Source organism: Opisthocomus hoazin, chromosome 24, assembly GCF_030867145.1.
Source record: "Opisthocomus hoazin isolate bOpiHoa1 chromosome 24, bOpiHoa1.hap1, whole genome shotgun sequence".
NCBI lineage: Eukaryota > Metazoa > Chordata > Aves > Opisthocomiformes > Opisthocomidae > Opisthocomus > Opisthocomus hoazin.
In genome coordinates, this window is record NC_134437.1 from 11242842 (window position 1) to 11523156 (window position 280315).

Sequence of the window (280315 nt, forward strand, 5' to 3'; positions counted from 1 at the left end):
GGGGCTAACCTGGAAAGCTGTTGCTCAGCCTCATCTGCCCATGGCACTGCTCGCACAGAGGCACAGAGACTGGGGCTGCTTGCTTGTCTTGCCACCTCAAACTTCAAACGTATCTTATGTTGTCTGTGCTGGGCGCCTCGGGTAGCCCTACTCTGAGAATGCGAACGTCTGCAGATAGCTGGCAGGCAGAAAGGGCTAGCCTGGAAAGCTGTTGCTCAACCTCATCTGCCCATGGCACTGCTCGCACAGAGGCACAGAGACTGGGGCTGCTTGCTTGTCTTGCCACCTCAAACTTCAAATGTATCATATGTTGTCTGTGCTGGGCGCCACCGGTGGCCCTGCTCTGAGAATACGAACGTCTGCAGATAGCTGGCAGCCAGAAGGGGCTAGCCTGGAAAGCTGTTGCTCAGCCTCATCTGCCCATGGCACTGCTCGCACAGAGGCACTGAGACTGGGACTGCTTGCTTGTCTTGCCACCTCAAACTTCAAACGTATCTTATGTTGTCCGTGCTTGGCGCCTCCGGTGGCCCTGCTCCGAAAATGCGAACATCTGCAGATAGCTGGCAGCCAGTAGGGGCTAGCCTGGAAAGCTGTTGCTCAGCCTCATCTGCCCATGGCACTGCTCGCACAGAGGCACAGAGACTGGGGCTGCTTGCTTGTCTTGCCACCTCAAACTTCAAATGTAGACTGGAAGGGGGGATGTCCCTGCCAGGCTCTTTTCCCAGCCCTGCTCTGAGAATGCGAACGTCTGCAGATAGCTGGCAGCCAGAAGGGGCTAGCCTGGAAAGCTGTTGCTCAGCCTCATCTGCCCATGGCACTGCTCGCACAGAGGCACAGAGACTGGGGCTGCTTGCTTGTCTTGCACCTCAAACTTCAAACGTAGTCTGGAAATGGGCGTGTCCCTGCCAGGCTCCTTTCCCAGCCCTGCTCTGAGAATGCGAACGTGTGCAGATAGCTGGCAGCCAGAAGGGGCTAGCCTGGAACGCTGTTGCTCAGCCTCATCTGCCCATGGCACTGCTCGCACAGAGGCACAGAGACTGGGGCTGCTTGCTTGTCTTGCCACCTCAAACTTCAAACGTATCTTATGTTATCTGTGCTGGGTGCCTCCGGTAGCCCTGCTTCGAAAATGCGAACGTCTGCAGATAGCTGGCAGCCAGAAGGGGCTAGCCTGGAACGCTGTTGCTCAGCCTCATCTGCCCATGGCACTGCTCGCACAGAGGCACAGAGACTGGTGCTGCTTGCTTGTCTTGCCACCTCAAACTTCAAACGTATATTATGTTGTCTGTGCTGGGTGCCTCCGGTAGCCCTGCTTCGAAAATGCGAACGTCTGCAGATAGCTGGCAGCCAGAAGGGGCTAGCCTGGAAAGCTGTTGCTCAGCCTCATCTGCCCATGGCACTGCTCGCACAGAGGCACAGAGACTGGGGCTGCTTGCTTGTCTTGCCACCTCAAACTTCAAACATATCTTATGTTGTACGTGCTGGGCATCTCCGGTAGCCTTGCTCTGAGAATGCGAACGTCTGCAGATAGCTGGCAGCCAGAAGGGGCTAGCCTGGAATGCTGTTGCTCAGCCTCATCTGCCCATGGCACTGCTCGCACAGAGGCACAGAGACTGTGGCTGCTTGCTTGTCTTGCCACCTCAAACTTCAAACGTATCTTATGTTATCTGTGCTGGTCGCCACCGGTCGCCCTGCTCTGAGAATACGAACGTCTGCAGATAGCTGGGAGCCAGAAGGGGCTAGCCTGGAAAGCTCTTGCTCAGCCTCATCTGCCCATGGCACTGCTCGCACAGAGGCACAGAGACTGGGGCTGCTTGCTTCTTTTGACACCTCAAACTTCCAACGTAGACTGGAAGAGGGGGGTCCCTGCCAGGCTCCTTTTGCAGCCCTGCTCCAAAAATGCGAACGTCTGCAGATAGCTGGCAGGCAGAAGAGTCTAGCCTGGAAAGCTGTTGCTCAGCCTCATCTGCCCATGGCACTGCTCGCACAGAGGCACAGAGACTGGGGCTGCTTGCTTGTCTTGCCACCTCAAACTTCAAACGTATCTTATGTTGTCTGTGCTGGGTGCCTCCGGTAGCCCTGCTTCGAAAATGCGAACGTCTGCAGATAGCTGGCAGGCAGAAGGGGCTAGCCTGGAAAGCTGTTGCTCAGCCTCATCTGCCCATGGCACTGCTCGCACAGAGGCACAGAGACTGGGGCTGCTTGCTTGTCTTGCCACCTCAAACTTCAAATGTGTACTTGAAGTGGGGAGTTCCCTGCCAGGCTCCTTTCCCAGCCCTGCTCCGAAAATGCGAACGTCTGCAGATAGCTGGCAGGCAGAAGGGGCTAGCCTGGAAAGCTGTTGCTCAGCCTCATCTGCCCATGGCACTGCTCGCACAGAGGCACAGAGACTGGGGCTGCTTGCTTGTCTTGCCACCTCAAACTTCAAACGTATCTTATGTTGTCCGTGCTGGGTGCCTCCGGTAGCCCTGCTCTGAGAATGCGAACGTCTGCAGATAGCTGGCAGCCAGAAGGGGCTAACCTGGAAAGCTGTTGCTCAGCCTCATCTGCCCATGGCACTGCTCGCACAGAGGCACAGAGACTGGGGCTGCTTGCTTGTCTTGCCACCTCAAACTTCAAACGTATCTTATGTTGTCTGTGCTGGGCGCCTCGGGTAGCCCTACTCTGAGAATGCGAACGTCTGCAGATAGCTGGCAGGCAGAAAGGGCTAGCCTGGAAAGCTGTTGCTCAACCTCATCTGCCCATGGCACTGCTCGCACAGAGGCACAGAGACTGGGGCTGCTTGCTTGTCTTGCCACCTCAAACTTCAAATGTATCATATGTTGTCTGTGCTGGGCGCCACCGGTGGCCCTGCTCTGAGAATACGAACGTCTGCAGATAGCTGGCAGCCAGAAGGGGCTAGCCTGGAAAGCTGTTGCTCAGCCTCATCTGCCCATGGCACTGCTCGCACAGAGGCACTGAGACTGGGACTGCTTGCTTGTCTTGCCACCTCAAACTTCAAACGTATCTTATGTTGTCCGTGCTTGGCGCCTCCGGTGGCCCTGCTCCGAAAATGCGAACATCTGCAGATAGCTGGCAGCCAGTAGGGGCTAGCCTGGAAAGCTGTTGCTCAGCCTCATCTGCCCATGGCACTGCTCGCACAGAGGCACAGAGACTGGGGCTGCTTGCTTGTCTTGCCACCTCAAACTTCAAATGTAGACTGGAAGGGGGGATGTCCCTGCCAGGCTCTTTTCCCAGCCCTGCTCTGAGAATGCGAACGTCTGCAGATAGCTGGCAGCCAGAAGGGGCTAGCCTGGAAAGCTGTTGCTCAGCCTCATCTGCCCATGGCACTGCTCGCACAGAGGCACAGAGACTGGGGCTGCTTGCTTGTCTTGCACCTCAAACTTCAAACGTAGTCTGGAAATGGGCGTGTCCCTGCCAGGCTCCTTTCCCAGCCCTGCTCTGAGAATGCGAACGTGTGCAGATAGCTGGCAGCCAGAAGGGGCTAGCCTGGAACGCTGTTGCTCAGCCTCATCTGCCCATGGCACTGCTCGCACAGAGGCACAGAGACTGGGGCTGCTTGCTTGTCTTGCCACCTCAAACTTCAAACGTATCTTATGTTATCTGTGCTGGGTGCCTCCGGTAGCCCTGCTTCGAAAATGCGAACGTCTGCAGATAGCTGGCAGCCAGAAGGGGCTAGCCTGGAACGCTGTTGCTCAGCCTCATCTGCCCATGGCACTGCTCGCACAGAGGCACAGAGACTGGTGCTGCTTGCTTGTCTTGCCACCTCAAACTTCAAACGTATATTATGTTGTCTGTGCTGGGTGCCTCCGGTAGCCCTGCTTCGAAAATGCGAACGTCTGCAGATAGCTGGCAGCCAGAAGGGGCTAGCCTGGAAAGCTGTTGCTCAGCCTCATCTGCCCATGGCACTGCTCGCACAGAGGCACAGAGACTGGGGCTGCTTGCTTGTCTTGCCACCTCAAACTTCAAACATATCTTATGTTGTACGTGCTGGGCATCTCCGGTAGCCTTGCTCTGAGAATGCGAACGTCTGCAGATAGCTGGCAGCCAGAAGGGGCTAGCCTGGAATGCTGTTGCTCAGCCTCATCTGCCCATGGCACTGCTCGCACAGAGGCACAGAGACTGTGGCTGCTTGCTTGTCTTGCCACCTCAAACTTCAAACGTATCTTATGTTATCTGTGCTGGTCGCCACCGGTCGCCCTGCTCTGAGAATACGAACGTCTGCAGATAGCTGGGAGCCAGAAGGGGCTAGCCTGGAAAGCTCTTGCTCAGCCTCATCTGCCCATGGCACTGCTCGCACAGAGGCACAGAGACTGGGGCTGCTTGCTTCTTTTGACACCTCAAACTTCCAACGTAGACTGGAAGAGGGGGGTCCCTGCCAGGCTCCTTTCGCAGCCCTGCTCCAAAAATGCGAACGTCTGCAGATAGCTGGCAGCCAGAAGGGTCTAGCCTGGAAAGCTGTTGCTCAGCCTCATCTGCCCATGGCACTGCTCGCACAGAGGCACAGAGACTGGGGCTGCTTGCTTGTCTTGCCACATCAAACTTCAAACGTATCTTATGTTGTCCGTGCTGGGCGCCTCCGGTGGCCCTGCTCCGAAAATGCGAACATCTGCAGATAGCTGGCAGCCAGAAGGGGCTAGCCTGGAAAGCTGTTGCTCAGCCTCATCTGCCCATGGCACTGCTCGCACAGAGGCACAGAGACTGGGGCTGCTTGCTTGTCTTGCCACCTCAAACTTCAAATGTAGACTGGAAGGGTGGAGGTCCCTGCCAGTCTTCTTACGCAGCCCTGCTCTGAGAATGCGAACGTCTGCAGATAGCTGGCAGCCAGAAGGGGCTAGCCTGGAAAGCTGTTGCTCAGCCTCATCTGCCCATGGCACTGCTCGCACAGAGGCACAGAGACTGGGGCTGCTTGCTTGTCTTGCCACATCAAACTTCAAACGTATCTTATGTTGTCCGTGCTGGGCACCTCGGGTAGCCTTGCTCTGAGAATGCGAACGTCTGCAGATAGCTGGCAGCCAGAAGGGGCTAGCCTGGAAAGCTGTTGCTCAGCCTCATCTGCCCATGGCACTGCTCGCACAGAAGCACAGAGACTGGGGCTGCTTGCTTGTCTTGCACGTCAAACTTCAAACGTAGTCTGGAAATGGGGGTGTCCCTGCCAGGCTCCTTTCCCAGCCCTGCTCTGAGAATGCGAACGTCTGCGGATCGCTGGCAGCCTGAAGGGGCTAGCCTGGAAAGCTGTTGCTCAGCCTCATCTGCCCATGGCACTGCTCGCACAGAGGCACAGAGACTGGGGCTGCTTGCTTGTCTTGCCACCTCAAACTTCAAACGTAAACTGGAAATGGGGGGGTCCCTGCCAGGCTCCTTTCCCAGCCCTGCTCTGAGAATGCGAACGTCTGCAGATAGCTGGCAGGCAGAAGGGGCTAGGCTGGAAAGCTGTTGCTCATCCTCATCTGCCCATGGCACTGCTCGCACAGAGGCACAGAGACTGGGGCTGCTTGCTTGTCTTGCCACCTCAAACTTCAAACGTATCTTATGTTGTCTGTGCTGGGCGCCTCCGGTGTCGCTGCTCTGAGAATGCGAACGTCTGCAGATAGCTGGCAGGCAGAAGGGGCTAGCCTGGAAAGCTGTTGCTCAGCCTCATCTGCCCATGGCACTGCTCGCACAGAGGCACAGAGACTGGGGCTGCTTGCTTGTCTTGACACCTCAAACTTCAAACGTATCTTATGTTATCTGTGCTGGTCGCCACCGGTGGCCCTGCTTCGAAAATGCGAACGTCTGCAGATAGCTGGCAGGCAGAAGGGGCTAGCCTGGAAAGCTGTTGCTCAGCCTCATCTGCCCATGGCACTGCTCGCACGGAGGCACAGAGATGGGGCTGCTTGCTTCTCTTGCCACCTCAAACTTCCAACGTAGACTGGAAGGGTGGGGGTCCCTGCCAGGCTCCTTTCGCAGCCCTGCTCCAAAATTGCGAACGTCTGCAGATAGCTGGCAGGCAGAAGGGGCTAGCCTGGAAAGCTGTTGCTCAGCCTCATCTGCCCATGGCACTGCTCGCACAGAGGCACAGAGACTGGGGCTGCTTGGTTGTCTTGCCACCTCAAACTTCAAATGTAGACTGGAAGTGTGGAGGTCCCTGCCAGTCTTCTTTCGCAGCCCTGCTCTGAGAATGCGACCGTCTGCAGATAGCTGGCAGCCAGAAGGGGCTAGCCTGGAAAGCTGTTGCTCAGCCTCATCTGCCCATGGCACTGCTCGCACAGAGGCACAGAGACTGGGGCTGCTTGCTTGTCTTGCCACCTCAAACTTCAAACGTATCTTATGTTGTCCGTGCTGGGCACCTCCGGTAGCCTTGCTCTGAGAATGCGAACGTCTGCAGATAGCTGGCAGGCAGAAGGGGCTAGCCTGGAAAGCTGTTGCTCAGCCTCATCTGCCCATGGCACTGCTCGCACAGAGGCACAGAGACTGGGGCTGCTTGCTTGTCTTGCACCTCAAACTTCAAACGTAGTCTGGAAATGGGGGTGTCCCTGCCAGGCTCCTTTCCCAGCCCTGCTCTGAGAATGCGAACGTCTGCAGATAGCTGGCAGCCAGAAGGGGCTAGCCTGGAAAGCTGTTGCTCAGCCTCATCTGCCCATGGCACTGCTCGCACAGAGGCACAGAGGCACAGAGACTGGGGCTGCTTTCTTATCTTGCACCTCAAACTTCAAACGTAGTCTGGAAATGGGGGGGTCCCTGCCAGGCTACTTTCCGAGCCCTGCTCTGAGAATGCGAACATATGCAGATAGCTGGCAGCCAGAAGGGGCTAGCCTGGAAAGCTGTTGCTCAGCCTCATCTGCCCATGGCACTGCTCGCAGAGAGGCACAGAGACTGGGGCTGCTTGCTTGTCTTGCCACCTCAAACTTCAAACGTATCTTATGTTATCTGTGCTGGTCGCCACCGGTCGCCCTGCTCTGAGAATACGAACGTCTGCAGATAGCTGGCAGGCAGAAGGGGCTAGCCTGGAAAGCTGTTACTTAGCCTCATCTGCCCATGGCACTGCTCGCACAGAGGCACAGAGACTGGGTCTGCTTGCTTGTCTTGCCAACTCAAACTTCCAACGTACACTGGAAATGGGGGGTGTTCCTGCCAGGCTCCTTTCCCAGACCTGCTCCGAAAATGCAAACGTCTACAGATAGCTGGCAGCCAGAAGGGGCTAGCCTGGAAAGCTGTTGCTCAGCCTCATCTGCCCATGGCACTGCTCGCACAGAGGCACAGAGACTGGGGCTGCTTGCTTGTCTTGCCACCTCAAACTTCAAATGTAGACTGGAAGGGGGGATGTCCCTGCCAGGCTCCTTTCGCAGCCCTGCTCTGAGAATGCGAACGTCTGCAGATAGCTGGCAGCCAGAAGGGGCTAGCCTGGAAAGCTGTTGCTCAGCCTCATCTGCCCATGGCACTGCTCGCACAGAGGCACAGAGACTGGGGTTGTTTGCTTGTCTTGCCACCTCAAACTTCAAACGTATCTTATGTTGTCTGTGCTGGGTGCCTCCGGTAGCCCTGCTTCGAAAATGCGAACGTCTGCAGATAGCTGGCAGGCAGAAGGGGCTAGCCTGGAAAGCTGTTGCTCAGCCTCATCTGCCCATGGCACTGCTCGCACAGAGGCACCGAGACTGGGGCTGCTTGCTTGTCATGCCACCTCAAACTTCAAGTGTAGACTGGAAGGGGGGAGGTCCCTGCCAGGCTCCTTTCGCAGCCCTGCTCTGAGAATGCGAACATCTGCAGATAGCTGGCAGGCAGAAGGGGCTAGCCTGGAAAGCTGTTGCTCAGCCTCATCTGCCCATGGCACTGCTCGCACAGAGGCACAGAGACTGGGGCTGCTTGCTTGTCTTGCCACCTCAAACTTCAAACGTATCTTATGTTGTCTGTGCTGGGCGCCTCCGGTGGCACTGCTCTGAGAATGCGAACGTCTGCAGATAGCTGGCAGGCAGAAGGGGCTAGCCTGGAAAGCTGTTGCTCAGCCTCATCTGCTCATGGCACTGCTCGCAGAGAGGCACAGAGACTGGGGCTGCTTGCTTGTCTTGCCACCTCAAACTTCAAACGTATCTTATGTTATCTGTGCTGGTCGCCACCGGTCGCCCTGCTCTGAGAATACGAACGTCTGCAGATAGCTGGCAGGCAGAAGGGGCTAGCCTGGAAAGCTGTTGCTCAGCCTCATCTGCCCATGGCACTGCTCGCACAGAGGCACAGAGACTGGGGCTGCTTGCTTGTCTTGCCACCTCAAAGTTCCAACGTACACTGGAAATGGGGGGTGTTCCTGCCAGGCTCCTTTCCCAGCCCTGCTCCGAAAATGCGAACGTCTACAGATAGCTGGCAGCCAGAAGGGGCTAGCCTGGAAAGCTGTTGCTCAGCCTCATCTGCCCATGGCACTGCTCGCACAGAGGCACAGAGACTGGGGCTGCTTGCTTGTCTTGCCACATCAAACTTCAAACGTATCTTATGTTTTCCGTGCTGGGCGCCTCCGGTGGCCCTGCTCCGAAAATGCGAACATCTGCAGATAGCTGGCAGGCAGAAGGGGCTAGCCTGGAAAGCTGTTGCTCAGCCTCATCTGCCCATGGCACTGCTCGCACAGAGGCACAGAGACTGGGGCTGCTTGCTTGTCTTGCCACCTCAAACTTCAAACGTATCTTATGTTGTCTGTGCTGGGCGCCTCCGGTGGCCCTGCTCTGAGAATGCGAACGTCTGCAGATAGCTGGCAGCCAGAAGGGGCTAGCCTGGAAAGCTGTTGCTCAGCCTCATCTGCCCATGGCACTGCTCGCAGAGAGGCACAGAGACTGGGGCTGCTTGCTTTTCTTGCCACCTCAAACTTCAAACGTATCTTATGTTATCTGTGCTGGTCGCCACCGGTCGCCCTGCTCTGAGAATACGAACGTCTGCAGATAGCTGGCAGGCAGAAGGGGCTAGCCTGGAAAGCTGTTGCTTAGCCTCATCTGCCCATGGCACTGCTCGCACAGAGGCACAGAGACTGGGTCTGCTTGCTTGTCTTGCCAACTCAAACTTCCAACGTACACTGGAAATGGGGGGTGTTCCTGCCAGGCTCCTTTCCCAGCCCTGCTCCGAAAATGCGAACGTCTACAGATAGCTGGCAGGCAGAAGGGGCTAGCCTGGAAAGCTGTTGCTCAGCCTCATCTGCCCATGGCACTGCTCGCACAGAGGCACAGAGACTGGGGCTGCTTGCTTGTCTTGCCACCTCAAACTTCAAATGTAGACTGGAAGGGGGGATGTCCCTGCCAGGCTCCTTTCGCAGCCCTGCTCTGAGAATGCGAACGTCTGCAGATAGCTGGCAGCCAGAAGGGGCTAGCCTGGAAAGCTGTTGCTCAGCCTCATCTGCCCATGGCACTGCTCGCACAGAGGCACAGAGACTGGGGTTGTTTGCTTGTCTTGCCACCTCAAACTTCAAACGTATCTTATGTTGTCTGTGCTGAGTGCCTCCGGTAGCCCTGCTTCGAAAATGCGAACGTCTGCAGATAGCTGGCAGGCAGAAGGGGCTAGCCTGGAAAGCTGTTGCTCAGCCTCATCTGCCCATGGCACTGCTCGCACAGAGGCACAGAGACTGGGGCTGCTTGCTTGTCTTGCCACCTCAAACTTCAAACGTATCTTATGTTGTCCGTGCTGGGCACCTCCGGTAGCCTTGCTCTGAGAATGCGAACGTCTGCAGATAGCTGGCAGCCAGAAGGGGCTAGCCTGGAAAGCTGTTGCTTAGCCTCATCTGCCCATGGCACTGCTCGCACAGAGGCACAGAGACTGGGGCTGCTTGCTTGTCTTGCCACCTCAAACTTCAAATGTAGACTGGAAGGGTGGAGGTCCCTGCCAGTCTTCTTTCGCAGCCCTGCTCTGAGAATGCGAACGTCTGCAAATAGCTGGCAGCCAGAAGGGGCTAGCCTGGAAAGCTGTTGCTCAGCCTCATCTGCCCATGGCACTGCTCGCACAGAGGCACAGAGACTGGGGCTGCTTGCTTGTCTTGCCACCTCAAACTTCCAACGTACACTGGAAATGGGGGGTGTTCCTGCCAGGCTCCTTTCCCAGCCCTGCTCCGAAAATGCGAACGTCTACAGATAGCTGGCAGCCAGAAGGGGCTAGCCTGGAAAGCTGTTGCTCAGCCTCATCTGCCCATGGCACTGCTCGCACAGAGGCACAGAGACTGGGGCTGCTTGCTTGTCTTGCCACCTCAAACTTCAAACGTATCTTATGTTGTCTGTGCTGGGTGCCTCCGGTAGCCCTGCTTCGAAAATGCGAACGTCTGCAGATAGCTGGCAGGCAGAAGGGGCTAGCCTGGAAAGCTGTTGCTCAGCCTCATCTGCCCATGGCACTGCTCGCACAGAGGCACAGAGACTGGGGCTGCTTGCTTGTCTTGACACCTCAAACTTCAAACGTTGTCTGGAAATGGGGGTGTCCCTGCCAGCCTCCTTTCCCAGCCCTCCTCTGAGAATGCGAACGTCTGCAGATAGCTGGCAGGCAGAAGGGGCTAGCCTGGAAAGCTGTTGCTCAGCCTCATCTGCCCATGGCACTGCTCGCACAGAGGCACAGAGACTGGGGCTACTTGCTTGTCTTGCCACCTCAAACTTGAAATGTGTACTTGAAGTGGGGAGTTCCCTGCCAGGCTCCTTTCCCAGCCCAGCTCCGAAAATGCGAACTTCTGCAGATAGCTGGCAGCCAGAAGGGGCTAGCCTGGAAAGATGTTGCTCAGCCTCATGTGCCCATGGCACTGCTCGCACAGAGGCACAGAGACTGGGGCTGCTTGCTTGTCTTGCCACATCAAACTTCAAACGTAGACTTGAAAGGGGGGGTCCCTGCCAGGCTCCTTTCGCAGCCTTGCTCCGAATATGAGTACGTCTGCAGATAGCTGGCAGCCAGAAGGGGCTAGCCTGGAAAGCTGTTGCTCAGCCTCATCTGCCCATGGCACTGCTCGCACAGAGGCACAGAGACTGGGGCTGCTTGCTTCTCTTGCCACCTCAAACTTCAAACGTAGACTGCAAGGGGGGGGTCCCTGTGAGGCTCCTTTCGCAGCCCTGCTCCAAAAATACGAACGTCTGCAGATAGCTGGCAGCCAGAAGGGGCTAGCCTGGAAAGCTGTTGCTCAGCCTCATCTGCCCATGGCACTGCTCGCACAGAGGCAGAGAGACTGGGGCTGCTTTCTTGTCTTGCCACCTCAAACTTCAAACGTATGTTATGTTGTCCGTGCTGGGCGCCTCCGGTGGCCCTGCTCCGAAAATGCGAACATCTGCAGATAGCTGGCAGGCAGAAGGGGCTAGCCTGGAAAGCTGTTGCTCAGCCTCATCTGCCCATGGCACTGCTCGCACAGAGGCACCGAGACTGGGGCTGCTTGCTTGTCATGCCACCTCAAACTTCAAGTGTAGACTGGAAGGGGGGAGGTCCCTGCCAGGCTCCTTTCGCAGCCCTGCTCTGAGAATGCGAACATCTGCAGATAGCTGGCAGGCAGAAGGGGCTAGCCTGGAAAGCTGTTGCTCAGCCTCATCTGCCCATGGCACTGCTCGCACAGAGGCACAGAGACTGGGGCTGCTTGCTTGTCTTGACACCTCAAACTTCAAACGTTGTCTGGAAATGGGGGTGTCCCTGCCAGCCTCCTTTCCCAGCCCTCCTCTGAGAATGCGAACGTCTGCAGATAGCTGGCAGGCAGAAGGGGCTAGCCTGGAAAGCTGTTGCTCAGCCTCATCTGCCCATGGCACTGCTCGCACAGAGGCACAGAGACTGGGGCTACTTGCTTGTCTTGCCACCTCAAACTTGAAATGTGTACTTGAAGTGGGGAGTTCCCTGCCAGGCTCCTTTCCCAGCCCTGCTCCGAAAATGCGAACTTCTGCAGATAGCTGGCAGCCAGAAGGGGCTAGCCTGGAAAGATGTTGCTCAGCCTCATGTGCCCATGGCACTGCTCGCACAGAGGCACAGAGACTGGGGCTGCTTGCTTGTCTTGCCACATCAAACTTCAAACGTAGACGTGAAAGGGGGGGTCCCTGCCAGGCTCCTTTCGCAGCCTTGCTCCGAATATGAGTACGTCTGCAGATAGCTGGCAGCCAGAAGGGGCTAGCCTGGAAAGCTGTTGCTCAGCCTCATCTGCCCATGGCACTGCTCGCACACAGGCACAGAGACTGGGGCTGCTTGCTTCTCTTGCCACCTCAAACTTCAAACGTAGACTGCAAGGGGGGGGTCCCTGTGAGGCTCCTTTCGCAGCCCTGCTCCAAAAATACGAACGTCTGCAGATAGCTGGCAGCCAGAAGGGGCTAGCCTGGAAAGCTGTTGCTCAGCCTCATCTGCCCATGGCACTGCTCGCACAGAGGCAGAGAGACTGGGGCTGCTTTCTTGTCTTGCCACCTCAAACTTCAAACGTATCTTATGTTGTCCGTGCTGGGCGCCTCCGGTGGCCCTGCTCCGAAAATGCGAACATCTGCAGATAGCTGGCAGGCAGAAGGGGCTAGCCTGGAAAGCTGTTGCTCAGCCTCATCTGCCCATGGCACTGCTCGCACAGAGGCACCGAGACTGGGGCTGCTTGCTTGTCATGCCACCTCAAACTTCAAGTGTAGACTGGAAGGGGGGAGGTCCCTGCCAGGCTCCTTTCGCAGCCCTGCTCTGAGAATGCGAACATCTGCAGATAGCTGGCAGCCAGAAGGGGCTAGCCTGGAAAACTGTTGCTCAGCCTCATCTGCCCATGGCACTGCTCGCACAGAGGCACAGAGACTGGGGCTGCTTGCTTGTCTTGACACCTCAAACTTCAAACGTAGTCTGGAAATGGGGGTGTCCCTGCCAGGCTCCTTTCCGAGCCCTGCTCTGAGAACGCGAACGTCTGCAGATAGCTGGCAGCCTGAAGGGGCTAGCCTGGAAAGCTGTTGCTCAGCCTCATCTGCCCATGGCACTGCTCGCACAGAGGCACAGAGACTGGGGCTGCTTGCTTGTCTTGCCACCTCAAACTTCAAATGTATACTGGAAGGGTGGAGGTCCCTGCCAGTCTTCTTTCGCAGCCCTGCTCTGAGAATGCGAACGTCTGCAGATAGCTGGCAGCCAGAAGGGGCTAGCCTGGAAAGCTGTTGCTCAGCCTCATCTGCCCATGGCACTGCTCGCACAGAGGCACAGAGACTGGGGCTGCTTGCTTGTCTTGCCACCTCAAACTTCAAACGTGTCTTATGTTGTCCGTGCTGGGCACCTCCGGTAGCCTTGCTCTGAGAATGCGAACGTCTGCAGATAGCTGGCAGCCAGAAGGGGCTAGCCTGGAAAGCTCTTGCTCAGCCTCATCTGCCCATGGCACTGCTCGCACAGAGGCACAGAGACTGGGGCTGCTTGCTTGTCTTGCACGTCAAACTTCAAACGTAGTCTGGAAATGGGGGTGTCCCTGCCAGGCTCCTTTCCCAGCCCTGCTCTGAGAATGCGAACGTCTGCAGATAGCTGGCAGCCTGAAGGGGCTAGCCTGGAAAGCTGTTGCTCAGCCTCATCTGCACATGGCACTGCTCGCACAGAGGCACAGAGACTGGGGCTTCTTGCTTGTCTTGCCACCTCAAACTTCAAACTTACACTGGAAATGGGGGGTGTTCCTGCCAGGTTCCTTTCCCAGCCCTGCCCCGAAAATGCGAACGTCTACAGATAGCTGGCAGGCAGAAGGGGCTAGCCTGGAAAGCTGTTGCTCAGCCTCATCTGCCCATGGCACTGCTCGCACAGAGGCACAGAGACTGGGGCTGCTTGCTTGTCTTGCCACCTCAAACTTCAAACGTATCTTATGTTGTCTGTGCTGGGTGCCTCCGGTAGCCCTGCTTCGAAAATGCGAACGTCTGCAGATAGCTGGCAGGCAGAAGGGGCTAGCCTGGAAAGCTGTTGCTTAGCCTCATCTGCCCATGGCACTGCTCGCACAGAGGCACAGAGACTGGGGCTGCTTGCTTGTCTTGCCACCTCAAACTTCAAATGTAGACTGCAAGGGTGGAGGTCCCTGCCAGTCTTCTTTCGCAGCCCTGCTCTGAGAATGCGAACGTCTGCAGATAGCTGGCAGCCAGAAGGGGCTAGCCTGGAAAGCTGTTGCTCAGCCTCATCTGCCCATGGCACTGCTCGCACAGAGGCACAGAGACTGGGGCTGCTTGCTTGTCTTGACACCTGAAACTTCAAACGTATCTTATGTTGTCCGTGCTGGGCACCTCCGGTAGCCTTGCTCTGAGAATGCGAACGTCTGCAGATAGCTGGCAGCCAGAAGGGGCTAGCCTGGAAAGCTGTTGCTCAGCCTCATCTGCCCATGGCACTGCTCTCACAGAGGCACAGAGACTGGGGCTGCTTGCTTGTCTTGCCACCTCAAACTTCAAACGTATCTTATGTTATCTGTGCTGGTCGCCACCGGTCGCCCTGCTCTGAGAATACGAACGTCTGCAGATAGCTGGCAGGCAGAAGGGGCTAGCCAGGAAAGCTGTTGCTCAGCCTCATCTGCCCATGGCACTGCTCGCACAGAGGCACAGAGACTGGGTCTGCTTGCTTGTCTTGCCACCTCAAACTTCCAACGTACACTGGAAATGGGGGGTGTTCCTGCCAGGCTCCTTTCCCAGCCCTGCTCCGAAAATGCGAACGTCTACAGATAGCTGGCAGCCAGAAGGGGCTAGCCTGGAAAGCTGTTGCTCAGCCTCATCTGCCCATGGCACTGCTCGTACAGAGGCACAGAGACTGGGGCTGCTTGCTTGTCTTGCCACATCAAACTTAAAACGTATCTTATGTTGTCCGTGCTGGGCGCCTCCGGTGGCCCTGCTCCGAAAATGCGAACATCTGCAGATAGCTGGCAGCCAGAAGGGGCTAGCCTGGAAAGCTGTTGCTCAGCCTCATCTGCCCATGGCACTGCTCGCACAGAGGCACAGAGACTGGGGCTGCTTGCTTGTCTTGCCACCTCAAACTTCAAATGTAGACTGGAAGGGGGGAGGTCCCTGCCAGGCTCCTTTCGCAGCCCTGCTCTGAGAATGCGAACGTCTGCAGATAGTTGGCAGCCAGAAGGGGCTAGCCTGGAAAGCTGTTGCTCAGCCTCATCTGCCCATGGCACTGCTCGCACAGAGGCACAGAGACTGGGGCTGCTTGCTTGTCTTGCCACCTCAAACTTCAAACGTATCTTATGTTGACTGTGCTGGGTGCCTCCGGTAGCCCTGCTCTGAGAATGCGAACGTCTGCAGATAGCTGGCAGGCAGAAGGGGCTAGCCTGGAAAGCTGTTGCTCAGCCTCATCTGCCCATGGCACTGCTCGCACAGAGGCACAGAGACTGGGGCTGCTTGCTTGTCTTGCCACCTCAAACTTCAAACGTAGTCTGGAAATGGGGGTGTCCCTGCCAGGCTCCTTTCCCAGCCCTCCTCTGAGAATGCGAACGTCTGCAGATAGCTGGCAGCCTGAAGGGGCTAGCCTGGAAAGCTGTTGCTCAGCCTCATCTGCCCATGGCACTGCTCGCACAGAGGCACAGAGACTGGGGCTGCTTGCTTGTCTTGCCACCTCAAACTTCCAACGTACACTGGAAATGGGGGGTGTTCCTGCCAGGCTCCTTTCCCAGCCCTGCTCCGAAAATGCGAACGTCTACAGATAGCTGGCAGCCAGAAGGGGCTAGCCTGGAAAGCTGTTGCTCAGCCTCATCTGCCCATGGCACTGCTCGTACAGAGGCACAGAGACTGGGGCTGCTTGCTTGTCTTGCCACATCAAACTTAAAACGTATCTTATGTTGTCCGTGCTGGGCGCCTCCGGTGGCCCTGCTCCGAAAATGCGAACATCTGCAGATAGCTGGCAGCCAGAAGGGGCTAGCCTGGAAAGCTGTTGCTCAGCCTCATCTGCCCATGGCACTGCTCGCACAGAGGCACAGAGACTGGGGCTGCTTGCTTGTCTTGCCACCTCAAACTTCAAATGTAGACTGGAAGGGGGGAGGTCCCTGCCAGGCTCCTTTCGCAGCCCTGCTCTGAGAATGCGAACGTCTGCAGATAGTTGGCAGCCAGAAGGGGCTAGCCTGGAAAGCTGTTGCTCAGCCTCATCTGCCCATGGCACTGCTCGCACAGAGGCACAGAGACTGGGGCTGCTTGCTTGTCTTGCCACCTCAAACTTCAAACGTATCTTATGTTGACTGTGCTGGGTGCCTCCGGTAGCCCTGCTCTGAGAATGCGAACGTCTGCAGATAGCTGGCAGGCAGAAGGGGCTAGCCTGGAAAGCTGTTGCTCAGCCTCATCTGCCCATGGCACTGCTCGCACAGAGGCACAGAGACTGGGGCTGCTTGCTTGTCTTGCCACCTCAAACTTCAAACGTAGTCTGGAAATGGGGGTGTCCCTGCCAGGCTCCTTTCCCAGCCCTCCTCTGAGAATGCGAACGTCTGCAGATAGCTGGCAGCCTGAAGGGGCTAGCCTGGAAAGCTGTTGCTCAGCCTCATCTGCCCATGGCACTGCTCGCACAGAGGCACAGAGACTGGGGCTGCTTGCTTGTCTTGCCACCTCAAACTTCAAACGTATCTTATGTTGTCTGTGCTTGGTGCCTCTGGTAGCCCTACTTCGAAAATGCGAACGTCTGCAGATAGCTGGCAGGCAGAAGGGGCTAGCCTGGAAAGCTGTTGCTCAGCCTCATCTGCCCATGGCGCTGCTCGCACAGAGGCACAGAGACTGGGGCTGCTTGCTTGTCTTGACACCTCAAACTTCAAACGTTGTCTGGAAATGGGGGTGTCCCTGCCAGCCTCCTTTCCCAGCCCTCCTCTGAGAATGCGAACGTCTGCAGATAGCTGGCAGCCAGAAGGGGCTAGCCTGGAAAGCTGTTGCTCAGCCTCATCTGCCCATGGCACTGCTCGCACAGAGGCACAGAGACTGGGGCTGCTTGCTTGTCTTGCACCTCAAACTTCAAACGTAGTCTGGAAATGGGGGGGTCCCTGTCAGGCTCCTTTCCCAGCCCTGCTCTGAGAATGCGAACGTCTGCAGATAGCTGGCAGCCAGAAGGGGCTAGCCTGGAAAGCTGTTGCTCAGCCTCATCTGCCCATGGCACTGCTCGCACAGAGGCATGGAGAATGGGGCTGCTTGCTTGTCTTGCCACCTCAAACTTCAAACGTAGATTGAAAGGGGGGGTCCCTGCCAGTCTGCTTTCGCAGCCTTGCTCCGAATATGAGTACGTCTGCAGATAGCTGGCAGGTAGAAGGGGCTAGCCTGGAAAGCTGTTGCTCAGCCTCATCTGCCCATGGCACTGCTCGCACAGAGGCACAGAGACTGGGGCTGCTTGCTTGTCTTGACACCTCAAACTTCAAACGTACACTGGACATGGGGGGTGTTCCTGCCAGGCTCCTTTCCCAGCCCTGCTCCGAAAATGCGAACGTCTAGAGATAGCTGGCAGCCAGAAGGGGCTAGCCTGGAAAGCTGTTGCTCAGCCTCATCTGCCCATGGCACTGCTCGCACAGAGGCACAGAGACTGGGGCTGCTTGCTTGTCTTGACACCTCAAACTTCAAACGTATCTTATGTTGTCCGTGCTGGGCGCCTCCGGTGGCCCTGCTCCGAAAATGCGAACATCTGAAGATAGCTGGCAGCCAGAAGGGGCTAGCCTGGAAAGCTGTTGCTCAGCCTCATCTGCCCATGGCACTGCTCTCACAGAGGCACAGAGACTGGGGCTGCTTGCTTGTCTTGCCACCTCAAACTTCAAACGTATCTTATGTTATCTGTGCTGGTCGCCACCGGTCGCCCTGCTCTGAGAATACGAACGTCTGCAGATAGCTGGCAGGCAGAAGGGGCTAGCCAGGAAAGCTGTTGCTCAGCCTCATCTGCCCATGGCACTGCTCGCACAGAGGCACAGAGACTGGGTCTGCTTGCTTGTCTTGCCACCTCAAACTTCCAACGTACACTGGAAATGGGGGGTGTTCCTGCCAGGCTCCTTTCCCAGCCCTGCTCCGAAAATGCGAACGTCTACAGATAGCTGGCAGCCAGAAGGGGCTAGCCTGGAAAGCTGTTGCTCAGCCTCATCTGCCCATGGCACTGCTCGTACAGAGGCACAGAGACTGGGGCTGCTTGCTTGTCTTGCCACATCAAACTTAAAACGTATCTTATGTTGTCCGTGCTGGGCGCCTCCGGTGGCCCTGCTCCGAAAATGCGAACATCTGCAGATAGCTGGCAGCCAGAAGGGGCTAGCCTGGAAAGCTGTTGCTCAGCCTCATCTGCCCATGGCACTGCTCGCACAGAGGCACAGAGACTGGGGCTGCTTGCTTGTCTTGCCACCTCAAACTTCAAATGTAGACTGGAAGGGGGGAGGTCCCTGCCAGGCTCCTTTCGCAGCCCTGCTCTGAGAATGCGAACGTCTGCAGATAGTTGGCAGCCAGAAGGGGCTAGCCTGGAAAGCTGTTGCTCAGCCTCATCTGCCCATGGCACTGCTCGCACAGAGGCACAGAGACTGGGGCTGCTTGCTTGTCTTGCCACCTCAAACTTCAAACGTATCTTATGTTGACTGTGCTGGGTGCCTCCGGTAGCCCTGCTCTGAGAATGCGAACGTCTGCAGATAGCTGGCAGGCAGAAGGGGCTAGCCTGGAAAGCTGTTGCTCAGCCTCATCTGCCCATGGCACTGCTCGCACAGAGGCACAGAGACTGGGGCTGCTTGCTTGTCTTGCCACCTCAAACTTCAAACGTAGTCTGGAAATGGGGGTGTCCCTGCCAGGCTCCTTTCCCAGCCCTCCTCTGAGAATGCGAACGTCTGCAGATAGCTGGCAGCCTGAAGGGGCTAGCCTGGAAAGCTGTTGCTCAGCCTCATCTGCCCATGGCACTGCTCGCACAGAGGCACAGAGACTGGGGCTGCTTGCTTGTCTTGCCACCTCAAACTTCCAACGTCCACTGGAAATGGGGGGTGTTCCTGCCAGGCTCCTTTCCCAGCCCTGCTCCGAAAATGCGAACGTCTACAGATAGCTGGCAGGCATAAGGGGCTAGCCTGGAAAGCTGTTGCTCAGCCTCATCTGCCCATGGCACTGCTCGCACAGAGGCACAGAGACTGGGGCTGCTTGCTTGTCTTGCCACCTCAAACTTCAAACGTATCTTATGTTGTCTGTGCTTGGTGCCTCTGGTAGCCCTACTTCGAAAATGCGAACGTCTGCAGATAGCTGGCAGGCAGAAGGGGCTAGCCTGGAAAGCTGTTGCTCAGCCTCATCTGCCCATGGCGCTGCTCGCACAGAGGCACAGAGACTGGGGCTGCTTGCTTGTCTTGACACCTCAAACTTCAAACGTTGTCTGGAAATGGGGGTGTCCCTGCCAGCCTCCTTTCCCAGCCCTCCTCTGAGAATGCGAACGTCTGCAGATAGCTGGCAGCCAGAAGGGGCTAGCCTGGAAAGCTGTTGCTCAGCCTCATCTGCCCATGGCACTGCTCGCACAGAGGCACAGAGACTGGGGCTGCTTGCTTGTCTTGCACCTCAAACTTCAAACGTAGTCTGGAAATGGGGGGGTCCCTGTCAGGCTCCTTTCCCAGCCCTGCTCTGAGAATGCGAACGTCTGCAGATAGCTGGCAGCCAGAAGGGGCTAGCCTGGAAAGCTGTTGCTCAGCCTCATCTGCCCATGGCACTGCTCGCACAGAGGCATGGAGAATGGGGCTGCTTGCTTGTCTTGCCACCTCAAACTTCAAACGTAGATTGAAAGGGGGGGTCCCTGCCAGTCTGCTTTCGCAGCCTTGCTCCGAATATGAGTACGTCTGCAGATAGCTGGCAGGTAGAAGGGGCTAGCCTGGAAAGCTGTTGCTCAGCCTCATCTGCCCATGGCACTGCTCGCACAGAGGCACAGAGACTGGGGCTGCTTGCTTGTCTTGACACCTCAAACTTCAAACGTACACTGGACATGGGGGGTGTTCCTGCCAGGCTCCTTTCCCAGCCCTGCTCCGAAAATGCGAACGTCTAGAGATAGCTGGCAGCCAGAAGGGGCTAGCCTGGAAAGCTGTTGCTCAGCCTCATCTGCCCATGGCACTGCTCGCACAGAGGCACAGAGACTGGGGCTGCTTGCTTGTCTTGACACCTCAAACTTCAAACGTATCTTATGTTGTCCGTGCTGGGCGCCTCCGGTGGCCCTGCTCCGAAAATGCGAACATCTGAAGATAGCTGGCAGCCAGAAGGGGCTAGCCTGGAAAGCTGTTGCTCAGCCTCATCTGCCCATGGCACTGCTCGCACAGAGGCACAGAGACTGGGGCTGCTTGCTTGTCTTGCCACCTCAAACTTGAAATGTATACTTGAAGTGGGTAGTTCCCTGCCAGGCTCCTTTCGCAGCCCTGCTCCGAAAATACGAACGTCTGCAGATAGCTGGCAGCCAGAAGGGGCTAGCCTGGAAAGCTGTTGCTCAGCCTCATCTGCCCATGGCACTGCTCGCACAGAAGCACAGAGACTGGGGCTGCTTGCTTGTCTTGCACCTCAAACTTCAAACGTAGTCTGGAAATGGGGGGGTCTCTGCCAGGTTACTTTCCCAGCCCTGCTCTGAGAATGCGAACGTCTGCAGATAGCTGGCAGGCAGAAGGGGCTAGCCTGGAAAGCTGTTGCTCAGCCTCATCTGCCCATGGCACTGCTCGCACAGAGGCACAGAGACTGGGGCTGCTTGCTTGTCTTGCCACCTCAAACTTCCAACGTACACTGGAAATGGGGGGTGTTCCTGCCAGGCTCCTTTCCCAGCCCTGCTCCGAAAATGCGAACGTCTACAGATAGCTGGCAGGCATAAGGGGCTAGCCTGGAAAGCTGTTGCTCAGCCTCATCTGCCCATGGCACTGCTCGCACAGAGGCACAGAGACTGGGGCTGCTTGCTTGTCTTGCCACCTCAAACTTCAAACGTATCTTATGTTGTCTGTGCTGGGTGCCTCCGGTAGCCCTGCTTCGAAAATGCGAACGTCTGCAGATAGCTGGCAGGCAGAAGGGGCTAGCCTGGAAAGCTGTTGCTCAGCCTCATCTGCCCATGGCACTGCTCGCACAGAGGCACAGAGACTGGGGCTGCTTGCTTGTCTTGACACCTCAAAATTCAAACGTTGTCTGGAAATGGGGGTGTCCCTGCCAGCCTCCTTTCCCAGCCCTCCTCTGAGAATGCGAACGTCTGCAGATAGCTGGCAGCCAGAAGGGGCTAGCCTGGAAAGCTGTTGCTCAGCCTCATCTGCCCATGGCACTGCTCGCACAGAGGCACAGAGACTGGGGCTGCTTGCTTGTCTTGCCACCTCAAACTTGAAATGTGTACTTGAAGTGGGGAGTTCCCTGCCAGGCTCCTTTCCCAGCCCTGCTCCGAAAATGCGAACTTCTGCAGATAGCTGGCAGCCAGAAGGGGCTAGCCTGGAAAGCTGTTGCTCAGCCTCATCTGCCCATGGCACTGCTCGCACAGAGGCACAGAGACTGGGGCTGCTTGCTTGTCTTGCCACCTCAAACTTCAAACGTAGACTTGAAAGGGGGGGTCCCTGCCAGGCTCCTTTCGCAGCCTTGCTCCGAATATGAGTACGTCTGCAGATAGCTGGCAGCCAGAAGGGGCTAGCCTGGAAAGCTGTTGCTCAGCCTCATCTGCCCATGGTACTGCTCGCACAGAGGCACAGAGACTGGGGCTGCTTGCTTCTCTTGCCACCTCAAACTTCAAACGTAGACTGCAAGGGGGGGGTCCCTGTGAGGCTCCTTTCGCAGCCCTGCTCCAAAAATACGAACGTCTGCAGATAGCTGGCAGGCAGAAGGGGCTAGCCTGGAAAGCTGTTGCTCAGCCTCATCTGCCCATGGCACTGCTCGCACAGAGGCAGAGAGACTGGGGCTGCTTTCTTGTCTTGCCACCTCAAACTTCAAACGTATCTTATGTTGTCCGTGCTGGGCGCCTCCGGTGGCCCTGCTCCGAAAATGCGAACATCTGCAGATAGCTGGCAGCCAGAAGGGGCTAGCCTGGAAAGCTGTTGCTCAGCCTCATCTGCCCATGGCACTGCTCGCACAGAGGCACAGAGACTGGGGCTGCTTGCTTGTCATGCCACCTCAAACTTCAAGTGTAGACTGGAAGGGGGGAGGTCCCTGCCAGGCTGCTTTCGCAGCCCTGCTCTGAGAATGCGAACATCTGCAGATAGCTGGCAGCCAGAAGGGGCTAGCTTGGAAAGCTGTTGCTCAGCCTCATCTGCCCATGGCACTGCTCGCACAGAGGCACAGAGACTGGGGCTGCTTGCTTGTCTTGACACCTCAAACTTCAAACGTAAACTGTAAATGGGGGTGTCCCTGCCAGGCTCCTTTCCGAGCCCTGCTTTGAGAACGCGAACGTCTGCAGATAGCTGGCAGCCAGAAGGGGCTAGCCTGGAAAGCTGTTGCTCAGCCTCATCTGCCCATGGCACTGCTCGCACAGAGGCACAGAGACTGGGGCTGCTTGCTTGTCTTGCCACCTCAAACTTGAAATGTATACTTGAAGTGGGGAGTTCCCTGCCAGGCTGCTTTCACAGCCCTGCTCCGAAAATGCGAATGTCTGCAGATAGCTGGCAGCCTGAAGGGGCTAGCCTGGAAAGCTGTTGCTCAGCCTCATCTGCCCATGGCACTGCTCGCACAGAGGCACAGAGACTGGGGCTGCTTGCTTGTCTTGCCACCTCAAACTTCAAATGTATACTGGAAGAGTGGAGGTCCCTGCCAGTCTTCTTTCGCAGCACTGCTTTGAGAATGCGAACGTCTGCAGATAGCTGGCAGCCAGAAGGGGCTAGCCTGGAAAGCTGTTGCTCAGCCTCATCTGCCCATGGCACTGCTCGCACAGAGGCACAGAGACTGGGGCTGCTTGCTTGTCTTGCCACCTCAAACTTCAAACGTATCTTATGTTGTCCGTGCTGGGCACCTCCGGTAGCCTTGCTCTGAGAATGCGAACGTCTGCAGATAGCTGGCAGCCAGAAGGGGCTAGCCTGGAAAGCTGTTGCTCAGCCTCATGTGCCGAGGCACAGAGACTGGGGCTGCTTGCTTGTCTTGCACCTCAAACTTCAAACGTAGTCTGGAAATGGGGGTGTCCCTGCCAGGCTCCTTTCCCAGCCCTCCTCTGAGAATGCGAACGTCTGCAGATAGCTGGCAGCCTGAAGGGGCTAGCCTGGAAAGCTGTTGCTCAGCCTCATCTGCCCATGGCACTGCTCGCACAGAGGCACAGAGACTGGGGCTGCTTGCTTGTCTTGCCACATCAAACTTCAAACGTATCTTATGTTGTCCGTGCTGGGCGCCTCCGGTGGCCCTGCTCCGAAAATGCGAACATCTGCAGATAGCTGGCAGCCAGAAGGGGCTAGCCTGGAAAGCTGTTGCTCAGCCTCATCTGCCCATGGCACTGCTCGCACAGAGGCACAGAGACTGGGGCTGCTTGCTTGTCTTGACACCTCAAACTTCAAACGTAGTCTGGAAATGGTGGTGTCCCTGCCAGGCTCCTTTCCCAGCCCTCCTCTGAGAATGCGAACGTCTGCAGATAGCTGGCAGCCTGAAGGGGCTAGCCTGGAAAGCTGTTGCTCAGCCTCATCTGCCCATGGCACTGCTCGCACAGAGGCACAGAGACTGGGGCTTCTTGCTTGTCTTGCCACCTCAAACTTGAAATGTGTACTTGAAGTGGGGAGTTCCCTGCCAGGCTCCTTTCCCAGCCCTGCTCCGAAAATGCGAACTTCTGCAGATAGCTGGCAGCCAGAAGGGGCTAGCCTGGAAAGATGTTGCTCAGCCTCATCTGCCCATGGCACTGCTCGCACAGAGGCACAGAGACTGGGGCTGCTTGCTTGTCTTGCCACCTCAAACTTCAAACGTATCTTATGTTGTCCGTGCTGGGCACCTCCGGCAGCCTTGCTCTGAGAATGCGAACGTCTGCAGATAGCTGGCAGCCAGAAGGGGCTAGCCTGGAAAGCTGTTGCTCAGCCTCATCTGCCCATGGCACTGCTCGCACAGAGGCACAGAGACTGGGGCTGCTTGCTTGTCTTGCACCTCAAACTTCAAACGTAGTCTGGAAATGGGGGGGTCCCTGTCAGGCTCCTTTCGCAGCCCTGCTCTGAGAATGCGAACGTCTGCAGATAGCTGGCAGCCTGAAGGGGCTAGCCTGGAAAGCTGTTGCTCAGCCTCATCTGCCCATGGCACTGCTCGCTCAGAGTCATGGAGAATGGGGCTGCTTGCTTGTCTTGCCACCTCAAACTTCAAACGTAGACTTGAAAGGGGGGGTCCCTGCCAGGCTCCTTTCGCAGCCTTGCTCCGAATATGAGTACGTCTGCAGATAGCTGGCAGCCAGAAGGGGCTAGCCTGGAAAGCTGTTGCTCAGCCTCATCTGCCCATGGCACTGCTCGCACAGAGGCACAGAGACTGGGGCTGCTTGCTTGTCTTGCCACCTCAAACTTCAAACGTATCTTATGTTGTCCGTGCTGGGCGCCTCCGGTGGCCCTGCTCCGAAAATGCGAACATCTGCAGATAGCTGGCAGGCAGAAGGGGCTAGCCTGGAAAGCTGTTGCTCAGCCTCATCTGCCCATGGCACTGCTCGCACAGAGGCACAGAGACTGGGGCTGCTTGCTTGTCTTGCCACCTCAAACTTGAAATGTGTACTTGAAGTGGGGAGTTCCCTGCCAGGCTCCTTTCCCAGCCCTGCTCCGAAAATGCGAACTTCTGCAGATAGCTGGCAGCCAGAAGGGGCTAGCCTGGAAAGATGTTGCTCAGCCTCATCTGCCCATGGCACTGCTCGCACAGAGGCACAGAGACTGGGGCTGCTTGCTTGTCTTGCCACCTCAAACTTCAAACGTATCTTATGTTGTCCGTGCTGGGCACCTCCGGCAGCGTGCTCTGAGAATGCGAACGTCTGCAGATAGCTGGCAGGCAGAAGGGGCTAGCCTGGAAAGCTGTTGCTCAGCCTCATCTGCCCATGGCACTGCTCGCACAGAGGCACAGAGACTGGGGCTGCTTGCTTGTCTTGCCACCTCAAACTTCAAACGTATCTTATGTTGTCCGTGCTGGGCACCTCCGGCAGCCTTGCTCTGAGAATGCGAACGTCTGCAGATAGCTGGCAGGCAGAAGGGGCTAGCCTGGAAAGCTGTTGCTCAGCCTCATCTGCCCATGGCACTGCTCGCACAGAGGCACAGAGACTGGGGCTGCTTGCTTGTCTTGCACCTCAAACTTCAATCGTAGTCTGGAAATGGGGGGGTCCCTGTCAGGCTCCTTTCCCAGCCCTGCTCTGAGAATGTGAACGTCTGCAGATAGCTGGCAGCCAGAAGGGGCTAGCCTGGAAAGGTGTTGCTCAGCCTCATCTGCCCATGGCACTGCTCGCAGAGAGGCATGGAGAATGGGGCTGCTTGCTTGTCTTGCCACCTCAAACTTCAAACGTAGACTTGAAAGGGGGGGTCCCTGCCAGGCTCCTTTCGCAGCCTTGCTCCGAATATGAGTACGTCTGCAGATAGCTGGCAGGCAGAAGGGGCTAGCCTGGAAAGCTGTTTCTCAGCCTCATCTGCCCATGGCACTGCTCGCACAGAGGCACAGAGACTGGGGCTGCTTGCTTGTCTTGCCACCTCAAACTTCCAACGTACACTGGAAATGGGGGGTGTTCCTGCCAGGCTCCTTTCCCAGCCCTGCTCCGAAAATGCGAACGTCTACAGATAGCTGGCAGCCAGAAGGGGCTAGCCTGGAAAGCTGTTGCTCAGCCTCATCTGCCCATGGCACTGCTCGCACAGAGGCACAGAGACTGGGGCTGCTTGCTTGTCTTGCGACCTCAAACTTCAAACGTATCTTATGTTGTCCGTGCTGGGCGCCTCCGGTGGCCCTGCTCCGAAAATGCGAACATCTGAAGATAGCTGGCAGCCAGAAGGGGCTAGCCTGGAAAGCTGTTGCTCAGCCTCATCTGCCCATGGCACTGCTCGCACAGAGGCACAGAGACTGGGGCTGCTTGCTTGTCTTGCCACCTCAAACTTGAAATGTATACTTGAAGTGGGTAGTTCCCTGCCAGGCTCCTTTCGCAGCCCTGCTCCGAAAATGCGAACGTCTGCAGATAGCTGGCAGCCAGAAGGGGCTAGCCTGGAAAGCTGTTGCTCAGCCTCATCTGCCCATGGCACTACTCGCACAGAAGCACAGAGACTGGGGCTGCTTGCTTGTCTTGCACCTCAAACTTCAAACGTAGTCTGGAAATGGGGGGGTCCCTGTCAGGCTCCTTTCCCAGCCCTGCTCTGAGAATGCGAACGTCTGCAGATAGCTGGCAGGCAGAAGGGGCTAGCCTGGAAAGCTGTTGCTCAGCCTCATCTGCCCATGGCACTGCTCGCACAGAGGCACAGAGACTGGGGCTGCTTGCTTGTCTTGCCACCTCAAACTTCCAACGTCCACTGGAAATGGGGGGTGTTCCTGCCAGGCTCCTTTCCCAGCCCTGCTCCGAAAATGCGAACGTCTACAGATAGCTGGCAGCCAGAAGGGGCTAGCCTGGAAAGCTGTTGCTCAGCCTCATCTGCCCATGGCACTGCTCGCACAGAGGCACAGAGACTGGGGCTGCTTGCTTGTCTTGCCACCTCAAACTTCCAACGTCCACTGGAAATGGGGGGTGTTCCTGCCAGGCTCCTTTCCCAGCCCTGCTCCGAAAATGTGAACGTCTACAGATAGCTGGCAGCCAGAAGGGGCTAGCCTGGAAAGCTGTTGCTCAGCCTCATCTGCCCATGGCACTGCTCGCACAGAGGCACAGAGACTGGGGCTGCTTGCTTGTCTTGCCACCTCAAACTTGAAATGTGTACTTGAAGTGGGGAGTTCCCTGCCAGGCTCCTTTCGCAGCCCTGCTCCGAAAATGCGAACTTCTGCAGATAGCTGGCAGCCAGAAGGGGCTAGCCTGGAAAGCTGTTGCTCAGCCTCATGTGCCCATGGCACTGCTCGCACAGAGGCACAGAGACTGGGGCTGCTTGCTTGTCTTGCCACCTCAAACTTCAAACGTAGACTTGAAAGGGGGGGTCCCTGCCAGGCTCCTTTCGCAGCCCTGCTCTGAGAATGCGAACATCTGCAGATAGCTGGCAGCCAGAAGGGGCTAGCCTGGAAAGCTGTTGCTCAGCCTCATCTGCCCATGGCACTGCTCGCACAGAGGCACAGAGACTGGGGCTGCTTGCTTGTCTTGACACCTCAAACTTCAAACGTAGTCTGGAAATGGGGGTGTCCCTGCCAGGCTCCTTTCCGAGCCCTGCTCTGAGAACGCGAACGTCTGCAGATAGCTGGCAGCCAGAAGGGGCTAGCCTGGAAAGCTGTTGCTCAGCCTCATCTGCCCATGGCACTGCTCGCACAGAGGCACAGAGACTGGGGCTGCTTGCTTGTCTTGCACCTCAAACTTCAAACGTAGTCTGGAAATGGGGGGGTCCCTGTCAGGCTCCTTTCCCAGCCCTGCTCTGAGAATGCGAACGTCTGCAGATAGCTGGCAGCCTGAAGGGGCTAGCCTGGAAAGCTGTTGCTCAGCCTCATCTGCCCATGGCACTGCTCGCTCAGAGGCATGGAGAATGGGGCTGCTTGCTTGTCTTGCCACCTCAAACTTCAAACGTAGACTTGAAAGGGGGGGTCCCTGCCAGGCTCCTTTCGCAGCCTTGCTCCGAATATGAGTACGTCTGCAGATAGCTGGCAGCCAGAAGGGGCTAGCCTGGAAAGCTGTTGCTCAGCCTCATCTGCCCATGGCACTGCTCGCACAGAGGCACAGAGACTGGGGATGCTTGCTTGTCTTGCCACCTCAAACTTCAAACGTATCTTATGTTGTCCGTGCTGGGCGCCTCCGGTGGCCCTGCTCCGAAAATGCGAACATCTGCAGATAGCTGGCAGGCAGAAGGGGCTAGCCTGGAAAGCTGTTGCTCAGCCTCATCTGCCCATGGCACTGCTCGCACAGAGGCACAGAGACTGGGGCTGCTTGCTTGTCTTGCCACCTCAAACTTGAAATGTGTACTTGAAGTGGGGAGTTCCCTGCCAGGCTCCTTTCCCAGCCCTGCTCCGAAAATGCGAACTTCTGCAGATAGCTGGCAGCCAGAAGGGGCTAGCCTGGAAAGATGTTGCTCAGCCTCATCTGCCCATGGCACTGCTCGCACAGAGGCACAGAGACTGGGGCTGCTTGCTTGTCTTGCCACCTCAAACTTCAAACGTATCTTATGTTGTCCGTGCTGGGCACCTCCGGCAGCCTTGCTCTGAGAATGCGAACGTCTGCAGATAGCTGGCAGCCAGAAGGGGCTAGCCTGGAAAGCTGTTGCTCAGCCTCATCTGCCCATGGCACTGCTCGCACAGAGGCACAGAGACTGGGGCTGCTTGCTTGTCTTGCACCTCAAACTTCAAACGTAGTCTGGAAATGGGGGGGTCCCTTTCAGGCTCCTTTCCCAGCCCTGCTCTGAGAATGTGAACGTCTGCAGATAGCTGGCAGCCAGAAGGGGCTAGCCTGGAAAGGTGTTGCTCAGCCTCATCTGCCCATGGCACTGCTCGCAGAGAGGCATGGAGAATGGGGCTGCTTGCTTGTCTTGCCACCTCAAACTTCAAACGTAGACTTGAAAGGGGGGGTCCCTGCCAGGCTCCTTTCGCAGCCTTGCTCCGAATATGAGTACGTCTGCAGATAGCTGGCAGGCAGAAGGGGCTAGCCTGGAAAGCTGTTTCTCAGCCTCATCTGCCCATGGCACTGCTCGCACAGAGGCACAGAGACTGGGGCTGCTTGCTTGTCTTGCCACCTCAAACTTCCAACGTACACTGGAAATGGGGGGTGTTCCTGCCAGGCTCCTTTCCCAGCCCTGCTCCGAAAATGCGAACGTCTACAGATAGCTGGCAGCCAGAAGGGGCTAGCCTGGAAAGCTGTTGCTCAGCCTCATCTGCCCATGGCACTGCTCGCACAGAGGCACAGAGACTGGGGCTGCTTGCTTGTCTTGCCACCTCAAACTTCAAACGTATCTTATGTTGTCCGTGCTGGGCGCCTCCGGTGGCCCTGCTCCGAAAATGCGAACATCTGAAGATAGCTGGCAGCCAGAAGGGGCTAGCCTGGAAAGCTGTTGCTCAGCCTCATCTGCCCATGGCACTGCTCGCACAGAGGCACAGAGACTGGGGCTGCTTGCTTGTCTTGCCACCTCAAACTTGAAATGTATACTTGAAGTGGGTAGTTCCCTGCCAGGCTCCTTTCGCAGCCCTGCTCCGAAAATGCGAACGTCTGCAGATAGCTGGCAGCCAGAAGGGGCTAGCCTGGAAAGCTGTTGCTCAGCCTCATCTGCCCATGGCACTACTCGCACAGAAGCACAGAGACTGGGGCTGCTTGCTTGTCTTGCACCTCAAACTTCAAACGTAGTCTGGAAATGGGGGGGTCCCTGTCAGGCTCCTTTCCCAGCCCTGCTCTGAGAATGCGAACGTCTGCAGATAGCTGGCAGGCAGAAGGGGCTAGCCTGGAAAGCTGTTGCTCAGCCTCATCTGCCCATGGCACTGCTCGCACAGAGGCACAGAGACTGGGGCTGCTTGTTTGTCTTGCCACCTCAAACTTCCAACGTCCACTGGAAATGGGGGGTGTTCCTGCCAGGCTCCTTTCCCAGCCCTGCTCCGAAAATGCGAACGTCTACAGATAGCTGGCAGCCAGAAGGGGCTAGCCTGGAAAGCTGTTGCTCAGCCTCATCTGCCCATGGCACTGCTCGCACAGAGGCACAGAGACTGGGGCTGCTTGCTTGTCTTGCCACCTCAAACTTCCAACGTCCACTGGAAATGGGGGGTGTTCCTGCCAGGCTCCTTTCCCAGCCCTGCTCCGAAAATGCGAACGTCTACAGATAGCTGGCAGCCAGAAGGGGCTAGCCTGGAAAGCTGTTGCTCAGCCTCATCTGCCCATGGCACTGCTCGCACAGAGGCACAGAGACTGGGGCTGCTTGCTTGTCTTGCCACCTCAAACTTGAAATGTGTACTTGAAGTGGGGAGTTCCCTGCCAGGCTCCTTTCGCAGCCCTGCTCCGAAAATGCGAACTTCTGCAGATAGCTGGCAGCCAGAAGGGGCTAGCCTGGAAAGCTGTTGCTCAGCCTCATCTGCCCATGGCACTGCTCGCACAGAGGCACAGAGACTGGGGCTGCTTGCTTGTCTTGCCACCTCAAACTTCAAACGTAGACTTGAAAGGGGGGGTCCCTGCCAGGCTCCTTTCGCAGCCCTGCTCTGAGAATGCGAACATCTGCAGATAGCTGGCAGCCAGAAGGGGCTAGCCTGGAAAGCTGTTGCTCAGCCTCATCTGCCCATGGCACTGCTCGCACAGAGGCACAGAGACTGGGGCTGCTTGCTTGTCTTGACACCTCAAACTTCAAACGTAGTCTGGAAATGGGGGTGTCCCTGCCAGGCTCCTTTCCGAGCCCTGCTCTGAGAACGCGAACGTCTGCAGATAGCTGGCAGCCAGAAGGGGCTAGCCTGGAAAGCTGTTGCTCAGCCTCATCTGCCCATGGCACTGCTCGCACAGAGGCACAGAGACTGGGGCTGCTTGCTTGTCTTGCCACCTCAAACTTGAAATGTATACTTGAAGTGGGGAGTTCCCTGCCAGGCTGCTTTCACAGCCCTGCTCCGAAAATGCGAACGTCTGCAGATAGCTGGCAGCCTGAAGTGGCTAGCCTGGAAAGCGGTTGCTCAGCCTCATCTGCCCATGGCACTGCTCGCACAGAGGCACAGAGACTGGGGCTGCTTGCTTGTCTTGCCACCTCAAACTTCAAATGTATACTGGAAGGGTGGAGGTCCCTGCCAGTCTTCTTTCGCAGCCCTGCTCTGAGAATGCGAACGTCTGCAGATAGCTGGCAGCCAGAAGGGGCTAGCCTGGAAAGCTGTTGCTCAGCCTCATCTGCCCATGGCACTGCTCGCACAGAGGCACAGAGACTGGGGCTGCTTGCTTGTCTTGCCACCTCAAACTTCAAACGTATCTTATGTTGTCCGTGCTGGGCGCCTCCGGTGGCCCTGCTCTGAGAATGCGAACGTCTGCAGATAGCTGGCAGGCAGAAGGGGCTAGCCTGGAAAGCTGTTGCTCAGCCTCATCTGCCCATGGCACTGCTCGCACAGAGGCACAGAGACTGGGGCTGCTTGCTTGTCTTGCCACCTCAAACTTCCAACGTACACTGGTAATGGGGGGTGTTCCTCCCAGGCTCCTTTCCCAGCCCTGCTCCGAAAATGCGAACGTCTACAGATAGCTGGCAGCCAGAAGGGGCTAGCCTGGAAAGCTGTTGCTCAGCCTCATCTGCCCATGGCACTGCTCGCACAGAGGCACAGAGACTGGGGCTGCTTGCTTGTCTTGCCACATCAAACTTAAAACGTATCTTATGTTGTCCGTGCTGGGCACCTCCGGTGGCCCTGCTCCGAAAATGCGAACATCTGCAGATAGCTGGCAGGCAGAAGGGGCTAGCCTGGAAAGCTGTTGCTCAGCCTCATCTGCCCATGGCACTGCTCGCACAGAGGCAGAGAGACTGGGGCTGCTTGCTTGTCTTGCCACCTCAAACTTCAAATGTAGACTGGAAGGGGGGAGGTCCCTGCTAGGCTCCTTTCGCAGCCCTGCTCTGAGAATGCGAACGTCTGCAGATAGCTGGCAGCCAGAAAGGGCTAGCCTGGAAAGCTGTTGCTCAGCCTCATCTGCCCATGGCACTGCTCGCACAGAGGCACAGAGACTGGGGCTGCTTGCTTGTCTTGCCACCTCAAACTTCAAACGTATCTTATGTTGACTGTGCTGGGTGCCTCCGGTAGCCCTGCTTCGAAAATGCGAACGTCTGCAGATAGCTGGCAGCCAGAAGGGGCTAGCCTGGAAAGCTGTTGCTCAGCCTCATCTGCCCATGGCACTGCTCGCACAGAGGCACAGAGACTGGGGCTGCTTGCTTGTCTTGCCACCTCAAACTTCAAACGTAGTCTGGAAATGGGTGTGTCCCTGCCAGGCTCCTTTCCCAGCCCTCCTCTGAGAATGCGAACGTCTGCAGATAGCTGGCAGCCAGAAGGGGCTAGCCTGGAAAGCTGTTGCTCAGCCTCATCTGCCCATGGCACTGCTCGCACAGAGGCACAGAGACTGGGGCTGCTTGCTTGTCTTGCCACCTCAAACTTCCAACGTCCACTGGAAATGGGGGGTGTTCCTGCCAGGCTCCTTTCCCAGCCCTGCTCCGAAAATGCGAACGTCTACAGATAGCTGGCAGGCATAAGGGGCTAGCCTGAAAAGCTGTTGCTCAGCCTCATCTGCCCATGGCACTGCTCGCACAGAGGCACAGAGACTGGGGCTGCTTGCTTGTCTTGCCACCTCAAACTTCAAACGTATCTTATGTTGTCTGTGCTGGGTGCCTCCGGTAGCCCTACTTCGAAAATGCGAACGTCTGCAGATAGCTGGCAGGCAGAAGGGGCTAGCCTGGAAAGCTGTTGCTCAGCCTCATCTGCCCATGGCACTGCTCGCACAGAGGCACAGAGACTGGGGCTGCTTGCTTGTCTTGACACCTCAAACTTCAAACGTTGTCTGGAAATGGGGGTGTCCCTGCCAGCCTCCTTTCCCAGCCCTCCTCTGAGAATGCGAACGTCTGCAGATAGCTGGCAGCCAGAAGGGGCTAGCCTGGAAAGCTGTTGCTCAGCCTCATCTGCCCATGGCACTGCTCGCACAGAGGCACAGAGACTGGGGCTGCTTGCTTGTCTTGCCACCTCAAACTTCAAACGTAGACTTGAAAGGGGGGGTCCCTGCCAGGCTCCTTTCGCAGCCCTGCTCTGAGAATGCGAACATCTGCAGATAGCTGGCAGCCAGAAGGGGCTAGCCTGGAAAGCTGTTGCTCAGCCTCATCTGCCCATGGCACTGCTCGCACAGAGGCACAGAGACTGGGGCTGCTTGCTTGTCTTGACACCTCAAACTTCAAACGTAGTCTGGAAATGGGGGTGTCCCTGCCAGGCTCCTTTCCGAGCCCTGCTCTGAGAACGCGAACGTCTGCAGATAGCTGGCAGCCAGAAGGGGCTAGCCTGGAAAGCTGTTGCTCAGCCTCATCTGCCCATGGCACTGCTCGCACAGAGGCACAGAGACTGGGGCTGCTTGCTTGTCTTGCACCTCAAACTTCAAACGTAGTCTGGAAATGGGGGGGTCCCTGTCAGGCTCCTTTCCCAGCCCTGCTCTGAGAATGCGAACGTCTGCAGATAGCTGGCAGCCTGAAGGGGCTAGCCTGGAAAGCTGTTGCTCAGCCTCATCTGCCCATGGCACTGCTCGCTCAGAGGCATGGAGAATGGGGCTGCTTGCTTGTCTTGCCACCTCAAACTTCAAACGTAGACTTGAAAGGGGGGGTCCCTGCCAGGCTCCTTTCGCAGCCTTGCTCCGAATATGAGTACGTCTGCAGATAGCTGGCAGCCAGAAGGGGCTAGCCTGGAAAGCTGTTGCTCAGCCTCATCTGCCCATGGCACTGCTCGCACAGAGGCACAGAGACTGGGGATGCTTGCTTGTCTTGCCACCTCAAACTTCAAACGTATCTTATGTTGTCCGTGCTGGGCGCCTCCGGTGGCCCTGCTCCGAAAATGCGAACATCTGCAGATAGCTGGCAGGCAGAAGGGGCTAGCCTGGAAAGCTGTTGCTCAGCCTCATCTGCCCATGGCACTGCTCGCACAGAGGCACAGAGACTGGGGCTGCTTGCTTGTCTTGCCACCTCAAACTTGAAATGTGTACTTGAAGTGGGGAGTTCCCTGCCAGGCTCCTTTCCCAGCCCTGCTCCGAAAATGCGAACTTCTGCAGATAGCTGGCAGCCAGAAGGGGCTAGCCTGGAAAGATGTTGCTCAGCCTCATCTGCCCATGGCACTGCTCGCACAGAGGCACAGAGACTGGGGCTGCTTGCTTGTCTTGCCACCTCAAACTTCAAACGTATCTTATGTTGTCCGTGCTGGGCACCTCCGGCAGCCTTGCTCTGAGAATGCGAACGTCTGCAGATAGCTGGCAGCCAGAAGGGGCTAGCCTGGAAAGCTGTTGCTCAGCCTCATCTGCCCATGGCACTGCTCGCACAGAGGCACAGAGACTGGGGCTGCTTGCTTGTCTTGCACCTCAAACTTCAAACGTAGTCTGGAAATGGGGGGGTCCCTTTCAGGCTCCTTTCCCAGCCCTGCTCTGAGAATGTGAACGTCTGCAGATAGCTGGCAGCCAGAAGGGGCTAGCCTGGAAAGGTGTTGCTCAGCCTCATCTGCCCATGGCACTGCTCGCAGAGAGGCATGGAGAATGGGGCTGCTTGCTTGTCTTGCCACCTCAAACTTCAAACGTAGACTTGAAAGGGGGGGTCCCTGCCAGGCTCCTTTCGCAGCCTTGCTCCGAATATGAGTACGTCTGCAGATAGCTGGCAGGCAGAAGGGGCTAGCCTGGAAAGCTGTTTCTCAGCCTCATCTGCCCATGGCACTGCTCGCACAGAGGCACAGAGACTGGGGCTGCTTGCTTGTCTTGCCACCTCAAACTTCCAACGTACACTGGAAATGGGGGGTGTTCCTGCCAGGCTCCTTTCCCAGCCCTGCTCCGAAAATGCGAACGTCTACAGATAGCTGGCAGCCAGAAGGGGCTAGCCTGGAAAGCTGTTGCTCAGCCTCATCTGCCCATGGCACTGCTCGCACAGAGGCACAGAGACTGGGGCTGCTTGCTTGTCTTGCCACCTCAAACTTCAAACGTATCTTATGTTGTCCGTGCTGGGCGCCTCCGGTGGCCCTGCTCCGAAAATGCGAACATCTGAAGATAGCTGGCAGCCAGAAGGGGCTAGCCTGGAAAGCTGTTGCTCAGCCTCATCTGCCCATGGCACTGCTCGCACAGAGGCACAGAGACTGGGGCTGCTTGCTTGTCTTGCCACCTCAAACTTGAAATGTATACTTGAAGTGGGTAGTTCCCTGCCAGGGTCCTTTCGCAGCCCTGCTCCGAAAATGCGAACGTCTGCAGATAGCTGGCAGCCAGAAGGGGCTAGCCTGGAAAGCTGTTGCTCAGCCTCATCTGCCCATGGCACTACTCGCACAGAAGCACAGAGACTGGGGCTGCTTGCTTGTCTTGCACCTCAAACTTCAAACGTAGTCTGGAAATGGGGGGGTCCCTGTCAGGCTCCTTTCCCAGCCCTGCTCTGAGAATGCGAACGTCTGCAGATAGCTGGCAGGCAGAAGGGGCTAGCCTGGAAAGCTGTTGCTCAGCCTCATCTGCCCATGGCACTGCTCGCACAGAGGCACAGAGACTGGGGCTGCTTGTTTGTCTTGCCACCTCAAACTTCCAACGTCCACTGGAAATGGGGGGTGTTCCTGCCAGGCTCCTTTCCCAGCCCTGCTCCGAAAATGCGAACGTCTACAGATAGCTGGCAGCCAGAAGGGGCTAGCCTGGAAAGCTGTTGCTCAGCCTCATCTGCCCATGGCACTGCTCGCACAGAGGCACAGAGACTGGGGCTGCTTGCTTGTCTTGCCACCTCAAACTTCCAACGTCCACTGGAAATGGGGGGTGTTCCTGCCAGGCTCCTTTCCCAGCCCTGCTCCGAAAATGCGAACGTCTACAGATAGCTGGCAGCCAGAAGGGGCTAGCCTGGAAAGCTGTTGCTCAGCCTCATCTGCCCATGGCACTGCTCGCACAGAGGCACAGAGACTGGGGCTGCTTGCTTGTCTTGCCACCTCAAACTTGAAATGTGTACTTGAAGTGGGGAGTTCCCTGCCAGGCTCCTTTCGCAGCCCTGCTCCGAAAATGCGAACTTCTGCAGATAGCTGGCAGCCAGAAGGGGCTAGCCTGGAAAGCTGTTGCTCAGCCTCATCTGCCCATGGCACTGCTCGCACAGAGGCACAGAGACTGGGGCTGCTTGCTTGTCTTGCCACCTCAAACTTCAAACGTAGACTTGAAAGGGGGGGTCCCTGCCAGGCTCCTTTCGCAGCCCTGCTCTGAGAATGCGAACATCTGCAGATAGCTGGCAGCCAGAAGGGGCTAGCCTGGAAAGCTGTTGCTCAGCCTCATCTGCCCATGGCACTGCTCGCACAGAGGCACAGAGACTGGGGCTGCTTGCTTGTCTTGACACCTCAAACTTCAAACGTAGTCTGGAAATGGGGGTGTCCCTGCCAGGCTCCTTTCCGAGCCCTGCTCTGAGAACGCGAACGTCTGCAGATAGCTGGCAGCCAGAAGGGGCTAGCCTGGAAAGCTGTTGCTCAGCCTCATCTGCCCATGGCACTGCTCGCACAGAGGCACAGAGACTGGGGCTGCTTGCTTGTCTTGCCACCTCAAACTTGAAATGTATACTTGAAGTGGGGAGTTCCCTGCCAGGCTGCTTTCACAGCCCTGCTCCGAAAATGCGAACGTCTGCAGATAGCTGGCAGCCTGAAGTGGCTAGCCTGGAAAGCGGTTGCTCAGCCTCATCTGCCCATGGCACTGCTCGCACAGAGGCACAGAGACTGGGGCTGCTTGCTTGTCTTGCCACCTCAAACTTCAAATGTATACTGGAAGGGTGGAGGTCCCTGCCAGTCTTCTTTCGCAGCCCTGCTCTGAGAATGCGAACGTCTGCAGATAGCTGGCAGCCAGAAGGGGCTAGCCTGGAAAGCTGTTGCTCAGCCTCATCTGCCCATGGCACTGCTCGCACAGAGGCACAGAGACTGGGGCTGCTTGCTTGTCTTGCCACCTCAAACTTCAAACGTATCTTATGTTGTCCGTGCTGGGCGCCTCCGGTGGCCCTGCTCTGAGAATGCGAACGTCTGCAGATAGCTGGCAGGCAGAAGGGGCTAGCCTGGAAAGCTGTTGCTCAGCCTCATCTGCCCATGGCACTGCTCGCACAGAGGCACAGAGACTGGGGCTGCTTGCTTGTCTTGCCACCTCAAACTTCCAACGTACACTGGTAATGGGGGGTGTTCCTCCCAGGCTCCTTTCCCAGCCCTGCTCCGAAAATGCGAACGTCTACAGATAGCTGGCAGCCAGAAGGGGCTAGCCTGGAAAGCTGTTGCTCAGCCTCATCTGCCCATGGCACTGCTCGCACAGAGGCACAGAGACTGGGGCTGCTTGCTTGTCTTGCCACATCAAACTTAAAACGTATCTTATGTTGTCCGTGCTGGGCACCTCCGGTGGCCCTGCTCCGAAAATGCGAACATCTGCAGATAGCTGGCAGGCAGAAGGGGCTAGCCTGGAAAGCTGTTGCTCAGCCTCATCTGCCCATGGCACTGCTCGCACAGAGGCAGAGAGACTGGGGCTGCTTGCTTGTCTTGCCACCTCAAACTTCAAATGTAGACTGGAAGGGGGGAGGTCCCTGCTAGGCTCCTTTCGCAGCCCTGCTCTGAGAATGCGAACGTCTGCAGATAGCTGGCAGCCAGAAAGGGCTAGCCTGGAAAGCTGTTGCTCAGCCTCATCTGCCCATGGCACTGCTCGCACAGAGGCACAGAGACTGGGGCTGCTTGCTTGTCTTGCCACCTCAAACTTCAAACGTATCTTATGTTGACTGTGCTGGGTGCCTCCGGTAGCCCTGCTTCGAAAATGCGAACGTCTGCAGATAGCTGGCAGCCAGAAGGGGCTAGCCTGGAAAGCTGTTGCTCAGCCTCATCTGCCCATGGCACTGCTCGCACAGAGGCACAGAGACTGGGGCTGCTTGCTTGTCTTGCCACCTCAAACTTCAAACGTAGTCTGGAAATGGGTGTGTCCCTGCCAGGCTCCTTTCCCAGCCCTCCTCTGAGAATGCGAACGTCTGCAGATAGCTGGCAGCCAGAAGGGGCTAGCCTGGAAAGCTGTTGCTCAGCCTCATCTGCCCATGGCACTGCTCGCACAGAGGCACAGAGACTGGGGCTGCTTGCTTGTCTTGCCACCTCAAACTTCCAACGTCCACTGGAAATGGGGGGTGTTCCTGCCAGGCTCCTTTCCCAGCCCTGCTCCGAAAATGCGAACGTCTACAGATAGCTGGCAGGCATAAGGGGCTAGCCTGAAAAGCTGTTGCTCAGCCTCATCTGCCCATGGCACTGCTCGCACAGAGGCACAGAGACTGGGGCTGCTTGCTTGTCTTGCCACCTCAAACTTCAAACGTATCTTATGTTGTCTGTGCTGGGTGCCTCCGGTAGCCCTACTTCGAAAATGCGAACGTCTGCAGATAGCTGGCAGGCAGAAGGGGCTAGCCTGGAAAGCTGTTGCTCAGCCTCATCTGCCCATGGCACTGCTCGCACAGAGGCACAGAGACTGGGGCTGCTTGCTTGTCTTGACACCTCAAACTTCAAACGTTGTCTGGAAATGGGGGTGTCCCTGCCAGCCTCCTTTCCCAGCCCTCCTCTGAGAATGCGAACGTCTGCAGATAGCTGGCAGCCAGAAGGGGCTAGCCTGGAAAGCTGTTGCTCAGCCTCATCTGCCCATGGCACTGCTCGCACAGAGGCAGAGAGACTGGGGCTGCTTGCTTGTCTTGCCACCTCAAACTTCAAATGTAGACTGGAAGGGGGGAGGTCCCTGCTAGGCTCCTTTCGCAGCCCTGCTCTGAGAATGCGAACGTCTGCAGATAGCTGGCAGCCAGAAAGGGCTAGCCTGGAAAGCTGTTGCTCAGCCTCATCTGCCCATGGCACTGCTCGCACAGAGGCACAGAGACTGGGGCTGCTTGCTTGTCTTGCCACCTCAAACTTCAAACGTATCTTATGTTGACTGTGCTGGGTGCCTCCGGTAGCCCTGCTTCGAAAATGCGAACGTCTGCAGATAGCTGGCAGCCAGAAGGGGCTAGCCTGGAAAGCTGTTGCTCAGCCTCATCTGCCCATGGCACTGCTCGCACAGAGGCACAGAGACTGGGGCTGCTTGCTTGTCTTGCCACCTCAAACTTCAAACGTAGTCTGGAAATGGGTGTGTCCCTGCCAGGCTCCTTTCCCAGCCCTCCTCTGAGAATGCGAACGTCTGCAGATAGCTGGCAGCCAGAAGGGGCTAGCCTGGAAAGCTGTTGCTCAGCCTCATCTGCCCATGGCACTGCTCGCACAGAGGCACAGAGACTGGGGCTGCTTGCTTGTCTTGCCACCTCAAACTTCCAACGTCCACTGGAAATGGGGGGTGTTCCTGCCAGGCTCCTTTCCCAGCCCTGCTCCGAAAATGCGAACGTCTACAGATAGCTGGCAGGCATAAGGGGCTAGCCTGAAAAGCTGTTGCTCAGCCTCATCTGCCCATGGCACTGCTCGCACAGAGGCACAGAGACTGGGGCTGCTTGCTTGTCTTGCCACCTCAAACTTCAAACGTATCTTATGTTGTCTGTGCTGGGTGCCTCCGGTAGCCCTACTTCGAAAATGCGAACGTCTGCAGATAGCTGGCAGGCAGAAGGGGCTAGCCTGGAAAGCTGTTGCTCAGCCTCATCTGCCCATGGCACTGCTCGCACAGAGGCACAGAGACTGGGGCTGCTTGCTTGTCTTGACACCTCAAACTTCAAACGTTGTCTGGAAATGGGGGTGTCCCTGCCAGCCTCCTTTCCCAGCCCTCCTCTGAGAATGCGAACGTCTGCAGATAGCTGGCAGCCAGAAGGGGCTAGCCTGGAAAGCTGTTGCTCAGCCTCATCTGCCCATGGCACTGCTCGCACAGAGGCACAGAGACTGGGGCTGCTTGCTTGTCTTGCCACCTCAAACTTCAAACGTAGTCTGGAAATGGGGGGGTCCCTGTCAGGCTCCTTTCCCAGCCCTGCTCTGAGAATGCGAACGTCTGCAGATAGCTGGCAGGCAGAAGGGGCTAGCCTGGAAAGCTGTTGCTCAGCCTCATCTGCCCATGGCACTGCTCGCACAGAGGCACAGAGACTGGGGCTGCTTTCTTGTCTTGCACCTCAAACTTCAAACGTAGTCTGGAAATGGGGGGGTCCCTGCCAGGCTACTTTCCCAGCCCTGCTCTGAGAATGCGAACATATGCAGATAGCTGACAGCCAGAAGAGGCTAGCCTGGAAAGCTGTTGCTCAGCCTCATCTGCCCATGGCACTGCTCGCACAGAGGCACAGAGACTGGGGCTGCTTGCTTGTCTTGCCACCTCAAACTTCAAACGTATCTTATGTTGTCTGTGCTGGGCGCCTCCGGTGGCCCTGCTCTGAGAATGCGAACGTCTGCAGATAGCTGGCAGCCAGAAGGGGCTAGCCTGGAAAGCTGTTGCTCAGCCTCATCTGCCCATGGCACTGCTCGCACAGAGGCACAGAGACTGGGGCTGCTTGCTTGTCTTGCCACCTCAAACTTCAAACGTATCTTATGTTATCTGTGCTGGTCGCCACCGGTCGCCCTGCTCTGAGAATACGAACGTCTGCAGATAGCTGGCAGGCAGAAGGGGCTAGCCTGGAAAGCTGTTGCTCAGCCTCATCTGCCCATGGCACTGCTCGCACAGAGGCACAGAGACTGGGGCTGCTTGCTTGTCTTGCCACCTCAAACTTCCAACGTACACTGGAAATGGGGGGTGTTCCTGCCAGGCTCCTTTCCCAGCCCTGCTCCGAAAATGCGAACGTCTACAGATAGCTGGCAGCCAGAAGGGGCTAGCCTGGAAAGCTGTTGCTCAGCCTCATCTGCCCATGGCACTGCTCGCACAGAGGCACAGAGACTGGGGCTGCTTGCTTGTCTTGCCACATCAAACTTAAAACGTATCTTATGTTGTCCGTGCTGGGCACCTCCGGTGGCCCTGCTCCGAAAATGCGAACATCTGCAGATAGCTGGCAGGCAGAAGGGGCTAGCCTGGAAAGCTGTTGCTCAGCCTCATCTGCCCATGGCACTGCTCGCACAGAGGCACAGAGACTGGGGCTGCTTGCTTGTCTTGCCACCTCAAACTTCAAATGTAGACTGGAAGGGGGGAGGTCCCTGCCAGGCTCCTTTCGCAGCCCTGCTCTGAGAATGCGAACGTCTGCAGATAGCTGGCAGCCAGAAGGGGCTAGCCTGGAAAGCTGTTGCTCAGCCTCATCTGCCCATGGCACTGCTCGCACAGAGGCACAGAGACTGGGGCTGCTTGCTTGTCTTGCCACCTCAAACTTCAAACGTATCTTATGTTGACTGTGCTGGGTGCCTCCGGTAGCCCTGCTTCGAAAATGCGAACGTCTGCAGATAGCTGGCAGCCAGAAGGGGCTAGCCTGGAAAGCTGTTGCTCAGCCTCATCTGCCCATGGCACTGCTCGCACAGAGGCACAGAGACTGGGGCTGCTTGCTTGTCTTGCCACCTCAAACTTCAAACGTAGTCTGGAAATGGGGGTGTCCCTGCCAGGCTCTTTTCCCAACCCTCCTCTGAGAATGCGAACGTCTGCAGATAGCTGGCAGCCTGAAGGGGCTAGCCTGGAAAGCTGTTGCTCAGCCTCATCTGCCCATGGCACTGCTCGCACAGAGGCACAGAGACTGGGGCTGCTTGCTTGTCTTGCCACCTCAAACTTCCAACGTCCACTGGAAATGGGGGGTGTTCCTGCCAGGCTCCTTTCCCAGCCCTGCTCCGAAAATGCGAACGTCTAGAGATAGCTGGCAGCCAGAAGGGGCTAGCCTGGAAAGCTGTTGCTCAGCCTCATCTGCCCATGGCACTGCTCGCACAGAGGCATGGAGAATGGTGCTGCTTGCTTGTCTTGCCACCTCAAACTTCAAACGTAGACTTGAAAGGGGGGGTCCCTGCCAGGCTCCTTTCGCAGCCTTGCTCCGAATATGAGTACGTCTGCAGATAGCTGGCAGCCAGAAGGGGCTAGCCTGGAAAGCTGTTGCTCAGCCTCATCTGCCCATGGCACTGCTCGCACAGAGGCACAGAGACTGGGGCTGCTTGCTTGTCTTGCCACCTCAAACTTCAAACGTATCTTATGTTGTCCGTGCTGGGCGCCTCCGGTGGCCCTGCTCCGAAAATGCGAACATCTGAAGATAGCTGGCAGCCAGAAGGGGCTAGCCTGGAAAGCTGTTGCTCAGCCTCATCTGCCCATGGCACTGCTCGCACAGAGGCACAGAGACTGGGGCTGCTTGCTTGTCTTGCCACCTCAAACTTGAAATGTATACTTGAAGTGGGTAGTTCCCTGCCAGGCTCCTTTCGCAGCCCTGCTCCGAAAATGCGAACGTCTGCAGATAGCTGGCAGCCAGAAGGGGCTAGCCTGGAAAGCTGTTGCTCAGCCTCATCTGCCCATGGCACTGCTCGCATAGAAGCACAGAGACTGGGGCTGCTTGCTTGTCTTGCACCTCAAACTTCAAACGTAGTCTGGAAATGGGGGGGTCTCTGCCAGGTTACTTTCCCAGCCCTGCTCTGAGAATGCGAACGTCTGCAGATAGCTGGCAGGCAGAAGGGGCTAGCCTGGAAAGCTGTTGCTCAGCCTCATCTGCCCATGGCACTGCTCGCACAGAGGCACAGAGACTGGGGCTGCTTGCTTGTCTTGACACCTCAAAATTCAAACGTTGTCTGGAAATGGGGGTGTCCCTGCCAGCCTCCTTTCCTAGCCCTCCTCTGAGAATGCGAACGTCTGCAGATAGCTGGCAGCCAGAAGGGGCTAGCCTGGAAAGCTGTTGCTCAGCCTCATCTGCCCATGGCACTGCTCGCACAGAGGCACAGAGACTGGGGCTGCTTGCTTGTCTTGCTACCTCAAACTTGAAATGTGTACTTGAATTGGGGACTTCCCAGCCAGGCTCCTTTCCCAGCCCTGCTCCGAAAATGCGAACTTCTGCAGATAGCTAGCAGCCAGAAGGGGCTAGCCTGGAAAGATGTTGCTCAGCCTCATCTGCCCATGGCACTGCTCGCACAGAGGCACAGAGACTGGGGCTGCTTGCTTGTCTTGCCACCTCAAACTTCAAACGTAGACTTGAAAGGGGGGGTCCCTGCCAGGCTCCTTTCGCAGCCTTGATCCGAATATGAGTACGTCTGCAGATAGCTGGCAGCCAGAAGGGGCTAGCCTGGAAAGCTGTTGCTCAGCCTCATCTGCCCATGGCACTGCTCGCACAGAGGCACAGAGACTGGGGCTGCTTGCTTCTCTTGCCACCTCAAACTTCAAACGTAGACTGCAAGGGGGGGGGTCCCTGTGAGGCTCCTTTCGCAGCCCTGCTCCAAAAATACGAACGTCTGCAGATAGCTGGCAGCCAGAAGGGGCTAGCCTGGAAAGCTGTTGCTCATCCTCATCTGCCCATGGCACTGCTCGCACAGAGGCAGAGAGACTGGGGCTGCTTTCTTGTCTTGCCACCTCAAACTTCAAACGTATCTTATGTTGTCCGTGCTGGGCGCCTCCGGTGGCCCTGCTCCGAAAATGCGAACATCTGCAGATAGCTGGCAGCCAGAAGGGGCTAGCCTGGAAAGCTCTTGCTCAGCCTCATCTGCCCATGGCACTGCTCGCACAGAGGCACAGAGACTGGGGCTGCTTGCTTCTCTTGACACCTCAAACTTCAAACGTAGTCTGGAAATGGGGGTGTCCCTGCCAGGCTCCTTTCCGAGCCCTGCTCTGAGAACGCGAACGTCTGCAGATAGCTGGCAGCCAGAAGGGGCTAGCCTGGAAAGCTGTTGCTCAGCCTCATCTGCCCATGGCACTGCTCGCACAGAGGCACAGAGACTGGGGCTGCTTGCTTGTCTTGCCACCTCAAACTTCAAATGTATACTTGAAGTGGGGAGTTCCCTGCCAGGCTGCTTTCACAGCCCTGCTCCGAAAATGCGAATGTCTGCAGATAGCTGGCAGCCTGAAGGGGCTAGCCTGGAAAGCTGTTGCTCAGCCTCATCTGCCCATGGCACTGCTCGCACAGAGGCACAGAGACTGGGGCTGCTTGCTTGTCTTACCACCTCAAACTTCAAATGTATACTGGAAGAGTGGAGGTCCCTGCCAGTCTTCTTTCGCAGCCCTGCTCTGAGAATGCGAACGTCTGCAGATAGCTGGCAGCCAGAAGGGGCTAGCCTGGAAAGCTGTTGCTCAGCCTCATCTGCCCATGGCACTGCTCGCACAGAGGCACAGAGACTGGGGCTGCTTGCTTGTCTTGCACCTCAAACTTCAAACGTAGTCTGGAAATGGGGGTGTCCCTGCCAGGCTCCTTTCGCAGCCCTGCTCTGAGAATGCGAACTTGTGCGGATAGCTGGCAGCCAGAAGGGGCTAGCCTGGAAAGCTGTTGCTCAGCCTCATCTGCCCATGGCACTGCTCGCACAGAGGCACAGAGACTGGGGCTGCTTGCTTGTCTTGACACCTCAAACTTCAAACGTTGTCTGGAAATGGGGGTGTCCCTGCCAGGCTCCTTTCCCAGCCCTCCTCTGAGAATGCGAACGTCTGCAGATAGCTGGCAGCGTGAAGGGGCTAGCCTGGAAAGCTGTTGCTCAGCCTCATCTGCCCATGGCACTGCTCGCACAGAGGCACAGAGACTGGGGCTTCTTGCTTGTCTTGCCACCTCAAACTTGAAATGTGTACTTGAAGTGGGGAGTTCCCTGCCAGGCTCCTTTCCCAGCCCTGCTCCGAAAATGCGAACTTCTGCAGATAGCTGGCAGCCAGAAGGGGCTAGCCTGGAAAGATGTTGCTCAGCCTCATCTGCCCATGGCACTGCTCGCACAGAGGCACAGAGACTGGGGCTGCTTGCTTGTCTTGCCACCTCAAACTTCAAATGTATCTTATGTTGTCCGTGCTGGGCACCTCCGGCAGCCTTGCTCTGAGAATGCGAACGTCTGCAGATAGCTGGCAGCCAGAAGGGGCTAGCCTGGAAAGCTGTTGCTCAGCCTCATCTGCCCATGGCACTGCTCGCACAGAGGCACAGAGACTGGGGCTGCTTGCTTGTCTTGCCACCTCAAACTTCAAACGTAGTCTGGAAATGGGGGGGTCCCTGTCAGGCTCCTTTCCCAGCCCTGCTCTGAGAATGTGAACGTCTGCAGATAGCTGGCAGCCTGAAGGGGCTAGCCTGGAAAGCTGTTGCTCAGCCTCATCTGCCCATGGCACTGCTCGCTCAGAGGCATGGAGAATGGGGCTGCTTGCTTGTCTTGCCACCTCAAACTTCAAACGTAGACTTGAAAGGGGGGGTCCCTGCCAGGCTCCTTTCGCAGCCTTGCTCCGAATATGAGTACGTCTGCAGATAGCTGGCAGGCAGAAGGGGCTAGCCTGGAAAGCTGTTGCTCAGCCTCATCTGCCCATGGCACTGCTCGCACAGAGGCACAGAGACTGGGGCTGCTTGCTTGTCTTGCCACCTCAAACTTCAAACGTATCTTATGTTGTCCGTGCTGGGCGCCTCCGGTGGCCCTCCTCCGAAAATGCGAACATCTGAAGATAGCTGGCAGCCAGAAGGGGCTAGCCTGGAAAGCTGTTGCTCAGCCTCATCTGCCCATGGCACTGCTCGCACAGAGGCACAGAGACTGGGGCTGCTTGCTTGTCTTGCACCTCAAACTTCAAACGTAGTCTGGAAATGGGGGGGTCCCTGTCAGGCTCCTTTCCCAGCCCTGCTCTGAGAATGCGAACGTCTGCAGATAGCTGGCAGCCTGAAGGGGCTAGCCTGGAAAGCTGTTGCTCAGCCTCATCTGCCCATGGCACTGCTCGCTCAGAGGCATGGAGAATGGGGCTGCTTGCTTGTCTTGCCACCTCAAACTTCAAACGTAGACTTGAAAGGGGGGGTCCCTGCCAGGCTCCTTTCGCAGCCTTGCTCCGAATATGAGTACGTCTGCAGATAGCTGGCAGCCAGAAGGGGCTAGCCTGGAAAGCTGTTGCTCAGCCTCATCTGCCCATGGCACTGCTCGCACAGAGGCACAGAGACTGGGGCTGCTTGCTTGTCTTGCCACCTCAAACTTCAAATGTATCTTATGTTGTCCGTGCTGGGCGCCTCCGGTGGCCCTGCTCCGAAAATGCGAACATCTGAAGATAGCTGGCAGACAGAAGGGGCTAGCCTGGAAAGCTGTTGCTCAGCCTCATCTGCCCATGGCACTGCTCGCACAGAGGCACAGAGACTGGGGCTGCTTGCTTGTCTTGCCACCTCAAACTTGAAATGTATACTTGAAGTGGGTAGTTCCCTGCCAGGCTCCTTTCGCAGCCCTGCTCCGAAAATGCGAACGTCTGCAGATAGCTGGCAGCCAGAAGGGGCTAGCCTGGAAAGCTGTTGCTCAGCCTCATCTGCCCATGGCACTACTCGCACAGAAGCACAGAGACTGGGGCTGCTTGCTTGTCTTGCACCTCAAACTTCAAACGTAGTCTGGAAATGGGGGGGTCCCTGTCAGGCTCCTTTCCCAGCCCTGCTCTGAGAATGCGAACGTCTGCAGATAGCTGGCAGGCAGAAGGGGCTAGCCTGGAAAGCTGTTGCTCAGCCTCATCTGCCCATGGCACTGCTCGCACAGAGGCACAGAGACTGGGGCTGCTTGCTTGTCTTGCCACCTCAAACTTCCAACGTAAACTGGAAATGGGGGATGTTCCTGCCAGGCTCCTTTCCCAGCCCTGCTCCGAAAATGCGAACGTCTACAGATAGCTGGCAGGCATAAGGGGCTAGCCTGGAAAGCTGTTGCTCAGCCTCATCTGCCCATGGCACTGCTCGCACAGAGGCACAGAGACTGGGGCTGCTTGCTTCTCTTGCACCTCAAACTTCAAACGTATCTTATGTTGTCTGTGCTGGGTGCCTCCGGTAGCCCTGCTTCGAAAATGCGAACGTCTGCAGATAGCTGGCAGGCAGAAGGGGCTAGCCTGGAAAGCTGTTGCTCAGCCTCATCTGCCCATGGCACTGCTCGCACAGAGGCACAGAGACTGGGGCTGCTTGCTTGTCTTGACACCTCAAACTTCAAACGTTGTCTGGAAATGGGGGTGTCCCTGCCAGCCTCCTTTACCAGCCCTCCTCTGAGAATGCGAACATCTGCAGATAGCTGGCAGCCAGAAGGGGCTAGCCTGGAAAGCTGTTGCTCAGCCTCATCTGCCCATGGCACTGCTCGCACAGAGGCACAGAGACTGGGGCTGCTTGCTTGTCTTGCCACCTCAAACTTGAAATGTGTACTTGAAGTGGGAAGTTCCCTGCCAGGCTCCTTTCCCAGCCCTGCTCCGAAAATGCGAACTTCTGCAGATAGCTGGCAGCCAGAAGGGGCTAGCCTGGAAAGATGTTGCTCAGCCTCATGTGCCCATGGCACTGCTCGCACAGAGGCACAGAGACGGGGGCTGCTTGCTTGTCTTGTCACCTCAAACTTCAAACGTAGACTTGAAAGGGGGGGTCCCTGCCAGGCTCCTTTCGCAGCCTTGCTCCGAATATGAGTACGTCTGCAGATAGCTGGCAGCCAGAAGGGGCTAGCCTGGAAAGCTGTTGCTCAGCCTCATCTGCCCATGGCACTGCTCGCACAGAGGCACAGAGACTGGGGCTGCTTGCTTCTCTTGCCACCTCAAACTTCAAACGTAGACTGCAAGGGGGGGGTCCCTGTGAGGCTCCTTTCGCAGCCCTGCTCCAAAAATACGAACGTCTGCAGATAGCTGGCAGCCAGAAGGGGCTAGCCTGGAAAGCTGTTGCTCAGCCTCATCTGCCCATGGCACTGCTCGCACAGAGGCACAGAGACTGGGGCTGCTTGCTTGTCATGCCACCTCAAACTTCAAGTGTAGACTGGAAGGGGGGAGGTCCCTGCCAGGCTCCTTTCGCAGCCCTGCTCTGAGAATGCGAACATCTGCAGATAACTGGCAGCCAGAAGGGGCTAGCCTGGAAAGCCGTTGCTCAGCCTCATCTGCCCATGGCACTGCTCGCACAGAGGCACAGAGACTGGGGCTGCTTGCTTGTCTTGACACCTCAAACTTCAAACGTAGTCTGGAAATGGGGGTGTCCCTGCCAGGCTCCTTTCCGAGCCCTTCTCTGAGAACGCGAACGTCTGCAGATAGCTGGCAGCCAGAAGGGGCTAGCCTGGAAAGCTGTTGCTCAGCCTCATCTGCCCATGGCACTGCTTGCACAGAGGCACAGAGACTGGGGCTGCTTGCTTGTCTTGCACCTCAAACTTCAAACGTAGTCTGGAAATGGGGGTGTTTCTGCCAGGCTCCTTTCCCAGCCCTGCTCTGAGAATGCGAACGTCTGCAGATAGCTGGCAGCCAGAAGGGGCTAGCCTGGAAAGCTGTTGCTCAGCCTCATCTGCCCATGGCACTGCTCGCACAGAGGCACAGAGACTGGGGCTGCTTTCTTGTCTTGCACCTCAAACTTCAAACGTAGTCTGGAAATGGGGGGGTCCCTGCCAGGCTACTTTCCCAGCCCTGCTCTGAGAATGCGAACATATGCAGATAGCTGGCAGCCAGAAGAGACTAGCCTGGAAAGCTGTTGCTCAGCCTCATCTGCCCATGGCACTGCTCGCACAGAGGCACAGAGACTGGGGATGCTTGCTTGTCTTGCCACCTCAAACTTCAAACGTATCTTATGTTGTCTGTGCTGGGCGCCTCCGGTGGCCCTGCTCTGAGAATGCGAACGTCTGCAGATAGCTGGCAGCCAGAAGGGGCTAGCCTGGAAAGCTGTTGCTCAGCCTCATCTGCCCATGGCACTGCTCGCAGAGAGGCACAGAGACTGGGGCTGCTTGCTTGTCTTGCCACCTCAAACTTCAAACGTATCTTATGTTATCTGTGCTGGTCGCCACCGTTCGCCCTGCTCTGAGAATACGAACGTCTGCAGATAGCTGGCAGGCAGAAGGGTCTAGCCTGGAAAGCTGTTGCTCAGCCTCATCTGCCCATGGCACTGCTCGCACAGAGGCACAGAGACTGGGTCTGCTTGCTTGTCTTGCCACCTCAAACTTCCAACGTACACTGGAAATGGGGGGTGTTCCTGCCAGGCCCCTTTCCCAGCCCTGCTCTGAAAATGCGAAAGTCTACAGATAGCTGGCAGGCAGAAGGGGCTAGCCTGGAAAGCTGTTGCTCAGCCTCATCTGCCCATGGCACTGCTCGCACAGAGGCACAGAGACTGGGGCTGCTTGCTTGTCTTGCCACATCAAACTTCAAACGTATCTTATGTTGTCCGTGCTGGGCGCCTCCGGTGGCCCTGCTCCGAAAATGCGAACATCTGCAGATAGCTGGCAGGCAGAAGGGGCTAGCCTGGAAAGCTGTTGCTCAGCCTCATCTGCCCATGGCACTGCTCGCACAGAGGCACAGAGACTGGGGCTGCTTGCTTGTCTTGCCACCTCAAACTTCAAATGTAGACTGGAAATGGGGAGGTCCCTGACAGGCTCCTTTCGCAGCCCTGCTCTGAGAATGCGAACGTCTGCAGATAGCTGGCAGCCAGAAGGGGCTAGCCTGGAAAGCTGTTGCTCAGCCTCATCTGCCCATGGCACTGCTCGCACAGAGGCACAGAGACTGGGACTGCTTGCTTGTCTTGCCACCTCAAACTTGAAACGTATCTTATGTTGTCTGTGCTGGGTGCCTCCGGTAGCCCTGCTTCGAAAATGCGAACGTCTGCAGATAGCTGGCAGGCAGAAGGGGCTAGCCTGGAAAGCTATTCCTCAGCCTCATCTGCCCATGGCACTGCTCGCACAGAGGCACAGAGACTGGGGCTGCTTGCTTGTCTTGCCACCTCAAACTTCAAACGTATCTTATGTTGTCCGTGCTGGGCACCTCCGGTAGCCTTGCTCTGAAAATGCGAACGTCTGCAGATAGCTGGCAGGCAGAAGGGGCTAGCCTGGAAAGCTGTTGCTTAGCCTCATCTGCCCATGGCACTGCTCGCACAGAGGCACAGAGACTGGGGCTGCTTGCTTGTCTTGCCACCTCAAACTTCAAATGTAGACTGGAAGGGTGGAGGTCCCTGCCAGTCTTCTTTCGCAGCCCTGCTCTGAGAATGCGAACGTCTGCAGATAGCTGGCAGCCAGAAGGGGCTAGCCTGGAAAGCTGTTGCTCAGCCTCATCTGCCCATGGCACTGCTCGCACAGAGGCACAGAGACTGGGGCTGCTTGCTTGTCTTGCCACATCAAACTTCAAACGTATCTTATGTTGTCCGTGCTGGGCACCTCGGGTAGCCTTGCTCTGAGAATGCGAACGTCTGCAGATAGCTGGCAGCCAGAAGGGGCTAGCCTGGAAAGCTGTTGCTCAGCCTCATCTGCCCATGGCACTGCTCGCACAGAGGCACAGAGACTGGGGCTGCTTGCTTGTCTTGCACCTCAAACTTCAAACGTAGTCTGGAAATGGGGGTGTTCCTGCCAGGCTCCTTCCCCAACCCTGCTCTGAGAATGCGAACGTCTGCAGATAGCTGGCAGCCTGAAGGGGCTAGCCTGGAAAGCTGTTGCTCAGCCTCATCTGCCCATGGCACTGCTCGCACAGAGGCACAGAGACTGGGGCTGCTTGCTTGTCTTGCACCTCAAACTTCAAACGTAGTCTGGAAATGGGGGTGTCCCTGCCAGGCTCCTTTCCCAGCCCTGCTCTGAGAATGCGAACATATGCAGATAGCTGGCAGCCAGAAGAGGCTAGCCTGGAAAGCTGTTGCTCAGCCTCATCTGCCCATGGCACTGCTCGCACAGAGGCACAGAGACTGGGGCTGCTTGCTTGTCTTGCCACCTCAAACTTCAAACGTATCTTATGTTGTCTGTGCTGGGCGCCTCCGGTGGCCCTGCTCTGAGAATGCGAACGTCTGCAGATAGCTGGCAGCCAGAAGGGGCTAGCCTGGAAAGCTGTTGCTCAGCCTCATCTGCCCATGGCACTGCTCGCAGAGAGGCACAGAGACTGGGGCTGCTTGCTTGTCTTGCCACCTCAAACTTCAAACGTATCTTATGTTATCTGTGCTGGTCGCCACCGGTCGCCCTGCTCTGAGAATACGAACGTCTGCAGATAGCTGGCAGGCAGAAGGGGCTAGCCTGGAAAGCTGTTGCTCAGCCTCATCTGCCCATGGCACTGCTCGCACAGAGGCACAGAGACTGGGGCTGCTTGCTTGTCTTGCCACCTCAAACTTCCAACGTACACTGGAAATGGGGGGTGTTCCTGCCAGGCTCCTTTCCCAGCCCTGCTCCGAAAATGCGAACGTCTACAGATAGCTGGCAGGCAGAAGGGGCTAGCCTGGAAAGCTGTTGCTCAGCCTCATCTGCCCATGGCACTGCTCGCACAGAGGCACAGAGACTGGGGCTGCTTGCTTGTCTTGCCACATCAAACTTCAAACGTATCTTATGTTGTCCGTGCTGGGCGACTCCGGTGGCCCTGCTCCGAAAATGCAAACATCTGCAGATAGCTGGCAGCCAGAAGGGGCTAGCCTGGAAAGCTGTTGCTCAGCCTCATCTGCCCATGGCACTGCTCGCACAGAGGCACAGAGACTGGGGCTGCTTGCTTGTCTTGCCACCTCAAACTTCAAACGTATCTTATGTTGTCTGTGCTGGGTGCCTCCGGTAGCCCTGCTTCGAAAATGCGAACGTCTGCAGATAGCTGGCAGCCAGAAGGGGCTAGCCTGGAAAGCTGTTGCTCAGCCTCATCTGCCCATGGCACTGCTCGCACAGAGGCACAGAGACTGGGGCTGCTTGCTTGTCTTGCCACCTCAAACTTCAAACGTAGTCTGGAAATGGGGGTGTCCCTGCCAGGCTCCTTTCCCAACCCTCCTCTGAGAATGCGAACGTCTGCAGATAGCTGGCAGGCAGAAGGGGCTAGCCTGGAAAGCTGTTGCTCAGCCTCATCTGCCCATGGCACTGCTCGCACAGAGGCACAGAGACTGGGGCTGCTTGCTTGTCTTGCCACATCAAACTTCAAACGTATCTTATGTTGTCCGTGCTGGGCACCTCCGGCAGCCTTGCTCTGAGAATGCGAACGTCTGCAGATAGCTGGCAGCCAGAAGGGGCTAGCCTGGAAAGCTGTTGCTCAGCCTCATCTGCCCATGGCACTACTCGCACAGAGGCACAGAGACTGGGGCTGCTTGCTTGTCTTGCACCTCAAACTTCAAACGTAGTCTGGAAATGGGGGGGTCCCTGTCAGGCTCCTTTCCCAGCCCTCCTCTGAGAATGCGAACGTCTGCAGATAGCTGGCAGCCTGAAGGGGCTAGCCTGGAAAGCTGTTGCTCAGCCTCATCTGCCCATGGCACTGCTCGCACAGAGGCACAGAGACTGGGGCTGCTTGCTTGTCTTGCCACCTCAAACTTTCAACGTACACTGGAAATGGTGGGTGTTCCTGCCAAGCTCCTTTCCCAGCCCTGATCCGAAAATGCGAACGTCTACAGATAGCTGGCAGGCATAAGGTGCTAGCCTGGAAAGCTGTTGCTCAGCCTCATCTGCCCATGGCACTGCTCGCAGAGAGGCACAGAGACTGGGGCTGCTTGCTTGTCTTGCCACCTCAAACTTCAAACGTATCTTATGTTGTCTGTGCTGGGTGCCTCCGGTAGCCCTGCTTCGAAAATGCGAACGTCTGCAGATAGCTGGCAGGCAGAAGGGGCTAGCCTGGAAAGCTGTTGCTCAGCCTCATCTGCCCATGGCACTGCTCGCACAGAGGCAGAGAGACTGGTGCTGCTTGCTTGTCTTGACACCTCAAACTTCAAACGTAGTCTGGAAATGGGGGTGTCCCTGCCAGGCTCCTTTCCCAGCCCTCCTCTGAGAATGCGAACTTCTGCAGATAGCTGGCAGCCAGAAGGGGCTAGCCTGGAAAGATGTTGCTCAGCCTCATGTGCCCATGGCACTGCTCGCACAGAGGCACAGAGACTGGGGCTGCTTGCTTGTCTTGCCACCTCAAACTTCAAACGTAGACTTGAAAGGGGGGGTCCCTGCCAGGCTCCTTTCGCAGCCTTGCTCCGAATATGAGTACGTCTGCAGATAGCTGGCAGCCAGAAGGGGCTAGCCTGGAAAGCTGTTGCTCAGCCTCATCTGCCCATGGCACTGCTCGCACAGAGGCACAGAGACTGGGGCTGCTTGCTTGTCTTGCCACATCAAACTTCAAACGTATCTTATGTTGTCCGTGCTGGGCACCTCCGGCAGCCTTGCTCTGAGAATGCGAACGTCTGCAGATAGCTGGCAGCCAGAAGGGGCTAGCCTGGAAAGCTGTTGCTCAGCCTCATCTGCCCATGGCACTACTCGCACAGAGGCACAGAGACTGGGGCTGCTTGCTTGTCTTGCACGTCAAACTTCAAACGTAGTCTGGAAATGGGGGGGTCCCTGTCAGGCTCCTTTCCCAGCCCTGCTCTGAGAATGCGAACGTCTGCAGATAGCTGGCAGCCTGAAGGGGCTAGCCTGGAAAGCTGTTGCTCAGCCTCATCTGCCCATGGCACTGCTCGCACAGAGGCACAGAGACTGGGGCTGCTTGCTTGTCTTGCCACCTCAAACTTCAAATGTATACTGGAAGGGTGGAGGTCCCTGCCAGTCTTCTTTCGCAGCCCTGCTCTGAGAATGCGAACGTCTGCAGATAGCTGGCAGCCAGAAGGGGCTAGCCTGGAAAGCTGTTGCTCAGCCTCATCTGCCCATGGCACTGCTCGCACAGAGGCACAGAGACTGGGGCTTCTTGCTTGTCTTGCCACATCAAACTTCAAACGTATCTTATGTTGTCCGTGCTGGGCACCTCCGGTAGCCTTGCTCTGAGAATGCGAACGTCTGCAGATAGCTGGCAGGCAGAAGGGGCTAGCCTGGAAAGCTGTTGCTCAGCCTCATCTGCCCATGGCACTGCTCGCACAGAGGCACAGAGACTGGGGCTGCTTGCTTCTCTTGCCACCTCAAACTTGAAATGTGTACTTGAAGTGGGGATTTCCCTGCCAGGCTCCTTTCCCAGCCCTGCTCCGAAAATGCGAACTTCTGCAGATAGCTGGCAGCCAGAAGGGGCTAGCCTGGAAAGATGTTGCTCAGCCTCATGTGCCCATGGCACTGCTCGCACAGAGGCACAGAGACTGGGGCTGCTTGCTTGTCTTGCCACCTCAAACTTCAAACGTAGACTTGAAAGGGGGGGGTCCCTGCCAGGCTCCTTTCGCAGCCTTGCTCCGAGTATGAGTACGTCTGGAGATAGCTGGCAGCCAGAAGGGGCTAGCCTGGAAAGCTGTTGCTCAGCCTCATCTGCCCATGGCACTGCTCGCACAGAGGCACAGAGACTGGGGCTGCTTGCTTCTCTTGCCACCTCAAACTTCAAACGTAGACTGCAAGGGGGGGGTTCCTGTGAGGCTCCTTTCGCAGCCCTGCTCCAAAAATACGAACATCTGCAGATAGCTGGCAGCCAGAAGGGGCTAGCCTGGAAAGCTGTTGCTCAGCCTCATCTGCCCATGGCACTGCTCGCACAGAGGCAGAGAGACTGGGGCTGCTTGCTTGTCTTGACACTTCAAACTTCAAACGTATCTTATGTTGTCCGTGCTGGGCGCCTCCGGTGGCCCTGCTCCGAAAATGCGAACATCGGCAGATAGCTGGCAGCCAGAAGGGGCTAGCCTGGAAAGCTGTTGCTCAGCCTCATCTGCCCATGGCACTGCTCGCACAGAGGCACAGAGACTGGGGCTGCTTGCTTGTCATGCCACCTCAAACTTCAAGTGTAGACTGGAAGGGGGGAGGTCCCTGCCAGGCTCCTTTCGCAGCCCCGCTCTGAGAATGCGAACATCTGCAGATAGCTGGCAGCCAGAAGGGGCTAGCCTGGAAAGCTGTTGCTCAGCCTCATCTGCCCATGGCACTGCTCGCACAGAGGCACAGAGACTGGGGCTGCTTGCTTGTCTTGCCACCTCAAACTTGAAATGTATACTTGAAGTGGGGAGTTCCCTGCCAGGCTCCTTTCGCAGCCCTGCTCCGAAAATGCGAACGTCTGCAGATAACTGGCAGCCAGAAGGGGCTAGCCTGGAAAGCTGTTGCTCAGCCTCATCTGCCCATGGCACTGCTCGCACAGAGGCACAGAGACTGGGGCTGCTTGCTTGTCTTGCCACCTCAAACTTCAAACGTATCTTATGTTGTCCGTGCTGGGCACCTCCGGCAGCCTTGCTCTGAGAATGCGAACGTCTGCAGATAGCTGGCAGCCAGAAGGGGCTAGCCTGGAAAGCTGTTGCTCAGCCTCATCTGCCCATGGCACTACTCGCACAGAGGCACAGAGACTGGGGCTGCTTGCTTGTCTTGCACGTCAAACTTCAAACGTAGTCTGGAAATGGGGGGGTCCCTGTCAGGTTCCTTTCCCAGCCCTGCTCTGAGAATGCGAACGTCTGCAGATAGCTGGCAGCCTGAAGGGGCTAGCCTGGAAAGCTGTTGCTCAGCCTCATCTGCCCATGGCACTGCTCGCACAGAGGCACAGAGACTGGGGCTGCTTGCTTGTCTTGCCACCTCAAACTTCCAACGTACACTGGAAATGGGGGGTGTTCCTGCCAGGCTCCTTTCCCAGCCCTGCTCCGAAAATGCGAACGTCTACAGATAGCTGGCAGGCAGAAGGGGCTAGCCTGGAAAGCTGTTGCTCAGCCTCATCTGCCCATGGCACTGCTCGCACAGAGGCACAGAGACTGGGGCTGCTTGCTTGTCTTGCCACATCAAACTTCAAACGTATCTTATGTTGTCCGTGCTGGGCGACTCCGGTGGCCCTGCTCCGAAAATGCAAACATCTGCAGATAGCTGGCAGCCAGAAGGGGCTAGCCTGGAAAGCTGTTGCTCAGCCTCATCTGCCCATGGCACTGCTCGCACAGAGGCACAGAGACTGGGGCTGCTTGCTTGTCTTGCCACCTCAAACTTCAAACGTATCTTATGTTGTCTGTGCTGGGTGCCTCCGGTAGCCCTGCTTCGAAAATGCGAACGTCTGCAGATAGCTGGCAGCCAGAAGGGGCTAGCCTGGAAAGCTGTTGCTCAGCCTCATCTGCCCATGGCACTGCTCGCACAGAGGCACAGAGACTGGGGCTGCTTGCTTGTCTTGCCACCTCAAACTTCAAACGTAGTCTGGAAATGGGGGTGTCCCTGCCAGGCTCCTTTCCCAACCCTCCTCTGAGAATGCGAACGTCTGCAGATAGCTGGCAGGCAGAAGGGGCTAGCCTGGAAAGCTGTTGCTCAGCCTCATCTGCCCATGGCACTGCTCGCACAGAGGCACAGAGACTGGGGCTGCTTGCTTGTCTTGCCACATCAAACTTCAAACGTATCTTATGTTGTCCGTGCTGGGCACCTCCGGCAGCCTTGCTCTGAGAATGCGAACGTCTGCAGATAGCTGGCAGCCAGAAGGGGCTAGCCTGGAAAGCTGTTGCTCAGCCTCATCTGCCCATGGCACTACTCGCACAGAGGCACAGAGACTGGGGCTGCTTGCTTGTCTTGCACCTCAAACTTCAAACGTAGTCTGGAAATGGGGGGGTCCCTGTCAGGCTCCTTTCCCAGCCCTCCTCTGAGAATGCGAACGTCTGCAGATAGCTGGCAGACTGAAGGGGCTAGCCTGGAAAGCTGTTGCTCAGCCTCATCTGCCCATGGCACTGCTCGCACAGAGGCACAGAGACTGGGGCTGCTTGCTTGTCTTGCCACCTCAAACTTTCAACGTACACTGGAAATGGTGGGTGTTCCTGCCAAGCTCCTTTCCCAGCCCTGATCCGAAAATGCGAACGTCTACAGATAGCTGGCAGGCATAAGGTGCTAGCCTGGAAAGCTGTTGCTCAGCCTCATCTGCCCATGGCACTGCTCGCAGAGAGGCACAGAGACTGGGGCTGCTTGCTTGTCTTGCCACCTCAAACTTCAAACGTATCTTATGTTGTCTGTGCTGGGTGCCTCCGGTAGCCCTGCTTCGAAAATGCGAACGTCTGCAGATAGCTGGCAGGCAGAAGGGGCTAGCCTGGAAAGCTGTTGCTCAGCCTCATCTGCCCATGGCACTGCTCGCACAGAGGCAGAGAGACTGGTGCTGCTTGCTTGTCTTGACACCTCAAACTTCAAACGTAGTCTGGAAATGGGGGTGTCCCTGCCAGGCTCCTTTCCCAGCCCTCCTCTGAGAATGCGAACTTCTGCAGATAGCTGGCAGCCAGAAGGGGCTAGCCTGGAAAGATGTTGCTCAGCCTCATGTGCCCATGGCACTGCTCGCACAGAGGCACAGAGACTGGGGCTGCTTGCTTGTCTTGCCACCTCAAACTTCAAACGTAGACTTGAAAGGGGGGGTCCCTGCCAGGCTCCTTTCGCAGCCTTGCTCCGAATATGAGTACGTCTGCAGATAGCTGGCAGCCAGAAGGGGCTAGCCTGGAAAGCTGTTGCTCAGCCTCATCTGCCCATGGCACTGCTCGCACAGAGGCACAGAGACTGGGGCTGCTTGCTTGTCTTGCCACCTCAAACTTCAAACGTATCTTATGTTGTCCGTGCTGGGCACCTCCGGCAGCCTTGCTCTGAGAATGCGAACGTCTGCAGATAGCTGGCAGCCAGAAGGGGCTAGCCTGGAAAGCTGTTGCTCAGCCTCATCTGCCCATGGCACTACTCGCACAGAGGCACAGAGACTGGGGCTGCTTGCTTGTCTTGCACGTCAAACTTCAAACGTAGTCTGGAAATGGGGGGGTCCCTGTCAGGCTCCTTTCCCAGCCCTGCTCTGAGAATGCGAACGTCTGCAGATAGCTGGCAGCCTGAAGGGGCTAGCCTGGAAAGCTGTTGCTCAGCCTCATCTGCCCATGGCACTGCTCGCACAGAGGCACAGAGACTGGGGCTGCTTGCTTGTCTTGCCACCTCAAACTTCAAATGTATACTGGAAGGGTGGAGGTCCCTGCCAGTCTTCTTTCGCAGCCCTGCTCTGAGAATGCGAACGTCTGCAGATAGCTGGCAGCCAGAAGGGGCTAGCCTGGAAAGCTGTTGCTCAGCCTCATCTGCCCATGGCACTGCTCGCACAGAGGCACAGAGACTGGGGCTTCTTGCTTGTCTTGCCACATCAAACTTCAAACGTATCTTATGTTGTCCGTGCTGGGCACCTCCGGTAGCCTTGCTCTGAGAATGCGAACGTCTGCAGATAGCTGGCAGCCTGAAGGGGCTAGCCTGGAAAGCTGTTGCTCAGCCTCATCTGCCCATGGCACTGCTCGCACAGAGGCAGAGAGACTGGGGCTGCTTGCTTGTCTTGCCACCTCAAACTTCAAACGTAGTCTGGAAATGGGGGTGTCCCTGCCAGGCTCCTTTCCCAGCCCTCCTCTGACAATGCGAACGTCTGCAGATAGCTGGCAGGCAGAAGGGGCTAGCCTGGAAAGCTGTTGCTCAGCCTCATCTGCCCATGGCACTGCTCGCACAGAGGCACAGAGACTGGGGCTGCTTGCTTCTCTTGCCACCTCAAACTTGAAATGTGTACTTGAAGTGGGGATTTCCCTGCCAGGCTCCTTTCCCAGCCCTGCTCCGAAAATGCGAACTTCTGCAGATAGCTGGCAGCCAGAAGGGGCTAGCCTGGAAAGATGTTGCTCAGCCTCATGTGCCCATGGCACTGCTCGCACAGAGGCACAGAGACTGGGGCTGCTTGCTTGTCTTGCCACCTCAAACTTCAAACGTAGACTTGAAAGGGGGGGGTCCCTGCCAGGCTCCTTTCGCAGCCTTGCTCCGAGTATGAGTACGTCTGGAGATAGCTGGCAGCCAGAAGGGGCTAGCCTGGAAAGCTGTTGCTCAGCCTCATCTGCCCATGGCACTGCTCGCACAGAGGCACAGAGACTGGGGCTGCTTGCTTCTCTTGCCACCTCAAACTTCAAACGTAGACTGCAAGGGGGGGGTTCCTGTGAGGCTCCTTTCGCAGCCCTGCTCCAAAAATACGAACATCTGCAGATAGCTGGCAGCCAGAAGGGGCTAGCCTGGAAAGCTGTTGCTCAGCCTCATCTGCCCATGGCACTGCTCGCACAGAGGCAGAGAGACTGGGGCTGCTTGCTTGTCTTGACACTTCAAACTTCAAACGTATCTTATGTTGTCCGTGCTGGGCGCCTCCGGTGGCCCTGCTCCGAAAATGCGAACATCGGCAGATAGCTGGCAGCCAGAAGGGGCTAGCCTGGAAAGCTGTTGCTCAGCCTCATCTGCCCATGGCACTGCTCGCACAGAGGCACAGAGACTGGGGCTGCTTGCTTGTCATGCCACCTCAAACTTCAAGTGTAGACTGGAAGGGGGGAGGTCCCTGCCAGGCTCCTTTCGCAGCCCCGCTCTGAGAATGCGAACATCTGCAGATAGCTGGCAGCCAGAAGGGGCTAGCCTGGAAAGCTGTTGCTCAGCCTCATCTGCCCATAGCACTGCTCGCACAGAGGCACAGAGACTGGGGCTGCTTGCTTGTCTTGCCACCTCAAACTTGAAATGTATACTTGAAGTGGGGAGTTCCCTGCCAGGCTCCTTTCGCAGCCCTGCTCCGAAAATGCGAACGTCTGCAGATAACTGGCAGCCAGAAGGGGCTAGCCTGGAAAGCTGTTGCTCAGCCTCATTTGCCCATGGCACTGCTCGCACAGAGGCACAGAGACTGGGGCTGCTTGCTTGTCTTGCCACCTCAAACTTCAAACGTATCTTATGTTGTCCGTGCTGGGCACCTCCGGCAGCCTTGCTCTGAGAATGCGAACGTCTGCAGATAGCTGGCAGCCAGAAGGGGCTAGCCTGGAAAGCTGTTGCTCAGCCTCATCTGCCCATGGCACTACTCGCACAGAGGCACAGAGACTGGGGCTGCTTGCTTGTCTTGCACGTCAAACTTCAAACGTAGTCTGGAAATGGGGGGGTCCCTGTCAGGTTCCTTTCCCAGCCCTGCTCTGAGAATGCGAACGTCTGCAGATAGCTGGCAGGCAGAAGGGGCTAGCCTGGAAAGCTGTTGCTCAGCCTCATCTGCCCATGGCACTGCTCGCACAGAGGCACAGAGACTGGGGCTGCTTGCTTGTCTTGCCACCTCAAACTTCAAATGTATACTGGAAGGGTGGAGGTCCCTGCCAGTCTTCTTTCGCAGCCCTGCTCTGAGAATGCGAACGTCTGCAGATAGCTGGCAGCCAGAAGGGGCTAGCCTGGAAAGCTGTTGCTCAGCCTCATCTGCCCATGGCACTGCTCGCACAGAGGCACAGAGACTGGGGCTTCTTGCTTGTCTTGCCACATCAAACTTCAAACGTATCTTCTGTTGTCCGTGCTGGGCACCTCCGGTAGCCTTGCTCTGAGAATGCGAACGTCTGCAGATAGCTGGCAGCCTGAAGGGGCTAGCCTGGAAAGCTGTTGCTCAGCCTCATCTGCCCATGGCACTGCTCGCACAGAGGCACAGAGACTGGGGCTGCTTGCTTGTCTTGCCACCTCAAACTTCAAACGTATCTTATGATGTCTGTGCTGGTCGCCACCGGTCTCCCTGCTCTGAGAATACGAACGTCTGCAGATAGCTGGCAGCCAGAAGGGGCTAGCCTGGAAAGCTGTTGCTCAGCCTCATCTGCCCATGGCACTGCTCGCACAGAGGCACAGAGACTGGGGCTGCTTGCTTGTCTTGCCACCTCAAACTTCAAACGTATCTTATGTTGTCTGTGCGGGGCGCCTCCGGTGGCCCTGCTCCGAAAATGCGAACATCTGCAGATAGCTGGCAGCCAGAAGGGGCTAGCCTGGAAAGCTGTTGCTCAGCCTCATCTGCCCATGGCACTGCTCGCACAGAGGCACAGAGACTGGGGCTGCTTGCTTGTCTTGCCACATCAAACTTCAAACGTATCTTATGTTGTCCGTGCTGGGCGCCTCCGGTAGCCTTGCTCTGAGAATGCGAACGTCTGCAGATAGCTGGCAGCCAGAAGGGGCTAGCCTGGAAAGCTGTTGCTCAGCCTCATCTGCCCATGGCACTGCTCGCACAGAGGCACAGAGACTGGGGCTGCTTGCTTGTCTTGCCACCTCAAACTTCAAACGTATCTTATGTTGTCTGTGCTGGGTGCCTCCGGTAGCCCTGCTTCGAAAATGCGAACGTCTGCAGATAGCTGGCAGCCAGAAGGGGCTAGCCTGGAAAGCTGTTGCTCAGCCTCATCTGCCCATGGCACTGCTCGCACAGAGGCACAGAGACTGGGGCTGCTTGCTTGTCTTGACACCTCCAACTTCAAACATAGACTGGAAATGGGGGTGTCCCTGCCACACTCCTTTCCCAGCCCTCCTCTGAGAATGCGAACGTCTGCAGATAGCTGGCAGCCAGAAGGGGCTAGCCTGGAAAGCTGTTGCTCAGCCTCATCTGCCCATGGCACTGCTCGCACAGAGGCACAGAGACTGGGGCTGCTTGCTTGTCTTGCCACCTCAAACTTGAAATGTATACTTGAAGTGGGGATTTCCCTGCCAGGCTCCTTTCCCAGCCCTGCTCCGAAAATGCGAACTTCTGCAGATAGCTGGCAGCCAGAAGGGGCTAGCCTAGAAAGCTGTTGCTCAGCCTCATCTGCCCATGGCACTGCTCGCACAGAGGCACAGACACTGGGGCTGCTTGCTTGTCTTGCCACCTCAAACTTCAAACGTAGACATGAAAGGGGGGGTCCCTGCCAGGCAACTTTTGCAGCCTTGCTCCGAATATGAGTACGTCTGCAGATAGCTGGCAGGCAGAAGGGGCTAGCCTGGAAAGCTGTTGCTCAGCCTCATCTGCCCATGGCACTGCTCGCACAGAGGCACAGAGACTGGGGCTGCTTGCTTGTCTTGCCACCTCAAACTTCAAATGTAGTCTGGAAATGGGGGGCGCCCTGCCAGGCTCCTTTCGCAGCCCTGCTCCGAAAATGCGAACGTCTGCAGATAGCTGGCAGCCAGAAGGGGCTAGCCTGGAAAGCTGTTGCTCAGCCTCATCTGCCCATGACACTGCTCGCACAGAGGCACAGAGACTGGGGCTGCTTGCTTGTCTTGCCACCTCAAACTTCCAACGTACACTGGAAATGGAGGTTTTTCCCTGCCAGGCTTCTTTCGCAGTCCTACTCTGAGAATGCGTACGTCTGCAGATAGCTGGCAGCCAGAAGGGGCTAGCCTGGAAAGCTGTTGCTCAGCCTCATCTGCCCATGCACTGCTCGCACAGAGGCAGAGAGACTGGGGCTGCTTGCTTGTCTTGCCACCTCAAACTTCAAACGTATCTTATTATATCCGTGCTGGGCGCCTCTGGTGTCCCTGCTCTGAGAATGCGAACGTCTGCAGATAGCTGGCAGCCAGAAGGGGCTAGCCTGGAAAGCTGTTGCTCAGCCTCATCTGCCCATGGCACTGCTCGCACAGAGGCACAGAGACTGGGGCTGCTTGCTTGTCTTGCCACCTCAAACTTCAAACGTATCTTATGTTGTCCGTGCTGGGCGCCTCCGGTGGCCCTGCTCCGAAAATGAAAACGTCTGCAGATAGCTGGCAGGCTCAAGGGGCTAGCCTGGAAAGCTGTTGCTCAGCCTCATCTGCCCATGGCACTGGTCGCACAGAGGCACAGAGACTGGGGCTGCTTGCTTGTCTTGCCACCTCAAACTTCAAATGTAGTCTGGAAATGGGGGGCGCCCTGCCAGGCTCCTTTCCCAGCCCTGCTCCGAAAATGCGAACGTCTACCGATAGCTGGCAGGCAGAAGGGGCTAGCCTGGAAAGCTGTTGCTCAGCTTCATGTGTGCATGGCTCTGCTCACACAGAGGCAGAGAGACTGGGGCTGCTTGCTTGTCTTGCCACCTCAAACTTCAAACGTATCTTATTATATCCGTGCTGGGCGCCTCCGGTAGCCCTGCTCTGAGAATGCGAACGTCTGCAGATAGCTGGCAGCCAGAAGGGGCTAGCCTGGAAAGCTGTTGCTCAGCCTCATCTGCCCATGGCACTGCTCGCACAGAGGCACAGAGACTGGGGCTGCTTGCTTGTCTTGCCACCTCAAACTTCCAACGTACACTTGAAATGGAGGGGTGTCCCTGCCAGGCTTCTTTCACAGCCCTACTCTGAGAATGCGTACGTCTGCAGATAGCTGGCAGCCAGAAGTGGCTAGCCTGGAAAGCTGTTGCACAGCCTCATCTGCCCATGGCACTGCTCGCACAGAGGCACGGAGACTGGGGCTACTTGCTTGTCTTGCCACCTCAAACTTCAAACGTATCTTATGTTGTCCGTGCTGTGCGCCTCAGGTAGCCTTGCTCTGAGAATGCGAACGTCTGCAGATAGCTGGCAGCCAGAAGGGGCTAGCCTGGAAAGTTGTTGCTCAGCCTCATCTGCCCATGGCACTGCTCGCACAGAGGCAGAGAGACTGTGGCTGCTTGCTTGTCTTGCACCTCAAACATTAATCGTGGTGTGGAAAAGGGAGGGTCCCTGCCAGGCTTCTTTCCCAGCCCTGCTCTGAGAACGCGAACGTCTGCAGATAGCTGGCAGCCAGAAGGGGCTAGCCTTGAAAGCTGTTGCTCAGCTTCATCTGTGCATGGCTCTGCTCGCACAGAGGCACAGAGACTGGGGCTGCTTGCTTGTCTTGACACCTCAAACTTCAAACGTATCTTATGTTGACTGTGCTGGGCGCCTCCGGTAGCCCTACTCTGAGAATGCGAACGTCTGCAGATAGCTGGCAGCCAGAAGGGGCTAGCCTGGAAAGCTGTTGCTCAGCCTCATCTGCCCATGGCACTGCTCGCACAGAGGCACAGAGACTGGGGCTGCTTGCTTGTCTTGACACCTCAAACTTCAAAAGTACACTGAACATGGGGGGTGTTCCTGCCAGGCTCATTTCGCATCCTTACTCCGAATATGCGTACGTCTGCAGATAGCTGGCAGCAGGAAGGGGCTAGCATGGAAAGCTGTTGCTCAGCCTCATCTGCCCATGGCACTGCTCGCACAGAGGCACAGAGACTAGGCCTGCTTGCTTGTCTTGCCACCTCAAACTTCAAACGTATCTTATGTTGTCCGTGCTGGGCGCCTCCGTTGTCCCTGCTCTGAGAATGCGAACGTCTGCAGATAGCTGGCAACCAGAAGGGGCTAGCCTGGAAAGCTGTTGCTCAGCCTCATCTGCCCATGGCACTGCTCGCACAGAGGCACAGAGACCGGGGCTGCTTGCTTGTCTTGGCACCTCAAACTTCAAATGTATACTTGAAGTGGGGAGGCCCCTACCAGGCTCCTTTCGCAGCCCTGTTCCGAAAATGCAAACGTCTGCAGATAGCTGTCAGCCAGAAGGGGCTAGCCTGGAAAGCTGTTGCTCAGCTTCACCTGTGCATGGCTCTGCTCGCACAGAGGCAGAGAAACTGGGGCTGCTTGCTTGTCTTGTCACCTCAAACTTCAAACGTATCTTATGTTGACTGTGCTGGGCGCCTCCGGTAGCCCTACTCTGAGAATGCGAACGTCTGCAGATAGCTGGCAGCCAGAAGGGGCTAGCCTGGAAAGCTGTTGCTCAGCCTCATCTGCCCATGGCACTGCTCGCACAGAGGCACAGAGACTGGGGCTGCTTGCTTGTCTTGCCACCTCAAACTTCAAACGTATACTGGAAGGGAGGGGTCCCTGCCAGGCTCCTTTCGCAGCCCTGCTCAAAAAATGCGAACGTCTGCAGATAGCTGGCAGCCAGAAGGGTCTAGCCTGGAAAGCTGTTGCTCAGCCTCATCTGCCCATGGCACTGCTCGCACAGAGGCACAGAGACTGGGGCTGCTTGCTTGTCTTGCCACCTGAAACTTCAAACGTATCTTTTGTTGTCTGTGCTGGGTGCCTCCGGTAGCCCTGCTTCGAAAATGCGAACGTCTGCAGATAGCTGGCAGCCAGAAGGGGCTAGCCTGGAAAGCTGTTGCTCAGCTTCATCTCTGCATGGCTCTGCTCGCACAGAGGCACAGAGACTGGGGCTGCTTGCTTGTCTTGACACCTCAAACTTCAAAAGTACACTGAACATGGGGTTGTTCCTGCCAGGCTCCTTTCGCATCCTTACTCCGAATATGCGTACGTCTGCAGATAGCTGGCAGCCAGAAGGGGCTAGCATGGAAAGCTGTTGCTCAGCCTCATCTGCCCATGGCACTGCTCGCACAGAGGCACAGAGACTAGGCCTGCTTGCTTGTCTTGCCACCTCAAACTTCAAACGTATCTTATGTTGTCCGTGCTGGGCGCCTCCGTTGTCCCTGCTCTGAGAATGCGAACGTCTGCAGATAGCTGGCAACCAGAAGGGGCTAGCCTGGAAAGCTGTTGCTCAGCCTCATCTGCCCATGGCACTGCTCGCACAGAGGCACAGAGACCGGGGCTGCTTGCTTGTCTTGGCACCTCAAACTTCAAATGTATACTTGAAGTGGGGATGTCCCTGCCAGGCTCCTTTCGCAGCCCTGCTCCGAAAATGCAAACGTCTGCAGATAGCTGGCAGCCAGAAGGGGCTAGCCTGGAAAGCTGTTGCTCAGCTTCACCTGTGCATGGCTCTGCTCGCACAGAGGCAGAGAAACTGGGGCTGCTTGCTTGTCTTGTCACCTCAAACTTCAAAAGTATCCTATGTTTTCTGTGCTGGGCGCCTCCGGTAGCTCTACTCTGAGAATGCGAACATCTGCAGATAGCTGGCAGGCAGAAGGGGCTAGCCTGGAAAGCTGTTGCTCAACCTCATCTGCCCATGGTACTGCTCGCACAGAGGCACAGAGACTGGGGCTGCTTGCTTCTCGTGCCGCCACCTCAAACTTCAAACGTATCTTATGTTCTCCGTGCTGGGCGCCTCCGGTGGCCCTGCTCCGAAAATGCGAACGTCTCCAGATAGCTGGCAGCCAGAAGGGGCTAGCCTGGAAAGCTGTTGCTAAGCCTCATCTGCCCATGGCACTGCTCGCACAGAGGCACAGAGACTGGGGCTGCTTGCTTGTCTTGCCACCTCAAACTTCAAATGTATACTTGAAGTGGGGAGGTCCCTGCCAGTCTCCTTTCGCAGCCCTGCTCCGAAAATGCAAACGTCTGCAGATAGCTGGCAGCCAGAAGGGGCTAGCCTGGAAAGCTGTTGCTCAGCTTCACCTGTGCATGGCTCTGCTCGCACAGAGGCAGAGAAACTGGGGCTGCTTGCTTGTCTTGCCACCTCAAACTTCAAACGTATCCTATGTTTTCTGTGCTGGGTGCCTCCGGTAGTCCTACTCTGAGAATGCGAACATCTGCAGATAGCTGGCAGCCAGAAGGGGCTAGCCTGGAAAGCTGTTGCTCAGCCTCATCTGCAAATGGCACTGCTCGCACAGAGGCACAGAGACTGGGACTGCTTGCTTCTCTTGCCGCCACCTCAAAATTCAAACGTATCTTATGTTCTCCGTGCTGGGCGCCTCCGGTGGCCCTGCTCCGAAAATGCGAACGTCTGCAGATAGCTGGCAGCCAGAAGGGGCTAGCCTGGAAAGCTGTTGCTCGGCTTCATCTGTGCATGGCTCTGCTCACACAGAGGCAGAGAGACTGGGGCTGCTTGCTTGTCTTGCCACCTCAAACTTCAAACGTATCTTATGTTGTCCGTGCTGGGCGCCTCCGGTGGCCCTGCTCCGAAAATGAAAACGTCTGCAGATAGCTGGCAGCCTGAAGGGGCTAGCCTGGAAAGCTGTTGCTCAGCCTCATCTGCCCATGGCACTGGTCGCACAAAGGCACAGAGACTGGGGCTGCTTGCTTGTCTTGCCACCTCAAACTTCAAATGTAGACTGGAAGGGGGCAGGTCCCTGCCAGGCTCCTTTCGCAGCCCTGCTCTGAGAATGCGAACGTCTGCAGATAGCTGGCAGCCAGAAGGGGCTAGCCTGGAAAGCTGTTGCTCAGCCTCATCTGCCCATGGCACTGCTCGCACAGAGGCACAGAGACTGGGGCTGCTTGCTTGTCTTGCCACCTCAAACTTCAAACGTATCTTATGTTGTTTGTGCTGGGCGCCTCCGGTAGCCCTACTCTGAGAATGCGAACGTCTGCAGATAGCTGACAGGCAGAAGGGTCTATCCTGGAAAGCTGTTGCTCAGCCTCATATGCCCATGGCACTGCTCGCACAGAGGCACAGAGACTGGGACTGCTTCCTTCTCTTACCGCCTTTTCAAACTTCAAAAGTATCTTATGTTGTCCGTGATGGGCGCCTCCGGTGGCCCTGCTTCGAAAATGCGAATGTCTGCAGATAGCTGGCAGGCAGAAGGGGCTAGCCTGGAAAGCTGTTGCTCAGCCTCATCTGCCCATGGCACTGCTCGCACAGAGGCACAGAGACTGGGGCTGCTTGCTTGTCTTGCGACCTCAAACTTCAAACTTATCTTATGTTGTCTGTGCTGGGCGCCTCCGTTGTCCCTGCTCTGAGAATGCGAACGTCTGCAGATAGCTGGCAGGCAGAAGGGGCTAGCCTGGAAAGGTGTTGCTCAGCCTCATCTGCCCATGGCACTGCTCGCACAGAGGCACAGAGACTGGGGCTGCTTGCTCTTCTTGCACCTCAAACTTCAAACGTAGTCTGGAAATGGGGGGGGCCTTGCCAGGCTCCTTTCCCAGCCCTGCTCTGAGAATGCGAACGTCTGCAGATAGCTGGCAGCCAGAAGGGGCTAGCCTGGAAAGCTGTTGCTCAGCCTCATCTGCACTTGGCACTGCTCGCACAGAGGCACAGAGGCTGGGGCTGCTTGCTTGTCTTGCCACCTCAAACTTGAAATGTATACTTGAAGTGGGGAGTTCCCTGTCAGGCCCCTTTCGGAGCCCTGCTCCGAAAATGCGAACGTCTGCAGATAGCTGGCAGCCAGAAGGGGCTAGCCTGGAAAGCTGTTGCTGAGCTTCATCTGTGCATGGCTCTGCTCACACAGAGGCAGAGAGACTGGGGGTGCTTGCTTGTCTTGCCACCTCAAACTTCAAACGTATCTTATGTTGTCCGTGTTGGGCACCTGCTGTAGCCCTACTCTGAGAATGCGAACGTCTGCAGATAGCTGGCAGGCAGAAGGGGCTAGCCTGGAAAGCTGTTGCTCAGCCTCATCTGCCCATGGCACTGCTCGCACAGAGGCACAGAGACTGGGACTGCTTGCTTCTCTTGCCGCCACCTCAAACTTCAAACGTATTTTATGTTGTCCGTGATGGGCGCCTCCGGTGGCCCTGCTCCGAAAATGCGAACGTCTGCAGATAGCTGGCAGGCAGAAGGGGCTGGCCTGGAAAGCTGTTGCTCAGCCTCATCTGCCCATGGCACTGCTCGCACAGAGGCACAGAGACTGGGGCTGCTTGCTTGTCTTGACACCTCAAACTTCAAACGTATCTTATGTTGTCTGTGCTGGGCGCCTCCGTTGTCCCTGCTCTGAGAATGCGAACGTCTGCAGATAGCTGGCAGCCAGAAGGGGCTAGCCTGGAAAGCTGTTGCTCAGCCTCATCTGCCCATGGCACTGCTCGCACAGAGGCACAGAGACTGGGGCTGCTTGCTCTTCTTGCACCTCAAACTTCAAACGTAGTCTGGAAATGGCGGGGTCCCTGCCAGGCTCCTTTCGCAGCCCTGCTCTGAGAATGCGAACGTCTGCAGATAGCTGGCAGCCAGAAGGGGCTAGCCTGGAAAGCTGTTGCTCAGCCTCATCTGCACATGGCACTGCTCGCACAGAGGCACAGAGGCTGGGGCTGCTTGCTTGTCTTGCCACCTCAAACTTGAAATGTATACTTGAAGTGGGGATTTCCCTGCCAGGCTCCTTTCGGAGCCCTGCTCCGAAAATGCGAACGTCTGCAGATAGCTGGCAGCCAGAAGGGGCTAGCCTGGAAAGCTGTTGCTCAGCTTCATCTGTGCATGGCTCTGCTCACACAGAGGCACAGAGACTGGGGCTTCTTGCTTGTCTTGCCACCTCAAACTTCAAACGTATCTTATGTTGTCCGTGCTGGGCACCTGCGGTAGCCCTACTCTGAGAATGCGAACGTCTGCAGATAGCTGGCAGCCAGAAGGGGCTAGCCTGGAAAGCTGTTGCTCAGCCTCATCTGCCCATGGCACTGCTCGCACAGAGGCACAGAGACTGGGGCTGCTTGCTTGTCTTGCCACCTCAAACTTCAAACGTAGACTTGAAAGGGGGGGTTCCTGCCAGGCTCCTTTCGCAGCCTTACTCCGAATATGCGTACGTCTGCAGATAGCTGGCAGCCAGAAGGGGCTAGCCTGGAAAGCTGTTGCTCAGCCTCATCTGCCCATGGCACTGCTCGCACAGAGGCACAGAGACTGGGGCTGCTTGCTTGTCTTGCACCTCAAACTTCAAACGTAGACTGGAATGGGGGGGTCCCTGTCAGACTCCTTTCGCAGCCCTGCTCCAAAAATGCGAACGTCTGCAGATAGCTGGCAGCCAGAAGGGGCTAGCCTGGAAAGCTGTTGCTCAGCCTCATCTGCACATGACACTGCTCGCACAGAGGCACAGAGACTGGGGCTGCTTGCTTGTCTTGCCACCTCAAACTTCAAACGTATCTTATGTTGTCCGTGCTGGGCGCCTCCTGTAGACCTGCTCTGAGAATGCGAACGTCTGCAGATAGCTGGCAGGCAGAAGGGGCTAGCCTGGAAAGCTGTTGCTCAGCCTCATCTGCCCATGGCACTGCTCGCACAGAGGCACAGAGACTGGGGCTGCTTGCTTGTCTTGTCACCTCAAACTTCAAATGTATACTTGAAGTGGGGATGTCCCTGCCAGGCTCCTTTCGCAGCCCTGCTCCGAAAATGCAAACGTCTGCAGATAGCTGTCAGCCAGAAGGGGCTAGCCTGGAAAGCTGTTGCTCAGCTTCATCTGTGCATGGCTCTGCTCACACAGAGGCACAGAGACTGGGGCTGCTTGCTTGTCTTGCCACCTCAAACTTCAAACGTATCTTATGTTGTCCGTGCTTGGCGCCTCCGGTGGCCCTGCTCCGAAAATGCGAACGTCTCCAGATAGCTGGCAGCCAGAAGGGGCTAGCCTGGAAAGCTGTTGCTCAGCCTCATCTGCCCATGGCACTGCTCGCACAGAGGCACAGAGACTGGGGCTGCTTGCTTGTCTTGCCACCTCAAACTTCAAATGTATACTTGAAGTGGGGAGGTCCCTGCCAGGCTCCTTTCCCAGCCCTGCTCCGAAAATGCGAACGTCTGCAGATAGCTGACAGCCAGAAGTGGCTAGCCTGGAAAGCTGTTGCTCAGCCTCATCTGCCCATGGCACTGCTCGCACAGAGGCACAGAGACTGGGGCTGCTTGCTTGTCTTGCCACCTCAAACTTCAAACGTAGACATGAAAGGGGGGGTCCCTGCCAGGCTCCTTTCGCAGCCTTGCTCCGAATATGCGTACGTCTGCAGATAGCTGGCAGCCAGAAGGGGCTAGCCTGGAAAGCTGTTGCTCAGCCTCATCTGCCCATGGCACTGCTCGCACAGAGGCACAGAGACTGGGGCTGCTTGCTTGTCTTGCCACCTCAAACTTCAAACGTATCTCATGTTGTCCGTGCTGGGCGCCTCCGTTGTCCCTGCTCTGAGAATGCGAACGTCTGCAGATAGCTGGCAGCCAGAAGGGGCTAGCCTGGAAAGCTGTTGCTCAGCCTCATCTGCCCATGGCACTGCTCGCACAGAGGCACAGAGACTGGGGCTGCTTGCTTGTCTTGCCACCTCAAACTTCAAATGTATACTTGAAGTGGGGAGGTCCCTGCCAGGCTCCTTTCGCAGCCCTGCTCCGAAAATGCGTATATCTGCAGATAGCTGGCAGCCAGAAGGGGCTAGCCTGGAAAGCTCTTTCTCAACCAGATCTGCACATGACACTGCTCGCACAGAGGCACAGAGACTGGGGCTGCTTGCTTGTCTTGCCACCTCAAACTTCAAACGTATCTTATGTTGTCCATGCTGGGCGCCTCCTGTAGACCTGCTCTGAGAATGCGAACGTCTGCAGATAGCTGGCAGCCAGAAGGGGCTAGCCTGGAAAGCTGTTGCTCAGCCTCATCTGCCCATGGCACTGCTCGCACAGAGGCACAGAGACTGGGGCTGCTTGCTTGTCTTGCACCTCAAACTTCAAACTTAGTCTGGAAATGGGGGGGTCCCTGCCAGGCTACTTTCCCAGCCCTGCTCTGAGAATGCGAACGTCTGCAGATAGCTGGCAGCCAGAAGGGGCTAGCCTGGAAAGCTGTTGCTCAGCCTCATCTGCCCATGGCACTGCTCGCACAGAGGCACAGAGACTGGGGCTGCTTTCTTGTCTTGCTACTTCATACTTCAAACGTATCTTATGTTGTCCGTGCTGGGAGCCTCCGGTGGCCCTGCTCCGAAAATGCGAACGTCTCCAGATAGCTGGCAGCCAGAAGGGGCTAGCCTGGAAAGCTGTTGCACAGCCTCATCTGCCCATGGCACTGGTCACACAGAGGCACAGAGACTGGGGCTGCTTGCTTGTCTTGACAACTCTAACTTCAAACGTACACTGGATATGGGGGTTGTTCCTGCCAGGCTCTTTTCGCAGCCTTACTCCGAATATGCGTACGTCTGCAGATAGCTGGCAGGCAGAAGGGGCTAGCCTGGAAAGCTGTTGCTCAGCCTCATCTGCCCATGGCACTGCTCGCACAGAGGCACAGAGACTGGGGCTGCTTGCTTGTCTTGCCACCTCAAACTTCAAACGTAGACTCGAACTGGGGGGTCCCTGTCAGACTCCTTTCGCAGCCCTGCTCCAAAAATGCGAACGTCTGCAGATAGCTGGCAGCCAGAAGGGGCTAGCCTGGAAAGCTGTTGCTCAGCCTCATCTGCCCATGGCACTGCTCGCACAGAGGCACAGAGACTGGGGCTGCTTGCTTGTCTTGTCACCTCAAACTTCAAATGTATACTTGAAGTGGGGAGGTCCCTGCCAGGCTCCTTTCCCAGCCCTGCTCCGAAAATGCAAACGTCTGCAGATAGCTGTCAGCCAAAAGGGGCTAGCCTGGAAAGCTGTTGCTCAGCTTCATCTGTGCATGGCTCTGCTCACACAGAGGCACAGAGACTGGGGCTGCTTGCTTGTCTTGCCACCTCAAACTTCAAACGTATCTTATGTTGTCCGTGCTTGGCGCCTCCGGTGGCCCTGCTCCGAAAATGCGAACGTCTCCAGATAGCTGGCAGCCAGAAGGGGCTAGCCTGGAAAGCTGTTGCTCAGCCTCATCTGCCCATGGCACTGCTCGCACAGAGGCACAGAGACTGGGGCTGCTTGCTTGTCTTGCCACCTCAAACTTCAAATGTATACTTGAAGTGGGGAGGTCCCTGCCAGGCTCCTTTCCCAGCCCTGCTCCGAAAATGCGAACGTCTGCAGATAGCTGACAGCCAGAAGTGGCTAGCCTGGAAAGCTGTTGCTCAGCCTCATCTGCCCATGGCACTGCTCGCACAGAGGCACAGAGACTGGGGCTGCTTGCTTGTCTTGCCACCTCAAACTTCAAACGTAGACATGAAAGGGGGGGTCCCTGCCAGGCTCCTTTCGCAGCCTTGCTCCGAATATGCGTACGTCTGCAGATAGCTGGCAGCCAGAAGGGGCTAGCCTGAAAAGCTGTTGCTCAGCCTCATCTGCCCATGGCACTGCTCGCACAGAGGCACAGAGACTGGGGCTGCTTGCTTGTCTTGCCACCTCAAACTTCAAACGTATCTCATGTTGTCCGTGCTGGGCGCCTCCGTTGTCCCTGCTCTGAGAATGCGAACGTCTGCAGATAGCTGGCAGCCAGAAGGGGCTAGCCTGGAAAGCTGTTGCTCAGCCTCATCTGCCCATGGCACTGCTCGCACAGAGGCACAGAGACTGGGGCTGCTTGCTTGTCTTGCCACCTCAAACTTCAAATGTATACTTGAAGTGGGGAGGTCCCTGCCAGGCTCCTTTCGCAGCCCTGCTCCGAAAATGCGTATGTCTGCAGATAGCTGGCAGCCAGAAGGGGCTAGCCTGGAAAGCTCTTTCTCAACCAGATCTGCACATGACACTGCTCGCACAGAGGCACAGAGACTGGGGCTGCTTGCTTGTCTTGCCACCTCAAACTTCAAACGTATCTTATGTTGTCCATGCTGGGCGCCTCCTGTAGACCTGCTCTGAGAATGCGAACGTCTGCAGATAGCTGGCAGCCAGAAGGGGCTAGCCTGGAAAGCTGTTGCTCAGCCTCATCTGCCCATGGCACTGCTCGCACAGAGGCACAGAGACTGGGGCTGCTTGCTTGTCTTGCACCTCAAACTTCAAACTTAGTCTGGAAATGGGGGGGTCCCTGCCAGGCTCCTTTCCCAGCCCTGCTCTGAGAATGCGAACGTCTGCAGATAGCTGGCAGCCAGAAGGGGCTAGCCTGGAAAGCTGTTGCTCAGCCTCATCTGCCCATGGCACTGCTCGCACAGAGGCACAGAGACTGGGGCTGCTTTCTTGTCTTGCTACTTCATACTTCAAACGTATCTTATGTTGTCCGTGCTGGGAGCCTCCGGTGGCCCTGCTCCGAAAATGCGAACGTCTCCAGATAGCTGGCAGCCAGAAGGGGCTAGCCTGGAAAGCTGTTGCTCAGCCTCATCTGCCCATGGCACTGGTCGCACAGAGGCACAGAGACTGGGGCTGCTTGCTTGTCTTGACAACTCTAACTTCAAACGTACACTGGATATGGGGGTTGTTCCTGCCAGGCTCTTTTCGCAGCCTTACTCCGAATATGCGTACGTCTGCAGATAGCTGGCAGGCAGAAGGGGCTAGCCTGGAAAGCTGTTGCTCAGCCTCATCTGCCCATGGCACTGCTCGCACAGAGGCACAGAGACTGGGGCTGCTTGCTTGTCTTGCCACCTCAAACTTCAAACGTAGACTCGAACTGGGGGGTCCCTGTCAGACTCCTTTCGCAGCCCTGCTCCAAAAATGCGAACGTCTGCAGATAGCTGGCAGCCAGAAGGGGCTAGCCTGGAAAGCTGTTGCTCAGCCTCATCTGCCCATGGCACTGCTCGCACAGAGGCACAGAGACTGGGGCTGCTTGCTTGTCTTGCCACCTCAAACTTCAAATGTATACTTGAAGTGGGCAGGTCCCTGCCAGGCTCCTTTCAAAGCCCTGCTCCGAAAATGCGAACGTCTGCAGATAGCTGGCAGCCAGAAGGGGCTAGCCTGGAAAGCTGTTGCTCAGCTTCATCTGTGCATGGCTCTGCTCACACAGAGGCACAGAGACTGGGGTTGCTTGCTTGTCTTGCAACCTCAAACTTCAAACGTATCTTATGTTGTCCGTGCTGGGCGCCCCCGATGGCCCTGCTCCGAAAATGCGAACGTCTGCAGATAGCTGGCAGCCAGAAGGGGCTAGCCTGGAAAGCTGTTGCTCAGCCTCATCTGCCCATGGCACTGCTCGCACAGAGGCACAGAGACTGGGGCTGCTTGCTTGTCTTGCCACCTCAAACTTCGAATGTCGACTGGAAGGGGGGAGGTCCCTGCCAGGCTCCTTTCGCAGCCCTGCTCTGAGAATGCGAACGTCTGCAGATAGCTGACAGCCAGAAGGGGCTAGCCTGGAAAGCTGTTGCTCAGCCTCATCTGCCCATGGCACTGCTCGCACAGAGGCACAGAGACTGGGGCTGCTTGCTTGTCTTGCCACCTCAAACTTCAAACGTATCTTATGTTGTCCGTGCTGGGCGCCAATGGTGGCCCTGCTCCGAAAATGCGTACGTCTCCAGATAGCTGGCAGCCAGAAGGGGCTAGCCTGGAAAGCTGTTGCTCAGCCTCATCTGCCCATGGCACTGCTCGCACAGAGGCACAGAGACTGGGGCTGCTTGCTTGTCTTGCCACCTCAAACTTCGAATGTCGACTGGAAGGGGGGAGGTCCCTGCCAGGCTCCTTTCGCAGCCCTGCTCTGAGAATGCGAACGTCTGCAGATAGCTGACAGCCAGAAGGGGCTAGCCTGGAAAGCTGTTGCTCAGCCTCATCTGCCCATGGCACTGCTCGCACAGAGGCACAGAGACTGGGGCTGCTTGCTTGTCTTGCCACCTCAAACTTCAAACGTATCTTATGTTGTCCGTGCTGGGCGCCAATGGTGGCCCTGCTCCGAAAATGCGAACGTCTCCAGATAGCTGGCAGCCAGAAGGGGCTAGCCTGGAAAGCTCTTGCTCAGCCTCATCTGCCCATGGCACTGCTCGCACAGAGGCACAGAGACTGGGGCTGCTTGCTTGTCTTGCCACCTCAAACTTCAAACGTATCTTATGTTGTCCGTGCTGGGCGCCAATGGTGGCCCTGCTCCGAAAATGCGAACGTCTCCAGATAGCTGGCAGCCAGAAGGGGCTAGCCTGGAAAGCTGTTGCTCAGCCTCATCTGCCCATGGCACTGCTCGCACAGAGGCACAGAGACTGGGGCTGCTTGCTTGTCTTGCCACCTCAAACTTCAAATGTATACTTGAAGTGGGGAGGTCCCTGCCAGGCTCCTTTCCCAGCCCTGCTCCGAAAATGCGAACGTCTGCAGATAGCTGTCAGCCAGAAGGGGCTAGCCTGGAAAGCTGTTGCTCAGCCTCATCTGCCCATGGCACTGGTCGCACAGAGGCACAGAGACTGGGGCTGCTTGCTTGTCTTGCCACCTCAAACTTCAAATGTATACTTGAAGTGGGCAGTTCCCTGCCAGGCTCCTTTCCCAGCCCTGCTCTAAGAATGCGAACGTCTGCAGATAGCTGGCAGCCAGAAGTGGCTAGCCTGGAAAGCTGTTGCTCAGCTTCATCTGTGCATGTCTCTGCTCGCACAGAGTCAGAGAGACTGGGGCTGCTTGCTTGTCTTGCCACCTCAAACTTCAAACGTATCTTATGTTGTCCGTGCTGGGCGCCTCCGGTAGCCTTGCTCTGAGAATGCGAACGTCTGCAGATAGCTAACAGCCAGAAGGGGCTAGCCTGGAAAGCTGTTGCTCAGCCTCATCTGCCCATGGCACTGCTCGCACAGAGGCACAGAGACTGGGGCTGCTTGCTTGTCTTGACACCTCAAACTTCAAACGTACAATGGACATGGGGGTTGTTCCTGCCAGGCTCTTTTCGCAGCCTTACTCCGAATATGCGTACGTCTGCAGATAGCTGGCAGGCAGAAGGGGCTAGCCTGGAAAGCTGTTGCTCAGCCTCATCTGCCCATGGCACTGCTCGCACAGAGGCACAGAGACTGGGGCTGCTTGCTTGTCTTGCCACCTCAAACTTCAAACGTATCTTGTGTTGCCCGTGCTGGGCGCCTCCGATGGCCCTGCTCCGAAAATGCGAACGTCTCCAGATAGCTGGCAGCCAGAAGGGGCTAGCCTGCAAAGCTGTTGCTCAGCCTCATCTGCCCATGGCACTGCTCGCACAGAGGCACAGAGACTGGGGCTGCTTGCTTGTCTTGCCACCTCAAACGTCAAGTGTAGACTGGAAGGGGGGAGGTCCCTGCCAGGCTCCTTTCGCAGCCCTGCTCTGAGAATGCGAACGTCTGCAGATAGCTGGCAGCCAGAAGGGGCTAGCCTGCAAAGCTGTTGCTCAGCCTCATCTGTGCATGGCACTGCTCGCACAGAGGCAGAGAGACTGGGGCTGCTTGCTTGTCTTGCCACCTCAAACTTCAAAAGTATCTTATGTTGTCCGTGCTGGGTGCCTCCGTTGTTCCTGCTCTGAGAATGCGAACGTCTGCAGATAGCTGACAGCCAGAAGGGGCTAGCCTGGAAAGCTGTTGCTCAGCCTCATCTGCCCATGGCACTGCTCGCACAGAGTCACAGAGACAGGGGCTGCTTGCTTGTCTTGCCACCTCAAACTTCAAATGTATACTTGAAGTGGGGAGGTCCCTGCCAGGCTCCTTTCGCAGCCCTGCTCCGAAAATGCGAACGTCTGCAGATAGCTGGCAGCCAGAAGTGGCTAGCCTGGAAAGCTCTTTCTCAACCAGATCTGCACATGACACTGCTCGCACAGAGGCAGAGAAACTGGGGCTGCTTGCTTGTCTTGCCACCTCAAACTTCAAACGTATCTTATGTTGTCCATGCTGGGCGCCTCCGGTAGACCTGCTCTGAGAATGCGAACGTCTGCAGATAGCTGGCAGGCAGAAGGGGCTAGCCTGGAAAGCTGTTGCTCAGCCTCATATGCCCATGACACTGCTCGCACAGAGGCACAGAGACTGGGGCTGCTTGCTTGTCTTGCCACCTCAAACTTCAAATGTAGACTGGAAGGGGGGAGGTCCCTGCCAGGCTCCTTTCCCAGCCCTGCTCTGAGAATGCGAACGTCTGCAGATAGCTGGCAGCCAGAAGGGGCTAGCCTGGAAAGCTGTTGCTCAGCCTCATCTGCCCATGGCACTGCTCGCACAGAGGCAGAGAGACTGGGGCTGCTTGCTTGTCTTGCCACCTCAAACTTCAAATGTATACTTGAAGTGGGGAGGTCCCTGCCAGGCTCCTTTCGCAGCCCTGCTCCGAAAATGCGTACGTCTGCAGATAGCTGGCAGCCAGAAGGGGCCAGCCTGGAAAGCTGTTGCTCAGCCTCATCTGCCCATGGCTCTGCTCACACAGAGGCAGAGAGACTGGGGCTGCTTGCTTGTCTTGCCACCTCAAACTTCAAACGTATCTTATGTTGTCTGTGCTGGGCGCCTCCGGTAGCCTTGCTCTGAGAATGCGAACGTCTGCAGATAGCTGGCAGGCAGAAGGGGCTAGCCTGGAAAGCTGTTGCTCAGCCTCATCTGCCCATGGCACTGCTCGCACAGAGGCACAGAGACTGGGGCTGCTTGCTTGTCTTGCCACCTCAAACTTCAAATGTCGACTGGAAGGGGGGAGGTCCCTGCCAGGCTCCTTTCGCAGCCCTGCTCTGAGAATGCGAACGTCTGCATATAGCTGGCAGCCAGAAGGGGCTAGCCTGGAAAGCTGTTGCTCAGCCTCATCTGCCCATGGCACTGCTCGCACAGAGGCACAGAGACTGGGGCTGCTTGCTTGTCTTGCCACCTCAAACTTCAAACGTATCTTATGTTGTCCGTGCTGGGCGCCTCCGGTGGCCCTGCTCCGAAAATGCGAATGTCTGCAGATAGCTGGCAGGCAGAAGGGGCTAGCCTGGAAAGCTGTTGCTCAGCCTCATCTGCCCATGGCACTGCTCGCACAGAGGCACAGAGACTGGGGCTGCTTGCTTGTCTTGCCACCTCAAACTTCAAATGTATACTTGAAGTGGGGAGGTCCCTGCCAGGCTCCTTTCGCAGCCCTGCTCCGAAAATGCGAACGTCTGCAGATAGCTGGCAGGCAGAAGGGGCTAGCCTGGAAAGCTGTTGCTCAGCCTCATCTGCCCATGGCACTGCTCGCACAGAGGCACAGAGACTGGGGCTGCTTGCTTGTCTTGCCACCTCAAACTTCAAATGCATACTTGAAGTGGGGAGGTCCCTGCCAGGCTCCTTTCGCAGCCCTGCTCCGAAAATGCGAACGTCTGCAGATAGCTGTCAGCCAGAAGTGGCTAGCCTGGAAAGCTGTTGCTCAGCCTCATCTGCCCATGGCACTGCTGGCACAGAGGCACAGAGACTGGGGCTGCTTGCTTGTCTTGCCACCTCAAACTTCAAATGTATACTTGAAGTGGCTAGGTCCCTGCCAGGCTCCTTTCGCAGCCCTGCTCCGAAAATGCGAACGTCTGCAGATAGCTGGCAGCCAGAAGTGGCTAGCCTGGAAAGCTGATGCTCAGCTTAATCTGTGCATGTCTCTGCTCGCACAGAGGCAGAGAGACTGGGGCTGCTTGCTTGTCTTGCCACCTCAAACTTCAAACGTATCTTATGTTGTCCATGCTGGGCGCCTCCGGTAGACCTGCTCTGAGAATGCGAACGTCTGCAGATAGCTGGCAGGCAGAAGGGGCTAGCCTGGAAAGCTGTTGCTCAGCCTCATATGCCCATGACACTGCTCGCACAGAGGCACAGAGACTGGGGCTGCTTGCTTGTCTTGCCACCTCAAACTTCAAATGTAGACTGGAAGGGGGGAGGTCCCTGCCAGGCTCCTTTCCCAGCCCTGCTCTGAGAATGCGAACGTCTGCAGATAGCTGGCAGCCAGAAGGGGCTAGCCTGGAAAGCTGTTGCTCAGCCTCATCTGCCCATGGCACTGCTCGCACAGAGGCAGAGAGACTGGGGCTGCTTGCTTGTCTTGCCACCTCAAACTTCAAATGTATACTTGAAGTGGGGAGGTCCCTGCCAGGCTCCTTTCGCAGCCCTGCTCCGAAAATGCGTACGTCTGCAGATAGCTGGCAGCCAGAAGTGGCTAGCCTGGAAAGCTCTTTCTCAACCAGATCTGCACATGACACTGCTCGCACAAAGGCACAGAGACTGGGGCTGCTTGCTTGTCTTGCCACCTCAAACTTCAAACGTATCTTATGTTGTCCATGCTGTGCGCCTCCGGTAGACCTGCTCTGAGAATGCGAACGTCTGCAGATAGCTGGCAGGCAGAAGGGGCTAGCCTGGAAAGCTGTTGCTCAGCCTCATATGCCCATGACACTGCTCGCACAGAGGCACAGAGACTGGGGCTGCTTGCTTGTCTTGCCATCTCAAACTTCAAATGTATACTTGAAGTGGGGAGGTCCCTGCCAGGCTCCTTTCGCAGCCCTGCTCCGAAAATGCGAACGTCTGCAGATAGCTGTCAGCCAGAAGTGGCTAGCCTGGAAAGCTGTTGCTCAGCCTCATCTGCCCATGGCACTGCTCGCACAGAGGCACAGAGACTGGGGCTACTTGCTTGTCTTGCCACCTCAAACTTCAAATGTATACTTGAAGTGGGGAGGTCCCTGCCAGGCTCCTTTCCCAGCCCTGCTCCGAAAATGCGAACATCTGCAGATAGCTGGCAGCCAGAAGGGGCTAGCCTGGAAAGCTCTTTCTCAACCAGATCTGCACATGACACTGCTCGCACAGAGGCACAGAGACTGGGGCTGCTTGCTTGTCTTGCCACCTCAAACTTCAAACGTATCTTATGTTGTCCATGCTGGGCGCTTCCGGTAGACCTGCTCTGAGAATGCGAACGTCTGAAGATGGCTGGCAGGCAGAAGGGGCTAGCCTGGAAAGCTGTTGCTCAGCCTCATATGCCCATGACACTGCTCGCACAGAGGCACAGAGACTGGGGCGGCTTGCTTGTCTTGCCACCTCAAACTTCAAATGTAGACTGGAAGGGGGGAGGTCCCTGCCAGGCTCCTTTCGCAGCCCTGCTCTGAGAATGCGAACGTCTGCAGATAGCTGGCAGGCAGAAGGGGCTAGCCTGGAAAGCTGTTGCTCAGCCTCATCTGCCCATGGCACTGCTCGCACAGAGGCACAGAGACTGGGGCTGCTTGCTTGTCTTGCCACCTCAAACTTCAAACGTATACTTGAAGTGGGGAGGTCCCTGCCAGGCTCCTTTCGCAGCCCTGCTCCGAAAATGCGTACGTCTGCAGATAGCTGGCAGCCAGAAGTGGCTAGCCTGGAAAGCTCTTTCTCAACCAGATCTGCACATGACACTGCTCGCACAAAGGCACAGAGACTGGGGCTGCTTGCTTGTCTTGCCACCTCAAACTTCAAACGTATCTTATGTTGTCCATGCTGGGCGCCTCCTGTAGACCTGCTCTGAGAATGCGAACGTCTGCAGATAGCTGGCAGCCAGAAGGGGCTAGCCTGGAAAGCTGTTGCTCAGCCTCATCTGCCCATGGCACTGCTCGCACAGAGGCACAGAGACTGGGGCTGCTTGCTTGTCTTGCCACCTCAAACGTCAAATGTATACTTGAAGTGGGGAGTTCCCTGCAAGGCTCCTTTCGGAGCCCTGCTCCGAAAATGCGAACGTCTGCAGATAGCTGGCAGCCAGAAGGGGCCAGCCTGGAAAGCTGTTGCTCAGCCTCATCTGCCCATGGCTCTGCTCACACAGAGGCAGAGAGACTGGGGCTGCTTGCTTGTCTTGCCACCTCAAACTTCAAACGTATCTTATGTTGTCTGTGCTGGGCGCCTCCGGTAGCCTTGCTCTGAGAATGCGAACGTCTGCAGATAGCTGGCAGGCAGAAGGGGCTAGCCTGGAAAGCTGTTGCTCAGCCTCATCTGCCCATGGCACTGCTCGCACAGAGGCACAGAGACTGGGGCTGCTTGCTTGTCTTGCCACCTCAAACTTCAAATGTCGACTGGAAGGGGGGAGGTCCCTGCCAGGCTCCTTTCGCAGCCCTGCTCCGAAAATGCGAACGTCTGCAGATAGCTGGCAGGCAGAAGGGGCTAGCCTGGAAAGCTGTTGCTCAGCCTCATCTGCCCATGGCACTGCTCGCACAGAGGCACAGAGACTGGGGCTGCTTGCTTGTCTTGCCACCTCAAACTTCAAATGCATACTTGAAGTGGGGAGGTCCCTGCCAGGCTCCTTTCGCAGCCCTGCTCCGAAAATGCGAACGTCTGCAGATAGCTGTCAGCCAGAAGTGGCTAGCCTGGAAAGCTGTTGCTCAGCCTCATCTGCCCATGGCACTGCTCGCACAGAGGCACAGAGACTGGGGCTGCTTGCTTGTCTTGCCACCTCAAACTTCAAATGTATACTTGAAGTGGCTAGGTCCCTGCCAGGCTCCTTTCGCAGCCCTGCTCCGAAAATGCGAACGTCTGCAGATAGCTGGCAGCCAGAAGTGGCTAGCCTGGAAAGCTGTTGCTCAGCTTAATCTGTGCATGTCTCTGCTCGCACAGAGGCAGAGAGACTGGGGCTGCTTGCTTGTCTTGCCACCTCAAACTTCAAACGTATCTTATGTTGTCCGTGCTGGGCGCCTCCGGTAGCCTTGCTCTGAGAATGCGAACGTCTGCAGATAGCTGACAGCCAGAAGGGGCTAGCCTGGAAAGCTGTTGCTCAGCCTCATCTGCCCATGGCACTGCTCGCACAGAGGCACAGAGACTGGGGCTGCTTGCTTGTCTTGCCATCTCAAACTTCAAATGTATACTTGAAGTGGGGAGGTCCCTGCCAGGCTCCTTTCGCAGCCCTGCTCCGAAAATGCGAACGTCTGCAGATAGCTGTCAGCCAGAAGTGGCTAGCCTGGAAAGCTGTTGCTCAGCCTCATCTGCCCATGGCACTGCTCGCACAGAGGCACAGAGACTGGGGCTACTTGCTTGTCTTGCCACCTCAAACTTCAAATGTATACTTGAAGTGGGGAGGTCCCTGCCAGGCTCCTTTCCCAGCCCTGCTCCGAAAATGCGAACATCTGCAGATAGCTGGCAGCCAGAAGGGGCTAGCCTGGAAAGCTCTTTCTCAACCAGATCTGCACATGACACTGCTCGCACAGAGGCACAGAGACTGGGGCTGCTTGCTTGTCTTGCCACCTCAAACTTCAAACGTATCTTATGTTGTCCATGCTGGGCGCTTCCGGTAGACCTGCTCTGAGAATGCGAACGTCTGAAGATGGCTGGCAGGCAGAAGGGGCTAGCCTGGAAAGCTGTTGCTCAGCCTCATATGCCCATGACACTGCTCGCACAGAGGCACAGAGACTGGGGCTGCTTGCTTGTCTTGCCACCTCAAACTTCAAATGTAGACTGGAAGGGGGGAGGTCCCTGCCAGACTCCTTTCGCAGCCCTGCTCTGAGAATGCGAACGTCTGCAGATAGCTGGCAGGCAGAAGGGGCTAGCCTGGAAAGCTGTTGCTCAGCCTCATCTGCCCATGGCACTGCTCGCACAGAGGCACAGAGACTGGGGCTGCTTGCTTGTCTTGCCACCTCAAACTTCAAACGTATCTTATGTTGTCCGTGCTGGGCGCCTCCGGTAGCCTTGCTCTGAGAATGCGAACGTCTGCAGATAGCTGACAGCCAGAAGGGGCTAGCCTGGAAAGCTGTTGCTCAGCCTCATCTGCCCATGGCACTGCTCGCACAGAGTCACAGAGACAGGGGCTGCTTGCTTGTCTTGCCACCTCAAACTTCAAACGTATCTTATGTTGTCCATGCTGGGCGCTTCCGGTAGACCTGCTCTGAGAATGCGAACGTCTGAAGATGGCTGGCAGGCAGAAGGGGCTAGCCTGGAAAGCTGTTGCTCAGCCTCATATGCCCATGACACTGCTCGCACAGAGGCACAGAGACTGGGGCTGCTTGCTTGTCTTGCCACCTCAAACTTCAAATGTAGACTGGAAGGGGGGAAGTCCCTGCCAGGCTCCTTTCGCAGCCCTGCTCTGAGAATGCGAACGTCTGCAGATAGCTGGCAGCCAGAAGGGGCTAGCCTGGAAAGCTCTTGCTCAGCCTCATCTGCCCATGGCACTGCTCGCACAGAGGCACAGAGACTGGGGCTGCTTGCTTGTCTTGCCACCTCAAACTTCAAACGTATCTTATGTTGTCCGTGCTGGGCGCCTCCGTTAGCCTTGCTCTGAGAATGCGAACGTCTGCAGATAGCTGACAGCCAGAAGGGGCTAGCCTGGAAAGCTGTTGCTCAGCCTCATCTGCCCATGGCACTGCTCGCACAGAGTCACAGAGACAGGGGCTGCTTGCTTGTCTTGCCACCTAAAACTTCAAATGTATACTTGAAGTGGGGAGGTCCCTGCCAGGCTCCTTTCCCAGCCCTGCTCCGAAAATGCGAACGTCTGCAGATAGCTGGCAGCCTGAAGTGGCTAGCCTGGAAAGCTGTTGCTCAGCCCCATCTGCCCATGGCACTGCTCGCACAGAGGCACAGAGACTGGGGCTGCTTGCTTGTCTTGCCACCTCAAACTTCAAATGTATACTTGAAGTGGGGAGGTCCCTGCCAGGCTCCTTTCCCAGCCCTGCTCCGAAAATGCGAACGTCTGCAGATAGCTGGCAGGCAGAAGGGGCTAGCCTGGAAAGCTCTTTCTCAACCAGATCTGCACATGACACTGCTCGCACAGAGGCACAGAGACTGGGGCTGCTTGCTTGTCTTGCTACCTCAAACTTCAAACGTATCTTATGTTGTCCATGCTGGGCGCCTCCGGTAGACCTGCTCTGAGAATGCGAACGTCTGAAGATGGCTGGCAGGCAGAAGGGGCTAGCCTGGAAAGCTGTTGCTCAGCCTCATATGCCCATGACACTGCTCGCACAGAGGCACAGAGACTGGGGCTGCTTGCTTGTCTTGCCACCTCAAACTTCAAATGTAGACTAGAAGGGGGGAGGTCCCTGCCAGGCTCCTTTCGCAGCCCTGCTCTGAGAATGCGAACGTCTGCAGATAGCTGGCAGCCAGAAGGGGCTAGCCTGGAAAGCTGTTGCTCAGCCTCATCTGCCCATGGCACTGCTCGCACAGAGGCACAGAGACTGGGGCTGCTTGCTTGTCTTGCCACCTCAAACTTCAAATGTAGACTGGAAGGGGGGAGGTCCCTGCCAGGCTCCTTTCGCAGCCCTGCTCTGAGAATGCGAACGTCTGCAGATAGCTGACAGCCAGAAGGGGCTAGCCTGGAAAGCTGTTGCTCAGCCTCATCTGCCCATGGCACTGCTCGCACAGAGGCACAGAGACTGGGGCTGCTTGCTTGTCTTGCCACCTCAAACTTCAAACGTATCTTATGTTGTCCGTTGTGGGCGCCTCCGGTGGCCCTGCTCCGAAAATGCGAACGTCTGCAGATAGCTGGCAGCCAGAAGGGGCTAGCCTGGAAAGCTGTTGCTCAGCCTCATCTGCCCATGGCACTGCTCGCACAGAGGCACAGAGACTGGGGCTGCTTGCTTGTCTTGCCACCTCAAAGTTCAAATGTATACTTGAAGTGGGGAGGTCCCTGCCAGGCTCCTTTCCCAGCCCTGCTCCGAAAATGCGAACGTCTGCAGATAGCTGGCAGCCAGAAGTGGCTAGCCTGGAAAGCTGTTGCTCAGCCTCATCTGCCCATGGCACTGCTCGCACAGAGGCACAGAGACTGGGGCTGCTTGCTTGTCTTGCCACCTCAAACTTCAAATGTATACTTGAAGTGGGGAGGTCCCTGCCAGGCTCCTTTCGCAGCCCTGCTCCGAAAATGCGAACGTCTGCAGATAGCTGGCAGCCAGAAGGGGCTAGCCTGGAAAGCTGTTGCTCAGCTTCATCTGTGCATGTCTCTGCTCGCACAGAGGCAGAGAGACTGGGGCTGCTTGCTTGTCTTGCCACCTCAAACTTCAAACGTATCTTATGTTGTCCATGCTGGGCGCCTCCGGTAGACCTGCTCTGAGAATGCGAACGTCTGCAGATAGCTGGCAGGCAGAAGGGGCTAGCCTGGAAAGCTGTTGCTCAGCCTCATATGCCCATGACACTGCTCGCACAGAGGCACAGAGACTGGGGCTGCTTGCTTGTCTTGCCACCTCAAACTTCAAATGTAGACTGGAAGGGGGGAGGTCCCTGCCAGGCTCCTTTCCCAGCCCTGCTCTGAGAATGCGAACGTCTGCAGATAGCTGGCAGCCAGAAGGGGCTAGCCTGGAAAGCTGTTGCTCAGCCTCATCTGCCCATGGCACTGCTCGCACAGAGGCAGAGAGACTGGGGCTGCTTGCTTGTCTTGCCACCTCAAACTTCAAATGTATACTTGAAGTGGGGAGGTCCCTGCCAGGCTCCTTTCGCAGCCCTGCTCCGAAAATGCGTACGTCTGCAGATAGCTGGCAGCCAGAAGTGGCTAGCCTGGAAAGCTCTTTCTCAACCAGATCTGCACATGACACTGCTCGCACAAAGGCACAGAGACTGGGGCTGCTTGCTTGTCTTGCCACCTCAAACTTCAAACGTATCTTATGTTGTCCATGCTGTGCGCCTCCGGTAGACCTGCTCTGAGAATGCGAACGTCTGCAGATAGCTGGCAGGCAGAAGGGGCTAGCCTGGAAAGCTGTTGCTCAGCCTCATATGCCCATGACACTGCTCGCACAGAGGCACAGAGACTGGGGCTGCTTGCTTGTCTTGCCATCTCAAACTTCAAATGTATACTTGAAGTGGGGAGGTCCCTGCCAGGCTCCTTTCGCAGCCCTGCTCCGAAAATGCGAACGTCTGCAGATAGCTGTCAGCCAGAAGTGGCTAGCCTGGAAAGCTGTTGCTCAGCCTCATCTGCCCATGGCACTGCTCGCACAGAGGCACAGAGACTGGGGCTACTTGCTTGTCTTGCCACCTCAAACTTCAAATGTATACTTGAAGTGGGGAGGTCCCTGCCAGGCTCCTTTCCCAGCCCTGCTCCGAAAATGCGAACATCTGCAGATAGCTGGCAGCCAGAAGGGGCTAGCCTGGAAAGCTCTTTCTCAACCAGATCTGCACATGACACTGCTCGCACAGAGGCACAGAGACTGGGGCTGCTTGCTTGTCTTGCCACCTCAAACTTCAAACGTATCTTATGTTGTCCATGCTGGGCGCTTCCGGTAGACCTGCTCTGAGAATGCGAACGTCTGAAGATGGCTGGCAGGCAGAAGGGGCTAGCCTGGAAAGCTGTTGCTCAGCCTCATATGCCCATGACACTGCTCGCACAGAGGCACAGAGACTGGGGCGGCTTGCTTGTCTTGCCACCTCAAACTTCAAATGTAGACTGGAAGGGGGGAGGTCCCTGCCAGGCTCCTTTCGCAGCCCTGCTCTGAGAATGCGAACGTCTGCAGATAGCTGGCAGGCAGAAGGGGCTAGCCTGGAAAGCTGTTGCTCAGCCTCATCTGCCCATGGCACTGCTCGCACAGAGGCACAGAGACTGGGGCTGCTTGCTTGTCTTGCCACCTCAAACTTCAAACGTATACTTGAAGTGGGGAGGTCCCTGCCAGGCTCCTTTCGCAGCCCTGCTCCGAAAATGCGTACGTCTGCAGATAGCTGGCAGCCAGAAGTGGCTAGCCTGGAAAGCTCTTTCTCAACCAGATCTGCACATGACACTGCTCGCACAAAGGCACAGAGACTGGGGCTGCTTGCTTGTCTTGCCACCTCAAACTTCAAACGTATCTTATGTTGTCCATGCTGGGCGCCTCCTGTAGACCTGCTCTGAGAATGCGAACGTCTGCAGATAGCTGGCAGCCAGAAGGGGCTAGCCTGGAAAGCTGTTGCTCAGCCTCATCTGCCCATGGCACTGCTCGCACAGAGGCACAGAGACTGGGGCTGCTTGCTTGTCTTGCCACCTCAAACGTCAAATGTATACTTGAAGTGGGGAGTTCCCTGCAAGGCTCCTTTCGGAGCCCTGCTCCGAAAATGCGAACGTCTGCAGATAGCTGGCAGCCAGAAGGGGCCAGCCTGGAAAGCTGTTGCTCAGCCTCATCTGCCCATGGCTCTGCTCACACAGAGGCAGAGAGACTGGGGCTGCTTGCTTGTCTTGCCACCTCAAACTTCAAACGTATCTTATGTTGTCTGTGCTGGGCGCCTCCGGTAGCCTTGCTCTGAGAATGCGAACGTCTGCAGATAGCTGGCAGGCAGAAGGGGCTAGCCTGGAAAGCTGTTGCTCAGCCTCATCTGCCCATGGCACTGCTCGCACAGAGGCACAGAGACTGGGGCTGCTTGCTTGTCTTGCCACCTCAAACTTCAAATGTCGACTGGAAGGGGGGAGGTCCCTGCCAGGCTCCTTTCGCAGCCCTGCTCCGAAAATGCGAACGTCTGCAGATAGCTGGCAGGCAGAAGGGGCTAGCCTGGAAAGCTGTTGCTCAGCCTCATCTGCCCATGGCACTGCTCGCACAGAGGCACAGAGACTGGGGCTGCTTGCTTGTCTTGCCACCTCAAACTTCAAATGCATACTTGAAGTGGGGAGGTCCCTGCCAGGCTCCTTTCGCAGCCCTGCTCCGAAAATGCGAACGTCTGCAGATAGCTGTCAGCCAGAAGTGGCTAGCCTGGAAAGCTGTTGCTCAGCCTCATCTGCCCATGGCACTGCTCGCACAGAGGCACAGAGACTGGGGCTGCTTGCTTGTCTTGCCACCTCAAACTTCAAATGTATACTTGAAGTGGCTAGGTCCCTGCCAGGCTCCTTTCGCAGCCCTGCTCCGAAAATGCGAACGTCTGCAGATAGCTGGCAGCCAGAAGTGGCTAGCCTGGAAAGCTGTTGCTCAGCTTAATCTGTGCATGTCTCTGCTCGCACAGAGGCAGAGAGACTGGGGCTGCTTGCTTGTCTTGCCACCTCAAACTTCAAACGTATCTTATGTTGTCCGTGCTGGGCGCCTCCGGTAGCCTTGCTCTGAGAATGCGAACGTCTGCAGATAGCTGACAGCCAGAAGGGGCTAGCCTGGAAAGCTGTTGCTCAGCCTCATCTGCCCATGGCACTGCTCGCACAGAGGCACAGAGACTGGGGCTGCTTGCTTGTCTTGCCATCTCAAACTTCAAATGTATACTTGAAGTGGGGAGGTCCCTGCCAGGCTCCTTTCGCAGCCCTGCTCCGAAAATGCGAACGTCTGCAGATAGCTGTCAGCCAGAAGTGGCTAGCCTGGAAAGCTGTTGCTCAGCCTCATCTGCCCATGGCACTGCTCGCACAGAGGCACAGAGACTGGGGCTACTTGCTTGTCTTGCCACCTCAAACTTCAAATGTATACTTGAAGTGGGGAGGTCCCTGCCAGGCTCCTTTCCCAGCCCTGCTCCGAAAATGCGAACATCTGCAGATAGCTGGCAGCCAGAAGGGGCTAGCCTGGAAAGCTCTTTCTCAACCAGATCTGCACATGACACTGCTCGCACAGAGGCACAGAGACTGGGGCTGCTTGCTTGTCTTGCCACCTCAAACTTCAAACGTATCTTATGTTGTCCATGCTGGGCGCTTCCGGTAGACCTGCTCTGAGAATGCGAACGTCTGAAGATGGCTGGCAGGCAGAAGGGGCTAGCCTGGAAAGCTGTTGCTCAGCCTCATATGCCCATGACACTGCTCGCACAGAGGCACAGAGACTGGGGCTGCTTGCTTGTCTTGCCACCTCAAACTTCAAATGTAGACTGGAAGGGGGGAGGTCCCTGCCAGACTCCTTTCGCAGCCCTGCTCTGAGAATGCGAACGTCTGCAGATAGCTGGCAGGCAGAAGGGGCTAGCCTGGAAAGCTGTTGCTCAGCCTCATCTGCCCATGGCACTGCTCGCACAGAGGCACAGAGACTGGGGCTGCTTGCTTGTCTTGCCACCTCAAACTTCAAACGTATCTTATGTTGTCCGTGCTGGGCGCCTCCGGTAGCCTTGCTCTGAGAATGCGAACGTCTGCAGATAGCTGACAGCCAGAAGGGGCTAGCCTGGAAAGCTGTTGCTCAGCCTCATCTGCCCATGGCACTGCTCGCACAGAGTCACAGAGACAGGGGCTGCTTGCTTGTCTTGCCACCTCAAACTTCAAACGTATCTTATGTTGTCCATGCTGGGCGCTTCCGGTAGACCTGCTCTGAGAATGCGAACGTCTGAAGATGGCTGGCAGGCAGAAGGGGCTAGCCTGGAAAGCTGTTGCTCAGCCTCATATGCCCATGACACTGCTCGCACAGAGGCACAGAGACTGGGGCTGCTTGCTTGTCTTGCCACCTCAAACTTCAAATGTAGACTGGAAGGGGGGAAGTCCCTGCCAGGCTCCTTTCGCAGCCCTGCTCTGAGAATGCGAACGTCTGCAGATAGCTGGCAGCCAGAAGGGGCTAGCCTGGAAAGCTCTTGCTCAGCCTCATCTGCCCATGGCACTGCTCGCACAGAGGCACAGAGACTGGGGCTGCTTGCTTGTCTTGCCACCTCAAACTTCAAACGTATCTTATGTTGTCCGTGCTGGGCGCCTCCGTTAGCCTTGCTCTGAGAATGCGAACGTCTGCAGATAGCTGACAGCCAGAAGGGGCTAGCCTGGAAAGCTGTTGCTCAGCCTCATCTGCCCATGGCACTGCTCGCACAGAGTCACAGAGACAGGGGCTGCTTGCTTGTCTTGCCACCTAAAACTTCAAATGTATACTTGAAGTGGGGAGGTCCCTGCCAGGCTCCTTTCCCAGCCCTGCTCCGAAAATGCGAACGTCTGCAGATAGCTGGCAGCCTGAAGTGGCTAGCCTGGAAAGCTGTTGCTCAGCCCCATCTGCCCATGGCACTGCTCGCACAGAGGCACAGAGACTGGGGCTGCTTGCTTGTCTTGCCACCTCAAACTTCAAATGTATACTTGAAGTGGGGAGGTCCCTGCCAGGCTCCTTTCCCAGCCCTGCTCCGAAAATGCGAACGTCTGCAGATAGCTGGCAGGCAGAAGGGGCTAGCCTGGAAAGCTCTTTCTCAACCAGATCTGCACATGACACTGCTCGCACAGAGGCACAGAGACTGGGGCTGCTTGCTTGTCTTGCTACCTCAAACTTCAAACGTATCTTATGTTGTCCATGCTGGGCGCCTCCGGTAGACCTGCTCTGAGAATGCGAACGTCTGAAGATGGCTGGCAGGCAGAAGGGGCTAGCCTGGAAAGCTGTTGCTCAGCCTCATATGCCCATGACACTGCTCGCACAGAGGCACAGAGACTGGGGCTGCTTGCTTGTCTTGCCACCTCAAACTTCAAATGTAGACTAGAAGGGGGGAGGTCCCTGCCAGGCTCCTTTCGCAGCCCTGCTCTGAGAATGCGAACGTCTGCAGATAGCTGGCAGCCAGAAGGGGCTAGCCTGGAAAGCTGTTGCTCAGCCTCATCTGCCCATGGCACTGCTCGCACAGAGGCACAGAGACTGGGGCTGCTTGCTTGTCTTGCCACCTCAAACTTCAAATGTAGACTGGAAGGGGGGAGGTCCCTGCCAGGCTCCTTTCGCAGCCCTGCTCTGAGAATGCGAACGTCTGCAGATAGCTGACAGCCAGAAGGGGCTAGCCTGGAAAGCTGTTGCTCAGCCTCATCTGCCCATGGCACTGCTCGCACAGAGGCACAGAGACTGGGGCTGCTTGCTTGTCTTGCCACCTCAAACTTCAAACGTATCTTATGTTGTCCGTTGTGGGCGCCTCCGGTGGCCCTGCTCCGAAAATGCGAACGTCTGCAGATAGCTGGCAGCCAGAAGGGGCTAGCCTGGAAAGCTGTTGCTCAGCCTCATCTGCCCATGGCACTGCTCGCACAGAGGCACAGAGACTGGGGCTGCTTGCTTGTCTTGCCACCTCAAAGTTCAAATGTATACTTGAAGTGGGGAGGTCCCTGCCAGGCTCCTTTCCCAGCCCTGCTCCGAAAATGCGAACGTCTGCAGATAGCTGGCAGCCAGAAGTGGCTAGCCTGGAAAGCTGTTGCTCAGCCTCATCTGCCCATGGCACTGCTCGCACAGAGGCACAGAGACTGGGGCTGCTTGCTTGTCTTGCCACCTCAAACTTCAAATGTATACTTGAAGTGGGGAGGTCCCTGCCAGGCTCCTTTCGCAGCCCTGCTCCGAAAATGCGAACGTCTGCAGATAGCTGGCAGCCAGAAGGGGCTAGCCTGGAAAGCTGTTGCTCAGCTTCATCTGTGCATGTCTCTGCTCGCACAGAGGCAGAGAGACTGGGGCTGCTTGCTTGTCTTGCCACCTCAAACTTCAAACGTATCTTATGTTGTCCGTGCTGGGCGCCTCCGGTAGCCTTGCTCTGAGAATGCGAACGTCTGCAGATAGCTGACAGCCAGAAGGGGCTAGCCTGGAAAGCTGTTGCTCAGCCTCATCTGCCCATGGCACTGCTCGCACAGAGTCACAGAGACTGGGGCTGCTTGCTTGTCTTGCCACCTCAAACTTCAAATGTATACTTGAAGTGGGGAGGTCCCTGCCAGGCTCCTTTCGCAGCCCTGCTCCGAAAATGCGAACGTCTGTAGATAGCTGGCAGCCAGAAGTGGGTAGCCTGGAAAGCTGTTGCTCAGCCTCATCTGCCCATGGCACTGCTCGCACAGAGGCACAGAGACTGGGGCTGCTTGCTTGTCTTGCCACCTCAAACTTCAAATGTATACTTGAAGTGGGGAGGTCCCTGCAAGGCTCCATTCCCAGCCCTGCTCCGAAAATGTGAACGTCTGCAGATAGCTGGCAGCCAGAAGGGGCTAGCCTGGAAAGCTCTTTCTCAACCAGATCTGCACATGACACTGCTCGCACAGAGGCACAGAGACTGGGGCTGCTTGCTTGTCTTGCCACCTCAAACTTCAAACGTATCTTATGTTGTCCATGCTGGGCGCTTCCGGTAGAAATGCTCTGAGAATGCGAACGTCTGAAGATGGCTGGCAGGCAGAAGGGGCTAGCCTGGAAAGCTGTTGCTCAGCCTCATATGCCCATGACACTGCTCGCACAGAGGCACAGAGACTGGGGCTGCTTGCTTGTCTTGCCACCTCAAACTTCAAATGTAGACTGGAAGGGGGGAGGTCCCTGCCAGGCTCCTTTCGCAGCCCTGCTCTGAGAATGCGAACGTCTGCAGATAGCTGGCAGGCAGAAGGGGCTAGCCTGGAAAGCTGTTGCTCAGCCTCATCTGCCCATGGCACTGCTCGCACAGAGGCACAGAGACTGGGGTGCTTGCTTGTCTTGCCACGTCAAACTTCAAACGTATCTTATGTTGTCCGTGCTGGGCGCCTCCGGTAGCCTTGCTCTGAGAATGCGAACGTCTGCAGATAGCTGACAGCCAGAAGGGGCTAGCCTGGAAAGCTGTTGCTCAGCCTCATCTGCCCTTGGCACTGCTCGCACAGAGTCACAGAGACAGGGGCTGCTTGCTTGTCTTGCCACCTCAAACTTCAAATGTATACTTGAAGTGGGGAGGTCCCTGCCAGGCTCCTTTCCCAGCCCTGCTCCGAAAATGCGAACGTCTGCAGATAGCTGGCAGCCAGAAGTGGCTAGCCTGGAAAGCTCTTTCTCAACCAGATCTGCACATGACACTGCTCGCACAGAGGCACAGAGACTGGGGCTGCTTGCTTGTCTTGCTACCTCAAACTTCAAACGTATCTTATGTTGTCCATGCTGGGCGCCTCCGGTAGCCCTGCTCTGAGAATGCGAACGTCTGAAGATGGCTGGCAGGCAGAAGGGGCTAGCCTGGAAAGCTGTTGCTCAGCCTCATATGCCCATGACACTGCTCGCACAGAGGCACAGAGACTGGGGCTGCTTGCTTGTCTTGCCACCTCAAACTTCAAATGTAGACTAGAAGGGGGGAGGTCCCTGCCAGGCTCCTTTCGCAGCCCTGCTCTGAGAATGCGAACGTCTGCAGATAGCTGGCAGCCAGAAGGGGCTAGCCTGGAAAGCTGTTGCTCAGCCTCATCTGCCCATGGCACTGCTCGCACAGAGGCACAGAGACTGGGGCTGCTTGCTTGTCTTGCCACCTCAAACTTCAAATGTAGACTGGAAGGGGGGAGATCCCTGCCAGGCTCCTTGCCCAGCCCTGCTCTGAGAATGCGAACGTCTGCAGATAGCTGACAGCCAGAAGGGGCTAGCCTGGAAAGCTGTTGCTCAGCCTCATCTGCCCATGGCACTGCTCGCACAGAGGCACAGAGACTGGGGCTGCTTGCTTGTCTTGCCACCTCAAACTTCAAACGTATCTTATGTTGTCCGTTGTGGGCGCCTCCGGTGGCCCTGCTCCGAAAATGCGAACGTCTGCAGATAGCTGGCAGCCAGAAGGGGCTAGCCTGGAAAGCTGTTGCTCAGCCTCATCTGCCCATGGCACTGCTCGCACAGAGGCACAGAGACTGGGGCTGCTTGCTTGTCTTGCCACCTCAAACTTCAAATGTATACTTGAAGTGGGGAGGTCCCTGCCAGGCTCCTTTCCCAGCCCTGCTCCGAAAATGCGAACGTCTGCAGATAGCTGGCAGCCAGAAGTGGCTAGCCTGGAAAGCTGTTGCTCAGCCTCATCTGCCCATGGCACTGCTCGCACAGAGGCACAGAGACTGGGGCTGCTTGCTTGTCTTGCCACCTCAAACTTCAAATGTATACTTGAAGTGGGGAGGTCCCTGCCAGGCTCCTTTCGCAGCCCTGCTCCGAAAATGCGAACGTCTGCAGATAGCTGGCAGCCAGAAGGGGCTAGCCTGGAAAGCTGTTGCTCAGCTTAATCTGTGCATGTCTCTGCTCGCACAGAGGCAGAGAGACTGGGGCTGCTTGCTTGTCTTGCCACCTCAAACTTCAAACGTATCTTATGTTGTCCGTGCTGGGCGCCTCCGGTAGCCTTGCTCTGAGAATGCGAACGTCTGCAGATAGCTGACAGCCAGAAGGGGCTAGCCTGGAAAGCTGTTGCTCAGCCTCATCTGCCCATGGCACTGCTCGCACAGAGTCACAGAGACTGGGGCTGCTTGCTTGTCTTGCCACCTCAAACTTCAAATGTATACTTGAAGTGGGGAGGTCCCTGCCAGGCTCCTTTCGCAGCCCTGCTCCGAAAATGCGAACGTCTGTAGATAGCTGGCAGCCAGAAGTGGGTAGCCTGGAAAGCTGTTGCTCAGCCTCATCTGCCCATGGCACTGCTCGCACAGAGGCACAGAGACTGGGGCTGCTTGCTTGTCTTGCCACCTCAAACTTCAAATGTATACTTGAAGTGGGGAGGTCCCTGCAAGGCTCCTTTCCCAGCCCTGCTCCGAAAATGCGAACGTCTGCAGATAGCTGGCAGCCAGAAGGGGCTAGCCTGGAAAGCTCTTTCTCAACCAGATCTGCACATGAGACTGCTCGCACAGAGGCACAGAGACTTGGGCTGCTTGCTTGTCTTGCCACCTCAAACTTCAAACGTATCTTATGTTGTCCATGCTGGGCGCTTCCGGTAGAAATGCTCTGAGAATGCGAACGTCTGAAGATGGCTGGCAGGCAGAAGGGGCTAGCCTGGAAAGCTGTTGCTCAGCCTCATATGCCCATGACACTGCTCGCACAGAGGCACAGAGACTGGGGCTGCTTGCTTGTCTTGCCACCTCAAACTTCAAATGTAGACTGGAAGGGGGGAGGTCCCTGCCAGGCTCCTTTCGCAGCCCTGCTCTGAGAATGCGAACGTCTGCAGATAGCTGGCAGGCAGAAGGGGCTAGCCTGGAAAGCTGTTGCTCAGCCTCATCTGCCCATGGCACTGCTCGCACAGAGGCACAGAGACTGGGGCTGCTTGCTTGTCTTGCCACCTCAAACTTCAAACGTATCTTATGTTGTCCGTGCTGGGCGCGTCCGGTAGCCTTGCTCTGAGAATGCGAACGTCTGCAGATAGCTGACAGCCAGAAGGGGCTAGCCTGGAAAGCTGTTGCTCAGCCTCATCTGCCCTTGGCACTGCTCGCACAGAGTCACAGAGACAGGGGCTGCTTGCTTGTCTTGCCACCTCAAACTTCAAATGTATACTTGAAGTGGGGAGGTCCCTGCCAGGCTCCTTTCCCAGCCCTGCTCCGAAAATGCGAACGTCTGCAGATAGCTGGCAGCCAGAAGGGGCTAGCCTGGAAAGCTGTTGCTCAGCCTCATCTGCCCATGGCACTGCTCGCACAGAGGCACAGAGACTGGGGCTGCTTGCTTGTCTTGCCACCTCAAACTTCAAATGTATACTTGAAGTGGGGAGGTCCCTGCCAGGCTCCTTTCGCAGCCGTGCTCCAAAAATGCGAACGTCTGCAGATAGCTGGCAGCCAGAAGGGGCTAGCCTGGAAAGCTGTTGCTCAGCTTAATCTGTGCATGTCTCTGCTCGCACAGAGGCAGAGAGACTGGGGCTGCTTGCTTGTCTTGCCACCTCAAACTTCAAACGTATCTTATGTTGTCCGTGCTGGGCGCCTCCGGTAGCCTTGCTCTGAGAATGCGAACGTCTGCAGATAGCTGACAGCCAGAAGGGGCTAGCCTGGAAAGCTGTTGCTCAGCCTCATCTGCCCATGGCACTGCTCGCACAGAGTCACAGAGACTGGGGCTGCTTGCTTGTCTTGCCACCTCAAACTTCAAATGTATACTTGAAGTGGGGAGGTCCCTGCCAGGCTCCTTTCGCAGCCCTGCTCCGAAAATGCGAACGTCTGCAGATAGCTGGCAGCCAGAAGTGGCTAGCCTGGAAAGCTGTTGCTCAGCCTCATCTGCCCATGGCACTGCTCGCACAGAGGCACAGAGACTGGGGCTGCTTGCTTGTCTTGCCACCTCAAACTTCAAATGTATACTTGAAGTGGGGAGGTCCCTGACAGGCTCCTTTCGCAGCCCTGCTCTGAGAATGCGAACGTCTGCAGATAGCTGGCAGCCAGAAGGGGCTAGCCTGGAAAGCTGTTGCTCAGCCTCATCTGCCCATGGCACTGCTCGCACAGAGGCACAGAGACTGGGGCTGCTTGCTTGTCTTGCCACCTCAAACTTCAAACGTATCTTATGTTGTCCGTGCTGGGCGCCTCCGGTAGCCTTGCTCTGAGAATGCGAACGTCTGCAGATAGCTGACAGCCAGAAGGGGCTAGCCTGGAAAGCTGTTGCTCAGCCTCATCTGCCCATGGCACTGCTCGCACAGAGTCACAGAGACAGGGGCTGCTTGCTTGTCTTGCCACCTCAAACTTCAAATGTATACTTGAAGTGGGGAGGTCCCTGCCAGGCTCCTTTCACAGCCCTGCTCCGAAAATGCGAACGTCTGCAGATAGCTGGCAGCCAGAAGTGGCTAGCCTGGAAAGCTCTTTCTCAACCAGATCTGCACATGACACTGCTCGCACAGAGGCACAGAGACTGGGGCTGCTTGCTTGTCTTGCCACCTCAAACTTCAAACGTATCTTATGTTGTCCATGCTGGGCGCATCCGGTAGACCTGCTCTGAGAATGCGAACGTCTGAAGATGGCTGGCAGGCAGAAGGGGCTAGCCTGGAAAGCTGTTGCTCAGCCTCATATGCCCATGACACTGCTCGCACAGAGGCACAGAGACTGGGGCTGCTTGCTTGTCTTGCCACCTCAAACTTCAAATGTAGACTGGAAGGGGGGAGGTCCCTGCCAGGCTCCTTTCGCAGCCCTGCTCTGAGAATGCGAACGTCTGCAGATAGCTGGCAGCCAGAAGGGGCTAGCCTGGAAAGCTGTTGCTCAGCCTCATCTGCCCATGGCTCTGCTCGCACAGAGGCAGAGAGACTGGGGCTGCTTGCTTGTCTTGCCACCTCAAACTTTAAACGTATCTTATGTTGTCTGTGCTGGGCGCCTCCGGTAGCCTTGCTCTGAGAATGCGAACGTCTGCAGATAGCTGGCAGCCAGAAGGGGCTAGCCTGGAAAGCTGTTGCTCAGCCTCATCTGCCCATGGCACTGCTCGCACAGAGGCACAGAGACTGGGGCTGCTTGCTTGTCTTGCCACCTCAAACTTCAAACGTATTCTGGAAATGGGGAGGTCACTGCCAGGCTCCTTTCGCAGCCCTGCTCCAAAAATGCGAACGTCTGCAGATAGCTGGCAGCCAGAAGGGGCTAGCCTGGAAAGCTGTTGCTCAGCCTCATCTGCCCATGGCACTGCTCGCACAGAGGCACAGAGACTGGGGCTGCTTGCTTGTCTTGCCACCTCAAACTTCAAATGTATACTTGAATTGGGGAGGTCCCTGCCAGACTCCTTTCCCAGCCCTGCTCCGAAAATGCGAACGTCTGCAGATAGCTGGCAGCCAGAACGGGCTAGCCTGGAAAGCTCTTTCTCAACCAGATCTGCACATGACACTGCTCGCACAGAGGCACAGAGACTGGGGCTGCTTGCTTGTCTTGCCACCTCAAACTTCAAACGTATCTTATGTTGTCCATGCTGGGCGCCTCCGGTAGACCTGCTCTGAGAATGCGAACGTCTGCAGATAGCTGGCAGGCAGAAGGGGCTAGCCTGGAAAGCTGTTGCTCAGCCTCATATGCCCATGACACTGCTCGCACAGAGGCACAGAGACTGGGGCTGCTTGCTTGTCTTGCCACCTCAAACTTCAAATTCAGACTGGAAGTGGGGAGGTCCCTGCCAGGCTCCTTTCGCAGCCCTGCTCCGAAAATGCGAACGTCTGCAGATAGCTGGCAGCCAGAAGTGGCTAGCCTGGAAAGCTGTTGCTCAGCCTCATCTGCCCATGGCACTGCTCGCACAGAGGCACAGAGACTGGGGCTGCTTGCTTGTCTTGCCACCTCAAACTTCAAATGTATACTTGAAGTGGGGAGGTCCCTGCCAGGCTCCTTTCGCAGCCCTGCTCCGAAAATGCGAACGTCTGCAGATAGCTGGCAGCCAGAAGGGGCTAGCCTGGAAAGCTGTTGCTCAGCTTAATCTGTGCATGTCTCTGCTCGCACAGAGGCAGAGAGACTGGGGCTGCTTGCTTGTCTTGCCACCTCAAACTTCAAACGTATCTTATGTTGTCCGTGCTGGGCGCCTCCGGTAGCCTTGCTCTGAGAATGCGAACGTCTGCAGATAGCTGACAGCCAGAAGGGGCTAGCCTGGAAAGCTGTTGCTCAGCCTCATCTGCCCATGGCACTGCTCGCACAGAGTCACAGAGACTGGGGCTGCTTGCTTGTCTTGCCACCTCAAACTTCAAATGTATACTTGAAGTGGGGAGGTCCCTGCCAGGCTCCTTTCGCAGCCCTGCTCCGAAAATGCGAACGTCTGCAGATAGCTGGCAGCCAGAAGTGGGTAGCCTGGAAAGCTGTTGCTCAGCCTCATCTGCCCATGGCACTGCTCGCACAGAGGCACAGAGACTGGGGCTGCTTGCTTGTCTTGCCACCTCAAACTTCAAATGTATACTTGAAGTGGGGAGGTCCCTGCAAGGCTCCTTTCCCAGCCCTGCTCCGAAAATGCGAACGTCTGCAGATAGCTGGCAGCCAGAAGGGGCTAGCCTGGAAAGCTCTTTCTCAACCAGATCTGCACATGACACTGCTCGCACAGAGGCACAGAGACTGGGGCTGCTTGCTTGTCTTGCCACCTCAAACTTCAAACGTATCTTATGTTGTCCATGCTGGGCGCTTCCGGTAGAAATGCTCTGAGAATGCGAACGTCTGAAGATGGCTGGCAGGCAGAAGGGGCTAGCCTGGAAAGCTGTTGCTCAGCCTCATATGCCCATGACACTGCTCGCACAGAGGCACAGAGACTGGGGCTGCTTGCTTGTCTTGCCACCTCAAACTTCAAATGTAGACTGGAAGGGGGGAGGTCCCTGCCAGGCTCCTTTCGCAGCCCTGCTCTAAGAATGCGAACGTCTGCAGATAGCTGGCAGCCAGAAGGGGCTAGCCTGGAAAGCTGTTGCTCAGCCTCATCTGCCCATGGCACTGCTCGCACAGAGGCACAGAGACTGGGGCTGCTTGCTTGTCTTGCCACCTCAAACTTCAAACGTATCTTATGTTGTCCGTGCTGGGCGCCTCCGGTAGCCTTGCTCTGAGAATGCGAACGTCTGCAGATAGCTGACAGCCAGAAGGGGCTAGCCTGGAAAGCTGTTGCTCAGCCTCATCTGCCCATGGCACTGCTCGCACAGAGTCACAGAGACAGGGGCTGCTTGCTTGTCTTGCCACCTCAAACTTCAAATGTATACTTGAAGTGGGGAGGTCCCTGCCAGGCTCCTTTCCCAGCCCTGCTCCGAAAATGCGAACGTCTGCAGATAGCTGGCAGCCAGAAGGGGCTAGCCTGGAAAGCTGTTGCTCAGCCTCATCTGCCCATGGCACTGCTCGCACAGAGGCACAGAGACTGGGGCTGCTTGCTTGTCTTGCCACCTCAAACTTCAAATGTATACTTGAAGTGGGGAGGTCCCTGCCAGGCTCCTTTCCCAGCCCTGCTCCGAAAATGCGAACGTCTGCAGATAGCTGGCAGCCAGAAGGGGCTAGCCTGGAAAGCTGTTGCTCAGCTTAAGCTGTGCATGTCTCTGCTCGCACAGAGGCAGAGAGACTGGGGCTGCTTGCTTGTCTTGCCACCTCAAACTTCAAACGTATCTTATGTTGTCCGTGCTGGGCGCCTCCGGTAGCCTTGCTCTGAGAATGCGAACGTCTGCAGATAGCTGGCAGCCAGAAGGGGCTAGCCTGGAAAGCTGTTGCTCAGCCTCATCTGCCCATGGCACTGCTCGCACAGAGTCACAGAGACTGGGGCTGCTTGCTTGTCTTGCCACCTCAAACTTCAAATGTATACTTGAAGTGGGGAGGTCCCTGCCAGGCTCCTTTCCCAGCCCTGCTCCGAAAATGCGAACGTCTGCAGATAGCTGGCAGCCAGAAGTGGCTAGCCTGGAAAGCTGTTGCTCAGCCTCATCTGCCCATGGCACTGCTCGCACAGAGGCACAGAGACTGGGGCTGCTTGCTTGTCTTGCCACCTCAAACTTCAAATGTATACTTGAAGTGGGGAGGTCCCTGCAAGGCTCCTTTCCCAGCCCTGCTCCGAAAATGCGAACGTCTGCAGATAGCTGGCAGCCAGAAGGGGCTAGCCTGGAAAGCTCTTTCTCAACCAGATCTGCACATGACACTGCTCGCACAGAGGCACAGAGACTGGGGCTGCTTGCTTGTCTTGCCACCTCAAACTTCAAACGTATCTTATGTTGTCCATGCTGGGCGCTTCCGGTAGAAATGCTCTGAGAATGCGAACGTCTGAAGATGGCTGGCAGGCAGAAGGGGCTAGCCTGGAAAGCTGTTGCTCAGCCTCATATGCCCATGACACTGCTCGCACAGAGGCACAGAGACTGGGGCTGCTTGCTTGTCTTGCCACCTCAAACTTCAAATGTAGACTGGAAGGGGGGAGGTCCCTGCCAGGCTCCTTTCGCAGCCCTGCTCTAAGAATGCGAACGTCTGCAGATAGCTGGCAGCCAGAAGGGGCTAGCCTGGAAAGCTGTTGCTCAGCCTCATCTGCCCATGGCACTGCTCGCACAGAGGCACAGAGACTGGGGCTGCTTGCTTGTCTTGCCACCTCAAACTTCAAACGTATCTTATGTTGTCCGTGCTGGGCGCCTCCGGTAGCCTTGCTCTGAGAATGCGAACGTCTGCAGATAGCTGACAGCCAGAAGGGGCTAGCCTGGAAAGCTGTTGCTCAGCCTCATCTGCCCATGGCACTGCTCGCACAGAGTCACAGAGACAGGGGCTGCTTGCTTGTCTTGCCACCTCAAACTTCAAATGTATACTTGAAGTGGGGAGGTCCCTGCCAGGCTCCTTTCCCAGCCCTGCTCCGAAAATGCGAACGTCTGCAGATAGCTGGCAGCCAGAAGTGGCTAGCCTGGAAAGCTCTTTCTCAACCAGATCTGCACATGACACTGCTCGCACAGAGGCACAGAGACTGGGGCTGCTTGCTTGTCTTGCCACCTCAAACTTCAAACGTATCTTATGTTGTCCATGCTGGGCGCCTCCGGTAGACCTGCTCTGAGAATGCGAACGTCTGAAGATGGCTGGCAGGCAGAAGGGGCTAGCCTGGAAAGCTGTTGCTCAGCCTCATATGCCCATGACACTGCTCGCACAGAGGCACAGAGACTGGGGCTGCTTGCTTGTCTTGCCACCTCAAACTTCAAATGTAGACTGGAATGGGGGAGGTCCCTGCCAGGCTCCTTTCGCAGCCCTGCTCTGAGAATGCGAACGTCTGCAGATAGCTGGCAGCCAGAAGGGGCTAGCCTGGAAAGCTGTTGCTCAGCCTCATCTGCCCATGGCTCTGCTCGCACAGAGGCAGAGAGACTGGGGCTGCTTGCTTGTCTTGCCACCTCAAACTTTAAACGTATCTTATGTTGTCTGTGCTGGGCGCCTCCGGTAGCCTTGCTCTGAGAATGCGAACGTCTGCAGATAGCTGGCAGCCAGAAGGGGCTAGCCTGGAAAGCTGTTGCTCAGCCTCATCTGCCCATGGCACTGCTCGCACAGAGGCACAGAGACTGGGGCTGCTTGCTTGTCTTGCCACCTCAAACTTCAAACGTAGTCTGGAAATGGGGAGGTCCCTGCCAGGCTCCTTTCCCAGCCCTGCTCTGAGAATGCGAACGTCTGCAGATAGCTGGCAGCCAGAAAAGGCTAGCCTGGAAAGCTGTTGCTCAGCCTCATCTGCCCATGGCACTGCTCGCACAGAGGCACAGAGACTGGGGCTGCTTGCTTGTCTTGCCACCTCAAACTTCAAATGTATACTTGAATTGGGGAGGTCCCTGCCAGGCTCCTTTCCCAGCCCTGCTCCGAAAATGCGAACGTCTGCAGATAGCTGGCAGCCAGAACGGGCTAGCCTGGAAAGCTCTTTCTCAACCAGATCTGCACATGACACTGCTCGCACAGAGGCACAGAGACTGGGGCTGCTTGCTTATCTTGCCACCTCAAACTTCAAACGTATCTTATGTTGTCCATGCTGGGCGCCTCCGGTAGACCTGCTCTGAGAATGCGAACGTCTGCAGATAGCTGGCAGGCAGAAGGGGCTAGCCTGGAAAGCTGTTGCTCAGCCTCATATGCCCATGACACTGCTCGCACAGAGGCACAGAGACTGGGGCTGCTTGCTTGTCTTGCCACCTCAAACTTCAAATTCAGACTGGAAGGGGGGAGGTCCCTGCCAGGCTCCTTTCGCAGCCCTGCTCCGAAAATGCGAACGTCTGCAGATAGCTGGCAGCCAGAAGGGGCTAGCCTGGAAAGCTGTTGCTCAGCCTCATCTGCCCATGGCTCTGCTCGCACAGAGGCAGAGAGACTGGGGCTGCTTGCTTGTCTTACCACCTCAAACTTTAAACGTATCTTATGTTGTCTGTGCTGGGCGCCTCTGGTAGCCTTGCTCTGAGAATGCGAACGTCTGCAGATAGCTGGCAGGCAGAAGGGGCTAGCCTGGAAAGCTGTTGCTCAGCCTCATCTGCCCATGGCACTGCTCGCACAGAGGCACAGAGACTGGGGCTGCTTGCTTGTCTTGCCACCTCAAACTTCAAATGTCGACTGGAAGGGGGGAGGTCCCTGCCAGGCTCCTTTCGCAGCCCTGCTCTAAAAATGCGAACGTCTGCAGATAGCTGGCAGCCAGAAGGGGCTAGCCTGGAAAGCTGTTGCTCAGCTTCATCTGTGCATGGCACTGCTCGCACAGAGGCACAGAGACTGGGGCTGCTTGCTTGTCTTGCCACCTCAAACTTCAAATGTATACTTGAAGTGGGGAGGTCCCTGCCAGGCTCCTTTCCCAGCCCTGCTCCGAAAATGCGAACGTCTGCAGATAGCTGGCAGCCAGAAGGGGCTAGCCTGGAAAGCTCTTTCTCAACCAGATCTGCACATGACACTGCTCGTACAGAGGCACAGAGACTGGGGCTGCTTGCTTGTCTTGCCACCTCAAACTTCAAACGTATCTTATGTTGTCCATGCTGGGCGCCTCCGGTAGACATGCTCTGAGAATGCGAACGTCTGCAGATAGCTGGCAGGCAGAAGGGGCTAGCCTGGAAAGCTGTTGCTCAGCCTCATCTGCCCATGACACTGCTCGCACAGAGGCACAGAGACTGGGGCTGCTTGCTTGTCTTACCACCTCAAACTTCAAATGTAGACTGGAAGGGGGGAGGTCCCTGCCAGGCTCCTTTCGCAGCCCTGCTCTGAGAATGCGAACGTCTGCAGATAGCTGGCAGCCAGAATGGGCTAGCCTGGAAAGCTGTTGCTCAGCCTCATCTGCCCATGGCTCTGCTCGCACAGAGGCAGAGAGACTGGGGCTGCTTGCTTGTCTTGCCACCTCAAACTTCAAACGTATCTTATGTTGTCTGTGCTGGGCGCCTCCGGTAGCCTTGCTCTGAGAATGCGAACGTCTGCAGATAGCTGGCAGCCAGAAGGGGCTAGCCTGGAAAGCTGTTGCTCAGCCTCATCTGCCCATGGCACTGCTCGCACAGAGGCACAGAGACTGGGGCTGCTTGCTTGTCTTGCCACCTCAAACTTCAAATGTCGACTAGAAGGGGGGAGGTCCCTGCCAGGCTCCTTTCGCAGCCCTGCTCTGAGAATGCGAACGTCTGCAGATAGCTGGCAGCCAGAAGGGGCTAGCCTGGAAAGCTGTTGCTCAGCCTCATCTGCCCATGGCACTGCTCGCACAGAGGCAGAGAGACTGGGGCTGCTTGCTTGTCTTGCCACCTCAAACTTCAAACGTATCTTATGTTGTCTGTGCTGGGCGCCTCCGGTAGCCTTGCTCTGAGAATGTGAACGTCTGCAGATAGCTGGCAGGCAGAAGGGGCTAGCCTGGAAAGCTGTTGCTCAGCCTCATCTGCCCATGGCACTGCTCGCACAGAGGCACAGAGACTGGGGCTGCTTGCTTGTCTTGCCACCTCAAACTTCAAACGTATCTTATGTTGTCCGTGCTGGGCGCCTCCGGTGGCCCTGCTCCGAAAATGCGAACGTCTGCAGATAGCTGGCAGGCAGAAGGGGCTAGCCTGGAAAGCTGTTGCTCAGCCTCATCTGCCCATGGCACTGCTCGCACAGAGGCACAGAGACTGGGGCTGCTTGCTTGTCTTGCCACCTCAAACTTCAAATGCATACTTGAAGTGGGGAGGTCCCTGCCAGGCTCCTTTCGCAGCCCTGCTCCGAAAATGCGAACGTCTGCAGATAGCTGGCAGCCAGAAGTGGCTAGCCTGGAAAGCTGTTGCTCAGCTTAATCTGTGCATGTCTCTGCTCGCACAGAGGCAGAGAGACTGGGGCTGCTTGCTTGTCTTGCCACCTCAAACTTCAAACGTATCTTATGTTGTCCGTGCTGGGCGCCTCCGGTAGCCTTGCTCTGAGAATGCGAACGTCGGCAGATAGCTGACAGCCAGAAGGGGCTAGCCTGGAAAGCTGTTGCTCAGCCTCATCTGCCCATGGCACTGCTCGCACAGAGGCACAGAGACTGGGGCTGCTTGCTTGTCTTGCCATCTCAAACTTCAAATGTATACTTGAAGTGGGGAGGTCCCTGCCAGGCTCCTTTCGCAGCCCTGCTCCGAAAATGCGAACGTCTGCAGATAGCTGTCAGCCAGAAGTGGCTAGCCTGGAAAGCTGTTGCTCAGCCTCATCTGCCCATGGCACTGCTCGCACAGAGGCACAGAGACTGGGGCTGCTTGCTTGTCTTGCCACCTCAAACTTCAAATGTATACTTGAAGTGGGGAGGTCCCTGCCAGGCTCCTTTCCCAGCCCTGCTCCGAAAATGCGAACGTCTGCAGATAGCTGGCAGCCAGAAGGGGCTAGCCTGGAAAGCTCTTTCTCAACCAGATCTGCACATGACACTGCTCGCACAGAGGCACAGAGACTGGGGCTGCTTACTTGTCTTGCCACCTCAAACTTCAAACGTATCTTATGTTGTCCATGCTGGGCGCTTCCGGTAGCCCTGCTCTGAGAATGCGAACGTCTGAAGATGGCTGGCAGGCAGAAGGGGCTAGCCTGGAAAGCTGTTGCTCAGCCTCATATGCCCATGACACTGCTCGCACAGAGGCACAGAGACTGGGGCTGCTTGCTTGTCTTGCCACCTCAAACTTCAAATGTAGACTGGAAGGGGGGAGGTCCCTGCCAGGCTTCTTTCGCAGCCCTGCTCTGAGAATGCGAACGTCTGCAGATAGCTGGCAGCCAGAAGGGGCTAGCCTGGAAAGCTGTTGCTCAGCCTCATCTGCCCATGGCACTGCTCGCACAGAGGCACAGAGACTGGGGCTGCTTGCTTGTCTTGCCACCTCAAACTTCAAACGTATCTTATGTTGTCCGTGCTGGGCGCCTCCGGTAGCCTTGCTCTGAGAATGCGAACGTCTGCAGATAGCTGACAGCCAGAAGGGGCTAGCCTGGAAAGCTGTTGCTCAGCCTCATCTGCCCATGGCACTGCTCGCACAGAGTCACAGAGACAGGGGCTGCTTGCTTGTCTTGCCACCTCAAACTTCAAACGTATCTTATGTTGTCCGTGCTGGGCGCGTCCGGTAGCCTTGCTCTGAGAATGCGAACGTCTGCAGATAGCTGACAGCCAGAAGGGGCTACCCTGGAAAGCTGTTGCTCAGCCTCATCTGCCCATGGCACTGCTCGCACAGAGTCACAGAGACTGGGGCTGCTTGCTTGTCTTGCCACCTCAAACTTCAAATGTATACTTGAAGTGGGGAGGTCCCTGCCAGGCTCCTTTCCCAGCCCTGCTCCGAAAATGCGAACGTCTGCAGATAGCTGGCAGCCAGAAGTGGCTAGCCTGGAAAGCTGTTGCTCAGCCTCATCTGCCCATGGCACTGCTCGCACAGAGGCACAGAGACCGGGGCTGCTTGCTTGTCTTGCCACCTCAAACTTCAAATGTATACTTGAAGTGGGGAGGTCCCTGCCAGGCTCCTTTCCCAGCCCTGCTCCGAAAATGCGAACGTCTGCAGATAGCTGGCAGCCAGAAGGGGCTAGCCTGGAAAGCTCTTTCTCAACCAGATCTGCACATGACACTGCTCGCACAGAGGCACAGAGACTGGGGCTGCTTGCTTGTCTTGCCACCTCAAACTTCAAACGTATCTTATGTTGTCCATGCTGGGCGCTTCCGGTAGACCTGCTCTGAGAATGCGAAAGTCTGAAGATGGCTGGCAGGCAGAAGGGGCTAGCCTGGAAAGCTGTTGCTCAGCCTCATATGCCCATGACACTGCTCGCACAGAGGCACAGAGACTGGGGCTGCTTGCTTGTCTTGCCACCTCAAACTTCAAATGTAGACTGGAAGGGCGGAAGTCCCTGCCAGGCTCCTTTCGGAGCCCTGCTCTGAGAATGCGAACGTCTGCAGATAGCTGGCAGCCAGAAGGGGCTAGCCTGGAAAGCTGTTGCTCAGCCTCATCTGCCCATGGCACTGCTCGCACAGAGGCACAGAGACTGGGGCTGCTTGCTTGTCTTGCCACCTCAAACTTCAAACGTATCTTATGTTGTCCGTGCTGGGCGCCTCCGGTAGCCTTGCTCCAAAAATGCGAACGTCTGCAGATAGCTGACAGCCAGAAGGGGCTAGCCTGGAAAGCTGTTGCTCAGCCTCATCTGCCCATGGCACTGCTCGCACAGAGTCACAGAGACAGGGGCTGCTTGCTTGTCTTGCCACCTCAAACTTCAAATGTATACTTGAAGTGGGGAGGTCCCTGCAAGGCTCCTTTCCCAGCCCTGCTCCGAAAATGCGAACGTCTGCAGATAGCTGGCAGCCTGAAGTGGCTAGCCTGGAAAGCTGTTGCTCAGCCTCATCTGCCCATGGCACTGCTCGCACAGAGGCACAGAGACTGGGGCTGCTTGCTTGTCTTGCCACCTCAAACTTCAAATGTATACTTGAAGTGGGGAGGTCCCTGCCAGGCTCTTTTCCCAGCCCTGCTCCGAAAATGCGAACGTCTGCAGATAGCTGGCAGCCAGAAGTGGCTAGCCTGGAAAGCTCTTTCTCAACCAGATCTGCACATGACACTGCTCGCACAGAGGCACAGAGACTGGGGCTGCTTGCTTGTCTTGCTACCTCAAACTTCAAACGTATCTTATGTTGTCCATGCTGGGCGCTTCCGGTAGACCTGCTCTGAGAATGCGAACGTCTGAAGATGGCTGGCAGGCAGAAGGGGCTAGCCTGGAAAGCTGTTGCTCAGCCTCATATGCCCATGACACTGCTCGCACAGAGGCACAGAGACTGGGGCTGCTTGCTTGTCTTGCCACCTCAAACTTCAAATGTAGACTGGAAGGGGGGAGGTCCCTGCCAGGCTCCTTTCGCAGCCCTGCTCTGAGAATGCGAACGTCTGCAGATAGCTGGCAGCCAGAAGGGGCTAGCCTGGAAAGCTGTTGCTCAGCCTCATCTGCCCATGGCACTGCTCGCACAGAGGCACAGAGACTGGGGCTGCTTGCTTGTCTTGCCACCTCAAACTTCAAACGTATCTTATGTTGTCCGTGCTGGGCGCCTCCGGTAGCCTTGCTCTGAGAATGCGAACGTCTGCAGATAGCTGACAGCCAGAAGGGGCTAGCCTGGAAAGCTGTTGCTCAGCCTCATCTGCCCATGGCACTGCTCGCACAGAGTCACAGAGACAGGGGCTGCTTGCTTGTCTTGCCACCTCAAACTTCAAACGTATCTTATGTTGTCCGTGCTGGGCGCGTCCGGTAGCCTTGCTCTGAGAATGCGAACGTCTGCAGATAGCTGACAGCCAGAAGGGGCTAGCCTGGAAAGCTGTTGCTCAGCCTCATCTGCCCATGGCACTGCTCGCACAGAGTCACAGAGACAGGGGCTGCTTGCTTGTCTTGCCACCTCAAACTTCAAATGTATACTTGAAGTGGGGAGGTCCCTGCCAGGCTCCTTTCCCAGCCCTGCTCCGAAAATGCGAACGTCTGCAGATAGCTGGCAGCCTGAAGTGGCTAGCCTGGAAAGCTGTTGCTCAGCCTCATCTGCCCATGGCACTGCTCGCACAGAGGCACAGAGACTGGGGCTGCTTGCTTGTCTTGCCACCTCAAACTTCAAATGTATACTTGAAGTGGGGAGGTCCGTGCCAGGCTCCTTTCCCAGCCCTGCTCCGAAAATGCGAACGTCTGCAGATAGCTGGCAGCCAGAAGTGGCTAGCCTGGAAAGCTCTTTCTCAACCAGATCTGCACATGACACTGCTCGCACAGAGGCACAGAGACTGGGGCTGCTTGCTTGTCTTGCTACCTCAAACTTCAAACGTATCTTATGTTGTCCATGTTGGGCGCCTCCGGTAGACCTGCTCTGAGAATGCGAACGTCTGAAGATGGCTGGCAGGCAGAAGGGGCTAGCCTGGAAAGCTGTTGCTCAGCCTCATATGCCCATGACACTGCTCGCACAGAGGCACAGAGACTGGGGCGGCTTGCTTGTCTTGCCACCTCAAACTTCAAATGTAGACTAGAAGGGGGGAGGTCCCTGCCAGGCTCCTTTCGCAGCCCTGCTCCGAAAATGCGAACGTCTGCAGATAGCTGGCAGCCAGAAGGGGCTAGCCTGGAAAGCTGTTGCTCAGCCTCATCTGCCCATGGCACTGCTCGCACAGAGGCACAGAGACTGGGGCTGCTTGCTTGTCTTGCCACCTCAAACTTCAAATGTAGACTGGAAGGGGGGAGGTCCCTGCCAGGCTCCTTTCGCAGCCCTGCTCTGAGAATGCGAACGTCTGCAGATAGCTGTCAGCCAGAAGGGGCTAGCCTGGAAAGCTGTTGCTCAGCCTCATCTGCCCATGGCTCTGCTCGCACAGAGGCAGAGAGACTGGTGCTGATTGCTTGTCTTGCCACCTCAAACTTCAAACGTATCTTATGTTGTCTGTGCTGGGCGCCTCCGGTAGCCTTGCTCTGAGAATGTGAACGTCTGCAGATAGCTGGCAGGCAGAACGGGCTAGCCTGGAAAGCTGTTGCTCAGCCTCATCTGCCCATGGCACTGCTCGCACAGAGGCACAGAGACTGGGGCTGCTTGCTTGTCTTGCCACCTCAAACTTCAAACGTATCTTATGTTGTCCGTGCTGGGCGCCTCCGGTGGCCCTGCTCCGAAAATGCGAACGTCTGCAGATAGCTGGCAGCCAGAAGTGGCTAGCCTGGAAAGCTGTTGCTCAGCCTCATCTGCCCATGGCACTGCTCGCACAGAGGCACAGAGACTGGGGCTGCTTGCTTGTCTTGCCACCTCAAACTTCAAATGTATACTTGAAGTGGGGAGGTCCCTGCCAGGCTCCTTTCGCAGCCCTGCTCCGAAAATGCGAACGTCTGCAGATAGCTGGCAGCCAGAAGGGGCTAGCCTGGAAAGCTGTTGCTCAGCTTAATCTGTGCATGTCTCTGCTCGCACAGAGGCAGAGAGACTGGGGCTGCTTGCTTGTCTTGCCACCTCAAACTTCAAACGTATCTTATGTTGTCCGTGCTGGGCGCCTCCGGTAGCCTTGCTCTGAGAATGCGAACGTCTGCAGATAGCTGACAGCCAGAAGGGGCTAGCCTGGAAAGCTGTTGCTCAGCCTCATCTGCCCATGGCACTGCTCGCACAGAGTCACAGAGACTGGGGCTGCTTGCTTGTCTTGCCACCTCAAACTTCAAATGTATACTTGAAGTGGGGAGGTCCCTGCCAGGCTCCTTTCGCAGCCCTGCTCCGAAAATGCGAACGTCTGCAGATAGCTGGCAGCCAGAAGTGGCTAGCCTGGAAAGCTGTTGCTCAGCCTCATATGCCCATGACACTGCTCGCACAGAGGCACAGAGACTGGGGCTGCTTGCTTGTCTTGCCACCTCAAACTTCAAATGTAGACTGGAAGGGGGGAGGTCCCTGCCAGGCTTCTTTCGCAGCCCTGCTCTGAGAATGCGAACGTCTGCAGATAGCTGGCAGCCAGAAGGGGCTAGCCTGGAAAGCTGTTGCTCAGCCTCATCTGCCCATGGCACTGCTCGCACAGAGGCACAGAGACTGGGGCTGCTTGCTTGTCTTGCCACCTCAAACTTCAAACGTATCTTATGTTGTCCGTGCTGGGCGCCTCCGGTAGCCTTGCTCTGAGAATGCGAACGTCTGCAGATAGCTGACAGCCAGAAGGGGCTAGCCTGGAAAGCTGTTGCTCAGCCTCATCTGCCCATGGCACTGCTCGCACAGAGTCACAGAGACAGGGGCTGCTTGCTTGTCTTGCCACCTCAAACTTCAAACGTATCTTATGTTGTCCGTGCTGGGCGCGTCCGGTAGCCTTGCTCTGAGAATGCGAACGTCTGCAGATAGCTGACAGCCAGAAGGGGCTACCCTGGAAAGCTGTTGCTCAGCCTCATCTGCCCATGGCACTGCTCGCACAGAGTCACAGAGACTGGGGCTGCTTGCTTGTCTTGCCACCTCAAACTTCAAATGTATACTTGAAGTGGGGAGGTCCCTGCCAGGCTCCTTTCCCAGCCCTGCTCCGAAAATGCGAACGTCTGCAGATAGCTGGCAGCCAGAAGTGGCTAGCCTGGAAAGCTGTTGCTCAGCCTCATCTGCCCATGGCACTGCTCGCACAGAGGCACAGAGACCGGGGCTGCTTGCTTGTCTTGCCACCTCAAACTTCAAATGTATACTTGAAGTGGGGAGGTCCCTGCCAGGCTCCTTTCCCAGCCCTGCTCCGAAAATGCGAACGTCTGCAGATAGCTGGCAGCCAGAAGGGGCTAGCCTGGAAAGCTCTTTCTCAACCAGATCTGCACATGACACTGCTCGCACAGAGGCACAGAGACTGGGGCTGCTTGCTTGTCTTGCCACCTCAAACTTCAAACGTATCTTATGTTGTCCATGCTGGGCGCTTCCGGTAGACCTGCTCTGAGAATGCGAAAGTCTGAAGATGGCTGGCAGGCAGAAGGGGCTAGCCTGGAAAGCTGTTGCTCAGCCTCATATGCCCATGACACTGCTCGCACAGAGGCACAGAGACTGGGGCTGCTTGCTTGTCTTGCCACCTCAAACTTCAAATGTAGACTGGAAGGGCGGAAGTCCCTGCCAGGCTCCTTTCGGAGCCCTGCTCTGAGAATGCGAACGTCTGCAGATAGCTGGCAGCCAGAAGGGGCTAGCCTGGAAAGCTGTTGCTCAGCCTCATCTGCCCATGGCACTGCTCGCACAGAGGCACAGAGACTGGGGCTGCTTGCTTGTCTTGCCACCTCAAACTTCAAACGTATCTTATGTTGTCCGTGCTGGGCGCCTCCGGTAGCCTTGCTCCAAAAATGCGAACGTCTGCAGATAGCTGACAGCCAGAAGGGGCTAGCCTGGAAAGCTGTTGCTCAGCCTCATCTGCCCATGGCACTGCTCGCACAGAGTCACAGAGACAGGGGCTGCTTGCTTGTCTTGCCACCTCAAACTTCAAATGTATACTTGAAGTGGGGAGGTCCCTGCAAGGCTCCTTTCCCAGCCCTGCTCCGAAAATGCGAACGTCTGCAGATAGCTGGCAGCCAGAAGTGGCTAGCCTGGAAAGCTGTTGCTCAGCCTCATATGCCCATGACACTGCTCGCACAGAGGCACAGAGACTGGGGCTGCTTGCTTGTCTTGCCACCTCAAACTTCAAATGTAGACTGGAAGGGGGGAGGTCCCTGCCAGGCTTCTTTCGCAGCCCTGCTCTGAGAATGCGAACGTCTGCAGATAGCTGGCAGCCAGAAGGGGCTAGCCTGGAAAGCTGTTGCTCAGCCTCATCTGCCCATGGCACTGCTCGCACAGAGGCACAGAGACTGGGGCTGCTTGCTTGTCTTGCCACCTCAAACTTCAAACGTATCTTATGTTGTCCGTGCTGGGCGCCTCCGGTAGCCTTGCTCTGAGAATGCGAACGTCTGCAGATAGCTGACAGCCAGAAGGGGCTAGCCTGGAAAGCTGTTGCTCAGCCTCATCTGCCCATGGCACTGCTCGCACAGAGTCACAGAGACAGGGGCTGCTTGCTTGTCTTGCCACCTCAAACTTCAAACGTATCTTATGTTGTCCGTGCTGGGCGCTTCCGGTAGACCTGCTCTGAGAATGCGAACGTCTGAAGATGGCTGGCAGGCAGAAGGGGCTAGCCTGGAAAGCTGTTGCTCAGCCTCATATGCCCATGACACTGCTCGCACAGAGGCACAGAGACTGGGGCTGCTTGCTTGTCTTGCCACCTCAAACTTCAAATGTAGACTGGAAGGGGGGAGGTCCCTGCCAGGCTCCTTTCGCAGCCCTGCTCTGAGAATGCGAACGTCTGCAGATAGCTGGCAGCCAGAAGTGGCTAGCCTGGAAAGCTGTTGCTCAGCCTCATCTGCCCATGGCACTGCTCGCACAGAGGCACAGAGACCGGGGCTGCTTGCTTGTCTTGCCACCTCAAACTTCAAATGTATACTTGAAGTGGGGAGGTCCCTGCCAGGCTCCTTTCCCAGCCCTGCTCCGAAAATGCGAACGTCTGCAGATAGCTGGCAGCCAGAAGGGGCTAGCCTGGAAAGCTCTTTCTCAACCAGATCTGCACATGACACTGCTCGCACAGAGGCACAGAGACTGGGGCTGCTTGCTTGTCTTGCCACCTCAAACTTCAAACGTATCTTATGTTGTCCATGCTGGGCGCTTCCGGTAGACCTGCTCTGAGAATGCGAAAGTCTGAAGATGGCTGGCAGGCAGAAGGGGCTAGCCTGGAAAGCTGTTGCTCAGCCTCATATGCCCATGACACTGCTCGCACAGAGGCACAGAGACTGGGGCTGCTTGCTTGTCTTGCCACCTCAAACTTCAAATGTAGACTGGAAGGGCGGAAGTCCCTGCCAGGCTCCTTTCGGAGCCCTGCTCTGAGAATGCGAACGTCTGCAGATAGCTGGCAGCCAGAAGGGGCTAGCCTGGAAAGCTGTTGCTCAGCCTCATCTGCCCATGGCACTGCTCGCACAGAGGCACAGAGACTGGGGCTGCTTGCTTGTCTTGCCACCTCAAACTTCAAACGTATCTTATGTTGTCCGTGCTGGGCGCCTCCGGTAGCCTTGCTCCAAAAATGCGAACGTCTGCAGATAGCTGACAGCCAGAAGGGGCTAGCCTGGAAAGCTGTTGCTCAGCCTCATCTGCCCATGGCACTGCTCGCACAGAGTCACAGAGACAGGGGCTGCTTGCTTGTCTTGCCACCTCAAACTTCAAATGTATACTTGAAGTGGGGAGGTCCCTGCAAGGCTCCTTTCCCAGCCCTGCTCCGAAAATGCGAACGTCTGCAGATAGCTGGCAGCCAGAAGTGGCTAGCCTGGAAAGCTGTTGCTCAGCCTCATATGCCCATGACACTGCTCGCACAGAGGCACAGAGACTGGGGCTGCTTGCTTGTCTTGCCACCTCAAACTTCAAACGTATCTTATGTTGTCCATGCTGGGCGCTTCCGGTAGACCTGCTCTGAGAATGCGAACGTCTGAAGATGGCTGGCAGGCAGAAGGGGCTAGCCTGGAAAGCTGTTGCTCAGCCTCATATGCCCATGACACTGCTCGCACAGAGGCACAGAGACTGGGGCTGCTTGCTTGTCTTGCCACCTCAAACTTCAAATGTAGACTGGAAGGGGGGAGGTCCCTGCCAGGCTCCTTTCGCAGCCCTGCTCTGAGAATGCGAACGTCTGCAGATAGCTGGCAGCCAGAAGTGGCTAGCCTGGAAAGCTGTTGCTCAGCCTCATCTGCCCATGGCACTGCTCGCACAGAGGCACAGAGACTGGGGCTGCTTGCTTGTCTTGCCACCTCAAACTTCAAATGTATACTTGAAGTGGGGAGGTCCCTGCCAGGCTCCTTTCCCAGCCCTGCTCCGAAAATGCGAACGTCTGCAGATAGCTGGCAGCCAGAAGTGGCTAGCCTGGAAAGCTCTTTCTCAACCAGATCTGCACATGACACTGCTCGCACAGAGGCACAGAGACTGGGGCTGCTTGCTTGTCTTGCCACCTCAAACTTCAAACGTATCTTATGTTGTCCATGCTGGGCGCCTCCGGTAGACCTGCTCTGAGAATGCGAACGTCTGAAGATGGCTGGCAGGCAGAAGGGGCTAGCCTGGAAAGCTGTTGCTCAGCCTCATATGCCCATGACACTGCTCGCACAGAGGCACAGAGACTGGGGCTGCTTGCTTGTCTTGCCACCTCAAACTTCAAATGTAGACTGGAAGGGGGGAGGTCCCTGCCAGGCTCCTTTCGCAGCCCTGCTCTGAGAATGCGAACGTCTGCAGATAGCTGGCAGCCAGAAGGGGCTAGCCTGGAAAGCTGTTGCTCAGCCTCATCTGCCCATGGCTCTGCTCGCACAGAGGCAGAGAGACTGGGGCTGCTTGCTTGTCTTGCCACCTCAAACTTTAAACGTATCTTATGTTGTCTGTGCTGGGCGCCTCCGGTAGCCTTGCTCTGAGAATGCGAACGTCTGAAGATGGCTGGCAGGCAGAAGGGGCTAGCCTGGAAAGCTGTTGCTCAGCCTCATCTGCCCATGGCACTGCTCGCACAGAGGCACAGAGACTGGGGCTGCTTGCTTGTCTTGCCACCTCAAATTTCAAATGTCGACTGGAAGGGGGGAGGTCCCTGCCAGGCTCCTTTCGCAGCCCTGCTCTAAAAATGCGAACGTCTGCAGATAGCTGGCAGCCAGAAGGGGCTAGCCTGGAAAGCTGTTGCTCAGCCTCATCTGCACATTCCACTGCTCGCACAGAGGCACAGAGACTGGGGCTGCTTGCTTGTCTTGCCACCTCAAACTTCAAATGTATACTTGAAGTGGGGAGGTCCCTGCCAGGCTCCTTTCCCAGCCCTGCTACGAAAATGCGAACGTCTGCAGATAGCTGGCAGCCAGAAGGGGCTAGCCTGGAAAGCTCTTTCTCAACCAGATCTGCACATGACACTGCTCGCACAGAGGCACAGAGACTGGGGCTGCTTGCTTGTCTTGCCACCTCAAACTTCAAACGTATCTTATGTTGTCCATGCTGGGCGCCTCCGGTAGACATGCTCTGAGAATGCGAACGTCTGCAGATAGCTGGCAGGCAGAAGGGGCTAGCCTGGAAAGCTGTTGCTCAGCCTCATCTGCCCATGACACTGCTCGCACAGAGGCACAGAGACTGGGGCTGCTTGCTTGTCTTACCACCTCAAACTTCAAATGTAGACTGGAAGGGGGGAGGTCCCTGCCAGGCTCCTTTCGCAGCCCTGCTCTGAGAATGCGAACGTCTGCAGATAGCTGGCAGCCAGAAGGGGCTAGCCTGGAAAGCTGTTGCTCAGCCTCATCTGCCCATGGCTCTGCTCGCACAGAGGCAGAGAGACTGGGGCTGCTTGCTTGTCTTGCCACCTCAAACTTTAAAGGTATCTTATGTTGTCTGTGCTGGGCGCCTCCGGTAGCCTTGCGCTGAGAATGCGAACGTCTGCAGATAGCTGGCAGCCAGAAGGGGCTAGCCTGGAAAGCTGTTGCTCAGCCTCATCTGCCCATGGCACTGCTCGCACAGAGGCACAGAGACTGGGGCTGCTTGCTTGTCTTGCCACCTCAAACTTCAAATGTCGACTGGAAGGGGGGAGGTCCCTGCCAGGCTCCTTTCGCAGCCCTGCTCCAAAAATGCGAACGTCTGCAGATAGCTGGCAGCCAGAAGGGGCTAGCCTGGAAAGCTGTTGCTCAGCCTCATCTGCCCATGGCACTGCTCGCACAGAGGCACAGAGACTGGGGCTGCTTGCTTGTCTTGCCACCTCAAACTTCAAATGTATACTTGAAGTGGGGAGGTCCCTGCCAGGCTCCTTTCCCAGCCCTGCTCCGAAAATGCGAACGTCTGCAGATAGCTGGCAGCCAGAACGGGCTAGCCTGGAAAGCTCTTTCTCAACCAGATCTGCACATGACACTGCTCGCACAGAGGCACAGAGACTGGGGCTGCTTGCTTGTCTTGCCACCTCAAACTTCAAACGTATCTTATGTTGTCCATGCTGGGCGCCTCCGGTAGACCTGCTCTGAGAATGCGAACGTCTGCAGATAGCTGGCAGGCAGAAGGGGCTAGCCTGGAAAGCTGTTGCTCAGCCTCATATGCCCATGACACTGCTCGCACAGAGGCACAGAGACTGGGGCTGCTTGCTTGTCTTACCACCTCAAACTTCAAATGTAGACTGGAAGGGGGGAGGTCCCTGCCAGGCTCCTTTCGCAGCCCTGCTCTGAGAATGCGAACGTCTGCAGATAGCTGGCAGGCAGAAGGGGCTAGCCTGGAAAGCTGTTGCTCAGCCTCATCTGCTCATGGCACTGCTCGCACAGAGGCACAGAGACTGGGGCTGCTTGCTTGTCTTGCCACCTCAAACGTCAAATGTATACTTGAAGTGGGGAGTTCCCTGCCAGGCTCCTTTCGGAGCCCTGCTGCGAAAATGCGAACGTCTGCAGATAGCTGGCAGCCAGAAGGGGCTAGCCTGGAAAGCTGTTGCTCAGCTTCATCTGTGCATGGCTCTGCTCGCACAGAGGCAGAGAGACTGGGGCTGCTTGCTTGTCTTGCCACCTCAAACTTCAAACGTATCTTAGTTTGTCTGTGCTGGGCGTCTCCGGTAGCCTTGCTCTGAGAATGCGAACGTCTGCAGATAGCTGGCAGGCAGAAGGGGCTAGCCTGGAAAGCTGTTGCTCAGCCTCATCTGCACATGGCACTGCTCGCACAGAGGCACAGAGACTGGGGCTGCTTGCTTGTCTTGCCACCTCAAACTTCAAATGTCGACTGGAAGGGGGGAGGTCCCTGCCAGGCTCCTTACGCAGCCCTGCTCTGAGAATGCGAACGTCTGCAGATAGCTGGCAGGCAGAAGGGGCTAGCCTGGAAAGCTGTTGCTCAGCCTCATCTGCCCATGGCACTGCTCGCACAGAGGCAGAGAGACTGGGGTTGCTTGCTTGTCTTGCCACCTCAAACGTCAAATGTATACTTGAAGTGGGGAGTTCCCTGCCAGGCTCCTTTCGGAGCCGTGCTTCGAAAATGCGAACGTCTGCAGATAGCTGGCAGCCAGAAGGGGCTAGCCTGGAAAGCTGTTGCTCAGCCTCATCTGCCCATGGCTCTGCTCGAACAGAGGCAGAGAGACTGGGGCTGCTTGCTTGTCTTGCCACCTCAAACTTCAAACGTATCTTATGTTGTCTGTGCTGGGCGCCTCCGGTAGCCTTGCTCTGAGAATGCGAACGTCTGCAGATAGGTGGCAGGCAGAAGGGGCTAGCCTGGAAAGCTGTTGCTGAGCCTCATCTGCCCATGGCACTGCTCGCACAGAGGCAGAGAGACTGGGGCTGCTTTCTTGTCTTGCTACCTCAAACTTCAAACGTATCTTATGTTGTCCGTGCTGGGAGCCTCCAGTGGCCCTGCTCCGAAAATGCGAACGTCTCCAGATAGCTGGCAGCCAGAAGGGGCTAGCCTGGAAAGCTGTTGCTCAGCCTCATCTGCCCATGGCACTGCTCGCACAGAGACACAGAGACTGGGGCTGCTTCCTTGTCTTGACACCTCAAACTTCAAATGTAGACTGGAAGGGGGGAGGTCCCTGCCAGGCTCCTTTCGCAGCCCCGCTCTGAGAATGCGAACGTCTGCAGATAGCTGGCAGCCAGAAAAGGCTAGCCTGGAAAGCTGTTGCTCAGCCTCATCTGTGCATGGCACTGCTCGCACAGAGGCACAGAGACTGGGGCTGCTTGCTTGTCTTGCCACCTCAAACTTCAAATGTATACTTGAAGTGGGGAGGTCCCTGCCAGGCTCCTTTCCCAGCCCTGCTCCGAAAATGCGAACGTCTGCAGATAGCTGGCAGCCAGAAGTGGCTAGCCTGGAAAGCTCTTTCTCAACCAGATCTGCACATGACACTGCTCGCACAGAGGCACAGAGACTGGGGCTGCTTGCTTGTCTTGCCACCTCAAACTTCAAATGTAGACTAGAAGGGGGGAGGTCCCTGCCAGGCTCCTTTCGCAGCCCTGCTCTGAGAATGCGAACGTCTGCAGATAGCTGGCAGCCAGAAGGGGCTAGCCTGGAAAGCTGTTGCTCAGCCTCATCTGCCCATGGCACTGCTCGCACAGAGGCACAGAGACTGGGGCTGCTTGCTTGTCTTGCCACCTCAAACTTCAAATGTAGACAGGAAGGGGGGAGGTCCCTGCCAGGCTCCTTTCGCAGCCCTGCTCTAAAAATGCGAACGTCTGCAGATAGCTGGCAGCCAGAAGGGGCTAGCCTGGAAAGCTGTTGCTCAGCCTCATCTGCCCATGGCACTGCTCGCACAGAGGCACAGAGACTGGGGCTGCTTGCTTGTCTTGCCACCTCAAACTTCAAATGTATACTTGAAGTGGGGAGGTCCCTGGCAGGCTCCTTTCCCAGCCCTGCTCCGAAAATCCGAACGTCTGCAGATAGCTGGCAGCCAGAAGGGGCTAGCCTGGAAAGCTCTTTCTCAACCAGATCTGCACATGACACTGCTCGCACAGAGGCACAGAGACTGGGGCTGCTTGCTTGTCTTGCCACCTCAAACTTCAAACGTATCTTATGTTGTCCATGCTGGGCGCCTCCGGTAGACATGCTCTGAGAATGCGAACGTCTGCAGATAGCTGGCAGGCAGAAGGGTCTAGCCTGGAAAGCTGTTGCTCAGCCTCATCTGCCCATGACACTGCTCGCACAGAGGCACAGAGACTGGGGCTGCTTGCTTGTCTTACCACCTCAAACTTCAAATGTAGACTGGAAGGGGGGAGGTCCCTGCCAGGCTCCTTTCGCAGCCCTGCTCTGAGAATGCGAACGTCTGCATATAGCTGGCAGCCAGAAGGGGCTAGCCTGGAAAGCTGTTGCTCAGCCTCATCTGCCCATGGCTCTGCTCGCACAGAGGCAGAGAGACTGGGGCTGCTTGCTTGTCTTGCCACCTCAAACTTTAAAGGTATCTTATGTTGTCTGTGCTGGGCGCCTCCGGTAGCCTTGCGCTGAGAATGCGAACGTCTGCAGATAGCTGGCAGCCAGAAGGGGCTAGCCTGGAAAGCTGTTGCTCAGCCTCATCTGCCCATGGCACTGCTCGCACAGAGGCACAGAGACTGGGGCTGCTTGCTTGTCTTGCCACCTCAAACTTCAAATGTCGACTGGAAGGGGGGAGGTCCCTGCCAGGCTCCTTTCGCAGCCCTGCTCCAAAAATGCGAACGTCTGCAGATAGCTGGCAGCCAGAAGGGGCTAGCCTGGAAAGCTGTTGCTCAGCCTCATCTGCCCATGGCACTGCTCGCACAGAGGCAGAGAGACTGGGGCTGCTTGCTTGTCTTGCCACCTCAAACTTCAAATGTATACTTGAAGTGGGGAGTTCCCTGCCAGGCTCCTTTCGGAGCCGTGCTCCGAAAATGCGAACGTCTGCAGATAGCTGGCAGCCAGAAGGGGCTAGCCTGGAAAGCTGTTGCTCAGCCTCATCTGCCCATGGCTCTGCTCGAACAGAGGCAGAGAGACTGGGGCTGCTTGCTTGTCTTGCCACCTCAAACTTCAAACGTATCTTATGTTGTCTGTGCTGGGCGCCTCCGGTAGCCTTGCTCTGAGAATGCGAACGTCTGCAGATAGGTGGCAGCCAGAAGGGGCTAGCCTGGAAAGCTGTTGCTGAGCCTCATCTGCCCATGGCACTGCTCGCACAGAGGCACAGAGACTGGGGCTGCTTTCTTGTCTTGCTACCTCAAACTTCAAACGTATCTTATGTTGTCTGTGCTGGGAGCCTCTGGTGGCCCTGCTCCGAAAATGCGAACGTCTCCAGATAGCTGGCAGCCAGAAGGGGCTAGCCTGGAAAGCTGTTGCTCAGCCTCATCTGCCCATGGCACTGCTCGCACAGAGGCACAGAGACTGGGGCTGCTTCCTTGTCTTGACACCTCAAACTTCAAATGTAGACTGGAAGGGGGGAGGTCCCTGCCAGGCTCCTTTCGCAGCCCTGCTCTGAGAATGCGAACGTCTGCAGATAGCTGGCAGCCAGAAAAGGCTAGCCTGGAAAGCTGTTGCTCAGCCTCATCTGCCCATGGCACTGCTCGCACAGAGGCACAGAGACTGAGGCTGCTTGCTTGTCTTGCCACCTCAAACTTCAAATGTAGACTAGAAGGGGGGAGGTCCCTGCCAGGCTCCTTTCGCAGCCTTGCTCTGAGTATGCGAACGTCTGCAGATAGCTGGCAGCCAGAAGGGGCTAGCCTGGAAAGCTGTTGCTCAGCCTCATATGCCCATGGCACTGCTCGCACAGAGGCACAGAGACTGGGGCTGCTTGCTTGTCTTGCCACCTCAAACTTCAAATGTAGACTAGAAGGGGGGAGGTCCCTGCCAGGCTCCTTTCGCAGCCCTGCTCTGAGAATGCGAACGTCTGCAGATAGCTGGCAGCCAGAAGGGGCTAGCCTGGAAAGCTGTTGCTCAGCCTCATCTGCCCATGGCACTGCTCGCACAGAGGCACAGAGACTGGGGCTGCTTGCTTGTCTTGCCACCTCAAACTTCAAATGTAGACAGGAAGGGGGGAGGTCCCTGCCAGGCTCCTTTCCCAGCCCTGCTCCGAAAATGCGAACGTCTGCAGATAGCTGGAAGCCAGAAGGGGCTAGCCTGGAAAGCTGTTGCTCAGCCTCATCTGCCCATGGCACTGCTCGCACAGAGGCACAGAGACTGGGGCTGCTTGCTTGTCTTGCCACCTCAATCTTCAAATGTATACTTGAAGTGGGGAGGTCCCTGCCAGGCTCCTTTCCCAGCCCTGCTCTGAAAATGCGAACGTCTGCAGATAGCTGGCAGCCAGAAGGGGCTAGCCTGGAAAGCTCTTGCTCAGGCTCATCTGTGCATGGCACTGCTCGCACAGAGGCACAGAGACTGGGGCTGCTTGCTTATCTTGCCACCTCAGACTTCAAACGTATCTTATATTGTCCGTGCTGGGCGCCTCCGGTGGCCCTGCTCCGAAAATGCGAACGTCTCCATATAGCTGGCAGCCAGAAGGGGCTAGCCTGGAAAGCTGTTGCTCAGCCTCATCTGCCCATGGCACTGCTCGCACAGAGGCACAGAGACTGGGGCTGCTTGCTTGTCTTGCCACCTCAAACTTCAAATGTATACTTGAAGTGGGGAGGTCCCTGCCAGGCTCCTTTCCCAGCCCTGCTCCGAAAATGCGAACGTCTGCAGATAGCTGGAAGCCAGAAGGGGCTAGCCTGGAAAGCTGTTGCTCAGCCTCATCTGCCCATGGCACTGCTCGCACAGAGGCACAGAGACTGGGGCTGCTTGCTTGTCTTGCCACCTCAAACTTCAAATGTATACTTGAAGTGGGGAGGTCCCTGCCAGGCTCCTTTCCCAGCCCTGCTCCGAAAATGCGAACGTCTGCAGATAGCTGGCAGCCAGAAGTGGCTAGCCTGGAAAGCTGTTGCTCAGCTTCATCTGTGCATGTCTCTGCTCGCACAGAGGCAGAGAGACTGGGGCTGCTTGCTTGTCTTGCCACCGCAAACTGCAAACATATCTTATGTTGTCCGTGCTGGGCGCCTCCGGTAGCCTTGCTCTGAGAATGCGAACGTCTGCAGATAGCTGACAGCCAGAAGGGGCTAGCCTGGAAAGCTGTTGCTCAGCCTCATCTGCCCATGGCACTGCTCGCACAGAGGCACAGAGACTGGGGCTGCTTGCTTGTATTGACACCTCAAACTTCAAACGTACACTAGACATGGGGTTTGTTCCTGCCAGGCTCTTTTCGCAGCCTTACTCCGTATATGCGTACGTCTGCAGATAGCTGGCAGCCAGAAGGGGCTAGCCTGGAAAGCTGTTGCTCAGCCTCATCTGCCCATGGCACTGCTCGCACAGAGGCACAGAGACTGGGGCTGCTTGCTTGTCTTGCCACCTCAAACTTCAAATGTATACTTGAAGTGGGGACGTCCCTGCCAGGCTCCTTTCGCAGCCCTGCTCCGAAAATGCGAACGTCTGCAGATAGCTGGCAGCCAGAAGGGGCTAGCCTGGAAAGCTGTTGCTCAGTCTCATCTGCCCATGGCACTGCTCGCACAGAGGCACAGAGACTGGGGCTGCTTGCTTGTCTTGACACCTCAAACTTCAAACGTACACTGGACATTGGGGTTGTTCCTGCCAGGCTCTTTTCGCAGCCTTACTCCGAATATGCGTACGTCTGCAGATAGCTGGCAGCCAGAAGGGGCTAGCCTGGAAAGCTGTTGCTCAGCCTCATCTGCCCATGGCACTGCTCGCACAGAGGCACAGAGACTGGGGCTGCTTGCTTGTCTTGCCACCTCAAACTTCAAACGTAGACTGGAAGGGGGGTGTCCCTGTCAGGCTCCTTTCGCAGCCCTGCTCTGAGAATGCGAACGTCTGCAGATAGCTGGCAGCCAGAAGGGGCTAGCCTGGAAAGCTGTTGCTCAGCCTCATCTGCCCATGGCACTGCTCGCACAGAGGCACAGAGACTGGGGCTGCTTGCTTGTCTTGCCACCTCAAACTTCAAATGTATACTTGAAGTGGGGAGGTCCCTGCCAGGCTCCTTTCCCAGCCCTGCTCCGAAAATGCGAACGTCTGCAGATAGCTGGAAGCCAGAAGGGGCTAGCCTGGAAAGCTGTTGCTCAGCCTCATCTGCCCATGGCACTGCTCGCACAGAGGCACAGAGACTGGGGCTGCTTGCTTGTCTTGCCACCTCAAACTTCAAATGTATACTTGAAGTGGGGAGGTCCCTGCCAGGCTCCTTTCCCAGCCCTGCTCCGAAAATGCGAACGTCTGCAGATAGCTGGCAGCCAGAAGTGGCTAGCCTGGAAAGCTGTTGCTCAGCTTCATCTGTGCATGTCTCTGCTCGCACAGAGGCAGAGAGACTGGGGCTGCTTGCTTGTCTTGCCACCTCAAACTGCAAACATATCTTATGTTGTCCGTGCTGGGCGCCTCCGGTAGCCTTGCTCTGAGAATGCGAACGTCTGCAGATAGCTGACAGCCAGAAGGGGCTAGCCTGGAAAGCTGTTGCTCAGCCTCATCTGCCCATGGCACTGCTCGCACAGAGGCACAGAGACTGGGGCTGCTTGCTTGTATTGACACCTCAAACTTCAAACGTACACTAGACATGGGGTTTGTTCCTGCCAGGCTCTTTTCGCAGCCTTACTCCGAATATGCGTACGTCTGCAGATAGCTGGCAGCCAGAAGGGGCTAGCCTGGAAAGCTGTTGCTCAGCCTCATCTGCCCATGGCACTGCTCGCACAGAGGCACAGAGACTGGGGCTGCTTGCTTGTCTTGCCACCTCAAACTTCAAATGTATACTTGAAGTGGGGAGGTCCCTGCCAGGCTCCTTTCGCAGCCCTGCTCCGAAAATGCGAACGTCTGCAGATAGCTGGCAGCCAGAAGGGGCTAGCCTGGAAAGCTGTTGCTCAGTCTCATCTGCCCATGGCACTGCTCGCACAGAGGCACAGAGACTGGGGCTGCTTGCTTGTCTTGACACCTCAAACTTCAAACGTACACTGGACATTGGGGTTGTTCCTGCCAGGCTCTTTTCGCAGCCTTACTCCGAATATGCGTACGTCTGCAGATAGCTGGCAGCCAGAAGGGGCTAGCCTGGAAAGCTGTTGCTCAGCCTCATCTGCCCATGGCACTGCTCGCACAGAGGCACAGAGACTGGGGCTGCTTGCTTGTCTTGCCACCTCAAACTTCAAACGTAGACTGGAAGGGGGGTGTCCCTGTCAGGCTCCTTTCGCAGCCCTGCTCTGAGAATGCGAACGTCTGCAGATAGCTGGCAGCCAGAAGGGGCTAGCCTGGAAAGCTGTTGCTCAGCCTCATCTGCCCATGGCACTGCTCGCACAGAGGCACAGAGACTGGGGCTGCTTGCTTGTCTTGCCACCTCAAACTTCAAATGTATACTTGAAGTGGGGAGGTCCTTGCCAGGCTCCTTTCCCAGCCCTGCTCCGAATATGCGAACGTCTGCAGATAGCTAGCAGCTAGAAGGGGCTAGCCTGGAAAGCTCTTTCTCAACCAGATCTGCACATGACACTGCTCGCACAGAGGCACAGAGACTGGGGCTGCTTGCTTGTCTTGCCACCTCAAACTTCAAACGTATCTTATGTTGTCCGTGCTGGGCACCTCTGGTGGCCCTGCTCTGAGAATGCGAACGTCTGCAGATAGCTGGCAGCCAGAACGGGCTAGCCTGGAAAGCTCTTTCTCAACCAGATCTGCACATGACACTGCTCGCACAGAGGCACAGAGACTGGGGCTGCTTGCTTGTCTTGCCACCTCAAACTTCAAACGTATCTTATGTTGTCCATGCTGGGCGCCTCCGGTAGACCTGCTCTGAGAATGCGAACGTCTGCAGATAGCTGGCAGGCAGAAGGGGCTAGCCTGGAAAGCTGTTGCTCAGCCTCATATGCCCATGACACTGCTCGCACAGAGGCACAGAGACTGGGGCTGCTTGCTTGTCTTACCACCTCAAACTTCAAATGTAGACTGGAAGGGGGGAGGTCCCTGCCAGGCTCCTTTCGCAGCCCTGCTCTGAGAATGCGAACGTCTGCAGATAGCTGGCAGCCAGAAGGGGCTAGCCTGGAAAGCTGTTGCTCAGCCTCATCTGGCCATGGCACTGCTCGCACAGAGGCACAGAGACTGGGGCTGCTTGCTTGTCTTGCCACCTCAAACGTCAAATGTATACTTGAAGTGGGGAGTTCCTTGCCAGGCTCCTTTCGGAGCCCTGCTCCGAAAATGCGAACGTCTGCAGATAGTTGGCAGCCAGAAGGGGCTAGCCTGGAAAGCTGTTGCTCAGCTTCATCTGTGCATGGCTCTGCTCACACAGAGGCAGAGAGACTGGGGCTGCTTGCTTGTCTTGCCACCTCAAACTTCAAACGTATCTTAGTTTGTCTGTGCTGGGCGCATCCGGTAGCCTTGCTCTGAGAATGCGAACGTCTGCAGATAGCTGGCAGGCAGAAGGGGCTAGCCTGGAAAGCTGTTGCTCAGCCTCATCTGCACATGGCACTGCTCGCACAGAGGCACAGAGACTGGGGCTGCTTGCTTGTCTTGCCACCTCAAACGTCAAATGTATACTTCAAGTGGGGAGTTCCCTGCCAGGCTCCTTTCGCAGCCGTGCTCCAAAAATGCGAACGTCTGCAGATAGCTGGCAACCAGAAGGGGCTAGCCTGGAAAGCTGTTGCTCAGCCTCATCTGCCCATGGCTCTGCTCGAACAGAGGCAGAGAGACTGGGGCTGCTTGCTTGTCTTGCCACCTCAAACTTCAAACGTATCTTATGTTGTCCGTGCTGGGCGCCTCCGGTAGCCTTGCTCTGAGAATGCGAACGTCTGCAGATAGGTGGCAGGCAGAAGGGGCTAGCCTGGAAAGCTGTTGCTCAGCCTCATCTGCCCATGGCACTGCTCGCACAGAGGCACAGAGACTGGGGCTGCTTGCTTGTCTTGCCACCTCAAACTTCAAATGTCCACTGGAAGGGGGGAGGTCCCTGCCAGGCTCCTTTCGCAGCCCTGCTCTGAGAATGCGAACGTCTGCAGATAGCTGGCAGCCAGAAGGGGCTAGCCTGGAAAGCTGTTGCTCAGCCTCATCTGCCCATGGCACTGCTCGCACAGAGGCACAGAGACTGGGGCTGCTTGCTTGTCTTGCACGTCAAACTTCAAACGTAGTCTGGAAATGGGGGGGTCCCTGCCAGGCTACTTTCCCAGCCCTGCTCCAAAAATGTGAACGTCTGCAGATAGCTGGCAGCCAGAAGGGGCTAGCCTGGAAAGCTCTTGCTCAGGCTCATCTGTGCATGGCACTGCTCGCACAGAGGCACAGAGACTGGGGCTGCTTGCTTGTCTTGCCACCTCAGACTTCAAACGTATCTTATATTGTCCGTGCTGGGCGCCTCCGGTGGCCCTGCTCCAAAAATGCGAACGTCTCCATATAGCTGGCAGCCAGAAGGGGCTAGCCTGGAAAGCTGTTGCTCAGCCTCATCTGCCCATGGCACTGCTCGCACAGAGGCACAGAGACTGGGGCTGCTTGCTTGTCTTGCAACCTCAAACTTCAAATGTATACTTCAAGTGGGGAGGTCCCTGCCAGGCTCCTTTCCCAGCCCTGCTCCGAAAATGCGAACGTCTGCAGATAGCTGGAAGCCAGAAGGGGCTAGCCTGGAAAGCTGTTGCTCAGCCTCATCTGCCCATGGCACTGCTCGCACAGAGGCACAGAGACTGGGGCTGCTTGCTTGTCTTGCCACCTCAAACTTCAAATGTATACTTGAAGTGGGGAGGTCCCTGCCAGGCTCCTTTCCCAGCCCTGCTCCGAAAATGCGAACGTCTGCAGATAGCTGGCAGCCAGAAGTGGCTAGCCTGGAAAGCTGTTGCTCAGCTTCATCTGTGCATGTCTCTGCTCGCACAGAGGCACAGAGACTGGGGCTGCTTGCTTGTCTTGCCACCTCAAACTGCAAACATATCTTACGTTGTCCGTGCTGGGCGCCTCCGGTAGCCTTGCTCTGAGAATGCGAACGTCTGCAGATAGCTGACAGCCAGAAGGGGCTAGCCTGGAAAGCTGTTGCTCAGCCCCATCTGCCCATGGCACTGCTCGCACAGAGGCACAGAGACTGGGGCTGCTTGCTTGTCTTGACACCTCAAACTTCAAACGTACACTGGACATGGGGTTTGTTACTGCCAGGCTCTTTTCGCAGCCTTACTCCGAATATGCGTACATCTGCAGATAGCTGGCAGCCAGAAGGGGCTAGCCTGGAAAGCTGTTGCTCAGCTTCATCTGTGCATGGCTCTGCTCACACAGAGGCACAGAGACTGGGGCTGCTTGCTTGTCTTGCCACCTCAAACTTCAAACGTATCTTATGTTGTCCGTGCTGGGCGCCTCTGGTGGCCCTGCTCTGAGAATGCGAACGTCTGCAGATAGCTGGCAGCCAGAACGGGCTAGCCTGGAAAGCTCTTTCTCAACCAGATCTGCACATGACACTGCTCGCACAGAGGCACAGAGACTGGGGCTGCTTGCTTGTCTTGCCACCTCAAACTTCAAACGTATCTTATGTTGTCCATGCTGGGCGCCTCCGGTAGACCTGCTCTGAGAATGCGAACGTCTGCAGATAGCTGGCAGGCAGAAGGGGCTAGCCTGGAAAGCTGTTGCTCAGCCTCATATGCCCATGACACTGCTCGCACAGAGGCACAGAGACTGGGGCTGCTTGCTTGTCTTACCACCTCAAACTTCAAATGTAGACTGGAAGGGGGGAGGTCCCTGCCAGGCTCCTTTCGCAGCCCTGCTCTGAGAATGCGAACGTCTGCAGATAGCTGGCAGCCAGAAGGGGCTAGCCTGGAAAGCTGTTGCTCAGCCTCATCTGCCCATGGCACTGCTCGCACAGAGGCACAGAGACTGGGGCTGCTTGCTTGTCTTGCCACCTCAAACGTCAAATGTATACTTGAAGTGGGGAGTTCCTTGCCAGGCTCCTTTCGGAGCCCTGCTCCGAAAATGCGAACGTCTGCAGATAGCTGGCAGCCAGAAGGGGCTAGCCTGGAAAGCTGTTGCTCAGCTTCATCTGTGCATGGCTCTGCTCACACAGAGGCAGAGAGACTGGGGCTGCTTGCTTGTCTTGCCACCTCAAACTTCAAACGTATCTTAGTTTGTCTGTGCTGGGCGCATCCGGTAGCCTTGCTCTGAGAATGCGAACGTCTGCAGATAGCTGGCAGGCAGAAGGGGCTAGCCTGGAAAGCTGTTGCTCAGCCTCATCTGCACATGGCACTGCTCGCACAGAGGCACAGAGACTGGGGCTGCTTGCTTGTCTTGCCACCTCAAACTTCAAATGTCGACTGGAAGGGGGGAGGTCCCTGCCAGGCTCCTTTCGCAGCCCTGCTCTGAGAATGCGAACGTCTGCAGATAGCTGGCAGGCAGAAGGGGCTAGCCTGGAAAGCTGTTGCTCAGCCTCATCTGCCCATGGCACTGCTCGCACAGAGGCAGAGAGACTGGGGCTGCTTGCTTGTCTTGCCACCTCAAACGTCAAATGTATACTTCAAGTGGGGAGTTCCCTGCCAGGCTCCTTTCGCAGCCGTGCTCCAAAAATGCGAACGTCTGCAGATAGCTGGCAACCAGAAGGGGCTAGCCTGGAAAGCTGTTGCTCAGCCTCATCTGCCCATGGCTCTGCTCGAACAGAGGAAGAGAGACTGGGGCTGCTTGCTTGTCTTGCCACCTCAAACTTCAAACGTATCTTATGTTGTCCGTGCTGGGCGCCTCCGGTAGCCTTGCTCTGAGAATGCGAACGTCTGCAGATAGGTGGCAGGCAGAAGGGGCTAGCCTGGAAAGCTGTTGCTCAGCCTCATCTGCCCATGGCACTGCTCGCACAGAGGCACAGAGACTGGGGCTGCTTGCTTGTCTTGCCACCTCAAACTTCAAATGTCCACTGGAAGGGGGGAGGTCCCTGCCAGGCTCCTTTCGCAGCCCTGCTCTGAGAATGCGAACGTCTGCAGATAGCTGGCAGCCAGAAGGGGCTAGCCTGGAAAGCTGTTGCTCAGCCTCATCTGCCCATGGCACTGCTCGCACAGAGGCACAGAGACTGGGGCTGCTTGCTTGTCTTGCACGTCAAACTTCAAACGTAGTCTGGAAATGGGGGGGTCCCTGCCAGGCTACTTTCCCAGCCCTGCTCCAAAAATGTGAACGTCTGCAGATAGCTGGCAGCCAGAAGGGGCTAGCCTGGAAAGCTCTTGCTCAGGCTCATCTGTGCATGGCACTGCTCGCACAGAGGCACAGAGACTGGGGCTGCTTGCTTGTCTTGCCACCTCAGACTTCAAACGTATCTTATATTGTCCGTGCTGGGCGCCTCCGGTGGCCCTGCTCCAAAAATGCGAACGTCTCCATATAGCTGGCAGCCAGAAGGGGCTAGCCTGGAAAGCTGTTGCTCAGCCTCATCTGCCCATGGCACTGCTCGCACAGAGGCACAGAGACTGGGGCTGCTTGCTTGTCTTGCAACCTCAAACTTCAAATGTATACTTCAAGTGGGGAGGTCCCTGCCAGGCTCCTTTCCCAGCCCTGCTCCGAAAATGCGAACGTCTGCAGATAGCTGGAAGCCAGAAGGGGCTAGCCTGGAAAGCTGTTGCTCAGCCTCATCTGCCCATGGCACTGCTCGCACAGAGGCACAGAGACTGGGGCTGCTTGCTTGTCTTGCCACCTCAAACTTCAAATGTATACTTGAAGTGGGGAGGTCCCTGCCAGGCTCCTTTCCCAGCCCTGCTCCGAAAATGCGAACGTCTGCAGATAGCTGGCAGCCAGAAGTGGCTAGCCTGGAAAGCTGTTGCTCAGCTTCATCTGTGCATGTCTCTGCTCGCACAGAGGCACAGAGACTGGGGCTGCTTGCTTGTCTTGCCACCTCAAACTGCAAACATATCTTACGTTGTCCGTGCTGGGCACCTCCGGTAGCCTTGCTCTGAGAATGCGAACGTCTGCAGATAGCTGACAGCCAGAAGGGGCTAGCCTGGAAAGCTGTTGCTCAGCCCCATCTGCCCATGGCACTGCTCGCACAGAGGCACAGAGACTGGGGCTGCTTGCTTGTCTTGACACCTCAAACTTCAAACGTACACTGGACATGGGGTTTGTTACTGCCAGGCTCTTTTCGCAGCCTTACTCCGAATATGCGTACATCTGCAGATAGCTGGCAGCCAGAAGGGGCTAGCGTGGAAAGCTGTTGCTCAGCCTCATCTGCCCATGGCACTGCTCGCACAGAGGCACAGAGACTGGGGCTGCTTGCTTGTCTTGCCACCTCAAACTTCAAATGTATTCTTGAAGTGGGCAGGTCCCTGCCAGGCTCCTTTCGCAGCCCTGCTCCGAAAATGCGAACGTCTGCAGATAGCTGGCAGCCAGAAGGGGCTAGCCTGGAAAGCTGTTGCTCAGCCTCATCTGCCCATGGCACTGCACGCACAGAGGCACAGAGACTGGGGCTGCTTGCTTGTCTTGACACCTTAAACTTCAAACGTACACTGGACATGGGGGTTGTTCCTGCCAGGCTCTTTTCGCAGCCTTACTCCGAATATGCGTACGTCTCCAGATAGCTGGCAGCCAGAAGGGGCTAGCCTGGAAAGCTGTTGCTCAGCCTCATCTGCCCATGGCACTGCTCGCACAGAGGCACAGAGACTGGGGCTGCTTGCTTGTCTTGCCACCTCAAACTTCAAACGTAGACTGGAAGGGGGGTGTCCCTGCCAGGCTCCTTTCGCAGCCCTGCTCTGAGAATGCGAACGTCTGCAGATAGCTGGCAGCCAGAAGGGGCTAGCCTGGAAAGCTGTTGCTCAGCCTCATCTGCCCATGGCACTGCTCGCACAGAGGCACAGAGACTGGGGCTGCTTGCTTGTCTTGCCACCTCAAACTTCAAATGTATACTTGAAGTGGGGAGGTCCCTGCCAGGCTCCTTTCCCAGCCCTGCTCCGAATATGCGAACGTCTGCAGATAGCTGGCAGCTAGAAGGGGCTAGCCTGGAAAGCTGTTGCTCAGCTTCATCTGTGCATGGCTCTGCTCACACAGAGGCACAGAGACTGGGGCTGCTTGCTTGTCTTGCCACCTCAAACTTCAAACGTATCTTATGTTGTCCGTGCTGGGCGCCTCCGATGGCCCTGCTCCGAAAATGCGAACGTCTCTAGATAGCTGGCAGCCAGAAGGGGCTAGCCTGGAAAGCTGTTGCTCAGCCTCATCTGCACATGGCACTGCTCGCACAGAGGCACAGAGACTGGGGCTGCTTGCTTGTCTTGCCACCTCAAACTTCAAATGTCGACTGGAAGGGGGGAGGTCCCTGCCAGGCTCCTTTCGCAGCCCTGCTCTGAGAATGCGAACGTCTGCAGATAGCTGGCAGGCAGAAGGGGCTAGCCTGGAAAGCTGTTGCTCAGCCTCATCTGCCCATGGCACTGCTCGCACAGAGGCAGAGAGACTGGGGCTGCTTGCTTGTCTTGCCACCTCAAACGTCAAATGTATACTTCAAGTGGGGAGTTCCCTGCCAGGCTCCTTTCGCAGCCGTGCTCCGAAAATGCGAACGTCTGCAGATAGCTGGCAGCCAGAAGGGGCTAGCCTGGAAAGCTGTTGCTCAGCCTCATCTGCCCATGGCTCTGCTCGAACAGAGGCAGAGAGACTGGGGCTGCTTGCTTGTCTTGCCACCTCAAAATTCAAACGTATCTTATGTTGTCCGTGCTGGGCGCCTCCGGTAGCCTTGCTCTGAGAATGCGAACGTCTGCAGATAGGTGGCAGGCAGAAGGGGCTAGCCTGGAAAGCTGTTGCTCAGCCTCATCTGCCCATGGCACTGCTCGCACAGAGGCACAGAGACTGGGGCTGCTTGCTTGTCTTGCCACCTCAAACTTCAAATGTCGACTGGAAGGGGGGAGGTCCCTGCCAGGCTCCTTTCGCAGCCCTGCTCTGAGAATGCGAACGTCTGCAGATAGCTGGCAGCCAGAAGGGGCTAGCCTGGAAAGCTGTTGCTCAGCCTCATCTGCCCATGGCACTGCTCGCACAGAGGCACAGAGACTGGGGCTGCTTGCTTGTCTTGCACGTCAAACTTCAAACGTAGTCTGGAAATGGGGGGGTCCCTGCCAGGCTACTTTCCCAGCCCTGCTCCAAAAATGTGAACGTCTGCAGATAGCTGGCAGCCAGAAGGGGCTAGCCTGGAAAGCTCTTGCTCAGGCTCATCTGTGCATGGCACTGCTCGCACAGAGGCACAGAGACTGGGGCTGCTTGCTTGTCTTGCCACCTCAGACTTCAAACGTATCTTATATTGTCCGTGCTGGGCGCCTCCGGTGGCCCTGCTCCAAAAATGCGAACGTCTCCATATAGCTGGCAGCCAGAAGGGGCTAGCCTGGAAAGCTGTTGCTCAGCCTCATCTGCCCATGGCACTGCTCGCACAGAGGCACAGAGACTGGGGCTGCTTGCTTGTCTTGCAACCTCAAACTTCAAATGTATACTTCAAGTGGGGAGGTCCCTGCCAGGCTCCTTTCCCAGCCCTGCTCCGAAAATGCGAACGTCTGCAGATAGCTGGAAGCCAGAAGGGGCTAGCCTGGAAAGCTGTTGCTCAGCCTCATCTGCCCATGGCACTGCTCGCACAGAGGCACAGAGACTGGGGCTGCTTGCTTGTCTTGCCACCTCAAACTTCAAATGTATACTTGAAGTGGGGAGGTCCCTGCCAGGCTCCTTTCCCAGCCCTGCTCCGAAAATGCGAACGTCTGCAGATAGCTGGCAGCCAGAAGTGGCTAGCCTGGAAAGCTGTTGCTCAGCTTCATCTGTGCATGTCTCTGCTCGCACAGAGGCACAGAGACTGGGGCTGCTTGCTTGTCTTGCCACCTCAAACTGCAAACATATCTTACGTTGTCCGTGCTGGGCGCCTCCGGTAGCCTTGCTCTGAGAATGCGAACGTCTGCAGATAGCTGACAGCCAGAAGGGGCTAGCCTGGAAAGCTGTTGCTCAGCCCCATCTGCCCATGGCACTGCTCGCACAGAGGCACAGAGACTGGGGCTGCTTGCTTGTCTTGACACCTCAAACTTCAAACGTACACTGGACATGGGGTTTGTTACTGCCAGGCTCTTTTCGCAGCCTTACTCCGAATATGCGTACATCTGCAGATAGCTGGCAGCCAGAAGGGGCTAGCGTGGAAAGCTGTTGCTCAGCCTCATCTGCCCATGGCACTGCTCGCACAGAGGCACAGAGACTGGGGCTGCTTGCTTGTCTTGCCACCTCAAACTTCAAATGTATTCTTGAAGTGGGGAGGTCCCTGCCAGGCTCCTTTCGCAGCCCTGCTCCGAAAATGCGAACGTCTGCAGATAGCTGGCAGCCAGAAGGGGCTAGCCTGGAAAGCTGTTGCTCAGCCTCATCTGCCCATGGCACTGCACGCACAGAGGCACAGAGACTGGGGCTGCTTGCTTGTCTTGACACCTTAAACTTCAAACGTACACTGGACATGGGGGTTGTTCCTGCCAGGCTCTTTTCGCAGCCTTACTCCGAATATGCGTACGTCTCCAGATAGCTGGCAGCCAGAAGGGGCTAGCCTGGAAAGCTGTTGCTCAGCCTCATCTGCCCATGGCACTGCTCGCACAGAGGCACAGAGACTGGGGCTGCTTGCTTGTCTTGCCACCTCAAACTTCAAACGTAGACTGGAAGGGGGGTGTCCCTGCCAGGCTCCTTTCGCAGCCCTGCTCTGAGAATGCGAACGTCTGCAGATAGCTGGCAGCCAGAAGGGGCTAGCCTGGAAAGCTGTTGCTCAGCCTCATCTGCCCATGGCACTGCTCGCACAGAGGCACAGAGACTGGGGCTGCTTGCTTGTCTTGCCACCTCAAACTTCAAACGTATCTTATGTTGTCCGTGCTGGGCGCCTTCGATGGCCCTGCTCCGAAAATGCGAACGTCTCTAGATAGCTGGCAGCCAGAAGGGGCTAGCCTGGAAAGCTGTTGCTCAGCCTCATCTGCACATGGCACTGCTCGCACAGAGGCACAGAGACTGGGGCTGCTTGCTTGTCTTGCCACCTCAAACTTCAAATGTCGACTGGAAGGGGGGAGGTCCCTGCCAGGCTCCTTTCGCAGCCCTGCTCTGAGAATGCGAACGTCTGCAGATAGCTGGCAGGCAGAAGGGGCTAGCCTGGAAAGCTGTTGCTCAGCCTCATCTGCCCATGGCACTGCTCGCACAGAGGCAGAGAGACTGGGGCTGCTTGCTTGTCTTGCCACCTCAAACGTCAAATGTATACTTCAAGTGGGGAGTTCCCTGCCAGGCTCCTTTCCCAGCCCTGCTCCAAAAATGTGAACGTCTGCAGATAGCTGGCAGCCAGAAGGGGCTAGCCTGGAAAGCTCTTGCTCAGGCTCATCTGTGCATGGCACTGCTCGCACAGAGGCACAGAGACTGGGGCTGCTTGCTTGTCTTGCCACCTCAGACTTCAAACGTATCTTATATTGTCCGTGCTGGGCGCCTCCGGTGGCCCTGCTCCGAAAATGCGAACGTCTCCATATAGCTGGCAGCCAGAAGGGGCTAGCCTGGAAAGCTGTTGCTCAGCCTCATCTGCCCATGGCACTGCTCGCACAGAGGCACAGAGACTGGGGCTGCTTGCTTGTCTTGCAACCTCAAACTTCAAATGTATACTTGAAGTGGGGAGGTCCCTGCCAGGCTCCTTTCCCAGCCCTGCTCCGAAAATGCGAACGTCTGCAGATAGCTGGAAGCCAGAAGGGGCTAGCCTGGAAAGCTGTTGCTCAGCCTCATCTGCCCATGGCACTGCTCGCACAGAGGCACAGAGACTGGGGCTGCTTGCTTGTCTTGCCACCTCAAACTTCAAATGTATACTTGAAGTGGGGAGGTCCCTGCCAGGCTCCTTTCCCAGCCCTGCTCCGAAAATGCGAACGTCTGCAGATAGCTGGCAGCCAGAAGTGGCTAGCCTGGAAAGCTGTTGCTCAGCTTCATCTGTGCATGTCTCTGCTCGCACAGAGGCACAGAGACTGGGGCTGCTTGCTTGTCTTGCCACCTCAAACTGCAAACATATCTTACGTTGTCCGTGCTGGGCGCCTCCGGTAGCCTTGCTCTGAGAATGCGAACGTCTGCAGATAGCTGACAGCCAGAAGGGGCTAGCCTGGAAAGCTGTTGCTCAGCCTCATCTGCCCATGGCACTGCTCGCACAGAGGCACAGAGACTGGGGCTGCTTGCTTGTCTTGACACCTCAAACTTCAAACGTACACTGGACATGGGGTTTGTTCCTGCCAGGCTCTTTTCGCAGCCTTACTCCGAATATGCGTACGTCTGCAGATAGCTGGCAGCCAGAAGGGGCTAGCCTGGAAAGCTGTTGCTCAGCCTCATCTGCCCATGGCACTGCTCGCACAGAGGCACAGAGACTGGGGCTGCTTGCTTGTCTTGCCACCTCAAACTTCAAATGTATACTTGAAGTGGGGAGGTCCCTGCCAGGCTCCTTTCGCAGCCCTGCTCCGAAAATGCGAACGTCTGCAGATAGCTGGCAGCCAGAAGGGGCTAGCCTGGAAAGCTGTTGCTCAGCCTCATCTGCCCATGGCACTGCTCGCACAGAGGCACAGAGACTGGGGCTGCTTGCTTGTCTTGACACCTTAAACTTCAAACGTACACTGGACATGGGGGTTGTTCCTGTCAGGCTCTTTTCGCAGCCTTACTCCGAATATGCGTACGTCTGCAGATAGCTGGCAGCCAGAAGGGGCTAGCCTGGAAAGCTGTTGCTCAGCCTCATCTGCCCATGGCACTGCTCGCACAGAGGCACAGAGACTGGGGCTGCTTGCTTGTCTTGCCACCTCAAACTTCAAACGTAGACTGGAAGGGGGGTGTCCCTGCCAGACTCCTTTCGCAGCCCTGCTCTGAGAATGCGAACGTCTGCAGATAGCTGGCAGCCAGAAGGGGCTAGCCTGGAAAGCTGTTGCTCAGCCTCATCTGCCCATGGCACTGCTCGCACAGAGGCACAGAGACTGGGGCTGCTTGCTTGTCTTGCCACCTCAAACTTCAAATGTATACTTGAAGTGGGGAGGTCCCTGCCAGGCTGCTTTCCCAGCCCTGCTCCGAATATGCGAACGTCTGCAGATAGCTGGCAGCCAGAAGGGGCTAGCCTGGAAAGCTGTTGCTCAGCTTCATCTGTGCATGGCTCTGCTCACACAGAGGCACAGAGACTGGGGCTGCTTGCTTGTCTTGCCACCTCAAACTTCAAACGTATCTTATGTTGTCCGTGCTGGGCGCCTCCGATGGCCCTGCTCCGAAAATGCGAACGTCTCTAGATAGCTGGCAGCCAGAAGGGGCTAGCCTGGAAAGCTGTTGCTCAGCCTCATCTGCCCATGGCACTGCTCGCACAGAGGCACAGAGACTGGGGCTGCTTGCTTGTCTTGCCACCTCAAACTTCAAATGTATACTTGAAGTGGGGAGGTCCCTGCCAGGCTCCTTTCGCAGCCCTGCTCTGAGAATGCGAACGTCTGCAGATAGCTGGCAGCGAGAAGGGGCTAGCCTGGAAAGCTCTTTCTCAACCAGATCTGCACATGACACTGCTCGCACAGAGGCAAAGGGACGGGGGCTGCTTCCTTGTCTTGCAACCTCAAACTTCAAACGTATCTTATGTTGTCCATGCTGGGCCCCTCCGGTAGACCTGCTCTGAGAATGCGAACGTCTGCAGATAGCTGGCAGCCAGAAGGGGCTAGCCTGGAAAGCTGTTGCTCAGCCTCATCTGTCCATGACACTGCTCGCACAGAGGCACAGAGACTGGGGCTGCTTGCTTGTCTTGCCACCTCAAACTTCAAATGTAGACTGGAAGGGGGGAGGTCCCTGCCAGGCTCCTTTCGCAGCCCTGCTCTGAGAATGCGAACGTCTGCAGATAGCTGGCAGCCAGAAGGGGCTAGCCTGGAAAGCTGTTGCTCAGCCTCATCTGCCCATGGCACTGCTCGCACAGAGGCACAGAGACTGGGGCTGCTTGCTTGTCTTGCCACCTCAAACGTCAAATGTATACTTGAAGTGGGGAGTTCCCTGCCAGGCTCCTTTCGCAGCCCTGCTCCGAAAATGCGAACTTCTGCAGATAGCTGGCAGGCAGAAGGGGCTAGCCTGGAAAGCTGTTGCTCAGCCTCATCTGCCCATGGCTCTGCTCGCACAGAGGCACAGAGACTGGGGCTGCTTGCTTGTCTTGCCACCTCAAACTTCAAACGTATCTTATGTTGTCTGTGCTGGGCGCCTCCGGTAGCCTTGCTCTGAGAATGCGAACGTCTGCAGATAGCTGGCAGCCAGAAGGGGCTAGCCTGGAAAGCTGTTGCTCAGCCTCATATGCCCATGGCACTGCTCGCACAGAGGCACAGAGACTGGGGCTGCTTGCTTGTCTTGCTACCTCAAACTTCAAATGTCGACTGGAAGGGGGGAGGTCCCTGCCAGGCTCCTTTCGCAGCCCTGCTCTGAGAATGCGAACGTCTGCAGATAGCTGGCAGCCAGAAGGGGCTAGCCTGGAAAGCTGTTGCTCAGCCTCATCTGCCCATGGCACTGCTCGCACAGAGGCACAGAGACTGGGACTGCTTGCTTGTCTTGCCACCTCAAACTTCAAACGTATCTTATGTTGTCCGTGCTGGGCGCCTCCGGTGGCCCTGCTCCGAAAATGCGAACGTCTGCAGATAGCTGGCAGGCAGAAGGGGTTAGCCTTGAAAGCTGTTGCTCAGCCTCATCTGCCAATGGCACTGCTCGCACAGAGGCACAGAGACTGGGGCTGCTTGCTTGTCTTGCCACCTCAAACTTCAAACGTATCTTATGTTGTCCGTGCTGGGCGCCTCCGGTGGCCCTGCTCCGAAAATGCGAACGTCTCCAGATAGCTGGCAGCCAGAAGGGGCTAGCCTGGAAAGCTGTTGCTCAGCCTCATCTGCCCATGGCACTGCTCGCACAGAGGCACAGAGACTGGGGCTGCTTGCTTCTCTTGCCACCTCAAACTTTAAATGTATACTTGAAGTGGGGATTTCCCTGCCAGGCTCCTTTCGGAGCCCTGCTCTGAGAATGCGAACGTCTGCAGATAGCTGGCAGCCAGAAGGGGCTAGCCTGGAAAGCTGTTGTTCAGCTTCATCTGTGCATGGCTCTGCTCGCACAGAGGCAGAGAGACTGGGGCTGCTTGCTTGTCTTGCCACCTCAAACTTCAAATGTAGACTGGAAGGGGGGAGGTCCCTGCCAGGCTCCTTTCGCAGCCCTGCTCTGAGAATGCGAACGTCTGCAGATAGCTGGCAGCCAGAAGGGGCTAGCCTGGAAAGCTGTTGCTCAGCCTCATCTGCCCATGGCACTGCTCGCACAGAGGCAGAGAGACTGGGGCTGCTTGCTTGTCTTGCCACCTCAAACTTCAAATGTATACTTGAAGTGGGGAGGTCCCTGCCAGGCTCCTTTCCCAGCCCTGCTCCGAAAATGCGAACGTCTGCAGATAGTTGGCAGCCAGAACGGGCTAGCCTGGAAAGCTCTTTCTCAACCAGATCTGCACATGACACTGCTCGCACAGAGGCACAGAGACTGGGGCTGCTTGCTTGTCTTGCCACCTCAAACTTCAAACGTATCTTATGTTGTCCATGCTGGGCGCCTCCGGTAGACATGCTCTGAGAATGCGAAAGTCTGCAGATAGCTGGCAGGCAGAAGGGGCTAGCCTGGAAAGCTGTTGCTCAGCCTCATCTGCCCATGACACTGCTCGCACAGAGGCACAGAGACTGGGGCTGCTTGCTTGTCTTACCACCTCAAACTTCAAATGTAGACTGGAAGGGGGGAGGTCCCTGCCAGGCTCCTTTCGCAGCCCTGCTCTGAGAATGCGAACGTCTGCAGATAGCTGGCAGCCAGAAGGGGCTAGCCTGGAAAGCTGTTGCTCAGCCTCATCTGCCCATGGCTCTGCTCGCACAGAGGCAGAGAGACTGGGGCTGCTTGCTTGTCTTGCCACCTCAAACTTTAAACGTATCTTATGTTGTCTGTGCTGGGCGCCTCCGGTAGCCTTGCTCTGAGAATGCGAACGTCTGCAGATAGCTGGCAGCCAGAAGGGGCTAGCCTGGAAAGCTGTTGCTCAGCCTCATCTGCCCATGGCACTGCTCGCACAGAGGCACAGAGACTGGGGCTGCTTGCTTGTCTTGCCACCTCAAACTTCAAATGTCGACTGGAAGGGGGGAGGTCCCTGCCAGGCTCCTTTCGCAGCCCTGCTCTGAGAATGCGAACGTCTGCAGATAGCTGGCAGCCAGAAGGGGCTAGCCTGGAAAGCTGTTGCTCAGCCTCATCTGCCCATGGCACTGCTCGCACAGAGGCACAGAGACTGGGGCTGCTTGCTTGTCTTGCCACCTCAAACTTCAAATGTATACTTGAAGTGGGGAGGTCCCTGCCAGGCTCCTTTCCCAGCCCTGCTCCGAAAATGCGAACGTCTGCAGATAGCTGGCAGCCAGAAGGGGCTAGCCTGGAAAGCTCTTTCTCAACCAGATCTGCACATGACACTGCTCGCACAGAGGCACAGAGACTGGGGCTGCTTGCTTGTCTTGCCACCTCAAACTTCAAACGTATCTTATGTTGTCCATGCTGGGCGCCTTCGGTAGACCTGCTCTGAGAATGCGAACGTCTGCAGATAGCTGGCAGGCAGAAGGGGCTAGCCTGGAAAGCTGTTGCTCAGCCTCATATGCCCATGACACTGCTCGCACAGAGGCACAGAGACTGGGGCTGCTTGCTTGTCTTGCCACCTCAAACTTCAAATTCAGACTGGAAGGGGGGAGGTCCCTGCCAGGCTCCTTTCGCAGCCCTGCTCCGAAAATGCGAACGTCTGCAGATAGCTGGCAGCCAGAAGGGGCTAGCCTGGAAAGCTGTTGCTCAGCCTCATCTGCCCATGGCTCTGCTCGCACAGAGGCAGATAGACTGGGGCTGCTTGCTTGTCTTGCCACCTCAAACTTTAAAAGTATCTTATGTTGTCTGTGCTGGGCGCCTCCGGTAGCCTTGCTCTGAGAATGCGAACGTCTGCAGATAGCTGGCAGGCAGAAGGGGCTAGCCTGGAAAGCTGTTGCTCAGCCTCATCTGCCCATGGCACTGCTCGCACAGAGGCACAGAGACTGGGGCTGCTTGCTTGTCTTGCCACCTCAAATTTCAAATGTCGACTGGAAGGGGGGAGGTCCCTGCCAGGCTCCTTTCGCAGCCCTGCTCTAAAAATGCGAACGTCTGCAGATAGCTGGCAGCCAGAAGGGGCTAGCCTGGAAAGCTGTTGCTCAGCCTCATCTGCACATTCCACTGCTCGCACAGAGGCACAGAGACTGGGGCTGCTTGCTTGTCTTGCCACCTCAAACTTCAAATGTATACTTGAAGTGGGGAGGTCCCTGCCAGGCTCCTTTCCCAGCCCTGCTACGAAAATGCGAACGTCTGCAGATAGCTGGCAGCCAGAAGGGGCTAGCCTGGAAAGCTCTTTCTCAACCAGATCTGCACATGACACTGCTCGCACAGAGGCACAGAGACTGGGGCTGCTTGCTTGTCTTGCCACCTCAAACTTCAAACGTATCTTATGTTGTCCATGCTGGGCGCCTCCGGTAGACATGCTCTGAGAATGCGAACGTCTGCAGATAGCTGGCAGGCAGAAGGGGCTAGCCTGGAAAGCTGTTGCTCAGCCTCATCTGCCCATGACACTGCTCGCACAGAGGCACAGAGACTGGGGCTGCTTGCTTGTCTTACCACCTCAAACTTCAAATGTAGAATGGAAGGGGGGAGGTCCCTGCCAGGCTCCTTTCGCAGCCCTGCTCTGAGAATGCGAACGTCTGCAGATAGCTGGCAGCCAGAAGGGGCTAGCCTGGAAAGCTGTTGCTCAGCCTCATCTGCCCATGGCTCTGCTCGCACAGAGGCAGAGAGACTGGGGCTGCTTGCTTGTCTTGCCACCTCAAACTTTAAAGGTATCTTATGTTGTCTGTGCTGGGCGCCTCCGGTAGCCTTGCGCTGAGAATGCGAACGTCTGCAGATAGCTGGCAGCCAGAAGGGGCTAGCCTGGAAAGCTGTTGCTCAGCCTCATCTGCCCATGGCACTGCTCGCACAGAGGCACAGAGACTGGGGCTGCTTGCTTGTCTTGCCACCTCAAACTTCAAATGTCGACTGGAAGGGGGGAGGTCCCTGCCAGGCTCCTTTCGCAGCCCTGCTCCAAAAATGCGAACGTCTGCAGATAGCTGGCAGCCAGAAGGGGCTAGCCTGGAAAGCTGTTGCTCAGCCTCATCTGCCCATGGCACTGCTCGCACAGAGGCACAGAGACTGGGGCTGCTTGCTTGTCTTGCCACCTCAAACTTCAAATGTATACTTGAAGTGGGGAGGTCCCTGCCAGGCTCCTTTCCCAGCCCTGCTCCGAAAATGCGAACGTCTGCAGATAGCTGGCAGCCAGAACGGGCTAGCCTGGAAAGCTCTTTCTCAACCAGATCTGCACATGACACTGCTCGCACAGAGGCACAGAGACTGGGGCTGCTTGCTTGTCTTGCCACCTCAAACTTCAAACGTATCTTATGTTGTCCATGCTGGGCGCCTCCGGTAGACCTGCTCTGAGAATGCGAACGTCTGCAGATAGCTGGCAGGCAGAAGGGGCTAGCCTGGAAAGCTGTTGCTCAGCCTCATATGCCCATGACACTGCTCGCACAGAGGCACAGAGACTGGGGCTGCTTGCTTGTCTTACCACCTCAAACTTCAAATGTAGACTGGAAGGGGGGAGGTCCCTGCCAGGCTCCTTTCGCAGCCCTGCTCTGAGAATGCGAACGTCTGCAGATAGCTGGCAGGCAGAAGGGGCTAGCCTGGAAAGCTGTTGCTCAGCCTCATCTGCCCATGGCACTGCTCGCACAGAGGCACAGAGACTGGGGCTGCTTGCTTGTCTTGCCACCTCAAACGTCAAATGTATACTTGAAGTGGGGAGTTCCCTGCCAGGCTCCTTTCGGAGCCCTGCTGCGAAAATGCGAACGTCTGCAGATAGCTGGCAGCCAGAAGGGGCTAGCCTGGAAAGCTCTTTCTCAACCAGATCTGCACATGACACTGCTCGCACAGAGGCACAGAGACTGGGGCTGCTTGCTTGTCTTGCCACCTCAAACTTCAAACGTATCTTAGTTTGTCTGTGCTGGGCGTCTCCGGCAGCCTTGCTCTGAGAATGCGAACGTCTGCAGATAGCTGGCAGGCAGAAGGGGCTAGCCTGGAAAGCTGTTGCTCAGCCTCATCTGCACATGGCACTGCTCGCACAGAGGCACAGAGACTGGGGCTGCTTGCTTGTCTTGCCACCTCAAACTTCAAATGTCGACTGGAAGGGGGGAGGTCCCTGCCAGGCTCCTTACGCAGCCCTGCTCTGAGAATGCGAACGTCTGCAGATAGCTGGCAGGCAGAAGGGGCTAGCCTGGAAAGCTGTTGCTCAGCCTCATCTGCCCATGGCACTGCTCGCACAGAGGCAGAGAGACTGGGGTTGCTTGCTTGTCTTGCCACCTCAAACGTCAAATGTATACTTGAAGTGGGGAGTTCCCTGCCAGGCTCCTTTCGGAGCCGTGCTTCGAAAATGCGAACGTCTGCAGATAGCTGGCAGCCAGAAGGGGCTAGCCTGGAAAGCTGTTGCTCAGCCTCATCTGCCCATGGCTCTGCTCGAACAGAGGCAGAGAGACTGGGGCTGCTTGCTTGTCTTGCCACCTCAAACTTCAAACGTATCTTATGTTGTCTGTGCTGGGCGCCTCCGGTAGCCTTGCTCTGAGAATGCGAACGTCTGCAGATAGGTGGCAGGCAGAAGGGGCTAGCCTGGAAAGCTGTTGCTGAGCCTCATCTGCCCATGGCACTGCTCGCACAGAGGCAGAGAGACTGGGGCTGCTTTCTTGTCTTGCTACCTCAAACTTCAAACGTATCGTATGTTGTCCGTGCTGGGAGCCTCCAGTGGCCCTGCTCCGAAAATGCGAACGTCTCCAGATAGCTGGCAGCCAGAAGGGGCTAGCCTGGAAAGCTGTTGCTCAGCCTCATCTGCCCATGGCACTGCTCGCACAGAGACACAGAGACTGGGGCTGCTTCCTTGTCTTGACACCTCAAACTTCAAATGTAGACTGGAAGGGGGGAGGTCCCTGCCAGGCTCCTTTCGCAGCCCTGCTCTGAGAATGCGAACGTCTGCAGATAGCTGGCAGCCAGAAAAGGCTAGCCTGGAAAGCTGTTGCTCAGCCTCATCTGCCCATGGCACTGCTCGCACAGAGGCACAGAGACTGGGGCTGCTTGCTTGTCTTGCCACCTCAAACTTCAAATGTATACTTGAAGTGGGGAGGTCCCTGCCAGGCTCCTTTCCCAGCCCTGCTCCGAAAATGCGAACGTCTGCAGATAGCTGGCAGCCAGAAGTGGCTAGCCTGGAAAGCTCTTTCTCAACCAGATCTGCACATGACACTGCTCGCACAGAGGCACAGAGACTGGGGCTGCTTGCTTGTCTTGCCACCTCAAACTTCAAATGTAGACTAGAAGGGGGGAGGTCCCTGCCAGGCTCCTTTCGCAGCCCTGCTCTGAGAATGCGAACGTCTGCAGATAGCTGGCAGCCAGAAGGGGCTAGCCTGGAAAGCTGTTGCTCAGCCTCATCTGCCCATGGCACTGCTCGCACAGAGGCACAGAGACTGGGGCTGCTTGCTTGTCTTGCCACCTCAAACTTCAAATGTCGACTGGAAGGGGGGAGGTCCCTGCCAGTCTCCTTTCGCAGCCCTGCTCTAAAAATGCGAACGTCTGCAGATAGCTGGCAGCCAGAAGGGGCTAGCCTGGAAAGCTGTTCCTCAGCCTCATCTGCCCATGGCACTGCTCGCACAGAGGCACAGAGACTGGGGCTGCTTGCTTGTCTTGCCACCTCAAACTTTAAACGTATCTTATGTTGTCTGTGCTGGGCGCCTCCGGTAGCCTTGCTCTGAGAATGCGAACGTCTGCAGATAGCTGGCAGGCAGAAGGGGCTAGCCTGGAAAGCTGTTGCTCAGCCTCATCTGCCCATGGCACTGCTCGCACAGAGGCACAGAGACTGGGGCTGCTTGCTTGTCTTGCCACCTCAAACTTCAAATGTCGACTGGAAGGGGGGAGGTCCCTGCCAGGCTCCTTTCGCAGCCCTGCTCTAAAAATGCGAACGTCTGCAGATAGCTGGCAGCCAGAAGGGGCTAGCCTGGAAAGCTGTTGCTCAGCCTCATCTGCCCATGGCACTGCTCGCACAGAGGCACAGAGACTGGGGCTGCTTGCTTGTCTTGCCACCTCAAACTTCAAATGTATACTTGAAGTGGGGAGGTCCCTGGCAGGCTCCTTTCCCAGCCCTGCTCCGAAAATCCGAACGTCTGCAGATAGCTGGCAGCCAGAAGGGGCTAGCCTGGAAAGCTCTTTCTCAACCAGATCTGCACATGACACTGCTCGCACAGAGGCACAGAGACTGGGGCTGCTTGCTTGTCTTGCCACCTCAAACTTCAAACGTATCTTATGTTGTCCATGCTGGGCGCCTCCGGTAGACATGCTCTGAGAATGCGAACGTCTGCAGATAGCTGGCAGGCAGAAGGGTCTAGCCTGGAAAGCTGTTGCTCAGCCTCATCTGCCCATGACACTGCTCGCACAGAGGCACAGAGACTGGGGCTGCTTGCTTGTCTTACCACCTCAAACTTCAAATGTAGACTGGAAGGGGGGAGGTCCCTGCCAGGCTCCTTTCGCAGCCCTGCTCTGAGAATGCGAACGTCTGCATATAGCTGGCAGCCAGAAGGGGCTAGCCTGGAAAGCTGTTGCTCAGCCTCATCTGCCCATGGCTCTGCTCGCACAGAGGCAGAGAGACTGGGGCTGCTTGCTTGTCTTGCCACCTCAAACTTTAAAGGTATCTTATGTTGTCTGTGCTGGGCGCCTCCGGTAGCCTTGCGCTGAGAATGCGAACGTCTGCAGATAGCTGGCAGCCAGAAGGGGCTAGCCTGGAAAGCTGTTGCTCAGCCTCATCTGCCCATGGCACTGCTCGCACAGAGGCACAGAGACTGGGGCTGCTTGCTTGTCTTGCCACCTCAAACTTCAAATGTCGACTGGAAGGGGGGAGGTCCCTGCCAGGCTCCTTTCGCAGCCCTGCTCCAAAAATGCGAACGTCTGCAGATAGCTGGCAGCCAGAAGGGGCTAGCCTGGAAAGCTGTTGCTCAGCCTCATCTGCCCATGGCACTGCTCGCACAGAGGCAGAGAGACTGGGGCTGCTTGCTTGTCTTGCCACCTCAAACTTCAAATGTATACTTGAAGTGGGGAGTTCCCTGCCAGGCTCCTTTCGGAGCCGTGCTCCGAAAATGCGAACGTCTGCAGATAGCTGGCAGCCAGAAGGGGCTAGCCTGGAAAGCTGTTGCTCAGCCTCATCTGCCCATGGCTCTGCTCGAACAGAGGCAGAGAGACTGGGGCTGCTTGCTTGTCTTGCCACCTCAAACTTCAAACGTATCTTATGTTGTCTGTGCTGGGCGCCTCCGGTAGCCTTGCTCTGAGAATGCGAACGTCTGCAGATAGGTGGCAGCCAGAAGGGGCTAGCCTGGAAAGCTGTTGCTGAGCCTCATCTGCCCATGGCACTGCTCGCACAGAGGCACAGAGACTGGGGCTGCTTTCTTGTCTTGCTACCTCAAACTTCAAACGTATCTTATGTTGTCTGTGCTGGGAGCCTCTGGTGGCCCTGCTCCGAAAATGCGAACGTCTCCAGATAGCTGGCAGCCAGAAGGGGCTAGCCTGGAAAGCTGTTGCTCAGCCTCATCTGCCCATGGCACTGCTCGCACAGAGGCACAGAGACTGGGGCTGCTTCCTTGTCTTGACACCTCAAACTTCAAATGTAGACTGGAAGGGGGGAGGTCCCTGCCAGGCTCCTTTCGCAGCCCTGCTCTGAGAATGCGAACGTCTGCAGATAGCTGGCAGCCAGAAAAGGCTAGCCTGGAAAGCTGTTGCTCAGCCTCATCTGCCCATGGCACTGCTCGCACAGAGGCACAGAGACTGAGGCTGCTTGCTTGTCTTGCCACCTCAAACTTCAAATGTAGACTAGAAGGGGGGAGGTCCCTGCCAGGCTCCTTTCGCAGCCTTGCTCTGAGTATGCGAACGTCTGCAGATAGCTGGCAGCCAGAAGGGGCTAGCCTGGAAAGCTGTTGCTCAGCCTCATATGCCCATGACACTGCTCGCACAGAGGCACAGAGACTGGGGCTGCTTGCTTGTCTTGCCACCTCAAACTTCAAATGTAGACTAGAAGGGGGGAGGTCCCTGCCAGGCTCCTTTCGCAGCCCTGCTCTGAGAATGCGAACGTCTGCAGATAGCTGGCAGCCAGAAGGGGCTAGCCTGGAAAGCTGTTGCTCAGCCTCATCTGCCCATGGCACTGCTCGCACAGAGGCACAGAGACTGGGGCTGCTTGCTTGTCTTGCCACCTCAAACTTCAAATGTAGACAGGAAGGGGGGAGGTCCCTGCCAGGCTCCTTTACCAGCCCTGCTCCGAAAATGCGAACGTCTGCAGATAGCTGGCAGCCAGAAGGGGCTAGCCTGGAAAGCTGTTGCTCAGCCTCATCTGCCCATGGCACTGCTCGCACAGAGGCACAGAGACTGGGGCTGCTTGCTTGTTTTGCCACCTCAAACTTCAAATGTATACTTGAAGTGGGGAGGTCCCTGCCAGGCTCCTTTCCCAGCCCTGCTCCGAAAATGCGAACGTCTGCAGATAGCTGGCAGCCAGAAGGGGCTAGCCTGGAAAGCTCTTGCTCAGGCTCATCTGTGCATGGCACTGCTCGCACAGAGGCACAGAGACTGGGGCTGCTTGCTTATCTTGCCACCTCAGACTTCAAACGTATCTTATATTGTCCGTGCTGGGCGCCTCCGGTGGCCCTGCTCCGAAAATGCGAACGTCTCCATATAGCTGGCAGCCAGAAGGGGCTAGCCTGGAAAGCTGTTGCTCAGCCTCATCTGCCCATGGCACTGCTCGCACAGAGGCACAGAGACTGGGGCTGCTTGCTTGTCTTGCCACCTCAAACTTCAAATGTATACTTGAAGTGGGGAGGTCCCTGCCAGGCTCCTTTCCCAGCCCTGCTCCGAAAATGCGAACGTCTGCAGATAGCTGGAAGCCAGAAGGGGCTAGCCTGGAAAGCTGTTGCTCAGCCTCATCTGCCCATGGCACTGCTCGCACAGAGGCACAGAGACTGGGGCTGCTTGCTTGTCTTGCCACCTCAAACTTCAAATGTATACTTGAAGTGGGGAGGTCCCTGCCAGGCTCCTTTCCCAGCCCTGCTCCGAAAATGCGAACGTCTGCAGATAGCTGGCAGCCAGAAGTGGCTAGCCTGGAAAGCTGTTGCTCAGCTTCATCTGTGCATGTCTCTGCTCGCACAGAGGCAGAGAGACTGGGGCTGCTTGCTTGTCTTGCCACCTCAAACTGCAAACATATCTTATGTTGTCCGTGCTGGGCGCCTCCGGTAGCCTTGCTCTGAGAATGCGAACGTCTGCAGATAGCTGACAGCCAGAAGGGGCTAGCCTGGAAAGCTGTTGCTCAGCCTCATCTGCCCATGGCACTGCTCGCACAGAGGCACAGAGACTGGGGCTGCTTGCTTGTATTGACACCTCAAACTTCAAACGTACACTAGACATGGGGTTTGTTCCTGCCAGGCTCTTTTCGCAGCCTTACTCCGAATATGCGTACGTCTGCAGATAGCTGGCAGCCAGAAGGGGCTAGCCTGGAAAGCTGTTGCTCAGCCTCATCTGCCCATGGCACTGCTCGCACAGAGGCACAGAGACTGGGGCTGCTTGCTTGTCTTGCCACCTCAAACTTCAAATGTATACTTGAAGTGGGGAGGTCCCTGCCAGGCTCCTTTCGCAGCCCTGCTCCGAAAATGCGAACGTCTGCAGATAGCTGGCAGCCAGAAGGGGCTAGCCTGGAAAGCTGTTGCTCAGTCTCATCTGCCCATGGCACTGCTCGCACAGAGGCACAGAGACTGGGGCTGCTTGCTTGTCTTGACACCTCAAACTTCAAACGTACACTGGACATTGGGGTTGTTCCTGCCAGGCTCTTTTCGCAGCCTTACTCCGAATATGCGTACGTCTGCAGATAGCTGGCAGCCAGAAGGTGCTAGCCTGGAAAGCTGTTGCTCAGCCTCATCTGCCCATGGCACTGCTCGCACAGAGGCACAGAGACTGGGGCTGCTTGCTTGTCTTGCCACCTCAAACTTCAAACGTAGACTGGAAGGGGGGTGTCCCTGTCAGGCTCCTTTCGCAGCCCTGCTCTGAGAATGCGAACGTCTGCAGATAGCTGGCAGCCAGAAGGGGCTAGCCTGGAAAGCTGTTGCTCAGCCTCATCTGCCCATGGCACTGCTCGCACAGAGGCACAGAGACTGGGGCTGCTTGCTTGTCTTGCCACCTCAAACTTCAAATGTATACTTGAAGTGGGGAGGTCCCTGCCAGGCTCCTTTCCCAGCCCTGCTCCGAAAATGCGAACGTCTGCAGATAGCTGGCAGCCAGAAGGGGCTAGCCTGGAAAGCTCTTGCTCAGGCTCATCTGTGCATGGCACTGCTCGCACAGAGGCACAGAGACTGGGGCTGCTTGCTTATCTTGCCACCTCAGACTTCAAACGTATCTTATATTGTCCGTGCTGGGCGCCTCCGGTGGCCCTGCTCCGAAAATGCGAACGTCTCCATATAGCTGGCAGCCAGAAGGGGCTAGCCTGGAAAGCTGTTGCTCAGCCTCATCTGCCCATGGCACTGCTCGCACAGAGGCACAGAGACTGGGGCTGCTTGCTTGTCTTGCCACCTCAAACTTCAAATGTATACTTGAAGTGGGGAGGTCCCTGCCAGGCTCCTTTCCCAGCCCTGCTCCGAAAATGCGAACGTCTGCAGATAGCTGGAAGCCAGAAGGGGCTAGCCTGGAAAGCTGTTGCTCAGCCTCATCTGCCCATGGCACTGCTCGCACAGAGGCACAGAGACTGGGGCTGCTTGCTTGTCTTGCCACCTCAAACTTCAAATGTATACTTGAAGTGGGGAGGTCCCTGCCAGGCTCCTTTCCCAGCCCTGCTCCGAAAATGCGAACGTCTGCAGATAGCTGGCAGCCAGAAGTGGCTAGCCTGGAAAGCTGTTGCTCAGCTTCATCTGTGCATGTCTCTGCTCGCACAGAGGCAGAGAGACTGGGGCTGCTTGCTTGTCTTGCCACCTCAAACTGCAAACATATCTTATGTTGTCCGTGCTGGGCGCCTCCGGTAGCCTTGCTCTGAGAATGCGAACGTCTGCAGATAGCTGACAGCCAGAAGGGGCTAGCCTGGAAAGCTGTTGCTCAGCCTCATCTGCCCATGGCACTGCTCGCACAGAGGCACAGAGACTGGGGCTGCTTGCTTGTATTGACACCTCAAACTTCAAACGTACACTAGACATGGGGTTTGTTCCTGCCAGGCTCTTTTCGCAGCCTTACTCCGAATATGCGTACGTCTGCAGATAGCTGGCAGCCAGAAGGGGCTAGCCTGGAAAGCTGTTGCTCAGCCTCATCTGCCCATGGCACTGCTCGCACAGAGGCACAGAGACTGGGGCTGCTTGCTTGTCTTGCCACCTCAAACTTCAAATGTATACTTGAAGTGGGGAGGTCCCTGCCAGGCTCCTTTCGCAGCCCTGCTCCGAAAATGCAAACGTCTGCAGATAGCTGGCAGCCAGAAGGGGCTAGCCTGGAAAGCTGTTGCTCAGTCTCATCTGCCCATGGCACTGCTCGCACAGAGGCACAGAGACTGGGGCTGCTTGCTTGTCTTGACACCTCAAACTTCAAACGTACACTGGACATTGGGGTTGTTCCTGCCAGGCTCTTTTCGCAGCCTTACTCCGAATATGCGTACGTCTGCAGATAGCTGGCAGCCAGAAGGGGCTAGCCTGGAAAGCTGTTGCTCAGCCTCATCTGCCCATGGCACTGCTCGCACAGAGGCACAGAGACTGGGGCTGCTTGCTTGTCTTGCCACCTCAAACTTCAAACGTAGACTGGAAGGGGGGTGTCCCTGTCAGGCTCCTTTCGCAGCCCTGCTCTGAGAATGCGAACGTCTGCAGATAGCTGGCAGCCAGAAGGGGCTAGCCTGGAAAGCTGTTGCTCAGCCTCATCTGCCCATGGCACTGCTCGCACAGAGGCACAGAGACTGGGGCTGCTTGCTTGTCTTGCCACCTCAAACTTCAAATGTATACTTGAAGTGGGGAGGTCCCTGCCAGGCTCCTTTCCCAGCCCTGCTCCGAATATGCGAACGTCTGCAGATAGCTAGCAGCTAGAAGGGGCTAGCCTGGAAAGCTCTTTCTCAACCAGATCTGCACATGACACTGCTCGCACAGAGGCACAGAGACTGGGGCTGCTTGCTTGTCTTGCCACCTCAAACTTCAAACGTATCTTATGTTGTCCGTGCTGGGCACCTCTGGTGGCCCTGCTCTGAGAATGCGAACGTCTGCAGATAGCTGGCAGCCAGAACGGGCTAGCCTGGAAAGCTCTTTCTCAACCAGATCTGCACATGACACTGCTCGCACAGAGGCACAGAGACTGGGGCTGCTTGCTTGTCTTGCCACCTCAAACTTCAAACGTATCTTATGTTGTCCATGCTGGGCGCCTCCGGTAGACCTGCTCTGAGAATGCGAACGTCTGCAGATAGCTGGCAGGCAGAAGGGGCTAGCCTGGAAAGCTGTTGCTCAGCCTCATATGCCCATGACACTGCTCGCACAGAGGCACAGAGACTGGGGCTGCTTGCTTGTCTTACCACCTCAAACTTCAAATGTAGACTGGAAGGGGGGAGGTCCCTGCCAGGCTCCTTTCGCAGCCCTGCTCTGAGAATGCGAACGTCTGCAGATAGCTGGCAGCCAGAAGGGGCTAGCCTGGAAAGCTGTTGCTCAGCCTCATCTGCCCATGGCACTGCTCGCACAGAGGCACAGAGACTGGGGCTGCTTGCTTGTCTTGCCACCTCAAACGTCAAATGTATACTTGAAGTGGGGAGTTCCTTGCCAGGCTCCTTTCGGAGCCCTGCTCCGAAAATGCGAACGTCTGCAGATAGCTGGCAGCCAGAAGGGGCTAGCCTGGAAAGCTGTTGCTCAGCTTCATCTGTGCATGGCTCTGCTCACACAGAGGCAGAGAGACTGGGGCTGCTTGCTTGTCTTGCCACCTCAAACTTCAAACGTATCTTAGTTTGTCTGTGCTGGGCGCATCCGGTAGCCCTGCTCTGAGAATGCGAACGTCTGCAGATAGCTGGCAGGCAGAAGGGGCTAGCCTGGAAAGCTGTTGCTCAGCCTCATCTGCCCATGGCACTGCTCGCACAGAGGCAGAGAGACTGGGGCTGCTTGCTTGTCTTGCCACCTCAAACGTCAAATGTATACTTCAAGTGGGGAGTTCCCTGCCAGGCTCCTTTCGCAGCCGTGCTCCAAAAATGCGAACGTCTGCAGATAGCTGGCAACCAGAAGGGGCTAGCCTGGAAAGGTGTTGCTCAGCCTCATCTGCCCATGGCTCTGCTCGAACAGAGGCAGAGAGACTGGGGCTGCTTGCTTGTCTTGCCACCTCAAACTTCAAACGTATCTTATGTTGTCCGTGCTGGGCGCCTCCGGTAGCCTTGCTCTGAGAATGCGAACGTCTGCAGATAGGTGGCAGGCAGAAGGGGCTAGCCTGGAAAGCTGTTGCTCAGCCTCATCTGCCCATGGCACTGCTCGCACAGAGGCACAGAGACTGGGGCTGCTTGCTTGTCTTGCCACCTCAAACTTCAAATGTCCACTGGAAGGGGGGAGGTCCCTGCCAGGCTCCTTTCGCAGCCCTGCTCTGAGAATGCGAACGTCTGCAGATAGCTGGCAGCCAGAAGGGGCTAGCCTGGAAAGCTGTTGCTCAGCCTCATCTGCCCATGGCACTGCTCGCACAGAGGCACAGAGACTGGGGCTGCTTGCTTGTCTTGCACGTCAAACTTCAAACGTAGTCTGGAAATGGGGGGGTCCCTGCCAGGCTACTTTCCCAGCCCTGCTCCAAAAATGTGAACGTCTGCAGATAGCTGGCAGCCAGAAGGGGCTAGCCTGGAAAGCTCTTGCTCAGGCTCATCTGTGCATGGCACTGCTCGCACAGAGGCACAGAGACTGGGGCTGCTTGCTTGTCTTGCCACCTCAGACTTCAAACGTATCTTATATTGTCCGTGCTGGGCGCCTCCGGTGGCCCTGCTCCAAAAATGCGAACGTCTCCATATGGCTGGCAGCCAGAAGGGGCTAGCCTGGAAAGCTGTTGCTCAGCCTCATCTGCCCATGGCACTGCTCGCACAGAGGCAGAGAGACTGGGGCTGCTTGCTTGTCTTGCAACCTCAAACTTCAAATGTATACTTCAAGTGGGGAGGTCCCTGCCAGGCTCCTTTCCCAGCCCTGCTCCGAAAATGCGAACGTCTGCAGATAGCTGGAAGCCAGAAGGGGCTAGCCTGGAAAGCTGTTGCTCAGCCTCATCTGCCCATGGCACTGCTCGCACAGAGGCACAGAGACTGGGGCTGCTTGCTTGTCTTGCCACCTCAAACTTCAAATGTATACTTGAAGTGGGGAGGTCCCTGCCAGGCTCCTTTCCCAGCCCTGCTCCGAAAATGCGAACGTCTGCAGATAGCTGGCAGCCAGAAGTGGCTAGCCTGGAAAGCTGTTGCTCAGCTTCATCTGTGCATGTGTCTGCTCGCACAGAGGCACAGAGACTGGGGCTGCTTGCTTGTCTTGCCACCTCAAACTGCAAACATATCTTACGTTGTCCGTGCTGGGCGCCTCCGGTAGCCTTGCTCTGAGAATGCGAACGTCTGCAGATAGCTGACAGCCAGAAGGGGCTAGCCTGGAAAGCTGTTGCTCAGCCCCATCTGCCCATGGCACTGCTCGCACAGAGGCACAGAGACTGGGGCTGCTTGCTTGTCTTGACACCTCAAACTTCAAACGTACACTGGACATGGGGTTTGTTACTGCCAGGCTCTTTTCGCAGCCTTACTCCGAATATGCGTACATCTGCAGATAGCTGGCAGCCAGAAGGGGCTAGCGTGGAAAGCTGTTGCTCAGCCTCATCTGCCCATGGCACTGCTCGCACAGAGGCACAGAGACTGGGGCTGCTTGCTTGTCTTGCCACCTCAAACTTCAAATGTATTCTTGAAGTGGGGAGGTCCCTGCCAGGCTCCTTTCGCAGCCCTGCTCCGAAAATGCGAACGTCTGCAGATAGCTGGCAGCCAGAAGGGGCTAGCCTGGAAAGCTGTTGCTCAGCCTCATCTGCCCATGGCACTGCACGCACAGAGGCACAGAGACTGGGGCTGCTTGCTTGTCTTGACACCTTAAACTTCAAACGTACACTGGACATGGGGGTTGTTCCTGCCAGGCTCTTTTCGCAGCCTTACTCCGAATATGCGTACGTCTCCAGATAGCTGGCAGCCAGAAGGGGCTAGCCTGGAAAGCTGTTGCTCAGCCTCATCTGCCCATGGCACTGCTCGCACAGAGGCACAGAGACTGGGGCTGCTTGCTTGTCTTGCCACCTCAAACTTCAAACGTAGACTGGAAGGGGGGTGTCCCTGCCAGGCTCCTTTCGCAGCCCTGCTCTGAGAATGCGAACGTCTGCAGATAGCTGGCAGCCAGAAGGGGCTAGCCTGGAAAGCTGTTGCTCAGCCTCATCTGCCCATGGCACTGCTCGCACAGAGGCACAGAGACTGGGGCTGCTTGCTTGTCTTGCCACCTCAAACTTCAAATGTATACTTGAAGTGGGGAGGTCCCTGCCAGGCTCCTTTCCCAGCCCTGCTCCGAATATGCGAACGTCTGCAGATAGCTGGCAGCTAGAAGGGGCTAGCCTGGAAAGCTGTTGCTCAGCTTCATCTGTGCATGTCTCTGCTCACACAGAGGCACAGAGACTGGGGCTGCTTGCTTGTCTTGCCACCTCAAACTTCAAACGTATCTTATGTTGTCCGTGCTGGGCGCCTCCGATGGCCCTGCTCCGAAAATGCGAACGTCTCTAGATAGCTGGCAGCCAGAAGGGGCTAGCCTGGAAAGCTGTTGCTCAGCCTCATCTGCACATGGCACTGCTCGCACAGAGGCACAGAGACTGGGGCTGCTTGCTTGTCTTGCCACCTCAAACTTCAAATGTCGACTGGAAGGGGGGAGGTCCCTGCCAGGCTCCTTTCGCAGCCCTGCTCTGAGAATGCGAACGTCTGCAGATAGCTGGCAGGCAGAAGGGGCTAGCCTGGAAAGCTGTTGCTCAGCCTCATCTGCCCATGGCACTGCTCGCACAGAGGCACAGAGACTGGGGCTGCTTGCTTGTCTTGCCACCTCAAACGTCAAATGTATACTTCAAGTGGGGAGTTCCCTGCCAGGCTCCTTTCGCAGCCGTGCTCCGAAAATGCGAACGTCTGCAGATAGCTGGCAGCCAGAAGGGGCTAGCCTGGAAAGCTGTTGCTCAGCCTCATCTGCCCATGGCTCTGCTCGAACAGAGGCAGAGAGACTGGGGCTGCTTGCTTGTCTTGCCACCTCAAAATTCAAACGTATCTTATGTTGTCCGTGCTGGGCGCCTCCGGTAGCCTTGCTCTGAGAATGCGAACGTCTGCAGATAGGTGGCAGGCAGAAGGGGCTAGCCTGGAAAGCTGTTGCTCAGCCTCATCTGCCCATGGCACTGCTCGCACAGAGGCACAGAGACTGGGGCTGCTTGCTTGTCTTGCCACCTCAAACTTCAAATGTCGACTGGAAGGGGGGAGGTCCCTGCCAGGCTCCTTTCGCAGCCCTGCTCTGAGAATGCGAACGTCTGCAGATAGCTGGCAGCCAGAAGGGGCTAGCCTGGAAAGCTGTTGCTCAGCCTCATCTGCCCATGGCACTGCTCGCACAGAGGCACAGAGACTGGGGCTGCTTGCTTGTCTTGCACGTCAAACTTCAAACGTAGTCTGGAAATGGGGGGGTCCCTGCCAGGCTACTTTCCCAGCCCTGCTCCAAAAATGTGAACGTCTGCAGATAGCTGGCAGCCAGAAGGGGCTAGCCTGGAAAGCTCTTGCTCAGGCTCATCTGTGCATGGCACTGCTCGCACAGAGGCACAGAGACTGGGGCTGCTTGCTTGTCTTGCCACCTCAGACTTCAAACGTATCTTATATTGTCCGTGCTGGGCGCCTCCGGTGGCCCTGCTCCGAAAATGCGAACGTCTCCATATAGCTGGCAGCCAGAAGGGGCTAGCCTGGAAAGCTGTTGCTCAGCCTCATCTGCCCATGGCACTGCTCGCACAGAGGCACAGAGACTGGGGCTGCTTGCTTGTCTTGCAACCTCAAACTTCAAATGTATACTTGAAGTGGGGAGGTCCCTGCCAGGCTCCTTTCCCAGCCCTGCTCCGAAAATGCGAACGTCTGCAGATAGCTGGAAGCCAGAAGGGGCTAGCCTGGAAAGCTGTTGCTCAGCCTCATCTGCCCATGGCACTGCTCGCACAGAGGCACAGAGACTGGGGCTGCTTGCTTGTCTTGCCACCTCAAACTTCAAATGTATACTTGAAGTGGGGAGGTCCCTGCCAGGCTCCTTTCCCAGCCCTGCTCCGAAAATGCGAACGTCTGCAGGTAGCTGGCAGCCAGAAGTGGCTAGCCTGGAAAGCTGTTGCTCAGCTTCATCTGTGCATGTCTCTGCTCGCACAGAGGCACAGAGACTGGGGCTGCTTGCTTGTCTTGCCACCTCAAACTGCAAACATATCTTACGTTGTCCGTGCTGGGCGCCTCCGGTAGCCTTGCTCTGAGAATGCGAACGTCTGCAGATAGCTGACAGCCAGAAGGGGCTAGCCTGGAAAGCTGTTGCTCAGCCTCATCTGCCCATGGCACTGCTCGCACAGAGGCACAGAGACTGGGGCTGCTTGCTTGTCTTGACACCTCAAACTTCAAACGTACACTGGACATGGGGTTTGTTACTGCCAGGCTCTTTTCGCAGCCTTACTCCGAATATGCGTACGTCTGCAGATAGCTGGCAGCCAGAAGGGGCTAGCCTGGAAAGCTGTTGCTCAGCCTCATCTGCCCATGGCACTGCTCGCACAGAGGCACAGAGACTGGGGCTGCTTGCTTGTCTTGCCACCTCAAACTTCAAATGTATACTTGAAGTGGGGAGGTCCCTGCCAGGCTCCTTTCGCAGCCCTGCTCCGAAAATGCGAACGTCTGCAGATAGCTGGCAGCCAGAAGGGGCTAGCCTGGAAAGCTGTTGCTCAGCCTCATCTGCCCATGGCACTGCTCGCACAGAGGCACAGAGACTGGGGCTGCTTGCTTGTCTTGACACCTTAAACTTCAAACGTACACTGGACATGGGGGTTGTTCCTGCCAGGCTCTTTTCGCAGCCTTACTCCGAATATGCGTACGTCTGCAGATAGCTGGCAGCCAGAAGGGGCTAGCCTGGAAAGCTGTTGCTCAGCCTCATCTGCCCATGGCACTGCTCGCACAGAGGCACAGAGACTGGGGCTGCTTGCTTGTCTTGCCACCTCAAACTTCAAACGTAGACTGGAAGGGGGGTGTCCCTGCCAGGCTCCTTTCGCAGCCCTGCTCTGAGAATGCGAACGTCTGCAGATAGCTGGCAGCCAGAAGGGGCTAGCCTGGAAAGCTGTTGCTCAGCCTCATCTGCCCATGGCACTGCTCGCACAGAGGCACAGAGACTGGGGCTGCTTGCTTGTCTTGCCACCTCAAACTTCAAATGTATACTTGAAGTGGGGAGGTCCCTGCCAGGCTGCTTTCCCAGCCCTGCTCCGAATATGCGAACGTCTGCAGATAGCTGGCAGCCAGAAGGGGCTAGCCTGGAAAGCTGTTGCTCAGCTTCATCTGTGCATGGCTCTGCTCACACAGAGGCACAGAGACTGGGGCTGCTTGCTTGTCTTGCCACCTCAAACTTCAAACGTATCTTATGTTGTCCGTGCTGGGCGCCTCCGATGGCCCTGCTCCGAAAATGCGAACGTCTCTAGATAGCTGGCAGCCAGAAGGGGCTAGCCTGGAAAGCTGTTGCTCAGCCTCATCTGCCCATGGCACTGCTCGCACAGAGGCACAGAGACTGGGGCTGCTTGCTTGTCTTGCCACCTCAAACTTCAAATGTATACTTGAAGTGGGGAGGTCCCTGCCAGGCTCCTTTCGCAGCCCTGCTCTGAGAATGCGAACGTCTGCAGATAGCTGGCAGCCAGAAGGGGCTAGCCTGGAAAGCTCTTTCTCAACCAGATCTGCACATGACACTGCTCGCACAGAGGCAAAGGGACGGGGGCTGCTTCCTTGTCTTGCAACCTCAAACTTCAAACGTATCTTATGTTGTCCATGCTGGGCCCCTCCGGTAGACCTGCTCTGAGAATGCGAACGTCTGCAGATAGCTGGCAGCCAGAAGGGGCTAGCCTGGAAAGCTGTTGCTCAGCCTCATCTGTCCATGACACTGCTCGCACAGAGGCACAGAGACTGGGGCTGCTTGCTTGTCTTGCCACCTCAAACTTCAAATGTAGACTGGAAGGGGGGAGGTCTCTGCCAGGCTCCTTTCGCAGCCCTGCTCTGAGAATGCGAACGTCTGCAGATAGCTGGCAGCCAGAAGGGGCTAGCCTGGAAAGCTGTTGCTCAGCCTCATCTGCCCATGGCACTGCTCGCACAGAGGCACAGAGACTGGGGCTGCTTGCTTGTCTTGCCACCTCAAACGTCAAATGTATACTTGAAGTGGGGAGTTCCCTGCCAGGCTCCTTTCGCAGCCCTGCTCCGAAAATGCGAACGTCTGCAGATAGCTGGCAGGCAGAAGGGGCTAGCCTGGAAAGCTGTTGCTCAGCCTCATCTGCCCATGGCTCTGCTCGCACAGAGGCACAGAGACTGGGGCTGCTTGCTTGTCTTGCCACCTCAAACTTCAAACGTATCTTATGTTGTCTGTGCTGGGCGCCTCCGGTAGCCTTGCTCTGAGAATGCGAACGTCTGCAGATAGCTGGCAGCCAGAAGGGGCTAGCCTGGAAAGCTGTTGCTCAGCCTCATATGCCCATGGCACTGCTCGCACAGAGGCACAGAGACTGGGGCTGCTTGCTTGTCTTGCTACCTCAAACTTCAAATGTCGACTGGAAGGGGGGAGGTCCCTGCCAGGCTCCTTTCGCAGCCCTGCTCTGAGAATGCGAACGTCTGCAGATAGCTCGCAGCCAGAAGGGGCTAGCCTGGAAAGCTGTTGCTCAGCCTCATCTGCCCATGGCACTGCTCGCACAGAGGCACAGAGACTGGGACTGCTTGCTTGTCTTGCCACCTCAAACTTCAAACGTATCTTATGTTGTCCGTGCTGGGCGCCTCCGGTGGCCCTGCTCCGAAAATGCGAACGTCTGCAGATAGCTGGCAGGCAGAAGGGGTTAGCCTTGAAAGCTGTTGCTCAGCCTCATCTGCCAATGGCACTGCTCGCACAGAGGCACAGAGACTGGGGCTGCTTGCTTGTCTTGCCACCTCAAACTTCAAACGTATCTTATGTTGTCCGTGCTGGGCGCCTCCGGTGGCCCTGCTCCGAAAATGCGAACGTCTCCAGATAGCTGGCAGCCAGAAGGGGCTAGCCTGGAAAGCTGTTGCTCAGCCTCATCTGCCCATGGCACTGCTCGCACAGAGGCACAGAGACGGGGGCTGCTTGCTTGTCTTGCACCTCAAACTTCAAACGTAGTCTGGAAATGGGGGGGTCCCTGCCAGGTTACTTTCCCAGCCCTGCTCTGAGAATGCTAACGTCTGCAGATAGCTGGCAGCCAGAAGGGGCTAGCCTGGAAAGCTGTTGCTCAGCCTCATCTGCCCATGGCACTGCTCGCACAGAGGCACAGAGACTGGGGCTGCTTTCTTGTCTTGCCACCTCAAACTTCAAACGTATATTATGTTGTCCGTGCTGGGCGCCTCCGGTGGCCCTGCTCCGAAAATGCGAACGTCTCCAGATAGCTGGCAGCCAGAAGGGGCTAGCCTGGAAAGCTGTTGCTCAGCCTCATCTGCCCATGGCACTGCTCGCACAGAGGCACAGAGACTGGGGCTGCTTGCTTCTCTTGCCACCTCAAACTTTAAATGTATACTTGAAGTGGGGATTTCCCTGCCAGGCTCCTTTCGGAGCCCTGCTCTGAGAATGCGAACGTCTGCAGATAGCTGGCAGCCAGAAGGGGCTAGCCTGGAAAGCTGTTGTTCAGCTTCATCTGTGCATGGCTCTGCTCGCACAGAGGCAGAGAGACTGGGGCTGCTTGCTTGTCTTGCCACCTCAAACTTCAAATGTAGACTGGAAGGGGGGAGGTCCCTGCCAGGCTCCTTTCGCAGCCCTGCTCTGAGAATGCGAACGTCTGCAGATAGCTGGCAGCCAGAAGGGGCTAGCCTGGAAAGCTGTTGCTCAGCCTCATCTGCCCATGGCACTGCTCGCACAGAGGCAGAGAGACTGGGGCTGCTTACTTGTCTTGACACCTCAAACTTTAAATGTATACTTGAAGTGGGGATTTCCCTGCCAGGCTCCTTTCGGAGCCCTGCTCTGAGAATGCGAACGTCTGCAGATAGCTGGCAGCCAGAAGGGGCTAGCCTGGAAAGCTGTTGTTCAGCTTCATCTGTGCATGGCTCTGCTCGCACAGAGGCAGAGAGACTGGGGCTGCTTGCTTGTCTTGCCACCTCACACTTCAAACGTATCTTATGTTGTCCGTGCTGGGCGCCTCCGGTAGCCTTGCTCTGAGAATGCGAACGTCTGCAGATAGCTGGCAGGCAGAAGGGGCTAGCCTGGAAAGCTGTTGCTCAGCCTCATCTGCCCATGGCACTGCTTGCACAGAGGCACAGAGACGGGGGCTGCTTGCTTGTCTTGCACCTCAAACTTCAAACGTAGTCTGGAAATGGGGGGGTCCCTGCCAGGCTACTTTCCCAGCCCTGCTCCAAAAATGCGAACGTCTGCAGATAGCTGGCAGCCAGAAGGGGCTAGCCTGGAAAGCTGTTGCTCAGCCTCATCTGCCCATGGCACTGCTCGCACAGAGGCACAGAGACTGGGGCTGCTTGCTTGTCTTGCCACCTCAAACTTCAAATGTATACTTGAAGTGGGGAGGTCCCTGCCAGGCTCCTTTCCCAGCCCTGCTCCAAAAATGCGAACGTCTGCAGATAGCTGGCAGCCAGAAGGGGCTAGCCTGGAAAGCTGTTGCTCAGCTTCACCTGTGCATGGCACTGCTCGCACAGAGGCAGAGAAACTGGGGCTGCTTGCTTGTCTTGCCACCTCAAACTTCAAACGTATCTTATGTTGTCCGTGCTGGGCGCCTCCGGTAGCCTTGCTCTGAGAATGCGAACGTCTGCAGATAGCTGGCAGGCAGAAGGGGCTAGCCTGGAAAGCTGTTGCTCAGCCTCATCTGCCCATGGCACTGCTCGCACAGAGGCACAGAGACGGGGGCTGCTTGCTTGTCTTGCACCTCAAACTTCAAACGTAGTCTGGAAATGGGGGGGTCCCTGCCAGGTTACTTTCCCAGCCCTGCTCTGAGAATGCTAACGTCTGCAGATAGCTGGCAGCCAGAAGGGGCTAGCCTGGAAAGCTGTTGCTCAGCCTCATCTGCCCATGGCACTGCTCGCACAGAGGCACAGAGACTGGGGCTGCTTTCTTGTCTTGCCACCTCAAACTTCAAACGTATATTATGTTGTCCGTGCTGGGCGCCTCCGGTGGCCCTGCTCCGAAAATGCGAACGTCTCCAGATAGCTGGCAGCCAGAAGGGGCTAGCCTGGAAAGCTGTTGATCAGCCTCATCTGCCCATGGCACTGCTCGCACAGAGGCACAGAGACTGGGGCTGCTTGCTTCTCTTGCCACCTCAAACTTTAAATGTATACTTGAAGTGGGGATTTCCCTGCCAGGCTCCTTTCGGAGCCCTGCTCTGAGAATGCGAACGTCTGCAGATAGCTGGCAGCCAGAAGGGGCTAGCCTGGAAAGCTGTTGTTCAGCTTCATCTGTGCATGGCTCTGCTCGCACAGAGGCAGAGAGACTGGGGCTGCTTGCTTGTCTTGCCACCTCAAACTTCAAATGTAGACTGGAAGGGGGGAGGTCCCTGCCAGGCTCCTTTCGCAGCCCTGCTCTGAGAATGCGAACGTCTGCAGATAGCTGGCAGCCAGAAGGGGCTAGCCTGGAAAGCTGTTGCTCAGCCTCATCTGCCCATGGCACTGCTCGCACAGAGGCACAGAGACTGGGGCTACTTGCTTGTCTTGCCACCTCAAACTTCAAACGTATCTTATGTTGTCCGTGCTGGGCGCCTCCTGTGGCCCTGCTCCGAAAATGCGAACGTCTCCAGATAGCTGGCAGCCAGAAGTGGCTAGCCTGGAAAGCTGTTGCTCAGCCTCATCTGCCCATGGCACTGCTCGCACAGAGGCACAGAGACTGGGGCTGCTTGCTTGTCTTGCCACCTCAAACTTCAAATGTAGACTGGAAGGGGGGAGGTCCCTGCCAGGCTCCTTTCGCAGCCCTGCTCTGAGAATGCGAACGTCTGCAGATAGCTGGCAGGCAGAAGGGGCTAGCCTGGAAAGCTGTTGCTCAGCCTCATCTGCCCATGGCACTGCTCGCACAGAGGCACAGAGACTGGGGCTGCTTGCTTGTCTTGCCACCTCAAACTTCAAACGTATCTTATGTTGTCCGTGCTGGGCGCCTCCGTTGTAACTGCTCTGAGAATGCGAACGTCTGCAGATATCTGGCAGCCAGAAGGGGCTAGCCTGGAAAGCTGTTGCTCAGCCTCATCTGCCCATGGCACTGCTCGCACAGAGGCACAGAGACTGGGGCTGCTTGCTTGTCTTGCCACCTCAAACTTCAAACGTATCTTATGTTGTCCGTGCTGGGCGCCTCCGGTGGCTCTGCTCCGAAAATGCGAACGTCTGCAGATAGCTGGCAGGCAGAAGGGGCTAGCCTGGAAAGCTGTTGCTCAGCCTCATCTGCCCATGGCACTGCTCGCACAGAGGCACAGAGACTGGGGCTGCTTGCTTGTCTTGCCACCTCAAACTTCCAACGTAGACTGGAAATGGGGGGTCTTCCTGCCAGGCTCCTTTCGCAGCCCTGCTCTGAGAATGCGAACGTCTGCAGATAGCTGACAGCCAGAAGGGGCTAGCCTGGAAAACTGTTGCTCAGCCTCATCTGCCCATACACTGCTCGCACAGAGGCACAGAGACTGGGGCTGCTTGCTTGTCTTGCCACCTCAAACTTCAAACGTATCTTATGTTGTCCGTACTGGGCGCCTCCGGTAGCCCTGCTCTGAGAATGCGAACGTCTGCAGATAGCTGGCAGGCAGAAGGGGCTAGCCTGGAAAGCTGTTGCTCAGCCTCATCTGCCCATGGCACTGCTCGCACAGAGGCACAGAGACTGGGGCTGCTTGCTTGTCTTGCCACCTCAAACTTCAAACGTACACTGGACATGGGGGGTGTTCCTGCCAGGCTCTTTTTGCAGCCTTCCTCTGAATATGCGTACGTCTGCAGATAGCTGGCAGGCAGAAGGGGCTAGCCTGGAAAGCTGTTGCTCAGCCTCATCTGCCCATGGCACTGCTCGCACAGAGGCACAGAGACTGGGGCTGCTTGATTGTCTTGCCACCTCAAACTTCCAACTTAGACTGGAAATGGGGGGGTGTACCTGCCAGGCTCCTTTCGCAGCCCTGCTTCGAAAATGCGAATGTCTGCAGATAGCTGGCAACCAGAAGGGGCTAGCCTGGAAAACTGTTGCTCAGCCTCATCTGCCCATGGCACTGCTCGCACAGAGGCACAGAGACTGGGGCTGCTTGCTTGTCTTGCCACCTCAATCTTCAAACGTATCTTATGTTGTCCGTGCTGGGCACCTCTGGTGGCCCTGCTCTGAGAATGCGAACGTCTGCAGATAGCTGGCAGCCAGAAGGGGCTAGCCTGGAAAGCTGTTGCTCAGCCTCATATGCCCATGGCACTGCTCGCACAGAGGCACAGAGACTGGGGCTGCTTGCTTGTCTTGCCACCTCAAACTTCAAATGTAGACTGGAAGGGGGGAGGTCCCTGCCAGGCTCCTTTCGCAGCCCTGCTCTGAGAATGCGAATGTCTGCAGATAGCTGGCAGCCAGAAGGGGCTAGCCTGGAAAGCTGTTGCTCAGCCTCATCTGCCCATGGCACTGCTCGCACAGAGGCACAGAGACTGGGGCTGCTTGCTTGTCTTGACACCTCAAACTTCAAACGTACACTGGACATGGGGGTTGTTCCAGCCAGGCACCTTTCGCAGCCTTACTCCGAATATGCGTACGTCTGCAGATAGCTGGCAGCCAGAAGGGGCTAGCCTGGAAAGCTGTTGCTCAGCCTCATCTGCCCATGGCACTGCTCGCACAGAGGCAGAGAGACTGGGGCTGCTTGCTTGTCTTGCCACCTCAAACTTCAAACGTATCTTATGTTGTCCGTGCTGGGCGCCTCCGGTGGCCCTGCTCCGAAAAAGCGAACGTCTGCAGATAGCTGGCAGGCAGAAGGGGCTAGCCTGGAAAGCTGTTGCTCAGTCTCATCTGCCCATGGCACTGCTCGCACAGAGGCACAGAGACTGGGGCTGCTTGCTTGTCTTGCCACCTCTAACTTCCAACGTAGACTGGAAATGGGGGGTCTTCCTGCCAGGCTCCTTTCGCAGCCCTGCTCTGAGAATGCGAACGTCTGCAGATAGCTGGCAGCCAGAAGGGGCTAGCCTGGAAAACTGTTGCTCAGCCTCATCTGCCCATGCACTGCTCGCACAGAGGCAGAGAGACTGGGGCTGCTTGCTTGTCTTGCCACCTCAAACTTCAAACGTATCTTATGTTGTCCGTACTGGGCGCCTCCGGTAGCCCTGCTCTGAGAATGCGAACGTCTGCAGATAGCTGGCAGGCAGAAGGGGCTAGCCTGGAAAGCTGTTGCTCAGCCTCATCTGCCCATGGCACTGCTCGCACAGAGGCACAGAGACTGGGGCTGCTTGCTTGTCTTGCCACCTCGAACTTCAAACGTAACTTATGTTGTCCGTGCTGGGAACCTGCTGTAGCCCTGCTCTGAGAATGCCAACGTCTGCAGATAGCTGGCAGGTAGAAGTGGCTAGCCTGGAAAGCTGTTGCTCAGCCTCATATGCCCATGGCACTGCTCGCACAGAGGCACAGAGACTGGGGCTGCTTGCTTGTCTTGCCACCTCAAACTTCAAATGTAGACTGGAAGGGGGGAGGTCCCTGCCAGGCTCCTTTCGCAGCCGTGCTCTGAGAATGCGAATGTCTGCAGATAGCTGGCAGCCAGAAGGGGCTAGCCTGGAAAGCTGTTGCTCAGCCTCATCTGCCCATGGCACTGCTCGCACAGAGGCACAGAGACTGGGGCTGCTTGCTTGTCTTGACACCTCAAACTTCAAACGTACACTGGACATGGGGGTTGTTCCAGCCAGGCTCCTTTCGCAGCCTTACTCCGAATATGCGTACGTCTGCAGATAGCTGGCAGCCAGAAGGGGCTAGCCTGGAAAGCTGTTGCTCAGCCTCATCTGCCCATGGCACTGCTCGCACAGAGTCACAGAGACTGGGGCTGCTTGCTTGTCTTGCCACCTCAAACTTCAAACGTATCTTATGTTGTCCGTGCTGGGCGCCTCCGGTGGCCCTGCTCCGAAAATGCGAACGTCTGCAGATAGCTGGCAGGCAGAAGGGGCTAGCCTGGAAAGCTGTTGCTCAGCCTCATCTGCCCATGGCACTGCTCGCACAGAGGCACAGAGACTGGGGCTGCTTGCTTGTCTTGCCACCTCAAACTTCCAACGTAGACTGGAAATGAGGGGTCTTCCTGCCAGGCTCCTTTCGCAGCCCTGCTCTGAGAATGCGAACGTCTGCAGATAGCTGGCAGCCAGAAGGGGCTAGCCTGGAAAGCTCTTTCTCAACCAGATCTGCACATGACACTGCTCGCACAGAGGCACAGAGACTGGGGCTGCTTGCTTGTCTTGCCACCTCAAACTTCAAACGTATCTTATGTTGTCCGTACTGGGCGCCTCCGGTAGCCCTGCTCTGAGAATGCGAACGTCTGCAGATAGCTGGCAGGCAGAAGGGGCTAGCCTGGAAAGCTGTTGCTCAGCCTCATCTGCCCATGGCACTGCTCGCACAGAGGCACAGAGACTGGGGCTGCTTGCTTGTCTTGACACCTCAATCTTCAAACGTACACTGGACATGGGGGGTGTTCCTGCCAGGCTCTTTTCGCAGCCTTCCTCTGAATATGCGTACGTCTGCAGATAGCTGGCAGGCAGAAGGGGCTAGCCTGGAAAGCTGTTGCTCAGCCTCATCTGCCCATGGCACTGCTCGCACAGAGGCACAGAGACTGGGGCTGCTTGATTGTCTTGCCACCTCAAACTTCCAACTTAGACTGGAAATGGGGGGGTGTACCTGCCAGGCTCCTTTCGCAGCCCTGCTTCGAAAATGCGAATGTCTGCAGATAGCTGGCAGGCAGAAGGGGCTAGCCTGGAAAACTGTTGCTCAGCCTCATCTGCCCATGGCACTGCTCGCACAGAGGCACAGAGACTGGGGCTGCTTGCTTGTCTTGCCACCTCAAACTTCAAACGTATCTTATGTTGTCCGTGCTGGGCGCCTCCGGTAGCCTTGCTCTGAGAATGCGAACGTCTGCAGATAGCTGGCAGCCAGAAGGGGCTAGCCTGGAAAGCTGTTGCTCAGCCTCATCTGCCCATGGCACTGCTCGCACAGAGGCACAGAGACTGGGGCTGCTTGCTTGTCTTGCCACCTCAAACTTCAAACGTAGTCTGGAAATGGGGGGGTCCCTGCCAGGCTACTTTCCCAGCCCTGCTCTGAGAATTCGAACGTCTGCAGATAGCTGGCAGCCAGAAGGGGCTGGCCTGGAAAGCTGTTGCTCAGCCTCATCTGCCCATGGCACTGCTCGCACAGAGGCACAGAGACTGGGGCTGCTTGTTTGTCTTGACACCTCAAACTTCAAATGTATACTTGAAGTGGGCAGGTCCCTGCCAGGCTCCTTTCCCAGCCCTGCTCCGAAAATGCGAATGTCTGCAGATAGCTGGCAGGCAGAAGGGGCTAGCCTGGAAAACTGATGGTCAGCCTCATCTGCCCATGGCACTGCTCGCACAGAGGCACAGAGACTGGGGCTGCTTCCTTGTCTTGCCACCTCAAACTTCAAACATATCTTATGTTGTCCGTGCTTGGCGCCTCCGGTAGCCCTGCTCTGAGAATGCGAACGTCTGCAGATAGCTGGCAGCCAGAAGGGGCTAGCCTGGAAAGCTGTTGCTCAGCCTCATCTGCCCATGGCACTGCTCGCACAGAGGCACAGAGACTGGGGCTGCTTGCTTGTCTTGACACCTCAAACTTCAAACGTACACTGGACATGGGTGTTGTTCCAGCCAGGCTCCTTTCGCAGCCTTACTCCGAATATGCGTACGTCTGCAGATAGCTGGCAGCCTGAAGGGGCTAGCCTGGAAAGCTGTTGCTCAGCCTCATCTGCCCATGGCACTGCTCGCACAGAGGCACAGAGACTGGGGCTGCTTGCTTGTCTTGCCACCTCAAACTTCAAATATATACTTGAAGTGGGGAGTTCCCTGCCAGGCTCCTTTCCCAGAGGCACAGAGGCACAGAGGCACAGAGACTGGGGCTGCTTGCCTTTCTTGCCACCTCAAACTTTAAACATACACTGGAAATGGGGGGGCGGTCCCTGCCAGGCTCCTTTAGCAGCCCTGCTCTGAGAATGGGAACGTCTGCAGATAGCTGGCAGCCAGAAGGGGCTAGCCTGGAAAGCTGTTGCTCAGCCTCATCTGCCCATGGCACTGCTCGCACAGAGGCACAGAGACTGGGGCTGCTTGCTTGTTTTGCCACCTCAAACTTCAAACGTATCTTATGTTGTCCGTGCTGGGCACCTCCGGTGGCCCTGCTCCGAAAATGCGAACGTCTGCAGATAGCTGGCAGCCAGAAGGGGCTAGCCTGCAAAGCTGTTGCTCAGCCTCATGTGCCCATGGCACTGCTCGCACAGAGGCACAGAGACTGGGGCTGCTTGCTTGTCTTTCCACCTCAATCTTACAACGTAGACTGGAAAGAAAGGGGTCCCTGCCAGGCTCCTTTCCAGCCCTACTCTGAGAATGCGAACGTCTGCAGATAGCTGGCAGCCAGAAGGGGCTAGCCTGGAAAGCTGTTGCTCAGCCTCATCTGCCCATGGCACTGCTCGCACAGAGGCACAGAGACTGGGGCTGCTTGCTTGTCTTGCCACCTCAAACTTCAACGTACACTGGAAATCGGGGGTGTTCCTGCCAGGAGCCTTTCCCAGCCATGCTCCGAAAATGCGAACGTCTGCAGATAGCTGACAGGCAGAAGGGGCTAGCCTGGAAAGCTCTTGCTCAGCCTCATCTGCCCATGGCACTGCTCGCACAGAGGCACAGAGACTGGGGCTGCTTGCTTGTCTTGCCACCTCAAACTTCCAACGTACACTGGAAATGGGGGGTCTTCCTGCCAGGCTCGTTTTGCAGCCCTGCTCCAAAAATGCGAACGTCTGCAGATAGCTGGCAGCCAGAAGGGGCTAGCCTGGAAAAGTGTTGCTCAGCCTCATCTGTCCATGCACTGCTCGCACAGAGGCACAGAGACTGGGGCTGCTTGCTTGTCTTGCCACCTCAAATTTCAAATGTAGACATGAAAGGGGGGGTCAATGCCAGGCTCCTTTCGCAGCCTTGCTCCGAATATGCGTACGTCTGCAGATAGCTGGCAGCCAGAAGGGGCTAGCCTGGAAAGCTGTTGCTCAGCCTCATCTGCCCATGGCACTGCTCGCACAGAGGCACAGAGACTGGGGCTGCTTGCTTGTCTTGCCACCTCAAACTTCAAACGTACCTTATGTTGTCCGTGCTGGGCGCCTCCGGTAGCCTTGCTCTGAGAATGCGAACGTCTGCAGATAGCTGGCAGCCAGAAGGGGCTAGCCTGGAAAGCTGTTGCTCAGCCTCATCTGCCCATGGCACTGCTCGCACAGAGGCACAGAGACTGGGGCTGCTTGCTTGTCTTGCCACCTCAAACTTCAAATGTATACTTGAAGTGGGGAGTCCCCTGCCAGGCTCCTTTCCCAGAGGCACAGAGGCACAGAGGCACAGAGACTGGGGCTGCTTGCTTGTCTTGCCACCTCAAACTTTAAACATACACTGGAAATGGAGGGGCGGTCCCTGCCAGGCTCCTTTAGCAGCCCTGCTCTGAGAATGCGAACGTCTGCAGATAGCTGGCAGCCAGAAGGGGCTAGCCTGGAAAGCTCCTGCTCAGCCTCATCTGCCCATGGCACTGCTCGCACAGAGGCACAGAGACTGGGGCTGCTTGCTTGTCTTGCCACCTCAAACTTCAAACGTAGTCTGGAAATGGGGGGGTCCCTGCCAGGCTACTTTCCCAGCCCTGCTCTGAGAATTCGAACGTCTGCAGATAGCTGGCAGCCAGAAGGGGCTGGCCTGGAAAGCTGTTGCTCAGCCTCATCTGCCCATGGCACTGCTCGCACAGAGGCACAGAGACTGGGGCTGCTTGTTTGTCTTGACACCTCAAACTTCAAATGTATACTTGAAGTGGGCAGGTCCCTGCCAGGCTCCTTTCCCAGCCCTGCTCCGAAAATGCGAATGTCTGCAGATAGCTGGCAGGCAGAAGGGGCTAGCCTGGAAAACTGATGCTCAGCCTCATCTGCCCATGGCACTGCTCGCACAGAGGCACAGAGACTGGGGCTGCTTGCTTGTCTTGCCACCTCAAACTTCCAACGTACACTGGAAATGGGGGGTCTTCCTGCCAGGCTCGTTTTGCAGCCCTGCTCCAAAAATGCGAACGTCTGCAGATAGCTGGCAGCCAGAAGGGGCTAGCCTGGAAAAGTGTTGCTCAGCCTCATCTGCCCATGGCACTGCTCGCACAGAGGCACAGAGACTGGGGCTGCTTCCTTGTCTTGCCACCTCAAACTTCAAACATATCTTATGTTGTCCGTGCTTGGCGCCTCCGGTAGCCTTGCGCTGAGAATGCGAAAGTCTGCAGATAGCTGGCAGCCAGAAGGGGCTAGCCTGGAAAGCTGTTGCTCAGCCTCATCTGCCCATGGCACTGCTCGCACAGAGGCACAGAGACTGGGGCTGCTTGCTTGTCTTGCCACCTCAAACTTCAACGTACACTGGAAATCGGGGGTGTTCCTGCCAGGAGCCTTTCCCAGCCATGCTCCGAAAATGCGAACGTCTGCAGATAGCTGACAGGCAGAAGGGGCTAGCCTGGAAAGCTGTTGCTCAGCCTCATCTGCCCATGGCACTGCTCGCACAGAGGCACAGAGACTGGGGCTGCTTGCTTGTCTTGCCACCTCAAATTTCAAATGTAGACATGAAAGGGGGGGTCAATGCCAGGCTCCTTTCGCAGCCTTGCTCCGAATATGCGTACGTCTGCAGATAGCTGGCAGCCAGAAGGGGCTAGCCTGGAAAGCTGTTGCTCAGCCTCATCTGCCCATGGCACTGCTCGCACAGAGGCACAGAGACTGGGGCTGCTTGCTTGTCTTGCCACCTCAAACTTCAAACGTACCTTATGTTGTCCGTGCTGGGCGCCTCCGGTAGCCTTGCTCTGAGAATGCGAACGTCTGCAGATAGCTGGCAGCCTGAAGGGGCTAGCCTGGAAAGCTGTTGCTCAGCCTCATCTGCCCATGGCACTGCTCGCACAGAGGCACAGAGACTGGGGCTGCTTGCTTGTCTTGCACCTCAAACTTCAAACGTAGTCTGGAAATGGGGGGGTCCCTGCCAGGCTACTTTCCCAGCCCTGCTCTGAGAATGCGAACGTCTGCAGATAGCTGGCAGCCAGAAGGGGCTAGCCTGGAAAGCTGTTGCTCAGCCTCATCTGCCCATGGCACTGCTCGCACAGAGGCACAGAGACTGGGGCTGCTTGCTTGTCTTGCCACCTCAAACTTCAAATGTAGACTGGAAGGGGGGAGGTCCCTGCCAGGCTCCTTTCGCAGCCCTGCTCTGAGAATGCGAACGTCTGCAGATAGCTGGCAGGCAGAAGGGGCTAGCCTGGAAAGCTGTTGCTCAGCCTCATCTGCCCATGGCACTGCTCGCACAGAGGCACAGAGACTGGGGCTGCTTGCTTGTCTTGACACCTCAAACTTCAAATGTATACTTGAAGTGGGCAGGTCCCTGCCAGGCTCCTTTCCCAGCCCTGCTCCGAAAATGCGAACGTCTGCAGATAGCTTGCAGGCAGAAGGGGCTAGCCTGGAAAGCTGTTGCTCAGCTTCATCTGTGCATGGCTCTACTCGCACAGAGGCACAGAGACTGGGGCTGCTTCCTTGTCTTGCCACCTCAAACTTCAAACATATCTTATGTTGTCCGTGCTTGGCGCCTCCGGTAGCCTTGCGCTGAGAATGCGAACGTCTGCAGATAGCTGGCAGCCAGAAGGGGCTAGCCTGGAAAGCTGTTGCTCAGCCTCATCTGCCCATGGCACTGCTCGCACAGAGGCACAGAGACTGGGGCTGCTTGCTTGTCTTGCCACCTCAAACTTCAAATGTATACTTGAAGTGGGGAGTTCCCTGCCAGGCTCCTTTCCCAGAGGCACAGAGGCACAGAGGCACAGAGACTGGGGCTGCTTGCTTGTCTTGCCACCTCAAACTTTAAACATACACTGGAAATGGAGGGGCGGTCCCTGCCAGGCTCCTTTAGCAGCCCTGCTCTGAGAATGCAAACGTCTGCAGATAGCTGGCAGCCAGAAGGGGCTAGCCTGGAAAGCTGTTGCTCAGCCTCATCTTCCCATGGCACTGCTCGCACAGAGGCACAGAGACTGGGGCTGCTTGCTTGTCTTGCCACATCAAACTTCAAACGTAACTTATGTTGTCCGTGCTGGGAACCTGCGGTAGCCCTGCTCTGAGAATGCAAACGTCTGCAGATAGCTGGCAGGTAGAAGTGGCTAGCCTGGAAAGCTGTTGCTCAGCCTCATATGCCCATGGCACTGCTCGCACAGAGGCACAGAGACTGGGGCTGCTTGCTTGTCTTGCCACCTCAAACTTCAAACGTATATTATGTTGTCTGTGCTGGGCGTCTCCGGTGGCCCTGCTCTGAGCATGCGAACTTGTGCTGATAACTGGCAGCCAGAAGGGGCTAGCCTGGAAAGCTGTTGCTCAGCCTCGTCTGCCCATGGCACTGCTCGCACAGAGGCACAGAGACTGCGGCTGCTTGCTTCTCTTGCCACCTCAAACTTCCAACGTAGACTGGAAATGGGGGGTCTTCCTGTCAGGCTCCTTTCCCAGCCCTGCTCCAAAAATGCGAACGTCTGCAGATAGCTAGCAGCCAGAAGGGGCTAGCCTGGAAAACTGTTGCTCAGCCTCATCTGCCCATGGCACTGCTCGCACAGAGGCACAGAGACTAAGGCTGCTTGCTTGTCTTGCCACCTCAATCTTCAAACGTATCTTATATTGTCCGTGCTGGGCGCCTCTGGTGGCCCTGCTCTGAGAATGCGAACGTCTGCAGATAGCTGGCAGTCAGAAGGGACTAGCCTGGAAAGCTGTTGCTCAGCCTCGTCTGCCCATGGCACTGCTCGCACAGAGGCACAGAGACTGCGGCTGCTTGCTTCTCTTGCCACCTCAAACTTCCAACGTAGACTGGAAATGGGGGTCTTCCTGTCAGGCTCCTTTCCCAGCCCTGCTCCAAAAATTCAAACGTCTGCAGATAGCTGGCAGTCAGAAGGGGCTAGCCTGGAAAGCTGTTGCTCAGCCTCATCTGTCCATGGCACTGCTCGCACAGAGGCACAGAGACTGGGGCTGCTTGCTTGTCTTGCCATCTCAAACTTCAAACGTACACTGGAAATGAGGGGGTGTCCCTGCCAAGCTCCTTTCCCAGCCGTGCTCTGAGAATGCGAACGTCTGCAGATAGCTTGCAGGCAGAAGAGGCTAGCCTGGAAAAGTGTTGCTCAGCCTCATCTGCCCATGCACTGCTCGCACAGAGGCACAGAGACTGGGGCTGCTTGCTTGTCTTGCCACCTCAAACTTCAAACGTATCTTATGTTGTCCGTGCTGGGCACCTCCGGTGGCCCTGCTCTGAAAATGTGTACGTCTGCAGATAGCTGGCAGTCAGAAGGGGCTAGCCTGGAAAGCTGTTGCTCAGCCTCATCTGCCCATGGCACTGCTCGCACAGAGGCACAGAGACTGGGGCTGCTTGCTTGTCTTGCCATCTCAAACTTCAAACGTACACTGGAAATGAGGGGGTGTCCCTGCCAAGCTCCTTTCCCAGCCGTGCTCTGAGAATGCGAACGTCTGCAGATAGCTTGCAGGCAGAAGGGGCTAGCCTGGAAAAGTGTTGCTCAGCCTCATCTGCCCATGCACTGCTCGCACAGAGGCACAGAGACTGGGGCTGCTTGCTTGTCTTGCCACCTCAAACTTCAAACGTATCTTATGTTGTCCGTGCTGGGCACCTCCGGTGGCCCTGCTCTGAAAATGTGTACGTCTGCAGATAGCTGGCAGCCAGAAGGGGCTAGTCTGGAAAGCTGTTGCTCAGCCTCATCTGCCCATGGCACTGCTCGCACAGAGGCACAGAGACTGGGGCTGCTTGCTTGTCTTGCCACCTCAAACTTCAAACGTACAATGGAAATGGGGGGGTGTCCCTGCCAGGCTCCTTTCCCAGCCGTGCTCTGAGAATGCGAACGTCTGCAGATAGCTGGCAGCCAGAAGGGGCTAGCCTGGAAAGCTGTTGCTCAGCCTCATCTGCCCATGGCACTGCTCGCACAGAGGCACAGAGACTGGGGCTGCTTGTTGTCTTGCCACCTCAAACTTCAAACGTAACTTATGTTGTCCGTGCTGGGCACCTGCGGTAGCCCTGCTCTGAGAATGCGAACGTCTGCAGATAACTGGCAGCCAGAAGGGGCTAGCCTGGAAAGCTGTTGCTCAGCCTCATCTGCCCATGGCACTGCTCGCACAGAGGCACAGAGACTGGGGCTGCTTGCTTGTCTTGCCACCTCAAACTTCAAACGTACCTTATGTTGTCCGTGCTGGGCGCCTCCGGTAGCCTTGCTCTGAGAATGCGAACGTCTGCAGATAGCTGGCAGCCTGAAGGGGCTAGCCTGGAAAGCTGTTGCTCAGCCTCATCTGCCCATGGCACTGCTCGCACAGAGGCACAGAGACTGGGGCTGCTTGCTTGTCTTGCACCTCAAACTTCAAACGTAGTCTGGAAATGGGGGGGTCCCTGCCAGGCTACTTTCCCAGCCCTGCTCTGAGAATGCGAACGTCTGCAGATAGCTGGCAGCCAGAAGGGGCTAGCCTGGAAAGCTGTTGCTCAGCCTCATCTGCCCATGGCACTGCTCGCACAGAGGCACAGAGACTGGGGCTGCTTGCTTGTCTTGCCACCTCAAACTTCAAATGTAGACTGGAAGGGGGGAGGTCCCTGCCAGGCTCCTTTCGCAGCCCTGCTCTGAGAATGCGAACGTCTGCAGATAGCTGGCAGGCAGAAGGGGCTAGCCTGGAAAGCTGTTGCTCAGCCTCATCTGCCCATGGCACTGCTCGCACAGAGGCACAGAGACTGGGGCTGCTTGCTTGTCTTGACACCTCAAACTTCAAATGTATACTTGAAGTGGGCAGGTCCCTGCCAGGCTCCTTTCCCAGCCCTGCTCCGAAAATGCGAACGTCTGCAGATAGCTGGCAGCCAGAAGGGGCTAGCCTGGAAAGCTGTTGCTCAGCTTCATCTGTGCATGGCTCTACTCGCACAGAGGCACAGAGACTGGGGCTGCTTCCTTGTCTTGCCACCTCAAACTTCAAACATATCTTATGTTGTCCGTGCTTGGCGCCTCCGGTAGCCTTGCGCTGAGAATGCGAACGTCTGCAGATAGCTGGCAGCCAGAAGGGGCTAGCCTGGAAAGCTGTTGCTCAGCCTCATCTGCCCATGGCACTGCTCGCACAGAGGCACAGAGACTGGGGCTGCTTGCTTGTCTTGCCACCTCAAACTTCAAATGTATACTTGAAGTGGGGAGTTCCCTGCCAGGCTCCTTTCCCAGAGGCACAGAGGCACAGAGGCACAGAGACTGGGGCTGCTTGCTTGTCTTGCCACCTCAAACTTTAAACATACACTGGAAATGGAGGGGCGGTCCCTGCCAGGCTCCTTTAGCAGCCCTGCTCTGAGAATGCGAACGTCTGCAGATAGCTGGCAGCCAGAAGGGGCTAGCCTGGAAAGCTGTTGCTCAGCCTCATCTTCCCATGGCACTGCTCGCACAGAGGCACAGAGACTGGGGCTGCTTGCTTGTCTTGCCACATCAAACTTCAAACGTAACTTATGTTGTCCGTGCTGGGAACCTGCGGTAGCCCTGCTCTGAGAATGCAAACGTCTGCAGATAGCTGGCAGGTAGAAGTGGCTAGCCTGGAAAGCTGTTGCTCAGCCTCATATGCCCATGGCACTGCTCGCACAGAGGCACAGAGACTGGGGCTGCTTGCTTGTCTTGCCACCTCAAACTTCAAACGTATATTATGTTGTCTGTGCTGGGCGTCTCCGGTGGCCCTGCTCTGAGCATGCGAACTTGTGCGGATAACTGGCAGCCAGAAGGGGCTAGCCTGGAAAGCTGTTGCTCAGCCTCGTCTGCCCATGGCACTGCTCGCACAGAGGCACAGAGACTGCGGCTGCTTGCTTCTCTTGCCACCTCAAACTTCCAACGTAGACTGGAAATGGGGGGTCTTCCTGTCAAGCTCCTTTCCCAGCCCTGCTCCAAAAATGCGAACGTCTGCAGATAGCTAGCAGCCAGAAGGGGCTAGCCTGGAAAACTGTTGCTCAGCCTCATCTGCCCATGGCACTGCTCGCACAGAGGCACAGAGACTAAGGCTGCTTGCTTGTCTTGCCACCTCAATCTTCAAACGTATCTTATATTGTCCGTGCTGGGCGCCTCTGGTGGCCCTGCTCTGAGAATGCGAACGTCTGCAGATAGCTGGCAGTCAGAAGGGACTAGCCTGGAAAGCTGTTGCTCAGCCTCGTCTGCCCATGGCACTGCTCGCACAGAGGCACAGAGACTGCGGCTGCTTGCTTCTCTTGCCACCTCAAACTTCCAACGTAGACTGGAAATGGGGGTCTTCCTGTCAGGCTCCTTTCCCAGCCCTGCTCCAAAAATTCAAACGTCTGCAGATAGCTGGCAGTCAGAAGGGGCTAGCCTGGAAAGCTGTTGCTCAGCCTCATCTGTCCATGGCACTGCTCGCACAGAGGCACAGAGACTGGGGCTGCTTGCTTGTCTTGCCATCTCAAACTTCAAACGTACACTGGAAATGAGGGGGTGTCCCTGCCAAGCTCCTTTCCCAGCCGTGCTCTGAGAATGCGAACGTCTGCAGATAGCTTGCAGGCAGAAGGGGCTAGCCTGGAAAAGTGTTGCTCAGCCTCATCTGCCCATGCACTGCTCGCACAGAGGCACAGAGACTGGGGCTGCTTGCTTGTCTTGCCACCTCAAACTTCAAACGTATCTTATGTTGTTCGTGCTGGGCACCTCCGGTGGCCCTGCTCTGAAAATGTGTACGTCTGCAGATAGCTGGCAGTCAGAAGGGGCTAGCCTGGAAAGCTGTTGCTCAGCCTCATCTGCCCATGGCACTGCTCGCACAGAGGCACAGAGACTGGGGCTGCTTGCTTGTCTTGCCATCTCAAACTTCAAACGTACACTGGAAATGAGGGGGTGTCCCTGCCAAGCTCCTTTCCCAGCCGTGCTCTGAGAATGCGAACGTCTGCAGATAGCTTGCAGGCAGAAGGGGCTAGCCTGGAAAAGTGTTGCTCAGCCTCATCTGCCCATGCACTGCTCGCACAGAGGCACAGAGACTGGGGCTGCTTGCTTGTCTTGCCACCTCAAACTTCAAACGTATCTTATGTTGTCCGTGCTGGGCACCTCCGGTGGCCCTGCTCTGAAAATGTGTACGTCTGCAGATAGCTGGCAGCCAGAAGGGGCTAGTCTGGAAAGCTGTTGCTCAGCCTCATCTGCCCATGGCACTGCTCGCACAGAGGCACAGAGACTGGGGCTGCTTGCTTGTCTTGCCACCTCAAACTTCAAACGTACAATGGAAATGGGGGGGTGTCCCTGCCAGGCTCCTTTCCCAGCCGTGCTCTGAGAATGCGAACGTCTGCAGATAGCTGGCAGCCAGAAGGGGCTAGCCTGGAAAGCTGTTGCTCAGCCTCATCTGCCCATGGCACTGCTAGCACAGAGGCACAGAGACTGGGGCTGCTTGTTGTCTTGCCACCTCAAACTTCAAACGTAACTTATGTTGTCCGTGCTGGGCACCTGCGGTAGCCCTGCTCTGAGAATGCGAACGTCTGCAGATAACTGGCAGCCAGAAGGGGCTAGCCTGGAAAGCTGTTGCTCAGCCTCATCTGCCCATGGCACTGCTCGCACAGAGGCACAGAGACTGGGGCTGCTTGCTTGTCTTGCCACCTCAAACTTCCAACGTACACTGGAAATCAGGGGTGTTCCTGCCAGGCTCCTTTCGCAGCCCTGCTCCAAAAATGCGAACGTCTGCAGACAGCTGGCAGCCAGAAGGGGCTAGCCTGGAAAGCTGTTGCTCAGCCTCATCTGCCCATGGCACTGCTCGCACAGAGGCACAGAGACTGGGGCTGCTTACTTGTCTTGCCACCTCAAACTTCCAACGTACACTGGAAATGGGGGGTCTTCCTGTCAGGCTCCTTTCCCAGCCCTTCTCCAAAAATGCGAACGTCTGCAGATAGCTGGCAGCCAGAAGGGGCTAGCCTGGAAAAGTGTTGCTCAGCCTCATCTGCCCATGCACTGCTCGCACAGAGGCACAGAGACTGGGGCTGCTTGCTTGTCTTGCCACCTCAAACTTCAAACGTATCTTATGTTGTCTGTGCTGGGCGTCTCCGGTGGCCCTGCTCTGAGAATGCGAACTTGTGCAGATAGCTGGCAGGCAGAAGGGGCTAGCCTGGAAAGCTGTTGCTCAGCCTCATCTGCCCATGGCACTGCTCGCACAGAGGCACAGAGACTGGGGCTGCTTGCTTGTCTTGCCACCTCAAACTTCACACGTAGACATGAAAGGGGCGGTCCCTGCCATGCTCCTTTCGCAGCCTTGCTCCGAATATGCGTACGTCTGCAGATAGCTGGCAGCCTGAAGGGGCTAGCCTGGAAAGCTGTTGCTCAGCCTCATCTGCCCATGGCACTGCTCGCACAGAGGCACAGAGACCGGGGCTGCTTGCTTGTCTTGCCACCTCAAACTTCAAACGTAGACTGGAAATGAGGGGGGGTACCTGCCAGGGTACTTTCGCAGCCCTGCTCTGAGAATGCGAACGGCTGCATATAGCTGGCAGGCAGAAGGGACAAGCCTGGAAAGCTGTTGCTCAGCCTCATCTGCCCATGGCACTGCTCGCACAGAGGCACAGAGACTGGGGCTGCTTGCTTGTATTGCCACCTCAAACTTCAAACGTAGACTGGAAATGGGGGTTGTCCCTGTCAGGCTCCTTTCGCAGCCCTGCTCTGAGAATGCGAACGTTTGCAGATAGCTGTCAGCCAGAAGGGGCTAGCCTGGAAAGCTTTTGCTCAGCCCCATCTGCCCATGGCACTGCTCGCACAGAGGCACAGAGACTGGGGCTGCTTGCTTTTCTTGCCACCTCAAACTTCAAACGTAGACTGGAAAGAAAGGGGTCCCTGCCAGGCTCCTTTCGCAGCCCTGCTCTGAGAATGCGAACGTCTGCAGATAGCTGGCAGCCAGAAGGGGCTAGCCTGGAAAGCTGTTGCTCAGCCTCATCTGCCCATGGCACTGCTCGCACAGAGGCACAGAGACTGGGGCTGCTTGCTTGTCTTGCCACATCAAACTTCAAACGTATCTTATGTTGTCCGTGCTGGGCACCTCCGGTGGCCCTGCTCTGAAAATGCGTACGTTTGCAGATAGCTGGCAGCCAGAAGGGGCTAGTCTGGAAAGCTGTTGCTCAGCCTCATCTGCCCATGGCACTGCTCGCACAGAGGCACAGAGACTGGGACTGCTTGCTTGTCTTGCCACCTCAAACTTCCAACGTACACTGGAAATCGCGGGTGTTCCTGCCAGGCTGCTTTCCCAGCCATGCTCCGAAAATGCGAACGTCTGCAGATAGCTGGCAGCCAGAAGGGGCTAGCCTGGAAAGCTGTTGCTCAGCCTCATCTGCCCATGGCACAGCTCGCACAGAGGCACAGAGACTGGGGCTGCTTCCTTGTCTTGCCACCTCAAACTTCAAATGTAGACGTGAAAGGGGGGGTCAATGCCAGGCTCCTTTCGCAGCCTTGCTCCGAATATGCGTACGTCTGCAGATAGCTGGCAGGCAGAAGGGGCTAGCCTGGAAAGCTGTTGCTCAGCCTCATCTGCCCATGGCACTGCTCGCACAGAGGCACAGAGACTGGGGCTGCTTGCTTGTCTTGCCACCTCAAACTTGCAACGTAGACTGGAAAGAAAGGGGTCCCTGCCAGGCTCCTTTCGCAGCCCTGATCTGAGAATGCGAACGTCTGCAGATAGCTGGAAGCCAGAAGGGGCTAGCCTGGAAAGCTGTTGCTCAGCCTCATCTGCCCATGGCACTGCTCGCACAGAGGCACAGAGACTGGGGCTGCTTGCTTGTCTTGCCATCTCAAACTTCAAACGTACACTGGAAATGAGGGGGTGTCCCTGCCAGGCTCCTTTCCCAGCCGTGCTCTGAGAATGCGAACGTCTGCAGATAGCTGGCAGCCAGAAGGGGCTAGCCTGGAAAGCTGTTGCTCAGCCTCATCTGTCCATGGCACTGCTCGCACAGAGGCACAGAGACTGGGGCTGCTTACTTGTCTTGCCACCTCAAACTTCCAACGTACACTGGAAATGGGGGATCTTCCTGCCAGGCTTCTTTCCCAACCCTGCTCCAAAAAAGCGAACGTCTGCAGATAGCTGGCAGCCTGAAGGGGCTAGCCTGGAAAAGTGTTGCTCAGCCTCGTCTGCCCATGCACTGCTCGCACAGAGGCACAGAGACTGGGGCTGCTTACTTGTCTTGCCACCTCAAACTTCCAACGTATCTTCTGTTGTCCGTGCTAAGCGCCTGCGGTAGCCCTGCTCTGAGAATGCGAACGTCTGCAGATAGCTGGCAGCCAGAAGGGGCTAGCCTGGAAAGCTGTTGCTCAGCCTCATCTGCCCATGGCACTGCTCGCACAGAGGCACAGAGACTGGGGCTGCTTGCTTGTCTTGCCACCTCAAACTTTAAACATACACTGGAAATGGGGGGGCGGTCCCTGCCAGGCTCCTTTCGCAACCTTGCTCCGAATATGCGTACGTCTGCAGATAGCTGGCAGGCAGAAGGGGCTAGCCTGCAAAGCTGTTGCTCAGCCTCATCTGCCCATGGCACTGCTCGCACAGAGGCACAGAGACTGGGGCTGCTTGCTTGTCTTGCCACATCAAACTTCAAACGTATCTTATGTTGCCCGTGCTGGGCACCTCCGGAGGCCCTGCTCTGAAAATGCGTACGTCTGCAGATAGCTGGCAGCCAGAAGGGGCTAGCCTGGAAAGCTGTTGCTCAGCCTCATCTGCCCATGGCACTGCTCGCACAGAGGCACAGAGACTGGGGCTGCTTGCTTGTCTTGCCACCTCAAACTTCAAATGTATACTTGAAGTGGGGAGGTCCGTGCCAGGCTCCTTTCACAGCCCTGCTCTGAAAATGCGTAAGTCTGCAGATAGCTGGCAGGCAGAAGGGGCTAGCCTGGAAAGCTGTTGCTCAGCCTCATCTGCCCATGGCACTGCTCGCACAGAGGCACAGAGACTGGGGCTGCTTGCTTGTCTTGCCACCTCAAACTTCAAACGTATCTTATGTTGTCTGTGCTGGGCGTCTCCAGTGGCCCTGCTCTGAGAATGCGAACTTGTGCGGATAGCTGGCAGCCAGAAGGGGCTAGTCTGGAAAGCTGTTGCTCAGCCTCATCTGCCCATGGCACTGCTCGCACAGAGGCACAGAGACTGGGGCTGCTTGCTTGTCTTGACACCTCAAACTTCAAACGTACACTGGAAATCGCGGGTGTTCCTGCCAGGCTGCTTTCCCAGCCATGCTCCGAAAATGCGAACGTCTGCAGATAGCTGGCAGCCAGAATGGGCTAGCCTGGAAAACTGTTGCTCAGCCTCATCTGCCCATGCACTGCTCGCACAGAGGCACAGAGACTGGGGCTGCTTGCTTGTCTTGCCACCTCAAACTTCAAACGTATCTTATGTTGTCTGTGCTGGGCGTCTCCGGTGGCCCTGCTCTGAGAATGCGAACTTGTGCGGATAGCTGGCAGGCATAAGGGGCTAGCCTGGAAAGCTGTTGCTCAGCCTCATCTGCCCATGGCACTGCTCGCACAGAGGCACAGAGACTGCGGCTGCTTGCTTGTCTTGCCACCTCAAACTTCAAACGTATCTTATGTTGTCCGTGCTGGGCACCTCCGGAGGCCCTGCTCTGAAAATGCGTACGTCTGCAGATAGCTGGCAGCCAGAAGGGGCTAGCCTGGAAAGCTGTTGCTCAGCCTCATCTGCCCATGGCACTGCTCGCACAGAGGCACAGAGACTGGGGCTGCTTGCTTGTCTTGCCACCTCAAACTTCAAATGTATACTTGAATAGGGGAGGTCCCTGCCAGGCTCCTTTCACAGCCCTGCTCTGAAAATGCGTAAGTCTGCAGATAGCTGGCAGCCAGAAGGGGCTAGCCTGGAAAGCTGTTGCTCAGCCTCATCTGTCCATGGCACTGCTCGCACAGAGGCACAGAGACTGGGGCTGCTTGCTTGTCTTGCCACATCAAACTTAAACGTATCTTATGTTGTCCGTGCTGGGCACCTCCGGTGGCCCTGCTCTGAAAATGCGTACGTCTGCAGATAGCTGGCAGCCAGAAGGGGCTAGTCTGGAAAGCTGTTGCTCAGCCTCATCTGCCCATGGCACTGCTCGCACAGAGGCACAGAGACTGGGGCTGCTTGCTTGTCTTGCCACCTCAAACTTCAAACGTACACTGGAAATGGGGGGGTGTCCCTGCCAGGCTCCTTTCCCAGCCGTGCTCTGAGAATGCGAACGTCTGCAGATAGCTGGCAGCCAGAAGGGGCTAGCCTGGAAAGCTGTTGCTCAGCCTCATCTTCCCATGGCACTGCTCGCACAGAGGCACAGAGACTGGGGCTGCTTGTTGTCTTCCCACCTCAAACTTCAAACGTAACATATGTTGTCCGTGCTGGGCACCTGCGGTAGCCCTGCTCTGAGAATGTGAACGTCTGCAGATAGCTGGCAGCCAGAAGTGGCTAGCCTGGAAAGCTCTTGCTCAGCCTCATCTGCCCATGGCACTGCTCGCACAGAGGCACAGAGACTGGGGCTGCTTGCTTGTCTGCCCACCTCAAACTTCAAACGTACACTGGAAATCGGGGGTGTTCCTGCCAGGCTCCTTTCGCAGCCCTGCTCCGAAAATGCGACCGTCTGCAGATAGCTTCCAGGCAGAAGGGGCTAGCCTGGAAAGCTGTTGCTCAGCCTCATCTGCCCATGGCACTGCTCGCACAGAGGCACAGAGACTGGGGCTGCTTGCTTGTCTTGCCACCTCAAACTTCAAATGTATACTTGAAGTGGGGAGGTCCCTGCCATGCTCCTTTCACAGCCCTGCTCTGAAAATGCGTAAGTCTGCAGATAGCTGGCAGGCAGAAGGGGCTAGCCTGGAAAGCTGTTGCTCAGCCTCATCTGCCCATGGCACTGCTCGCACAGAGGCACAGAGACTGGGGCTGCTTGCTTGTCTTGCCACATCAAACTTCAAACGTATCTTATGTTGTCCGTGCTGGGCACCTCCGGTGGCCCTGCTCTGAAAATGCGTACGTCTGCAGATAGCTGGCAGCCAGAAGGGGCTAGTCTGGAAAGCTGTTGCTCAGCCTCATCTGCCCATGGCACTGCTCGCACAGAGGCACAGAGACTGGGGCTGCTTGCTTGTCTTGACACCTCAAACTTCAAACGTACACTGGAAATAGCGGGTGTTCCTGCCAGGCTCCTTTCCCAGCCATGCTCCGAAAATGCGAACGTCTGCAGATAGCTGGCAGCCAGAAGGGGCTAGCCTGGAAAACTGTTGCTCAGCCTCATCTGCCCATGCACTGCTCGCACAGAGGCACAGAGACTGGGGCTGCTTGCTTGTCTTGCCACCTCAAACTTCAAACGTATCTTATGTTGTCTGTGCTGGGCGTCTCCGGTGGCCCTGCTCTGAGAATGCGAACTTGTGCGGATAGCTGGCAGGCATAAGGGGCTAGCCTGGAAAGCTGTTGCTCAGCCTCATCTGCCCATGGCACTGCTCGCACAGAGGCACAGAGACTGGGGCTGCTTGCTTGTCTTGCCACCTCAAACTTCAAACGTATCTTATGTTGTCCGTGCTGGGCACCTCCGGAGGCCCTGCTCTGAAAATGCGTACGTCTGCAGATAGCTGGCAGCCAGAAGGGGCTAGCCTGGAAAGCTCTTGCTCAGCCTCATCTGCCCATGGCACTGCTCGCACAGAGGCACAGAGACTGGGGCTGCTTGCTTGTCTTGCCACCTCAAACTTCAAATGTATACTTGAAGTGGGGAGGTCCCTGCCAGGCTCCTTTCACAGCCCTGCTCTGAAAATGCGTAAGTCTGCAGATAGCTGGCAGCCAGGAGGGGCTAGCCTGGAAAGCTGTTGCTCAGCCTCATCTGCCCATGGCACTGCTCGCACAGAGGCACAGAGACTGGGGCTGCTTGCTTGTCTTGCCACATCAAACTTCAAACGTATCTTATGTTGTCCGTGCTGGGCACCTCCGGTGGCCCTGCTCTGAAAATGCGTACGTCTGCAGATAGCTGGCAGCCAGAAGGGGCTAGTCTGGAAAGCTGTTGCTCAGCCTCATCTGCCCATGGCACTGCTCGCACAGAGGCACAGAGACTGGGGCTGCTTGCTTGTCTTGCCACCTCAAACTTCCAACGTACACTGGAAATCGCGGGTGTTCCTGCCAGGCTCCTTTCCCAGCCATGCTCCGAAAATGTGAACGTCTGCAGATAGCTGGCAGCCAGAATGGGCTAGCCTGGAAAACTGTTGCTCAGCCTCATCTGCCCATGCACTGCTCGCACAGAGGCACAGAGACTGGGGCTGCTTGCTTGTCTTGCCACCTCAAACTTCAAACGTATCTTATGTTGTCTGTGCTGGGCGTCTCCGGTGGCCCTGCTCTGAAAATGCGTACGTCTGCAGATAGCTGGCAGCCAGAAGGGGCTAGTCTGGAAAGCTGTTGCTCAGCCTCATCTGCCCATGGCACTGCTCGCACAGAGGCACAGAGACTGGGGCTGCTTGCTTGTCTTGCCACCTCAAACTTCAAATGTACACTGGAAATGGGGGGGTGTCCCTGCCAGGCTCCTTTCCCAGCCGTGCTCTGAGAATGCGAACGTCTGCAGATAGCTGGCAGCCAGAAGGGGCTAGCCTGGAAAGCTGTTGCTCAGCCTCATCTTCCCATGGCACTGCTCGCACAGAGGCACAGAGACTGGGTCTGCTTGTTGTCTTCCCACCTCAAACTTCAAACGTAACATATGTTGTCCGTGCTGGGCACCTGCGGTAGCCCTGCTCTGAGAATGCGAACGTCTGCAGATAGCTGGCAGCCAGAAGTGGCTAGCCTGGAAAGCTCTTGCTCAGCCTCATCTGCCCATGGCACTGCTCGCACAGAGGCACAGAGACTGGGGCTGCTTGCTTGTCTTGCCACCTCAAACTTCCAACGTACACTGGAAATCGGGGGTGTTCCTGCCAGGCTCCTTTCGCAGCCCTGCTCCGAAAATGCGAACGTCTGCAGATAGCTGGCAGCCAGAAGGGGCTAGCCTGGAAAGCTGTTGCTCAGCCTCATCTGCCCATGGCACTGCTCGCACAGAGGCACAGAGACTGGGGCTGTTTGCTTGTCTTCACACCTCAAACTTCAAACGTACACTGGAAATCGCGGGTGTTCCTGCCAGGCTCCTTTCCCAGCCATGCTCCGAAAATGCGAACGTCTGCAGATAGCTGGCAGCCAGAATGGGCTAGCCTGGAAAACTGTTGCTCAGCCTCATCTGCCCATGCACTGCTCGCACAGAGGCACAGAGACTGGGGCTGCTTGCTTGTCTTGCCACCTCAAACTTCAAACGTATCTTATGTTGTCTGTGCTGGGCGTCTCCGGTGGCCCTGCTCTGAGAATGCGAACTTGTGCGGATAGCTGGCAGGCATAAGGGGCTAGCCTGGAAAGCTGTTGCTCAGCCTCATCTGCCCATGGCACTGCTCGCACAGAGGCACAGAGACTGCGGCTGCTTGCTTGTCTTGCCACCTCAAACTTCAAACGTATCTTATGTTGTCCGTGCTGGGCACCTCCGGAGGCCCTGCTCTGAAAATGCGTACGTCTGCAGATAGCTGGCAGCCAGAAGGGGCTAGCCTGGAAAGCTGTTGCTCAGCCTCATCTGCCCATGGCACTGCTCGCACAGAGGCACAGAGACTGGGGCTGCTTGCTTGTCTTGCCACCTCAAACTTCAAATGTATACTTGAAGTGGGGAGGTCCCTGCCAGGCTCCTTTCACAGCCCTGCTCTGAAAATGCGTAAGTCTGCAGATACCTGGCAGGCAGAAGGGGCTAGCCTGGAAAGCTGTTGCTCAGCCTCATCTGCCCATGGCACTGCTCGCACAGAGGCACAGAGACTGGGGCTGCTTGCTTGTCTTGCCACATCAAACTTCAAACGTATCTTATGTTGTCCGTGCTGGGCACCTCCGGTGGCCCTGCTCTGAAAATGCGTACGTCTGCAGATAGCTGGCAGCCAGAAGGGGCTAGTCTGGAAAGCTGTTGCTCAGCCTCATCTGCCCATGGCACTGCTCGCACAGAGGCACAGAGACTGGGGCTGCTTGCTTGTCTTGCCACGTCAAACTTCCAACGTACACTGGAAATCGCGGGTGTTCCAGCCAGGCTCCTTTCCCAGCCCTGCTCCGAAAATGCGAACGTCTGCAGATAGCTGGCAGCCAGAAGGGGCTAGCCTGGAAAACTGTTGCTCAGCCTCATCTGCCCATGCACTGCTCGCACAGAGGCACAGAGACTAGGGCTGCTTGCTTGTCTTGCCACCTCAAACTTCAAACGTATCTTATGTTGTCTGTGCTGGGCGTCTCCGGTGGCCCTGCTCTGAAAATGCGTACGTCTGCAGATAGCTGGCAGCCAGAAGGGGCTAGTCTGGAAAGCTGTTGCTCAGCCTCATCTGCCCATGGCACTGCTCGCACAGAGGCACAGAGACTGGGGCTGCTTGCTTGTCTTGCCACCTCAAACTTCAAACGTACACTGGAAATGGGGGGGTGTCCCTGCCAGGCTCCTTTCCCAGCCGTGGTGTGAGAATGCGAACGTCTGCAGATAGCTGGCAGCCAGAAGGGGCTAGCCTGGAAAGCTGTTGCTCAGCCTCATCTTCCCATGGCACTGCTCGCACAGAGGCACAGAGACTGGGGCTGCTTGTTGTCTTCCCACCTCAAACTTCAAACGTAACATATGTTGTCCGTGCTGGGCACCTGCGGTAGCCCTGCTCTGAGAATGCGAACGTCTGCAGATAGCTGGCAGGCAGAAGTGGCTAGCCTGGAAAGCTCTTGCTCAGCCTCATCTGCCCATGGCACTGCTCGCACAGAGGCACAGAGACTGGGGCTGCTTGCTTGCCTTGCCAACTCAAACTTCCAACGTACACTGGAAATCGGGGGTGTTCCTGCCAGGCTCCTTTCGCAGCCCTGCTCCAAAAATGCGAACGTCTGCAGATAGCTGGCAGCCAGAAGGGGCTAGCCTGGAAAGCTGTTGCTCAGCCTCATCTGCCCATGGCACTGCTCGCACAGAGGCACAGAGACTGGGGCTGCTTGCTTGTCTTGCCATCTCAAACTTCAAACGTACACTGGAAATGAGGGGGTGTCCCTGCCAAGCTCCTTTCCCAGCCGTGCTCTGAGAATGCGAACGTCTGCAGATAGCTGGCAGGCAGAAGGGGCTAGCCTGGAAAAGTGTTGCTCAGCCTCATCTGCCCATGCACTGCTCGCACAGAGGCACAGAGACTGGGGCTGCTTGCTTGTCTTGCCACCTCAAACTTCAAACGTATCTTATGTTGTCCGTGCTGGGCACCTCCGGTGGCCCTGCTCTGAAAATGTGTACGTCTGCAGATAGCTGGCAGCCAGAAGGGGCTAGCCTGGAAAGCTGTTGCTCAGCCTCATCTGCCCATGGCACTGCTCGCACAGAGGCACAGAGACTGGGGCTGCTTGCTTGTCTTGCCACCTCAAACTTCAAACGTACAATGGAAATGGGGGGGTGTCCCTGCCAGGCTCCTTTCCCAGCCGTGCTCTGAGAATGCGAACGTCTGCAGATAGCTGGCAGCCAGAAGGGGCTAGCCTGGAAAGCTGTTGCTCAGCCTCATCTGCCCATTGCACTGCTCGCACAGAGGCACAGAGACTGGGGCTGCTTGTTGTCTTGCCACCTCAAACTTCAAACGTAACTTATGTTGTCCGTGCTGGGCACCTGCGGTAGCCCTGCTCTGAGAATGCGAACGTCTGCAGATAACTGGCAGCCAGAAGGGGCTAGCCTGGAAAGCTGTTGCTCAGCCTCATCTGCCCATGGCACTGCTCGCACAGAGGCACAGAGACTGGGGCTGCTTGCTTGTCTTGCCACCTCAAACTTCCAACGTACACTGGAAATCAGGGGTGTTCCTGCCAGGCTCCTTTCGCAGCCCTGCTCCAAAAATGCGAACGTCTGCAGACAGCTGGCAGCCAGAAGGGGCTAGCCTGGAAAGCTGTTGCTCAGCCTCATCTGCCCATGGCACTGCTCGCACAGAGGCACAGAGACTGGGGCTGCTTACTTGTCTTGCCACCTCAAACTTCCAACGTACACTGGAAATGGGGGGTCTTCCTGTCAGGCTCCTTTCCCAGCCCTGCTCCAAAAATGCGAACGTCTGCAGATAGCTGGCAGCCAGAAGGGGCTAGCCTGGAAAGCTGTTGCTCAGCCTCATCTGCCCATGGCACTGCTCGCACAGAGGCACAGAGACTGGGGCTGCTTGCTTGTCTTGCCACCTCAAACTTCAAACGTATCTTATGTTGTCCGTGCTGGGCACCTCCGGTGGCCCTGCTCTGAAAATGCGTACGTCTGCAGATAGCTGGCAGCCAGAAGGGGCTAGTCTGGAAAGCTGTTGCTCAGCCTCATCTGCCCATGGCACTGCTCGCACAGAGGCACAGAGACTGGGGCTGCTTGCTTGTCTTGCCACCTCAAACTTCAAATGTATACTTGAAGTGGGGAGGTCCCTGCCAGGCTCCTTTCACAGCCCTGCTCTGAAAATGCGTAAGTCTGGAGATAGCTGGCAGCCAGAGGGGGCTAGCCTGGAAAGCTGTTGCTCAGCCTCATCTGCCCATGGCACTGCTCGCACAGAGGCACAGAGACTGGGGCTGCTTGCTTGTCTTGCCACATCAAACTTCAAACGTATCTTATGTTGTCCGTGCTGGGCAACTCCGGTGGCCCTGCTCTGAAAATGCGTACGTCTGCAGATAGTTGGCAGCCAGAAGGGGCTAGTCTGGAAAGCTGTTGCTCAGCCTCATCTGCCCATGGCACTGCTCGCACAGAGGCACAGAGACTGGGGCTGCTTGCTTGTCTTGCCACCTCAAACTTCCAACGTACACTGGAAATCGCGGGTGTTCCTGCCAGGCTGCTTTCCCAGCCATGCTCCGAAAATGCGAACGTCTGCAGATAGCTGGCAGCCAGAAGGGGCTAGCCTGGAAAGCTGTTGCTCAGCCTCATCTGCCCATGGCACAGCTCGCACAGAGGCACAGAGACTGCTACTGCTTGCTTGTCTTGCCACCTCAAACTTCAAATGTAGACGTGAAAGGGGGGGTCAATGCCAGGCTCCTTTCGCAGCCTTGCTCCGACTATGCGTACGTCTGCAGATAGCTGGCAGGCAGAAGGGGCTAGCCTGGAAAGCTGTTGCTCAGCCTCATCTGCCCATGGCACTGCTCGCACAGAGGCACAGAGACTGGGGCTGCTTGCTTGTCTTGCCACCTCAAACTTGCAACGTAGACTGGAAAGAAAGGGGTCCCTGCCAGGCTCCTTTCGCAGCCCTGATCTGAGAATGCGAACGTCTGCAGATAGCTGGAAGCCAGAAGGGGCTAGCCTGGAAAGCTGTTGCTCAGCCTCATCTGCGCATGGCACTGCTCGCACAGAGGCACAGAGACTGGGGCTGCTTGCTTGTCTTGCCATCTCAAACTTCAAACGTACACTGGAAATGAGGGGGTGTCCCTGCCAGGCTCCTTTCCCAGCCGTGCTCTGAGAATGCGAACGTCTGCAGATAGCTGGCAGGCAGAAGGGGCTAGCCTGGAAAGCTGTTGCTCAGCCTCATCTGTCCATGGCACTGCTCGCACAGAGGCACAGAGACTGGGGCTGCTTACTTGTCTTGCCACCTCAAACTTCCAACGTACACTGGAAATGGGGGATCTTCCTGCCAGGCTCCTTTCCCAGCCCTGCTCCAAAAATGCGAACGTCTGCAGATAGCTGGCAGGCAGAAGGGGCTAGCCTGGAAAAGTGTTGCTCAGCCTCGTCTGCCCATGCACTGCTCGCACAGAGGCACAGAGACTGGGGCTGCTTACTTGTCTTGCCACCTCAAACTTCCAACGTATCTTCTGTTGTCTGTGCTAAGCGCCTGCGGTAGCCCTGCTCTGAGAATGCGAACGTCTGCAGATAGCTGGCAGCCAGAAGGGGCTAGCCTGGAAAGCTGTTGCTCAGCCTCATCTGCCCATGGCACTGCTCGCACAGAGGCACAGAGACTGGGGCTGCTTGCTTGTCTTGCCACCTCAAACTTTAAACATACACTGGAAATGGGGGGGCGGTCCCTGCCAGGCTCCTTTCGCAACCTTGCTCTGAGAATGCGAACGTCTGCAGATAGCTGGCAGGCAGAAGGGGCTAGCCTGGAAAGCTGTTGCTCAGCCTCATCTGCCCATGGCACTGCTCGCACAGAGGCACAGAGACTGGGGCTGCTTGCTTGTCTTGCCACATCAAACTTCAAACGTATCTTATGTTGTCCGTGCTGGGCACCTCCGGTGGCCCTGCTCTGAAAATGCGTACGTCTGCAGATAGCTGGCAGCCAGAAGGGGCTAGTCTGGAAAGCTGTTGCTCAGCCTCATCTGCCCATGGCACTGCTCGCACAGAGGCACAGAGACTGGGGCTGCTTGCTTGTCTTGCCACCTCAAACTTCCAACGTACACTGGAAATCGCGGGTGTTCCTGCCAGGCTCCTTTCCCAGCCATGCTCCGAAAATGCGAACGTCTGCAGATAGCTGGCAGCCAGAATGGGCTAGCCTGGAAAACTGTTGCTCAGCCTCATCTGCCCATGCACTGCTCGCACAGAGGCACAGAGACTGGGGCTGCTTGCTTGTCTTGCCACCTCAAACTTCAAACGTATCTTATGTTGTCTGTGCTGGGCGTCTCCGGTGGCCCTTCTCTGAGAATGCGAACTTGTGCAGATAGCTGGCAGCCAGAAGGGGCTAGCCTGGAAAGCTGTTGCTCAGCCTCATCTGCCCATGGCACTGCTCGCACAGAGGCACAGAGACTGCGGCTGCTTGCTTGTCTTGCCACCTCAAACTTCAAACGTATCTTATGTTGTCCGTGCTGGGCACCTCCGGAGGCCCTGCTCTGAAAATGCGTACGTCTGCAGATAGCTGGCAGCCAGAAGGGGCTAGCCTGGAAAGCTGTTGCTCAGCCTCATCTGCCCATGGCACTGCTCGCACAGAGGCACAGAGACTGGGGCTGCTTGCTTGTCTTGCCACCTCAAACTTCAAATGTATACTTGAAGTGGGGAGGTCCCTGCCAGGCTCCTTTCACAGCCCTGCTCTGAAAATGCGTAAGTCTGCAGATAGCTGGCAGGCAGAAGGGGCTAGCCTGGAAAGCTGTTGCTCAGCCTCATCTGCCCATGGCACTGCTCGCACAGAGGCACAGAGACTGGGGCTGCTTGCTTGTCTTGCCACCTCAAACTTCAAACGTATCTTATGTTGTCCGTGCTGAACACCTCCGGTGGCCCTGCTCTGAAAATGCGTACGTCTGCAGATAGCTGGCAGCCAGAAGGGGCTAGTCTGGAAAGCTGTTGCTCAGCCTCATCTGCCCATGGCACTGCTCGCACAGAGGCACAGAGACTGGGGCTGCTTGCTTGTCTTGCCACCTCAAACTTCCAACGTACACTGGAAATCGCGGGTGTTCCTGCCAGGCTCCTTTCCCAGCCATGCTCCGAAAATGCGAACGTCTGCAGATAGCTGGCAGCCAGAATGGGCTAGCCTGGAAAACTGTTGCTCAGCCTCATCTGCCCATGCACTGCTCGCACAGAGGCACAGAGACTGGGGCTGCTTGCTTGTCTTGCCACCTCAAACTTCAAACGTATCTTATGTTGTCTGTGCTGGGCGTCTCCGGTGGCCCTGCTCTGAGAATGCGAACTTGTGCGGATAGCTGGCAGCCAGAAGGGGCTAGCCTGGAAAGCTGTTGCTCAGCCTCATCTGCCCATGGCACTGCTCGCACAGAGGCACAGAGACTGGGGCTGCTTGCTTGTCTTGCCACCTCAAACTTCAAACGTATCTTATGTTGTCCGTGCTGGGCAGCTCCGGTGGCCCTGCTCTGAAAATGCGTACGTCTGCAGATAGCTGGCAGCCAGAAGGGGCTAGTCTGGAAAGCTGTTGCTCAGCCTCATCTGCCCATGGCACTGCTCGCACAGAGGCACAGAGACTGGGGCTGTTTGCTTGTCTTGCCACGTCAAACTTCAAATGTATACTTGAAGTGGGGAGGTCCATGCCAGGCTCCTTTCACAGCCCTGCTCTGAAAATGCGTAAGTCTGCAGATAGCTGACAGCCAGAAGGGGCTAGCCTGGAAAGCTGTTGCTCAGCCTCATCTGCCCATGGCTCTGCTCACACAGAGGCAGAGAGACTGGGGCTGCTTGCTTGTCTTGCCACCTCAAACTTCACACGTATCCTATGTTGTCCGTGCTGGGCGCCTCCGGTAGACCTGCTCTGAGAATGCGAACGTCTGCAGATAGCTGTCAGCCAGAAGGGGCTAGCCTGGAAAGCTGTTGCTCAGCCTCATCTGCCCATGGCACTGCTCGCACAGAGGCACAGAGACTGGGGCTGCTTGCTTGTCTTGCCACCTCAAACTTCAAACGTAGACTGGAAAGAAAGGGGTCCCTGCCAGGCTCCTTTCGCAGCCCTGCTCTGAGAATGCGAACGTCTGCAGATAGCTGGCAGCCAGAAGGGGCTAGCCTGGAAAGCTGTTGCTCAGCCTCATCTGCCCATGGCACTGCTCGCACAGAGGCACAGAGACTGGGGCTGCTTGCTTGTCTTGCCACCTCAAACTTCCAACGTACACTGGAAATCGGGGGTGTTCCTGCCAGGCTCCTTTCGCAGCCCTGCTCCGAAAATGCGAACGTCTGCAGATAGCTGGCAGGCAGAAGGGGCTAGCCTGGAAAGCTGTTGCTCAGCCTCATCTGCCCATGGCACTGCTCGCACAGAGGCACAGAGACTGCGGCTGCTTGCTTGTCTTGCCACCTCAAACTTCAAATGTAGACGTGAAAGGGGGGGTCAATGCCAGGCTCCTTTCGCAGCCTTGCTCCGACTATGCGTACGTCTGCAGATAGCTGGCAGGCAGAAGTGGCTAGCCTGGAAAGCTGTTGCTCAGCCTCATCTGCCCATGGCACTGCTCGCACAGAGGCACAGAGACTGGGACTGCTTGCTTGTCTTGCCACCTCAAACTTCCAACGTAGACTGCAAAGAAAGGGGTACCTGCCAGGCTCCTTTCGCAGCCCTGCTGTGAGAATGCGAACGTCTGCAGATAGCTGGAAGCCAGAAGAGGCTAGCCTGGAAAGCTGTTGCTCAGCCTCATCTGCCCATGGCACTGCTCGCACAGAGGCACAGAGACTGGGGCTGCTTCCTTGTCTTGCCATCTCAAAATTCAAACGTACACTGGAAATGAGGGGGTGTCCCTGCCAGGCTCCTTTCCCAGCCGTGCTCTGAGAATGTGAACGTCTGCAGATAGCTGGCAGCCAGAAGGTCTAGCCTGGAAATCTGTTGCTCAGCCTCATCTGCCCATGGCACTGCTCGCACAGAGGCACAGAGACTGGGGCTGCTTGCTTGTCTTGCCACCTCAAACTTCAAACGTAACTTATGCTGTCCGTGCTGGGCACCAGCAGTAGCCCTGCTCTGAGAATGCGAACGTCTGCAGATAGCTGGCAGCCAGAAGTGGCTAGCCTGGAAAGCTGTTGCTCAGCCTCATCTGCCCATGGCACTGCTCGCACAGAGGCACAGAGACTGGGGCTTCTTGCTTGTCTTGCCACCTCAAACTTCAAACGTACACTGGAAATCGGGGGTGTTTTTGCCAGGCTCCTTTCCCAGCCCTGCTCCGAAAATGCGAACGTCTGCAGATAGCTGGCAGCCAGAAGGGGCTAGCCTGGAAAGCTGTTGCTCAGCCTCATCTGCCCATGGCACTGCTCGCACAGAGGCACAGAGACTGGGGCTGCTTACTTGTCTTGCCACCTCAAACTTCCAACGTACACTGGAAATGGGGGGTCTTCCTGCCAGGCTCCTTTCCAAGCCCTGCTCCAATAATGCGAACGTCTGCAGATAGCTGGCAGGCAGAAGGGGCTAGCCTGGAAAAGTGTTGCTCAGCCTCATCTGCCCATGCACTGCTCGCACAGAGGCACAGAGACTGGGGCTGCTTGCTTGTCTTGCCACCTCAAACTTCAAACGTATCTTCTGTTGTCCGTGCTAAGCGCCTGCGGTAGCCCTGCTCTGAGAATGCGAACGTCTGCAGATAGCTGGCAGCCATAAGGGGCTAGCCTGGAAAGCTGTTGCTCAGCCTCATCTGCCCATGGCACTGCTCGCACAGAGGCACAGAGACTGGGGCTGCTTGCTTGTCTTGCCAACTCAAACTTTAAACATACACTGGAAATGAGGGGGCGGTCCCTGCCAGGCTCCTTTCGCAGCCCTGCTCTGAGAATGCGAACGTCTGCAGATATCTTGCAGGCAGAAGGGGCTAGCCTGGAAAGCTGTTGCTCAGCCTCATCTGCCCATGGCACTGCTCGCACAGAGGCACAGAGACTGGGGCTGCTTGCTTGTCTTGCCACCTCAAACTTCAAACGTATCTTATGTTGTCCGTGCTGGGCAGCTCCGGTGGCCCTGCTCTGAAAATGCGTACGTCTGCAGATAGCTGGCAGCCAGAAGGGGCTAGTCTGGAAAGCTGTTGCTCAGCCTCATCTGCCCATGGCACTGCTCGCACAGAGGCACAGAGACTGGGGCTGTTTGCTTGTCTTGCCACGTCAAACTTCAAATGTATACTTGAAGTGGGGAGGTCCATGCCAGGCTCCTTTCACAGCCCTGCTCTGAAAATGCGTAAGTCTGCAGATAGCTGACAGCCAGAAGGGGCTAGCCTGGAAAGCTGTTGCTCAGCCTCATCTGCCCATGGCTCTGCTCACACAGAGGCAGAGAGACTGGGGCTGCTTGCTTGTCTTGCCACCTCAAACTTCACACGTATCCTATGTTGTCCGTGCTGGGCGCCTCCGGTAGACTTGCTCTGAGAATGCGAACGTCTGCAGATAGCTGTCAGCCAGAATGGGCTAGCCTGGAAAGCTGTTGCTCAGCCTCATCTGCCCATGGCACTGCTCGCACAGAGGCACAGAGACTGGGGCTGCTTGCTTGTCTTGCCACCTCAAACTTCAAACGTAGACTGGAAAGAAAGGGGTCCCTGCCAGGCTCCTTTCGCAGCCCTGCTCTGAGAATGCGAACGTCTGCAGATAGCTGGCAGCCAGAAGGGACTTGCCTGGAAAGCTGTTGCTCAGCCTCATCTGCCCATGGCACTGCTCGCACAGAGGCACAGAGACTAGGGCTGTTTGCTTGTGTTGCCACCTCAAACTTCAAACGTAACTTACGTTGTCCGTGCTGGGGACCTGCGGTAGCCCTGCTCTGAGAATGCAAACGTCTGCAGATAGCTGGCAGCCAGAAGGGGCTAGCCTGGAAAGCTGTTGCTCAGCCTCATCTGCCCATGGCACTGCTCGCACAGAGGCACAGAGACTGGGGCTGCTTGCTTGTCTTGCCACCTCAAACTTCCAACGTACACTGGAAATCGGGGGTGTTCCTGCCAGGCTCCTTTCCCAACCATGCTCCGAAAATGCGAACGTCTGCAGATAGCTGGCAGCCAGAAGGGGCTAGCCTGGAAAGCTGTTGCTCAGCCTCATCTGCCCATGGCACTGCTCGCACAGAGGCACAGAGACTGGGTCTGCTTACTTGTCTTACCACCTCAAACTTACAACGTACACTGGAAATGGGGGGTCTTCCTGCCAGGCTCCTTTCCCAGCCCTGCTCCAAAAATGCGAACGTCTGCAGATAGCTGGCAGCCAGAAGGGGCTAGCCGGGAAAACTGTTGCTCAGCCTCATCTGCCCATGCACTGCTCGCACAGAGGCACAGAGACTGGGGCTGCTTGCTTGTCTTGCCACCTAAAACTTCAAACGTATCTTATGTTGTCTGTGCTGGGCGTCTCCGGTGGCCCTGCTCTGAGAATGCGAACTTGTGCAGATAGCTGGCAGCCAGAAGGGGCTAGCCTGGAAAGCTGTTGCTCAGCCTCATCTGCCCATGGCACTGCTCGCACAGAGGCACAGAGACTGGGGCTGCTTGCTTGTCTTGCCACCTCAAACTTCAAATGTAGACTTGAAAGGGGGGGTCCCTGCCAGGCTCCTTTTGCAGCCCTGCTCCGAATATGCTTACATCGGCAGATAGATGACAGGCAGAAGGGACAAGCCTGGAAAGCTGTTGCTCAGCCTCATCTGCCCATGGCACTGCTCGCACAGAGGCACAGAGACTGGGGCTGCTTGCTTGTCTTGCCACCTCAAACTTCAAACGTATCTTATGTTGTCTGTGCTGGGCGACTGCGGTAGCCCTGCTCTGAAAATGCGAACGTCTGCAGATAGCTGGCAGGCAGAAGGGGCTAGCCTGGAAAGCTGTTGCTCAGCCTCATCTGCCCATGGCACTGCTCGCACAGAGGCACAGAGACTGGGTCTGCTTACTTGTCTTACCACCTCAAACTTACAACGTACACTGGAAATGGGGGGTCTTCCTGCCAGGCTCCTTTCCCAGCCCTGCTCCAAAAATGCGAACGTCTGCAGATAGCTGGCAGCCAGAAGGGGCTAGCCGGGAAAACTGTTGCTCAGCCTCATCTGCCCATGCACTGCTCGCACAGAGGCACAGAGACTGGGGCTGCTTGCTTGTCTTGCCACCTCAAACTTCAAACGTATCTTATGTTGTCTGTGCTGGGCGTCTCCGGTGGCCCTGCTCTGAGAATGCGAACTTGTGCAGATAGCTGGCAGCCAGAAGGGGCTAGCCTGGAAAGCTGTTGCTCAGCCTCATCTGCCCATGGCACTGCTCGCACAGAGGCACAGAGACTGGGGCTGCTTGCTTGTCTTGCTACCTCAAACCTCAAACGTAAACTGGAAATGGGGGTGTCCCTGCCAGGCTCCTTTAGCAGCCCTGCTGTGAGAATGCGAACGTCTGCAGATAGCTGGCAGCCAGAAGGGGCTAGCCTGGAAAGCTGTTGCTCAGCCTCATCTGCCCATGGCACTGCTTGCACAGAGGCACAGAGACTGGGGCTGCTTCCTTGTCTTGCCACCTCAAACTTCAAATGTATTCTTGAAGTTGGGAGGTCCCTACCAGGCTCCTTTCGCAGCCCTGCTCCGAAAATGCGAAAGTCTGCAGATAGCTGGCAGCCAGAAGGGGCTAGCCTGGAAAGCTGTTGCTCAGCCTCATCTGCCCATGGCACTGCTCGCACAGAGGCACAGAGACTGGGGCTGCTTGCTTGTCTTGCCACCTCAAACTTCAAACGTATCTTATGTTGTCTGTGCTGGGCACCTGCGGTAGCCCTGCTCTGAGAATGCGAACGTCTGCAGATAGCTGGCAGCCAGAAGGGGCTAGCCTGGAAAGCTGTTGCTCAGCCTCATCTGCCCATGGCACTGCTCGCACAGAGGCACAGAGACTGGGGCTGCTTGCTTGTCTTGCCACCTCAAACTTCAAACGTACACTGCAAATCGGGGGTGTTCCTGCCAGGCTCCTTTCCCAACCATGCTCCGAAAATGCGAACGTCTGCAGATAGCTGGCAGCCAGAAGGGGCTACCCTGGAAAACTGTTGCTCAGCCTCATCTGCCCATGGCACTGCTCGCACAGAGGCACAGAGACTGGGGCTGCTTGCTTGTCTTGCCGCCTCAAACTTCCAACATAGACTGGAAAGAAAGGGGTCCCTGCCAGGCTCCTTTCCCAGCCCTGCTCTGAGAATGCGAACGTCTGCAGATAGCTGGCAGCCAGAAGGGGCTAGCCTGGAAAGCTCTTGCTCAGCCTCATCTGCCCATGGCACTGCTCGCACAGAGGCACAGAGACTGGGGCTGCTTGCTTGTCTTGCCACCTCAAACTTCAAACGTACACTGGAAACGGGGGGGTGTCCCTGCCAGGCTCCTTTCCCAGCCGTGCTCTGAGAATGCGAACGTCTGCAGATAGCTGGCAGCCAGAAGGGGCTAGCCTGGAAAGCTGTTGCTCAGCCTCATCTGCCCATGGCACTGCTCGCACAGAGGCACAGAGACTGGGGCTGCTTGCTTGTCTTGCCACCTCAAACTTCAAACGTAGACATGAAAGGGGCGGTCCCTGTCAGCTCCTTTCGCAGCCTTGCTCCGAATATGCGTACGTCTGCAGATAGCTGGCAGCCAGAAGGGGCTAGCCTGGAAAACTGTTGCTCAGCCTCATCTGCCCATGGCACTGCTCGCATAGAGGCACAGAGACTGGGGCTGCTTGCTTGTCTTGCACCTCAAACTTCAAACGTACACTGGAAATGGGGGGGGGTACCTGCCAGGCTCCTTTCGCAGCCCTGCTCTGAGAATGCGAACGGCTGCATATAGCTGGCAGCCAGAAGGGGCTAGCCTGGAAAGCTGTTGCTCAGCCTCATCTGCCCATGGCACTGCTCGCACAGAGGCACAGAGACTGGGGCTGCTTGCTTGTCTTGCCACCTCAAACTTCAAACGTAGACTTGAAAGGGGGGGTCCCTGCCAGACTCCTTTTGCAGCCCTGCTCCGAATATGCGTACGTCTGCAGATAGCTGGCAGGCAGAAGTGACTAGCCTGGAAAGTTGTTGCTCAGCCTCATCTGCCCATGGCACTGCTCGCACAGAGGCACAGAGACTGGGGCTGCTTGCTTGTCTTGCCACCTCAAACTTCAAACGTAGACTGGAAATGGGGGGTGTCCCTGTCAGGCTCCTTTCGCAGCCCTGCTCTGAGAATGCGAACGTCTGCAGATAGCTGTTAGCCAGAAGGGGCTAGCCTGGAAAGGTGTTGCTCAGCCTCATCTGCCCATGGCACTGCTCGCACAGAGGCACAGAGACTGGGGCTGCTTGCTTGTCTTGCCACCTCAAACTTCAAACGTATCTTATGTTGTCTGTGCTGGGCGCCTGCGGTAGCCCTGCTCTGAGAATGCGAACGTCTGCAGATAGCTGGCAGCTAGAAGTGGCTAGCCTGGAAAACTGTTGCTCAGCCTCATCTGCCCATGGCACTGCTCGCACAGAGGCACAGACACCGGGGCTGCTTGCTTGTCTTGCACCTCAAACTTCAAACGTACACTGGAAATGGGGGGGGGTCCCTGCCAGGCTACTTTCCAGCCCTGCTCTGAGAATGCGAACGTCTGCAGATAGCTGGCAGCCAGAAGGGGCTAGCCTGGAAAGCTGTTGCTCAGCCTCATCTGCCCATGGCCCTGCTCGCACAGAGGCACAGAGACTGGGGCTGCTTCCTTGTCTTGCCACCTCAAACTTCAAATGTATTCTTGAAGTTGGGAGGTCCCTACCAGGCTCCTTTCGCAGCCCTGCTCCGAAAATGCGAACATCTGAAGATAGCTGGCAGGCAGAAGGGGCTAGCCTGGAAAGCTGTTGCTCAGCCTCATCTGCCCATGGCACTGCTCGCACAGAGGCACAGAGACTGGGGCTGCTTGCTTGTCTTGCCACCTCAAACTTCAATCGTATCTTATGTTGTCTGTGCTGGGCACCTGGGGTAGCCCTGCTCTGAGAATGCGAACGTCTGCAGATAGCTGGCAGCCAGAAGGGGCTAGCCTGGAAAGCTGTTGCTCAGCCTCATCTGCCCATGGCACTGCTTGCACAGAGGCACAGAGACTGGGGCTGCTTGCTTGTCTTGCCACCTCAAACTTCAAACGTACACTGGAAATCGGGGGTGTTCCTGCCAGGCTCCTTTCCCAACCATGCTCCGAAAATGCGAACGTCTGCAGATAGCTGGCAGCCAGAAGGGGCTAGCCTGGAAAGCTGTTGCTCAGCCTCATCTGCCCATGGCACTGCTCGCACAGAGGCACAGAGACTGGGGCTGCTTGCTTGTCTTGCCACCTCAAACTTCCAACGTAGACTGGAAAGAAAGGGGTCCCTGCCAGGCTCCTTTCGCAGCCCTGCTCTGAGAATGCGAACGTCTGCAGATAGCTGGCAGCCAGAAGGGGCTAGCCTGGAAAGCTCTTGCTCAGCCTCATCTGCCCATGGCACTGCTCGAACAGAGGCACAGAGACTGGGGCTGCTTGCTTGTCTTGCCACCTCAAACTTCAAACGTACACTGGAAACGGGGGGGTGTCCCTGCCAGGCTCCTTTCCCAGCCGTGCTCTGAGAATGCGAACGTCTGCAGATAGCTGGCAGCCAGAAGGGGCTAGCCTGGAAAGCTGTTGCTCAGCCTCATCTGCCCATGGCACTGCTCGCACAGAGGCACAGAGACTGGGGCTGCTTGCTTGTCTTGCCACCTCAAACTTCAAACGTAGACATGAAAGGGGCGGTCCCTGTCAGCTCCTTTCGCAGCCTTGCTCCGAATATGCGTACGTCTGCAGATAGCTGGCAGCCAAAAGGGGCTAGCCTGGAAAACTGTTGCTCAGCCTCATCTGCCCATGGCACTGCTCGCACAGAGGCACAGAGACTGGGGCTGCTTGCTTGTCTTGCACCTCAAACTTCAAACGTACACTGGAAATGGGGGGGGGTACCTGCCAGGCTCCTTTCGCAGCCCTGCTCTGAGAATGCGAACGGCTGCATATAGCTGGCAGCCAGAAGGGGCTAGCCTGGAAAGCTGTTGCTCAGCCTCATCTGCCCATGGCACTGCTCGCACAGAGGCACAGAGACTGGGGCTGCTTGCTTGTCTTGCCACCTCAAACTTCAAACGAAGACTTGAAAGGGGGGGTCCCTGCCAGGCTCCTTTTGCAGCCCTGCTCCGAATATGCGTACGTCTGCAGATAGCTGGCAGGCAGAAGGGACTAGCCTGGAAAGCTGTTGCTCAGCCTCATCTGCCCATGGCACTGCTCGCACAGAGGCACAGAGACTGGGGCTGCTTGCTTGTCTTGCCACCTCAAACTTCAAACGTAGACTGGAAATGGGGGGTGTCCCTGTCAGGCTCCTTTCGCAGCCCTGCTCTGAGAATGCGAACGTCTGCAGATAGCTGTTAGCCAGAAGGGGCTAGCCTGGAAAGGTGTTGCTCAGCCTCATCTGCCCATGGCACTGCTCGCACAGAGGCACAGAGACTGGGGCTGCTTGCTTGTCTTGCCACCTCAAACTTCCAACGTACACTGGAAATGGGGGGTCTTCCTGCCAGGCTCCTTTCCCAGCCCTGCTCCAAAAATGCGAACGTCTGCAGATAGCCGGCAGCCAGAAGGGGCTAGCCTGGAAAACTGTTGCTCAGCCTCATCTGCCCATGGCACTGCTCGCACAGAGGCACAGAGACTGGGGCTGCTTGCTTGTCTTGCCACCTCAAACTTCAAACGTATCTTATGTTGTCTGTGCTGGGCGCCTGCGGTAGCCCTGCTCTGAGAATGCGAACGTCTGCAGATAGCTGGCAGCCAGAAGGGGCTAGCCTGGAAAGCTGTTGCTCAGCCTCATATGCCCACGGCACTGCTCGCACAGAGGCAGAGAGACTGGGGCTGCTTGCTTGTCTTGCCACCTCAAACTTCCAACGTACACTGGAAATCAGGGGTGTTCCTGCAAGGCTCCTTTCCCAGCCATGCTCCGAAAATGCGAACGTCTGCAGATAGCTGGCAGGCAGAAGGGGCTAGCCTGGAAAGCTGTTGCTCAGCCTCATCTGCCCATGGCACTGCTCGCACAGAGGCACAGAGACTGGGGCTGCTTGCTTGTCTTGCCACCTCAAAATTCCAAAGTACACTGGAAATGGGGGGTCTTCCTGCCAGGCTCCTTTCGCAGCCCTGCTCTGAGAATGCGAACGTCTGCAGATAGCTGGCAGCCAGAAGGGGCTAGCCTTGAAAACTGTTGCTCAGCCTCATCTGCCCATGCACTGCTCGCACAGAGACACAGAGACTGGGGCTGCTTGCTTGTCTTGCCACCTCAAACTTCCAACGTACACTGGAAATGGAAGGTCTTCCTGCCAGGCTCCTTTCGCAGCCCTGCTCTGAGAATGCGAACGTCTGCAGATAGCTGGCAGCCAGAAGGGGCTAGCCTGGAAAACTGTTGCTCAGCCTCATCTGCCCATGCACTGCTCGCACAGAGGCACAGAGACTGGGGCTGCTTGCTTGTCTTGCCACCTCAAACTTCAAACATATCTTATGTTGTCTGTGCTGGGCGTCTCCGGTGGCCCTGCTCCAAAAATGCGAACGTCTGCAGATAGCTGGCAGCTAGAAGTGGCTAGCCTGGAAAGCTGTTGCTCAGCCTCATCTGCCCATGGCACTGCTCGCACAGAGGCACAGAGACTGGGGCTGCTTGCTTGTCTTGCCACCTCAAACCTCAAACGTATACTGGAAATGGGGGTGTCCCTGCCAGGCTCCTTTAGCAGCCCTGCTGTGAGAATGCGAACGTCTGCAGATAGCTGGCAGCCAGAAGGGGCTAGCCTGGAAAGCTGTTGCTCAGCCTCATCTGCCCATGGCACTGCTCGCACAGAGGCACAGAGACTGGGGCTGCTTGCTTGTCTTGCCACCTCAAACTTCAAATGTATTCTTGAAGTTGGGAGGTCCCTACCAGGCTCCTTTCGCAGCCCTGCTCCGAAAATGCGAAAGTCTGCAGATAGCTGGCAGCCAGAAGGGGCTAGCCTGGAAAGCTGTTGCTCAGCCTCATCTGCCCATGGCACTGCTCGCACAGAGGCACAGAGACTGGGGCTGCTTGCTTGTCTTGCCACCTCAAACTTCAAACGTACACTGGAAATCGGGGGTGTTCCTGCCAGGCTCCTTTCCCAACCATGCTCCGAAAATGCGAACGTCTGCAGATAGCTGGCAGCCAGAAGGGGCTAGCCTGGAAAACTGTTGCTCAGCCTCATCTGCCCATGGCACTGCTCGCACAGAGGCACAGAGACTGGGGCTGCTTGCTTGTCTTGCCGCCTCAAACTTCCAACGTAGACTGGAAAGAAAGGGGTCCCTGCCAGGCTCCTTTCGCAGCCCTGCTCTGAGAATGCGAACGTCTGCAGATAGCTGGCAGCCAGAAGGGGCTAGCCTGGAAAGCTCTTGCTCAGCCTCATCTGCCCATGGCACTGCTCGCACAGAGGCACAGAGACTGGGGCTGCTTGCTTGTCTTGCCACCTCAAACTTCAAACGTACACTGGAAACGGGGGGGTGTCCCTGCCAGGCTCCTTTCCCAGCCGTGCTCTGAGAATGCGAACGTCTGCAGATAGCTGGCAGCCAGAAGGGGCTAGCCTGGAAAGCTGTTGCTCAGCCTCATCTGCCCATGGCACTGCTCGCACAGAGGCACAGAGACTGGGGCTGCTTGCTTGTCTTGCCACCTCAAACTTCAAACGTAGACATGAAAGGGGCGGTCCCTGTCAGGCTCCTTTCGCAGCCTTGCTCCGAATATGCGTACGTCTGCAGATAGCTGGCAGCCAAAAGGGGCTAGCCTGGAAAACTGTTGCTCAGCCTCATCTGCCCATGGCACTGCTCGCATAGAGGCACAGAGACTGGGGCTGCTTGCTTGTCTTGCACCTCAAACTTCAAACGTACACTGGAAATGGGGGGGGGTACCTGCCAGGCTCCTTTCGCAGCCCTGCTCTGAGAATGCGAACGGCTGCATATAGCTGGCAGCCAGAAGGGGCTAGCCTGGAAAGCTGTTGCTCAGCCTCATCTGCCCATGGCACTGCTCGCACAGAGGCACAGAGACTGGGGCTGCTTGCTTGTCTTGCCACCTCAAACTTCAAACGTAGACTTGAAAGGGGGGGTCCCTGTCAGGCTCCTTTTGCAGCCCTGCTCCGAATATGAGTACGTCTGCAGATAACTGGCAGGCAGAAGGGACTAGCCTGGAAAGCTGTTGCTCAGCCTCATCTGCCCATGGCACTGCTCGCACAGAGGCACAGAGACTGGGGCTTCTTGCTTGTCTTGCCACCTCAAACTTCAAACGTAGACTGGAAATGGGGGGTGTCCCTGTCAGGCTCCTTTCGCAGCCCTGCTCTGAGAATGCGAACGTCTGCAGATAGCTGTTAGCCAGAAGGGGCTAGCCTGGAAAGGTGTTGCTCAGCCTCATCTGCCCATGGCACTGCTCGCACAGAGGCACAGAGACTGGGGCTGCTTTCTTGTCTTGCCACCTCAAACTTCCAACGTACACTGGAAATGGGGGGTCTTCCTGCCAGGCTCCTTTCCCAGCCCTGCTCCAAAAATGCGAACGTCTGCAGATAGCTGGCAGCCAGAAGGGGCTAGCCTGGAAAACTGTTGCTCAGCCTCATCTGCCCATGGCACTGCTCGCACAGAGGCACAGAGACTGGGGCTGCTTGCTTGTCTTGCCACCTCAAACTTCAAACGTATCTTATGTTGTCTGTGCTGGGCGCCTGCGGTAGCCCTGCTCTGAGAATGCGAACGTCTGCAGATAGCTGGCAGCTAGAAGTGGCTAGCCTGGAAAGCTGTTGCTCAGCCTCATCTGCCCATGGCACTGCTCGCACAGAGGCACAGACACCGGGGCTGCTTGCTTGTCTTGCACCTCAAACTTCAAACGTACACTGGAAATGGGGGGGGGTCCCTGCCATGCTACTTTCCAGCCCTGCTCTGAGAATGCGAACGTCTGCATATAGCTGGCAGCCAGAAGGGGCTAGCCTGGAAAGCTGTTGCTCAGCCTCATCTGCCCATGGCACTGCTCGCACAGAGGCACAGAGACTGGGGCTGCTTGCTTGTCTTGCCACCTCAAACTTCAAACGTAGACTGGAAATGGGGGGGTGTTCCTGTCAGGCTACTTTCCCAGCCCTGCTCTGAGAATGCGAACGTCTGCAGATAGCTGGCAGCCAGAAGGGGCTAGCCTGGAAAGCTGTTGCTCAGCCTCATATGCCCATGGCACTGCTCGCACAGAGGCACAGAGGCTGGGGCTGCTTGCTTGTCTTGCCACCTCAAACTTCCAACGTACACTGGAAATCAGGGGTGTTCCTGCAAGGCTCCTTTCCCAGCCATGCTCCGAAAATGCGAATGTCTGCAGATAGCTGGCAGGCAGAAGGGGCTAGCCTGGAAAGCTGTTGCTCAGTCTCATCTGCCCATGGCACTGCTCGCACAGAGGCACAGAGACTGGGGCTGCTTGCTTGTCTTGCCACCTCAAACTTCCAACGTACACTGGAAATCAGGGGTGTTCCTGCAAGGCTCCTTTCCCAGCCATGCTCCGAAAATGCGAATGTCTGCAGATAGCTGGCAGGCAGAAGGGGCTAGCCTGGAAAACCGTTGCTCAGCCTCATCTGCCCATGGCACTGCTCGCACAGAGGCACAGAGACTGGGGCTGCTTGCTTGTCTTGCCACCTCAAAATTCCAACGTACACTGGAAATGGGGGGTCTTCCTGCCAGGCTCCTTTCCCAGCCCTGCTCCAAAAATGCGAACGTCTGCAGATAGCTGGCAGCCAGAAGGGGCTAGCCTGGAAAATGTTGCTCAGCCTCATCTGCCCATGCACTGCTCGCACAGAGGCACAGAGACTGGGGCTGCTTGCTTGTCTTGCCACATCAAACTTCAAACGTATCTTATGTTGTCTGTGCTGGGCGTCTCCGGTGGCCCTGCTCCAAAAATGCGAACGTCTGCAGATAGCTGGCAGCCAGAAGTGGCTAGCCTGGAAAGCTGTTGCTCAGCCTCATCTGCCCATGGCACTGCTCGCACAGAGGCACAGACACCGGGGCTGCTTGCTTGTCTTGCACCTCAAACTTCAAACGTACACTGGAAATGGGGGGGGTCCCTGCCAGGCTACTTTCCAGCCCTGCTCTGAGAATGCGAACGTCTGCATATAGCTGGCAGCCAGAAGGGGCTAGCCTGGAAAGCTGTTGCTCAGCCTCATCTGCCCATGGCACTGCTCGCACAGAGGCACAGAGGCTGGGGCTGCTTGCTTGTCTTGCCACCTCAAACTTCCAACGTACACTGGAAATCAGGGGTGTTCCTGCAAGGCTCCTTTCCCAGCCATGCTCCGAAAATGCGAACGTCTGCAGATAGCTGGCAGCCAGAAGGGGCTAGCCTGGAAAGCTGTTGCTCAGCCTCATCTGCCCATGGCACTGCTCGCACAGAGGCACAGAGACTGGGGCTGCTTGCTTGTCTTGCCACCTCAAAATTCCAACGTACACTGGAAATGGGGGGTCTTCCTGCCAGGCTCCTTTCGCAGCCCTGCTCTGAGATAGCGAACGTCTGCAGATAGCTGGCAGCCAGAAGGGGCTAGCCTGGAAAACTGTTGCTCAGCCTCATCTGCCCATGCACTGCTCGCACAGAGGCACAGAGACTGGGGCTGCTTGCTTGTCTTGCCACCTCAAACTTCCAACGTACACTGGAAATGGGGGGTCTTCCTGCCAGGCTCCTTTCGCAGCCCTGCTCTGAGAATGCGAACGTCTGCAGATAGCTGGCAGCCAGAAGGGGCTAGCCTGGAAAACTGTTGCTCAGCCTCATCTGCCCATGCACTGCTCGCACAGAGGCACAGAGACTGGGGCTGCTTGCTTGTCTTGCCACCTCAAACTTCAAACATATCTTATGTTGTCTGTGCTGGGCGTCTCCGGTGGCCCTGCTCCAAAAATGTGAACGTCTGCAGATAGCTGGCAGCCAGAAGGGGCTAGCCTGGAAAGCTGTTGCTCAGCCTCATCTGCCCATGGCACTGCTCACACAGAGGCACAGAGACTGGGGCTGCTTGCTTGTCTTGCCACCTTAAACTTCAAACGTACACTGGAAATGGGGGGGTGTCCCTGTCAGGCTACTTTCCCAGCCCTGCTCTGAGAATGCGAACGTCTGCAGATAACTGGCAGCCAGAAGGGGCTAGCCTGGAAAGCTGTTGCTCAGCCTCATATGCCCACGGCACTGCTCGCACAGAGGCACAGAGACTGGGGCTGCTTGCTTGTCTTGCCACTTCAAACTTGAAACGTAGACATGAAAGGGGGGTTCCCTGCCAGGCTCCTTTCGCAGCCTTGCTCCGAATATGCGTACGTCTGCAGATAGCTGGCAGCCAAAAGGGGCTAGCCTGGAAAGCTGTTGCTCAGCCTCATCTGCCCATGGCACTGCTCGCACAGAGGCACAGACACCGGGGCTGCTTGCTTGTCTTGCACCTCAAACTTCAAACGTACACTGGAAATGGGGGGGGGTCCCTGCCAGGCTACTTTCCAGCCCTGCTCTGAGAATGCGAACGTCTGCATATAGCTGGCAGCCAGAAGGGGCTAGCCTGGAAAGCTGTTGCTCAGCCTCATCTGCCCATGGCACTGCTCGCACAGAGGCACAGAGACTGGGGCTGCTTGCTTGTCTTGCCACCTCAAACTTCAAACGTACACTGGAAATGGGGGGGTGTTCCTGTCAGGCTACTTTCCCAGCCATGCTCCGAAAATGCGAACGTCTGCAGATAGCTGGCAGGCAGAAGGGGCTAGCCTGGAAAGCTGTTGCTCAGCCTCATCTGCCCATGGCACTGCTCGCACAGAGGCACAGAGACTGGGGCTGCTTGCTTGTCTTGCCACCTCAAAATTCCAACGTACACTGGAAATGGGGGGTCTTCCTGCCAGGCTCCTTTCGCAGCCCTGCTCTGAGAATGCGAACGTCTGCAGATAGCTGGCAGCCAGAAGGGGCTAGCCTGGAAAACTGTTGCTCAGCCTCATCTGCCCATGCACTGCTCGCACAGAGGCACAGAGACTGGGGCTGCTTGCTTGTCTTGCCACCTCAAACTTCCAACATACACTGGAAATGGGGGGGGTGTCCCTGCCAGGCTCCTTTCGCAGCCCTGCTCTGAGAATGCGAACGTCTGCAGATAGCTGGCAGCCAGAAGGGGCTAGCCTGGAAAACTGTTGCTCAGCCTCATCTGCCCATGCACTGCTCGCACAGAGGCACAGAGACTGGGGCTGCTTGCTTGTCTTGCCACCTCAAACTTCAAACATATCTTATGTTGTCTGTGCTGGGCGTCTCCGGTGGCCCTGCTCCAAAAATGCGAACGTCTGCAGATAGCTGGCAACCAGAAGGGGCTAGCCTGGAAAGCTCTTGCTCAGCCTCATCTGCCCATGGCACTGCTCGCACAGAGGCACAGAGACTGGGGCTGCTTGCTTGTCTTGCCACCTCAAACTTCAAACGTACACTGGAAATGGGGGGGTGTCCCTGTCAGGCTACTTTCCCAGCCCTGCTCTGAGAATGCGAACGTCTGCAGATAACTGGCAGCCAGAAGGGGCTAGCCTGGGAAGCTGTTGCTCAGCCTCATATGCCCACGGCACTGCTCGCACAGAGGCACAGAGACTGGGGCTGCTTGCTTGTCTTGCCACCTCAAACTTCAAACGTAACTTAAGTTGTCCGTGCTGGGCACCTGCGGTAGCCCTGCTCTGAGAATGCGAACGTCTGCAGATAGCTGGCAGCCAGAAGTGGCTAGCCTGCAAAGCTGTTGCTCAGCCTCATCTGCCCATGGCACTGCTCACACAGAGGCACAGAGACTGGGGCTGCTTGCTTGTCTTGCCACCTCAAACTTCCAACGTACACTGGAAATCGCGGGTGTTCCTGCAAGGCTCCTTTCCCAGCCATGCTCCGAAAATGCGAACGTCTGCAGATAGCTGGCAGGCAGAAGGGGCTAGCCTGGAAAGCTGTTGCTCAGCCTCATCTGCCCATGGCACTGCTCGCACAGAGGCACAGAGACTGGGGCTGCTTGCTTGTCTTGCCACCTCAAACTTCAAACGTACACTGGAAATGGGGGGTCTTCCTGCCAGGCTCCTTTCCCAGCCCTGCTCCAAAAATGCGAACGTCTGCAGATAGCTGGCAGCCAGAAGGGGCTAGCCTGGAAAACTCTTGCTCAGCCTCATCTGCCCATGCACTGCTCGCACAGAGGCACAGAGACTGGGGCTGCTTGCTTGTCTTGCCACCTCAAACTTCAAACGTAACTTATGTTGTCCGTGCTGGGCACCTGCGGTAGCCCTGCTCTGAGAATGCGAACGTCTGCAGATAGCTGGCAGGCAGAAGTGGCTAGCCTGCAAAGCTGTTGCTCAGCCTCATCTGCCCATGGCACTGCTCACACAGAGGCACAGAGACTGGGGCTGCTTGCTTGTCTTGCCACCTCAAACTTCAAACGTACACTGGAAATCAGGGGTGTTCCTGCAAGGCTCCTTTCCCAGCCAAGCTCCGAAAATGCGAATGTCTGCAGATAGCTGGCAGGCAGAAGGGGCTAGTCTGGAAAACTGTTGCTCATCCTCATCTGCCCATGGCACTGCTCGCACAGAGGCACAGAGACTGGGGCTGCTTGCTTGTCTTGCCACCTCAAAATTCCAACGTACACTGGAAATGGGGGATCTTCCTGCCAGGCTCCTTTCCCAGCCCTGCTCCAAAAATGCGAACGTCTGCAGATAGCTGGCAGCCAGAAGGGGCTAGCCTGGAAAACTGTTGCTCAGCCTCATCTGCCCATGCACTGCTCGCACAGAGGCACAGAGACTGGGGCTGCTTGCTTGTCTTGCCACCTCAAACTTCAAACGTATCTTATGTTGTCTGTGCTGGGCGTCTCCGGTGGCCCTGCTCCAAAAATGCGAACGTCTGCAGATAGCTGGCAGCCAGAAGTGGCTAGCCTGGAAAGCTGTTGCTCAGCCTCATCTGCCCATGGCACTGCTCGCACAGAGGCACAGAGACTGGGGCTGCTTGCTTGTCTTGCCACTTCAAACTTGAAACGTAGACATGAAAGGGGGGTTCCCTGCCAGGCTCCTTTCGCAGCCTTGCTCCGAATATGCGTACGTCTGCAGATAGCTGTCAGCCAGAAGGGGCTAGCCTGGAAAGCTGTTGCGCAGCCTCATCTGCCCATGGCACTGCTCGCACATAGGCACAGACACCGGGGCTGCTTGCTTGTCTTGCACCTCAAACTTCAAACGTACACTGGAAATGGGGGGGGGTCCCTGCCAGGCTACTTTCCAGCCCTGCTCTGAGAATGCGAACGTCTGCATATAGCTGGCAGCCAGAAGGGGCTAGCCTGGAAAGCTGTTGCTCAGCCTCATCTGCCCACGGCACTGCTCGCACAGAGGCACAGAGGCTGGGGCTGCTTGCTTGTCTTGCCACCTCAAACTTCCAACGTACACTGGAAATCAGGGGTGTTCCTGCAAGGCTCCTTTCCCAGCCATGCTCCGAAAATGCGGACGTCTGCAGATAGCTGGCAGGCAGAAGGGGCTAGCCTGGAAAGCTGTTGCTCAGCCTCATCTGCCCATGGCACTGCTCGCACAGAGGCACAGAGACTGGGGCTGCTTGCTTGTCTTGCCACCTCAAAATTCCAACGTACACTGGAAATGGGGGGTCTTCCTGCCAGGCTCCTTTCGCAGCCCTGCTCTGAGATAGCGAACGTCTGCAGATAGCTGGCAGCCAGAAGGGGCTAGCCTGGAAAACTGTTGCTTAGCCTCATCTGCCCATGCACTGCTCGCACAGAGGCACAGAGTCTTGGGCTGCTTGCTTGTCTTGCCACCTCAAACTTCCAACGTACACTGGAAATGGGGGGTCTTCCTGCCAGGCTCCTTTCGCAGCCCTGCTCTGAGAATGCGAACGTCTGCAGATAGCTGGCAGGCAGAAGGGGCTAGCCTGGAAAACTGTTGCTCAGCCTCATCTGCCCATGCACTGCTCGCACAGAGGCACAGAGACTGGGGCTGCTTGCTTGTCTTGCCACCTCAAACTTCAAACATATCTTATGTTGTCTGTGCTGGGCGTCTCCGGTGGCCCTGCTCCAAAAATGCGAACGTCTGCAGATAGCTGGCAGCCAGAAGGGGCTAGCCTGGAAAGCTGTTGCTCAGCCTCATCTGCCCATGGCACCGCTCGCACAGAGGCACAGAGACTGGGGCTGCTTGCTTGTCTTGCCACCTCAAACTTCAAACGTACACTGGAAATGGGGGGGTGTCCCTGTCAGGCTACTTTCCCAGCCCTGCTCTGAGAATGCGAACGTCTGCAGATAACTGGCAGCCAGAAGGGGCTAGCCTGGAAAGCTGTTGCTCAGCCTCATATGCCCACGGCACTGCTCGCACAGAGGCACAGAGACTGGGGCTGCTTGCTTGTCTTGCCACCTCAAACTTCAAACGTAACTTAAGTTGTCCGTGCTGGGCACCTGCGGTAGCCCTGCTCTGAGAATGCGAACGTCTGCAGATAGCTGGCAGCCAGAAGTGGCTAGCCTGCAAAGCTGTTGCTCAGCCTCATCTGCCCATGGCACTGCTCACACAGAGGCACAGAGACTGGGGCTGCTTGCTTGTCTTGCCACCTCAAACTTCCAACGTACACTGGAAATCAGGGGTGTTCCTGCAAGGCTCCTTTCTCAGCCATGCTCCGAAAATGCGAACGTCTGCAGATAGCTGGCAGGCAGAAGGGGCTAGCCTGGAAAGCTGTTGCTCAGCCTCATCTGCCCATGGCACTGCTCGCACAGAGGCACAGAGACTGGGGCTGCTTGCTTGTCTTGCCACCTCAAAATTCCAATGTACACTGGAAATGGGGGGTCTTCCTGCCAGGCTCCTTTCGCAGCCCTGCTCTGAGATAGCGAACGTCTGCAGATAGCTGGCAGCCAGAAGGGGCTAGCCTGGAAAACTGTTGCTCAGCCTCATCTGCCCATGCACTGCTCGCACAGAGGCACAGAGACTGGGGCTGCTTGCTTGTCTTGCCACCTCAAACTTCCAACGTACACTGGAAATGGGGGGTCTTCCTGCCAGGCTCCTTTCGCAGCCCTGCTCTGAGAATGCGAACGTCTGCAGATAGCTGGCAGCCAGAAGGGGCTAGCCTGGAAAACTGTTGCTCAGCCTCATCTGCCCATGCACTGCTCGCACAGAGGCACAGAGACTGGGTCTGCTTGCTTGTCTTGCCACCTCAAACTTCAAACATATCTTATGTTGTCTGTGCTGGGCGTCTCCGGTGGCCCTGCTCCAAAAATGCGAACGTCTGCAGATAGCTGGCAGCCAGAAGGGGCTAGCCTGGAAAGCTGTTGCTCAGCCTCATCTGCCCATGGCACTGCTCGCACAGAGGCACAGAGACTGGGGCTGCTTGCTTGTCTTGCCACCTCAAACTTCCAACGTACACTGGAAATGGGGGGGTGTCCCTGTCAGGCTACTTTCCCAGCCCTGCTCTGAGAATGTGAACGTCTGCAGATAACTGGCAGCCAGAAGGGGCTAGCCTGGAAAGCTGTTGCTCAGCCTCATATGCCCACGGCACTGCTCGCACAGAGGCACAGAGACTGGGGCTGCTTGCTTGTCTTGCCACCTCAAACTTCAAACGTAACTTAAGTTGTCCGTGCTGGGCACCTGCGGTAGCCCTGCTCTGAGAATGCGAACGTCTGCAGATAGCTGGCAGCCAGAAGTGGCTAGCCTGCAAAGCTGTTGCTCAGCCTCATCTGCCCATGGCACTGCTCACACAGAGGCACAGAGACTGGGGCTGCTTGCTTGTCTTGCCACCTCAAACTTCCAACGTACACTGGAAATCAGGGGTGTTCCTGCAAGGCTCCTTTCTCAGCCATGCTCCGAAAATGCGAACGTCTGCAGATAGCTGGCAGGCAGAAGGGGCTAGCCTGGAAAGCTGTTGCTCAGCCTCATCTGCCCATGGCACTGCTCGCACAGAGGCACAGAGACTGGGGCTGCTTGCTTGTCTTGCCACCTCAAACTTCCAACGTACACTGGAAATGGGGGGTCTTCCTGCCAGGCTCCTTTCCCAGCCCTGCTCCAAAAATGCGAACGTCTGCAGATAGCTGGCAGCCAGAAGGGGCTAGCCTGGAAAACTGTTGCTCAGCCTCATCTGCCCATGCACTGCTCGCACAGAGGCACAGAGACTGGGACTGCTTGCTTGTCTTGCCACCTCAAACTTCAAACGTATCTTATGTTGTCTGTGCTGGGCGTCTCCGGTGGCCCTACTCCAAAAATGCGAACGTCTGCAGATAGCTGGCAGCCAGAAGTGGCTAGCCTGGAAAGCTGTTGCTCAGCCTCATCTGCCCATGGCACTGCTCGCACAGAGGCACAGAGACTGGGGCTGCTTGCTTGTCTTGCCACTTCAAACTTGAAACTTAGACATGAAAGGGGGGTTCCCTGCCAGGCTCCTTTCGCAGCCTTGCTCCGAATATGCGTACGTCTGCAGATAGCTGGCAGCCAAAAGGGGCTAGCCTGGAAAGCTGTTGCTCAGCCTCATCTGCCCATGGCACTGCTCGCACAGAGGCACAGAGACTGGGGCTGCTTGCTTGTCTTGCCACCTCAAACTTCAAACGTAGACTGGAAATGGGGGGGTGTTCCTGTCAGGCTACTTTCCCAGCCCTGCTCTGAGAATGCGAACGTCTGCAGATAGCTGGCAGCCAGAAGGGGCTAGCCTGGAAAGCTGTTGCTCAGCCTCATATGCCCACGGCACTGCTCGCACAGAGGCACAGAGGCTGGGGCTGCTTGCTTGTCTTGCCACCTCAAACTTCCAACGTACACTGGAAATCAGGGGTGTTCCTGCAAGGCTCCTTTCCCAGCCATGCTCCGAAAATGCGAACGTCTGCAGATAGCTGGCAGCCAGAAGGGGCTAGCCTGGAAAACTGTTGCTCAGCCTCATCTGCCCATGCACTGCTCGCACAGAGGCACAGAGACTGGGGCTGCTTGCTTGTCTTGCCACTTCAAACTTGAAACTTAGACATGAAAGGGGGGTTCCCTGCCAGGCTCCTTTCGCAGCCTTGCTCCGAATATGCGTACGTCTGCAGATAGCTGGCAGCCAAAAAAGGCTAGCCTGGAAAGCTGTTGCTCAGCCTCATCTGCCCATGGCACTGCTCGCACAGAGGCACAGAGACTGGGGCTGCTTGCTTGTCTTGCCACCTCAAACTTCAAACGTAGACTGGAAATGGGGGGGTGTTCCTGTCAGGCTACTTTCCCAGCCCTGCTCTGAGAATGCGAACGTCTGCAGATAGCTGGCAGCCAGAAGGGGCTAGCCTGGAAAGCTGTTGCTCAGCCTCATATGCCCACGGCACTGCTCGCACAGAGGCACAGAGGCTGGGGCTGCTTGCTTGTCTTGCCACCTTAAACTTCCAACGTACACTGGAAATCAGGGGTGTTCCTGCAAGGCTCCTTTCCCAGCCATGCTCCGAAAATGCGAACGTCTGCAGATAGCTGGCAGCCAGAAGGGGCTAGCCTGGAAAACTGTTGCTCAGCCTCATCTGCCCATGCACTGCTCGCACAGAGGCACAGAGACTGGGGCTGCTTGCTTGTCTTGCCACCTCAGACTTCCAACGTACACTGGAAATGGGGGGTCTTCCTGCCAGGCTCCTTTCGCAGCCCTGCTCCAAAAATGCGAACGTCTGCAGATAGCTGGCAGCCAGAAGGGGCTAGCCTGGAAAGCTGTTGCTCAGCCTCATCTGCCCATGGCACTGCTCGCACAGAGGCACAGAGACTGGGGCTGCTTGCTTGTCTTGCCACCTCAAACTTCAAACGTACACTGGAAATGGGGGGGTGTCCCTGTCAGGCTACTTTCCCAGCCCTGCTCTGAGAATGCGAACGTCTGCAGATAACTGGCAGCCAGAAGGGGCTAGCCTGGAAAGCTGTTGCTCAGCCTCATATGCCCACGTCACTGCTCGCACAGAGGCACAGAGACTGGGGCTGCTTGCTTGTCTTGCCACCTCAAATTTCAAACGTAACTTAAGTTGTCCGTGCTGGGCACCTGCGGTAGCCCTGCTCTGAGAATGCGAACGTCTGCAGATAGCTGGCAGCCAGAAGTGGCTAGCCTGCAAAGCTGTTGCTCAGCCTCATCTGCCCATGGCACTGCTCACACAGAGGCACAGAGACTGGGGCTGCTTGCTTGTCTTGCCACCTCAAACTTCCAACGTACACTGGAAATCAGGGGTGTTCCTGCAAGGCTCCTTTCTCAGCCATGCTCCGAAAATGCGAACGTCTGCAGATAGCTGGCAGGCAGAAGGGGCTAGCCTGGAAAGCTGTTGCTCAGCCTCATCTGCCCATGGCACTGCTCGCACAGAGGCACAGAGACTGGGGCTGCTTGCTTGTCTTGCCACCTCAAACTTCCAACGTACACTGGAAATGGGGGGTCTTCCTGCCAGGCTCCTTTCCCAGCCCTGCTCCAAAAATGCGAACGTCTGCAGATAGCTGGCAGCCAGAAGGGGCTAGCCTGGAAAACTGTTGCTCAGCCTCATCTGCCCATGGCACTGCTCGCACAGAGGCACAGAGACTGGGGCTGCTTGCTTGTCTTGCCACTTCAAACTTGAAACTTAGACATGAAAGGGGGGTTCCCTGCCAGGCTCCTTTCGCAGCCTTGCTCCGAATATGCGTACGTCTGCAGATAGCTGGCAGCCAAAAGGGGCTAGCCTGGAAAGCTGTTGCTCAGCCTCATCTGCCCATGGCACTGCTCGCACAGAGGCACAGAGACTGGGGCTGCTTGCTTGTCTTGCCACCTCAAACTTCAAACGTAGACTGGAAATGGGGGGGTGTTCCTGTCAGGCTACTTTCCCAGCCCTGCTCTGAGAATGCGAACGTCTGCAGATAGCTGGCAGCCAGAAGGGGCTAGCCTGGAAAGCTGTTGCTCAGCCTCATATGCCCACGGCACTGCTCGCACAGAGGCACAGAGGCTGGGGCTGCTTGCTTGTCTTGCCACCTCAAACTTCCAACGTACACTGGAAATCAGGGGTGTTCCTGCAAGGCTCCTTTCACAGCCATGCTCCGAAAATGCGAACGTCTGCAGATAGCTGGCAGGCAGAAGGGGCTAGCCTGGAAAGCTGTTGCTCAGCCTCATCTGCCCATGGCACTGCTCGCACAGAGGCACAGAGACTGGGGCTGCTTGCTTGTCTTGCCACCTCAAAATTCCAACGTACACTGGAAATGGGGGGTCTTCCTGTCAGGCTCCTTTCGCAGCCCTGCTCTGAGAATGCGAACGTCTGCAGATAGCTGGCAGCCAGAAGGGGCTAGCCTGGAAAACTGTTGCTCAGCCTCATCTGCCCATGCACTGCTCGCACAGAGGCACAGAGACTGGGGCTGCTTGCTTGTCTTGCCACCTCAAACTTCCAACGTACACTGGAAATGGGGGGTCTTCCTGCCAGGCTCCTTTCGCAGCCCTGCTCTGAGAATGCGAACGTCTGCAGATAGCTGGCAGCCAGAAGGGGCTAGCCTGGAAAACTGTTGCTCAGCCTCATCTGCCCATGCACTGCTCGCACAGAGGCACAGAGACTGGGGCTGCTTGCTTGTCTTGCCACCTCAAACTTCAAACATATCTTATGTTGTCTGTGCTGGGCGTCTCCGGTGGCCCTGCTCCAAAAATGCGAACGTCTGCAGATAGCTGGCAGCCAGAAGGGGCTAGCCTGGAAAGCTGTTGCTCAGCCTCATCTGCCCATGGCACTGCTCGCACAGAGGCACAGAGACTGGGGCTGCTTGCTTGTCTTGCCACCTCAAACTTCAAACGTACACTGGAAATGGGGGGTTGTCCCTGTCAGGCTACTTTCCCAGCCCTGCTCTGAGAATGCGAACGTCTGCAGATAACTGGCAGCCAGAAGGGGCTAGCCTGGAAAGCTGTTGCTCAGCCTCATATGCCCACGTCACTGCTCGCACAGAGGCACAGAGACTGGGGCTGCTTGCTTGTCTTGCCACCTCAAACTTCCAACGTACACAGGAAATCAGGGGTGTTCCTGCAAGGCTCCTTTCTCAGCCATGCTCCGAAAATGCGAACGTCTGCAGATAGCTGGCAGGCAGAAGGGGCTAGCCTGGAAAGCTGTTGCTCAGCCTCATCTGCCCATGGCACTGCTCGCACAGAGGCACAGAGACTGGGGCTGCTTGCTTGTCTTGCCACCTCAAACTTCCAACGTACACTGGAAATGGGGGGTCTTCCTGCCAGGCTCCTTTCCCAGCCCTGCTCCAAAAATGCGAACGTCTGCAGATAGCTGGCAGCCAGAAGGGGCTAGCCTTGAAAACTGTTGCTCAGCCTCATCTGCCCATGCACTGCTCGCACAGAGGCACAGAGACTGGGACTGCTTGCTTGTCTTGCCACCTCAAACTTCAAACGTATCTTATGTTGTCTGTGCTGGGCGTCTCCGGTGGCCCTGCTCCAAAAATGCGAACGTCTGCAGATAGCTGGCAGCCAGAAGTGGCTAGCCTGGAAAGCTGTTGCTCAGCCTCATCTGCCCATGGCACTGCTCGCACAGAGGCACAGAGACTGGGGCTGCTTGCTTGTCTTGCCACTTCAAACTTGAAACTTAGACATGAAAGGGGGGTTCCCTGCCAGGCTCCTTTCGCAGCCTTGCTCCGAATATGCGTACGTCTGCAGATAGCTGGCAGCCAAAAGGGGCTAGCCTGGAAAGCTGTTGCTCAGCCTCATCTGCCCATGGCACTGCTCGCACAGAGGCACAGAGACTGGGGCTGCTTGCTTGTCTTGCCACCTCAAACTTCAAACGTATCTTATGTTGTCTGTGCTGGGCGTCTCCGGTGGCCCTGCTCCAAAAATGCGAACGTCTGCAGATAGCTGGCAGCCAGAAGGGGCTAGCCTGGAAAGCTGTTGCTCAGCCTCATCTGCCCATGGCACTGCTCGCACAGAGGCACAGAGACTGGGGCTGCTTGCTTGTCTTGCCACCTCAAACTTGAAACGTAGACATGAAAGGGGGGGTCCCTGCCAGGCTCCTTTCGCAGCCTTGCTACGAATATGCGTACGTCTGCAGATAGCTGGCAGGCAGAAGGGGCTAGCCTGGAAAGCTGTTGCTCAGCCTCATCTGCCCATGGCACTGCTCGCACAGAGGCACAGAGACCAGGGCTGCTTGCTTGTCTTGCACCTCAAACTTCAAACGTACACTGGAAATGGGGGGGGGCCCCTGCCAGGCTACTTTCGCAGCCCTGCTCTGAGAATGTGAACGTCTGCATATAGCTGGCAGCCAGAAGGGGCTAGCCTGGAAAGCTGTTGCTCAGCCTCATCTGCCCATGGCACTGCTCGCACAGAGGCACAGAGACTGGGGCTGCTTGCTTGTCTTGCCACCTCAAACTTCAAACGTATCTTATGTTGTCTGTGCTGGGCGCCTCCTGTGGCCCTGCTCTGAGAATGCGAACGTCTGCAGATAGCTGTTAGCCAGAAGGGGCTAGCCTGGAAAGCTGTTGCTCAGCCTCATCTGCCCATGGCACTGCTCGCACAGAGGCACAGAGACTGGGGCTGCTTGCTTGTCTTGCCACCTCAAACTTCAAACGTAGACTGGAAATGGGGGTTGTCCCTGCCATGCTACTTTCGCAGCCCTGCTCCAAAAATGCGAACGTCTGCAGATAGCTGGCAGCCAGAAGGGGCTAGCCTGGAAAGCTCTTTCTAAACCAGATCTGCACATGACACTGCTCACACAGAGGCACAGAGACTGGGGCTGCTTGCTTGTCTTGCACCTCAAACTTCAAACGTAACTTATGTTGTCTGTGCTGGGCGCCTGCGGTAGCCCTGCTCTGAGAATGCGAACGTCTGCAGATAGCTGGCAGCTAGAAGTGGTTAGCCTGGAAAGCTGTTGCTCAGCATCATCTGCCCATGGCACTGCTCGCACAGAGGCACAGAGACTGGGGCTGCTTGCTTGTCTTGCCACCTCAAACTTCAAACGTAGACTGGAAATGGGGGTGTCCCTGCCAGGCTCCTTTAGCAGCCCTACTGTGAGAATGCGAACGTCTGCAGATAGCTGGCAGCCAGAAGGGGCTAGCCTGGAAAGCTGTTGCTCAGCCTCATCTGCCCATGGCACTGCTCGCACAGAGGCACAGAGACTGGGGCTGCTTGCTTGTCTTGCCACCTCAAACTTCAAATGTATTCTTGAAGTGGGGAGGTTCCTGCCAGGCTCCTTTCGCAGCCCTGCTCCGAAAATGCGAAAGTCTGCAGATAGCTGGCAGCCAGAAGGGGTTAGCCTGGAATGCTGTTGCTCAGCTTCATCTGTGCATGGCTCTGCTCACACAGAGGCAGAGAGACTGGGGCTGCTTGCTTGTCTTGCCACCTCAAACATCAAACGTAGACTGGAAATGGGGGGTGTCCAAGTCAGGCTCCTTTCGCAGCCCTGCTCTGAGAATGCGAACGTCTGCAGATAGCTGGCAGCCAGAAGGGGCTAGCCTGGAAAGCTCTTGCTCAGCCTCATCTGCTCATGGCACTGCTCGCACAGAGGCACAGAGACTGGGGCTGCTTGCTTGTCTTGCCACCTCAAACTTCAAACGTACCTTATGTTGTCTGTGCTGGGCACCTGCGGTAGCCCTGCTCTGAGAATGCGAACGTCTGCAGATAGCTGGCAGGCAGAAGGGGCTAGCCTGGAAAGCTGTTGCTCAGCCTCATCTGCCCATGGCACTGCTCGCACAGAGGCACAGAGACTGGGGCTGCTTACTTGTCTTGCCACCTCAAACTTCCAACGTACACTGGAAATCGGGGGTCTTCCTGCCAGGCTCCTTTCCCAGCCCTGCTCCAAAAATGCGAACGTCTGCAGATAGCTGGCAGCCAGAAGGGGCTAGCCTGGAAAACTGTTGCTCAGTCTCATCTGCCCATGCACTGCTGGCACAGAGGCACAGAGACTGGGGCTGCTTGCTTGTCTTGCCACCTCAAACTTCAAACGTAGACTTGAAAGGGGGGGTCCCTGCCAGGCTCCTTTTGCAGCCCTGCTCCGAATATGCGTACATCTGCAGATTAATGGCAGGCAGAAGGGACTAGCCTGGAAAGCTGTTGCTCAGCCTCATCTGCCCATGGCACTGCTCGCACAGAGCCACAGAGACTGGGGCTGCTTGCTTGTCTTGCCACCTCAAACTTCAAACGTATCTTATGTTGTCTGTGCTGGGTGCCTCCGGTAGACCTGCTCTGAGAATGCGAACGTCTGCAGATAGCTGGCAGCTAGAAGTGGCTAGCCTGGAAAACTGTTGCTCAGCCTCATCTGCCCATGGCACTGCTCGCACAGAGGCACACAGACTGGGGCTGCTTGCTTGGCTTGCACCTCAAACTTTAAACGTACACTGGAAATGGGGGGGGGTCCCTGCCAGGCTACTTTCGCAGCCCTGCTCTGAGAATGCGAACGTCTGCAGATAGCTGGCAGCCGGAAGGGGCTAGCCTGGAAAACTGTTCCTCAGCCTCATCTGCCCATGCACTGCTCACACAGAGGCACAGAGACTGGGGCTGCTTGCTTGTCTTGCACACCTTAAACTTCAAACGTAGACTGGAAATGGGGGGTGTCCCTGCCAGGCTCCTTTCGCAGCCCTGCTCTGAGAATGCGAACGTCTGCAGATAGCTGGCAGCCAGAAGGGGCTAGCCTGGAAAGCTCTTGCTCAGCCTCATCTGCCCATGGCACTGCTCGCACAGAGGCACAGAGACTGGGGCTGCTTGCTTGTCTTGCCACCTCAAACTTCAAACGTACACTGGAAATGGGGAGGTGTCCCTGTCAGGCTACTTTCCCAGCCCTGCTCTGAGAATGCGAACGTCTGCAGATAGCTGGCAGCCAGAAGGGGCTAGCCTGCAAAGCTGTTGCTCAGCCTCAACTGCCCATGGCACTGCTCGCACAGAGGCACAGAGACTGGGGCTGCTTGCTTGTCTTGCCACATCAAACTTCAAACGTAACTTATGTTGTCCGTGCTGGGCACCTGCGGTAGCCCTGCTCTGAGAATGCGAACGTCTGCAGATAGCTGGCAGCCAGAAGTGGCTAACCTGGAAAGCTGTTGCTCAGCCTCATATGCCCACGGCACTGCTCGCACAGAGGCACAGAGACTGGGGCTGCTTGCTTGTCTTGCCACCTCAAACTTCAAACGTACACTGGAAATGGGGGTGTCCCTGCCAGGCTCCTTTAGCAGCCCTACTGTGAGAATGCGAACGTCTGCAGATAGCTGTCAGCCAGAAGGGGCTAGCCTGGAAAGCTGTTGCTCAGCCTCATCTGCCCATGGCACTGCTCGCACAGAGGCACAGAGACTGGGGCTGCTTGCTTGTCTTGCCACCTCAAACTTCAAATGTATTCTTGAAGTGGGGAGGTTCCTGCCAGGCTCCTTTCCCAGCCCTGCTCCGAAAATGCGAAAGTCTGCAGATAGCTGGCAGCCAGAAGGGGTTAGCCTGGAATGCTGTTGCTCAGCTTCATCTGTGCATGGCTCTGCTCACACAGAGGCAGAGAGACTGGGGCTGCTTGCTTGTCTTGCCACCTCAAACATCAAACGTATCTTATGTTGTCCGTGCTGGGCGCCTCCGGTAGCCCTGCTCTGAGAATGCGAACGTCTGCAGGTAGCTGGCAGGCAGAAGGGGCTAGCCTGGAAAGCTGTTGCTCAGCCTCATCTGCCCATGGCACTGCTCGCACAGAGGCACAGAGACTGGGGCTGCTTGCTTGTCTTGCCACCTCAAACTTCAAACGTACCTTATGTTGTCTGTGCTGGGCACCTGCGGTAGCCCTGCTCTGAGAATGCGAACGTCTGCAGATAGCTGGCAGGCAGAAGGGGCTAGCCTGGAAAGCTGTTGCTCAGCCTCATCTGCCCATGGCACTGCTCGCACAGAGGCACAGAGACTGGGGCTGCTTGCTTGGCTTGCACCTCAAACTTTAAACGTACACTGGAAATGGGGGGGGGTCCCTGCCAGGCTACCTTCGCAGCCCTGATCCAAAAATGCGAACGTCTGCAGATAGCTGGCAGCCAGAAGGGGCTAGCCTGGAAAACTGTTGCTCAGTCTCATCTGCCCATGCACTGCTCGCACAGAGGCACAGAGACTGGGGCTGCTTGCTTGTCTTGCCACCTCAAACTTCAAACGTAGACTTGAAAGGGTGGGTCCCTGCCAGGCTCCTTTTGCAGCCCTGCTCCGAATATGCGTACATCTGCAGATAGATGGCAGGCAGAAGGGACTAGCCTGGAAAGCTGTTGCTCAGCCTCATCTGCCCATGGCACTGCTCGCACAGAGCCACAGAGACTGGGGCTGCTTGCTTGTCTTGCCACCTCAAACTTCAAACGTATCTTATGTTGTCTGTGCTGGGTGCCTCCGGTAGACCTGCTCTGAGAATGCGAACGTCTGCAGATAGCTGGCAGCCGGAAGGGGCTAGCCTGGAAAACTGTTGCTCAGCCTCATCTGCCCATGCACTGCTCGCACAGAGGCACAGAGACTGGGGCTGCTTGCTTGTCTTGCACACCTTAAACTTCAAACGTAGACTGGGAATGGGGGGGTGTCCCTGCCAGGCTCCTTTCGCAGCCCTGCTCTGAGAATGCGAACGTCTGCAGATAGCTGGCAGCCAGAAGGGGCTAGCCTGGAAAGCTCTTGCTAAGCCTCATCTGCCCATGGCACTGCTCGCACAGAGGCACAGAGACTGGGGCTGCTTGCTTGTCTTGCCACCTCAAACTTCAAACGTACACTGGAAATGGGGGGGTGTCCCTGTCAGGCTACTTTCCCAGCCCTGCTCTGAGAATGCGAACGTCTGCAGATAGCTGGCAGCCAGAAGGGGCTAGCCTGGAAAGCTGTTGCTCAGCCTCATCTGCCCATGGCACTGCTCGCACAGAGGCACAGAGACTGGGGCTGCTTGCTTGTCTTGCCACATCAAAGTTCAAACGTCACTTATGTTGTCCGTGCTGGGCACCTGCGGTAGCCCTGCTCTGAGAATGCGAACGTCTGCAGATAGCTGGCAGCCAGAAGTGGCTAACCTGGAAAGCTGTTGCTCAGCCTCATATGCCCACGGCACTGCTCGCACAGAGGCACAGAGACTGGGGCTGCTTGCTTGTCTTGCACCTCAAACTTCAAACGTATCTTATGTTGTCCGTGCTGGGCACCTGCGGTAGCCCTGCTCTGAGAATGCGAACGTCTGCAGATAGCTGGCAGCCAGAAGGGGCTAGCCTGGAAAGCTGTTGCTCAGCCTCATCTGCCCATGGCACTGCTCACACAGAGGCACAGAGACTGGGGCTGCTTGCTTCTCTTGCCACCTCAAACTTCAAACGTAGACTTGAAAGGGGGGGTCTTCCTGCCAGGCTCCTTTCGCAGCCCTGCTGTGAGAATGCGAACGTCTGCAGATAGCTGGCAGCCAGAAGGGGCTAGCCTGGAAAGCTGTTGCTCAGCCTCATCTGCCCATGGCACTGCTCGCACAGAGGCACAGAGACTGGGGCTGCTTACTTGTCTTGCCACCTCAAACTTCAAATGTATTCTTGAAGTTGGGAGGTCCCTACCAGGCTCCTTTCGCAGCCCTGCTCCGAAAATGCGAACGTCTGCAGATAGCTGGCAGCCAGAAGGGGCTAGCCTGGAAAGCTGTTGCTCAGCTTCATCTGTGCATGGCTCTGCTCACACAGAGGCAGAGAGACTGGGGCTGCTTGCTTGTCTTGCCACCTCAAATTTCAAACGTATCTTATGTTGTCCGTGCTGGGCGCCTCCGGCAGACCTGCTCTGAGAATGCCAACGTCTGCCGATAGCTGGCAGGCAGAAGGGGCTAGCCTGGAAAGCTGTTGCTCAGCCTCATCTGCCCATGGCACTGCTCGCACAGAGGCAAAGAGACTGGGGCTGCTTGCTTGTCTTGCACCTCAAACTTTAAACGTACACTGGAAATGGGGGGGGGTCCCTGCCAGGCTACTTTCGCAGCCCTGCTCTGAGAAAGCGAACGTCTGCAGATAGCTGGCAGCCAGAAGGGGCTAGCCTGGAAAACTGTTGCTCAGCCTCATCTGCCCATGCACTGCTCGCACAGAGGCACAGAGACTGGGGCTGCTTGCTTGTCTTGCCCACCTCAAACTACAAACGTAGACTGGAAATGGGGGGTGTCCCTGTCAGGCTCCTTTCGCAGCCCTGCTCTGAGAATGCGAACGTCTGCAGATAGCTGGCAGGCAGAAGGGGCTAGCCTGGAAAGCTGTTGCTCAGCCTCATCTGCCCATGGCACTGCTCGCACAGATGCACAGAGACGGGGGCTGCTTGCTTGTCTTGCCACCTCAAACTTCAAACGTACACTGGAAATGGGGGGGTGTCCCTGTCAGGCTACTTTCCCAGCCCTGCTCTGAGAATGCGAACGTCTGCAGATAGCTGGCAGCCAGAAGGGGCTAGCCTGCAAAGCTGTTGCTCAGCCTCATCTGCCCATGGCACTGCTCGCACAGAGGCACAGAGACTGGGGCTGCTTGCTTGTCTTGCAACCTCAAACTTCAAACGTAACTTATGTTGTCCGTGCTGGGCACCTGCGGTAGCCCTGCTCTGAGAATGCGAACGTCTGCAGATAGCTGGCAGCCAGAAGTGGCTAACCTGGAAAGCTGTTGCTCAGCCTCATCTGCCCATGGCACTGCTCGCACAGAGGCACAGAGGCGGGGGCTACTTGCTTGTCTTGCCACCTCAAAATTCAAACGTAGACATGAAAGGGGGGGTCCCTGCCAGGCTCCTTTCGCAGCCTTGCTCCGAATATGCGTACGTCTGCAGATAGCTGGCAGCCAAAAGGGGCTAGCCTGGAAAGCTCTTGCTCAGCCTCATCTGCCCATGGCACTGCTCGCACAGAGGCACAGAGACTGGGGCTGCTTGCTTGTCTTGCCACCTCAAACTTCAAACGTACACTGGAAATGGGGGGGTGTCCCTGTCAGGCTACTTTCCCAGCCCTGCTCTGAGAATGCGAACGTCTGCAGATAACTGGCAGCCAGAAGGGGCTAGCCTGGAAAGCTGTTGCTCAGCCTCATATGCCCACGGCACTGCTCGCACAGAGGCGCAGAGACTGGGGCTGCTTGCTTGTCTTGCCACCTCAAACTTCAAACGTAACTTATGTTGTCCGTGCTGGGCACCTGCGGTAGCCCTGCTCTGAGAATGCGAACGTCTGCAGATAGCTGGCAGGCAGAAGGGGCTAGCCTGGAAAGCTGTTGCTCAGCCTCATCTGTCCATGGCAGTGCTCACACAGAGGCACAGAGACTGGGGCTGCTTGCTTGTCTTGCCACCTCAAACTTCCAATGTACACTGGAAATCAGGGGTGTTCCTGCAAGGCTCCTTTCCCAGCCATGCTCCGAAAATGCGAACGTCTGCAGATAGCTGGCAGCCAGAAGGGGCTAGCCTGGAAAGCTGTTGCGAAGCCTCATCTGCCCATGGCACTGCTCGCACAGAGGCACAGAGACTGGGGCTGCTTGCTTGTCTTGCCACCTCAAACTTCCAACGTACACTGGAAATGGGGGGTCTTCCTGCCAGGCTTCTTTCCCAACCCTGCTCTGAGAATGCGAACGTCTGCAGATAGCTGGCAGCCAGAAGGGGCTAGCCTGGAAAGCTGATGCTCAGCCTCATCTGCCCATGGCACTGCTCGCACAGAGGCACAGAGACTGGGGCTGCTTGCTTGTCTTGCCACCTCAAACTTGAAACGTAGACATGAAAGGGGGGGTCCCTGCCAGGCTCCTTTCGCAGCCTTGCTACGAATATGCGTACGTCTGCAGATAGCTGGCAGCCAAAAGGGGCTAGCCTGGAAAGCTGTTGCTCAGCCTCATCTGCCCATGGCACTGCTCGCACAGAGGTACAGAGACCGGGGCTGCTTGCTTGACTTGCACCTCAAACTTCAAACGTACACTGGAAATGGGGGGGGGGCCCTGCCAGGCTACTTTCGCAGCCCTGCTCTGAGAATGTGAACGTCTGCAGATAGCTGGCAGCCAGAAGGGGCTAGCCTGGAAAGCTGTTGCTCAGCCTCATCTGCCCATGGGACTGCTCGCACAGAGGCAGAGAGACTGGGGCTGCTTGCTTGTCTTGCCACCTCAAACTTCAAACGTATCTTATGTTGTCTGTGCTGGGCACCTCCTGTGGCCCTGCTCTGAGAATGCGAACGTCTGCAGATAGCTGGCAGCCAGAAGGGGCTAGCCTGGAAAGCTGTTTCTCAGCCTCATCTGCCCATGACACTGCTCGCACAGAGGCACAGAGGCTGGGGCTGCTTGCTTGTCTTGCCACCTCAAAATTCAAACGTAGACATGAAACGTTGGGTCCCTGCCAGGCTCCTTTCGCAGCCTTGCACCGAATATGCGTACGTCTGCAGATAGCTGGCAGCCAGAAGGGGCTAGCCTGGAAAGCTGTTGCTCAGCCTCATCTGCCCATGGCACTGCTCGCACAGAGGCACAGAGACTGGGGCTGCTTGCTTGTCTTGCCACCTCAAACTTCAAACGTACACTGGAAATGGGGGGGTGTCCCTGTCAGGCTACTTTCCCAGCCCTGCTCTGAGAATGCGAACGTCTGCAGATAGCTGGCAGCCAGAAGGGACTATCCTGGAAAGCTGATGCTCAGCCTCATATGCCCACGGCACTGCTCGCACAGAGGCACAGAGGCTGGGGCTGCTTGCTTGTCTTGCCACCTCAAACTTCCAACGTACACTGGAAATCAGGGTTGTTCCTGCAAGGCTCCTTTCCCAGCCATGCTCCGAAAATGCGAACGTCTGCAGATAGCTGGCAGACAGAAGGGGCTAGCCTGGAAAGCTGTTGCTCAGCCTCATCTGCCCATGGCACTGCTCGCACAGAGGCACAGAGACTGGGGCTGCTTGCTTGTCTTGCCACCTCAAACTTCCAACGTACACTGGAAATGGGGGGTCTTCCTGCCAGGCTCCTTTCACAGCCCTGCCCTGAGAATGCGAACGTCTGCAGATAGCTGGCAGCCAGAAGGGGCTAGCCTGGAAAACTGTTGCTCAGCCTCATCTGCCCATGCACTGCTCGCACAGAGGCACAGAGACTGGGGCTGCTTGCTTGTCTTGCCACCTCAAACTTCAAACGTATCTTATGATGTCTGTGCTGGGCGTTACCGGTGGCCCTGCTCCAAAAATGCGAACGTCTGCAGATAGCTGGCAGCCAGAAGGGGCTAGCCTGGAAAGCTGTTGCTCAGCCTCATCTGCCCATGGCACTGCTCGCACAGAGGCACAGAGACTGGGGCTGCTTGCTTGTCTTCCCACTTCAAACTTGAAACGTAGACATGAAAGGGGGGGTCCCTGCCAGGCTCCTTTCGCAGCCTTGCTACGAATATGCGAACGTCTGCAGATAGCTGGCAGCCAAAAGGGGCTAGCCTGGAAAGCTGTTGCTCAGCCTCATCTGCCCATGGCACTGCTCGCACAGAGGCACAGAGACCGGGGCTGCTTGCTTGTCTTGCACCTCAAACTTCAAACGTACACTGGAAATGGAGGGGGGCCCCTGCCAGGCTACTTTCGCAGCCCTGCTCTGAGAATGTGAACGTCTGCAGATAGCTGGCAGGCAGAAGGGGCTTGCCTGGAAAGCTGTTGCGAAGCCTCATCTGCCCATGGCACTGCTCACACAGAGGCACAGAGACTGGGGCTGCTTTCTTGTCTTGCCACCTCAAACTTCAAACGTAGACTGGAAATGGGGGGTGTCCCTGTCAGGCTCCTTTCCCAGCCCTGCTCTGAGAATGCGAACGTCTGCAGATAGCTGTCAGCCAGAAGGGGCTAGCCTGGAAAGCTGTTGCTCAGCCTCATCTGCCCATGGCACTGCTCGCACAGAGGCACAGAGACTGGGGCTGCTTGCTTGTCTGCCCACCTCAAGCTTCAAACGTATCTTATGTTGTCTGTGCTGGGCACCTCCTGTGGCCCTGCTCTGAGAATGCGAACGTCTGCAGATAGCTGGCAGGCAGAAGGGGCTAGCCTGGAAAGCTGTTGCTCAGCCTCATCTGCCCATGGCACTGCTCGCACAGAGGCACAGAGACTGGGGCTGCTTGCTTGTCTTGCCACCTCAAACTTCAAACATAGACTGGAAATGGGGGGTGTCCCTGCCATGCTCCTTTCGCAGCCCTGCTCCAAAAATGCGAACGTCTGCAGATAGCATGCAGCCAGAAGGGGCTAGCCTGGAAAGCTGTTGCTCAGCCTCATCTGCCCATTGCACTGCTCGCACAGAGGCACAGAGACTGGGGCTGCTTGCTTCTCTTGCACCTCAAACTTCAAACGTAACTTATGTTGTCCGTGCTGGGCGCCTGCGGTAGCCCTGCTCTGAGAATGCGAACTTGTGCAGATAGCTGGCAGCTAGAAGTGGTTAGCCTGGAAAGCTGTTGCTCAGCATCATCTGCCCATGGCACTGCTCGCACAGAGGCACAGAGACTGGGGCTGCTTGCTTGTCTTGCCACCTCAAACTTCAAACGTAGACTGGAAATGGGGGTGTCCCTGCCAGGCTCCTTTAGCAGCCCTACTGTGAGAATGCGAACGTCTGCAGATAGCTGGCAGCCAGAAGGGGCTAGCCTGGAAAGCTGTTGCTCAGCCTCATCTGCCCATGGCACTGCTCGCACAGAGGCACAGAGACTGGGGCTGCTTGCTTCTCTTGCCACCTCAAACTTCAAATGTATTCTTGAAGTGGGGAGGTTCCTGTCAGGCTCATTTCCCAGCCCTGCTCCGAAAATGCGAACGTCTGCAGATAGCTGGCAGCCAGAAGGGGCTAGCCTGGAAAGCTGTTGCTCAGCTTCATCTGTGCATGGCTCTGCTCACACAGAGGCAGAGAGACTGGGGCTGCTTGCTTGTCTTGCCACCTCAAACTTCAAACGTATCTTATGTTGTCCGTGCTGGGCGCCTCCGGTAGATCTGCTCTGAGAATGCGTACGTCTGCAGTTAGCTGGCAGGCAGAAGGGGCTAGCCTGGAAAGCTGTTGCTCAGCCTCATATGCCCATGGCACTGCTCGCACAGAGGCACAGAGACTGGGGTTGCTTGCTTGTCTTGCCACCTCAAACTTCGAACGTACACTGGAAATGGGGGGGGGGTCCCTGCCAGGCTACTTTCGCAGCCCTGCTCTGAGAATGCGAACGTCTGCAGATAGCTGGCAGCCAGAAGAGGCTAGCCTGGAAAACTGTTGCTCAGCCTCATCTTCCCATGCACTGCTCGCACAGAGGCACAGAGACTGGGGCTGCTTGCTTGTCTTGCCACCTCAAACTTCAAATGTATCTTATGTTGTCTGTGCTGGGCGTCTCCGGTGGCCCTGCTCTGAGAATGCGAACGTCTGCAGATAGCTGGCAGGCAGAAAGGGCTAGCCTGGAAAGCTGTTGCTCAGCCTCATCTGCCCATGGCACTGCTCGCACAGAGGCACAGAGACTGGGGCTGCTTGCTTGTCTTGCCACCTCAAACTTCAAACATAGACATGAAAGGGGCGGTCCCTGCCAGGCTCCTTTCGCAGCCTTGCTACGAATATGCGTACGTCTGCAGATAGCTGGCAGCCAAAAGGGGCTAGCCTGGAAAGCTGTTGCTCAGCCTCATCTGCCCATGGCACTGCTCGCACAGAGGCACAGAGACTGGGGCTGCTTGCTTGTCTTGCACCTCAAACTTCAAACGTACACTGGAAATGGGGGGGGGGCCCTGCCAGGCTTCTTTCGCAGCCCTGCTCTGAGAATGTGAACGTCTGCAGATAGCTGGCAGGCAGAAGGGGCTAGCCTGGAAAGCTGTTGCTCAGCCTCATCTGCCCATGGCACTGCTCGCACAGAGGCACAGAGACTGGGGCTGCTTGCTTGTCTTGCCACCTCAAACTTCAAACGTACACTGGAAATGGGGGGTGTCCCTGTCAGGCTCCTTTCCCAGCCCTGCTCTGAGAATGCGAACGTCTGCAGATAGCATGCAGCCAGAAGGGGCTAGCCTGGAAAGCTGTTGCTCAGCCTCATCTGCCCATTGCACTGCTCGCACAGAGGCACAGAGACTGGGGCTGCTTGCTTCTCTTGCACCTCAAACTTCAAACGTAACTTATGTTGTCCGTGCTGGGCGCCTGCGGTAGCCCTGCTCTGAGAATGCGAACTTGTGCAGATAGCTGGCAGCTAGAAGTGGTTAGCCTGGAAAGCTGTTGCTCAGCATCATCTGCCCATGGCACTGCTCGCACAGAGGCACAGAGACTGGGGCTGCTTGCTTGTCTTGCCACCTCAAACTTCAAACGTAGACTGGAAATGGGGGTGTCCCTGCCAGGCTCCTTTAGCAGCCCTACTGTGAGAATGCGAACGTCTGCAGATAGCTGGCAGCCAGAAGGGGCTAGCCTGGAAAGCTGTTGCTCAGCCTCATCTGCCCATGGCACTGCTCGCACAGAGGCACAGAGACTGGGGCTGCTTGCTTCTCTTGCCACCTCAAACTTCAAATGTATTCTTGAAGTGGGGAGGTTCCTGTCAGGCTCATTTCGCAGCCCTGCTCCGAAAATGCGAACGTCTGCAGATAGCTGGCAGCCAGAAGGGGCTAGCCTGGAAAGCTGTTGCTCAGCTTCATCTGTGCATGGCTCTGCTCACACAGAGGCAGAGAGACTGGGGCTGCTTGCTTGTCTTGCCACCTCAAACTTCAAACGTATCTTATGTTGTCCGTGCTGGGCGCCTCCGGTAGATCTGCTCTGAGAATGCGTACGTCTGCAGATAGCTGGCAGGCAGAAGGGGCTAGCCTGGAAAGCTGTTGCTCAGCCTCATATGCCCATGGCACTGCTCGCACAGAGGCACAGAGACTGGGGTTGCTTGCTTGTCTTGCCACCTCAAACTTCGAACGTACACTGGAAATGGGGGGGGGGTCCCTGCCAGGCTACTTTCGCAGCCCTGCTCTGAGAATGCGAACGTCTGCAGATAGCTGGCAGCAAGAAGAGGCTAGCCTGGAAAACTGTTGCTCAGCCTCATCTTCCCATGCACTGCTCGCACAGAGGCACAGAGACTGGGGCTGCTTGCTTGTCTTGCCACCTCAAACTTCAAATGTATCTTATGTTGTCTGTGCTGGGCGTCTCCGGTGGCCCTGCTCTGAGAATGCGAACGTCTGCAGATAGCTGGCAGCCAGAAGGGGCTAGCCTGGAAAGCTGTTGCTCAGCCTCATCTGCCCATGGCACTGCTCGCACAGAGGCACAGAGACTGGGGCTGCTTGCTTGTCTTGCCACCTCAAACTTGAAACATAGACATGAAAGGGGCGGTCCCTGCCAGGCTCCTTTCGCAGCCTTGCTACGAATATGCGTACGTCTGCAGATAGCTGGCAGCCAAAAGGGGCTAGCCTGGAAAGCTGTTGCTCAGCCTCATCTGCCCATGGCACTGCTCGCACAGAGGCACAGAGACTGGGGCTGCTTGCTTGTCTTGCCACCTCAAACTTCAAATGTATTCTTGAAGTGGGGAGGTTCCTGCCAGGCTCCTTTCGCAGCCCTGCTCCGAAAATGCGAAAGTCTGCAGATAGCTGGCAGCCAGAAAGGGTTAGCCTGGAATGCTGTTGCTCAGCTTCATCTGTGCATGGCTCTGCTCACACAGAGGCAGAGAGACTGGGGCTGCTTGCTTGTCTTGCCACCTCAAACATCAAACGTAGACTGGAAATGGGGGGTGTCCAAGTCAGGCTCCTTTCGCAGCCCTGCTCTGAGAATGCGAACGTCTGCAGATAGCTGGCAGCCAGAAGGGGCTAGCCTGGAAAGCTCTTGCTCAGCCTCATCTGCTCATGGCACTGCTCGCACAGAGGCACAGAGACTGGGGCTGCTTGCTTGTCTTGCCACCTCAAACTTCAAACGTACCTTATGTTGTCTGTGCTGGGCACCTGCGGTAGCCCTGCTCTGAGAATGCGAACGTCTGCAGATAGCTGGCAGGCAGAAGGGGCTAGCCTGGAAAGCTGTTGCTCAGCCTCATCTGCCCATGGCACTGCTCGCACAGAGGCACAGAGACTGGGGCTGCTTACTTGTCTTGCCACCTCAAACTTCCAACGTACACTGGAAATCGGGGGTCTTCCTGCCAGGCTCCTTTCCCAGCCCTGCTCCAAAAATGCGAACGTCTGCAGATAGCTGGCAGCCAGAAGGGGCTAGCCTGGAAAACTGTTGCTCAGTCTCATCTGCCCATGCACTGCTCGCACAGAGGCACAGAGACTGGGGCTGCTTGCTTGTCTTGCCACCTCAAACTTCAAACGTAGACTTGAAAGGGGGGGTCCCTGCCAGGCTCCTTTTGCAGCCCTGCTCCGAATATGCGTACATCTGCAGATTAATGGCAGGCAGAAGGGACTAGCCTGGAAAGCTGTTGCTCAGCCTCATCTGCCCATGGCACTGCTCGCACAGAGCCACAGAGACTGGGGCTGCTTGCTTGTCTTGCCACCTCAAACTTCAAACGTATCTTATGTTGTCTGTGCTGGGTGCCTCCGGTAGACCTGCTCTGAGAATGCGAACGTCTGCAGATAGCTGGCAGCTAGAAGTGGCTAGCCTGGAAAACTGTTGCTCAGCCTCATCTGCCCATGGCACTGCTCGCACAGAGGCACACAGACTGGGGCTGCTTGCTTGGCTTGCACCTCAAACTTTAAACGTACACTGGAAATGGGGGGGGGTCCCTGCCAGGCTACTTTCGCAGCCCTGCTCTGAGAATGCGAACGTCTGCAGATAGCTGGCAGCCGGAAGGGGCTAGCCTGGAAAACTGTTCCTCAGCCTCATCTGCCCATGCACTGCTCGCACAGAGGCACAGAGACTGGGGCTGCTTGCTTGTCTTGCACACCTTAAACTTCAAACGTAGACTGGAAATGGGGGGTGTCCCTGCCAGGCTCCTTTCGCAGCCCTGCTCTGAGAATGCGAACGTCTGCAGATAGCTGGCAGCCAGAAGGGGCTAGCCTGGAAAGCTCTTGCTCAGCCTCATCTGCCCATGGCACTGCTCGCACAGAGGCACAGAGACTGGGGCTGCTTGCTTGTCTTGCCACCTCAAACTTCAAACGTACACTGGAAATGGGGAGGTGTCCCTGTCAGGCTACTTTCCCAGCCCTGCTCTGAGAATGCGAACGTCTGCAGATAGCTGGCAGCCAGAAGGGGCTAGCCTGCAAAGCTGTTGCTCAGCCTCATCTGCCCATGGCACTGCTCGCACAGAGGCACAGAGACTGGGGCTGCTTGCTTGTCTTGCCACATCAAACTTCAAACGTAACTTATGTTGTCCGTGCTGGGCACCTGCGGTAGCCCTGCTCTGAGAATGCGAACGTCTGCAGATAGCTGGCAGCCAGAAGTGGCTAACCTGGAAAGCTGTTGCTCAGCCTCATATGCCCACGGCACTGCTCGCACAGAGGCACAGAGACTGGGGCTGCTTGCTTGTCTTGCCACCTCAAACTTCAAACGTACACTGGAAATGGGGGTGTCCCTGCCAGGCTCCTTTAGCAGCCCTACTGTGAGAATGCGAACGTCTGCAGATAGCTGTCAGCCAGAAGGGGCTAGCCTGGAAAGCTGTTGCTCAGCCTCATCTGCCCATGGCACTGCTCGCACAGAGGCACAGAGACTGGGGCTGCTTGCTTGTCTTGCCACCTCAAACTTCAAATGTATTCTTGAAGTGGGGAGGTTCCTGCCAGGCTCCTTTCCCAGCCCTGCTCCGAAAATGCGAAAGTCTGCAGATAGCTGGCAGCCAGAAGGGGTTAGCCTGGAATGCTGTTGCTCAGCTTCATCTGTGCATGGCTCTGCTCACACAGAGGCAGAGAGACTGGGGCTGCTTGCTTGTCTTGCCACCTCAAACATCAAACGTATCTTATGTTGTCCGTGCTGGGCGCCTCCGGTAGCCCTGCTCTGAGAATGCGAACGTCTGCAGGTAGCTGGCAGGCAGAAGGGGCTAGCCTGGAAAGCTGTTGCTCAGCCTCATCTGCCCATGGCACTGCTCGCACAGAGGCACAGAGACTGGGGCTGCTTGCTTGTCTTGCCACCTCAAACTTCAAACGTACCTTATGTTGTCTGTGCTGGGCACCTGCGGTAGCCCTGCTCTGAGAATGCGAACGTCTGCAGATAGCTGGCAGGCAGAAGGGGCTAGCCTGGAAAGCTGTTGCTCAGCCTCATCTGCCCATGGCACTGCTCGCACAGAGGCACAGAGACTGGGGCTGCTTGCTTGGCTTGCACCTCAAACTTTAAACGTACACTGGAAATGGGGGGGGGTCCCTGCCAGGCTACCTTCGCAGCCTGATCCAAAAATGCGAACGTCTGCAGATAGCTGGCAGCCAGAAGGGGCTAGCCTGGAAAACTGTTGCTCAGTCTCATCTGCCCATGCACTGCTCGCACAGAGGCACAGAGACTGGGGCTGCTTGCTTGTCTTGCCACCTCAAACTTCAAACGTAGACTTGAAAGGGGGGGTCCCTGCCAGGCTCCTTTTGCAGCCCTGCTCCGAATATGCGTACATCTGCAGGTAGATGGCAGGCAGAAGGGACTAGCCTGGAAAGCTGTTGCTCAGCCTCATCTGCCCATGGCACTGCTCGCACAGAGCCACAGAGACTGGGGCTGCTTGCTTGTCTTGCCACCTCAAACTTCAAACGTATCTTATGTTGTCTGTGCTGGGTGCCTCCGGTAGACCTGCTCTGAGAATGCGAACGTCTGCAGATAGCTGGCAGCCGGAAGGGGCTAGCCTGGAAAACTGTTGCTCAGCCTCATCTGCCCATGCACTGCTCGCACAGAGGCACAGAGACTGGGGCTGCTTGCTTGTCTTGCACACCTTAAACTTCAAACGTAGACTGGGAATGGGGGGGTGTCCCTGCCAGGCTCCTTTCGCAGCCCTGCTCTGAGAATGCGAACGTCTGCAGATAGCTGGCAGCCAGAAGGGGCTAGCCTGGAAAGCTCTTGCTCAGCCTCATCTGCCCATGGCACTGCTCGCACAGAGGCACAGAGACTGGGGCTGCTTGCTTGTCTTGCCACCTCAAACTTCAAACGTACACTGGAAATGGGGGGGTGTCCCTGTCAGGCTACTTTCCCAGCCCTGCTCTGAGAATGCGAACGTCTGCAGATAGCTGGCAGCCAGAAGGGGCTAGCCTGGAAAGCTGTTGCTCAGCCTCATCTGCCCATGGCACTGCTCGCACAGAGGCACAGAGACTGGGGCTGCTTGCTTGTCTTGCCACATCAAAGTTCAAACGTCACTTATGTTGTCCGTGCTGGGCACCTGCGGTAGCCCTGCTCTGAGAATGCGAACGTCTGCAGATAGCTGGCAGCCAGAAGTGGCTAACCTGGAAAGCTGTTGCTCAGCCTCATATGCCCACGGCACTGCTCGCACAGAGGCACAGAGACTGGGGCTGCTTGCTTGTCTTGCACCTCAAACTTCAAACGTAACTTATGTTGTCCGTGCTGGGCACCTGCGGTAGCCCTGCTCTGAGAATGCGAACGTCTGCAGATAGCTGGCAGCCAGAAGGGGCTAGCCTGGAAAGCTGTTGCTCAGCCTCATCTGCCCATGGCACTGCTCACACAGAGGCACAGAGACTGGGGCTGCTTGCTTCTCTTGCCACCTCAAACTTCAAACGTAGACTTGAAAGGGGGGGTCTTCCTGCCAGGCTCCTTTCGCAGCCCTGCTGTGAGAATGCGAACGTCTGCAGATAGCTGGCAGCCAGAAGGGGCTAGCCTGGAAAGCTGTTGCTCAGCCTCATCTGCCCATGGCACTGCTCGCACAGAGGCACAGAGACTGGGGCTGCTTACTTGTCTTGCCACCTCAAACTTCAAATGTATTCTTGAAGTTGGGAGGTCCCTACCAGGCTCCTTTCGCAGCCCTGCTCCGAAAATGCGAACGTCTGCAGATAGCTGGCAGCCAGAAGGGGCTAGCCTGGAAAGCTGTTGCTCAGCTTCATCTGTGCATGGCTCTGCTCACACAGAGGCAGAGAGACTGGGGCTGCTTGCTTGTCTTGCCACCTCAAATTTCAAACGTATCTTATGTTGTCCGTGCTGGGCGCCTCCGGCAGACCTGCTCTGAGAATGCCAACGTCTGCCGATAGCTGGCAGGCAGAAGGGGCTAGCCTGGAAAGCTGTTGCTCAGCCTCATCTGCCCATGGCACTGCTCGCACAGATGCACAGAGACGGGGGCTGCTTGCTTGTCTTGCCACCTCAAACTTCAAACGTACACTGGAAATGGGGGGGTGTCCCTGTCAGGCTACTTTCCCAGCCCTGCTCTGAGAATGCGAACGTCTGCAGATAGCTGGCAGCCAGAAGGGGCTAGCCTGCAAAGCTGTTGCTCAGCCTCATCTGCCCATGGCACTGCTCGCACAGAGGCACAGAGACTGGGGCTGCTTGCTTGTCTTGCAACCTCAAACTTCAAACGTAACTTATGTTGTCCGTGCTGGGCACCTGCGGTAGCCCTGCTCTGAGAATGCGAACGTCTGCAGATAGCTGGCAGCCAGAAGTGGCTAACCTGGAAAGCTGTTGCTCAGCCTCATCTGCCCATGGCACTGCTCGCACAGAGGCACAGAGGCGGGGGCTGCTTGCTTGTCTTGCCACCTCAAAATTCAAACGTAGACATGAAAGGGGGGGTCCCTGCCAGGCTCCTTTCGCAGCCTTGCTCCGAATATGCGTACGTCTGCAGATAGCTGGCAGCCAAAAGGGGCTAGCCTGGAAAGCTCTTGCTCAGCCTCATCTGCCCATGGCACTGCTCGCACAGAGGCACAGAGACTGGGGCTGCTTGCTTGTCTTGCCACCTCAAACTTCAAACGTACACTGGAAATGGGGGGGTGTCCCTGTCAGGCTACTTTCCCAGCCCTGCTCTGAGAATGCGAACGTCTGCAGATAACTGGCAGCCAGAAGGGGCTAGCCTGGAAAGCTGTTGCTCAGCCTCATATGCCCACGGCACTGCTCGCACAGAGGCGCAGAGACTGGGGCTGCTTGCTTGTCTTGCCACCTCAAACTTCAAACGTAACTTATGTTGTCCGTGCTGGGCACCTGCGGTAGCCCTGCTCTGAGAATGCGAACGTCTGCAGATAGCTGGCAGGCAGAAGGGGCTAGCCTGGAAAGCTGTTGCTCAGCCTCATCTGTCCATGGCAGTGCTCACACAGAGGCACAGAGACTGGGGCTGCTTGCTTGTCTTGCCACCTCAAACTTCCAATGTACACTGGAAATCAGGGGTGTTCCTGCAAGGCTCCTTTCCCAGCCATGCTCCGAAAATGCGAACGTCTGCAGATAGCTGGCAGCCAGAAGGGGCTAGCCTGGAAAGCTGTTGCGAAGCCTCATCTGCCCATGGCACTGCTCGCACAGAGGCACAGAGACTGGGGCTGCTTGCTTGTCTTGCCACCTCAAACTTCCAACGTACACTGGAAATGGGGGGTCTTCCTGCCAGGCTTCTTTCCCAACCCTGCTCTGAGAATGCGAACGTCTGCAGATAGCTGGCAGCCAGAAGGGGCTAGCCTGGAAAGCTGATGCTCAGCCTCATCTGCCCATGGCACTGCTCGCACAGAGGCACAGAGGCTGGGGCTGCTTGCTTTTCTTGCCACCTCAAACTTCCAACGTACACTGGAAATCAGGGGTGTTCCTGCAAGGCTCCTTTCCCAGCCATGCTCCGAAAATGCGAACGTCTGCAGATAGCTGGCAGCCAGAAGGGGCTAGCCTGGAAAGCTGTTGCTCAGCCTCATCTGCCCATGGCACTGCTCGCACAGAGGCACAGAGACTGGGGCTGCTTGCTTGTCTTGCCACCTCAAACTTCCAACGTACACTGGACATGGGGGGTCTTCCTGCCAGGCTCCTTTCGCAGCCCTGCCCTGAGAATGCGAACGTCTGCAGATAGCTGGCAGCCAGAAGGGGCTAGCCTGGAAAGCTCTTGCTCAGCCTCATCTGCCCATGGCACTTCTCACACAGAGGCACAGAGACTGGGGCTGCTTGCTTCTCTTGCCACCTCAAACTTCAAACGTAGACTTGAAAGGGGGGGTCCCTGCCAGGCTCCTTTTGCAGCCCTGCTGTGAGAATGCGAACGTCTGCAGATAGCTGGCAGCCAGAAGGGGCTAGCCTGGAAAGCTGTTGCTCAGCCTCATCTGCCCATGGCACTGCTCGCACAGAGGCACAGAGACTGGGGCTGCTTACTTGTCTTGCCACCTCAAACTTCAAATGTATTCTTGAAGTTGGGAGGTCCCTACCAGGCTCCTTTCGCAGCCCTGCTCCGAAAATGCGAACGTCTGCAGATAGCTGGCAGCCAGAAGGGGCTAGCCTGGAAAGCTGTTGCTCAGCTTCATCTGTGCATGGCTCTGCTCACACAGAGGCAGAGAGACTGGGGCTGCTTGCTTGTCTTGCCACCTCAAATTTCAAACGTATCTTATGTTGTCCGTGCTGGGCGCCTCCGGCAGACCTGCTCTGAGAATGCGAACGTCTGCCGATAGCTGGCAGGCAGAAGGGGCTAGCCTGGAAAGCTGTTGCTCAGCCTCATCTGCCCATGGCACTGCTCGCACAGAGGCACAGAGACTGGGGCTGCTTGCTTGTCTTGCACCTCAAACTTTAAACGTACACTGGAAATGGGGGGGGGTCCCTGCCAGGCTACTTTCGCAGCCCTGCTCTGAGAATGCGAACGTCTGCAGATAGCTGGCAGCCAGAAGGGGCTAGCCTGGAAAACTGTTGCTCAGCCTCATCTGCCCATGCACTGCTCGCAGAGAGGCACAGAGACTGGGGCTGCTTGCTTGTCTTGCCCACCTCAAACTACAAACGTAGACTGGAAATGTGGGGTGTCCCTGTCAGGCTCCTTTCGCAGCCCTGCTCTGAGAATGCGAACGTCTGCAGATAGCTGGCACGCAGAAGGGGCTAGCCTGGAAAGCTGTTGCTCAGCCTCATCTGCCCATGGCACTGCTCGCACAGATGCACAGAGACGGGGGCTGCTTGCTTGTCTTGCCACCTCAAACTTCAAACGTACACTGGAAATGGGGGGGTGTCCCTGTCAGGCTACTTTCCCAGCCCTGCTCTGAGAATGCGAACGTCTGCAGATAGCTAGCAGCCAGAAGGGGCTAGCCTGGAAAGCTGTTGCTCAGCCTCATCTGCCCATGGCACTGCTCGCACAGAGGCACAGAGACTGGGGCTGCTTGCTTGTCTTGCAACCTCAAACTTCAAACGTAACTTATGTTGTCCGTGCTGGGCACCTGCGGTAGCCCTGCTCTGAGAATGCGAACGTCTGCAGATAGCTGGCAGCCAGAAGTGGCTAACCTGGAAAGCTGTTGCTCAGCCTCATCTGCCCATGGCACTGCTCGCACAGAGGCACAGAGGCTGGGGCTGCTTGTTTGTCTTGCCACCTCAAAATTCCAACGTACACTGGAAATGGGGGGTCCCTGCCAGGCTCCTTTCGCAGCCTTGCTCCGAATATGCGTACGTCTGCAGATAGCTGGCACCCAAAAGGGGCTAGCCTGGAAAGCTCTTGCTAAGCCTCATCTGCCCATGGCACTGCTCGCACAGAGGCACAGAGACTGGGGCTGCTTGCTTGTCTTGCCACCTCAAACTTCAAACGTACACTGGAAATGGGGGGGTGTCCCTGTCAGGCTACTTTCCCAGCCCTGCTCTGAGAATGCGAACGTCTGCAGATAACTGGCAGCCAGAAGGGGCTAGCCTGGAAAGCTGTTGCTCAGCCTCATATGCCCACGGCACTGCTCGCACAGAGGCGCAGAGACTGGGGCTGCTTGCTTGTCTTGCCACCTCAAACTTCAAACGTAACTTATGTTGTCCGTGCTGGGCACCTGCGGTAGCCCTGCTCTGAGAATGCGAACGTCTGCAGATAGCTGGCAGGCAGAAGGGGCTAGCCTGGAAAGCTGTTGCTCAGCCTCATCTGTCCATGGCACTGCTCACACAGAGGCACAGAGACTGGGGCTGCTTGCTTGTCTTGCCACCTCAAACTTCCAATGTACACTGGAAATCAGGGGTGTTCCTGCAAGGCTCCTTTCCCAGCCATGCTCCGAAAATGCGAACGTCTGCAGATAGCTGGCAGCCAGAAGGGGCTAGCCTGGAAAGCTGTTGCGAAGCCTCATCTGCCCATGGCACTGCTCGCACAGAGGCACAGAGACTGGGGCTGCTTGCTTGTCTTGCCACCTCAAACTTCCAACGTACACTGGAAATGGGGGGTCTTCCTGCCAGGCTCCTTTCGCAGCCCTGCCCTGAGAATGCGAACGTCTGCAGATAGCTGACAGCCAGAAGCGGCTAGCCTGGAAAACTGTTGCTCAGCCTCATCTGCCCATGCACTGCTCGCACAGAGGCACAGAGACTGGGGCTGCTTGCTCGTCTTGCCACCTCAAACTTGAAACGTAGACATGAAAGGGGGGGTCCCTGCCAGGCTCCTTTCGCAGCCTTGCTACGAATATGCGTACGTCTGCAGATAGCTGGCAGCCAAAAGGGGCTAGCCTGGAAAGCTGTTGCTCAGCCTCATCTGCCCATGGCACTGCTCGCACAGAGGTACAGAGACCGGGGCTGCTTGCTTGACTTGCACCTCAAACTTCAAACGTACACTGGAAATGGGGGGGGGGGCCCTGCCAGGCTACTTTCGCAGCCCTGCTCTGAGAATGTGAACGTCTGCAGATAGCTGGCAGCCAGAAGGGGCTAGCCTGGAAAGCTGTTGCTCAGCCTCATCTGCCCATGGGACTGCTCGCACAGAGGCAGAGAGACTGGGGCTGCTTGCTTGTCTTGCCACCTCAAACTTCAAACGTATCTTATGTTGTCTGTGCTGGGCACCTCCTGTGGCCCTGCTCTGAGAATGCGAACGTCTGCAGATAGCTGGCAGCCAGAAGGGGCTAGCCTGGAAAGCTGTTTCTCAGCCTCATCTGCCCATGGCACTGCTCGCACAGAGGCACAGAGGCTGGGGCTGCTTGCTTGTCTTGCCACCTCAAAATTCAAACGTAGACATGAAACGGTGGGTCCCTGCCAGGCTCCTTTCGCAGCCTTGCACCGAATATGCGTACGTCTGCAGATAGCTGGCAGCCAGAAGGGGCTAGCCTGGAAAGCTGTTGCTCAGCCTCATCTGCCCATGGCACTGCTCGCACAGAGGCACAGAGACTGGGGCTGCTTGCTTGTCTTGCCACCTCAAACTTCAAACGTACACTGGAAATGGGGGGGTGTCCCTGTCAGGCTACTTTCCCAGCCCTGCTCTGAGAATGCGAACGTCTGCAGATAGCTGGCAGCCAGAAGGGACTATCCTGGAAAGCTGATGCTCAGCCTCATATGCCCACGGCACTGCTCGCACAGAGGCACAGAGGCTGGGGCTGCTTGCTTGTCTTGCCACCTCAAACTTCCAACGTACACTGGAAATCAGGGTTGTTCCTGCAAGGCTCCTTTCCCAGCCATGCTCCGAAAATGCGAACGTCTGCAGATAGCTGGCAGACAGAAGGGGCTAGCCTGGAAAGCTGTTGCTCAGCCTCATCTGCCCATGGCACTGCTCGCACAGAGGCACAGAGACTGGGGCTGCTTGCTTGTCTTGCCACCTCAAACTTCCAACGTACACTGGAAATGGGGGGTCTTCCTGCCAGGCTCCTTTCACAGCCCTGCCCTGAGAATGCGAACGTCTGCAGATAGCTGGCAGCCAGAAGGGGCTAGCCTGGAAAACTGTTGCTCAGCCTCATCTGCCCATGCACTGCTCGCACAGAGGCACAGAGACTGGGGCTGCTTGCTTGTCTTGCCACCTCAAACTTCAAACGTATCTTATGATGTCTGTGCTGGGCGTTACCGGTGGCCCTGCTCCAAAAATGCGAACGTCTGCAGATAGCTGGCAGCCAGAAGGGGCTAGCCTGGAAAGCTGTTGCTCAGCCTCATCTGCCCATGGCACTGCTCGCACAGAGGCACAGAGACTGGGGCTGCTTGCTTGTCTTCCCACTTCAAACTTGAAACGTAGACATGAAAGGGGGGGTCCCTACCAGGCTCCTTTCGCAGCCTTGCTACAAATATGCGAACGTCTGCAGATAGCTGGCAGCCAAAAGGGGCTAGCCTGGAAAGCTGTTGCTCAGCCTCATCTGCCCATGGCACTGCTCGCACAGAGGCACAGAGACCGGGGCTGCTTGCTTGTCTTGCACCTCAAACTTCAAACGTACACTGGAAATGGAGGGGGGCCCCTGCCAGGCTACTTTCGCAGCCCTGCTCTGAGAATGTGAACGTCTGCAGATAGCTGGCAGGCAGAAGGGGCTTGCCTGGAAAGCTGTTGCGAAGCCTCATCTGCCCATGGCACTGCTCACACAGAGGCACAGAGACTGGGGCTGCTTTCTTGTCTTGCCACCTCAAACTTCAAACGTAGACTGGAAATGGGGGGTGTCCCTGTCAGGCTCCTTTCCCAGCCCTGCTCTGAGAATGCGAACGTCTGCAGATAGCTGTCAGCCAGAAGGGGCTAGCCTGGAAAGCTGTTGCTCAGCCTCATCTGCCCATGGCACTGCTCGCACAGAGGCACAGAGACTGGGGCTGCTTGCTTGTCTTGCCACCTCAAAATTCAAACGTATCTTATGTTGTCTGTGCTGGGCACCTCCTGTGGCCCTGCTCTGAGAATGCGAACGTCTGCAGATAGCTGGCAGCCAGAAGGGGCTAGCCTGGAAAGCTGTTGCTCAGCCTCATCTGCCCATGGCACTGCTCGCACAGAGGCACAGAGACTGGGGCTGCTTGCTTGTCTTGCCACCTCAAACTTCAACCATAGACTGGAAATGGGGGGTGTCCCTGCCATGCTCCTTTCGCAGCCCTGCTCCAAAAATGCGAACGTCTGCAGATAGCATGCAGCCAGAAGGGGCTAGCCTGGAAAGCTGTTGCTCAGCCTCATCTGCCCATTGCACTGCTCGCACAGAGGCACAGAGACTGGGGCTGCTTGCTTCTCTTGCACCTCAAACTTCAAACGTAACTTATGTTGTCCGTGCTGGGCGCCTGCGGTAGCCCTGCTCTGAGAATGCGAACTTGTGCAGATAGCTGGCAGCTAGAAGTGGTTAGCCTGGAAAGCTGTTGCTCAGCATCATCTGCCCATGGCACTGCTCGCACAGAGGCACAGAGACTGGGGCTGCTTGCTTGTCTTGCCACCTCAAACTTCAAACGTAGACTGGAAATGGGGGTGTCCCTGCCAGGCTCCTTTAGCAGCCCTACTGTGAGAATGCGAACGTCTGCAGATAGCTGGCAGCCAGAAGGGGCTAGCCTGGAAAGCTGTTGCTCAGCCTCATCTGCCCATGGCACTGCTCGCACAGAGGCACAGAGACTGGGGCTGCTTGCTTCTCTTGCCACCTCAAACTTCAAATGTATTCTTGAAGTGGGGAGGTTCCTGTCAGGCTCATTTCCCAGCCCTGCTCCGAAAATGCGAACGTCTGCAGATAGCTGGCAGCCAGAAGGGGCTAGCCTGGAAAGCTGTTGCTCAGCTTCATCTGTGCATGGCTCTGCTCACACAGAGGCAGAGAGACTGGGGCTGCTTGCTTGTCTTGCCACCTCAAACTTCAAACGTATCTTATGTTGTCCGTGCTGGGCGCCTCCGGTAGATCTGCTCTGAGAATGCGTACGTCTGCAGTTAGCTGGCAGGCAGAAGGGGCTAGCCTGGAAAGCTGTTGCTCAGCCTCATATGCCCATGGCACTGCTCGCACAGAGGCACAGAGACTGGGGTTGCTTGCTTGTCTTGCCACCTCAAACTTCGAACGTACACTGGAAATGGGGGGGGGGTCCCTGCCAGGCTACTTTCGCAGCCCTGCTCTGAGAATGCGAACGTCTGCAGATAGCTGGCAGCCAGAAGAGACTAGCCTGGAAAACTGTTGCTCAGCCTCATCTTCCCATGCACTGCTCGCACAGAGGCACAGAGACTGGGGCTGCTTGCTTGTCTTGCCACCTCAAACTTCAAATGTATCTTATGTTGTCTGTGCTGGGCGTCTCCGGTGGCCCTGCTCTGAGAATGCGAACGTCTGCAGATAGCTGGCAGGCAGAAGGGGCTAGCCTGGAAAGCTGTTGCTCAGCCTCATCTGCCCATGGCACTGCTCGCACAGAGGCACAGAGACTGGGGCTGCTTGCTTGTCTTGCCACCTCAAACTTGAAACATAGACATGAAAGGGGCGGTCCCTGCCAGGCTCCTTTCGCAGCCTTGCTACGAATATGCGTACGTCTGCAGATAGCTGGCAGCCAAAAGGGGCTAGCCTGGAAAGCTGTTGCTCAGCCTCATCTGCCCATGGCACTGCTCGCACAGAGGCACAGAGACTGGGGCTGCTTGCTTGTCTTGCACCTCAAACTTCAAACGTACACTGGAAATGGGGGGGGGGCCCTGCCAGGCTTCTTTCGCAGCCCTGCTCTGAGAATGTGAACGTCTGCAGATAGCTGGCAGGCAGAAGGGGCTAGCCTGGAAAGCTGTTGCTCAGCCTCATCTGCCCATGGCACTGCTCGCACAGAGGCACAGAGACTGGGGCTGCTTGCTTGTCTTGCCACCTCAAACTTCAAACGTACACTGGAAATGGGGGGTGTCCCTGTCAGGCTCCTTTCCCAGCCCTGCTCTGAGAATGCGAACGTCTGCAGATAGCATGCAGCCAGAAGGGGCTAGCCTGGAAAGCTGTTGCTCAGCCTCATCTGCCCATTGCACTGCTCGCACAGAGGCACAGAGACTGGGGCTGCTTGCTTCTCTTGCACCTCAAACTTCAAACGTAACTTATGTTGTCCGTGCTGGGCGCCTGCGGTAGCCCTGCTCTGAGAATGCGAACTTGTGCAGATAGCTGGCAGCTAGAAGTGGTTAGCCTGGAAAGCTGTTGCTCAGCATCATCTGCCCATGGCACTGCTCGCACAGAGGCACAGAGACTGGGGCTGCTTGCTTGTCTTGCCACCTCAAACTTCAAACGTAGACTGGAAATGGGGGTGTCCCTGCCAGGCTCCTTTAGCAGCCCTACTGTGAGAATGCGAACGTCTGCAGATAGCTGGCAGCCAGAAGGGGCTAGCCTGGAAAGCTGTTGCTCAGCCTCATCTGCCCATGGCACTGCTCGCACAGAGGCACAGAGACTGGGGCTGCTTGCTTCTCTTGCCACCTCAAACTTCAAATGTATTCTTGAAGTGGGGAGGTTCCTGTCAGGCTCATTTCCCAGCCCTGCTCCGAAAATGCGAACGTCTGCAGATAGCTGGCAGCCAGAAGGGGCTAGCCTGGAAAGCTGTTGCTCAGCTTCATCTGTGCATGGCTCTGCTCACACAGAGGCAGAGAGACTGGGGCTGCTTGCTTGTCTTGCCACCTCAAACTTCAAACGTATCTTATGTTGTCCGTGCTGGGCGCCTCCGGTAGATCTGCTCTGAGAATGCGTACGTCTGCAGATAGCTGGCAGGCAGAAGGGGCTAGCCTGGAAAGCTGTTGCTCAGCCTCATATGCCCATGGCACTGCTCGCACAGAGGCACAGAGACTGGGGTTGCTTGCTTGTCTTGCCACCTCAAACTTCGAACGTACACTGGAAATGGGGGGGGGGGTCCCTGCCAGGCTACTTTCGCAGCCCTGCTCTGAGAATGCGAACGTCTGCAGATAGCTGGCAGCCAGAAGAGGCTAGCCTGGAAAACTGTTGCTCAGCCTCATCTTCCCATGCACTGCTCGCACAGAGGCACAGAGACTGGGGCTGCTTGCTTGTCTTGCCACCTCAAACTTCAAATGTATCTTATGTTGTCTGTGCTGGGCGTCTCCGGTGGCCCTGCTCTGAGAATGCGAACGTCTGCAGATAGCTGGCAGGCAGAAGGGGCTAGCCTGGAAAGCTGTTGCTCAGCCTCATCTGCCCATGGCACTGCTCGCACAGAGGCACAGAGACTGGGGCTGCTTGCTTGTCTTGCCACCTCAAACTTGAAACATAGACATGAAAGGGGCGGTCCCTGCCAGGCTCCTTTCGCAGCCTTGCTACGAATATGCGTACGTCTGCAGATAGCTGGCAGCCAAAAGGGGCTAGCCTGGAAAGCTGTTGCTCAGCCTCATCTGCCCATGGCACTGCTCGCACAGAGGCACAGAGACTGGGGCTGCTTGCTTGTCTTGCACCTCAAACTTCAAACGTACACTGGAAATGGGGGGTGTCCCTGTCAGGCTCCTTTCCCAGCCCTGCTGTGAGAATGCGAACGTCTGCAGATAGCTGGCAGCCAGAAGGGGCTAGCCTGGAAAGCTGTTGCTCAGCCTCATATGCCCATGGCACTGCTCGCACAGAGGCACAGAGACTGGGGCTGCTTGCTTGACTTGCCACCTCAAACTTCAAACGTATCTTATGTTGTCTGTGCTGGGCGCCTCCTGTGGCCCTGCTCTGAGAATGCGAACGTCTGCAGATAGCTGGCAGCCAGAAGGGGCTAGCCTGAAAAGCTGTTGCTCAGCCTCATCTGCCCATGGCACTGCTCGCACAGAGGCACAGAGACTGGGGCTGCTTGCTTGTCTTGCCACCTCAAACTTCAAACGTAGACTGGAAATGGGGGGTGTCCCTGCCAGGCTCCTTTCGCAGCCCTGCTCCACAAATGCGAACGTCTGCAGATAGCTGGCAGCCAGAAGGGGCTAGCCTGGAAAGCTCTTTCTCAACCAGATCTGCACATGACACTGCTCGCACAGAGGCACAGAGACTGGGGCTGCTTGCTTGTCTTGCACCTCAAACTTCAAACGTAACTTATGTTGTCCGTGCTGGGCGCCTGCGGTAGCCCTGCTCTGAGAATGCGAACGTCTGCAGATAGCTGGCAGCTAGAAGTGGTTAGCCTGGAAAGCTGTTGCTCAGCGTCATCTGCCCATGGCACTGCTCGCACAGAGGCACAGAGACTGGGGCTGCTTGCTTGTCTTGCCACCTCAAACTTCAAACGTAGACTGGAAATGGGGGTGTCCCTGCCAGGCTCCTTTAGCAGCCCTACTGTGAGAATGCGAACGTCTGCAGATAGCTGGCAGGCAGAAGGGGCTAGCCTGGAAAGCTGTTGCTCAGCCTCATCTGCCCATGGCACTGCTCGCACAGAGGCACAGAGACTGGGGCTGCTTGCTTGTCTTGCCACCTCAAACTTCAAATGTATTCTTGAAGTGGGGAGGTTCCTGCCAGGCTCCTTTCGCAGCCCTACTCCGAAAATGCGAACGTCTGCAGATAGCTGGCAGCCAGAAGGGGCTAGCCTGGAATGCTGTTGCTCAGCTTCATCTGTGCATGGCTGTGCTCACACAGAGGCAGAGAGACTGGGGCTGCTTGCTTGTCTTGCCACCTCAAACATCAAACGTATCTTATGTTGTCCGTGCTGGGCGCCTCCGGCAGACCTGCTCTGAGAATGCGAACGTCTGCAGATAGCTGGCAGCCAGAAGGGACTAGCCTGGAAAGCTGTTGCTCAGCCTCATCTGCCCATGGCAGTGCTCGCACAGAGGCACAGAGACTGGGGCTGCTTGCTTGTCTTGCCACCTCAAACTTCAAACGTAGACTGGAAATAAAGGCATCCCGGCCAGGCTCCTTTCGCAGCCCTGCTCTGAGAATGCGAACGTCTGCAGATAGCTGGCAGCCAGAAGGGGCTAGCCTGGAAAGCTCTTGCTCAGCCTCATCTGCGCATGGCACTGCTCGCACAGAGGCACAGAGACTGGGGGTGCTTGCTTGTCTTGCCACCTCGAACTTCAAACGTACACTGTAAATGGGGGGGTGTCCCTGTCAGGCTACTTTTCCAGCCCTGCTCTGAGAATGCGAACGTCTGCAGACAGCTGGCAGCCAGAAGGGGCTAGCCTGGAAAGCTGTTGCTCAGCCTCATCTGCCCATGGCACTGCTCGCACAGAGGCACAGAGACTGGGGCTGCTTGCTTGTCTTGCCACCTCAAACTTCAAACGTAACTTATGTTGTCCGTGCTGGGCACCTGCGGTAGCCCTGCTCTGAGAATGCGAACGTCTGCAGATAGCTGGCAGCCAGAAGGGGCTAGCCTGGAAAATGGTTGCTCAGCCTCATCTGCCCATGCACTGCTCGCACAGAGGCACAGAGACTGGGGCTGCTTGCTTGTCTTGCCACCTCAAACTTCAAACGTAGACTGGGAATGGGGGGGTGTCCCTGCCATGCTCCTTTCGCAGCCCTGCTCTGAGAATGCGAACGTCTGCAGATAGCTGGCAGCCAGAAGGGGCTAGCCTGGAAAGCTGTTGCTCAGCCTCATCTGCCCATGGCACTGCTCGCACAGAGGCACAGAGACTGGGACTGCTTGCTTGTCTTGCCACCTCAAACTTCCAACGTACACTGGAAATGGGGGGTCTTCCTGCCAGGCTCCTTTCGCAGCCTTGCTCCGACTCTGCGTACGTCTGCAGATAGCTGGCAGCCCGAAGGGGCTAGCCTGGAAAGCTGTTGCTCAGCCTCATCTGCCCATGGCACTGCTCGCACAGAGGCACAGAGACTGCGGCTGCTTGCTTGTCTTGCCACCTCAAACTTCAAACGTAGACTGGAAAGAAAGGGGTCCCTGCGAGGCTCCTTTCGCAGCCCTGCTCTGAGAATGCGAACGTCTGCAGATAGCTGGCAGGCAGTAGGGGCTAGCCTGGAAAGCTCTTGCTCAGCCTCATCTGCCCATGGCACTGCTCGCACAGAGGCACAGAGACTGGGGCTGCTTGCTTGTCTTGCCACCTCAAACTGCCAACGTACACTGGAAATGGGGGGTCTTCCTGCCAGGCTCCTTTCGCAGCCCTGCTCTGAGAATGCGAACGTCTGCAGATAGCTGGCAGCCAGAAGGGGCTAGCCTTGAAAACTGTTGCTCAGCCTCATCTGCCCATGCACTGCTCGCACAGAGGCACAGAGACTGGGGCTGCTTGCTTGTCTTGACACCTCAAACTTCAAACTTAGACTGGAAATGGGGCGGTGTCCCTGCCATGCTCCTTTCGCAGCCCTGCTCTGAGAATGCGAACGTCTGCAGATAGCTGGCAGCCAGAAGGGGCTAGCCTGGAAAGCTGTTGCTCAGCCTCATCTGCCCATGGCACTGCTCGCACAGAGGCACAGAGACTGGGGCTGCTTGCTTGTCTTGCCACCTCAAACTTCCAACGTAGACTGGAAATGGGGGTTGTCCCTGTCAGGCTCCTTTCCCAGCCCTGCTCTGAGAATGCGAACGTCTGCAGATAGCTGTCAGCCAGAAGGGGCTAGCCTGGAAAACTGTTGCTCAGCCTCATCTGCCCATGGCACTGCTCGCACAGAGGCACAGAGAATGGGGCTGCTTGCTTGTCTTGCCACCTCAAACTTCCAACGTAGACTGGAAATGGGGGTTGTCCCTGTCAGGCTCCTTTCCCAGCCCTGCTCTGAGAATGCGAACGTCTGCAGATAGCTGTCAGCCAGAAGGGGCTAGCCTGGAAAACTGTTGCTCAGCCTCATCTGCCCATGGCACTGCTCGCACAGAGGCACAGAGACTGGGGCTGCTTGCTTGTCTTGCCACCTCAAACTTCCAACGTAGACTGGAAATGGGGGGTGTCCCTGTCAGGCTCCTTTCCCAGCCCTGCTCTGAGAATGCGAACGTCTGCAGATAGCTGTCAGCCAGAAGGGGCTAGCCTGGAAAACTGTTGCTCAGCCTCATCTGCCCATGGCACTGCTCGCACAGAGGCACAGAGACTGGGGCTGCTTGCTTGTCTTGCCACCTCAAACTTCCAACGTAGACTGGAAATGGGGGTTGTCCCTGTCAGGCTCCTTTCCCAGCCCTGCTCTGAGAATGCGAACGTCTGCAGATAGCTGTCAGCCAGAAAAGGCTAGCCTGGAAAACTGTTGCTCAGCCTCATCTGCCCATGGCACTGCTCGCACAGAGGCACAGAGACTGGGGCTGCTTGCTTGTCTTGCCACCTCAAACTTCCAACGTACACTGGAAATCGGGGATGTTCCTGCCAGGCTCCTTTCGCAGCCCTGCTCCGAAAATGCGAACGTCTGCAGATAGCTGGCAGGCAGAAGGGGCTAGCCTGGAAAGCTGTTGCTCAGCCTCATCTGCCCATGGCACTGCTCGCACAGAAGCACAGAGACTGGGGCTGCTTGCTTGTCTTGCCACCTCGAACTTCCAACGTACACTGGAAATAGGGGGTCTTCCTGCCAGGCTCCTTTCGCAGCCCTGCTCTGAGAATGCGAACGTCTGCAGATAGCTGGCAGCCAGAAGGGGCTAGCCTGGAAAACTGTTGCTCAGCCTCATCTGCCCATGCACTGCTCGCACAGAGGCACAGAGACTGGGGCTGCTTGCTTGTCTTGCCACCTCAAACTTGAAACATAGACATGAAAGGGGCGGTTCCTGCCAGGCTCCTTTCGCAGCCTTGCTACGAATATGCGTACGTCTGCAGATAGCTGGCAGCCAAAAGGGGCTAGCCTGGAAAGCTGTTGCTCAGCCTCATCTGCCCATGGCACTGCTCGCACAGAGGCACAGAGACTGGGGCTGCTTGCTTGTCTTGCACCTCAAACTTCAAACGTACACTGGAAATGAGGGGGGGCCCCTGCCAGGCTTCTTTCGCAGCCCTGCTCTGAGAATGTGAACGTCTGCAGATAGCTGGCAGCCAGAAGGGGCTAGCCTGGAAAGCTGTTGCTCAGCCTCATCTGCCCATGGCACTGCTCGCACAGAGGCACAGAGACTGGGGCTGCTTGCTTGTCTTGCCACCTCAAACTTCAAACGTATCTTATGTTGTCTGTGCTGGGCGCCTCCTGTGGCCCTGCTCTGAGAATGCGAACGTCTGCAGATAGCTGGCAGCCAGAAGGGGCTAGCCTGGAAAGCTGTTGCTCAGCCTCATCTGCCCATGGCACTGCTAGCACAGAGGCACAGAGACTGGGGCTGCTTGCTTGTCTTGCCACCTCAAACTTCAAACGTAGACTGGAAATGGGGGGTGTCCCTGCCAGGCTCCTTTCGCAGCCCTGCTCCACAAATGCGAACATCTGCAGATAGCTGGCAGCCAGAAGGGGCTAGCCTGGAAAGCTCTTTCTCAACCAGATCTGCACATGACACTGCTCGCACAGAGGCACAGAGACTGGGGCTGCTTGCTTGTCTTGCACCTCAAACTTCAAACGTAACTTATGTTGTCCGTGCTGGGCGCCTGCGGTAGCCCTGCTCTGAGAATGCGAACGTCTGCAGATAGCTGGCAGCTAGAAGTGGTTAGCCTGGAAAGCTGTTGCTCAGCATCATCTGCCCATGGCACTGCTCGCACAGAGGCACAGAGACTGGGGCTGCTTGCTTGTCTTGCCACCTCAAACTTCAAATGTATTCTTGAAGTGGGGAGGTTCCTGCCAGGCTCCTTTCGCAGCCCTACTCCGAAAATGCGAACGTCTGCAGATAGCTGGCAGCCAGAAGGGGCTAGCCTGGAATGCTGTTGCTCAGCCTCATCTGTGCATGGCTGTGCTCACACAGAGGCAGAGAGAATGGGGCTGCTTGCTTGTCTTGCCACCTCAAACATCAATCGTATATTATGTTGTCCGTGCTGGGCGCCTCCGGTAGCCCTGCTCTGAGAATGCGAACGTCTGCAGATAGCTGGCAGCCAGAAGGGGCTAGCCTGGAAAGCTGTTGCTCAGCCTCATCTGCCCATGGCACTGCTCGCACAGAGGCACAGAGACTGGGGCTGCTTGCTTGTCTTGCACTTCAAACTTCAAACGTACACTGGAAATGGGGGGGGGGTCCCTGCCAGGCTACTTAAGTAGACCTGCTCTGAGAATGCGAACGTCTGCAGATAGCTGGCAGCCAGAAGGGACTAGCCTGGAAAGCTGTTGCTCAGCCTCATCTGCCCATGGCAGTGCTCGCACAGAGGCACAGAGACTGGGGCTGCTTGCTTGTCTTGCCACCTCAAACTTCAAACGTAGACTGGAAATAAAGGCATCCCGGCCAGGCTCCTTTCGCAGCCCTGCTCTGAGAATGCGAACGTCTGCAGATAGCTGGCAGGCAGAAGGGGCTAGCCTGGAAAGCTCTTGCTCAGCCTCATCTGCGCATGGCACTGCTCACACAGAGGCACAGAGACTGGGGCTGCTTGCTTGTCTTGCCATGTCGAACTTCAAACGTACACTGGAAATGGGGTGGTGTCCCTGTCAGGCTACTTTTCCAGCCCTGCTCTGAGAATGCGAACGTCTGCAGACAGCTGGCAGCCAGAAGGGGCTAGCCTGGAAAGCTCTTGCTCAGCCTCATCTGCCCATGGCACTGCTCGCACAGAGGCACAGAGACTGGGGCTGCTTGCTTGTCTTGCCACCTCAAACTTCAAACGTAACTTATGTTGTCCGTGCTGGGCACCTGCGGTAGCCCTGCTCTGAGAATGCGAACGTCTGCAGATAGCTGGCAGCCAGAAGGGGCTAGCTTGGAAAGCTCTTGCTCAGCCTCATCTGCACATGGCACTGCTCGCACAGAGGCACAGAGACTGGGGCTGCTTGCTTGTCTTGCCACCTCGAACTTCAAACGTACACTGGAAATGGGGGGGTGTCCCTGTCAGGCTACTTTTCCAGCCCTGCTCTGAGAATGCGAACGTCTGCAGATAGCTGGCAGGCAGAAGGGGCTAGCCTGGAAAGCTGTTGCTCAGTCTCATCTGCCCATGGCACTGCTCGCACAGAGGCACAGAGACTGGGGCTGCTTGCTTGTCTTGCCACCTCAAACTTCCAACGTACACTGGAAATGGGGGGTGTTCCTGCCAGGCTCCTTTCGCAGCCTTGCTCCGAATATGCGTACGTCTGCAGATAGCTGGCAGCCAGAAGGGGCTAGCCTGGAAAGCTGTTGCTCAGCCTCATCTGCCCATGCACTGCTCGCACAGAGGCACAGAGACTGCGGCTGCTTGCTTTTCTTGCCACCTCAAACTTCAAACGTAGACTGGAAAGAAAGGGGTCCCTGCGAGGCTGCTTTCGCAGCCCTGCTCTGAGAATGCGAACGTCTGCAGATAGCTGGCAGGAAGAAGGGGCTAGCCTGGAAAGCTCTTGCTCAGCCTCATCTGCCCATGGCACTGCTCGCACAGAGGCACAGAGACTGGGGCTGCTTGCTTGTCTTGCCACCTCAAACTTCAAACGTAGACTTGAAAGGGGGTGTCCCTGCCAGGCTCCTTTCGCAGCCCTGCTCCGAATATGCGTACGTCTGCAGATAGCTGGCAGGCAAAAGGGACTAGCCTGGAAAGCTGTTGCTCAGCCTCATCTGCCCATGGCACTGCTCGCACAGAGGCACAGAGACTGGGGCTGCTTGCTTGTCTTGCCACCTCAAACTTCCAACGTACGCTGGAAATCGGGAATGTTCCTGCCAGGCTCCTTTCGCAGCCCTGCTCCAAAAATGCGAACGTCTGCAGATAGCTGGCAGCCAGAACGGGCTAGCCAGGAAAGCTGTTGCTCAGCCTCATCTGCCCATGGCACTGCTCGCACAGAGGCACAGAGACTGGGGCTGCTTGCTTGTCTTGCCACCTCAAACTTCCAACGTACACTGGAAATGGGGTGGGGTCCCTGCCAGGCTACTTTCGCAGCCCTGCTCTGAGAATGCGAACGTCTGCAGATAGCTGGCAGGCAGAAGGGGCTAGCCTGGAAAGCTGTTGCTCAGTCTCATCTGCCCATGGCACTGCTCGCACAGAGGCACAGAGACTGGGGCTGCTTGCTTGTCTTGCCACCTCAAACTTCCAACGTACACTGGAAATGGGGGGTGTTCCTGCCAGGCTCCTTTCGCAGCCTTGCTCCGAATATGCGTACGTCTGCAGATAGCTGGCAGCCAGAAGGGGCTAGCCTGGAAAATGGTTGCTCAGCCTCATCTGCCCATGCACTGCTCGCACAGAGGCACAGAGACTGGGGCTGCTTGCTTGTCTTGCCACCTCAAACTTCAAACGTAGACTGGGAATGGGGGGGTGTCCCTGCCATGCTCCTTTCGCAGCCCTGCTCTGAGAATGCGAACGTCTGCAGATAGCTGGCAGCCAGAAGGGGCTAGCCTGGAAAGCTGTTGCTCAGCCTCATCTGCCCATGGCACTGCTCGCACAGAGGCACAGAGACTGGGACTGCTTGCTTGTCTTGCCACCTCAAACTTCCAACGTACACTGGAAATGGGGGGTCTTCCTGCCAGGCTCCTTTCGCAGCCTTGCTCCGACTCTGCGTACGTCTGCAGATAGCTGGCAGCCCGAAGGGGCTAGCCTGGAAAGCTGTTGCTCAGCCTCATCTGCCCATGGCACTGCTCGCACAGAGGCACAGAGACTGCGGCTGCTTGCTTGTCTTGCCACCTCAAACTTCAAACGTAGACTGGAAAGAAAGGGGTCCCTGCGAGGCTCCTTTCGCAGCCCTGCTCTGAGAATGCGAACGTCTGCAGATAGCTGGCAGGCAGAAGGGGCTAGCCTGGAAAGCTCTTGCTCAGCCTCATCTGCCCATGGCACTGCTCGCACAGAGGCACAGAGACTGGGGCTGCTTGCTTGTCTTGCCACCTCAAACTTCCAACGTACACTGGAAATGGGGGGTCTTCCTGCCAGGCTCCTTTCGCAGCCCTGCTCTGAGAATGCGAACGTCTGCAGATAGCTGGCAGCCAGAAGGGGCTAGCCTGGAAAACTGTTGCTCAGCCTCATCTGCCCATGCACTGCTCGCACAGAGGCACAGAGACTGGGGCTGCTTGCTTGTCTTGCCACCTCAAACTTCAAACTTAGACTGGAAATGGGGCGGTGTCCCTGCCATGCTCCTTTCGCAGCCCTGCTCTGAGAATGCGAACGTCTGCAGATAGCTGGCAGCCAGAAGGGGCTAGCCTGGAAAGCTGTTGCTCAGCCTCATCTGCCCATGGCACTGCTCGCACAGAGGCACAGAGACTGGGGCTGCTTGCTTGTCTTGCCACCTCAAACTTCCAACGTAGACTGGAAATGGGGGTTGTCCCTGTCAGGCTCCTTTCCCAGCCCTGCTCTGAGAATGCGAACGTCTGCAGATAGCTGTCAGCCAGAAGGGGCTAGCCTGGAAAACTGTTGCTCAGCCTCATCTGCCCATGGCACTGCTCGCACAGAGGCACAGAGACTGGGGCTGCTTGCTTGTCTTGCCACCTCAAACTTCCAACGTAGACTGGAAATGGGGGGTGTCCCTGTCAGGCTCCTTTCCCAGCCCTGCTCTGAGAATGCGAACGTCTGCAGATAGCTGTCAGCCAGAAGGGGCTAGCCTGGAAAACTGTTGCTCAGCCTCATCTGCCCATGGCACTGCTCGCACAGAGGCACAGAGACTGGGGCTGCTTGCTTGTCTTGCCACCTCAAACTTCCAACGTAGACTGGAAATGGGGGTTGTCCCTGTCAGGCTCCTTTCCCAGCCCTGCTCTGAGAATGCGAACGTCTGCAGATAGCTGTCAGCCAGAAGGGGCTAGCCTGGAAAACTGTTGCTCAGCCTCATCTGCCCATGGCACTGCTCGCACAGAGGCACAGAGACTGGGGCTGCTTGCTTGTCTTGCCACCTCAAACTTCCAACGTACACTGGAAATCGGGGATGTTCCTGCCAGGCTCCTTTCGCAGCCCTGCTCCGAAAATGCGAACGTCTGCAGATAGCTGGCAGGCAGAAGGGGCTAGCCTGGAAAGCTGTTGCTCAGCCTCATCTGCCCATGGCACTGCTCGCACAGAAGCACAGAGACTGGGGCTGCTTGCTTGTCTTGCCACCTCAAACTTCCAACGTACACTGGAAATAGGGGGTCTTCCTGCCAGGCTCCTTTCGCAGCCCTGCTCTGAGAATGCGAACGTCTGCAGATAGCTGGCAGCCAGAAGGGGCTAGCCTGGAAAACTGTTGCTCAGCCTCATCTGCCCATGCACTGCTCGCACAGAGGCACAGAGACTGGGGCTGCTTGCTTGTCTTGCCACCTCAAACTTGAAACATAGACATGAAAGGGGCGGTCCCTGTCAGGCTCCTTTCGCAGCCTTGCTACGAATATGCGTACGTCTGCAGATAGCTGGCAGCCAAAAGGGGCTAGCCTGGAAAGCTGTTGCTCAGCCTCATCTGCCCATGGCACTGCTCGCACAGAGGCACAGAGACTGGGGCTGCTTGCTTGTCTTGCACCTCAAACTTCAAACGTACACTGGAAATGAGGGGGGGCCCCTGCCAGGCTACTTTCGCAGCCCTGCTCTGAGAATGTGAACGTCTGCAGATAGCTGGCAGCCAGAAGGGGCTAGCCTGGAAAGCTGTTGCTCAGCCTCATCTGCCCATGGCACTGCTCGCACAGAGGCACAGAGACTGGGGCTGCTTGCTTGTCTTGCCACCTCAAACTTCAAACGTATCTTATGTTGTCTGTGCTGGGCGCCTCCTGTGGCCCTGCTCTGAGAATGCGAACGTCTGCAGATAGCTGGCAGCCAGAAGGGGCTAGCCTGGAAAGCTGTTGCTCAGCCTCATCTGCCCATGGCACTGCTAGCACAGAGGCACAGAGACTGGGGCTGCTTGCTTGTCTTGCCACCTCAAACTTCAAACGTAGACTGGAAATGGGGGGTGTCCCTGCCAGGCTCCTTTCGCAGCCCTGCTCCACAAATGCGAACATCTGCAGATAGCTGGCAGCCAGAAGGGGCTAGCCTGGAAAGCTCTTTCTCAACCAGATCTGCACATGACACTGCTCGCACAGAGGCACAGAGACTGGGGCTGCTTGCTTGTCTTGCACCTCAAACTTCAAACGTAACTTATGTTGTCCGTGCTGGGCGCCTGCGGTAGCCCTGCTCTGAGAATGCGAACGTCTGCAGATAGCTGGCAGGTAGAAGTGGTTAGCCTGGAAAGCTGTTGCTCAGCATCATCTGCCCATGGCACTGCTCGCACAGAGGCACAGAGACTGGGGCTGCTTGCTTGTCTTGCCACCTCAAACTTCAAACGTAGACTGGAAATGGGTGTGTCCCTGCCAGGCTCCTTTAGCAGCCCTACTGTGAGAATGCGAACGTCTGCAGATAGCTGGCAGCCAGAAGGGGCTAGCCTGGAAAGCTGTTGCTCAGCCTCATCTGCCCATGGCACTGCTCGCACAGAGGCACAGAGACTGGGGCTGCTTGCTTGTCTTGCCACCTCAAACTTCAAATGTATTCTTGAAGTGGGGAGGTTCCTGCCAGGCTCCTTTCGCAGCCCTACTCCGAAAATGCGAACGTCTGCAGATAGCTGGCAGCCAGAAGGGGCTAGCCTGGAATGCTGTTGCTCAGCCTCATCTGTGCATGGCTGTGCTCACACAGAGGCAGAGAGAATGGGGCTGCTTGCTTGTCTTGCCACCTCAAACATCAAACGTATCTTATGTTGTCCGTGCTGGGCGCCTCCGGTAGCCCTGCTCTGAGAATGCGAACGTCTGCAGATAGCTGGCAGGCAGAAGGGGCTAGCCTGGAAAGCTGTTGCTCAGCCTCATCTGCCCATGGCACTGCTCGCACAGAGGCACAGAGACTGGGGCTGCTTGCTTGTCTTGCACTTCAAACTTTAAACGTACACTGGAAATGGGGGGGGGGTCCCTGCCAGGCTACTTAAGTAGACCTGCTCTGAGAATGCGAACGTCTGCAGATAGCTGGCAGCCAGAAGGGACTACCCTGGAAAGCTGTTGCTCAGCCTCATCTGCCCATGGCAGTGCTCGCACAGAGGCACAGAGACTGGGGCTGCTTGCTTGTCTTGCCACCTCAAACTTCAAACGTAGACTGGAAATAAAGGCATCCCGGCCAGGCTCCTTTCGCAGACCTGCTCTGAGAATGCGAACGTCTGCAGATAGCTGGCAGCCAGAAGGGGCTAGCCTGGAAAGCTCTTGCTCAGCCTCATCTGCGCATGGCACTGCTCACACAGAGGCACAGAGACTGGGGCTGCTTGCTTGTCTTGCCACGTCGAACTTCAAACGTACACTGGAAATGGGGGGGTGTCCCTGTCAGGCTACTTTTCCAGCCCTGCTCTGAGAATGCGAACGTCTGCAGACAGCTGGCAGCCAGAAGGGGCTAGCCTGGAAAGCTCTTGCTCAGCCTCATCTGCCCATGGCACTGCTCGCACAGAGGCACAGAGACTGGGGCTGCTTGCTTGTCTTGACACCTCAAACTTCAAACGTAACTTATGTTGTCCGTGCTGGGCACCTGCGGTAGCCCTGCTCTGAGAATGCGAACGTCTGCAGATAGCTGGCAGCCAGAAGGGGCTAGCCTGGAAAGCTGTTGCTCAGCCTCATCTGCCCATGGCACTGCTCGCACAGAGGCACAGAGACTGGGGCTGCTTGCTTGTCTTGCCACCTCAAACTTCCAACGTACACTGGAAATGGGGGGTCTTCCTGCCAGGCTCCTTTCGCAGCCTTGCTCCGACTCTGCGTACGTCTGCAGATAGCTGGCAGCCCGAAGGGGCTAGCCTGGAAAGCTGTTGCTCAGCCTCATCTGCCCATGGCACTGCTCGCACAGAGGCACAGAGACTGCGGCTGCTTGCTTGTCTTGCCACCTCAAACTTCAAACGTAGACTGGAAAGAAAGGGGTCCCTGCGAGGCTCCTTTCGCAGCCCTGCTCTGAGAATGCGAACGTCTGCAGATAGCTGGCAGGCAGAAGGGGCTAGCCTGGAAAGCTCTTGCTCAGCCTCATCTGCCCATGGCACTGCTCGCACAGAGGCACAGAGACTGGGGCTGCTTGCTTGTCTTGCCACCTCAAACTTCCAACGTACACTGGAAATGGGGGGTCTTCCTGCCAGGCTCCTTTCGCAGCCCTGCTCTGAGAATGCGAACGTCTGCAGATAGCTGGCAGCCAGAAGGGGCTAGCCTGGAAAACTGTTGCTCAGCCTCATCTGCCCATGCACTGCTCGCACAGAGGCACAGAGACTGGGGCTGCTTGCTTGTCTTGCCACCTCAAACTTCAAACTTAGACTGGAAATGGGGCGGTGTCCCTGCCATGCTCCTTTCGCAGCCCTGCTCTGAGAATGCGAACGTCTGCAGATAGCTGGCAGCCAGAAGGGGCTAGCCTGGAAAGCTGTTGCTCAGCCTCATCTGCCCATGGCACTGCTCGCACAGAGGCACAGAGACTGGGGCTGCTTGCTTGTCTTGCCACCTCAAACTTCCAACGTAGACTGGAAATGGGGGTTGTCCCTGTCAGGCTCCTTTCCCAGCCCTGCTCTGAGAATGCGAACGTCTGCAGATAGCTGTCAGCCAGAAGGGGCTAGCCTGGAAAACTGTTGCTCAGCCTCATCTGCCCATGGCACTGCTCGCACAGAGGCACAGAGACTGGGGCTGCTTGCTTGTCTTGCCACCTCAAACTTCCAACGTAGACTGGAAATGGGGGGTGTCCCTGTCAGGCTCCTTTCCCAGCCCTGCTCTGAGAATGCGAACGTCTGCAGATAGCTGTCAGCCAGAAGGGGCTAGCCTGGAAAACTGTTGCTCAGCCTCATCTGCCCATGGCACTGCTCGCACAGAGGCACAGAGACTGGGGCTGCTTGCTTGTCTTGCCACCTCAAACTTCCAACGTAGACTGGAAATGGGGGTTGTCCCTGTCAGGCTCCTTTCCCAGCCCTGCTCTGAGAATGCGAACGTCTGCAGATAGCTGTCAGCCAGAAGGGGCTAGCCTGGAAAACTGTTGCTCAGCCTCATCTGCCCATGGCACTGCTCGCACAGAGGCACAGAGACTGGGGCTGCTTGCTTGTCTTGCCACCTCAAACTTCCAACGTACACTGGAAATCGGGGATGTTCCTGCCAGGCTCCTTTCGCAGCCCTGCTCCGAAAATGCGAACGTCTGCAGATAGCTGGCAGGCAGAAGGGGCTAGCCTGGAAAGCTGTTGCTCAGCCTCATCTGCCCATGGCACTGCTCGCACAGAAGCACAGAGACTGGGGCTGCTTGCTTGTCTTGCCACCTCAAACTTCCAACGTACACTGGAAATAGGGGGTCTTCCTGCCAGGCTCCTTTCGCAGCCCTGCTCTGAGAATGCGAACGTCTGCAGATAGCTGGCAGCCAGAAGGGGCTAGCCTGGAAAACTGTTGCTCAGCCTCATCTGCCCATGCACTGCTCGCACAGAGGCACAGAGACTGGGGCTGCTTGCTTGTCTTGCCACCTCAAACTTGAAACATAGACATGAAAGGGGCGGTCCCTGTCAGGCTCCTTTCGCAGCCTTGCTACGAATATGCGTACGTCTGCAGATAGCTGGCAGCCAAAAGGGGCTAGCCTGGAAAGCTGTTGCTCAGCCTCATCTGCCCATGGCACTGCTCGCACAGAGGCACAGAGACTGGGGCTGCTTGCTTGTCTTGCACCTCAAACTTCAAACGTACACTGGAAATGAGGGGGGGCCCCTGCCAGGCTACTTTCGCAGCCCTGCTCTGAGAATGTGAACGTCTGCAGATAGCTGGCAGCCAGAAGGGGCTAGCCTGGAAAGCTGTTGCTCAGCCTCATCTGCCCATGGCACTGCTCGCACAGAGGCACAGAGACTGGGGCTGCTTGCTTGTCTTGCCACCTCAAACTTCAAACGTATCTTATGTTGTCTGTGCTGGGCGCCTCCTGTGGCCCTGCTCTGAGAATGCGAACGTCTGCAGATAGCTGGCAGCCAGAAGGGGCTAGCCTGGAAAGCTGTTGCTCAGCCTCATCTGCCCATGGCACTGCTAGCACAGAGGCACAGAGACTGGGGCTGCTTGCTTGTCTTGCCACCTCAAACTTCAAACGTAGACTGGAAATGGGGGGTGTCCCTGCCAGGCTCCTTTCGCAGCCCTGCTCCACAAATGCGAACATCTGCAGATAGCTGGCAGCCAGAAGGGGCTAGCCTGGAAAGCTCTTTCTCAACCAGATCTGCACATGACACTGCTCGCACAGAGGCACAGAGACTGGGGCTGCTTGCTTGTCTTGCACCTCAAACTTCAAACGTAACTTATGTTGTCCGTGCTGGGCGCCTGCGGTAGCCCTGCTCTGAGAATGCGAACGTCTGCAGATAGCTGGCAGGTAGAAGTGGTTAGCCTGGAAAGCTGTTGCTCAGCATCATCTGCCCATGGCACTGCTCGCACAGAGGCACAGAGACTGGGGCTGCTTGCTTGTCTTGCCACCTCAAACTTCAAACGTAGACTGGAAATGGGTGTGTCCCTGCCAGGCTCCTTTAGCAGCCCTACTGTGAGAATGCGAACGTCTGCAGATAGCTGGCAGCCAGAAGGGGCTAGCCTGGAAAGCTGTTGCTCAGCCTCATCTGCCCATGGCACTGCTCGCACAGAGGCACAGAGACTGGGGCTGCTTGCTTGTCTTGCCACCTCAAACTTCAAATGTATTCTTGAAGTGGGGAGGTTCCTGCCAGGCTCCTTTCGCAGCCCTACTCCGAAAATGCGAACGTCTGCAGATAGCTGGCAGCCAGAAGGGGCTAGCCTGGAATGCTGTTGCTCAGCCTCATCTGTGCATGGCTGTGCTCACACAGAGGCAGAGAGAATGGGGCTGCTTGCTTGTCTTGCCACCTCAAACATCAAACGTATCTTATGTTGTCCGTGCTGGGCGCCTCCGGTAGCCCTGCTCTGAGAATGCGAACGTCTGCAGATAGCTGGCAGGCAGAAGGGGCTAGCCTGGAAAGCTGTTGCTCAGCCTCATCTGCCCATGGCACTGCTCGCACAGAGGCACAGAGACTGGGGCTGCTTGCTTGTCTTGCCACCTCAAACTTCAAACGTAGACTGGAAATAAAGGCATCCCGGCCAGGCTCCTTTCGCAGACCTGCTCTGAGAATGCGAACGTCTGCAGATAGCTGGCAGCCAGAAGGGGCTAGCCTGGAAAGCTCTTGCTCAGCCTCATCTGCGCATGGCACTGCTCACACAGAGGCACAGAGACTGGGGCTGCTTGCTTGTCTTGCCACGTCGAACTTCAAACGTACACTGGAAATGGGGGGGTGTCCCTGTCAGGCTACTTTTCCAGCCCTGCTCTGAGAATGCGAACGTCTGCAGACAGCTGGCAGCCAGAAGGGGCTAGCCTGGAAAGCTCTTGCTCAGCCTCATCTGCCCATGGCACTGCTCGCACAGAGGCACAGAGACTGGGGCTGCTTGCTTGTCTTGACACCTCAAACTTCAAACGTAACTTATGTTGTCCGTGCTGGGCACCTGCGGTAGCCCTGCTCTGAGAATGCGAACGTCTGCAGATAGCTGGCAGCCAGAAGGGGCTAGCCTGGAAAGCTGTTGCTCAGCCTCATCTGCCCATGGCACTGCTCGCACAGAGGCACAGAGACTGGGGCTGCTTGCTTGTCTTGCCACCTCAAACTTCCAACGTACACTGGAAATGGGGGGTCTTCCTGCCAGGCTCCTTTCGCAGCCTTGCTCCGACTCTGCGTACGTCTGCAGATAGCTGGCAGCCCGAAGGGGCTAGCCTGGAAAGCTGTTGCTCAGCCTCATCTGCCCATGGCACTGCTCGCACAGAGGCACAGAGACTGCGGCTGCTTGCTTGTCTTGCCACCTCAAACTTCAAACGTAGACTGGAAAGAAAGGGGTCCCTGCGAGGCTCCTTTCGCAGCCCTGCTCTGAGAATGCGAACGTCTGCAGATAGCTGGCAGGCAGAAGGGGCTAGCCTGGAAAGCTCTTGCTCAGCCTCATCTGCCCATGGCACTGCTCGCACAGAGGCACAGAGACTGGGGCTGCTTGCTTGTCTTGCCACCTCAAACTTCCAACGTACACTGGAAATGGGGGGTCTTCCTGCCAGGCTCCTTTCGCAGCCCTGCTCTGAGAATGCGAACGTCTGCAGATAGCTGGCAGCCAGAAGGGGCTAGCCTGGAAAACTGTTGCTCAGCCTCATCTGCCCATGCACTGCTCGCACAGAGGCACAGAGACTGGGGCTGCTTGCTTGTCTTGCCACCTCAAACTTCAAACTTAGACTGGAAATGGGGCGGTGTCCCTGCCATGCTCCTTTCGCAGCCCTGCTCTGAGAATGCGAACGTCTGCAGATAGCTGGCAGCCAGAAGGGGCTAGCCTGGAAAGCTGTTGCTCAGCCTCATCTGCCCATGGCACTGCTCGCACAGAGGCACAGAGACTGGGGCTGCTTGCTTGTCTTGCCACCTCAAACTTCCAACGTAGACTGGAAATGGGGGTTGTCCCTGTCAGGCTCCTTTCCCAGCCCTGCTCTGAGAATGCGAACGTCTGCAGATAGCTGTCAGCCAGAAGGGGCTAGCCTGGAAAACTGTTGCTCAGCCTCATCTGCCCATGGCACTGCTCGCACAGAGGCACAGAGACTGGGGCTGCTTGCTTGTCTTGCCACCTCAAACTTCCAACGTAGACTGGAAATGGGGGGTGTCCCTGTCAGGCTCCTTTCCCAGCCCTGCTCTGAGAATGCGAACGTCTGCAGATAGCTGTCAGCCAGAAGGGGCTAGCCTGGAAAACTGTTGCTCAGCCTCATCTGCCCATGGCACTGCTCGCACAGAGGCACAGAGACTGGGGCTGCTTGCTTGTCTTGCCACCTCAAACTTCCAACGTAGACTGGAAATGGGGGTTGTCCCTGTCAGGCTCCTTTCCCAGCCCTGCTCTGAGAATGCGAACGTCTGCAGATAGCTGTCAGCCAGAAGGGGCTAGCCTGGAAAACTGTTGCTCAGCCTCATCTGCCCATGGCACTGCTCGCACAGAGGCACAGAGACTGGGGCTGCTTGCTTGTCTTGCCACCTCAAACTTCCAACGTACACTGGAAATCGGGGATGTTCCTGCCAGGCTCCTTTCGCAGCCCTGCTCCGAAAATGCGAACGTCTGCAGATAGCTGGCAGGCAGAAGGGGCTAGCCTGGAAAGCTGTTGCTCAGCCTCATCTGCCCATGGCACTGCTCGCACAGAAGCACAGAGACTGGGGCTGCTTGCTTGTCTTGCCACCTCAAACTTCCAACGTACACTGGAAATAGGGGGTCTTCCTGCCAGGCTCCTTTCGCAGCCCTGCTCTGAGAATGCGAACGTCTGCAGATAGCTGGCAGCCAGAAGGGGCTAGCCTGGAAAACTGTTGCTCAGCCTCATCTGCCCATGCACTGCTCGCACAGAGGCACAGAGACTGGGGCTGCTTGCTTGTCTTGCCACCTCAAACTTGAAACATAGACATGAAAGGGGCGGTCCCTGTCAGGCTCCTTTCGCAGCCTTGCTACGAATATGCGTACGTCTGCAGATAGCTGGCAGCCAAAAGGGGCTAGCCTGGAAAGCTGTTGCTCAGCCTCATCTGCCCATGGCACTGCTCGCACAGAGGCACAGAGACTGGGGCTGCTTGCTTGTCTTGCACCTCAAACTTCAAACGTACACTGGAAATGAGGGGGGGCCCCTGCCAGGCTACTTTCGCAGCCCTGCTCTGAGAATGTGAACGTCTGCAGATAGCTGGCAGCCAGAAGGGGCTAGCCTGGAAAGCTGTTGCTCAGCCTCATCTGCCCATGGCACTGCTCGCACAGAGGCACAGAGACTGGGGCTGCTTGCTTGTCTTGCCACCTCAAACTTCAAACGTATCTTATGTTGTCTGTGCTGGGCGCCTCCTGTGGCCCTGCTCTGAGAATGCGAACGTCTGCAGATAGCTGGCAGCCAGAAGGGGCTAGCCTGCAAAGCTGTTGCTCAGCCTCATCTGCCCATGGCACTGCTAGCACAGAGGCACAGAGACTGGGGCTGCTTGCTTGTCTTGCCACCTCAAACTTCAAACGTAGACTGGAAATGGGGGGTGTCCCTGCCAGGCTCCTTTCGCAGCCCTGCTCCACAAATGCGAACATCTGCAGATAGCTGGCAGCCAGAAGGGGCTAGCCTGGAAAGCTCTTTCTCAACCAGATCTGCACATGACACTGCTCGCACAGAGGCACAGAGACTGGGGCTGCTTGCTTGTCTTGCACCTCAAACTTCAAACGTAACTTATGTTGTCCGTGCTGGGCGCCTGCGGTAGCCCTGCTCTGAGAATGCGAACGTCTGCAGATAGCTGGCAGGTAGAAGTGGTTAGCCTGGAAAGCTGTTGCTCAGCATCATCTGCCCATGGCACTGCTCGCACAGAGGCACAGAGACTGGGGCTGCTTGCTTGTCTTGCCACCTCAAACTTCAAACGTAGACTGGAAATGGGTGTGTCCCTGCCAGGCTCCTTTAGCAGCCCTACTGTGAGAATGCGAACGTCTGCAGATAGCTGGCAGCCAGAAGGGGCTAGCCTGGAAAGCTGTTGCTCAGCCTCATCTGCCCATGGCACTGCTCGCACAGAGGCACAGAGACTGGGGCTGCTTGCTTGTCTTGCCACCTCAAACTTCAAATGTATTCTTGAAGTGGGGAGGTTCCTGCCAGGCTCCTTTCGCAGCCCTACTCCGAAAATGCGAACGTCTGCAGATAGCTGGCAGCCAGAAGGGGCTAGCCTGGAATGCTGTTGCTCAGCCTCATCTGTGCATGGCTGTGCTCACACAGAGGCAGAGAGAATGGGGCTGCTTGCTTGTCTTGCCACCTCAAACATCAAACGTATCTTATGTTGTCCGTGCTGGGCGCCTCCGGTAGCCCTGCTCTGAGAATGCGAACGTCTGCAGATAGCTGGCAGGCAGAAGGGGCTAGCCTGGAAAGCTGTTGCTCAGCCTCATCTGCCCATGGCACTGCTCGCACAGAGGCACAGAGACTGGGGCTGCTTGCTTGTCTTGCACTTCAAACTTCAAACGTACACTGGAAATGGGGGGGGGGTCCCTGCCAGGCTACTTAAGTAGACCTGCTCTGAGAATGCGAACGTCTGCAGATAGCTGGCAGCCAGAAGGGACTACCCTGGAAAGCTGTTGCTCAGCCTCATCTGCCCATGGCAGTGCTCGCACAGAGGCACAGAGACTGGGGCTGCTTGCTTGTCTTGCCACCTCAAACTTCAAACGTAGACTGGAAATAAAGGCATCCCGGCCAGGCTCCTTTCGCAGACCTGCTCTGAGAATGCGAACGTCTGCAGATAGCTGGCAGCCAGAAGGGGCTAGCCTGGAAAGCTCTTGCTCAGCCTCATCTGCGCATGGCACTGCTCACACAGAGGCACAGAGACTGGGGCTGCTTGCTTGTCTTGCCACGTCGAACTTCAAACGTACACTGGAAATGGGGGGGTGTCCCTGTCAGGCTACTTTTCCAGCCCTGCTCTGAGAATGCGAACGTCTGCAGACAGCTGGCAGCCAGAAGGGGCTAGCCTGGAAAGCTCTTGCTCAGCCTCATCTGCCCATGGCACTGCTCGCACAGAGGCACAGAGACTGGGGCTGCTTGCTTGTCTTGACACCTCAAACTTCAAACGTAACTTATGTTGTCCGTGCTGGGCACCTGCGGTAGCCCTGCTCTGAGAATGCGAACGTCTGCAGATAGCTGGCAGCCAGAAGGGGCTAGCTTGGAAAGCTCTTGCTCAGCCTCATCTGCACATGGCACTGCTCGCACAGAGGCACAGAGACTGGGGCTGCTTGCTTGTCTTGCCACCTCAAACTTCCAACGTACACTGGAAATGGGGGGTCTTCCTGCCAGGCTCCTTTCGCAGCCTTGCTCCGACTCTGCGTACGTCTGCAGATAGCTGGCAGCCCGAAGGGGCTAGCCTGGAAAGCTGTTGCTCAGCCTCATCTGCCCATGGCACTGCTCGCACAGAGGCACAGAGACTGCGGCTGCTTGCTTGTCTTGCCACCTCAAACTTCCAACGTACACTGGAAATGGGGGGTGTTCCTGCCAGGCTCCTTTCGCAGCCTTGCTCCGAATATGCGTACGTCTGCAGATAGCTGGCAGCCAGAAGGGGCTAGCCTGGAAAGCTGTTGCTCAGCCTCATCTGCCCATGCACTGCTCGCACAGAGGCACAGAGACTGCGGCTGCTTGCTTTTCTTGCCACCTCAAACTTCAAACGTAGACTGGAAAGAGAGGGGTCCCTGCGAGGCTGCTTTCGCAGCCCTGCTCTGAGAATGCGAACGTCTGCAGATAGCTGGCAGGAAGAAGGGGCTAGCCTGGAAAGCTCTTGCTCAGCCTCATCTGCCCATGGCACTGCTCGCACAGAGGCACAGAGACTGGGGCTGCTTGCTTGTCTTGCCACCTCAAACTTCAAACGTAGACTTGAAAGGGGGTGTCCCTGCCAGGCTCCTTTCGCAGCCCTGCTCCGAATATGCGTACGTCTGCAGATAGCTGGCAGGCAAAAGGGACTAGCCTGGAAAGCTGTTGCTCAGCCTCATCTGCCCATGGCACTGCTCGCACAGAGGCATAGAGACTGGGGCTGCTTGCTTGTCTTGCCACCTCAAACTTCCAACGTACGCTGGAAATCGGGAATGTTCCTGCCAGGCTCCTTTCGCAGCCCTGCTCCAAAAATGCGAACGTCTGCAGATAGCTGGCAGCCAGAACGGGCTAGCCAGGAAAGCTGTTGCTCAGCCTCATCTGCCCATGGCACTGCTCGCACAGAGGCACAGAGACTGGGGCTGCTTGCTTGTCTTGCCACCTCAAACTTCCAACGTACACTGGAAATGGGGTGGGGTCCCTGCCAGGCTACTTTCGCAGCCCTGCTCTGAGAATGCGAACGTCTGCAGATAGCTGGCAGGCAGAAGGGGCTAGCCTGGAAAGCTGTTGCTCAGTCTCATCTGCCCATGGCACTGCTCGCACAGAGGCACAGAGACTGGGGCTGCTTGCTTGTCTTGCCACCTCAAACTTCCAACGTACACTGGAAATGGGGGGTGTTCCTGCCAGGCTCCTTTCGCAGCCTTGCTCCGAATATGCGTACGTCTGCAGATAGCTGGCAGCCAGAAGGGGCTAGCCTGGAAAGCTGTTGCTCAGCCTCATCTGCCCATGGCACTGCTCGCACAGAGGCACAGAGACTGCGGCTGCTTGCTTTTCTTGCCACCTCAAACTTCAAACGTAGACTGGAAAGAAAGGGGTCCCTGCGAGGCTCCTTTCGCAGCCCTGCTCTGAGAATGCGAACGTCTGCAGATAGCTGGCAGGCAGAAGGGGCTAGCCTGGAAAGCTCTTGCTCAGCCTCATCTGCCCATGGCACTGCTCGCACAGAGGCACAGAGACTGGGGCTGCTTGCTTGTCTTGCCACCTCAAACTTCAAACGTAGACTTGAAAGGGGGGGTCCCTGCCAGGCTCCTTTTGCAGCCCTGCTCCGTATATGCGTACGTCTGCAGATAGCTGGCAGGCAAAAGGGACTAGCCTGGAAAGCTGTTGCTCAGCCTCATCTGCCCATGGCACTGCTCGCACAGAGGCACAGAGACTGGGGCTGCTTGCTTGTCTTGCCACCTCAAACTTCCAACGTACGCTGGAAATCGGGAATGTTCCTGCCAGGCTCCTTTCGCAGCCCTGCTCCAAAAATGCGAACGTCTGCAGATAGCTGGCAGCCAGAACGGGCTACCCAGGAAAGCTGTTGCTCAGCCTCATCTGCCCATGGCACTGCTCGCACAGAGGCACAGAGAATGGGGCTGCTTGCTTGTCTTGCCACCTCAAACTTCCAACGTACACTGGAAATGGGGGTTCTTCCTGCCAGGCTCTTTTCCCAGCCCTGCTCTGAGAATGCGAACGTCTGCAGATAGCTGGCAGCCAGAAGGGGCTAGCCTGGAAAATGGTTGCTCAGCCTCATCTGCCCATGCACTGCTCGCACAGAGGCACAGAGACTGGGGCTGCTTGCTTGTCTTGCCACCTCAAACTTCAAACGTAGACTGGAAATGGGGGGTGTCCCTGTCAGGCTCCTTTCCCAGCCCTGCTCTGAGAATGCGAACGTCTGCAGATAGCTGTCAGCCAGAAGGGGATAGCCTGGAAAACTGTTGCTCAACCTCATCTGCCCATGGCACTGCTCGCACAGAGGCACAGAGACTGGGGCTGCTTGCTTGTCTTGCCACCTCAAACTTCAAACGTATCTTATGTTGTCTCTGCTGGGCTCCTCCTGTGGCCCTGCTCTGAGAATGCGAACGTCTGCAGATAGCTGGCAGGCAGAAGGGGCTAGCCTGGAAAGCTGTTGCTCAGCCTCATCTGCCCATGGCACTGCTCGCACAGAGGCACAGAGACTGGGGCTGCTTGCTTGTCTTGCCACCTCAAACTTCCAACGTACACTGGAAATGGGGGGTCTTCCTGCCAGGCTCCTTTCGCAGCCTTGCTCTGAATATGCGTACGTCTGCAGATAGCTGGCAGGCAGAAGGGGCTAGCCTGGAAAGCTGTTGCTCAGCCTCATCTGCCCATGGCACTGCTCGCACAGAGGCACAGAGACTGGGGCTGCTTGCTTGTCTTGCCACCTCAAACTTCCAACGTAGACTGGAAATGGGGGGTGTCCCTGTCAGGCTCCTTTCGCAGCCCTGCTCTGAGAATGCGAACGTCTGCAGATAGCTGGCAGCCAGAAGGGGCTAGCCTGGAAAACTGTTGCTCAGCCTCATCTGCCCATGGCACTGCTCGCACAGAGGCACAGAGACTGGGGCTGCTTGCTTGTCTTGACACCTCAAACTTCCAACGTACACTGGAAATCGGGGATGTTCCTGCCAGGCTCCTTTCCCAGCCATGCTCCGAAAATGCGAACGTCTGCAGATAGCTGGCAGCCAGAAGGGGCTAGCCTGGAAAGCTGTTGCTCAGCCTCATCTGCCCATGGCACTGCTCGCACAGAGGCACAGAGACTGGGGCTGCTTGCTTGTCTTGCCACCTCAAACTTCCAACGTACACTGGAAATAGGGGGTCTTCCTGCCAGGCTCCTTTCGCAGCCTTTCTCCGAATATGCGTACGTCTGCAGATAGCTGGCAGGCAGAAGGGGCTAGCCTGGAAAGCTCTTGCTCAGCCTCATCTGCCCATGGCACTGCTCGCACAGAGGCACAGAGACTGGGGCTGCTTGCTTGCTTGCCACCTCAAACTTCCAACGTAGACTTGAAAGGGGGGGTCCCTGCCAGGCTCCTTTCGCAGCCCTGCTTTGAAAATGCGAACGTCTGCAGATAGCTGGCAGGCAGAAGGGGCTAGCCTGGAAAGCTGTTGCTCAGCCTCATCTGCCCATGGCACTGCTCGCACAGAGGCACAGAGACTGGGGCTGCTTGCTTGTCTTGCCACCTCAAACTTCCAACGTACACTGGAAATGGGGGGTCTTCCTGCCAGGCTCCTTTCGCAGCCCTGCTCTGAGAATGCGAACGTCTGCAGATAGCTGGCAGCCAGAAGGGGCTAGCCTGGAAAACTGTTGCTCAGCCTCATCTGCCCATGCACTGCTCGCACAGAGGCACAGAGACTGGGGCTGCTTGCTTGTCTTGACACCTCAAACTTCAAACGTAGACTGGAAATGGGGGGGTGTCCCTGCCATGCTCCTTTCGCAGCCCTGCTCTGAGAATGCGAACGTCTGCAGATAGCTGGCAGCCAAAAGGGGCTAGCCTGGAAAGCTGTTGCTCAGCCTCATCTGCCCATGGCACTGCTCGCACAGAGGCACAGAGACTGGGGCTGCTTGCTTGTCTTGCCACCTCAAACTTCCAACGTAGACTGGAAATGGGGTGTGTCCCTGTCAGGCTCCTTTCCCAGCCCTGCTCTGAGAATGCGAACGTCTGCAGATAGCTGTCAGCCAGAAGGGGCTAGCCTGGAAAGCTGTTGCTCAGCCTCATCTGCCCATGGCACTGCTCGCACAGAGGCACAGAGACTGGGGCTGCTTGCTTGTCTTGCCACCTCAAACTTCCAACGTACACTGGAAATAGGGGGTCTTCCTGCCAGGCTCCTTTCGCAGCCTTGCTCCGAATATGCGTACGTCTGCAGATAGCTGGCAGGCAGAAGGGGCTAGCCTGGAAAGCTCTTGCTCAGCCTCATCTGCCCATGGCACTGCTCGCACAGAGGCACAGAGACTGGGGCTGCTTGCTTGCTTGCCAACTCAAACTTCCAACGTAGACTTGAAAGGGGGGGTCCCTGCCAGGCTCCTTTCGCAGCCCTGCTCTGAGAATGCGAACGTCTGCAGATAGCTGGCAGGCAGAAGGGGCTAGCCTGGAAAGCTGTTGCTCAGCCTCATCTGCCCATGGCACTGCTCGCACAGAGGCACAGAGACTGGGGCTGCTTGCTTGTCTTGCCACCTCAAACTTCCAACGTACACTGGAAATGGGGGGTCTTCCTGTCAGGCTCCTTTCGCAGCCCTGCTCTGAGAATGCGAACGTCTGCAGATAGCTGGCAGCCAGAAGGGGCTAGCCTGGAAAACTGTTGCTCAGCCTCATCTGCCCATGCACTGCTCGCACAGAGGCACAGAGACTGGGGCTGCTTGCTTGTCTTGACACCTCAAACTTCAAACGTAGACTGGAAATGGGGGGGTGTCCCTGCCATGCTCCTTTCGCAGCCCTGCTCTGAGAATGCGAACGTCTGCAGATAGCTGGCAGCCAAAAGGGGCTAGCCTGGAAAGCTGTTGCTCAGCCTCATCTGCCCATGGCACTGCTCGCACAGAGGCACAGAGACTGGGGCTGCTTGCTTGTCTTGCCACCTCAAACTTCCAACGTAGACTGGAAATGGGGTGTGTCCCTGTCAGGCTCCTTTCCCAGCCCTGTTCTGAGAATGCGAACGTCTGCAGATAGCTGGCAGCCAGAAGGGGCTAGCCTGGAAAGCTGTTGCTCAGCCTCATCTGCCCATGGCACTGCTCGCACAGAGGCACAGAGACTGGGGCTGCTTGCTTGTCTTGACACCTCAAACTTCAAACGTATCTTATGTTGTCTCTGCTGGGCTCCTCCGGTGGCCCTGCTCTGAGAATGCGAACGTCTGCAGATAGCTGGCAGGCAGAAGGGGCTAGCCTGGAAAGCTGTTGCTCAGCCTCATCTGCCCATGGCACTGCTCGCACAGAGGCACAGAGACTGGGGCTGCTTGCTTGTCTTGCCACCTCAAACTTCCAACGTAGACTGGAAATGGGGGGTGTCCCTGTCAGGCTCCTTTCGCAGCCCTGCTCTGAGAATGCGAACGTCTGCAGATAGCTGGCAGCCAGAAGGGGCTAGCCTGGAAAACTGTTGCTCAGCCTCATCTGCCCATGGCACTGCTCGCACAGAGGCACAGAGACTGGGGCTGCTTGCTTGTCTTGACACCTCAAACTTCCAACGTACACTGGAAATCGGGGATGTTCCTGCCAGGCTCCTTTCCCAGCCATGCTCCGAAAATGCGAACGTCTGCAGATAGCTGACAGCCAGAAGGGGCTAGCCTGGAAAGCTGTTGCTCAGCCTCATCTGCCCATGGCACTGCTCGCACAGAGGCACAGAGACTGGGGCTGCTTGCTTGTCTTGCCACCTCAAACTTCCAACGTACACTGGAAATAGGGGGTCTTCCTGCCAGGCTCCTTTCGCAGCCTTGCTCCGAATATGCGTACGTCTGCAGATAGCTGGCAGGCAGAAGGGGCTAGCCTGGAAAGCTCTTGCTCAGCCTCATCTGCCCATGGCACTGCTCGCACAGAGGCACAGAGACTGGGGCTGCTTGCTTGCTTGCCACCTCAAACTTCCAACGTAGACTTGAAAGGGGGGGTCCCTGCCAGGCTCCTTTCGCAGCCCTGCTTTGAAAATGCGAACGTCTGCAGATAGCTGGCAGGCAGAAGGGGCTAGCCTGGAAAGCTGTTGCTCAGCCTCATCTGCCCATGGCACTGCTCGCACAGAGGCACAGAGACTGGGGCTGCTTGCTTGTCTTGCCACCTCAAACTTCCAACGTACACTGGAAATGGGGGGTCTTCCTGCCAGGCTCCTTTCGCAGCCCTGCTCTGAGAATGCGAACGTCTGCAGATAGCTGGCAGCCAGAAGGGGCTAGCCTGGAAAACTGTTGCTCAGCCTCATCTGCCCATGCACTGCTCGCACAGAGGCACAGAGACTGGGGCTGCTTGCTTGTCTTGACACCTCAAACTTCAAACGTAGACTGGAAATGGGGGGGTGTCCCTGCCATGCTCCTTTCGCAGCCCTGCTCTGAGAATGCGAACGTCTGCAGATAGCTGGCAGCCAAAAGGGGCTAGCCTGGAAAGCTGTTGCTCAGCCTCATCTGCCCATGGCACTGCTCGCACAGAGGCACAGAGACTGGGGCTGCTTGCTTGTCTTGCCACCTCAAACTTCCAACGTAGACTGGAAATGGGGTGTGTCCCTGTCAGGCTCCTTTCCCAGCCCTGCTCTGAGAATGCGAACGTCTGCAGATAGCTGTCAGCCAGAAGGGGCTAGCCTGGAAAGCTGTTGCTCAGCCTCATCTGCCCATGGCACTGCTCGCACAGAGGCACAGAGACTGGGGCTGCTTGCTTGTCTTGCCACCTCAAACTTCCAACGTACACTGGAAATAGGGGGTCTTCCTGCCAGGCTCCTTTCGCAGCCTTGCTCCGAATATGCGTACGTCTGCAGATAGCTGGCAGGCAGAAGGGGCTAGCCTGGAAAGCTCTTGCTCAGCCTCATCTGCCCATGGCACTGCTCGCACAGAGGCACAGAGACTGGGGCTGCTTGCTTGCTTGCCACCTCAAACTTCCAACGTAGACTTGAAAGGGGGGGTCCCTGCCAGGCTCCTTTCGCAGCCCTGCTCTGAGAATGCGAACGTCTGCAGATAGCTGGCAGGCAGAAGGGGCTAGCCTGGAAAGCTGTTGCTCAGCCTCATCTGCCCATGGCACTGCTCGCACAGAGGCACAGAGACTGGGGCTGCTTGCTTGTCTTGCCACCTCAAACTTCCAACGTACACTGGAAATGGGGGGTCTTCCTGCCAGGCTCCTTTCGCAGCCCTGCTCTGAGAATGCGAACGTCTGCAGATAGCTGGCAGCCAGAAGGGGCTAGCCTGGAAAACTGTTGCTCAGCCTCATCTGCCCATGCACTGCTCGCACAGAGGCACAGAGACTGGGGCTGCTTGCTTGTCTTGACACCTCAAACTTCAAACGTAGACTGGAAATGGGGGGGTGTCCCTGCCATGCTCCTTTCGCAGCCCTGCTCTGAGAATGCGAACGTCTGCAGATAGCTGGCAGCCAAAAGGGGCTAGCCTGGAAAGCTCTTGCTCAGCCTCATCTGCCCATGGCACTGCTCGCACAGAGGCACAGAGACTGGGGCTGCTTGCTTGTCTTGCCACCTCAAACTTCCAACGTAGACTGGAAATGGAGTGTGTCCCTGTCAGGCTCCTTTCCCAGCCCTGTTCTGAGAATGCGAACGTCTGCAGATAGCTGTCAGCCAGAAGGGGCTAGCCTGGAAAGCTGTTGCTCAGCCTCATCTGCCCATGGCACTGCTCGCACAGAGGCACAGAGACTGGGGCTGCTTGCTTGTCTTGACACCTCAAACTTCAAACGTATCTTATGTTGTCTCTGCTGGGCTCCTCCGGTGGCCCTGCTCTGAGAATGCGAACGTCTGCAGATAGCTGGCAGGCAGAAGGGGCTAGCCTGGAAAGCTGTTGCTCAGCCTCATCTGCCCATGGCACTGCTCGCACAGAGGCACAGAGACTGGGGCTGCTTGCTTGTCTTGCCACCTCAAACTTCCAACGTACACTGGAAATGGGGGGTCTTCCTGCCAGGCTCCTTTCCCAGCCGTGCTCCAAAAATGCGAGCGTCTGCAGATAGCTGGCAGCCAGAAGGGGCTAGCCTGGAAAGCTGTTACTCAGCCTCATCTGCCCATGGCACTGCTCGCACAGAGGCACAGAGACTGGGGCTACTTGCTTGTCTTGCCACTTCAACCTTCAAACGTAGACTGGAAATGGGGTGTGTTCCTGCCAGGCTCCTTTCGCAGCCTTGCTCCGAATATGCGTACGTCTACAGATAGCTGGCAGGCAGAAGGGGCTAGCCTGGAAAGCTGTTGCTCAGCCTCATCTGCCCATGGCACTGCTCGCACAGAGGCACAGAGACTGGGGCTGCTTGCTTGTCTTGCCACCTCAAACTTCAAACGTAGACTGGAAAGAAAGGGGTCCCTGCGAGGCTCCTTTCGCAGCCCTGCTCTGAGAATGCGAACGTCTGCAGATAGCTGGCAGGTAGAAGGGGCTAGCCTGGAAAGCTCTTGCTCAGCCTCATCTGCCCATGGCACTGCTCGCACAGAGGCACAGAGACTGGGGCTGCTTGCTTGTCTTGCCACCTCAAACTTCCAACGTACACTGGAAATGGGGGATGTTCCTGCCAGGCTCCTTTCGCAGCCCTGCTCCGAAAATGCGAACGTCTGCAGATAGCTGGCAGCCAGAAGGGGCTAGCCTGGAAAGCTGTTGCTCAGCCTCATCTGCCCATGGCACTGCTCGCACAGAGGCACAGAGACTGGGGCTGCTTGCTTGTCTTGCCACCTCAAACTTCCAACGTAGACTGGAAATGGGGGGTCTTCCTGCCAGGCTCCTTTCGCAGCCCTGCTCTGAGAATGCGAACGTCTGCAGATAGCTGGCAGGCAGAAGGGGCTAGCCTGGAAAGCTGTTGCTCAGCCTCATCTGCCCATGGCACTGCTCGCACAGAGGCACAGAGACTGGGGCTGCTTGCTTGTCTTGCCACCTCAAACTTCAAACGTAGACTGGAAAGAAAGGGGTCCCTGCGAGGCTCCTTTCGCAGCCCTGCTCTGAGAATGCGAACGTCTGCAGATAGCTGGCAGGTAGAAGGGGCTAGCCTGGAAAGCTCTTGCTCAGCCTCATCTGCCCATGGCACTGCTCGCACAGAGGCACAGAGACTGGGGCTGCTTGCTTGTCTTGCCACCTCAAACTTCCAACGTACACTGGAAATGGGGGATGTTCCTGCCAGGCTCCTTTCGCAGCCCTGCTCCGAAAATGCGAACGTCTGCAGATAGCTGGCAGCCAGAAGGGGCTAGCCTGGAAAGCTGTTGCTCAGCCTCATCTGCCCATGGCACTGCTCGCACAGAGGCACAGAGACTGGGGCTGCTTGCTTGTCTTGCCACCTCAAACTTCCAACGTACACTGGAAATGGGGGGTCTTCCTGCCAGGCTCCTTTCGCAGCCCTGCTCTGAGAATGCGAACGTCTGCAGATAGCTGGCAGCCAGAAGGGGCTAGCCTGGAAAACTGTTGCTCAGCCTCATCTGCCCATGCACTGCTCGCACAGAGGCACAGAGACTGGGGCTGCTTGCTTGTCTTGCCACCTCGAACTTCAAACGTACACTGGAAATGGGGGGGTGTCCCTTCCATGCTCCTTTCGCAGCCCTGCTCTGAGAATGCGAACGTCTGCAGATAGCTGGCAACCAAAAGGGGCTAGCCTGGAAAGCTGTTGCTCAGCCTCATCTGCCCATGGCACTGCTCGCACAGTGGCACAGAGACTGGGGCTGCTTGCTTGTCTTGCCACCTCAAACTTCCAACGTAGACTGGAAATGGGGGATGTTCCTGCCAGGCTCCTTTCCCAGCCATGCTCCGAAAATGCGAACGTCTGCAGATAGCTGGCAGGCAGAAGGGGCTAGCCTGGAAAGCTGTTGCTCAGCCTCATCTGCCCATGGCACTGCTCGCACAGAGGCACAGAGACTGGGGCTGCTTGCTTGTCTTGCCACCTCAAACTTCCAACGTACACTGGAAATAGGGGGTCTTCCTGCCAGGCTCCTTTCGCAGCCCTGCTCTGAGAATGCGAACGTCTGCAGATAGCTGGCAGCCAGAAGGGGCTAGCCTGGAAAGCTGTTGCTCAGCCTCATCTGTCCATGGCACTGCTAGCACAGAGGCACAGAGACTGGGGCTGCTTGCTTGTCTTGCCACCTCAAACTTCAAACGTAGACTGGAAATGGGGGGTGTCCCTGTCAGGCTCCTTTCCCAGCCCTGCTCTGAGAATGCGAACGTCTGCAGATAGCTGGCAGCCAGAAGGGGCTAGCCTGGAAAGCTGTTGCTCAGCCTCATCTGCCCATGGCACTGCTCGCACAGAGGCACAGAGACTGGGGCTGCTTGCTTGTCTTGCCACCTCAAACTTCAAACGTAGACTTGAAAGGGGGGGTCTTCCTGCCAGGCTCCTTTCGCAGCCCTTCTCTGAGAATGCGAACGTCTGCAGATAGCTGGCAGCCAGAAGGGGCTAGCCTGGAAAACTGTTGCTCAGCCTCATCTGCCCATGCACTGCTCGCACAGAGGCACGGAGACTGGGGCTGCTTGCTTGTCTTGCCACCTCAAACTTCAAACGTAGACTGGAAATGGGGGGTCCCTGCCAGGCTCCTTTCGCAGCCCTGCTCTGAGAATGCGAACGTCTGCAGATAGCTGGCAGCCAGAAGGGGCTAGCCTGGAAAGCTGTTGCTCAGCCTCATCTTCCCATGGCACTGCTCGCACAGAGGCACAGAGACTGGGGCTGCTTGCTTATCTTGACACCTCAAACTTCCAACGTACACTGGAAATCGGGGGTGTTCCTGTCAGACTCCTTTCGCAGCCATGCTCCGAAAATGCGAACGTCTGCAGATAGCTGGCAGGCAGAAGGGGCTAGCCTGGAAAGCTGTTGCTCAGCCTCATCTGCCCATGGCACTGCTCGCACAGAGGCACAGAGACTGGGGCTGCTTGCTTGTCTTGCCACCTCAAACTTCCAACGTACACTGGAAATGGGGGGTCTTTCTGCCAGGCTCCTTTCGCAGCCCTGCTCTGAGAATGCGAACGTCTGCAGATAGCTGGCAGCCAGAAGGGGCTAGCCTGGAAAGCTGTTGCTCAGCCTCATCTGCCCATGGCACTGCTCGCACAGAGGCACAGAGACTGGGGCTGCTTGCTTGTCTTGCCACCTCAAACTTCCAACGTACACTGGAAATGGGGGGTATCCCTGCCATGCTCCTTTCGCAGCCCTGCTCTGAGAATGCGAACGTCTGCAGATAGCTGGCAGCCAGAAGGGGCTAGCCTGGAAAACTGTTGCTCAGCCTCATCTGCCCATGGCACTGCTCGCACAGAGGCACAGAGACTGGGGCTGCTTGCTTGTCTTGACACCTCAAACTTCAAACGTACACTGGAAATGGGGGGGTGTCCCTGTCAGGCTACTTTCCCAGCCCTGCTCTGAGAACGCGAACCTCTGCAGACAGCTGGCAGCCAGAAGGGGCTAGCCTGGAAAGCTGTTGCTCAGCCTCATCTGCCCATGGCACTGCTCGCACAGAGGCACAGAGGCTGGGGCTGCTTGCTTGTCTTGCCACCTCAAACTTCAAACGTAGACTGGAAAGAAAGGGGTCCCTGCCAGGCTCCTTTCGCAGCCCTGCTCTGAGAATGCGAACGTCTGCAGATAGCTGGCAGGCAGAAGGGGCTAGCCTGGAAAGCTCTTGCTCAGCCTCATCTGCCCATTGCACTGCTCGCACAGAGGCACAGAGACTGGGGCTGCTTGCTTGTCTTGCCACCTCAAACTTCCAACGTACACTGGAAATGGGGGGGTGTCCCTGCCATGCTCCTTTCGCAGCCCTGCTCTGAGAATGCGAACGTCTGCAAATAGCTGGCAGCCAAAAGGGGCTAGCCTGGAAAGCTGTTGCTCAGCCTCATCTGCCCATGGCACTGCTCGCACAGTGGCACAGAGACTGGGGCTGCTTGCTTGTCTTGCCACCTCAAACTTCCAACGTAGACTGGAAATGGGGGGTGTCCCTGTCAGGCTCCTTTCCCAGCCCTGCTCTGAGAATGCGAACGTCTGCAGATAGCTGTCAGCCGGAAGGGGCTAGCCTGGAAAACTGTTGCTCAGCCTCATCTTCCCATGGCACTGCTCACACAGAGGCACAGAGACTGGGGCTGCTTGCTTGTCTTGCCACCTCAAACTTCCAACGTACACTGGAAATCGGGGATGTTCCTGCCAGGCTCCTTTCCCAGCCATGCTCCGAAAATGCGAACGTCTGCAGATAGCTGGCAGGCAGAAGGGGCTAGCCTGGAAAGCTGTTGCTCAGCCTCATCTGCCCATGGCACTGCTCGCACAGAGGCACAGAGACTGGGGCTGCTTGCTTGTCTTGCCACCTCAAACTTCAAACGTAAACTGGAAATGGGGGGTGTCCCTGCCATGCTCCTTTCGCAGCCCTGCTCTGAGAATGCGAACGTCTGCAGATAGCTGGCAGCCAGAAGTGGCTAGCCTGGAAAACTGTTGCTCAGCCTCATCTGCCCATGGCACTGCTCGCACAGAGGCACAGAGACTGGGGCTGCTTGCTTGTCTTGACACCTCAAACTTCAAACGTATCTTATGTTGTCTGTGCTGTGCGCCTCCTGTGGCCCTGCTCTGAGAATGCGAACGTCTGCAGATAGCTGGCAGGCAGAAGGGGCTAGCCTGGAAAGCTGTTGCTCAGCCTCATGTGCCCATGGCACTGCTCGCACAGAGGCACAGAGACTGGGGCTGCTTGCTTGTCTTGCCACCTCAAACTTCAAACGTAGACTGGAAATGGGGGGTGTCCCTGCCATGCTCCTTTCGCAGCCCTGCTCTGAGAATGCGAACGTCTGCAGATAGCTGGCAGCCAGAAGGGGCTAGCCTGGAAAGCTCTTTCTCAACCAGATCTGCACATGACACTGGTCGCACAGAGGCACAGAGACTGGGGCTGCTTGATTGTCTTGCCACCTCAAACTTCAAACGTACACTGGAAATGGGGGGGTGTCCCTGTCAGGCTACTTTCCCAGCCCTGCTCTGAGAATGCGAACCTCTGCAGACAGCTGGCAGCCAGAAGGGGCTAGCCTGGAAAGCTGTTGCTCAGCCTCATCTGCCCATGGCACTGCTCGCACAGAGGCACAGAGACTGCGGCTGCTTGCTTGTCTTGCCACCTCAAACTTCAAACGTAGACTGGAAAGAAAGGTGTCCCTGCCAGGCTCCTTTCGCAGCCCTGCTCTGAGAATGCGAACGTCTGCAGATAGCTGGCAGGCAGAAGGGGCTAGCCTGGAAAGCTGTTGCTCAGCCTCATCTGCCCATGGCACTGCTCGCACAGAGGCACAGAGACTGGGGCTGCTTGCTTGTCTTGCCACCTCAAACTTCAAACGTAACTTATGTTGTCTGTGCTGGGCACCTGCGGTAGCCCGGCTCTGAGAGTGCGAACGTCTGCAGATAGCTGGCAGGCAGAAGTGGCTAGCCTGGAAAGCTGTTGCTCAGCCTCATCTTCCCATGGCACTGCTCGCACAGAGGCACAGAGACTGGGGCTGCTTGCTTATCTTGACACCTCAAACTTCCAACGTACACTGGAAATCGGGGGTGTTCCTGCCAGGCTCCTTTCCCAGCCATGCTCCGAAAATGCGAACGTCTGCAAATAGCTGGCAGGCAGAAGGGGCTAGCCTGGAAAGCTGTTGCTCAGCCTCATCTGCCCATGGCACTGCTCGCACAGAGGCACAGAGACTGGGGCTGCTTGCTTGTCTTGCCACCTCAAACTTCCAACGTACACTGGAAATTGGGGGGTGTTCCTGCCAGGCTCCTTTCGCAGCCCTGCTCTGAGAATGCGAACGTCTGCAGATAGCTGGCAGCCAGAAGGGGCTAGCCTGGAAAGCTGTTGCTCAGCCTCATATGCCCATGGCACTGCTCGCACAGAGGCACAGAGACTGTGGCTGCTTTATTGTCTTGCCACCTCAAACTTCAAACGTAGACTGGAAATGGGGGGTGTCCCTGCCATGCTCCTTTCGCAGCCCTGCTCTGAGAATGCGAACGTCTGCAGATAGCTGGCAGCCAGAAGCGGCTAGCCTGGAAAGCTGTTGCTCAGCCTCATCTGCCCATGGCACTGCTCGCACAGAGGCACAGAGACTGGGGCTGCTTGCTTGTCTTGACACCTCAAACTTCAAACGTATCTTATGTTGTCTGTGCTGTGCGTCTCCTGTGGCCCTGCTCTGAGAATGCGAACGTCTGCAGATAGCTGGCAGCCAGAAGGGGCTAGCCTGGAAAGCTGTTGCTCAACCTCATCTGCCCATGGCACTGCTCGCACAGAGGCACAGAGACTGGGGCTGCTTGCTTATCTTGCCACCTCAAACTTCAAACGTAGACTGGAAATGGGGGGTGTCCCTGTCATGCTCCTTTCGCAGCCCTGCTCTTAGAATGCGAACGTCTGCAGATAGCTGGCAGCCAGAAGGGGCTAGCCTGGAAAGCTCTTTCTCAACCAGATCTGCACATGACACTGGTCGCACAGAGGCACAGAGACTGGGGCTGCTTGATTGTCTTGCCACCTCAAACTTCAAACGTACACTGGAAATGGGGGGGTGTCCCTGTCAGGCTACTTTCCCAGCCCTGCTCTGAAAAATGCGAACGTCTGCAGACAGCTAGCAGCCAGAAGGGGCTAGCCTGGAAAGCTGTTGCTCAGCCTCATCTGCCCATGGCACTGCTCGCACAGAGGCACAGAGACTGGGGCTGCTTGCTTATCTTGACACCTCAAACTTCCAACGTACACTGGAAATCGGGGGTGTTCCTGCCAGACTCCTTTCCCAGTCATGCTCCGAAAATGCGAACGTCTGCAGATAGCTGGCAGGCAGAAGGGGCTAGCCTGGAAAGCTGTTGCTCAGCCTCATCTGCCCATGGCACTGCTCGCACAGAGGCACAGAGACTGGGGCTGCTTGCTTGTCTTGCCACCTCAAACTTCAAACGTACACTGGAAATGGGGGGTGTTCCTGCCAGGCTCCTTTCGCAGCCCTGCTCTGAGAATGCGAACGTCTGCAGATAGCTGGCAGCCAGAAGGGGCTAGCCTGGAAAGCTGTTGCTCAGCCTCATCTGCCCATGGCACTGCTCGCACAGAGGCACAGAGACTGGGGCTGCTTGCTTGTCTTGCCACCTCAAACTTCAAACGTGTCTTATGTTGTCTGTGCTGTGCGCCTCCTGTGGCCCTGCTCTGAGAATGCGAACGTCTGCAGATAGCTGGCAGCCAGAAGGGGCTAGCCTGGAAAGCTGTTGCTCAGCTTCATCTGCCCATGGCACTGCTCGCACAGAGGCACAGAGACTGGGGCTGCTTGCTTGTCTTGCCACCTCAAACTTCAAACGTAGACTGGAAATGGGGGGTGTCCCTGTCAGGCTCCTTTCCCAGCCCTGCTCTGAGAATGCGAACGTCTGCAGATAGCTGGCAACCAGAAGGGGCTAGCCTGGAAAGCTCTTTCTCAACCAGATCTGCACATGACACTGGTCGCACAGAGGCACAGAGACTGGGGCTGCTTGATTGTCTTGCCACCTCAAACTTCAAACGTACACTGGAAATGGGGGGGTGTCCCTGTCAGGCTACTTTCCCAGCCCTGCTCTGAGAATGCGAACCTCTGCAGACAGCTGGCAGCCAGAAGGGGCTAGCCTGGAAAGCTGTTGCTCAGCCTCATCTGCCCATGGCACTGCTCGCACAGAGGCACAGAGACTGCGGCTGCTTGCTTGTCTTGCCACCTCAAACTTCAAACGTAGACTGGAAAGAAAGGGGTCCCTGCCAGGCTCCTTTCGCAGCCCTGCTCTGAGAATGCGAACGTCTGCAGATAGCTGGCAGCCAGAAGGGGCTAGCCTGGAAAGCTCTTGCTCAGCCTCATCTGCCCATGGCACTGCTCGCACAGAGGCACAGAGACTGGGGCTGCTTGCTTGTCTTGCCACCTCAAACTTCCAACGTACACTGGAAATGGGGGGGTGTCCCTGCCAGGCTCCTTTCGCAGCCCTGCTCTGAGAATGCGAACGTCTGCAGATAGCTGGCAGGCAGAAGGGGCTAGCCTGGAAAGCTGTTGCTCAGCCTCATCTGCCCATGGCACTGCTCGCACAGAGGCACAGAGACTGGGGCTGCTTGCTTGTCTTGCCACCTCAAACTTCAAACGTAACTTATGTTGTCTGTGCTGGGCACCTGCGGTAGCCCGGCTCTGAGAGTGCGAACGTCTGCAGATAGCTGGCAGGCAGAAGTGGCTAGCCTGGAAAGCTGTTGCTCAGCCTCATCTTCCCATGGCACTGCTCGCACAGAGGCACAGAGACTGGGGCTGCTTGCTTATCTTGACACCTCAAACTTCCAACGTACACTGGAAATCGGGGGTGTTCCTGCCAGGCTCCTTTCCCAGCCTTGCTCCGAAAATGCGAACGTCTGCAGATAGCTGGCAGGCAGAAGGGGCTAGCCTGGAAAGCTGTTGCTCAGCCTCATCTGCCCATGGCACTGCTCGCACAGAGGCACAGAGACTGGGGCTGCTTGCTTGTCTTGCCACCTCAAACTTCCAACGTACACTGGAAATGGGGGGTGTTCCTGCCAGGCTCCTTTCGCAGCCCTGCTCTGAGAATGCGAACGTCTGCAGATAGCTGGCAGCCAGAAGGGGCTAGCCTGGAAAGCTGTTGCTCAGCCTCATATGCCCATGGCACTGCTCGCACAGAGGCACAGAGACTGGGGCTGCTTGCTTGTCTTGCCACCTCAAACTTCAAACGTAGACTGGAAATGGGGGGTGTCTCTGCCATGCTCCTTTCGCAGCCCTGCTCTGAGAATGTGAACGTCTGCAGATAGCTGGCAGCCAGAAGGGGCTAGCCTGGAAAGCTGTTGCTCAGCCTCATCTGCCCATGGCACTGCTCGCACAGAGGCACAGAGACTGGGGCTGCTTGCTTGTTTTGACACCTCAAACTTCAAACGTATCTTATGTTGTCTGTGCTGTGCGTCTCCTGTGGCCCTGCTCTGAGAATGCGAACGTCTGCAGATAGCTGGCAGCCAGAAGGGGCTAGCCTGGAAAGCTGTTGCTCAGCCTCATCTGCCCATGGCACTGCTCGCACAGAGGCACAGAGACTGGGGCTGCTTGCTTATCTTGCCACCTCAAACTTCAAACGTAGACTGGAAATGGGGGGTGTCCCTGTCATGCTCCTTTCGCAGCCCTGCTCTTAGAATGCGAACGTCTGCAGATAGCTGGCAGCCAGAAGGGGCTAGCCTGGAAAGCTCTTTCTCAACCAGATCTGTACATGACACTGGTCGCACAGAGGCACAGAGACTGGGGCTGCTTGATTGTCTTGCCACCTCAAACTTCAAACGTACACTGGAAATGGGGGGGTGTCCCTGTCAGGCTACTTTCCCAGCCCTGCTCTGAGAATGCGAACGTCTGCAGACAGCTGGCAGCCAGAAGGGGCTAGCCTGGAAAGCTGTTGCTCAGCCTCATCTGCCCATGGCACTGCTCGCACAGAGGCACAGACACTGGGGCTGCTTGCTTATCTTGACACCTCAAACTTCCAACGTACACTGGAAATCGGGGGTGTTCCTGCCAGGCTCCTTTCCCAGCCATGCTCCGAAAATGCGAACGTCTGCAGATAGCTGGCAGGCAGAAGGGGCTAGCCTGGAAAGCTGTTGCTCAGCCTCATCTGCCCATGGCACTGCTCGCACAGAGGCACAGAGACTGCGGCTGCTTGCTTGTCTTGACACCTCAAACTTCAAACGTATCTTATGTTGTCTGTGCTGTGCGCCTCCTGTGGCCCTGCTCTGAGAATGCGAACGTCTGCAGATAGCTGGCAGCCAGAAGGGGCTAGCCTGGAAAGCTGTTGCTCAGCCTCATCTGCCCATGGCACTGCTCGCACAGAGGCACAGAGACTGGGGCTGCTTGCTTGTCTTGCCACCTCAAACTTCAAACGTAGACTGGAAATTGGGGGGTGTCCCTGCCATGCTCCTTTCGCAGCCCTGCTCTGAGAATGCGAACGTCTGCAGATAGCTGGCAGCCAGAAGGGGCTAGCCTGGAAAGCTCTTTCTCAACCAGATCTGCACATGACACTGGTCGCACAGAGGCACAGAGACTGGTGCTGCTTGATTGTCTTGCCACCTCAAACTTCAAACGTACACTGGAAATGGGGGGGTGTCCCTGTCAGGCTACTTTCCCAGCCCTGCTCTGAGAACGCGAACCTCTGCAGACAGCTGGCAGCCAGAAGGGGCTAGCCTGGAAAGCTGTTGCTCAGCCTCATCTGCCCATGGCACTGCTCGCACAGAGGCACAGAGACTGCGGCTGCTTGCTTGTCTTGCCACCTCAAACTTCAAACGTAGACTGGAAAGAAAGGGGTCCCTGCCAGGCTCCTTTCGCAGCCCTGCTCTGAGAATGCGAACGTCTGCAGATAGCTGGCAGCCAGAAGGGGCTAGCCTGGAAAGCTCTTGCTCAGCCTCATCTGCCCATGGCACTGCTCGCACAGAGGCACAGAGACTGGGGCTGCTTGCTTGTCTTGCCACCTCAAACTTCCAACGTACACTGGAAATGGGGGGGTGTCCCTGCCAGGCTCCTTTCGCAGCCCTGCTCTGAGAATGCGAACGTCTGCAGATAGCTGGCAGCCAGAAGGGGCTAGCCTGGAAAGCTGTTGCTCAGCCTCATCTGCCCATGGCACTGCTCGCACAGAGGCACAGAGACTGGGGCTGCTTGCTTGTCTTGCCACCTCAAACTTCAAACGTAACTTATGTTGTCTGTGCTGGGCACCTGCGGTAGCCCGGCTCTGAGAGTGCGAACGTCTGCAGATAGCTGGCAGGCAGAAGTGG